A 271,901-nucleotide genomic window follows, 5' to 3' on the forward strand; every position below is an offset into this window, starting at 1 on the left:
CCTTTTTTATGTTGAATATCAAAGTGAGTTTGGTAGTCATGTTGTCACCATCGACGTTGCATAAGAGATGGGTCATGCAGGTTATAACAAAAGGAAGGGTGGCAGTTTGATGACCTAACACCAACCTTTACCTTTCAGGATCTGCACTTACTCAATCTGAACCAGATCAGCTTGCAACAATTATATGTTTTGATCAGTTTTCGTGGCCCAACTGGCCGACCCATTTATTGCCTTTAATGAGAGGATCCGTCGCTACCCGTCCAAAATTGTCCTGGTTACCGAGGACTCTGTGCAGTTAACTCAATTCTTTATTGGTTCTTTTTTGGCCATGTTTTCACCTTTTGTAGTTCATACATATTTCAATAAACGCGGTTGGAACTTGGAAGTAGTCCTTGTATATGGCCAAAATTTTGAGCTAAACATCCCAAAATTTTCTCTTCATGGAAGACAAAAGTGTAGGTGGAGAGGTCCATACCTAGGCTCAACAATAATTTTAGGTAAAAGCTGAATTTTTACATAAACAGTTTCTGAATATTGTTTAGTTCAGATTTAGATTTGCTACCACCAACAAATAATCCCAACACTGTCCCAACAAGTCACTGGAGCGGAATGACATGTTGGGAGCATTGTGTTGGTATTAGCAGATCCGGTCTTTCAGATTATTGTTGTGGACAATAATAATTGAAAAAAAAATGGTTGTCTAAGTATGTGTTTGGAATTGTGGACGTTTATTGACTAAATGTTTTGTATTTGATTTATTTGAAAATTTGAGAAAAGCAATGATAAATCCGTTTATTGATATTTAGACGTTATTAGATATCACATCAGCAAGATAGTGAATAAATGACTATCCGTTGAGGAAAGTGCTAAAATGAACCTTTCTTCAAGGGTAAACACACACATAAACCAAAGTCTACTTTTATAGATTCACATAATGAGAAAAATACTAAAGTGGCACTCATGTGATAATGTTTCTTCAATAAATGCCTATGGTTCCAAATACATGCTAAGTTGGCAGCCTCCACGTCCTCCATTGTCAATACGACTCTCTAGCCCATATACTGAATTCAAATCTCTTACCCACAAAAATCCTACCGATAGGACACTACAGCTGTACATTGGGAACATCTTCCATTCCCATGTACAAGTGTAGTGTGGTCTCGGCAGGAGATTCGAGCTCCCATATGATATCGTGCAAGGGCTTTATTTGACTCTTACCATGGTTGAACGGAAGTGTCGGGCAATTTCTTGTTTTTTCACGTCTAAATTAAATTTCAACCTGAACCCCTAACCTTAAAATCAACATTGAAAATGCAATTGATGCCATCAGGTAGAGCCAAGTATTGCACAATATTTAAGAATGGCGACGGGGTGGGGCAGGGCTGGGTTTTGCTTATTCTCAACTCAAATGGCCCGCCCTGAATCCCGATGGGGTTAGAAATCCTAATCCCATTCCTGTTCCTATAGAGAATGGGGATCCTGGAATTTGTCTTGTCCCATCCAAACAACATGTAACCAAGGTTTTTAAAATCAAATTAGACAAAGAATCGGTTAGGGGTCTGGTTTTCAGGTCAAATGGTCTAATTATTTGAACTAAACAAATGACACATTCTGATAAAATATAAAAAAATAAAAAAAGAACAGTCAAAACTGTTGGACAATTCGAACGGTTCAACTGCTTGAATCAGCAATTTGCTGACAAAATTATTGATTTTTGGCAAAATAATGATTATAGAGTAAAATGGAACCAGTCACTCCCAGTTTTTCCAGTCCATCCGTCCAATCCAGTCCAATTTTGAAAACCATGCATGTGTATAGTGATAGATTGATTGTTGGGTGAATGAAGTGCCATGCATGCAAGGAGAGTCTTGTTGATAGTCCACAAGGTCAAATATGAAAAAACAAAGCTTTCTTGTAAAAATTAATTTGGTTATAATAGATTTTTTGTTTTAAAAACAATAATATACCTTGATTAAGGTGTCGTTTGACAAATCTTTTTGATGTAATGAACTTTTGGGGTGTTATCTTTAAAGGTCTAGACTATTTGGTAAGTATCCTAGTTTATCATTATTTAAAAATAGTTAAATAAAGATATTTTAAGTGCAAAAAGTAGGGGTGATCATTTCAGCCCAGTGTGGCCTGGCCTGGAAATTTCGGGCCTGGGCCTGGGTTTTGTGTTCAGGCCCGGGCCCACATCAGGTCTGCAAATTTTAGCGTCAGGCTTGGGATTAATACTTCAAGCCCAGCCCGAACTTGGCCCGGCCTGCATATATTTAAACTTACACATTTTGTATATAATGTATACATATACATGTTATTTTACATTATATTATATAATGTATAAAATAAGTTTACATGCATGTTATGTTATTTAATATATATAGATATGTAATATTTTATATATGAGTGATATTAGCCCAGAATCATGCCCGACCTAGTCCCATATAGACTTGGGCTAGGGCTTATGTTTCAAGCCTGAAACCCCGGGCTGGGCTAGGCCCAATGCAAAGCCTGGTCCTGGCCCAACCCGGCCCGGCCCATGATCACCGGTAACAGGAAAGTTCCAAAATTTCAGCCATTTTGAGCTTTCATGAACTTTTTAGTACATAAGTCCTTACCAAAAGACTTTTGAATCACCTTTAAATCTGAATCCAATCCAAGACCCTTATATTGGATTTGGTTTAGATCCGAAATTCTAAATTGGATTTGGATGCAATCATGGCACTACCAAAGAGGGGGGGGGGGGGAGTGAGTGGATCATGTGGGCTCACTAAATCTCACACCTGATCCAAATTTGGAGTAGCTAAGCTGATTTAAATCAAAAGCAAATAAAGTAAAATATTATATGATTATGTGATTGAATAAAGCGTGGGGTTTGGTTGTCTCCTACTTTTGTGCTTTTGGCGCCTAATAATTTTTCTTGATGGAAAAGCCCCTAAAACCCTCTTCCAACTAATCAGTAAACCTCTAAAATCAGAATGACAAGCACACTATTAATTTGTTGCAATCTCTTATTCCTTCAATCGTTACTATATTACTAATTTTAGTGTTAACTTTTCGGATACTACTTTTCTTTTAAGAAAATAAAAATGTTTTTATGGGGGGCATAAGACTTGACCCTCAAAACTATAATAGGAGAAGAAAGCCCTACAAACAAGCATGAGTCTAAGAATTAAACAAAAATTCAAGAATAACGGGGATGATAATTTTTGAACTAACTATGATTGAATCGTCTCCACTATCACCAAATCATAATTTGGATAATATTTTCTTTTGGGAAAAATCTATGATATAAAAAAGATATATGAAGACTTTTGACTAATCAAAATCCACCTATGAATTTTGATAGATAATATCTTATTTGTTATCACGTTTGTGATTTCAGCTTATTGGTCAGTTGTTTTTCTCATATCATAGTCTAACTTTTCTTTTGATGTATCACTTTTAATTGGATTCCCATCATTGTGATTCCCTTTCCTTGCAGGGGTGGCTACTGGTCTGCCATTTGTCAATACATAAATGTAATATTGCCAAACACAGGAAAAAATAAATCAAAATACAAATTTACCCTGAACCTGAGATTTACACTCCATTTACATCATTTCCAAATGCAGCTTTATGTGTTTTTGTTTCTTGATTCTGGATGGGATTTTCCTTATTGAGTATAACCAACAGAGGAGAGAGGACTCTCCTTGCTTGCTGCCTTTATCTTTAGCCTTATTACGAATCTATTCATTAATTCTTAGTCACTACCATGTTCTTGTTCTCCTTGTTATGTATGCAATCAGACATCTTAGGGTCGATCTTATAGCAATATTTACATGGTTCTAGGTGCTCTTTTGGACAGTACTAGTTACTACCACTAGAACAAGAAAGAAACCCAGAAATCTTTGCACTTCAGCTTAGTTGGATGGGAGTATTTGACTATGTTTCTTGCATCTTAATTAGCTGGTAAATCTAATAAGAATGACAGCAGAAGAACTCTTAAATGAATGGGGAGAAAAACTCTATACCTTGTGGGCCAGAAATATGACTGATGATTCGAATGGGACAACTTAAGGTGTAGTCAGTCCAAAATATAATATATGCAAATGGATGGTTTTAGTAGGCCACATAATGATAATCATTCCAGGTAGTTGGTATAAAAAGATGACCAAGCAAATAGATTCAAGTGAATGACCTCCCTAAAAATTTCCCATTCAATACATGATGATAACAGAGCTTCCTAGCCATTGTTTTGGTTTTCCTTTTAATCTTCCTTTCATCTCCCTTTAAATTAACGGAAAGACCAGTCAGATTCAACTTTTCTCTAAAAAAAAATTTATTGGATTAATTTTCTTGATGAACTCTACAGTCCACACAATGGGGGTAGCTAGCCTGTTCCCCATTGATTAGAAGTATCATTTTTTTTCGTGGAAAGATGGGGGTATCATTTGGAAGAATAAGAATCTACTGTGACCATGTTTAGAGGTGTCCCCTCCACAATTGATGACAAACTAAAAGGATGAAGAGACAACACCAAAAGGGGGGGGGGGGGGTACAATATCCGTACAGAGGTAATTTGGTCAATCATACATGAATTAGGGAATCAACGATTGCATATTGTGGTTCAACCATTGTTTTTAAAATCGGACCGGATTAGATGGTCGGACCACAAAAATTGGGAATCAGTCAAGTGATCGGTTTCTTTTTTTCCCTAAAACAGAATTTTCTCTAAAAAAAACGTTGATTTTAGTCAGTAAACCACTGACCCGGGCGGTTAATTATTTGAACTATTCAAATGGTTTTGACCATTTTTTTTATTTATTTTTATCAAAATGGGCTGACTATTCAACCTGGTAACCAGACCCCTGACCGGTTCGATCTCTAGGTCGGTTTTAAAAACCATTGGTTCAACAGTATAAAAATACATAATTTCTACTAGGTCCATAAGATTGATTGAAAATAGTAGAATTTCACAAGAATCCTGTAAGGGAAAATTGGATGGGTGTTGTTTGGATCGAAACATCGACAAGGAAAAAAATCATTCAGTGCAACTACGTGGGGTAGAATAAACTTCTCTCTCTTGCATCAGCATCAGAAGTATTGATATTTCCCATCCTTTAACATCTGCCATATATCACATTATTGTGACTACATCGAGCCTAAGCTCAATCTGATTGGTTGTTTATGATTATTATTAGTTATAGACTTATAGGAGAATCTCTTGACTGTGATGCGATCAAAAAAGAGACTTTAACTCTCTAACTTGGGTGAAGCTTTACTTTCCATCCACAACCATCTTAAATCGGGTTGAGTCAATTAGCATCAGCTACAACCATCATCTCAAGTGTATCTTAATATATAATGTCCAATAAAACATGGACATGTTAATAATCCAACAAAATAGTGGATAATTGGTGTTTTCAATGAATTTGGATCTGATGATCACAATATATTGCTGGTTATGTTCATCGAGCTATATATTTGGAATATCAGTTGTATTTTATATCACTGATATTCCCAATATACACTTGGATGAGTGTTGTCAGCAATGTGTTGTGATAAGCAGATCCGAACTAATTTTGAATTTGTATTTGCAAAAAATAGATATCGGTGTTATATAGAGAGTCCTGTGATGATGCTCATAGCTGATATGAATACTTTATATATGCCATTGTTACTTCCGGTTTCCCTACGGTTTAGTTTGGAAATATGTACAATGTAAATACATACAAAATATGCAAGGTTTTGCAGTCTATATATTTGTATTTGTACTCTACATAAGGCTTAGTTTGGAAATGGTACTATATATGTAAATATGTAGAGTGCAAAACCTTGTATTGTTTATTGTTTTATATGTATTTGGACTGTACATATTTGTATTTTTACTCTTTTCGAGCTGAGCCTAGTGCAAATATAAATATGCATAGTACAAATATAAGGTTTAGGAATACCATTTTCAAGGTTTTGTATTGTATGTATTTGTATTTGCACTCTTCACAAATTGAGCGTAAGATTGCATTTGGTTGTGCATGATGCAAATGCAAATATGTACTCTACATAAATACCCTCTTTCTGGTTCAAGAATGCAAAGTGTAATTCGTTTTTTATATTCTACATATTTGTTTGAAACCGGTGCAAAACATAGGCCCCATCATTAAATGCCTTAAATTTTTTGTCAAATACACCATTCATCATAAAAGCACAATTTGTATAAAAAAAATGAGTATGTAATGTATTCCTTTCATGATACAAAGATGTTAGAAAAAACATTTTTGACAGTTTAATTATTACATTTTTGTATGACAACCAAACACTTGCAAACGTGAACTGAGGTATCTAAATACCCCAATTCAACGCTTGTATCACAAATAAACGCAACCTAAGGCTCAACTCGAAAGGAATACAAATGCAAATATGTAGAGTGCAAAATATAAGGTTTTGCACAACTGAGCCTAAGGCTCTGCTACGAAAGAGTGCAAATGTCAATGCAGTGCATACATGCATTCTAGTTTAGTTTTGCTAGTGTTTGGTAAGAATTCATTTGAGTCTTGATATTCCAAGACATGTTTATATTTAAAATGAGAGCACAGTTTATATAAAAAAATGGATGCAAATTTTTGCCTTGAAAGTTGATCAATGTTAAAAATGTACATTCTAGTCTTGGGATTCCAGTTGCCACCTGTTACAAAATTAAACCAACTTTAAAAGAAAACAAACAATACAATGAAAAGGAATTTCTGTTGGTATTCCAAGCAATGTTGTCATGTTGTTTGGACTTTCACTAAGCAATCCAACCTCAAAATTTCCCATTATTTATCAATGGATCTACAGGGATTGTATATCAACCGACATGTTTAATTGCAGTTGATTGGGTTTCATATACATGTGTAATAAATGGGGAATGACTTAAAAAAACAAATTAAAAAGTAACAAAGATATTCTTTGTCAATAAATCTGCAAAAATTTACTTCGAGCATGAGAGCTCGAGGAATCTGAAGCTATCACAAACTAATTAACCAAGGATGGATCCGTTTGGGAAAGAACGGGGCAAGATTAGATCATAGATGTTTACCTGATCAAGGAAAATAGATTACAAATGCTTACTTGCTAAAATGAAGGAAAACTATTATCATTAATACCATCTGATTGATTACTCATTAATTGGTTATTAGTCTTTCTAGTATCATGCTTGAATTTTTTTTATTTAGCGCTTTAGTTTATAACAATTTTTTTTTAATTATCACGATCATCATCCAAGCCTCATCACAACTAAATGGGATCGGCTAATTACATGAATCCTGTTTCGTTATTCCATTCTATTTAATGCCGCATCCAACCATCACTATGGTCATATTATTCCTGATTTTCTTAGAAATCATGTGTTGTAGAATAATGTGGGAAATTATTTTATTCACTATTAGGCCATCTTTAATTTTGATAGAAAAATAAGAGAGAAAAGGAAAGAGAACTTTTCCTCAACTTTCTAGTTTTCTCTTATTTTCTATATCAAACCAAGCATAATGTTAAATTCATGTGTTTTAGTCTATGAATCGATGTCTGACTGTGATTAATATGTCAATGGCTATTTGATAGGAAAATAAATCTTAATTTTTGGCAAAACCTATGATGCACTAACTACACTGTAAAGTTTGAACTAGTGATAAATCAACTTATGTCTTTAATTTGATTCATTAAAATCTTGATTTAAATATATCGTAATTAAATTCTTATTTTTTTTATTCAATTTATAATTCCCTTTTTCACATTCACTGTTGCTCAACTTCCCATTTTCTCTCTTATTTTCTATCAAACCAAACCCAACCTTGGTGATGGTGAGCTCCCAACAAGCTTCTCCCTTTCACCAGAATTCCTTACATTAATCCCCCACCCCACAGATTGCACGTGCTTGGTATGAACATGAAAACAAAGAAATTAAAGCTACGCCATAGCCCCTAAACTAATGGAAGGTATATTCTTTTGTAATTTTCATCGCTTCTTTTCGTGTTTTATTTATCTGTGCAATTTTTGTCAGTGATAATTAATATTTATAGGGAGAATGACTGTTCAGGCCAGGATCATAATTTGTAGGTTTAAAGTACTGTTGGGGCTGTTGGGTAGGTGTCAGCTTGAAATTGATGTTAATTCATGGGCGAGCATTGATGCATATAGTATACATTATTGACGTTTCTGCAGTGGAAATCAGAAATTGAACAAATCCATACTTATCCGATATTTCTAGCAGTTTCAGACTTGTGGTTGATAAATACAATTCTAATAATCACCTACATTATTGATTAGTTAGACTATCAAATCGTGGTGGATCTAAATCATAAGACAAAATTCACTTCAGTTTTTGCAAATAAAACGATGGATGTGGACTTACGGAGGTGACGTAGAACCCCCCACGGTCTGCTTAATGGCCTCTAGGTGGGCCTTCTTTTAGACCCATAAGCTTTCTGGGGTCCGACCATTGCATTTCTTTAGGGTGCTCATTAATTAATTAAAGCTAGGTTTGATTGATTCTTGCTTGTGGAGTTTACTTTAAATTGGTCCCACTTGGGGGATGACAGGTTGGGTTTCCGACAAGGTTAACCCGGTCCTCTTTTATTTTTAAGCAGAATGAAGATTCATCAAATTTTACAGGGTTGATGGCTTTAATGGTGGATATGATAGTAGGAGATCTTAACCTAAGAGCTTAATTAATCAAAACTATGCCAGTAAATCTTGTGAATTTTCACTTGTTCTTTTTCGTTTTTCGCTATCTAAGTAACGTGTTTGTACGGGTAAGTAATTTTTGGTGAAACGTTGTCTGGGTATTTGAAAAGACCATTGTTTTCAAAATCGGATTGGACCAGATGATCAGACTGAAAAATTGGGAATTGGTCATTTGACTGGTTCTATTTTATTTTAAATTTGTTTTTTGGCCAAAAACCGCTGATTTTGTTAGCAAATTGTTGATTCAGGTGGTCGAATTGTTAATTTGAACTGTTTAACGATCTTTGTTTTATTTTTTTATCAGAACGGGTCATCCATTTGATTCGAACGATCAGACCATTTGACCCGAGAATCAGATCTTGAATGATTCATTTTTAAAAACCTTGAAAAAGACTATTTGTTTGGGCAATAGGTAGTTAATACTTAAGGTTCAAAAATTTGATAGGTATCATATGATGGACTTTTCATACATCCCTCTATACAGGGTATTATGGGGTCTAACCCAGTTTAAGGGATAAGCAGGCCTTAAACCTACCCCTCTGAACTAGGTTAGAAAAAAACTAAAGAATGGATGCGAGAATTGATACAGTCCGATACGCCGGTAGAAATTATTTTCCATGAACCCCATTTTAATGGTGGCCAAACATAGGTTTCTTTCAATTCCGTAGGACCCACTAGCGTACCCGCTAGTCTTTACCGAGAATGAGGCCACCAGTCCAAGGTGTTGAGTGTTGGAGATTCAAATTAATATGGGTAGAGAGATAAAAGAGGTCCACTTTTGCCTACTGATGAAAGTGGCTGGGGCATCATGCTTTGCATGTTAATATAAATCAAAATTAGTCCTGCCGCAATGTAGGATGTTCACATCTTTTTGTGACCCACCAATTTAAACAACAGTTGAGGTATTTTCCTTCAAACATGTAGCTGACTCTTTAAAAAGGTAAGATACCTATAATTTTATTTTATATTCTAATATGCAGTTATTTATGTTAGATTTCTGCTTTCCATTTTGATGAGGGATAATTTGGCCCAATATTCAATGACATAATGACATGTAGAGTGATTCATTGACTTGGTGACATCTCAACATCTTTGGATACTTCAACTGCAGGAAAAATGTTTGAGCTGCCTTCCAACAGGGAGGATTAGATTGCGTTACATCACATTTTTTTTTTAGATTTCCAAATTTAAAAATAAAAAATTAAATATAGGACTCTTTAAGCTCACCCAAAACCTAAGGTTCAAAATATCAATACACTTGATACGCCGATAGCGACATATCGGGTGAATTGATACTTTTTTTTTTTTACTTTCTTTTTCTATATATATTTTTTCAAAACTAGTTCAAGGGGACTGGTTTAAAGAACTCCTCCACCCCCTAAACTAACCAGAGCCCCGATACACCCACTGCAAGGGCATATCAAAGGGTCCCAAAATCATACCTATGGACCCATATGTATCGATACTTTAACCAATTCAATTAAGAAACTGACAACATCCTTTTGACACTAGCCCGTGCAATTGTACGGATCCCTTTTAATCATTACTACAATGCTTCGCACCATTCTATTCTCTTTTGCTTTTTTACCCCATAAAATTTTATGGGGTTTTTTCTTAAAATAAATAAATAAAACACGTGCTGCTCAAAACTGATTCAATTTTATTTTTATTAGGAAACCTGTAGTCATTCCCCTACAAAAGTAATCATCTTTTAGCACCAGCCAACAGGGTTGTTCTAATTTTCATTTGAAAAGAACATTTCTTGTTATGAATGTGACATTAACTGATTCAGGTCACCCTAAAAGTTCTTTGAACTGATGAAATGAAAAACATTGCCATCAAAATCTTCCAAACTTTCTATGACGTATTTGATACAAGACAGGAGGGCTTTTCCTTAAGGCACAAGGATGATGTGAGTTCCACGCTAAATCCCGTCAACAAACAATTTTCTACCACTAATATATTAGTGGTTTTCTAATTTCAATCAAATACTCCAAACGAGATAATTATTAGTAAGATATTAAGGCCCCGTTTGACTTATGGGAAAAGGGTCTGGAATTGGAATGAGTAATTCTGATTTCAAATGTTTGATTGAGTGGAATTAGAATCTCATTCCCATTCTTGTTAATTTCAATTTTCATTCCCAATCTTATTTGAATCAATTAAATAGACTATAAAAATATAATTAGACCATTTCGATTCTAAACAGACCCTAAATCATGAGTGTGTTATAGAAGACCAAATAATTAATAAGTTATTATTCCTAACAGATCATAGCATATTTTCTATAGGACTTCACTAATAAAAAATATCTAGAACAATGCATGGAAAGACTTTGAAGACACTCAATCCTAAAATCAATAATATCATTACCTGCTAATTAGCAATTAGAGACAACCATCTATACGTGCTAATTTTCATAATAGAGGTTAACATGTACAGATACTATACTGAAAATTAAAATAAATTGATAGATAAGATGGGAGAAATCAAAATAGAAATCATTAAGACAAAGATATAGATAAGATTATCCATTTCTATCATAATACCATCCTTTGAGGTCACTTCAATTTTTTTTAGATCTAAGTTTAAAGAAAAATCTAGAAGAGGACTTTGTGGTTCGTGGCTAAGGGTTGTAAGGGATCATTGTTTCCATATAAACAGAGTGATGTGTTTGGATTAGCTGAACTTAATGGCTGCGTTAGGGGTTGCATATATGTGCAACCAATAATAACGCCTCACATCAGTTTATCAATATATGCCCACAACCAATTAGGGGTGTAAATGGATTGAATTAGAATGGAATTAAACAATATCTTAATTCAAATCTAACTAAAAAATTTGACATTAAATGGATATTAAAAATCAAATGTTCGAATTCGAATTTGATTAAAAATTCAAATATTTAATCCGATTCAAATACGACCAATTAATTATTTTAGGTAATTAATAAATATATAAAATAAATATTTTATTTATATAAAATATATAAATATATAAATTATTTAAATAGTTTAATTATTATATAAGCATTATATAAAATATTTAAATTTTATATATTATATATAATAATTAAATGATCAATCAAATTCGAATATTTATCGAATTGAAACAAGTCATATCCAAACTTGTTTTGATTAGTTAAACAGTATAAATAGGACATCCAAATTCAACCGATTATGATATTTGAATTATCCGAATTCAATTTTATTATGCCAAATCTCAAATTCAAAATCGGATTTTCTAATACAGTTGACACTCCTATATTCAATCGGGTAGTCTCTTCACATGCATAAGCCACAACCCTTAACACAACTATAAAGTTCAACTAATCCCTGTTTGATTTCTAAATACATTTTTGGTAAAAGAAAACTAAAAGCCTTTCAGGCTATTAGCTAATTTGATTCCGAGCCCAATTCAAGTTAAACTCCACCCTTTTCACCTGTGTGAAGCTTTAAGGCCTTATTGATAAATAAAACAGTTATTATACAATTTTACTCGAAAAATAAAAGAATATTGATAAATACACTTATCTCTGTAAATATTTCTCAAAAACACATACCCGGGCCTAAATAAATGATATGCTGACTGCTATGATAACGAATCGTGTATAAATTTGTTTTAACCAAAAAAAGTCCCAACCGTATGAGAAGAATGACTGATAAGCTCAGCTCAGAATTCTTAACCCCACTGTACAGGGGATGAATCCTGACTGTAGAATGATGCTAAATCCACAGACAAGATACGATTTATAGGAGACTACTAATAGATTATAGGGGCTGTAATTTCAGAATTCTGCATGGGGCTACAGTGTATTTCTCCCCAGCCGTATGGGCTCAAGTGGCAGCTTTCGCCTGTTAGTTGTCAAAACTATATAGACATGAGTCCAGATCCACTGTACACACATTGTAGTAACCAGAAAGTGTACTCTAATGATCCTGATGCACATGTCGAGCATTCAGATTTCAGACTTAGGATTCTGTAGCTCAAAGAGAAAACCTAACCATATTATCCCACTTGAATCTCCATGGATATATGGTCCTGAAAGAAGGAAGATATGTGATTATAAGGTTTTGGACTTTTGGTTGGGATAATTGATCCTGTAATCTGATGAGTTTATATAGATCAAAGTATCCCGACCAGTTGAGTAAAGAACATATATGCAGTGGGAGTGGGAGTGGGACTGTGGGAGGGTTACTTATCTTAACTGCATCAAACCTGCTGAAAGAAACTAGACGGGTGGGTGCATGACTGCACAGTTGAAGAAGCTCGACAGCTCATAGTACTTTGGAAAAAGAGAAGCAAACCCAGAACTGTCTCCGTTTTGTCGTTTCTTAATGGTGCATTTGTTAAATGTAAGCTCCATATCTAAACCCTGTCCTTGAGTGTCGATTGATTTTCATTGGGACTGACAACTCAGTTGGTCCCATAGATGAGAGTTTTCGTTTGTTAACATTCTATTCTTATTGGGTGACGATCAATCCATCCAATCGGTATTGCTACACTCTTATCTCCAACCTTTGCTATTATTTTCCTCTTGCCTAGCACAAAGAAATATGAGAGAGAGAGAGAGAGATTCATTCCCTTTGTTTAGTTGGTGGTTCTCAATATGTTAAAAATGCTCTTATTCTTCAGCTTTTAATCCCACTACTATATTTTTTTCGCTGTAAAGAAGATTCATTCATTGAAAAAAAAGAGCTAATACTTGAAGAAGTAACATCAAACCAATCCAAGGGTTGTCTAGAACTCCTAAGGCTGCGTTTGGTTGCAGTATAATTTAATTTTTTTGCACTAGTATAAATTTATGAGAGTGCAAATGAAAAAAAAAGTGTAATTTTTTTGTTTAATTAATTTTGTTTGGGGTTTTACTTTATTTTGCTTCATATATATCTTAATTTACTTTATTTATATTGCAATCAAATAAAACAAAAATATGTTAAAATTTACACTCAAGTCATTTGCACTGTCATAATTTCGCATCAATACAAATTTATTTGCATTGCAATCAATTAAGATGCTAAGACAAAGACAATGGGCAGCAGAATTATTTAGATTTAGGAACATAATGAAAAACACACTATACTTATATTTTGGGTTTTTACCTCTAACCTTTGCAATTTAATTATATCATGCCTTGTATATGCCCCCAATCTCTCTCCCCATGGATTGCATGTTCATCACATATGCCACGTGGCTAATTAGAACAAAACGAAGTTACTGAAGACATTTAGCTAGGCATCCATGGTCTGTAATAATGATTCATGGCGAAGACATATCTCACTAGTTGTAGGTGCCAGTATCTCGAAAATGATGGTGCATCACATCTCATTCAGAACAACTGAATCAGTCAATATTGTGGAGGAAAGGGAGGAGGGAATCTGGCAAGATCTCCCCAAGTTTTCTTATTGGGCCAAACTTAGTATTAATGTTATCCACGGCCTGTGGGGTGTGGTTAAGCCTATTAGACAGGGCAAACAGATAGTTTCACTTACATCCAAGGAGAAATGGGAGGAAAGAATCCCAAAAGTTTTATTATTGGGCCAAGTTTAGATATTAATGTAATCTACGACCTGTGTTTAATGAATCCTAGTAGATTGGTCATACAGATAGCTTCATCCATGGAAAACAAAGAAGAAACAATCTGGGAAGATCTCCCAAAGTTTTCTTATTGGGCAAAGCCCAGTGTTAATGTCATGCAGGGCCCGTGGTTAAGCCAAGCTGTTGCCCTTATCCTCATGTTTCTGTCTTCTTGGGTCATAGTTGTGGTGATATATTAGACAGAAGAAAGATTCCAATTACTAGAGAAAGGGCCCCTCTCTCTCTCTAGGGCTGATTCCATTCAACCAAAGAAAGTTACAAATCACTCCTTAAGGCTGTGTTTGGTTTGGTAGGGAAACCTTTACAAATCTTGTATAAGTTTCCCAACCTTTTCCTTCAAACCAAATACAGCCTAAACGATTTCTAATGAAGGAAGGGGGGCAAAGAAATTGTTCTAATTGTTTTAGAGCTAGAGGTGGCAAAAGTTATGCGTGGAAATTGAATCCCATCACTTGAAACGATCAAAATGCTAGGGCCCTACCCTTTCCTCTTGTTATGGGAACATACCCAAGGCCGAGATTCAGACTTCAGAGTGCTCATTAAAGTAATTAGTTCTATAAGAGTGTTGGGTACTAAGATAATGACTTATCATTGAATGATGAAATTTTTATCTTCCTTACACACCTAAAGCCAAAAGTAATAATAAGTCAACAAGAAAAATGCAGCTACTCGGGCAATAAACAAGGTGGTCTGGTATTCATAATTGAACTATATATTGATGCTAAAATTTATTTGTCTGTCTTCAGAGCTTGGATGATTGTTGTGTTCATGACCCAATACTTACCTGAGGATGGGGAAGGTGTACATGTTTGGTCAAGGGCATGTCATTGTGGAGGGGGTGCTTGCACCGGTTAAGAGATTGAGGTCGGTAGCCACTAGCCAGGGATTCTTGTCTCAAATGTAGAGGTGTCAATTGGACCAGATTTGGTCCAATCCAATCCGATTCAATATGAGTCCATTACAAAAGGGTTAGGTCCAATTCAATTCGATGAATACTATGGACCATTTTGAATCAGTCCAATTCAATTTTTGAACTGTCCAATCTGTTTAAATTGGTTTTGATTTAGATTGATTCCAACTCAAACCTGGTCCATTGACACATGTATTCCTATCTTTTATCAATAGTTTAGATATTGGTTCAATCCGATCCAATCCAATATAAATTCATTATGGATGGACCAGGTCCAATCCAATCCATTAAATACTTTGGAGTATAAGTTTGGATTGGTCCAATTCAATATGCCTTATTAGTCCATCCAAAACCCAAAACCAATCTACTGGCACCCCTACTCAAATGTACGTAGTTGAGCTTTTCCCACTGGGGCGCTAGCTGTTGTATTGATTTCTTAAGGTTGCTAGTAAACAGACCTGATGCCTGAAAAAGGAACTGAATGTTTTGGCTTAACTCTGTTTGTCTGCCACAAGACGGACCTACATAATTCCATCTTCTGGATGTTTTGGCTTAACAAGGCCTGAAGTTGTTTTGCTCTAGTCAGGTAGGCCCAAACATAATCTCTGAGCCCACACTGCTTTGGGGTTGAATTCTAGTTTTTAAGGCCCTTGGAGAACTATGGGCTTTATTTGGGCGATAAGATGGCTCCAATATCTTTCTTTTGGAATTCTGTCTTCTCTAGGTAGAAAGCCCAAACATAATCTCTGAGCCCACACTGCTTTGGGGTTGAATTATAGTTTTTAAGGCCCTTGGAGAACTATGGGCTTTATTTGGGCGATAAGATGGCTCCAATATCTCTCTTTTGGAATTCTGTCTTCTCTAGGTAGAAAGCCACTTTGTTCAAATTTCAAAAGAAGAGAAAGTTGCCTAATTAATATATCCTAAGTCTATGTGAGTCCACTAAGCTCGATTAATGAATGGAATGTTTAGGGACGGGCAAGAGAAATCTAAAGGGTGTTTAATTCTAGAGGGTGTTTGGTTATGTGAGCGTTTATTGAAAACACACTGTCCCATCAGTGTTACAGACGTTGATATTTATTGTGCATATTTAGGGAAATGTTAAATTGTTGTTTTCCCCAATATCTCAGCATTTCTTGAAACTAAGGCTGTGTTTGATTTGAAGAAAAATGTAGGAAAATGAAAAAAAAATTATCAAAATCTATACAGGGTTTGTAAAGGTTTTCTTACTTATCCTTTCTTTTCCCTATTTTTTCCTTCAAATCAAACATAGCCTAAATGTTTATGTGGCATACTTTTATGGGGTGTTAATCTGAGGTGAAAAGTTAAAAAAAAAAGTTTAAAGTAATGCCCAATCAAATAACAAAAGCAAACAACGTTTAAAATAAAATTCTACAAATAAACATTTGGGGGGTGTTCTTTGTTGGATTTTAAGAGGGGGGGAAGTTGGTCAATGGGATTTTGGTTCCCATTGACCAAGAATCCCATGTTCACTTTTCAGATTAATGTGGGGACCAAAGAAAGTTTATTTTCCTAGGAATCACTTACCCAGGTAATTGATACCAAACTCCTAGGTAGATAAATAACTTTACCATCTAGGAAGAAAGTTGCTAACACTTGAATGGGACAAAAATGCCCTTTTTAATAATGGATTTTTGTGACTAAAATGGTTATTACCTTATTTATCTGACAAATAAAAGAACATGGGTAAATGAACTTACCCGGTTAAGTGTTTTTCCGAAAAAACTTACCTAAGTAATTGAATTTATCCGAATAAGTAATTTTCCGAAAAGCAAATAGGGCTTTAAAATAATAAATAACTCATCTATAAACACCCGTGAAACCAAATATATCTTGTGATTTCTTTTAATTCAGGCAAGTGTGAGTCACTGCAAGCGAAACAAAACCATAGTGTTAATGGGTTTCCCATGGGAGCGAGATATCCGTATCACTTGGAGATTGAAGAAGGAAGATACAAGTACTTGGAACAGAATTCAACCATATGTTTGACGTTTTTCCTCTGTTAAGCTAGACAGAGGTTGAAAATGTCATTAATTAATCATCACTGATCATTAATAAAAAGTGGTCACCAACCCACCTAAGTGGGCTTAGTTGGTGGGAATTTGTTCTTTCATTTGATACCAGAAACATGTTACAAATTAAAATAGATTCCATTCCATTAACATCAGAATTCAGAAATAAATACATCCTAATTAACTACCAATCTGGATCTGACTAAAAAGAACTCCCAAGTCAAGCTGGAGTGCTGGATGCAGTAATACATCCACAAATTCCACATGGAGGTTGTACTCACCGCTTCATCAAACCCGTCACTTTTTTTTTTCTCCAGATGGGGAATTGGGGATGGGATAAGGAATTACAGGAGCAGGGAATTAGCTTTCTAGCCTTCCAATCGGGAATTACAGGATAAGGGACGTAATTTGAGAGCTTCCTTGAATCATTTGTCTATTTATTCCCCCTACATCTTCACATGGACTTCTGTTCTTCCAAACGACAAAGGTGGGGGCACCATAAATGAACACTAAAAAACGTTTTCTAAAGTAATGTCGAGAAATTCAGAATGGTTTGATTGGGGATTAAACCGCTAAGCGGGTTGATTTCAGCATCAAATAGATCGGATTAACTGAACACTTTAACTGTAAAGTCAAAATAACGCTCCATGATAAAAATAAAATACATGAGAACCACAGTGAGGGATTAAACATCAGTTCTAGTTCCAGGATTTAGACCGGCTGGCGGTTCTGATTCTTTTTTTGGTCCCGATTATTATCGGGCCAGGACATTATAGAATTGGACCCATTGGGTCTGACTGAGAATCGATCAATCAGTTTTGGGACCTTGACATTTCTGATCGGTTTGGGACCGGTTCTACCTGTCCCGACCCATTGACAGCCCTAATTACTAACAAAAGCACCTACGCGTCAAACGCCATGTGAAAGACAAAAAAAAAGAACATACACTTGAAACCAATTTAATAATTATTTATGGCAGGGGTCCATTGCGCAGAGAAATTGGACATAGATCATAAATGGTGGCAATCACAGAGACAGCTAGCTTCTAGCGCTGCTTGGGCATGTTGAGCAAATCTATGATAGAGATTAAATCGATCAACCTCATCCAATTCGACCTTAGTTGTTCGGTTTTTTAATATTTTTGGTTGGCTTTAGTAACTTTCAAATCTAATAACGTCGGGTCAGTTTGGTTTGATCATTTATAAATCGATTAAAATTGAATCAATCTGATTATAGATATATATATTAATATTTTATATTTTTAATATAAATTTATAATACGAAAAAATGGAAAATATTTCATATTTTTAGTTTAAATTATTCTATATTATAAATTTATTTTTTTAATAATATTGTTGTAACTTTTAAAAGTTAAATTTAAAATTTAAATTTAAATCTTTTGAATCAATTAACCAAACCGAAAACTGACCCAAATTGACATAACTCAAATTAACCGATTTTTACTATTAGTTGGTTGGTTTCAGGTGATCAACTTTGCAACCCGACCAGGTTGGTTCGGTTGTCCAAACACCCTACAACCAAACTGAATCAAACCCATGAACACCCCCTAATTGATATGAATGGATTTGGGTTTTTATGAAATGATCAGATCATTCGGTCTGATCGAAGAAAAATACTAGATTACGACACCTAAGTGGTAAAACAGAACAAGCTAGATCTTATGGTTCACTCAAGGTTTTAAAACCGACCTGGAAATGGAATCGTTTTGGCCACCGATTTCTGGGTTAGCGGTTCGACTATCCAAGTCAAATGGTTTAAATATTCTCAATCTCATATCTCACTCACTCAATCACTCACTCACTCACTCACTCACTCACTCACTCTCTCTCTCTCTCTCTCTCTCTCTCTCTCTCTCTCTCTCTCTCTCTCTCTCTCAGATATGTTGTTTAGACTCTAGACAGTTCTCCCAAATCTCTAAGGCGTTGTTTGGCACCATGTTCATCTCGTGGATGGCACCTGTTCGGTTGGTTGTGGATGGGACTGGTCCACGCTATTGAAAGGATGAGAGATACATCATACATCGGCTGAACCCTATAAGAAGGTTGGGCGAGATTTCAAAAATTTCTCTCTCTCCCATCTGTGAATCGCATTCACTATTTTAGAAAACTGCATTTTCAAGGATCAATCTTGAACCAAATTGGACCATATCTGAAACCAAAAGGGAGGAGAGGGATATACCTGATACGGAGTAGCAGTAACTCCCAATGAAAGTGTTCACGCCCAAGGAGAAAACCAAAACCTGCTTCCACTAAACATGACATAGTGTGAGGTGAAGTAGGATCAGTAGGACGACTCTTTAGTAAGAACCAAATTCTTCAGCAAGAATGGAGTAGAGGGCTGGTGAGCACGACTTCAGATTGCTTCTTTTACCAAGAAGCAATATCAAGAACAATTCTTGATCACTCTCACAAGTGGAGATCGAACTTCAAATTATGAGTTTTCTTATCCAAATCTTTATTTGGATCTGGACTTTTTAAGTGGATAAGACTTATCGTCTTATCCTTATCTACTGATCCAAACCCAGATTCGCCCCTATTTAATTAATCTAACTAACCAAATTTGAAATTGGGCTTTAGGCCCATTAAGTTTATGTGCTCAGTTAACTTCTTAACCTGTTGCCTAATTGACTCTCTTTGTATGGCGTGGGACCAAAACATTGATCTACACATCAGTTACATGGGTTCAACCTAGCCTTTGTTACAAGGCTTGACTGAATTCATCGTAGGAGATAGTGAACCCCTGAGTCCATCACTATGAATTCTTAATGTGTCCAACATTTATACTAAATGGTCATTGGGTCCAGCCACCTTATGAAAACCCAAGGACTGTGGGCAAATGCAAGATTAACCTGTCAGGTATTACCCTCAACAGTCTTACACTCAACCTCTTAGCTCATAATGATCAAACACTGCCCAAAAAGAGAGGACCTCTCCCTCGACTGCAAGGAACAGTGCTACACTCTCTACTCACATGGATCCCAGAAATTAAAACCTTTTGCAAACATTTTGAAAATATAATATATATATATATATATATGCCAATCAGTGAGATCTTTAGAGGGGTCAAAACTTGGGTATGTTGGGATAGTCCGAGAATTCATCTGAGTGGGTGATCATAGTGACAGGATCATCCCCTTTGTCGAACAAAGTGAGTGATCGGGGGTGCACTCTCTCTGATGGAAATCTAAATTGCCGACAGTTGATTTCAACCGTTGAAATTTGATTTTGCAAAATCCCAACATACCCAAGTTTTGACCCCCTCTAAGGATCTCACTGATTGGCATATTAAAGACAGTCCGATTCGGCACCTAGTGCAACACCATAATCGAGTTTAGGGGTCAGGTGTAACATTCCAGTTTTGCCCATCTATCTCCAAGGTCCAGGGCAATACTGGAATTTTGGTCCGGCTCAGGGTTTCAAGAAAGCCCACACTGCATGTACCTCAGGTCTCACCCTGGCAGCTGAGACAAACCACCCAAACCAACTTGGTGGCACATCAATGTCATCCTTGGTAGGATAAATCTTCCCAGATCTATCCAACGGTTGTGAAGATTTTAAACTAACACGAGTCTCATAAGTGTCCAGTTTAAGGGTATTACACAGAAACACACCACAATGGCATGAATCAATTATGTACTTTATTCATTTACAATAAATGTCAAAAGATAAATCAATCTGATTGGAGTTAAGGGCATGGCAGTCTAACAGCTATTATCATGGGATCAAAAATAGACTATTTATTTCTAAATAAATTTTTGGTTGTCTTTAAATAAATAAAAATAATTACAAAGGCTAACATTTTTATTAATTTCACTGAAAATTAACAAATATATAGGAATAGCAATGGCACTGGTTTGGGGCGGAGCACCCCCTCCTTGTTCCCACCCCGTAGTCAGGACACTTAACCACATCCCCACTCTATCCCTGGTGTCAGTCGGGTTTAGACCAAGGTACCCACTCCCCATGAGGGACGAGGAATCCTTGAATTTTTCCTCACCCTGTCCCTAATGTCAAGCAGGTTTAGGGCAAGGAACCCGCTCCCCATCAAGGATAGGGAATCCTTGAGTTTTCCCCACCTTGTCTCCAATGTCTAGTGGGTTCAAGGCTAGGCGCCTACTCCCCATCACTCTGTTAGGGACCAGGAATTTTAAAAATTCCCCGCCCTTTCCCTGATGTTGGGTCGGGTTCAGGGCAATGCACCCACTCCTCGTCAAGTATTGAAAATCCCCCAATTTTCTGTCTCGAGGTAACCACCTAAAAATAATCTAATTTTTGGTTATTTTACAAATAAGATTATAGAAATTTGGGGGTATTTTAGGAATTGAATTATATAACAATTTGGGGTACTTAATAAATGGAATTATGGAATCTTATGATCACAAGAATTTGAGAAAAACTTAGAGATATTTTAAAAATCGATATTAAATTTAGGGATATTTTACTAATTTACCATTGGGTTTGAGGAACTACATGCAAACCATGTCCCCACCCATCCTTGATTTGGAGCAAAAGTGTTTTTCCCATCCCTACCCCCACCTCTCCCCATCCCCGTTTAAGATCAAGGAAAATTGGCGCCCTTAAGGCGGAGTGGGGTAGGACCCCAATTTTACAAGAAAAATTGCCATCCCTACAACTATAATTAATGAAAAATATAAAACTAACAGATCAATGACTGAGATACTTAATCACTTAATTATTGATTAGAGATTAATGTATTATCTAAATTAACATAACCAATTAATTTTAAGCTAATTAAATTATTAAATATTATAAACTAAATTGATATAGAAATTTAATTAACTGGGTCTATGTATGTTTAATCTAACTATAATTTGGTAATATTAAATAAAATAAAATTAACATATTATTTGTATTATCCTAATTAATTATTTTACCCTTTAGCATTAATTAATTATAATGTGATTTAATTACATTTATGTGGTTAATGTGTAATAATTACATTGATCATAGCTTAACATCAAATCTGCCACCATTTAAAGTTGATCAATGTTAATTTAATTACAACTAATCATCTAATCGGTGTGATTTAATAATTTAATAGGTTTAAAACAATCAATGCGATTTAATGGCTATCACAACTTAACCAATGTAGTATGATATTAATGAAACATTTCGTGTGTGTAGGTGAGATGACCCGACCCGTTAACCCAATATGTGGTCGTTTATCTTCACCCGTTAATCCAATATGTGGTCGTCCACACCCCAGTTTCTCATCTATGACAAAAACTCGTGGTTAGGGCCCGTCCATAGTCTATTTTTGATCCCATGCTTTACACTCTCCCTGAAAAGGTTGAAACCCTATTGTATGTTTCACATTTTAATATTTCTGTCAATAAAATATTAATTATTTTACTTATTTTTTTTAAAATTTAATGTTTTTATCAATAAAATAATATTTTTAAATATTTAAAATATATTTTTTAAAATTTTAATCATTTACTATTATTTTTATAAATAATTAATATTTATTGGTTAATATTAATTCATTGATGCATTTTTCACTACATTTATCATATAAAATGCAAAAATTAGATATTTATGATTAATTGTGTAGATCATTCATAAAATGTATATGAGATATATGGAATCGAAAAGTGTGGTGTGGACTGGTCCAGTCCACACAGTTTGTCCACAGTTCAGAACAGTTATGGATTGTGGTGTGGTGTGGATTGGTCATTTACCACAGGGTGTGGTGTGGACCAGTCCACACCCACCAATTTCTCATCCACACTACAGAACGCCCCCTAAATGTGAGATTTCTCAGATCTCTGTCACTGTCTCACATCCCTCAACTGATCTCTCTCCCTCTCTCTCTCTCTCTTGTTCTTCATGTTAGAAGTAATAAACCGCAATCCGTTCTTTGAGTTGAACGGTTCAATGGTCAAACCATCCAGGTCAACGATTTATTGACTAATTCAACGGTTTTTTACTAAAGACTAGGTTTGAGATAAAATAGAACCGGTCGCTTAACAACTTCTGGTCCGAGTGGTCCAACCATCTGAGTCAATGGTGATTCGAAAACATTGGGTCCGCTTGATTTGTGGGAATAGAGGTTTGGAATCAGGTTGGAATGGTCCATTTCCATTCCAACTGATTGATTGGGTGGAATTGGAATCCGATTCTCATTGGTGCCAAATGGCATTTTTCAAATTGAGGGAATGCCCATTCTGTCCTTTTTCCTTAGGAACATGAATCCCATTTCAGCCCATACCGATTCCAGTCCAAACAAAATAGGTGGGGGAATGAATATTCCAATTCCAAGTGATCTCAATTGATTCCAATTCAAGCTCAAACCGCAAACCAAACAGACCCTCCATTTTTTCTATTTTTTATTCTAAAAACTTCTAATTTGCCACCCACACACGATTTATCTATCTTGTATGATATCCAAAAAAGAAATAAATAAAAAAGAGTAAAATCACGAGATCGAATCTCAGACCATTCAAATCTAAACAAACGGTCGTCTGTTGGGTTGGGCTTTTGGCTGACTCACAGGCCCAGCGAGGCAGCGATATGAGACACCGCCATATCTTTATTGTTCTCTTTTACTCCTAACCTTCTACCAAAATGACCAAACCACCCCTTATTCAGAATTTGCTTTCTTACAATACCTCTCCTGTTTATCTTACAAAACCGTAATCAACAGAATAATGTTAATATCAATCCCCCCACCCAAAAAGAAAAAAAAAGTCGTCAAAGTGAAAAGTGGAATTCTCATTTAATCCCCACTACCTTTATCAAAGCAAAGCTAGTTAACAAACTTGTTCCTGGAGATAATGCTTTCTGTGCTTCTTCTAACTAATTAATCTGTACGTTGTTTGCCATAAAATTTGCCTTTCTTTTATTAAAGTTCTAGCTTTTGTGAACGATAGAAATTCCTCTTTCAATGGTTTGATTCGATCACCCTAAGGGTATTTTGGTATATCTAGACCTCGTTGAAGCCCCACTCCTCAGTCCTCACATCACCTGAAAAAGCCAGAAAAGTGAGAGAACCCAGAACCTACTCCACATTTTTCTGCAACAGTCCTCTGTCCCTGTCCCACCTATTTTTTTATTTTTTTCTATTTTCCGAAATTTTTAATTAGACATGCACATGTACCCTCGTCCTCCATTGCCACCTATCAAAAAACTACCCCTTTCTTCCGCGGAGAGGCTTCTTCTTTATCCCAAAACTTCAGAGTTCAGACGATGGAGAAGCAGAGGAATTTCTCCGTCAAGCCCACAAGACTTCTGGTCTTCTCCTTCACCTTATCTTCCTCTCTCCTTCTTGTCTTTTTCTTCTCCATCTGGGTTCTTACTCGCACCCCTCTAATTCCTCAAGCAACCCAACTTCAGTTCAACGAGTCGTCTTTAAGTTTGGGGTTCAAATCCCTTCAAGTTCAGGCGTTTGCAGGTTTTAACAAGAATTTTACTTACCATGCGGCAAGAAACACAACTCCTGTAGATACCCATTTCAGGATACCTGACATTTCTTCTGGGAATAGTGTCGTTTCAGTCATCGGGAAGGTTCAGATCAAAGAGAATGAGTATGGGGTTTCGGATGGATGTAACCAAAGTAAGGTCGGAAAAAGTACTTCGGCCACAAACAGTTACAGCAAAAATGATGATAATTCGTCTAAGAGAATTGATGCTTCAAGCGATGAGAGGATTGAAGAGAAGATGACTAGTAAATGTGACATTTCAAATGGGAGGTGGGTTTTTGATGAGAGCTATCCCCTGTATACAAATGGTTCGTGTTCCTTCGTGGATGAAGGTTTTAGCTGTCAGGCTAATGGAAGACCGGATAAGGATTATTTCAAGTGGAGATGGCAACCACATGACTGTAATATCCCAAGGTACCGCTCGATTCCCTCTTGTGGTTATTTTTGAAATATTAATCAATTGAAGTGATTGAGATTGAATTCAATGAATCCTACGAAGTTTAGATGATCATTCATTACTTGAAGCTAAATTTCATTAAAAGAAACAAGAGAGAACTAACTTTTGAAGAACCCCATGTTTGGGTTATTTGTTCTAGGTTCAATGCAGTGAAAATGTTGGAACTGCTCAGAGGGAAGAGGTTGGTTTTTGTGGGTGATTCGATTAACAGAAACCAATGGGAATCCATGTTGTGTTTATTAAAAGGAGCCATCAAAGATCCAAAGCGAGTTTATGAAACTCATGGGAGGAGGATCACTAAGGAGAAGGGAAATTACAGTTTCAAATTTGTGGTACACTTGCAAGACACTGGTTGTTTAATCTTCTGCTGCTTTTCCTCTTTTTGATTGTCTCAAGTTTCAAGATCTTTGATTCATTAGGTGGACTCTGCAGGACTACAAATGTACAGTTGAATACTATGTTACCCATTTCTTGGTCCATGAGAGCAAGGCAAGAGTTGGGCAGAAGCGGGTGCCTACATTGAGAATTGATTCCATTGACAGGGGCACTTCAAGATGGAAGGGAGCTGATGTTCTTGTTTTCAACACTGCACATTGGTGGTCACATTACAAAACAAAAGCTGGGTAAGTGCCTTGCTTGGACAATCCTGTTCATTCAATGTTCTGATAATGCACATTGGCTGCACTACTGTAATTAGATGGTTTCATTTTAACTTGATTCCTTTATGGCTTAGTCTAATAGCAATCTTGAAGGAACCTGAAGTAAAATCAAACCCCTAGCTACTTGAAATGACTCAACATCACTTCCATTGACTTACAACAGGGTGAATTACTACCAGGAGGGCGACAAAGTTCATCCCCATTTGGATGTCTCTGTGGCTTTTAGAAGAGCCCTGATAACCTGGGCATCATGGGTCGATAAACATATAAATCCACACAAGACTCAAGTATTCTTTCGAAGTTCAGCCCCTTCACATTTCAGGTATTTTATAGAACAAATCTACTATTTCTTTTGCTCTTTAATTCTCTTGTTTGCAGTTGCTTAGCAATATGTACTTATTGAATGAATAGGGGCGGCCAGTGGAACTCTGGGGGACACTGCAAGGAGGCCACCCAACCCCTCAACAATATTTCAGGAATAAATTACCCTGAAAAGAATATAATTGCTGAAGAAGTCATAAAGCAAATGAAAACTCCTGTAATTTTATTGAATATTACTAATTTGTCAGAATATAGGATAGATGGTCACCCATCTGTATATGGAAGAAAACCAGACAAGGGTTCATCTTCAAGTGTTCAAGATTGTAGCCATTGGTGCCTTCCAGGCATTCCTGATACATGGAATGAATTGTTGTACTTCTATTTGCAATATAAAGAAATACAGAGTTCCACTTGATAAATTGGTAAGGACAATATTTATGTATCTAATTCTTATTCTTTTTATCTTCTTTTGGCTGTGATAAGTTTGTATACCTTAGTTGAATTTCCATTGATGTTCTGTTGGGTACATCAAAATTTGTTCTAGTGGGGCCGGGAGTACTTCTGAATTCTTCAAGGGTTTTAACTTTTAAGATTCTTCTTTCGTGAGTTGCTGCAACACCATGGAATCCATGGCTCCCTACTACTCTATCAGGAGACTAGAAAATCGTCATTGTAGTACTCAGTGTGATGGCCGCATGCTACAGATTACGACTATGCATGCACCACCTTTGTCTGTTCGAGAAGGCACCTCTCTCTCTCTCTTGGTGAGGAATTCCCTAAACTATGTTTCCTTTTTGAGTTTCCTTATTTTGGATGTACAGTATCAAAAATATAGGGTTACTGTAGTGAATTGGATTTTCTCCTCATAGAGTGCGCCTCACACCAACCTCACGGCACTTGCAGCTGCACACCAGGAATATTTCCCATACACTTGTATATGAAATTTGCACCAGCTGCCCCACAGACCGCTCTGTGGGGCGCTGATATTATCATTCATTGGGAGATGTTATCAATAGCTGCAACGTGTTAGGTTGGTGTGAGGTGAGCTTTGATTTTTTTTTTTTTATATTGGATTAAAACCTCACCTGCCACATGAATTAACCGTTTCGACGACCACGGGAGCCCAATCCTCTGATAAATGCTGATGATTATTATTGGCTAAACTTAAATTCGCCATCCAGTAAGAAGGTTCCTAAGAAGGTCCGAGAGGCCAGTTCTAGTTGGTGAGAAAGGGGGTCGATTCTAGCACATCATAGGATGATGATGATGATAACGATAAAGGGGAAGAGGAGGATCAATGCTTTATTACTGAATCAGTGAATCCATTTGTGATCCAAAGAATCGTCTCTGTGTATCCGCAGAGGTGTATTAGTACTTAAAATTTTGCAAAATTTTTATGTTTTTTTAAATATTTTTAAATTTAATTTTTATATATATTTTCATTAATAAAAGGGGTTTTTAAAAATACCAGTAAATAGGTGTTTTGTTATCAAAAATACAATACAATACGTTTGGTATTGGGTGTATTATATTGATACTTTGAACCTTGGACCCGAGTAGACCTGTCGCATACTGGACTGTAGGCCTGACTTTATACTGTTTTGGGCTTTGGCCAGGTCCATTCAAATGGCAAAAACCAAGCTCGAGCCTGGATCATGAATAGGTCTAGACCGGATATATAGATGCATAATTGCATTTGAATGGTAAAAAAGTTCAACTATAAATCAATCTAATCGAATATAAAATGCTTGATTCAATTAGGTAACTGAAAAAGTCATAAAACTCAACGTAGATCAGGAATGAACTATTATGGGAAACTCACCTTCATTGATATATATTAAACGTCTACTAGTCATGGGTCACGGTTTGAGTTTAGAAGAAGGGAATTCTTCTCGTTTAAGATTATTAGTTGATTAGTTATTATTTTATTTGATGCTTAAAAATGAAACTTATTGTTTATAAACCTCTATTTTGTATTTTCTATCATTTTAATTTATATATTATATATTATTTTTAGGAAAAATTCTCGATCTCCTTGTACCTTGGCTCAAGTGACAATTTGGTCTCTGAACTTTAAAATGCAACAATCCAGTACCCGAATTTTTGAAATGTGCCAGTCTAGGATCAGTCATTAAGTGACATGTGAAAATACATAAATGCCCTTCAAGTGTCTTCTAATTTTCTTTATCAGCCATCTACTAAAATCAGAATCAACTATCAAATTTTTCATCCCTGTGACAAATACTTTTGTCTTTCTTCTCCTTTGAATATCCCATCATCTTCAAACCAAAACCAAAGCAATTTTTGGGAGAAAAGTTTTCCTTTAACTACTGTAAATTATCTTATCCGAAAAAAGAGAAAAGTCTCCGGACACTATCACTGATCTCTCTCTCTCTCTCAAGTATCAATACAAAGCTTCCGGTTCTTCTCTTCTCTTTTACTTGTAGGAACAAAATATTACTGTGTTAAGTTAAAAAAATAAAAAATAAGTTGTATAAAACCTAGAATTTTCTGTTCTTGGCAAAGACTTGAGACAAAGTCGTTGCGGTGAAGATCAAGGAAAATGATAGTGGTTGACGAGTCCAAAGAAAATTCTACTAACACTCGAAGCAGAGTTCATCACCTTTCTTTTTTCTCTATTGATTTTTTGTGTTTTTGATACTCTTTACTCCTTTTCCAAGCTTAATTAATGCCCGGAAAGCATTGCAGGTATTGATGGTAGGGAACCCATAAATGGCAATCACACTTCTCTCTAGAAGCACATTGCCTTCTACAGAAACAAAGATGGTCTCATTTATTTGTGGGAGACCTTCGAAGGTTCCCTTCTCTGCGATTTTTTATTTTTTTTATTCTCCTCAATGTTTATGTTGGTCATTCTTTATCTTATGATCGAGCACTTTTGCTAATATACATTTCAGGGTTTTATGTGATCGGCTGTGACATCCCCTTTTCCATTGCCACTGCCATCTTCATCAATGTTGTTCTCCTTTGGTAGAGGAGTTTGGAAGACTGTCAATCATTCTATGCAAGAAGGGTTTTGGTGTTTATGACAGAGAGTTGGGATATGTTTCATCTTTTCCTGAGGAAGAAGATGATGAAGAGTATGTTTTATTTTTAAGGATAATTTTATCATTTTCAAAAGTCTTAAATCGTACATGAGGTCACGTGATATACATAACTAACTGTTCATTAACGGCATGTACTAGATTATCGCATTTTAAAGTTTGGGAATCAAATTGTCATTCAAACCAAAATACAAGATACTCATCGAGAATTTTTCCTTATTTTTAATTTTTTTAAGCTTTGAGATCTACACCTTACCATACATTATCTTTTCGAGTTATTACACCTCAACTACGCCTCTAACTTAAACTTAGGCATTTACTACATAGTGTCGCCTTGGAAAAATAAATAAATAAATAAAACTACAGGGTGCCAGTTGCTGGTCTGCATTAAATTCCATCTTCAGACCATATGGTGTACTAGTTGCTCCAAGTATCCCTTTATAGTCAATTAGAATGTGAAACTTCAATAATTTAGTGGTCAAAATAACCAATGATTTTAATTTATTTATTAATTTACTCTCACTCTCTCTTCTTCATCGGCTACATACGGCTGAAACTTGGCCTGGGTTAGCCCGACACCAAGGGTAAGGGTTAAGATTGACTTTTGCCAATTCGTCTGACCTGAACCCGATTTTACATATGTATTATTAGCCATATTCATTTCATAATTCCTAACTTTAATGATAAATTGTCAGTAGCGATCTTCATTTCCATAATTTTATGTTTTACTATTATTAATTTCATGATTTTAGACTTTTAAATAATAGATCCATTAATAATTCATAATAGATTCTATTCATTTAAATATTGAAAATATTCGTTTTTGCACCAAAACAATAAATGAAAATATTAAAATGTAAATATTAATAAAAAATATGGCCATAAAAGTTCAGTTTAGGTTTCTTAGTCAATGATTAAGAGAATTTAAGTGATTTTATTAGATTTTAAGAGGATAGGACAGATCGGGTTGAGCCCAGCCCAGCCCAACCCAAAGTTAAAGATTAGAATTAGGGTTGAGGGTTCAAAATATCAGGCTGGATAAGTATTGACCTCAACCTGACCTAACCTTGCTCAATTTGCATCCCTGCTACAACCGGTAAAAGACTTTACCAACTTGAAGAATAACTAACGATTTCAATTTACTTTTGGTTGTCTATTTTCAATGATAGAGAATCACTATTAATTTGTTGCTTTGTATGTGATAAGGACAGCTATATCATGAGATTTGACTACGATGCCAGCATGATACCAGAAAAACTTATGACAAATCAATCAGCATTATAAAAATGGCAACCAACCGTAGGTTTATCAAAATTCATGAGGGATTTTGATTGGTCAAAGCTTTTCCGATATTATATATTATGTCTTTTCGGTATCATAGATCTTTCCTAATAACTAATATCTTTATAAAAAAACAAGTGTTTTGTTGGATAAGGTATTAAAAAGCTTTGGTTGAATTTACTTGATTTAAGCTTTTTAAAAGATTTCTCTATTTCTTCCTATGTTTTTGGATGCCATCAGATGGACATTCGAACTGAGAAATTGACATATGATTAGCACCAAGGTTTAAAGTATCGATATGCCCGATACATTGGTATGGGTGTATGGGGCGAATCGGTACAGCTTTTGATGCATTTTTTTTTTCCAACCAGTTCAGAGGGACCGGCTTAGGACTCCTCCACCCCTGAACCAGTCAGAACCCCAATGCACTCACTGTAAAAACGTATCAAAGGGGTCCTGGAATGATACGTATTGACTGATATGAGCCGATACACGTCGATACTTCTGTTCTATAATTCATAACGGTGATAGATTAATGTTTCAAAATTTTTGAAGTATCCTATAACAATATATAAATAATTTTTTTTTGTCACACCGTCTTTAAGAAGAATTAGGTTTCTTCATTGCAAAGTCTGTTCGAACAGCCTTACATTGAGAATATCTCTGTATTTGGATGCTTTATTTCATGGAAGATATTCTTTAGAAGAGGTTGTTGCCTTGTTAGAACGGTGTGAGCATGGGCTTACACTGACCCAAGTCGAACTCTTTTTAAGAGCCGTGGGTTTCGGCTTGCAGCTGCTATCACCTTGTGGGTCACAAGTAGATAACAAATTCACGTGGTGTGATTGGATGTATAGCTTTTACGTACAACTAGCTGCACTACAGTATAATCAGTTGCAAAACTTGGGGTAAAAATCCCAAATTGTTCAAATCGGTTAGATGAATCTTCAAGTGTGCATCTAGAGGCCAAAATGGTGAACACGGATAGCATTCAACAGCACATTAAAAAACTAACATCCAATTCCTTTCCATATCATGTCTAATTTTTCTGTATTTTTTGCTCTAATTTTATTTATTCTTTTATAATAGGTTAGATCCATTTGACACGAACCACTGATCCATAACCCAGAGGGAAAAAAAACAGCTTCCTTCCTTGGTCTGTTGTAACAATACTGGATAAGACACTTACCACCTCTTGATGGGATGATAATGTCATAATAATAGGAATCACTGAATTGCTAGGACATCTCACAAGAAAGAGAAACTGGAAAGAGCTCACGGTCACAGGCTCACATCTAACTCATGACCCCACTCCCCGCTGCTTATTTCCTCCAAGATCTATAATTAATGATAAGATGATCATAACCATCTGGTCCAATCTATTAAATTCTCTTCAAGGCTATGGCTATTGGCTGGTGGTCCATTCTGGTTATTGTCATATCCATTTTTTATTACAGCTCAGTTTGGAAAGAGTACAAATACAAATATATGTACACTACAAATACATACAAAATACAAGGATTTGCACTCTATGTATTTGTACTCGTTTCAAACTGAGCCTACAGAAAAAGATAATCAGTACAAATAATTGTAATTTACTGCATGGCTTATGGTACCATATATTGCTCTACATATATTAGTTTTTAATTTTACGGAATAATTAAATTTTATGTAAATATACACGGTAAAGAAAAAAAAAAAAAAAAAAACCTTGCCTGTCATGTAAAATGGGTTGTACCATGAATAAATATGAATGATGAGTGTCTCATTAAAAATCATGGTAAAGGTTGCAAACCATTAATGAGATTGGTGCTTTTGTGCTCGGCCGTGAGATACTGACGTATCGTCTTTTTTAGAACCTTCAGGTTTCCGGGCCCAAATTGGTGCTTGATCAGGTCCATATCGATAATCATAGAAAAGTTCTTCACTAGCCTCAATATGCTCCTTAGCATAAATGCCAACTCGATGATCTCCAGCTACCAGCATTACCTGTACAGACAAATATGCACCAAATAAAGGAAACTAAATTCTGGGATCATGTAGCTAAAAGCTGCATTGCATACCTTTGCATAACAATTAGGGTTTGATGAATGATTTGCAAATTTCAGCTTGTCTCCTTTGCGATATGCATCAAGAACATACTGTCAATAAGGGAAACCAATCCTGAGATCTTGTATATGAAATTATACTAGAATATGACTCTTTAAGATAAATGATCTACTCTGTTAACAAAAAATAGAAACTCTTTGATACCTAGAGGCAATAATAGAAGCCGATAAAAAGATTACTAAACTAGAACTCACCAAAAAGAGGAAATCACAAGCTTAGGCCTATAATAGATGCATTTTTGCAGCTCATTTAAGTATTCATAGTGAGAATCTTTTTTTTTTGTTAATTCCATTAAATGTTTGGCTCATGTTTCCAAGTTGCAACTATTGGTGTTGCATGGACTCGGTAGTTTCATCAATGACGTTAGAGAGGGTAATTAGAACATTTTGCAAAAATGATAGTACAAGGAAATTGTATTTAGAATTTAAGAACTTAAAACCATGGAAAATGAAAAAGAATTTTACACTCTATAAGTACAAAGAAAAAAAAAAAAGAATGAAGCCTAAAAATATAAATCTGTCAATAAAAAATTGATGCCATGTTTGGTTGCTTAGAAAATGAGTGGGGATGAGAATTTTGAACTTTTCTCAGAGACAGTGATAAGGCACAAAAACAAGATTTTCTTGTGTGAAAATTTCCTTACAAGTTCCAGGGCATTTTTCCCTTAAAAACCTTTCTGAAAAGTAAGAAATCTGAGTATTTGCGAAATGGGTTGATTGGACTACTGATGGCAAGTTTTTTTATCATTTGCTTTACTTTAATTACAAACTAAACATCTATACGAAAATAAAACTTTTCCTTCATTTTCTTTTATCATCTTTTTTCTTCTAATTTCGTTTGACTTTCATATGTTTTCTTTGCAATCAAATGAAGACTAAGGTAAGAAAGAAGCCTGTAGATCTCAAACCTGGCACTAGGGAAAAAATCAAAAGCTTCCTACTCCAAGATATAGAATGAAAAACTGAAAACTTGAGAAGTTTAACATCTACTTTGAAGATACAGAAGCAGGTGAACATTACTTACCTGATCATTCAAGTCAAAAAGGAATGATGAATTTGCACGGTCATAAATCTTCCCACGCTTATCTGCTTCCTGGTGGGAGATCAATTCACCAGTGTATTCTCCAAGATAATCATTTTTGTTAACAGGATTCTGAAATCATGATAACCATAATTTGTGTGAATAACTAGCAAACAAAAATACAAAACAGAGAGTTGTTCTGTCTTATCACCTTTATGAATGCTCCCCATCCAGCAACATCAGATCTCCCCAAGAGTATCTGGAAATTGGGTAGCAGAAGTTACACATGTGAAACCATTATTTTATTAATTTAGTAAACAGAAAAATCTCACTCTCTGCTGTTGCTTTAGAAGGAGACTCATATTCCCACATTGATAACCATCAACTCGTTGTGGTGGCTGACCTAATGAACCATCTCCACAGCTGCACAAAGTATTAAGTTATTGTATTAAAAAAAAAACATCGTTAGAATCCCTACAATGAGATTTAAAAGAATAAAATCTCATTTCAATGGGTAATCATATGACTTGTATATCATATGGACTCAAAGTCTAAACATGAAACTCCTAATCTTCTACCAATATACATCTTCCCTTATTTTCTTGCATTCTTTCTCTCTTTGGTAGGATAGGGGTAAGTGGATGTTGTTGGTTTTTGAGCTGCAGTCATGTCAAAATCTTCTGATTTCACCAAATTAACAATTACTACCTAAAGGAAAACTGATGGAATGATCATGAACCAATGCTTAAAGTCTAATCAAGACTAAAGTTGAAGTATCTGGCTTGCTTAGTTGGTAAATTTGGAAATGTAGATAAGATAGGCCAAGCTCCAGAATTCTGACATTGCCAGAAGCCACTTGCCAACCTCCCTAGGAAAAATCTATTATGCCAATAGATTTTGACAAGCCAACTTATTGAATTCACAGTACATTATAGAAGGAAAAATATCATTGATATTTTATCAAATAAATTTTATATACAAGTGCTCTAGAAAGATTATGATGTCAAGTTGAGAGTTCCATCTATGAGGATGCTGAAAAGGATGGATTGAAAACATAGCTTTACATGGGATATGTTTGATGAACAGTGACCTAGTCATGTAGCCAACTTAGTTATGACATGGCTTAATTGAGTTGATTTGCATCTCACCGTCATATCCCAAGTGAAATGCTGGAACTCATTTGCAAAATTGAGGTATGGTCGTATGGATGTCAAAATCAGAGGCTGCAGAATTGAGCAGTGTAGCCAAGCTTGATATTTGGCTAAACAGATTTTTTTGTTGGTATCTTATACAGTTCAGATTTGGAATTTTGGCTCTCGCAACCCTTAACTTTGCAAAAAAAAGTGCCACTTTTGACCCTAAAGATTCAAAAGGGCTACTTTTGCCTCAAATTATGGTGAAAAGGCCCTTTTTAAGGCAAAAACAAACAATGTTAGAGATGTCATTGACCGTTCCGCTAAACAAATAATAAAAAAATAAGGCTTACTGATGTGGCACCGCTCAAGTAAAAAAAATGGAAAATTATAGGTGGGTTCCACTCAAAACTCCCACCCGTTTAAATGTGACCAAGAATAAAAAATTAATTGTTTTTATTTAATATTAATAAAAAAAAACTCCTCTTCTTTCTCTCCTTCCACCCAATCTCTTGTTCTCTACAACTAAACCACAAGACCATCGCCATTGAACACCTACCACTGTTGAATTGGGGCTCTTGAACCCAAATGCAGCTAGTTTCAAGAGAAATGGAGAATTCATATTCAAAGAACTCGCACTGTTTCAACTCACCATGCATTCTTCTTCTCACCCATCTGAAATCTTGAATTAGGGATTCAACATCATTATTGAATCTATATTTTTCTTTATATAGGCATTGGTGGAATTCATGGCATAGATCAAAGGAAACAGAGTGGGCTTTGATCCTAACAAGTTGGTCCTCATTGTCAATGCAACTGCTTCTAACGAGATGCTTATCTTTTGTCTTGTCGAATCCAGGAAAGCTTTCCTTCTTCCTACTCCATACAACCTAGTGTAAACTTGTTTTTCTTGTTTATTTGATGTTCTTCTTAGTTAGTTGATCATATAATATATTTGCTAAGTAAAATGCAATGTATTAGCTCATTGTTCTTTTTTTGGATTCTTCTCATGTTCGACCAAGATCTTAAATGGAAAACCTAGGTTGAGATCATTCCGATACAATGTAACAACTCTAAAGGCTTCAGAATTACTCAATTTGCTCTAGACAAAGCTTATCAACAAGCCCAGAAACGTAATTTGAAGGTAATGGGGTTTTTATCATCAACCCTTCTTATCCTTTGGGTGTGACCATCAACAACGATGAGCTCAACCGCCTTATTAAATTTGTCACTGACAAAGAAATCCACTTAGTAAGCAATGGAATTTATTCAGGAATAGTTTTCAACTTGTCGAGATTTGAAAGCGTTGCAAAGGTTGTAATGGACAAAAGCCTTGAGGATACCTACGCTTGGGACCGGGTCCATATCATCTATAGCCTGTCCAAGGATTTGTCTTCTAGGATTCTGAGTGGGTGTGATTTACTCTAATGACATCGCTTTAGTCTTAGCCCCAATACTCTCTCTACTCTGTCCTTCGCCGTGGGGTGACTATTGTGGAAAGAGCATGGTCATCCCAATACTCTCTCTCTCTCTCTCTCTCTCTCTCTCTCTCTCTCTCTCTCTCTCCCTTCCACTCTATCCCATGTTCTCTGCAACTAAACCACAAGACCACCACCATTGAACCTATTATTGTCAAATTCCCAGTCTTTTGATTAGGCATTACATCATCCACAATGGCAACATTCTATAAAATGGCTGAAAATTAATATTAATTTCTTAACACCTGTTGCAACGCCGGTAACAGGTATTGAAGAGGATGGTTGAGAAGTCGACAGCATTGTTTAGACTGGAGACTAGCATGTTGTGTCATTTTTAAAGATTCCTTTGGTTCTCTATAATAAAGTTTCTAGCAAACTTGATGTCGGAGAGGATGGCAGAACGAAAATACTAGGTTTGAGAAGAGATAAGTCCAAAACTTGACATTTTGATTGCGACTGAGACGAAAGTGACGTCATTAGAGTAAACATGCTCACTCAAAATCTAGGAAGATGCAGATCCTTGGATAGGCTATAGAAACTTCAGTATCCTCAAGGTTTTTGCCCATTAGAACCTCTGCAGCGCTTACAAATCTCGGCAAGTCAAAGACTATTCCAGAATAAATTCCACCGCTTACTACGTGGATTTCTTTGTCAATGACAAAGTTAATAAGGTGGTTGAGCTCATCGATTGATGGTTGTGCCCAAAGGATTGGAAGGATTGGTGATGAGAACCCCTTTAGCCTTCAAATTACGTTTCTGGGCTTGTTGATAAGCTTTGTCTAGAGCAAATTGAATAATTTGGAAGCCACTAAAGCTGTTAAATGGTATTGGAACGATATCAACCCCGCTTCACCATTTGAGATCTTGGTTGAACCTAAGAAGGATCCAAAAAATGAACAGTGAGCTACATATTGCATTTTAATTTTTTTTTAATTAGCACATATATTATATGATTAACTAACTAAGAAGAACATCAAATAAACAAGAAGATAAGTTTACCCTAGGTAGTATGGAGTAAGAAGAAGGAAAGCTTCCCTAGGTTCGAAATGACAAAAGATAAGCATCTTGTTAGCAAAAGTTGCACTGACAATGAGGACCAGATTGTTAGGATCAAAGTTTACTCTGTTTTCTCTGATCTTCACCATAAATTCCACGAATGCCTACATAAAGAAAAATGAAGATTCAATAGCGGTGTTGCATCCCTAATTCAAGATTTCAAATGGGTGAGAGAAAGAATGCATGGTGAGTTAAAAATTTACTTTCTTAAAAGTTGGAAGGCCATGATAATCTTTAAATAGCGCAAGTTCTTTGAATATAGACTCTCCATTTCTCTTGAAACTAGCTGCATCTGAGTTGTTCACAAGCAATGATTCAACAGCAATGGTCTTGTGGTTTAGTTGCAAAGAATAGGGGATTGGGTGGAAGGAGTGGAGAGAGAGAGAGAGAGAGAGAAGAAGAAGAAGAAGAAGAAGAAGGAGGGGAGAAAGAGAGAGAGAGGTGAGGATTTTAAGTGGGACTCACCTGTTATTTTTTTCCCTTGAAATTACTTAAGTTGAAGGAGCCAGGTTATTTTTATTTTATTAATGATTCATTATTTTATTAATAAATTATTAATAATTCATAATTAAATAAAATAATTATTTTGTTTTTATTCTTGGTTACATGTAAATAGGTGGAAATTTTAAGTGGGACCCACTTGTAACTTTCCAATTTTTTTAATTAAGTAGTGTCACATCAACAAGCCTTATTATTTTATTATTTGTCTAACAGAATGATCAACAACATCTCTAACATCATTTGTATTTGCCTTAAAATGGCCTTTTCACCATAATTTGAGGGCAAAAATGGCCCCTTTGAAGCTTTAGGGTTAAAAGTGGCTTTTTTTTTTTGCAAAGTTCAAGGGTTGTGAGAACCAAAAACCTTTATTTCAAGCTATATGCATAATCTTTTCTAGTTAAGTTTCCAAAAGAATGGGCACATGGATCACTGAACTATTGATCCCTAAAAGACATTGAAACAAGCATATGTCTATCCCCTGGTGAGCAACATAACCTGTCATATAGCCATGGTTTATTTATGACCATACTACAAAAGCATTTCCTTTTGTTGTCTAGGTAAGAGATAAGAAAAATAATGAAAAAAAATATAGCTAATCTACATGGTTGAAAATCCTTGGTTTTAAAGAGTCTAGAAATGCTTCAAGGATGGATACAAGAAGTTACATATCCATGAGAAATCTATGCATCAGTTGAAATTAAGTCTGAGAAACTTTAGCATTCGAGTTTGGCAATGATTTTCTATAAATTCAACCAAGCGATTATGTGCAGTGAGTGAAACAATCAAATCCAGTCTCTCTGTTGTCTTGATATTCTACCATGGAATGCTGATAACATGACATCTTCAACAATTTGCTGGACGGTAACAAAATACTGTCTACAGTGATTTATTGCAAACAATTTGCTGGACAGTAACAAAACAAATGAAGCTGAAACCAACTCACGGATCAAAGGATTTAGAGATGCAAAGCTCATTACCTGACCCAACAATTCCTGCAAACATCTGGATCACATTCGCGGCCAGCTGCAAAGCATGGGCACTGTCGGCTTCTGCACTGACTTTTGGCACAGTGGCACCCTCGAAACCGGTTTTTACAGCTCTTTGAGCACCTTTAAATTAGAAGAAACTCTTTGGATGAGTCAAATGCAATGACCTAACATTGTAGTACAACATGTGAAATTAACAGGTAGAAATAATGTGGTTAGGTCTTGCATTTCACTCGATGTAATGTTTAATCAGTGGAATATTCAAAAACAAAGATGAGCATAAATTACATGAACTAGTGTAATTTCTCTAGGAAACTACCTCTGACCGAAATTAACATGAAACATCCTAAAAATCAAATTTGCATTTCCATAAACAAAATTCATCATTGTCATTCAAGCCTTATCCCAACTATATGGGGTCAGCTACATGAATCCTGTTTCGCCAGTCCATTCTGTTTAAAGCCATATCAATTGGTAAACTATTGGCACTTAAATCATTTCTTACTACTTCTATCCATGTCCTTTTTGATCTACCCCTTGCCCTTCTATCCCCTTCAACTTGTAACAAATCATTTCTTCTTACAAGTGTTGTTGATGGTCATATGACCAAACCATCTTAGTCTACTCTCTCATTTTATCACCTATTAGAGCTACTCTTAAGTTTCTAGAAATGACTTCATTTCTGATCCTATCCTTTCTAGTTTATCCGCTCATCCATCTTAGTATGCACATTTCTACCACACTCATTTTCTAGACATATTGTTTCTTGACTGACCAACACTCTTGATCCATACAACATAGCCAGCCTTACAACTGTTTTATAGAGTTTCCCTTTTCATCTAGTGGTATTTGCCTTTTACATAATACTCCACATGCACACCACCATTTTTCCCATCCTGCTCTAATTCTCTGGGCAGCAACATCCTCCTCAATCTCTACTTTGTTATGAATTATCAAACCAAGGTAACGATAAAGGTCACATTGAGTTATCTCTTGGTCTCTAATCCTAAGTATAACATGATTTGCACTCCCACTGTTATTAAGTTTACATGCCATATATTCTGTTTTAGCCCTACTTACTTTAAAACCCCTTGTTTCTAAGGCATTTGCCCATAAGGCACAGTTTGGAAAGAGTACAAATGCAAATATGTAGAGCGCAAATACATACAAAATATAAGACTTTGCACTCTACATATTTGCATTTGTACTCCTTCCAAACTGAGCCTAAGCTTAATTTTGTATTTAATCCTTCATTAGTTTCATCAATTAATGTGATGTCATTACCAAACAACATGCACCATGGGACCTCCTCCTGAATATGTTTAGTCAATTCATATATGACCAGTGCTTCCATAAACAAAATTGTTAAAAGAAAATCTTGACATACCCACAGTATTTCTCGCAACAAGTTCCTTCTTGAAGACAAGGACACTGCTTTCCACACATAAACTGGCATCCACAAGGTGTATACTGTTTACATAATTGATGCTTTCCATCTGCAATTCTTTTGCGACTTGACGAATGGCCAGAAGACTTCCATGTGTATTTCAGTTTCCGTGCTCTTCCTCTTCTACGAAACAAACGTGATCTTGTTGGCATCTCTTGCTCCTAGTAAAAGTTCATACCAAATTAAGAACGAACCAGGAAAAAAAATATGACAAAATCACAAGAAATAGCACAGATAAAGTAAACATATTAAAGGCCCTCTAATCCTGGAAAAGTGAATAATGGTTATTTATCAACCCTACCGGTCTATTTAACAAGTCCTCAGGAAAAAAAACTACCTACTAAATTTAGAAAAGAGCTTCAGCAAAACAACTTCATTATTCTAACACAAGCCAAATGTCACAACAAATAGCAGCCACAAAGTTAACATTTTAAAGACCCTCCCAACCCTGCTGATAATAGTTATTTATCAACCCTACTAGTCTATTTAACAAATCTTCAGTAAATTCTCTTTAACCATTTAACTAGACAACTAATTTAAATAAACAAATAACGTGCAGAGAACAAGCAAAATTGAGATGGGAAAATCATTTTTTTTACCAGCACAAGATGATAGAATCATGTACTGATTCATGTGCATTGCCTGAAGCCAGATTAAGTGTGATATCTTAACATTTCAATAGTGAGAGGAACAATCTCTTTACATATTTAGGTGCTTATAGAGAAAAAAGAAATACAAATAAAAGGAGGGAAGTTAGGATTTATACACCTATCACTGAGAATATGAACAGGGTTTACTGTGGAGTTAGCAGACTGTTCAATGAAGGGTATTCCATGGTAACTTCTATCCTATGATTAACTTACAGTAAAATTCAAGTTTCCACTACTAATGTTGACTATTTTCAGTTTTTTTTTTTTTTTTGTTACTCCACAAGGTTTGAAGGTTTAAAGACTTGATTATGGCTATGAAGCAACTAGCCTAAACAACTAGGAAAAGTCAAAGATGATACAACTTGATTGAGTCCATTAAAACATATGTTTTCCTTTTGAATAAGAAGGATGAAATAAAATAAAAAAAAAATGAAGACTGAAATTAGTCTCATAATCTTTATTATTCACTTGCACATAACCCTTGAAGGATAACTAGTCATTTAATTGCCTTTTCCAGTTCCTGAAAATAGATATTAAAGGTATACCATTATTATGGTATTTCATTATAAAAAGCAGACAACATACAATGAAGATATTACATGCATGGAACATAGAGAGCCAATCTTTAAGAATATATCATTACTATGATATTTAATTGTTCTGATCTGACAGAGCAAGTAACATATAATCCATATGCAATGACAATGCTATGCATAGAGAACACTGAAACTAATTAAATGAATACTTTAACCTATCTAACTTTGCCAGATCATCAGTTATTTACTTTGTTTATGAGTATCGTCAATTATTTACTTGTAACCTAACAATGAAACATGGCTTTCCCAAATGAAAAAAAAAAAAAAAAAAGCAAAAGAAGAAGAAAAGGGATTATTCCAGCACATACCATATTCTCGTTATCATCTTTATCATTGATTTCCAAGCATGGACTTGGCAGATCTGCAGATTGGTGTGCCATTGCAGCTCCTTCCTTAAGCATGTAGGTGAATACCTCTATGCAGGTCTTCAAACCAGAGAGTAAATTCCTAGCTATGAGGCAACTGCAAAGCATGATTTGTAGATTAGGCATAAAAGAGATAGATGGGGCTTACACACAAAATTATATGATCAGAAGTCTTGGAGTAGCACAGACAGCCAGTATCATTCTCGAATAAGGAAAAACAATTATCCAGTAAGTCGATACATTTCATTTTCAAGAGACATGTGTTAGAATTTTCAGAACTAGTCTCGAAAATGCATAACTATAATCAACTATATCTAGTACAGTAATGCATAATTATGTTTTTATTCTGTTACTTCCATTGGAGATTGAGTTAGCAGTTTACTACTATGTAGAGATTTTAAAACAGTCGGATATCCAAGTTTCAACTTCTCATGTAAGAGATGCAGTACATTGTATCAGGCCTCCTACATTAGGTAAAATAGTAACAATATATTGAAGTTGTTGTTCCCTTGCCATATGCCTAAAGTAGCTACTGTTCTCGTATTTTGGAATTGCTATATCTTCTTTCTCTTGGTTTTCTAAGGAAACCTAGGGAACTTTACCATGAATTCAGGTCTTGGTTCAAACTCCATAGATGAAAATTTCTAAAACAATACCTTGCAGGGATTTGAATTGTAGTTTCCTAGTATCATTTTAACAAAGAAATATACCTGTATAGCCACTTCAGTCCTGTTCTTCAATATATATGTGCATGCCTGTGAGTAGGTGGGATGTCAATCTGGGCATTGCTATCAATTCAGATGCACATAAAAGTTCTCGTTGTACCCATATTTCTTCAAAGCAAAGGTTATGAAAATTTGGTCATCGGGTATCATGTAGTGCACATACTGAAAACTGACACATCTAAACTCCAATTGAAATTGAAATTTTTCATAAATGTTATTTTTATGATTAATTTTCATGAATTTTCCTTTTTACCTTTTCTTCTTGGTAACTCCAATGTGAGCTTATCTTACACGGCCAGTCCCAAACCCAGATAATGGAGGAGGGCTGTGTTAGGTTGGCAGATGGCAATAAAATGTTTGCCGAACTCTTATGGTCATGGATGGTGATGATGATAATGATCTTTTCTTCTTGGTCCTTTTGTGGAAATAATATTTTTTGATCCATGACCCATGCATTTTATTAATTAAAAGAGATGCAACATTAATGTACAAGGTGTACACACTTACATACAATGTAGAAAAATACATCTAGCATAATGCATATTGCTTCAAAAAGAGCCCCCTTCCCATGCATAATTTTGCATTAATCCAATTGATATTTCTCCTCACCTCAATTCCTTCTACAGTTCTACCTACTCCATCTCAAGAAAGAGAAGAATATGTCAATGACATAGGTATATTTCTTCGATATTCCGAGTTCCATCCCTTTCTCCCCTTAGCCACCTTACAATTGCTTTTAGTCTTCATTTATCAGACCAGAAAGAGAGAGAGAGAGAGAGAGAGAGAGAGAGAGAGAGAGAGAGAAGAGAGAGAGAGAGATGCAGTGGCTAATCTCAGTACTTGAATAACAGCTTGTAGCTCAGCTTTTATGTAGTTTCCCACACCAATTGGTCTGGAGAAAGTAAATATGACTTCCCTTCTATGGTTAATGAATAAACCACAAAGTCCTGACTCCCCAGGATTTCCAAAACTTCAGCCATGGGGGCTACATTGTAATTTCCAAGGTAGACAACTGGACATAATATAAAATGGGGCCATAATGGACCAGCCACTATGGATATCATCTATGGAAAAGCTGGAAAACTCTTCTCTTGATTATTGCTTCTCTAGATTGGTATTTATCTTGGAAAAAGCTCGTTTCCCTTTCCTCCCATAAGATCCATAATATGGCAGCTCTAATGCACCTCCATAAAAATTCCCCTCTCATCTTCCATCAAGTATAGAGTATCTATATCCAACGGGGAGGAGACCACCTAGCATCAAGGAATGCAACAAAAAAAAAAACAAAAAAACAAATACCATTTTCCAACTGACAAGAGACTAGTAAACGGTAGATAGTTTCACAAAAACAATTTCAAGATAGCGAAATAACAAAAGGAAAAACCAATGATTTCTTACCAATCAAAATAACTTAACCTGCCCTAATTTTATGGGCAGTGGCTCTTCAATGTTCAATCTCTCCTTCACCATGAATTATAAAATCAAGGTATCTCTCAGTTGCAAGTTTTAATTGTATCACCATTTCTATTCCTGATATTGCTAAGTTTGCACTACATATATTCCATTTCATCCTATCCATAAAACCTTTTGGTTCAAAAGCACCTGTCCACATGTATAATTTTGGATTTAATCCCACTTATACCATGTTGTCCATTAGAAAATATGCACCATGGGACCTCCTCATATAAATTTCATTTAAGATTATTCTTGACTAGCATGTCCACTTGGAATATTTGCACCTCGTTCACCAATCAATTTTTCCTTTTTACTTTAATGATTCTTCACAAACTCAAGGTTATCACTTTTCCTTGGATCCACAAGTAACAGTTGCTTTTCCCAAAGATCAAAGTACATAATACAATAACACTAGAGAGCATACCATGTAATTATTTAGTTCTATATTATCAACAAATATGACCATGAAGGATGGAGGGGAAAAAAGAAAAGTGGAATGGATTAGATAAACTTAGAATTCTATACCTGTTTTTCCCAAATATCTCTATTCCCTTCAGGTACAATTCTTTCTCAATAGGTTTCCACTCAGAACCATTTAAAGTTCCGTCTTCATGTACTGCTCTGGAACTGGGAAATTGCTTTGTCAAAGGCCCTTCTACAGCATTATTTGTTTCATGTTCTATGTTCTCCTTATTCTCATCATATGCAACACTGCTAGGTAAAGTAATATTTTTCCAAGTATGCTCAAAAGATTCATTTAAACCACAGTCAGTGCTTGTTTGGGTTTGATTTTCATCAGGAGCTCCAGTAAGTGGATGCACAATATTGGCACTCAAACTGAAATCTGAATTTGGTACATCTATTGTATTTGAAGATGATATTTTCTTCTGCTTCTTGACAGAAGAACTCTGGAAGTTGCTGGAATCTTGTGTTGACTCTTCTGGTGCTGTATTTCCATGCCTTGAGCGTTTCCCTAAATTTTCATGTGAAGATACTCCCAGAATAGATGTATCATTATCTAAAGCACCAAAAGAAACTTCTGGAATATTATCACCTTGTGAAGAAACATTAGCAATCCCTTTCCCATCTTTGCATCTTTCATCAGTTCTGATGTCAGTGATATTATCATCAGGACTAGAACTGGTATTAATCCTTTCTGATAAGTCTCTGGGTCCTTTTACCTGCAAGACAACTAAATTGAGTTAAACATGAGAAGTTACCATAAAGGAAATATTAAATCAGTAACCGAGAAATTTAAATTTTATATTTCCATCTTGCTTTTCCCTCCACCAGTATGAGCTTGTCGAACCGCTGATCCTAAGCCCGGATAAAGGAGGGTTGTGTCAGGTTGGCAGATGACATAAAACTTTTGCCAAATTTCTATGGTTATGGATCCTGAATTGTCTTTTTTGGTGAAATAGGATTCATGTAGCCAACCCCATATAGTTGGGTTAAGGCTTAGATGACGATGATGATGATTTCCATTTTCCTTTTCCCACCTTTTCTGGATGAAAGATCCACGAGAATTTACAAGCATTTTTATAAAATGCGGTTCATGTAGATGTAGGACAAGCCCATGATTTCAGGCAGAATATATGATATAGAGGAAGTAAAGTGATAAACTAACCCAAGAATCAGCTCTATGGTTGTCTGAGTGTGGATTGATACCTAAAGGTCTATTATGAGTTAGTACCTAGTAGGGATTCTTTAATTCTTTAAGGAGTATTTCATTCCAGTCACCTTATAAATGTTTCTTTATTTATCAATGCATTATGCTATTGTGATTTGTGATAGAATATTGGTCTCCAAAGGAGAACAAAATATCACCTAAGATCCTGTAAAATATTTACTAAGATGTTCAAATTGGATATCATATAACAAGAAATGTTTGTGGGACCAACGATAGAGTTTTGTTTTTCTTTGTCAATTACTGGACCTTTATCATTCTCACCTGGCTTGAAAAAAATCATTCATGAATTTTCTTATGGAGGATAGATCTTTCTAGACAAAATCATTGGTTAGGAAATGAAATTACTTTGTCTATCCAATAAAGGGTACTAATATTCCTTGTGTCTTTTGAACTTGTTGAGCCTTCCATGGTCATCATGAAATGCCAACAATAAATAATCAGTAGATCAAGAGATGAAACCCATTTTTGGATTTTCTAGATTCTTGACATCTTCTGTAGCAATAAAATTCTGACATACAGAAGCATTATCATTGATATTGTAGATGATATTGAGAGTCTCTCCTTCAAAACTCAAGATTGACAACCTTTAGATTGAATACGTATTTGTTCACATGGTTCTGTGAGTGTTTAACTATACTTGCACCAATTAAGAGTGATCATTTCCAGCCCAGCCCAGAAATGTCTAGATCTTGGGCCTGGGCCCACAATATATATATTATATATTTTAAAATATATAATATAATATATTTATAATATGAATATATATATATATATGTATGTGTGCATGTTTTATTTTATTCTTTTGTTAATATATATATATATATTGACACATGTCCACCAGATAACTCGTAGAAGAGTGCATAGCTTATTCTCTTTGGTTAATTATTCTTATATAGGTGAATGCAAAATCTTCATTCTCATAACTAGTCAATGTGGGACCTTAAAAGTAGGGGTGATCATGGGTCAGGCCCAGGGCCCTGGGCTGAGTTTAGCACCAATTATAAAGGCTTCAACCTAGGCCTGGACCTGAACCTACACAAGACTGAGCTGGCCTTATGGGTTTCCCGGGTCTAATGAAAGATGATTTAAGGAATCATGGGCCAGGCCAGGAAGAACTTTGGACCCGTGGAATATAATGATAAAAAAATAATTATTTATAAAATTTTAAATTAAATAATATATAATACTTAAGAAATATTGCACAAGTCCAAGCTAGGCTAGACTTAGCTAGGCTTTGGACCTACTGCACAAAAAATAAGGCATGGGCCTTGCTTAATTCCTAGACTTAATTTGGCTTGGCTTACCTATTCTTTTATAGATGAAGGCCTTCATTCCCATACATTGCTCAAGAATGGGAAAAAGCCTTGTCTAGGGGGACAAATCTCAGACTTTTGACTCATGTGTTGACACATGAGTATATATATAATTCGTTATATATAATACATAATATAATACATTATAATGTAAAAACATTATGTTTATTATATATTATATTATATTGTGGGCTGGGTCGGCCAGGTTTCCAGGTCAGGCCAAGAATGACCACCCCTGCTTGAAAGAACAAAGCAAGTTGAAATAGTTGGGAATGCAAGATAACATTCAAGGTCCCACATCGACTAATATGAAAAATAAAGACTTTTCATTTGTCCATATAAGAAAAACAACCACAAATGTTGGGTGGCCATATTTTTTGATGTCATAGGCCCAAAGCCCAGCTCAGCCTAGGTCTGTACAAACCTAGGCCCACCCCATGGTCAACCCTAATGCCCAGAATATGAAACTTGGGTGTTGGATGCTTCTGAATTCTGATAAACCAACTACGATGGCCATTGCACTAAACATTCATGCACTCCCAACCAAAGGTTCAAAGTATCGATACACATCAGCCCGTATTGGCCGATACGTATCGTGCCGGTGGCTTCCCGATACGCCCCTACAGGGGTTGTATGGGGTCAGACCATGGTTCAGAGGGTAGCCAGGACTTAAACCGACCCCACTGAACCGGTTTTGAAAAAAATAAATAAAACTTAAAAAAAAGCACCGATACTTTGAACCATGCTCCCAACTAATAATCTTTGTTACAGACCTAGGAAATATTTGAAGCTAATGTTTGCAGTTTTCTATTTTTGAAGAAGAAAACATTTGGGTCTACCATATGAACTAAAAGGGCAATATAATAAGAAAATTCAGGTCAACCGCAGAAACATTTTGGTCAGCATTTACAATTATACACACCATCATGAAGTTTGCCATCTCAGTTTTCAAAAACAAAGAAATACCTGAAGATAGCACTGATCACCACAAGGTTTTCCATTTTCTTCATGTTCACCCCAATATGACCGCTTTTCACCCTGAAAGGAGACCTCCTATTAGGACAAATGAAAACAACTACCTACAGATTCCATGTAGGGAAAAGAATCTGCTTACTGGGATGACTAGATTTTGAGAACAACCATGCAGACGACAATCAAATACCTGTGGGATGGAAACCAAAACAGACAATAACTAACAGTGACAGTTAATGCCACAAATTAGACTGCAAAAATAAATCACTCTCTAACAAGTGGACCAACAATTTTCTGTGGCCAAGTACCAGACAGCGGCGGCAGAAAAGGTTATCAAAAGAATCTAAAGCAGCACTAAGGCTCTTCTCCAAAAGTACACTCCTTTCAAATCCTCCTTGCACAGAATCTTGCATATTTTTGCTTGCTTTCTCATGATATTGCTCCATAAGTATGTTGTATCTTTCCTGCAAATCTCAAATGGTAGTATATATCTATTAGTATAAACAATTGTCGTAAAAAATGAATCAAGTAAATAGATAAATAATGATCTTTAAGTTGAAGTATTGAAGAAACCTCATCCATACTCATGAGGTTAAGGAAAGGAAGTCCCAAGTTTGCCAAATATTATTACCTGGACTTCAGTTGTTGTAGCCTCAATAAATTGGCTCAGAAGATTCAACACTTCCTGGTCTACCCCATGCTCCTGTAAGACGTTCCTGCAAAAGCCATACAGGAAACAGAAAATGCTTATGACAATAAAAAGGATTCACATTACACAAGCATCTGCTAACAAAAGCTGAAGAATGGAAATGGGAATAAAGAAAAAGGATTAATAACAAGATATGAATTTGGGAGTGACAGAAGCAACAGTTCAATCAATAATAGAATAAACTTAATATCCATTTATAACAACAGAACAACATTGTCTTAGAACACACTCAAGTAAACTCCCATATGAGCTCATACAACCTTGTGGACCCAGTAGGTCAGAAGACGGAAGAAAGTTGATTGAGATGGTCTTATCATGTGAATAAAGAGAAATGGCTACACCACTGAGGAGTAATTTGGTGCAATAGGAAGGCCAGAAAATGCCTTAGATTGATGTAGTAAGTCACAAAGATTCTGAAACTTATTTGTTACTGGGATATGCCCTAGATATGTTGGATGGGCAAAGCAGGATTTATGTGGACAAACCCCAAATGCATGAGTCAAAGAATTAGTTGAGTTGAGTTAAACTCAATTTTCTCAAAACATTTCCTGAGCTTAGAAATTTCAATGTTTTCTAAAATTTCTATCACAATCTAGCTTATTTCTAATGTGGAGCATCATATGAACAGGAAAATGAAAATCCCTTCCCGCTGGTTTAAAAGCCAAATTAGATCAAATCATGAAGTGTTCAAATTACCAAATAACTCTAATTTCAGGCTAACCATTATATTATCACTTTCCAATATAAAAGTTTTTGTCAACCAAATCACAGCTACCGGTTATACCACTAATCCCTGATCCAGAAGGTTCCAATCCAATGGTAGTATTTAGCCTATAAAGACAAGACAACAACAGCATCTTCCACTCTATAGTCTGTGTCTAAACATCCTTGAACATTTTCTTTTTAATTGCTAAATTAATTACAGCAATGACACCATGCTCAATATTTAGAATAGTTAACTACATTAATGACATAATGCTGCTATCATGGATCTAACGTGCCAATTGGATAGCTAACAATGGACAAATCACTTCAGAAGTCTGCGATCTGACTATGTTTCCAAAACATTGCTTACTATAATGCAAGTCTTTATATTTCAAGCACCTTACTGCCCCAAAGGTTCTGTTCTTCTCCTTAGAGAATATGTGACGCTTCAGATTATGATGACGTGCAACAACAGGACATGTTCATTTAATTTAGACAACGTATCAACTATTACAGGTATAAAGTTATGTTCCTTTAGCATTACAAGGAGCATGTATTTGACACTACATGCCATTTAGGTCTGCCAACAGTCTGGGCCAACCCAGCTAACCTGAACCAACCCAATCCTATTACACAGGGCCAGGGTCTGCATGTTGAATTCCAATTATAATAAGGTGAGGATTGGTTTTACCTGTTCCGACCTGATTAAGATCGAAGCTTGATTTTGTTAAATACATATTATAATATATATTAGGATAGCATGTCAAAGATACCCCCAACATTTTATACATATTTTTCATGCCTTACCTGTGAGAACATCATAAAAGATGCCTAAATTCATCATTTTTAGGGCTTACATAAGATTTTATGAGAAGAAAGAACAAGATAATTAGCAGGTTTGCTGCCAAATTACTAAGCTAAAGGCCTGTAAACTATAATTGGGTCTTATTGGGTCAGACCGGATAAGCTCGATTAGGTTCTGGATCTAGTTCTTACAGAACCTATAGGATCTGCATCAGGACAGGATCTGTGTGCTTTCGGGTCAGGATGAGGTCTACCTCGACCCAACCCATTGACAGCTCTAATCATCTAAAGGAAAGAAATATAATAGAATAAAGAACATAAAATCATGCATTCTCAAGCAAAAGGTGAAAGGAAACAAAGATTATCAGCCCTGTTAGCAACAGAAAGGTATTTCTTCTAACAGAAAGTTCAATCTTTAATACTCAAGGATTTTGAGCTTATGCAAAGCAGTTATAGGTTAACTATTAATGCAGAGTTCACAACTTGAGCCTTGAAGTTGTTAGAATTAGTTGACAGGGGAATTATTGCCTTTTCCTTGTTATTTTTTCTCTCTTAGGTCTGCTGTAACTAATATAAGGGCATTGTTGTCATTTCAGCTTTAGTAAAATGTTAATACAAGCTGGGTCGACAGTAAGGAGGGGTGTGTGAGATTTCTCCTTGCTTGCCTTCCTTCTTTTTTTCTCCTTTTTCTTCTCTTCCCCTTCTCTTTCTCTTCCTATCTTCTCTTTCTTCTTTCTATCTTTCTCTTCAACTTTTCTTTTCTTTATTGAAGTTGGAACAGAAGTTAAACAACTTTTCTTTATTGAAGTTAAACAACTATCACCAGGAAAAGAAGGATAATTCCTAGTAGAAAAAGAATAAAACAAGTTCTGTTCCATTTTTATGCACATATGACCAGGTTTCTTGTTGATAATACAATGAACCAAGGATGAAACTGTAGCAAAGTAACATAAGCCACTTAGATCTTACCACAAAATCTGATCTTCACCTTCAGAGAATTCATGTTTCTCTTCCTCTGGTTCAGCAATATCTTCCTCACTATCACTACAGATCAGGGCTTCACTGCCACATGGATCATAGTAAATTTGTCTTCTCCCTAAGACTGATTGATCTTCAGCCATTCTCTGATTTCTGTGCTGTGTGAAGCAAATTTGAGAAAACAAGAAGAAGAAATAAAAAATTTATGGAAAATTATGAGAAAAGGCAACCTGTCCAAGTAGGTAATCTATTTAGTGCAGTGTATAAATATAACAGTCCAAATAAAAGTTGTTATAAAGTGTAGGAGATATGCACAATAGAACTTATAGTCAATGGGTAAAGGAAAAAAATGCAAAATTCACAATAGATGTGTTATCTGCTAGTGTTTAAAATTTTAAAATTTCAATTACATTGCCCCCCTTTATAAGCTACTTGTTACTTATAAGGATCAATAGATTGCTCATGTCACTCTTATAATATTCATGATACAGCTATTCCTAGATTCTGTCCAATGCCACTGATTAAAATGCAGGAAACACTAAACCAAGAGTGAATGAGCAATCTTGTAATACTCATGATAAGGCTATTACAGAACTGTGTCATACTTGTCCAAAAATATCCAAGTAGTATAAGGTGGAATCTTCTCGATTAAAGGAAGCCTGATAGCTGTTGAGGACAAAATTTCTTGATCATTAATGCAGTCCCTTTCTCCTGATCCCTGAGCAGACCCACTAAACTTACAAAGAGCATTCTCAGCTCTAAAAGAAAGCATGTCTTTTGACCCATTGTGCTCCATGAAATAGAAATCCTTCTTCAATGCTGCTGACTGAAGTTGGGAGGTGTGACATTGTAAAGTTTTTCTATTTCTTTCAAGCTTTTCCTACAAAATAAAACAAAAATCAACAAGAATCAATTTCTGCTCACATGGAACAGACAGTGCAACATCAGCTTATATGTTTCCTCTCCCTCCATTCACATTCAAAGTACACACAAAGACTGGCTTCAACACCAAAACTTTGACCAAAACAACCAAATTTTGAACCTCTTGGCTAAAGGTTTACATGATTGAGCAACGATAATGCTCAACCTATAAGAAGAACAAATATCGATACCATCTCTAGAAGGGGAACCAATATACATTAAGGTTGATAATACATATAGGAAAACAAGTACATACAACTTTCCATTGTTTTGCCAAAAGATATATATAGAATCCAATAATTGACTTACTCTAATTGAAGCAACTCTGGCATTTTGAATCTCCTTTTTCAGTTGAGATATTCTGGATAATAACATCCCAAAAGTCTCATTTGTGTGTTCTTCAGATTTCTGTGAAGACATAAGAGATACCATATGATATGAATCCATGCTTAGTTTCCAATTATTTGATCTAGAAATCTAGGCAACTGAGCAAGACTTCGTGATTACAAATGGGTGAAAAGAAAAAACAAGGAATTGCTCTCTCTATAGTAATTCCAGTTAATATCATGCTGCAAGATTAATTTGGAAGGATAGCATGTCCTTTCAATGGCTTGACTACTAAATGTAAAAGTAATAAATTAAACTCCTGCATAATCCATGCCTCTGCTCATTTGATACAAATGTTGACTAGAAGTACAAAACAGTCTGGAGATAACCTATACCTGGCCATTTCACCATTAATTCGTGTAAAAACTATAAACCCTTCGCCCGTTTAAGCTATATATGATCAAAATTTGGAAATAAGTCAAGGCTTATAGGTACTAATATGAGTAGATGTCACATGAATTCCAACGAAATTCTGAATTATTTATTCATTTGATTCTCAAACAACTTCTTAAATAGAGACTTAAAGTCTAAAGGAGTAAAAACCTTCTTATTGAGATTATAGTTAAAACAAATTAATCGTCGATCAACTTGGGGGATTAAAGTATATAGAAAGGAATTGACCCGCGTAAAATTATAATATAATTCGGATATCATATATAATTGAACAGAAATCATGAACCATCTCTTTACACTTATTTTCCCGATAGCATATGGTGTATCTATATTCTATAATCTAAGAAATCATGCGCACTCAGTTGAAGCAACGGAAAATAATTTCCTTTTTCTTTGTTCAAAATTTAACTGCCCAGTAAAACCGTGACAAGTTTGATTACATGAAACGCTAGTTCTTAACAAATTATTGATCCGGAAAGCCCGTAAGCCATGAATTTCGATATTCTATTGCAATATTTTCCTCTAAGACACCGAAACAACTAACACTCGTCTTGAAACCATCGACTGAATTCTTACATTGATAACAAATCTCAGCAAAAAAAATCAAGGAAACAAGAATCACAATCGCCAGTGTTGCATATTAATAGTATTTGGATTATAGATTCAATCAAAACTTCTTTAAGAACTCGATGAATCGAAGGCAAAAAAAAAAACAGAGACAGAAATGCGCGGAAATAGGAAGAAAGTTTCCGGGAACAAAAGTAAAAACAAAAATAAAAAGAATCAACTGACTTTGATTCTTGATGCAGATTCGGTTGCTTTAGATGCCATGATGAATGCTCCCCTCTGTGGTCCGAACTTCGATCGACAGAGGGAGAGAGAGGAATGGAGAGAGGTGGGGGGAAGGGGAGGAGGAGGGGGAGGGGGAGGGGGAGGGAGGAGAACAGAGAGGTCAGAAGTCGTAAAGCGTATAGGAGGAATGTAGGGGTGTACTAAAGACAGTCGAGTGGATGCTTCATACTCGTGGCGCACTTTCAGAGGACCAAACTGTCGTGGTCCCACGATACGATCAGGTGACGGTGATGACTGATGACGAATTGACGATAGTTGGGTTTGGGTCATGAGAAACGATGGGTCACCCGACCCCCGCGGGTGAAGAATTTGGATTTCGGATTTCATCCTCACTGCGACGTGGTTTTACCGTTTTAGGCTTGGATAATCGGATTAAAACCGTAAATCACAACCTTTGATGTATTGCTGTGGCCCCACCCTGACGTCACTGATTTAAGGTGGGGCCACTGATCTACATCGGAGGCTATGATCACTCACCGTCATGAGAGACAAATGCTCACAAACGCAAACCTACCCCGATTCATACGAGTACGAATTTGTTACCCATAAAATGCTCCCAACACTATCCTAATAAGCCACTATAGCCGTACATTGAGAACTTTCTTACTTATGGGAGATGTTCCCGATGTATGATACTTAATGGTTTGTTGGGCTTCATGTCATTACAAAATGGGAGTTCGGATCTCAGTTTTATGTATGCCGAGGTGTACTTCCAATTAAAATATCTTACATTACACTAGGCCAAGGTTTAAAATTTTATCAGTTCGTATCGTCTGATACATTGCGGTTGAAGATCCGATATACTGAATATATCGAATCTGTATGTTTCGTGTATTATCGTTAGTATCGGTCTGAGACGGGCCTGTATTGGTCCATTTCGGGTATGTATGGCAACTTGATTATTAAAAATCGCAAATAGAGGGTAAATGGATTTGAACCCTAGTCATTTATTTGTAAGGGCAAGAAATCCACCACTATGGCACACGTTTGTCATATAAATTTGTATTTTAATTCTTAATTAAATTTGTTTGTTAGTGGATGACTATCAACAAAAGTTAAAATTTATCATTAAAAATATAATAAATATCAATGATTAGAGGACTGAGTTGGACATCAACCCAAAAAAGGAAGAGGTTCATTGGTTAGAGGTATAACCGAGGTCAAATTGTGATGACGTAATATATTATATATTATATATATTAATATATAATATATATTATTATACATATATACAATATTATAAATATATATAATATTAATATATATATATATAAATGTATATTATATACATTGGATTATAGTATTATATATAATATATTGAGGTGACCTTGGTTTCCGGAACAATATATGATTATAAATATATATATATATATATATATATATATACAATATTATAAATCATATATTGGATTCTAATATATTCAAATTATATAATTGTATTCTTTTATAATAAATATTTTATTTTAATTTCAATTTTTTATAAGACACCTGTAAACAAAGGTCACTGCAATAGGACATCTAAGCAAAAAATTATGATCTTTAGAATTTTGCATTAATGTACTAAAACAATTTAAAAAATCAGTTGTTTTTCTAAAACTATGACTGGTTCACTAGTTTTTGAGTTTGACTAGTCAGGTCGACACTTTTGGTAACTTTTTAACCTAATCTAGTCATGGTCCAACCGGTCCAATATGCCAATCGGTTTTATTTTCTAAAAAAGGTAAATATTAATACAAATTATATTAATTCTTTAAATACTATGGTATGTATCTATACACAAACATTTTAATTCTTTTATCATTTTTCAACGGTTTCCAATTATGTTTCAATATTTCACACTTTGTATAAATCACTGAAATATGGATTTTTATGTTTTAATAGTTTATTTATAGTGATATAAAACTTAATCAACATAGGTTTTTAAGATTTATATGAGTTTCTTAGTGTATTCATGCATAGCTTAATTTTCCGTCCGTATCCATGCGTATTTTAAATGTATCTCAATACGTTTTTTAAAATCATCTCTACAATACACATTACGTTTCCAATACTTTAAACCTTGCACTAGGCATGATACTCCTACTCACATGTGCGAGCTCTACTAAATGACTATTGTTTTCCTGTGATATTTTCTAAACTTTAAAAAATAAATTGAAAATTAGTTCGAGAGAAAAACAGAGGAGAAACATAGGAAATAAAAGGTTTCAAATGAAATCCTGGACGCCATTATGATTGGAGATTAAACATAGGGGAAAGCCATTGTTCCATGGTACCATCGTGGGCATTAATTAGTTTTTAACGACTCAGACTTCGTTTTTTACAATGTTTTTAAAATCGGACTGGATTGCTTCACCCTAAAATCGGAAACCAGTCACTTAAAATTGTTTTTTGTCCGTTGATTTGATCAATGAACTATTAATTCAGACAGTCAAATCATCTGGACAATGGCTTTTGGCCATTTTTTTATTTTTTTATTTTTTTATCAGAACAAGCCATCCATTCTGTCCAAAGGGTCAAACCATTTAACTTGAGAATCAAACCCATAATGGTAATTTACCCGGATGTGATGCTTATCTCCCTCGTTGGTAATTTAGGGTCTGTTTGGTGCATCTTTTTGTGCAGATGGTCTATTCTCATTTGGCACGCGGAAGTTCTAACCACCAAAAGACAAGGCACCAAAAAGATGTGAGAAGCCTATTTTGAGCTGATTTTGGGAAGTTCCAAATAAAACTTCCCGCATCTTTCGTGTTTTAATCTTGTGCGGAAAGACGCACATCCGCCAAATAGTCTTCGAGCTACCCGGGTCTTATGTCAAAAGCTCAATGTGTCTTTTGACTGTCAGAGCTACGAGAAGATCTTCTCAAAAAGACTTGCCAAACGGGCCCTTAGTTTTTTCCATCTTAAAGAAAACTGCCAACACTTTGATAGGACAAAAATATCCCTTTTGATAATGGAATTTTTATAACTAAAATGGTCACTATTTTATTTACCTACAAAATAAAAGAACATAGATAAATGCACTTACCCAGGTAATTAACTTACTTTGGAAAGAATACAAATATAAACATGAAGAGTGCAAAAGCTTATATTTTGTATTATTTTATATATTTTGCACTCTACATATTTATATCTGTATTTCTTCCAAACTGAGCTTTATTACTTGTAATGGAGGTAGGGAATTCGTATCAGAATCTGCAGGTTTGGATACAAGGAGATTGCTTGATGGTGATTTCGCATATGAAAGGAAGCGCAGATGGAACAGCTTATAGATGGAGACAATTACTTATTGATGCCATAGAGCTTCTTCGGTCCCATGGTGTTATGGGATTTTCCCTTTTGACTAGAAATTTAAATGTTTTGGCTCATATTGTTGCTACAGGGTGCCTAGGAACAAATTGGTATGGAGGTTGGGTTGGACGATGTCAATCATGCATTAGACACATTTTAATTAATTAAATTTATTTTTTGATGGTGGCTAAATTGGTAAATTCTTTGACTCATTGTTGCAGGGATTTGGGATCAAATTTCGTGTTGTCACTGGAATTTGCGGGTTATAGGTATGAACCGGATATTCCTATTGTATCTATAAATAAGAGGAATAGAAAAAAAAAAAAACTTTCATTAAATCTAACCCATTTAAATAATCTCAATTATACAAGTATTACATGAAAATCTCTAAAAAAAACAAATATGAAAAATCTATGATTCATTTAAGATATGATAAAAGCTTTGACCAATTAAAACTCCCCCATGAATTTTAATAAATACCACCACCTGATTGCATACCACATTTATGAAACCGGGTCGATCAGTCACAAGTTTTTCGGATACCATGTCTTTAGTCGAACCAAAAGAAATAGAGGCCAAGCAGTATAACATATTAAAGCTAAACCTATGATTTTGGATTTTGGACCATCAGAAAAGGCCTCCTCAAATCAGTCAATGAATCTCAGCCATTCAGGTAGTGTATCAAAATTTCACCCGGCCATCCAAATAATGTACCAACTCAATGCAAGAATCCAATTCGTTAAAGCATTCTTTTAGGGTAGTGGATTAACATCATCCATCTAAGTGATGTACCGATATTTTATCCATAATCTAAAAAAAACAACTAAGTTGATATATCATTTGGATGTTTTATATTTATTATATTTTATGTTGTTTTCTTATACCAATTAGGTAACCTTATTAAAAAAATGTATTCAATGTCTGACATCAGCTTTGATATTATTTGTAGTTTGTACATACTTGGATTGTCATTGGAGTTTAGAGGATCACTTGATGCTTGCGTTTGGAAAGGGTGTAAATGCAATAATATCATGGTTTTCAAAATCGGACCGGACTAGATAGTTGGATTCAGACTGGTTCCTGGTTTTTCTTTAAAACTGTGATTTCTCAAAAAAAAATGTTGATTTTGGTCAATAAACCATTGATCCGAATGGTTAACTGTTTGAACCATTTAAACAATTTTGACTGCTTTTTCATTTTTATTTTTATTTTTTTTTGTCAGAACAGGCTAACCGTTTGAACCCAATAACCAGACCCTGACTGATTCAATTTTAAAAACCATGAATAATACACGCTACAAATCATGACACCTCTGGTTCAGGTGCATGCAAAATGGGACTGAATTTTCATTTTATTTTACACTCTTCTCGTTTGGCAACTAATGAAGCAAAACATGTCTCTCTCTAACAGGAATAGGATATGGATATTTACTTTGTTAAAATTGGAATAATTTTTCACTCCAGGATCAAAGTAAACTCTAACAAATTTGCATGTTTAAGGGTATTTACTGCTAGACAGTTTTGTATGCCCTTAGCTTCAATCCATTTTGATGTACTTTTGACATTTAGTGTAAATAAATAAAGTACATGTTTGATTCATTTGTTTGGTATAATTCTGTGTAAAACTCTAAAACCGGACACTTATAGAAACTTGTGTTAGTTTTAAATGTTCACAGCCATTGGATAAGTCTGGGAAGATTTATCCTGCCAAGACTAATACTGATGTGCCACCAAGTGTTGGGATGGCTTGTTTCGGCCATCAGGGTAAGACCCAAGGCACATGCAGTATGGGATTGCTTGAACCCTTGAACCGGACCAGATTTCCAGTATTGCCTTAGACCTTGGAGACAGATGGGCAAAATTGAAAAGTTACACCTGACCCCTAGACTCGATTATGACACATCACTAGGTGTCGGATCGGGCTATCTTTGATGTGTCAATCAGTGAGATCCTTAGTGGGGGTCAAAACCTGGACATGTTGGGGCAGTCTGAGAATTCATCTGAGTGAGTGATCATAGTGACAGGATCAGCCCCTTTGTTGGACAATGGTAATGATCGGGAATGCACTCTCTCAGATGGAAACCAAACTGCCGGCAGTTGATTTCAATCGTTGGAATTTTGTTTTGCAAAATTAATATATATATATGTATATGTATGGTTTCAAAAGATTTGCAAAATGTTTTAATTCCCGGGATCCATGTGAGTAGAGAGTGCGGCACTGTTCCTTGCAGCCGAGGGAGAGGTCTTCTCTTGTCGGGCAGTGCTTGATCATTAAGAGCTGAGAGGTTAAGTGTAAGACCATTTAGGATAATACTTGATGGGTTAATCTTGCACCTGCCCACAGTCCTTGGGTTTTTATAAGATGGCTTGGCCCAAGGACCACTTAATGTAAGTGTTGGGCCCATAGGGTCCATGTGATGGGCTCAAGGGGGTCACTGAAAGACCCCGAGTCTTTCAGTGAATTCGGCTGGGCCTTGTAATAAAGGCTGGGCCGAACTCATGTGGCTAGTGTGTAGATCAATGCTTGGATCCCACGCCATACAAAGAAGCCCAACTGGGCAGCAGATTGGAAACTAGTTAAACACTAAACCCTTAATGGGCCAAAACCCTATTCATGGGACGAATCTGAGATTAATGCTAGTAAAAGGATTGTGTCTTTAACCTTATCCCCTATAAGAGAGCAAATTCAAATTAGATTTGAATCTGGTAACCTCCTGATAAGATCAGGAGTCAGCTAACTTAATCTGCAGATAGGATTAAGATTATCCCCTATCCAAATACTGATTTGGATTGGGATAACTCCAAAAAATTAGGAGGTTTCTTAATCAAGAAGAAAGAGGAGAAAACCCTATCGGAAATATCAGATTTCGAACTGGGGGTTTGTATGCAAGAGATACCTCCTGTGAATTGAGATTTGATCTCTCACTGACTCCAGAGAGAAGAGACACAGTTCAGCCCTCTTCGTCCCTGGATTTCTCCTCCTCCAGCAGCCACCATTCCCTGTTGCAAGATTGGATCTTTGCAGCATTAGGAAGTCAAGAAATCAGTTCTTGACAACAGTCTTGCAAGAAAGACCAAAAGGTTCAGTGTTCAAGGTTTCCAGAGGATTCTTGCGAAGAATCCAGTGTGTAGGACGCACCCTACTGGTTCCATTCCATCCACAACTGTGTCATCTTCAGCAGGAGCGGATCTTGGTTTCTTCTTTGGGCGTGAAAACCAACTTTGGGAGATATTGTTTCTCCGGATCAGGTATAATCCTTCCTGTTTCCTTTTGGTTCAGATCTGGTTTGATTATGGTTCAAGTAGAATCCTTGAATATTATATTCTAAATTTAGGGAATATGATTCCCAATTGGAAGAATGTAGGAAATTTTTTGAAATTCACCCACCCATTCCGCACCCTTCATGGCATCCATTAGATGAATCCTACCATTCTTTCATTTACATCATTTTCAAATGTGTACAAACCAGGAACGGGTGAAATGATGCATCGAACCAGCATTTATATCACTTCCAAATGCAGCCTTGATTCTTTGGTTGATTCATTTAGATGTCTCAGATTGACTGAAAATTCTAATGTATCACTTGGATGGTTAAGATTGTCTCATTGATTTTAAGAGATTTAATAGTCAAGAGTTGCCTCTCAGGATCTCAATTCAAATTTGACTGAAGTAGTTCAAACCCAACCCCAATTCTATTTGTACTCTAAATAAATAAGGGATATTAGACCACTTTATTCCTTATCCACTATATTTATACTCAACCAAGTTCAATACAATTTAATCTTAACCAAAGTGATTGAAACGGGATTGAGTATTATTTTACCCTAACCCAATAAGGTTGGGTTACTGTTGATTTACCACTTAGCCCATACATCCCTAGACTTAGATGACCTAACTTTGATACAAAACTTGATGGACAAAGATCACTTTGATTGATGATAGGACACCACATCAATGGATCATACATTTAGGCCCCGTTTGGTTTGCAGGAATAAGGGTTTAGAATCGGAATCAGAATGTCCAACTATTTGGTTCAATGGTTGGATAGAACCGGAATCCCATTTCCTTCCTACTAGAATGGCATTCCCCCATTTGAAGTAATGGTCATTCCCTACCCTTTCCTTAAGAATGAAATTTCATTCCTGTTGATTCTAATTCTCATTCTCGTTTCGGTTTGAGCCAAGCAAACTATGGGAATAGAACATTTCAATTATGATTTTAACTACAAATCAAACAGACCCTTAGTTTTATTTAGGGGTGCTCACGGTTCGGTTAACCGAACCATGGGGTGATTTTCTCGATCGAACCAACTTTTTCGATTTTTATATTTAACCGAACAAAAACCAAACCAATGCAACCGGTTAACGCAGTTCGGTTTTTTGATTTTTTATGCCCTTAAAATTAAAAGAAAAGGGAATTGGGAGTCGAAGACAAGGAGAGTAGGAGTCTAAGAGATTGTCGCTGAAGCAGGAGGGATCGCCAGTGTCAGAGGCCGTTGGTGATTCGGTCAGAGGGCGGAGTGTCAAAGGCCGTCAGCTCGTTGGGGAAGAATGAAGAAGAGACTGGGAGAGTGGGAGTCAGAGAGAGAGAGAGAGGGAAAAAAGGAAAAGGGAAAGGCACGACGAGTGTCAGACAGGCTGTTGTGAAAGCAAGAGGGATCGCTGGTGTCGAAGGTCGTCGGTGATTTGATTGGAGGGTGGAGCGCCAAAGGTTGTCGGTCCTTTGGAGAAGAACGAAGAAGAGAACTCATAACTGAGACTGGGAGAGTGGGAGTCAGAGAGAGAGAGAGAAGGAAAGAAAGGGAAAGGCAGGGGTGACAATCTAGTAGACAGGCTGTTTGCCAGTCTGCTAGACTGGCACAGGTGTCAATTTACTAGATTGGCAAACTGAAAAGTCTCAGTTCATATTAGATTTTCAAAAAATAGAAACATAATATATATATATATCGGTTAGTTCGATTAACCGCCATTTATTTTAAATGCTTAACCGAAATTGAATCAAAACTATCGATTATTTAAAAACATCGAACCGAAACTGAACTGACCAATAACCAAATTGGTCGGTTCAGTTTCAGTTAGTTTTTTCGATCGATTTGGTTTTTCAACTTTTTTTTTTCTCACCCCTTATTTTATCTACATGCCATCAAAATCTACATTCCATTTTCATGGCTTAGATTAATTGAAACCTTTGTACATCACTTGGATTTTCAAGATGAGTCGATTGGTTTTGAGGCACCACTTTAATAGTTTAGTTCTTTGCTCCATGATTTTTAATATATCTGACAATAGATATTATGATATGGTTTTCCAACCATCATTAACCTAAAACGGTCGAATAGCTTAGACAATTGGTTCGGTTTCACCCCCTAATCTCTCCTTTGCCAAAAAACTTTTGATTTGGTCAGCAATACACTGACCCAAAAGGTCAAATTGTTGACTTATTTCAATTTAGAAGAAATACAAATGCAAATACATAGTGTAAAAGTTTATATTTTATATTACCTTGTATGTATTCGTATAGTACAGATTTGTGTACTCTTTTCAAAGAGATAAAAAATAGTTTAGAGCAAATATAGACACAGCGGTACGTGGAATTTACCCGAAAAAAGAAAGAAGGGTTCGACTATGATATGACTACGAGATAACCAATGGGAACAAAATATGACCATACAGCAGCCAATAGATGCATGAAACGTTTGATATCGTTGAAAAGCCGATACACCGTTTAAATCATGGTCGTCAAATCTCCATCAGAATAGAAATGTGGCAAACGAAAAAAGAAACACGTCTACTGATCAATATATTTGGTCAGCACCTCCCTATAAAGGAGGACCTTTGCTCCCCGAGTCCCTTTGTTACAGGCTTTAATCGCCGACGTCCGTCGTCCTCCCTTCCACGGCCAAATCGAAGGGTGTGTTCAATCTTACGCCATGGCGGAAGAGAAGTACAACCTGAAGAACCCAGCGGTGAAGAGGATCCTTCAGGAGGTGAAGGAGATGCAAGCCAACCCTTCCGATGATTTCATGAGCCTTCCTCTCGAGGTAACACCCTTCCAGACAGAACTTCTGCGATCCCCAGATCTCCTCCCCCGATCTGATAGGATTTCAAATTAATATCTCTGTTTATTATCCTTTTTCTTTTGTTTTTCGATCGGAAAAACTGATTTTGATTTTTGATGTTTCTATGTAACCGATTACAGGGATGTTTTTCCTTGTGGAACATTTCGAATTTTTTTCCCTTTTTAACTAATTTTGGGAATGGTTCCTCTCTTGAGGCCGATGAGGTATGTTTTGAAAGTAAAGTGAGGTTCCGATTTTGGTTGGAAGCGTGATCGGAGTTTCATCCTTTGTTTTTGTCGTCTCTGGGGTTTCTTTTAAAAAATTTGTCACCGTCCCTTGACACAATCCAACTGCAACGATTTTCATTTTTTTTTCCGGTTAATTTGAGTTTTTACCTGAATTTAGGAGGCTCGACCATACGGTCCATACCATTAGGGAATTTGGGATTCGTATGGGTAACTAAGAATCTGATATTATAATCGGAATTTGAATTCCAAAGGAAAAAAAAAAAAAAGAGAGATGTAGCGTTGCAAGATATTGAATTGTCAATTTCTTTTTCTTATTGCAACTCTTGGTGGTTTTCGAAATCAGCTAATTTTGATATTATGTTGCCAGGAAAATATATTTGAGTGGCAATTCGCGATCAGAGGTCCCCGTGAGACAGAGTTCGAGGGAGGAATCTATCACGGACGGATCCAATTGCCAGCAGAATATCCATTCCAACCTCCTGCATTTATGCTGTTAACTGTAATGACCCAACTCTCCACATGAAACTATTTAGGTTGATTCATCATCCAATAATAGTAATAGAATTTACATGGGGTGTATTAGTCAACTTATTTGCATCCTATTTAATAATTTTTCATCAGATGATGTAACTTTTGAGTATTCTGTTTCCCTTTTCAGCCTAATGGTCGTTTTGAAACACAGACGAAGATTTGTCTAAGCATATCCAATCATCATCCGGAGCATTGGCAGCCATCTTGGAGCGGTAAATCACTCTCATTTTTGAAACTTTGTTATGGATGTATTTTAAAGAGTGGTGATTCTTTAGTAGCTCGCACACTGGAGCTGGATAAACCATATCTCTTATCACTCATAAGCCTCAAAATTGAGTCACCGAGAAATTTGTTAGCTTTTAGTGATAATAGATGGCGTTTGGAATAGCATCCACTATATTTCTCATATAAAGTAGGATTGGAGCACCAAAAATTCATATTCTGGTTCATTAAATCCTCGGTTTACTGACTATACGAGCATGGTGCTATAGAGATTTCTTCATGGTCATCCTGCTGTTGTTTGAAGCTTTTGCCAAATGGCTAAGGTGACAAAGAGGACATCCACCAGAGTGATAACATCCTTTAGAAATGTGAGGGGAATTTTGCAATTGAAATTCTCAAACTGTTAAATGGTTTGGTCATGTGCATAGAACACCATTTACAGCATCTGTTAGAAAAAGTGATCTGTTACAAGTTGAAGGGGCTAGAAGAGCTAGAGGCAGACCGACTGAAAAGGTCTTTGGTGGAAGTAATAGGAAATTATTTAAGTGCCTAGAATTTAATGACAGATATTACACTGAGCAGAAATGAATGGTGTAATGTAGAAGACCCTATATGGTTGGGACAATGCTTATATGAGGATGAGGATGATGATGATGAGAAAATCTCAGACTGCTAGATACTGGATCCATGAATGTTGTTTGGTTATTAAGCATGCAATTGCCGCAGAAAAAGCACTTGCATTTTCATTATATTTATGTAGTATTCATTAAATAGTGTTCACAAATCACATAAACATATAAGGCTATAAGCATTGGTTGCATCTAAATTCTTGTCACGTGGTTAATATTCCACCGTTGTTTGCAGTGAGAACTGCTTTGGTAGCATTGATTGCATTCATGCCCACCAACCCAGATGGTGCACTGGGCTCATTGGATTACAAGAAGGAAGAAAGACGTGCATTAGCCATCAAATCTCGTGAAGCAGCCCCCAGATTTGGGACTCCAGAACGTCAGAAATTGATTGATGAGGTCAATTGATTGCAAAACTTGGAATTTCCATGTATGAATATGTTGCTTGGTTTCTAATGCCCTCCCCCACTTACAAAGCTTTTTGACGGTGCAGATTCACCAGTGTATGTTAAGCAAGGCACCACCAATTCCGCAATTAAATGCCCCACAGGCCTCGAATGAAGAAGAATCAACCCAGAAAGAAGCAGAGGCAGAGGTTAGCCCGCAAAATTCTGGTGCGGTAGCTGCAGCCGAGGGGGGTCATCCAAACCCAGAAGGTGATGATAGGATTGTGGAAGATGTGCGAGAGGTCCGAGTGAATGCTAATGCTGGCCCATTGAGAGTCAGCTTCAGCGCAGGTTTGAGGGTGTCAAGACGGATGCCTGCTGTTGACCCCAATGAGCAGCAGCAGCAGCAGAGGCAGGAAGTAAGGGTGCGGAAGCCCACTGATGATCGTATCTTTACGTGGGCTGCCATTGTCCTCACCATTGCTATAGTGTTCCTTTTACTGAAGAAATTTTCCAGATCCAGCGGATACAGTGCTGGTTACGTGGAGAGATTGTAGATAGCAGAGACCTGGGGCGATGCAGACTGCAGAGGTGGAGCTATAACATTTTCTCAGCGAATTCCTATTTAGAGGGTTAAATAGAGAAAATGTATCCAAAATGCATGACATGTATTATATATCTCATATGCTTATGCTTTCTCAAGTTTACATGTTAATAATATACATTGCAACTCGTTTCGCTACCGAGTTTGCGTTGGTGCAAATTGCAGAGGATAATTATCCTCCATGTGTAAAAAAAAAAAAAGTCTCTCTCAAGTCTTAAGAAAAATGGTGCCAGTTGAATTTCAACATCACTGTTGAATACCTGTCTTTGTTAAGATCGATATATAATTGCCCAATGCACTTATTTACAGGTAATTATACTTTGAACATGAAAAAATATATATTATCCATATGGATCCACCCCCTTTTCATCTATTGTGATAATGTTCAGGCTAAATTGAGGAGTGTTTAAAAGTAAGTGCTCTTACTTGAATAAGTGCTTATTTTGGGCCGGAGAACATCAACAAGCGACTTATTTGTTTATTTTTTAAAATAAGTTAAAGATTTGGAGTTATTTTTGAGTGCTTATTTTCTTTCTCGACTGTCTTGGTCCATCATGTATCATGTCATTTTGAAAGTATCTATAGAATAATCATTTATTTTTAAGTGCATATTCAATAAACACTTATTTTTCAAATAAGCTCTCCCAAATTAGCGTCAGATACCTTTATATCTACAAAAATTTTATATTGCATGTTTGCAGTTTAAATTCTGTGATACACAGACATTAGAGTAATTTTTAGTATATTTAATTAATAAATATAATATTTTGATCAATTTTAGTTTAATTAATAAAGGCCATTCAATATCATTGTAGAATCTGATTATCTGATCTATTATACATTTGGGTTTGCAGCCATGTAGATTAGACATTTAGACCTTGTCAGCATCTTCATCCCCAGGACATAGATCAGTACCCCTTTCATCAGGATACTGATCTGAAAATAAATAGTCCTTGACCAGTGAATTATAGTTTTCATCCTGTTTGGAAAGAGACGGGATCTAGTAACCATGTTAAATGGACACTTAATAAATATTTTGACAACTGTCAAAAGTGGGTATTAATCATTTTTAAGTGCTCATTTAATGCGTCGCATCAGGGGAGCCATGACCCCCTATAGTCAGAAATGGACCTGTTCACAGGCTGGGCTTCAGGCCTGACTTACATTGTATTGGGCTCGGGCTTTGGGCCAGATCTATTCAAATTTTGGCAAAAGTCAAGCGTGAACCCAGTCTATGAACAGGTCTAGCCAGAAATCCCCTACTATTAATACAATTTTTTCATGTAAATTCCCCCCTCCCCTAATTCGCTTTAGGTTTTGGCCCCCCATGAAAATTTACTGGCTCGGCCCCTGTGTCGTGCCTACATGATCCGAACTGCTCTTATGATCAACCGTCCAAACTTGATGGTTGCAGGTTTCATTGGATTGAGCATCAAGGCAACAACTGTCAAAGTTGCGGACTTGCTTATGAGGATGAGTTGGCCTGTGAAGCAGTAATAGAAACAAGAAATTGAAGAAATAGCAGGGTTGGTGTGTAGGAAAAGGGAGAAGAAGATGGTAGTAGGGTTGGGGGTGAAGTTTAAATATATATTGTGCAATGGGAAGCTAAGACTACTTGATCATGGGAAAAATGAAAGAGAATGAGGTTTTAAGAAGGTATTATGCATTTACTGCAACGTGTATGTCTAATATCTCGTACAGAAATATGTTCCATGCGAAATCTCACTATATCATCATGTCAACTTCTTTTGAGTCTTTTGAACACGTTTGAGAAGAGTGCAATTTGCAAATACAAGTATGTATAAGCTATGTTGTGAGACGATTTCTCCTCCTCCTCCTTTCCCTCTTTTCTGCTTTCTTTCTTTCTGCTTGGTTGTTAACATTTTCATCGTGGACAGATTTTGGCCACAGAATCCAGAGATTTGCACTTAATTTGCACTTCAGTTCAACTAATTTTGATTCATATTTCATGATTCATCTTTTAAGTCATGACCGTGAAACTCGATGAATCTAATTGATACTTGTCATACATACTAGTGGAATATGGTTGGTTTTCTAACTCATTAATGAATTTGATTGATTATTTTATTTGGCTAAAATTTCATTATTCATCCCCGTGACAAGAACAAATATTGCAGAGTATGTGACCGAAACAAGTATCATCCTATTTTGCGGGCATATATAACGTTTATTATTTACAATGTTTCAAAAACCGATCCGAATTAAAATATTTTTGGCTATCGGTTTTCAGTTAAGCAATTCAACCATCCAACCCGAACAGATGATTTATTATAATTAAAAAAATACAAAAATAATTAAAATAAAAACAGTCAAAACCATTTTTCGGATCAATAATTTAACCACCCAGATCAATGGGTTGATGATCAAGTTAATGGTTCTTGACAAAGAAACAGTTCACGGGAAAGGATGGCAATTTCCCCGTAAAACTGGGGCCCCACCCCAAATGGGGTGGGCTTTTCCCGACTTTAAACAAGAACGGGTGGGGATGGGGTAAGGGGCGGGGGCGGGTTTTGTATATAATTCTCCGAATTCGCCCCAAACCCAAAAGTAAATTAGTAAAATATATCTAGATTTAATATTGATATTTAAAATATTTTTAAATTTTTCTTAAATTTTTAAAATCCTAAGATACCATAATTTTATTTTTGAATTATCCCTAAATTATTATAATTCAATTCTAAATACCCTCAAATTTTTATGTCTATGCATAAATTGTCTATAAAATAGATCTTTTTTAAGTAATTGTCTTAGATCAGGAAAATTTCAGGGATGGATGCCTTACCACTGGGGATGAGACGGGTACGGGACAAGTATCGTTACTTTAGGGCAGAAACGGGGAGCAGGCCTGAACAGATTTCTTGTCAAAGAGGACTAAGGCCGTAGCCCAGCGAAGAGAAGGTAATTATTAGTATTTATTTATTATCAACAGCTTCATCTCTTAACTGTGTTCTGTGGACACAGGACAGGAATCAAATGGACTTACAGAAATGAGAAATCCAATGTAATTAATGGTTAGTTAAGAATTCTCTTCTGAACTTAAAAATGAGTGGTGGATTTAATAAGCATTCAATTATTTGTCACATTTCTGCTCTTATTTTGGGTGGTGAAGCATTTATTAATCCTTGTGTCTTTCCTATCCATCTCTCAGCCAGACTTTGCTTCACTTGTCTAGTCCTTCCCCTCCCTCTCTCTCTCTCTCTCTCTCTCTCTCTTATATCATCAATAGTGCTCCACCATTTCTCAGTCTTTCTCTGTGAATAGTGAACATTCTATTGAGCTGTGGGAGTGGAGGCATTAACATCTAATTAACTTGCTTCATGATCAGTGCATGCCCCACGCCCATATGCTCATCAGTCATCAATCGCCCATCAATGAGCTGGACCCCCACCACCTTCATCTCTTACCAATAATAATAATTCGCATCCTCTTAAATGCACTCTTGCACACTACTTGATGCTAATTGCCCTCTCTCCAACATGGTAACTCTCGAACTTCCATCCATACAACTAGTAATAACTTTTTTTTGCCACGTGGCTTTGTTTATAGTCGGGCGTGCCAAAAGAAAATTTCTCGCACCCACTTGGCTCCCTCCAACATTCTGCTTAATGCTTATTTGTTGTCCATCACAGACGAGTTGTTTGGTTCCAATGCTATTTATTTAATAATATTTTATATTTTAGTTATTTAAAAAAATATTTTTTTTATGTTTTTTTTTTTTTTTTACAATTAAGCACCATTAGACACCATCAAGCGTCACATAATCTCTATAGTGAAAAAATGCCCGGATGTGGGGCTAACATTTAGATGGTGTTTGGAATGGCTTATATTTCTTTGATAAACGGTGCCAATTCATTGCCATATAGGTGTTTGTACCAAAATATTATTTGGTAAGCCTGTTTATCAAATAAATATTTATCTTGGTTTATGTGCAAATCACTGTTAGGAGAAGTTTCATTTTAACATTTTCCCCAACACCAAGGTATTTATTTACTGTTCCACTTATGTGGTGCCCAATGGTACCTAACTGTCAACAAACAATAGAAAAACTTACCAACCACTTTTCTTTGGTTTCAAAGACAAATCAAGTACAAACGTTTTTTAAATAAACGTAAGCCATACCACACATCCTCTAACAAATGGCTCTCACACAGATCAAGACAAATGTTTATTTAATTAATGATTTAACCAAATAGCATTTCAGGAGAAACACATATGATACTGAATTAGCATCTTTTTTCAAATAAATGACAATAGAACCAAATACCATCTAAGATGCTCAAGTGATGTAAGCATTCATCATTTAAGAAAATTGAAGATGACTTCGGATTGACTCCCTATAGGGTACATCTACACATGCCCCATAACATATCTAGATGTGCACCGGAAACATTTCCAATACTTGTCATGGGAGATATTCCCAATGCACAATTGGGATGTTCTATGTGGCTTGTGTAGGGCATACTCAGTAGGGAGCCAATGCGAATTCAATGGAGATTTGTCATTTGATGTGATCCATTAACATCTCTTTTTCGTTCTACTTTATCTCATTTTTCTAAACCTTCATCACTCCATAATCCATATTCTTATGAACACTCCCGTGCTAAAGAAAAGAGTAAATTGCATATTAATATCCTGTATTTTGGGGTTAGTCTCACTTTAGTGCTGAGCTTCAAAATGTTCCATTCGTAGTACTTGAACTCGAAAAAACCGTCAATTTAATTTTCAAATAGAATGTAAAAGGGCATAAATACCCTTTGAATTTTGAATAGGTGAGAAGAGCATAATTTTGAAATGGACAAAACAGCCTTATTTAAATCCCTTGTTCACTTTATGCCCTAACCTTTTTGTCGAAGAACCAGTGCATCCCACCTAAGAATCTATACGAAATAAAATGTCAATAGAGAAGATGATGTCATTTTCGGAGAAGAGGGATTTAAATTGCCATCATTGTAATCCTTTTCTTGAATTATTAAATTTATAATAAAGGGGGTTTTAGACCGGCATTATTACTATAGAAGACGAGTAATTCTTGATGTCACCAAGGTAAAATGGTCTCAAAAACATTAAAAAGGATATATTCTAAACCAATGGTTTTTGAGATCTTCTGCTAACAAAACAAGTTTCAACCCTCAACCAATAACACATCACACCCCATCATAAGATTGGGACCCGTCATGTATGAAATGTGCAGTGTGAAATCATGTTGGTAGAGGGTTGGAACGTATTTTATTGGTAGGTGATCTGTACTCGTTTTTGAGAATTCAGATATTCTAGTGGGACATTTTGAAGTTTAGAGACTAAAGTAAAATTAACTCCAATATATAGGGTATTAATATGCAATTTAACAAAAAAGTTTTCTTTATATTGATTTTTTTTTTTTTTTATTTTGCAGATATGCGAGCTCTCCGGCCACTATATACTTACTATGTATAATAATAATAATAAGAAGAAGGAAAGAGATGGGAAGAAAGGCTTTGCCTTCGAAGCCCCGAAATAATGACTTTTGGATCCAACATCCGTGCATTTTGCACAAAACGGCAAAATAAATACCAGTTTAGGTGTTTTTGGGGTTGGGTTTCAGGTTTCTAGTCCGGTCCGAGTAGGGAGCTCCGCTCCCCTCCTATCCAGTATCCAGATTCCAGTATCCACTCAAAAAAGAATTTAGTTAAATAAATGATGATATATGATAGTCACCCTATTCCTACCTCAGCTCAAACTCATGGTGCAATGGTGCTACAGCTCCACCATGAACATCATTGATTCAACTAACACGCTGACGCTACCAACTATATTTGCTTGCATCAGCACACTGGACCCACTTCTCTATTCAGACGGCCAGGATCGTCTGATCTGTGCTGGTCATGATTGAGTTCTTCAATTGAATCATCATCATCAGAGAGAGAGAGAGAGAGAGTACGTTGATTATTTGTAAGTTGTAACTACAATTGTTTTTTTTTTATAGGCAATGGCTTTTGTGTTAAATGAGATTGAAAAAGAAGAGAAAGCAACTTGGGCTTTGTCATCTCTTGTCCCCCCCCCCCTCTCTGTGGATTAATTAATTGGAACTCTGCTTTGATTCTCTGTAACTCCCATCTCTCCATCTTTTCGCCATCTCCCTCTCTGTTTGATGATCAGATTTTTTGATACTTCAAGCCAGAAGCAAAGAAGAAATAAAATAAGATCCATGGGAGAAGAGACTGCTGTAAACAAGTTACAGGAACAAGGACAAGAAGAAGAAGAAAAAGAAAGCCAGAACAGATCTACAATAGATACTGCTTCTTCTTATGCAAAAGCAAATTCCAAGCCTTCAAAAGACAAGAAAATAGAAAACCAAGCATCCAAAAGAAGGTGGGTGTGTTTTCTTTTCCTTTCTTTTCTTTTCTTTTTTAACTTGGCAAGTGGCTCACTAATGTTCTTTTAGTTTCAAAATTTTTTGCTTGGGTTTGATTTTAGAAGATACTGTAAGGCTGAATTTCTTCCATTTCTTTCTTGCCAAGTGATCCAGTAGAATTTATGCATGTCTTTTGTAATCATGATAGGAAGGTGGTTCAGAAGACTGTGGTCACAGTGAGAATAGAAGCAAATGCTGACACACAGAAAAGTGAAGGGCCACCTTCTGATTTTTGGTGCTGGAGGAAATATGGACAGAAACCCATCAAAGGATCTCCTTACCCAAGGTATGTCTCCTTTTGCTTTCTTTTTCCCTCTTCCTTCTTAAGATGTCATGATTTCTCATGCAAACTCTTACAATAGTCTATCAACTTCTTTCCTTTTCCCCCCTGGTTATAGTTTCTCATCTTCTCCTTCTAAACTTCATTTTAGGGAAAAACATTAAAAATACAAGCTTTGGTTTTTAGTTTTTTATTTTCTCCTGGTGATGCCTTAATCCCAAATCATGGTAGACATACTTTATATGGGTTTTAGGATCTTTTTTTTTTTTTTTTTTTTTCTGCTTCCTTTTATTCTCTCATTTTTTCTATAGGAATTCTCCAAGCATATTGTTCTCATGAGCTAAAGCAAAAAAGCGTTGTTGAATTGTCTCTGATGCAGTGCTTTAAATTCTCATTCCAAGTCAAATTTAACATTGAGGAACATTAAGGAATTAAATCTTATTGTCTCCTTTTCCCATTCGATTTCTTACAGGGGCTATTATAGGTGCAGCACATCTAAGGGTTGTTCAGCTAAAAAGCAAGTAGAGAGATGTAGAACGGATGCTTCAATGCTCATCATAACCTACACCTCCAGCCATAACCATCCAGGTCCTGATCTCCGCACTATCGACCCAAACCAACAATCACAACAAACCCCAGAAAGTCAGCCCACTGAGGAACTCCCTGCCACCATAATACAACAACAACAGCAACAACAGACAATTACTAGTGAGGAAGAGAAAGATGCCCAAGAAAACCATCTCCAATACTCCCAATCTCCTATGGATTGCTCACAGGACAATCCCACCAAGCAGGAAGAAGACCCTTCAACAACAGAACCAGAGAAGACCCAAAACTCATTTAATCTCCTCTTTGATGAAAATAATCCTCTCTCCTTTCCCCCTCTTATGGCATTCCCAACCTCCAAAGCGGAAGAAAATGACTTCTTTGATGAGCTTGAAGAGCTACCCATATCTTCATCTTTAAGTGGCATCATGAGGAGTAATTTCTTTGATGAAAGGATCCTTATTCTTCCATTCTGAGAGTATTTAAGCAAATGTAGCAGAAATGCTCAGATATCATATTAATTATCATAGAGCACTAGTGTATGTCTTTGATTGTAACTTTTATTTGTTTATTGAAAAGGAGGAAAGAAGTGACTCTTCTCTGGGCTGAGATTCTGAGAATTAACATAAAAAAGCGGAATAGTTTGGGATCAAATGGTTACGAATATCGACAAATGGGAGATCCAAGGAGACACTGTGAAGTGCACCGAGGAGGTAACGGATGGTCCTCCGTGTTTTGTGCTTTTTGGTAGAAAAGAGAAGATAGATGCCACGAAATTCATGAGGTGGCTGGCTTCCCGAATCCTCATTACTACTATTGCAGTTCTTCCGATTGGGGACTCGACTCTCAAGACACGAGCACTCTTTGTCTCTATCCTCCCTACGTTTGGGGAAAATTTTGGCCGTCTATATTCGATAGCTCAAGGTACCTGCTACCTTTGCTGGTAAATAGTGGACTGGGTTTGTCCAATTCAATCCAGTCCAATGTGAGTCCATTACAAATGGACCAGGTCTAATTCAATCCATTAAAATATTTTGGACCATTTTGGACCAGTGCAATTCAATGTTTGGACTGTCTAATCTGTTCAATTTTATTTTAATTTAGATTATTTTTAACCCAAACCTGATTCATTGACACCTATATTCTTATATTCTATTGTCCCAATCCAATTCAATCCAATATAAATTCATTATGATGGACTAAGTCCAATTTAATGTTTGGACTGACAATTTGTTCAATTTTATTTTAATTTAAATTATTTTTAATCCAAACCTGATCCATTGACATCTATATTCTTATCTTATATTGTCTCAATCCAACCTAATCCAATATAAAATCATTATGATAGACCAAGTCCAATTCAATCCAATAAATACTTTAGACTATTAAATCTGGGCCGGTCCAATTCAATGTATTTTATTGGTCCATCCAATCCATCCAAATTGATTTTGGTTTGGACGGGATCCAACACAAAATTGATCCATTAACACCTCTACTGGTAAAATCTCTCTAGCCAGTCATAACGGAGACCTGGGATCTGAGTCCTGCCTTCAACAGGGTTGAGGGGATTTAGGAGTTTTGGGAGCGAGGTACCTGAATGGGTGCCTGTTTGGAAAGGCTTTAACGCAGTGGCTTCTAACTTTGAAAGATGGACCCCACATAAAAAGATTATAAACGATGTTTGGTGAAAACCCCAAAACACTTTAATTAAGACAAGAACGTGACTTTCCAGTGAAACTGCTTTTAGTATAACTTCTTCAAAGCAGCTCAATGAAAGCAGTTCAGTCGAAGCTGAAGCCCTAACAAACGGGCCCTAGGTATTTATTCTCTAACATGCCTCTCACGACTTAAGTAATCCGGATTCACTCATGCAAAAATTCATCAGGCTTTAAGTATGGGCAAGCACAGATCCATCCTTATATTAATTATAACGTGGGTGACAAGGATCGAACGCTAAATCACTTAACTAAATAAGCTCCGATACCATCTTAATGAACCGTTTAACATAAAACCTTAAGCTGTTTGGTGAAATACCTAAATAGTTATTTATTCTCATTGTACAATGAGTATTACACTAAGCATTTGCTCCAAAACTTGACACTGGTTGCCTTGTTGTGAGGTCTCAGTCGGCTGAATCACTGTATCACCATTCTTGGGTTGTTATCTCAATTACAAACTTGAGAAATAGTAGAAAAAAGAGGTTGAATTAATCTTGTTTTGCAAGGATGAAATCCTGCAGGTACAAAATCAATTGCTCAAGTTAAAAAAGAAAACAAAAAATCTTATCTTCTGATTGCCTCAGGGCGGGGGAATCGATGAAATAGAGCTTCCAAGTAGGTCCACACTACATTGATTGCACAATGTATGAGGAACTAGAAAATGAAATGCGTCCTCACCCTCTTTTTTTCATTTTTGTTTTGTTTGCAATAGGGATAAACCGTGAAGTAAATGCCAGACTGAAAAGATATTGATTGAGATGCCACCCGAAAACATAAAACAAAAACAATCGTTAGTGAGAGAAGAGCTGGAAATTGCATGGCACAAGCACAATTTGTTGCAAGGTTGTAAGGTTGGGGAATATCATATTTCGTCTTTTAGTGTGTTTGGTTGTAGATTTACATTATTTTTATTTGGGAATCTTATCTATATGTATCTTAGGCCGCCAACCCCCACCTCCCACATGGTCCCAGTCTTAAAACTCCATCCAACAAACGTGATATGGTTTAAGATTCTCCCCCTAGGCCTAGCTCTGTGAATTTATTGATGTAAACAAACTTGTAAAGCAAAGAATTCTGAGCTACTTGTTAATGTTTGTCCATGGTTGGATCCTGTGCAACACTAAATGTAGTAGCTTTTGAACTACTAAGGTGGTGGTCCTTTACATTTACAACATCCCTAGTGAATCACATCAATGAATGATTGATCTATCTACTGTGAAATCGAATATTGAAGCCTTCTTCCATAATTATTGCCTGAGTTTGGAACAGTATGGTATGGAATATGGAATATGGAATCACATCAATGAGGCAGACCCACAATCTAGGTCTTGCTTTTCTCGAAACCACAGATTTCCCGAAGAGGGCGCTTTGGGTTTTGGAGCCACAGGACTATACAACCAACCTCAGATTCTGCAAATTAGAAGAGAGGACCAACATGGGGTTAAGAATTAAGATTTAAGGCTCCGTTTGGTTTGTAGGAAGATTTGGGTGGGATGGAAAAATGTAAAAACTTATACTTTTATTGTTTGATTTTAGATATGGGAAAATAACGGGAAAAACACTGTGGCGAAGAGGAAGCCACTGTAGGGTGCTCTCTTTCACCAAGATGAAAACGAACAGTAGTTCACCGATGGAAAGCGAAGATGATGAACGATAAACAGTGCCGCAGAACTAGGATCAAGTGGGGAAGGTAGCAGATATGGGTTTGAAAGGGGAGATAGAAGAAGAAGAAGAAGAAGAAGAAGAAGAAGAAGAAGAAGAAAGAGAAGCCGCCGTCACTGCTCTACTTCTGGGTTCAATCAGATAAGGTAGCAGATCTGGGTTCAAAAGGGGAGGTAGCAGAAGAAGAAAGGGAAGCCACCGCTGCTGCTCTGCTTCTGGGTTCGGACAGGGAAGGTAGCAAATCTGGATTCGAAAGGGGAGGTAGGAGAAGAAGAAGAAAGAGAAGCTGCCACCGCTGCTCTGCTTCTGGGTTCGAACAGGGAAAGGGAGGTAGCATTGGTTCTTTGTCATCGATGGTAACAATGATTTCTCAAAAATTTCCATTGAGGTCGTATGGTTTTGGTGCGACTCCAAATCTATGATTTTGGAATCTAACATCCCACATTTTTCTCATCTCATCTCTCTATTTCCCTCAAAACAAATAAGAGAAAAGGGAAGAATATTTCCTTTTTCTCATCCCCATCCCACAAACCAAACGGAGCCTAAGAGGGTGCCTACCTCACAGTTTGACACTACCTGGTGCCTACACCTAAGAAGTGTGGAAAAAAATCACACCCACGGATTAATCTTCATTAAAAAAAAAAGTCCCAATCAGAATCAGAACCGATATATTAAAAATTAGAATAAACTGAAATAGGATTTCATTCCGAAAGGAGAGGGAGGAAATGGTCATCCCCTCAAGTCGGGGAATGCCATTCTAACAGGTCCAACCAAATAGTTGAGATCGAGATGACCCATTCCAATTCTAATTCCAGACCTGTCTTCCTGCAAAACCAACAGGCCCTAATAATCTTTACGGTGGCCTAGTTCCTTCATATGTGCTATAAAGTGTTTCAAAGGTACTGTAGCTCCAGCGAGGGCAGTTCACATTCAGGGTTCTGCCCAGGTTTTAAAAACTGATATGGAAATTGAACCACTTTGGCCATCGGTTCAACCATCCAGGTCGAGTGGATCAAAATGGTCAAGGTACAATTTTAGGTGTTCATTGCATCTTGACCATTGAATTAGCATTTAAGTCAACAAATAGAGAGAAGAGGTAGCTGTAAGAAAAAATGTAAGAAAAAAAGAAAGAAAGGAGGAGGAGGAGGGCTTGGTGGTTCACCTGCAATGGCAGCGGCAGCGGCAGCCGCAATGGCAACGGTAACAGATAGCAGTGGCGAACTGGCAGCAGCAGATCCGACCTCAGGTCTCATCTCAGTTCTCTTGCATCTCATCTCAGATTTGAGATCTGAAAACTGATCTAACTGATCTCATTTCAATCTCTCCCCCATCTCTCGATCTGCTCTCTGTTAAGTGTTAACGGTTCAATAAACCATGCCTCACTGCAAGGATCAAATGGTTTAACGGTTCGACCGCCCAAGTCAGCGTCAGCGGTTTTCTGACATTTTCAACAATTTTTTTTTTTTTTAAGAAAAGCAGTTCATAATATAACAAAACCAGACCTGACCGATTCCCAATTTTTCCAGTCCAACCATCCAATCCGGTCCCATTTTGAAAACATTGGTTCTGCCTTTCCCCATTAACCTTTTCCTTTTTCAAACCGTTTTCTGGGGTAAGAGAAACTTCATGCCAAAAACAAAGGTCGGCAGAGAGTCCTGAGTACCGGCCCTGGTGTGAAGGAATTTCCCAGATGAGCCCAGCCATCTAGCATAAAACAAATTAAAATGCGACTTTGATAGAGACGGGTTTGTTGTTAAGCGGCTTTTGTATTTTCTCCTCTTTTTCTGAAATCTGCTTTGTCGTTGAGCCCACTAAATGATATTTGTATCACAATTACAATTACTAAAAGATCGTAAAAGAAGATGAAAGACGTGTGCCAACCTCTTAATTCTATTGTGTTGGGGCAGGAGTAGATCATTGATCATCTCTCTTCTTCATTTTGCCATATCCCCCATTGAATGAGCTGTGAAACTTTTACGGAGATCGAGACATAAATGGTGGAGTTATTACTTCTTGATTCAAATGCATTAGAGCAGCGAATTCAGATGAAGGAAAGCGACAACCAACAAGGTCCAATGAGCTTAAACTTGCTGATGGAAGGGGGGCTAAAGTGGTCGAGATCATGGACCACTTTCCTCCAACTGCCCAAACTACGTGAAAAGATCTCTATTAGCTGAATTCCACATGTCTAAGAAAATACACCCATAACAGCAAGTTCTAATTGCTCGAGTTGAAGCTAGAAAAGAAAAGCAAATACCAGTGGATACTCCTAAACTGGAGTTATAAAGATCAATACCTATGAAACTCTTCTAGTAAGGAAGAAATCACATTGAATTCTCTCACCTCCTATGTGCTTCCTATGCAAGGTAAGTTTTAGCCCACAGCCCCAACTATCATCTATTAATATCCAATAATTTTCTACTCAGGATTTTGGAGCATGCAAGGTTCAAAATATCGACAAATATACGAAAAAGGTATTGTAATGACCACCGCTAAAAGCTTGTGACTGCTAGCATATATCCGATTACACCGGCTGTCCAAATTTGTTAGTTCCATGGATTTCTCAAAAAAAAAAAAAAATTCTGAAAATTATAAAAATAACACTTTAAATGTTTTTTTTTTTATTGCAGGAGAGAATTATAAGATGGATCTACAAATTATCTATTAAACTCATTGATCCAACAATAGCTTATATCAAAAATGATTTTTTTCTTAATTTTTAGGAAAAGTTTGAAAATTAAAAATATATATATTTCATATATTCTAAATAATCTTCATGATAAAGAAGAACTATAAGATGGATCTATCAGAATTTTTGATCCAACAACAATTTAATGCACCTTGTAATGATTGGAAGCACAAACATTTATGCATTATAAGGTTATTGTACAGTATCCACATGCTCTAGACTTGGTAATGTTGATTGTAATGCATCTCTTCATATAAACTATTACTGTTTTTACACCCTGGTTATTTCAACCTTTGATTTAGTATTATTAATGTATCCATGTTTTTCACCAACATATTCAAATGCATCCATGTTTTTCCACTGTATCCATGGATATTCAAAGTGTATTGTAATACATATCCATATCCAAGCTTATCAATATGATGATTCATGTACTGATATTTTGAGCCTTGAGAGCATGTCTTTAACCCCCTTGGATGGTCATTGATTTCAATTAAACCTTCGGAAGGGGGAAATTCTTTGGAAGTTTACAACCGGAATCTCAATCAAATGATCTATGCTGGGTGAATACAACTAACCTAGAGAATTTCTCTTTTTCCACATATGGTATTCGAAGATGGTCAAAGAATAGCATCAACACCATAGTTGTCAAGTCATTGCCTACTTGAGCAACAGAAATGACTAGGCATCTTATTAGGGAACTAGCCAAAAGCTATTTATTTTGTAAAATTTTTATCACTTAGGGGCCCAAGTGACTAGATGCCCCACCGTTGCCTAGAATCGCCTAGGCACCTTGACAACTATGCTCAATGCAAAAGGCTTCACTTAGCATACCTTCCTCTGTGGGACAAGATTAAAAATGAACTTTGATGGATTTAGCCTTGGGAACCCCGGTGATTCAAGTATGGGGGGTGCACTTAGGGACTTAAATCGGAAAATCAAAATGGCATTCTTTGGGCCAATAGGGACTTGCAACTGCATTCAAGAACTCCAAGTTTTTCAAGAATTGAAATTCGTAGTATCTTCTGGCTTTTGGAGATATCATGCTACAAGGGGGGATTCTAAAACCATCAGGTCATGGCTGGAAGCTTAGTAGTCTGGGCCATGGAAGGTCAGACATCTGATTAGAGAAGCAACTGGCAAGTGGCAACACACTTGGATGTGGGTTTCTTCCAGATTCCTCAATCTGCTAACACACGTGATGACTCACTACCTTGTGAAAGTGTTGGCACACAGGCTTTTGGTGTGGGGAGAATATCCTTTGTGCTAAAATCAGAGAATTGTATTTTTTTAATTAGGTGCATATGGGGAGGATGTCTTGCTCCTTGTGCAACATACTGTTGTAAATACACTTATATTCTGATAATAAAAGTTTGTACTTTGTAGTTACTGATAAAGAAAAAAAAGACTCAAGACCTGGTGAAATACCAGGTGGGATGAGAATAGAGGGATCTGCTGACACACTTGATAACTTGCTAGCTTGTGAAAGTGTTAACAGAGGCTTTTGGTGTGGGGTGAATATACTTTGTGCTAAAATCAGAGAGAATTATATGGGAGCTCAATTAGGGACATAGGAGGATCAATATGGCTTGCTCCTTGTGCTTGCACATACTGTTATACACTGTATATTCCAATAGTGCAGTTACTTACAGAAAAGAAAAAGAAAAAAAGATTCAAGACCTGATGAAATACCTACCACATGTGATGAGAATAGAGGGTTGGCTAGATAAACAAATGGAGATTTAATGGATAGATCATGCACATCAAAATGTATTCACTTCAAATTTGTTACTCTATCTCTATTGCAGTCTTCCTTTAGTACCAATGATGCGCAAGCTATTGAAGGATGAGAAATTTCATAACTTAAGCTTTCTAAAATGAAATCTCACACAACAACAGAGAGAGCAACTAATTTGTGAATTTGACATGGAGACCGTCTTCACTGGTCGGTGACAGGTGTTAGCGGCTGAAGGGCTTTCAAAGGGTTCATGATTACACCATCAATTAGTCCATATTCTTTGGCTTCTTTTGCACTCATGAAGAAATCACGGTCAGTATCCTGGTTGATCTTCTCAAGGCTTTGGCCAGTGTGGTAGGAGAGGTAACCATTCAGGTTAGCCTTGTGGTGCAACATTTCATTAGCCTGGAGAAAGATGGATACTGATTATCAAATAGAATTCCATATGCCAGACAAAAAGCTCCAAGGAAAATATGCTGATGATGAAGTGACACATTCAAAACATGTGAGATAGACATTTCCACGGGCACGCGCACACACACACACACACATCCTCTCATGTACATCTTCCTCTCCCCCTTTGGAAATAAAAGTACCTTTTTTTTCAAATATATATATATATATAACTAGGTATGTATATAATACAAACATAAAGTACATTAAAGCCAATTTTAATTATCCATACTGGTGTAAGAGAACGTGTTATGCTTGTATACAAGTAAAGAACAAACATACAAGTTTATATTACATAATCAAATTTTACTTTTATGACCTGCACCAATCCCAAAGCAAGTATCCCCTTATATAGTATAGATATCATTTTTTTGGATGATGTATGTGCATATCACATACTCATAGTTCCATCATAATATTATTATGCATGTTCTATACTTGTATTTTATATACTTGAAAAATAGGTATGCTCACAATATACTTGTTTATATATGTGACTTTACAATTTTCCAAATCAATACAATATAAATCATCACATCATCTAAGCCTTATTCCCAACTATTTGGGGCCAGCTACAAAAATCCTGTTTCGCTATTCCATTCTGTTTAATGCCATATTCATTATTAAATAACGGGCACCCCCACCTTCATGGTACATGCATGTAATATTCTTAATCTTTGAATATAGGCATGTAACTTTGAACTTTGATCTGGTTGTCCATTTGAATTACTTAGTATATGTTTGGAATCGATGCTGCAGTTGCAACACCGTTTTCCGAGAAAATGGTGCTCCTGATGTGTGGCTTGGAGTACCGTTTTCTCAGAAAACGGTGCCTTTATTTTTGTTTGGAATTGTTGCTGCCAGGTAGGACGTTTCCTGGAGCAACAGCAACTTTTTCTGTTTGGTACCATTGCTCCAGGAAACGTTTTCAGCACTGGTACCCATTATGCAGTGCCACATCACTGCCCTGTTGGCAGCAACGAGCTGCAGCTCCAGGAAACGCCAAATTTGGCATTGCTCCAAGCCATGGCTTACTGATTTCCGAGGCGTGGTTTGGAGCACCGTTTTTTATGAAAAAACGGTTCCAAACAAATGCCCGTTTCCTGGAGCACCGTTTTTTCCGATGTGGCGCCGTTGCTCCAGGAAATGGCAACGATGCCAAACAGCCCCTAAATCTATTATAATATCAAATGATAGTATTCTATTCAAAAGATTAAAAAAACGTGTTAGTATCCTCCTGTGTTTTTCTCTTCTACAAAATAAGAAAAAAGATCAGGGCAAATTAGGAAATGTATCGCTTGTGCATATTATTCACAAAGCAGGTGATGGAGAAGGAATCAAAGAAACAAGATTGAAGGAAAACATTAGAAAGAAATGGCTTCAGTACCTGGAGTAGTGATAGAAGGGGGAAGGGAAGTTCAGACAACTGTTGGAGAAGAAGCCTCTCCAAACAGCACTTCATTAATAATATATAGTCTATTAGGCATCATGACAGAGCATCAAATAACATGTTAATTGAAAATGACAACCAAACTAGCCTCAATAGAGGCAACCTTCATAAATTATATAGTAATCATATGCATTCTAAAAATATAATGAGAAACTACCAAATAATATGTTATTTTAAAATGACAACAAAACATGCCTAAACGTCCTATGAAAGACGTGAAAGAAAATAGTAATAAAATAGGTAACTTTTACCTGGATGTCTATATCAGTCTGCCCACCTTGAGCCCCACCAAGAGGTTGATGGATCATTATCCTCGAGTTTGGTAAACTATAACGTTTCCCTTTATTGATTAAAAATTTCAATATGAAAAGGAGCATATCCAGAGAAACACATCATGAGCCAGGAAAAAAGAGAAGAAAAAATTAGACATCCTCTGCTCTTAGGAAGAGAAAGATATGTATACATTACCTTTGGTGCCAGCACTCAGAAGGAAAGCCCCCATACTGTTCACAAGTAGGCCATTATGAGTACAATAGCTCAGTAGGCCGATGACTTATTGCAAACCACAATTGTCAAGTTCTAGACAAGGAACACACTAGAACTAACATTCTAAATATTTGCATTGCAATTCTAACAACAATCCATGCTCCCATACTCAAGCATGAAACCACCGAGTCCCCTTTAACAACAATCCATATTAACTCTACCACAGGTCCACAGTCTGATGCCTATCTATCTGCTCATTTTACAAAAGAGGTAAAATTCCATCCTCTGATCATTCTGCCAACTACTGGTAGTTATTTATACTAGTACCACCTTAACCTGTGTCTCTCATAAGATTGCCTACACATGCTAGCACAGATATACATGGATTATACTTGTATATTTACATGGATATTGTACTTAAATTGATATACACATAAATGAATACATGTATATCAAGCATATCACACACATAGATTCAGAACTAATTTGTTAAGACATTTAATTTACATTTATGCAAAATTACTTGTATTATTATTTAGATATGAACATCCAAACAGTTGGACAGATGACAATGAAAGCTTCATATTGAAATGCAACTTGTGACCTACACAGGGTGACAGTCCAACCAGTACAAACAAGCTCCACTGTAAAATTAAGCAATAAAAAAATAGGACTTCCACCATCCAAATTCAGCCCCCACCCCCCTCTCCAGGGACTGGGACAAAATCCTAGAACCATGAACATTCTGGATGAAGCACAATGAACAATACACACATGCATTATGGTGCATACTACACCATATATTTAATCATTACTGAATAGTAACAGTAGAGAACTCCAACATTGAAGCAGAAGAATCAAATAAAGATATATAGCAAAAATGTATACATGGAATGTTAATTATAATTATAGCACCATTGAGAGAAATTATAAAGTTTTAGTTAAGCAATAGAAATTTTTTCACCATCTGTAAACTATAGCATGTTTAATGAGGAAAAGTGAAACATATACATTAACGCAATACAAGAAAAAAGTGAAAAAAAAAAAAGAATGGAAAGCAGGAGGAATCAAAATCTGTGAACTGTAAAGGCAGCATGATATGATAAAATCTACAATAAATGGGCCTACCTAGCTGCCAATCCAACACAAACGGTTGAAACATCAGGACGGATATGCCTCATGGTATCAAATATAGCCATACCTGCCAAGGATTTATGTAGTAGCTTAGACGAACAAAGCCAGGGTGTCTATGTGATATAGAAGGTATAGATTTGTTCTTACCAGCTGTCACCGAACCCCCTGGAGAATTTACATACATTACAATATCCTGTTATAAAATGTAAATAAATGTATTAAATTGTATGTCATGATTATTAATGGCTAAGCAGGAGTAGAAGGTTGGGTTGGAAAAGATAACAACCATAAGCAACAAAGAATAAAAGATATATCACAAGCACAGACACATTGGTCCCAACTATCTAGAGTATTGGGATGGGTGGACTGGATATAAGATCTAACCTTTGGCCTTTTTTGCACATAGTGGTGGCTCACAGCCTCAAAATCATGTTGTTATGCTTGTCAGTCCAAGATTTTAGCATTACAAACACAGAGACACAAACAACCAAAAAATAAAAAATAAAAAGAATGCAAACTCAAAGAGTTAACTGGGATGTGAAAGGCTTGTATTGCTGTTTACCAGAGATGAAATCTTAAAGATAGCAAATAATGCAAACAGAAAGGCCTAAATATATCACCAGAAGGTCATTAAATTATGGGCAAATTTCTTAAACTATCCCTACTGTTTAGCGAATTGGCAAACTGCACCCTTACTGTTTAACTATTGTCTTAAACCATCCCTACTGTTTCTGACCATTGTCATCGCCGTTAAGTCGTAACGGAAATGATGAAATGTCCCTTTTGCCCTTAGTTTCTTCCTCATTTAACCTAATTCAAAATCTCCCCTTCCTCCGGTCTAGATGTTATCGTCCCCAACTTCACAATGGGAACATTTTTTTTTGATAAATCTCACAATGGGAACATTGCATGCCAGCAACTCCTCTGAGTTCTTTTCTTCCTCTCCTTAGACCCCTTTCTCTCTCTCTCTCTCTCTCTCTCTCAACTTCTCTCTCCATCTCTCTCTATGTTACCCCCAACTACCCAACTCAGGTAAACCAACCCCAGAGCACCATTGAAAATGGTAGAAGATAACTGTAAAAAGTGAAAGCATTGGATGCAGGTGGAAGGTTGAATTCTTCTTGGCAATGTTTGAATATTTTATTTAAATATCAAAATAGATTTTTTAAATGAAATATTATAATCTACAATCGAACAGGGCGGAGAAGGCCATCTGCTACTCTGCTCTACAACTAGTCCAACGTGGATGGAGAAGGCCATCAGTGCTGGTACAACCCTCGAGGGCAAGATCACAGAGGGCAAGGGCTCCTGCTACGGTGGACGAGTTGGGAAGCTCTACGAGCAGACTGGCATGGATGGAGAAGGCCATCCGCTGGTACAACCCTTGAGGGCGAGGGCTCTTGCTGTGGTGGCCAAGTTGGGAAGCTCTACTACTCTACGCACTTGGCTGCCGACGGCACTCTGTGCACCTAATCATCACAGAGAGCAAAGGCTCTTACTGCAGTGGACAAGTTGGGAAGCTTTGCTCCTCTGCAGTCTGTACAAATATCTCTAACAAAGATTTGAGTAAGAAACATGCGGAGAAGGGAAGCTTAGTGATATGTGAGGCCATTGCGGAGACAGCACCAATGCAAGCAGACTGGATGACGGAATCATAGTTGTCAAGGACTAGGCACCCTTGGCCAGGCGCCTCACCTAAACGCCTTGACTTTTAGCAACTAGGCGCCCTTCTAGCGATTAAGCGCCTGCCTAGGCGACAAAAATGACAAGGCAGGCGCCTTTTATAATATCATTTATATTGCTGTATCTTATTAATGTATGTGTTAATACATTTTGTTTTAATGTTTTACTATTAAAATTTAAAAGATCAAAGGGTTTTGAGAAGAGAAAAGAAAAGAAAGGGGAAAGAAACAACAGAATAATAAAGTTCTTTTTTCTATTCTCTCTCTAATTAAATAAAACAGAAACTCCATCCTTGTTTTTTTTTCTATTTTACTTTCCATCTTGAATATTTATCATATAAAGTTAATAACCTTCTTTAGCTGCTAATTAATATGAATTTGCTCTATTAAATACTTATTATAGTAGTATTATTTTTGAAAATAATGAAATTAATATATGTAAAAGATTTTTATCTTTTAGATGTGATGATTAGCCACATTTTTAGAGGAAATTTAATGTTCTTAACAAAGAGAATTGCTATTTTTCAATTAACATACATGCTGAATGGTATATAAAACTAGGAAACTAGCCAAAAGTCAGTTTTTCATATGATAAAATTTTTATCGCCTAGGCGACTAGGCACCCCAGTCTCGCCTAGAATCGCCTAGACGCCTTGAAAACTATGGGCAGAATCAGGGTCTCTGAGGTGACTTCATGGTTTCAAATGTCGCTAATGTCGCCCGACATATGTTGATGTCGAGGCTCACCGACATGAAAATGGATGGTAATATAAAAATTACATTACGCCGGTCGACCAAATTGGTCCAAATAACCAAAAAAATACAGTTTTTCCTATTATGTCGACAAGATGTCGATTAATGTATATTAAAAATATAATATATTAGTATATTATATTAATATAATACAATATATTAATATAGATTATTCCATTAATAATTTCTATTTAATATTTCAAATAAAATATTTATAAAAAGAATTAACAAAATATAAAAACAAAAGAATAAATTAATTACTTTATAATATAAAACATAAAATATTTTTCAAGTAATAAAATATTAACTAGTTAATATTTTTAAAATATTTATTAAAATCAGAAAATGTTTATTAAATTTTATAACAAACCGTATTCTACGTTTAATATAAAAAATCAGAATAAATTTTATACTAAATCATAATTTATTATAAATTTAGTATTAAAAATCATAATATATTCATTAAGCTTTATAAGAAATCAGAATTTATCATAATCTTAATACTACAAAAAGGAGAATCAGTTTATTAAATTTATAATAAAACATAATGTATTATAACTTTAATATTTAAAAAATCAGAATAAATTTATTTCTATTTACTAGTGTGAAATAAATATATTAGAATTTATAATAAATCACAATTAAAAATAAGAAAAGAAAATATCAGATAACCTTGTAAAAACATCAAAATGCATAATAAATCAGTAAATCGTCATTTACTAATTTGTTATTGATCTTAGTTTCTTAGCTTTATATAATGGTTGGGAATAAGATAATAGTCTAGAATATGTATTAATGCTTCTTTTATCATTTTACAAAATTTCTTTGCATATTTCCACAATGTCTCTAATTTTTACAATATTTCCCCTCGACATTTATGATATATGTCCTATATTTTGGTAAGTGACATTTACGAGCGATGGATTTGAGCTTGGAGGTAGCAATGGCATAAGTGTCTCGGTCATAGTTGTCAAGGCCCTTGGAGGCTCGCCTCGCCCAGTCGCCTAGCAGTTTTGTATTCTGTCTTATAATATACTTTTATATGGTTACTTTTTGTTAGATTATAATTATAAAATAGACATTATTAAACAAAGATATTCATTTTTTGTGTTTATAAACTAATTTCTTTTTATTATTTTCTTATTTGTTAGGGTTTAATCAACACAAACATTGTTAACTGCTGTATTGAACCCTCAAAAATATTCTTCTTCTTTTCCTATAACAAAAATAGGGGTTTAGTCCCCATATTTTTTGAATTTTCTTTTCTTCTTTTTCTTCTCATAAATATATTGATTTTCTAGATATAAGCATGAAGTTTATAATTTTCTTATGAAAATTATGGATAGTTATTAAGGAAAGATGGTTATGGAACCTAGGGAACTACCTAGGATATGTATTTTTCACTTAAAAAAATCCATCGCCTAGGCAAAGTCTAGGCACCCACCTAGGCAACTAGGCGACAAGGCGCCCCCTGCCGCCTAGCCTCGCCTTGGCGCCTTGAAAACTATGGTCTCGGTCAGAGAGTTTGTTGAGGTAGGTAATATGTTGTTTTTTGATCAGTAGGTAATGACATGTTTGAGATAGTGGAAGCATTTTGGGGTGGAGTCAGGGATGATCGTTTTGACTAAGCCGTTGCCAGAGATGGAGAATAATGGGCATCAAAAACCCGCATTTGTGAGAGGTGGGTCAGGTGTAAAGCAATGGTGCAACTGATATCTACGACAACATTGTCAGACTTGAAAACTATGGATGGTCTCGGTTAGAGAGCTTGTTGAGGTAGGTAATGACATGTTTGAGATAGTGGAAGCATTTTGGGGTGGAGTCAGGGATGATCGTTTTGACTGAGCCATTGCCAAAGACGGAGAATAATGGGCGTCAAAAACCCGCATTTGTGAGAGGTGGGTCAGGTGGAAAGCAATGGCACAACTGATATCTACGGCAACATTGTCAGGCTTCTTTGACGTTCATTCAAACAGTTAGTTGAGATGTTCGTCGGTTGCGTAGGTTCATCTTACTGACTCTGAAGCTGCAATTGAAGATATTATTGTTGTGATATTATCGTTGCTTCCCTTCTGTGCATTTCGACCTCTGTGAGTGCTCCGATGTTCTCCAACTTCAATGGTTGGTACTCATCGGACCGAAGTCTTTACTGGATATCAATTGGAAAAATCCAAGAAAAGGAAAGGCCATCACAGATTGGAAAGGGAGTGATCACTGATAGCATCTGTGTAGTGTTAGAGGCCTACCCGAAGAATTCGGAGTGCTCGAAGATGAGGGGTCATATGACTCCCGGAGAAACGTATCCAGCTAGAAGACCAAGGTTTAAAATGTCGATGTCGATGAAAATGTCGCTTACCAAAGTATAGGACATATGTCGGAAATGTCAAGGGGAAATATTGTAAAAATTAGACATTGTGGAAATATTATGAAATATGTGGAAATGTGCAAAGATATTTTGTAAAATGATAAAAAAAAACATGAATACATATTTCTAGACTATTATCTTATTCCCAACCATTATATAAAGCTAAGAAACTAAGATCAATAACAAATTAGTAAATGACGACTTAATGATTTATTATGCATTTTGATGTTTTTACAAGGTTATCTGATATTTTCTTTTCTTATTTTTAATTCTGATTTATTATAAATTCTAATATATTTATTTCACACAAGTAAATAGAAATACATTTATATTAAAGTTATAATACATTATGTTTTATTATAAATTTAATAAACTGATTCTCCTTTTTGTAGTATTAAGATTATGATAAATTCTGATTTCTTATAAAACTTAATGAATTTATTATGATTTTTAGTACTAAATTTATAATAAATTATGATTTAGTATAAAATTTATTCTGATTTTTTATATTAAATGTAGAATATGATTTATTATAAAATTTAATAAACATTTCTGATTTTAATAAATATTTTAAAAAATACTAACTAGTTAATGTTTTATTACTTGAAAAATATTTTATGTTTTATAATATAAAGTAACTAATATATTCTTTTGTTTTTATACTTTGCTAATTCTTTTTTATAAATATTTTTTTTGAAATATTAAATAGAAATTATTAATGGAAATATTATTAATGTACATTAGTCGACATCTTGTCGAAATTAGTTCACATCCTGTCGACATAATAGGAAAAACTGCATTTTTTTTTTTGTTATTTGGACCGATTTGGTAGGAAATGTCGATCGAAATAATGTAATTTTTATATTACCATCTATTTTCATGTCGGTGAGCCTCGACATCGACATATGTCAAGCGACATTAGCGACATTTGAAATCATGTAGAAGACTGAGGGCAAAAGATGAAGAGGGTAATATTGGGTTTAAAAAAAATTATTTGTCACGTGGTGTCACATATGTACGGATTTTGATAGAACATTAACGGATGCTAACGACAAGGGTAGAGCTAGTCAATTGTCAAAAACAATAGGGGTGGTTTAAGACAACAGTTAAACAGTAAGGGTACAGTTGTACTTTAAGAAATTTGCCCTTAAATTATTTAAATTTTAAACTCCCATGCAAAGATAGATCAACTGGATGCATTCTTATTATCCATCTTTTATGCCTTTTAGTAGGTAATCTTTTCAGGACCAATATTTTCCACACAAGCTTCTTTTTCCTCCTAAGGAAGTGAGCAACTAACATACAAGCTGCTCTATCAATTACCTGACAGGCCAGGTACACTTATCTTCCAAGTGGAACTAAAATCCTGTGTATGAAGGTGACAGATAGGTGCTGGTAACGTCTCCAGATTTGTTTGCCCTAGATTGGGATTTTATAGTGCCTTTTAGGCCTGAGTTACTGCTATTGGCAGCTCCCTACATAGTTGTCAAGAGGTCGCCTAGGCAACTAGGTGCTCTTGGCTGGTCTCCTCGCCCAAATGCCTTGACTTATGGCCACTAGGCACCCACCTAGGCGATAAAAATGTCAAGGTTGGTGCCTAATTATAATATCATTTATATTGATGCATCTTATAAATTTGTGTGTGAATACATTTTAGTATATTTTATATATCATTTATACTTTGTTCTTTTGTTTTAATTTTTATTGTTGAAATTTAAAAGATCAAAAGGTTTTGAGGAGAGAAAAGGAAAGAAATAATAGAAGCATAGAGGTTTCTCTTTTTTTTTTTCTGTTCTCTCTATCTCTATTCAATTAAATAAAACAGAAAAAAAAAAGAGAAACCTCTATGCTTCTATTATTTCTTTTTTTTCTATTTTACTTTTCATCTTGAGTTTTTATCATATAAAGTTAATAACCTCCTTTAGTTGCTAATCGATTTGAAATTGCTCAGTTCAATACTTATTGTAGTAGTACTATTTTTGAAAATAATGAAATTAATATATGTAGAGGATTTTTATCTTTTAGATATGTTGATTTGCCACATTTCTAGAGGAAATTTAATGTTTTTAATAAAGAGAATTGCTATTTCTTCAATTAATATGCATGCTGAAGCCTGAATGGTACATAAAACTAGGGAAATAGCCAAAAATTACTTCTTTATATTATAAAATCCTTTATCACCTGGGCAAACAAATCACAGTTAAGTAAACAGAGAAAAGGATAAGTTAAAACCTTGTTGGGATCCACTGCATCGAGATATAGAAGCTGGGCAACAATTATGTTGGCCATGTCATCGTCAACAGCACCACCACAACGTATTATTCTCTGAATCCAATTCCACATAAATTCAGAAGCTAATAAATACGTAAACGACACTACAGAATTCGTAATTTGAAAGAAGACTATCCTAATTCTATCTCTTACATGTTGAAAGAGCTGGCTGATAACACTCTGGAAACGCTCTTGAACCATAGGAGGCGGTCCTTGCCCTCCTTGAGCATAGGCAGGAAAGTAAGGAGAAGATGGAACTTGCAAATCATCCCTATACAATCAAGTAATATGTTTTCAGAAAAGAAAATGGATAAACCTAAATATGACCATAAGAGTGCATCGACTACGACAAATTGTACCGACAAACATAAATAAGTTACCTAATAGACCAAATCCCTTGCCGCGAACTCGTCTCCGGAGCCCAAAATCCATCGGAGTAAATGGCCTTGGTTGGATAAATCCGAGGGATTTTCTCCTTAGAAACCAAACTTGTTAATTTCCTGTAGAGTAGACGAGAAATCTCAGAGCGAAATCTATCAAGAAAGTTGAAGAGAAGGGAAGGGATGAAGAATAAGAAAAACCTGGGACGTAGAGGGTCAAAAGGGAGAGGCAGCTTCTGGGTTTCGGAACGGGACGTAGGGTTGGAGGAGAAGGCGAGGGAGTTGAATCTGAGAGTTGAAGTCGACGTTGCGACGCATGAATGCGCCATTGAAGGTAGTAGCTAAGCACTGGACTGGACCAACCACTGAAAAGGAAGCTTGGTATCGGAGTTTTCTTCTCTTTGTATCTGCCGTCTTATCCACTATTAAAAAGGGGAACGTTCGAGCGCAACAGCGGCACCGGACTCCTCCGATCACGAGAGAAGAGTATTTTATGTTTAGGCGCGATGCGACCAAGAGAATGAGAGATGGAATCTCGTCACTTGGGCTTGGCGCTTGCGCTTTAACTTGGGGTGTTCCGTAACGTTTGTATACGATTGTGGCAGGACCTATTCACACCACATCATTGTTTAAGGTGGACGATTGACGGAAAGTGTTTACACCATTCTCCCTTCATTTTATACATCTCAGTATAATTTTGTGGAATAATTTATAATTTGAAATAATAATATAAAATAATAATTGATAAAATAAAACATCAATATATAATTATTAATAAATATATTTATTATTATAATATTATCTTCTATAATAAATAATTAAAAAAATAATATAAATTAAAATACATTAAAAAATTAAGTAAAAATTAGGATAGTTAGACATATATAATATAAGTGTGTTACACCAAATCATTCTCACAAATTGTCTATGCGTTGTGAATGATAAATTAGGGTGTGGATCATCCCTATTCATACTATTTTGTGGGTGGAAATTATACATACAAAACAGAACGTTGCATTCTATCATGAACAAGACCAAAATAGTCCCATCCGCGATATATTCGCACTACCAAACACCCTCTAAATATCATTATGTGCTTGCAATCCAATGTGTACCATAAAAACAAAACGGATAGCATGCACACCTTTGTGCTCATTAAGTTGCTATTCACTAACGTGGTGGGATCTAATTCGGACTCACACAAGAAAGTAGGGTGAGCATTTGGTTTTTTTCGATTAAAAACCAAAACAATCAAACCAATATTTTTTATTTGATTTTCAGTTAAAACTGAATTTTATGTAATATAAGTTAATATAATACATAATATATAATATGTAAATTTAACTTTTTTAATTAATCAAAATTTTAAACCTCAAAATCGAAATAATCAAATCGATACCAATTTTTTTGGTTCAGTTTTTCGGTTTTAATTGAAAAATGCTCACCCCTAGTAATAAATAACCAGTATCATAAAATTGGTACCAATCAAATGGTGTTTATCGAAATTCATGAGGTTTTTTATTTGTCGGTTTCTCCATGTATCATTTCTTTCTAGCAGCATAGATTTTTCCTTAGAAGGGAGCAAAGATATGTTTAAGTGCCAATTTGGAAGAGATTTCACACAACTTCTAGCATTTTATGAGCCAAAAAACTTTAAAAATTGTAAAGCCCTATCTATTAGGGGGAAATTCTCAATTAGTACCCTGTATTTTGGGCCTAGTACCACTTTGGTCCTTGAGCTTTAAAATGTGATAATTCAGTATTAAAACCTTTAAAACATTTCAATCTATTACCTATTGTTAAACAGCCATTAAGTGGCATTTGAAAAGACGTAAATGCTCTTGGAGTGTCATCTAATTCTCTTTATCAAATATCCCATCTGGTGGGTATTTTGATGATTCCAGCTTTCTTGAATAAAAAAAAAAATTTAAAACTGTTCTTTTTTATCAACATTTAAATCATTGATAAATGACACTCGAAATATCTGTTTATTAAAAAACTAGACAACTGAAAATAGACTTATATGAACCCAAAAATCAACTTCCCATAAAACTGCGTAAGCTCGAAAGCGGCTCGCTCGGTCAACACAGTGCTATCATCTCAGAAGCTCTCCCAAACGGATTCACTCTAAAAGTTAAAACTGCTTGGTGTTCAACGATGCTAATATCCACGTCAAGGCTGTGGAAATAGTTGTGTAGAGAAGAGTCTTCCTAGATGGAATCGAAATTTGCTCCTCACGGAACGCATCTCGCAACCACCTCGTAGCCTCATCCCATCGTGTAATGGGGAATGGGGTACATATCCTGAATAACACAAAATATGGAAGATGTTCTAGATGTGCGGCTGAGACGCGCTGCGACGGTGTGAAAAACGCCACAGATCCGGACTCTACTAGACCGGCTTGAAAATCTTTGGTCAATTCTGTGACTCAGAATAAAAGATTCTAAAGCGACGGTTTTCTTACTGGGCTGTACAACCTCATGCTGGCGTTGGCAGGGAAGATATTAACAAGGAAATGGGGATTTGATTAAACAGAGAATGAGAGAATACCTGCTTGAAGGTGGTCCAATTCAATCCAAACAATTGGTATCATAATAAGTTTTTGTCTTTTTTTTTTTTTTTCTTTTTTGAAGCTTAATAAATTCTTATCTGAGTATATATTAAGTTAAAGACAAATAAATAAAATTATCAGTTTGCCTCCTATAAAACTAAAATGGATGGTTATGGCTGGTAGCTTGGTGCATGGATTAAGAGATATGAAGTAAACCATGTAAACTCTTCAGCTTGCCATACACGTGGCGTGGATAACCGAGATGAATCCACCCACAACCCAACCATTCACGCAAATGTCTTGACAGTAGAATGAATGGTTTAAACAACGCTACTGTTGTGATTTGAAACAACCACCCGTTGAATGAAAACTTCCGATTCATGACTGAGCTGCCACATCATATTAGAGAGAGAGAGAGAGAGACTAGTAAATATCTATTCACTCACAAGAAGATAAGAGTATACAAGGTTCACCACTGGGAGCACAACCCTCAGTCCTAACTACAATCCTAATCACTGCCTATGACTATCTATACATGTTAGAAAACATCAACAACCATGCACACACATGAGAAAGAGCAATTAACACCTATTCACTCGCAACAAGATAAGAGTACACAAAGTAAACACCTGGGAATCTGTCCCTACAATCCTAATCACTACCTATGACTATACATGTTAGAAGACATTGACAGACATGCATACACATGAGAGAGAGAGAGAGAGAGAGAGAGAGAGAGAGAGAGAGAGAGATGGGTTCCTTCCCTAGCACCCAGCAGCTTTGAGGAAGTTGTCAAATGGGCTGGCAGGAGGCAACCTCATGGACAGCCACTGTTCAGTTGACAGGACACCTTGAACAGGGCCGCTCTCATTGGTTATCTGCAGGAACAAGGAGACCAGTGCAACAAAAGCAAAGTTAGGGAAAATAAGGTGCTATAGCCTTATTGTGGTCACTAAAGAGCTGTTCTGATATTAGTCCAATATATATCTTGCCTAATAGAGTTGCAAACCTTTCTGATGGTTGACTGCCCATCCGCAGAAAAAGTGGATGGCATCTTGTCACTGGCTCTTACTGCACTTGCCTCATAAGCCAACCAATTAGACAGCTTCTTCCTTGTTCCTGTACCAAGGGCCTCACACTGGCTTGCCATGGCGCTGTATGGAAGGGGTGAGGTTGACACAGTTGCCCCAACCACCTGGCCAGCTACTTCAAGTGCCTGATAGCACAACCCGCATGATAAGAGTTTATAATAAAAACACATAAAAAAACATGTCATACCAAGACCAACATACAGTCAATGTGCATGTAACTCGTTGAAGTGCATACACACTTATTTGGGCATATGCTATATAGTACAGTTGGTGGTCCAATCTGGATACTAAACACCTAAAGCATTGATATTTGTACAGATAACTTTGCATATCAACGTATCTGTAATAGGAGATAGGATGAGAAAGTTACCGATTCAAGAAGCTGTCCAACACTGATAATATGAGACAGGGATGGAGAAGCAGGAACTTTGGGTTTGACAGGGAAGCCATTGGAAGAATCGCTTGTTACATCATCTTCACTTGAATTTGTTGGTAATCCCTGCAAAATTAATAGTACCTGTCAATGCTTTGTTTTTTTCCAACATTTTATTACTATTGTAAGTGCCACATGTCCAGGTGCCAAGAGGTGTCCAACATGTCAATCCCCAAAATTCCCAACACAGAAAAAAGCTATATAAGAAATGTAAAAATAACTTAGAAACGGGAACAAAAATAGACTTAATTCCATTCCTGATCTCTAAAAAAGAAGTTAACTTCAAAGAATTGTATATAACAAAGCATCAGGTAATTTGAGAAACAAATGATATTTTCAAGATAGTACCGACATGCAAGACACCTCATTTAAGGCTCTAGGACATTGTATAAAAAGGTTCTAAGCGAGCCAAAACACCAATCATAAAATAGCATACCCCATCTGAGTGTGACTCCTTTCTAAGACCAATCATCTGAAAGTGGCGCAAGCAAAGTGCAGAGTGCGGAGCAAACATTAGTGCATCATCAGGAGTGAAGGCTTCTGACAGGTGCTTGGCCAAGTCATGTGTGTCCATCTTGCGGAACATAAAGCAACAAATTAACACTGCAGTTCACTAGTGGCAACAAAAATGCGTGTACATGCAAATACACTGAATAAAAATCTTCAATAAACCAGTTTCTCAGTAAAATGGCTACCTCAGTGACATTAGAAAGGCTTCCTACTAAGATGTCCAGTATGATCCTGTCAGATTCACAGGATACCTCCCTCAGCTCAGAGAGTGTGGCCATAGCAACTTGGCAATCACTGGCTGATCCACATTCTCTCATATCTGCCTGAGGCCTTATGTACAATTGTGAGTCATTGCCAATGCTCAAGAATGGATCAACCTGATTTTATAAGAAAGATTCAATCAATTGAATACAAGCACAATGGTGAAGCATATTAAATCATAAGCATGTGAACCAAGGTCGCCAAAAATATGATATTTGGGGATACAAGCTAGTGTGATATGAAATAAATAGGTGAGAAATGAATACAAGAATAAACAAAATGTTTTGGTTCAGAAATTTTCCTTGGCTATGTGCCCAACAAAGGACCGATCATCTATAGTTCTACTCATAATACTGGGCCAATCACAATACATCAATTCATATGTGGGTGATTGCAATTTTGTCCATAGTTTTCATCCTCACAAGGGACTAAAATGATGTAGCAGCAGGTATTAATAGGCCCAATGCTGTATTTTTTACAAGGTGAACCAAATAGGATTCAGAGTCTGCCTGACATTCATGGTTCCGATTGGAAAGCAAAACAAACATATCACAGCAGAGAGGGGAACTTACAACATTGGAAATTGATGATTTGAGCAGATCATTCAGATCAGAAATATGATAAATCTTGGCTGCAAACATCAACATGGCTGTTGCTAGTGTAAAAAGTGATCTCTGGCATGACGGTGGGAGCATCCCTGCCAAGTTGACACTCAACATTAGCATGTAAGCACTAAATTTCAACTAATCATACAAGACTATCAATTATTGTACCATTATGAGGATCCAGGGATATATTTCTCAGAGAAAGAGGAAGCTGAAAGAATCGGACAGCAACGCTGTGATTAGGGTTCTGCATTGTCACAAGTTAGAAAATGTTAATAATGAGACCTCACGTGAAAAAGGACAGGTTCAGATACCTGAACTGTCTAGTATGAAAGATTCAATAGCTCTATTATAAAATTCCACAAAGCATTTACCAATAGAATATTCTTTTATAGTCATTTACTAAAAGAATATGTCAAATTATTATAAGTGAAAGCCTCTCTAAAGTTTATTGAAATTACCATTGTGCCAAATGATTATATAATTGGTAACTGTTAAATTTATTGGATAATAAAAGAATGCTTCATGTACAAGCATGCCAAAAATCCGTTAGTAGGCTAGCAATATCACCTAACCCATACTTCTACTAGTCACATCATACACCACCAGTCTCCAAAATAACTGAACCCTATTTATTCCTTGTTTGGATAGGACATCTACTAAGGTGTTTGCTGATCTAGTTATCCTTCCCTCTCCAAAGCATTATACATACATGCATACAGGCATATGCATGATAGTGAAGAAAGAAAGAAAGAAAAACATGTATCAACTATAACAGGTAAGTACATCCAGAATCAAACTAAGACCAGAAGAGTCTCTAATGATCCCTCCAATACCTGATGGACCTAGGTTGCTCCAGGTGCAGCCATCAAAGTTTAGTTTGATTAGATTAATACTAGGCATTATAACTTAGAAGAGGAAGCCACCCATTGCCAATTTCTTACATTGTCATCCATAGAGAATGGTTCAAAAACCTTCAAGGTTTTAATCCAATGCACTACCCTTACATAATTGATTCTGCATGTGAATGTAAAGTGTCTTAGTGAAGTCTCACCTTAAGGCGTGATGAGATAAGTGTCAGGCAGAAGGAATGGGCCAAAGCTTCAAAGTTTGATGGCAAATTATCTGGAAGATTGGCTTGTATCCAAAATGCAGAAAGCAACTGTGTTGTTTGGTCTTCACTTAATTTCACAATATTTGGTTCCTGAATGAGTTAAATATAATAATATATAGGAAATTTGTAAGCAGAAGGGCGTAGTGTTAAAACTTCACTATGCAAAAAATAGGAAGAGATGCATCAAATTTCACCATGTTAAATTCCCATGAGAAAGATATAACTAATGCAACATGACTGAAATGCTTACTGTCTCAGGTGAGCAAGCTGACCCAGATGTCCTGTAACAATTTAGCTTGTAAAAGTTTGGTGAGTTTTTGCGGGCCCACCCATGTTTCCACTCTTCTTCACTAGTTTCTCTATCCCTGGAATCTTCCTGAGTATTATTCCTGTGCTTTTCTGATCTTGTGCCACCCTTTTCCCTGCGAAGCTTTTCAAGTAAAGCAGTAGCTGAGGCCAATGCAGATGCAGTTTTGGACTGCCACCTCCTTGATTCATACATATATACACATTGTAAAGAAGCTAATTCGTGTCTGGGATGGTTGAATGTTGGGACGAGGAGAGATGCGAAAATTTGGTGAGCTCCAACACGTACTTCGGTATCTGGATGCACCATGGTTTTTAAAAGTTGGAGGAGAAGTGCATCTGGGAAGGCCTATAGATAAACAAACAAAAAACATTAAAAAAGAGTATTGCAGTCAAAAGGAAGAGAATCATAGTGGATGCAGCAAGAACAAGATTGCAAGAATGAATTTGGAAGAGAACAAAACTCATCTCTCACCTGCTGTGATTGCAAGGGGGCAAATGCTAAAGATATTATATGAGCTAGAATCAGCAGTGATCCAATGGTGGCCCTTGCCACAACTCCCACAGATGGAAGCTTCTCCAGTGCTATTCCCATAATGTCAAACAGTGGCTGAGCATCACCAATCTAATTGAAGCTAACTGAAATTAGGTTAATTGTTCTAACAAAAACTATAAATAAGTAGACTTTAAAAACCTTATAAGAATAAACTTCATGCAATAAAGAACCGTCTGCCTTACTCCTTTGGCAATTTCTAGTAAGCATTCTTCAATAGAGTTTTGAAGTGAAATATTCAAATTTGCCCCTTCCTGTCCAACCAATTCAGCCTTAGCTTGCAGACCTTTCCTTAGATGCCTGCACAGGTCACTGACAATTCCAATTTCGGAAACTATGGCTCGTCTTCTGAATTGTCGAGCCAAAGCAGCAGCAATCTGAATAATATAAGATTTGACCCGGGGATCATGTGCAATCTTCTTGTGGTCCAGATGCCGGATGACAGAAGCTAGAATCAATTGCTCACTTCCTGAAAGCAGGGCAAAAGAAAATATAGACAAAAACATAAAGATCATCTTGGTCCTTCAAAAATCTTCTGTATTGGAAAATTAAATGAATCAGTTCAATCAAGATCACAAGCAGTACCTTTTTAAAGAAAAAAATAAAAGGAAACAAATAAAGTAATAGCCTTTTTGAGTACAAAGACATCAGGGTCTACGACATGTTACAAAAGAACAAACTGGACAACTTTTTATGCACTACTTACCGATCTGGTGTACTTTATTCACTAGAAAAATTTTGGATTTAAGAGGCCAGGGAGTAAGTGAAATGTTACTACCACAAAAGGATACTTTATAATTTAAAGTTCTAAGATTAAGGCAACATGTAAACAGTCCAATTTTAGTAAAAAAAATTGAATGAGGATAAGTATATCATAAATTAATGGCCAAGAGATAAATAAACACAGTTTGTAAATATCATAAGCAGGACCTGTAAATTGGCTGACTTGGGACAGGTTGTATGGAGTAGAATAACTAGTTTTGTGCAACAAGACATGTCAACTTTTTTATTGACAGTGCAAGACAAGCTACACTATGTTGGATATATTTTGTTGGGAAACCAAGGCCTGAATTACAGAAATTGAGAGTATAATTACAGTTTGAGTACATCTAATAGGATACAACTATCAATGAGCTGACTAGTTCCACTGGTTTTGCAAACCAATCCTATACATAACTTTGTAATTCATGAGCCAACTGGAAACTCCAGTTAAGCTCATTTAGGCAAATGAGCCTAACGGGCCATTTGACAACAACTGAAGTTGCTGAACCAAAAAGCTTATTGCTTTATTTTCTAATGAATTAAGTTTTGAGGAGGTTATGAGCTCCTTAATGGGAAAATATGAAGTCGGGAAGATTATCATACCCTTGAATATTTTATTATTTAATCATTTTATCCACTAAAAGACAAAGCAACAAGTTGTTCAGTTCAGCAAAACCAAACAGCCCCTAAGCCAAGCAAGGGTAGGCAATGGCTGCTTAAAGCTTTAGCTCTTATTTGTGTTTGACTCACTGGCTCTAATCAAGCAAACACACATTATAGGTTTATATTAGTTACATACTGCACACTCACGCAGATACAATAATATGATTAGTGAGTCAAGGCTAGGCAATCTAAACCCAAGTCTATGAAAATCCTTCCAAGACAATCTAGAGCCTTACCCTAGTCTAACAAACTTGAGTCATGTTCTAAAAAGCTCATACAGTGAAACCCAAGGTGCAATATAACATAGTCCAATAGGTTGTAAGATCAAGCAAAGTGGAAAGTGGGAAACATTAGAGTAGCCCAGTAGATAGCAGGATCAGGATAGCTCAATCCTTTGAGATTTGTTTGGGGTCAACATTCATGACCAGGTGATGGGTCGAATGGTGCTACCACCCGGGTCAACAACGGGTTGAAAACACTGGTGTAAATATGTACTATTAATAACTTAAGCAGCATGGCATGAAAAAACATAAAAGGAAAATCATGGAGCTTAGTGACAACACAGCAATAGTAATATCAGTAAAGTTTCTTGCAGACTGAAAAGAAAAAAGGATTGGAATGGCACCAATTACCTGAATTTTCTGCAAAGTAGCACATATCAGATATAACCACCATGGATAACCCCTGGTGAGGAACCCAATTTCTTTTAGTGTCAAAGTAATAGAACATTGGATCCAGTATACGGCGCATTGTTGTACTCTCCTTGGCCAATTCAACCATTTTCTGAATACAAATCTGTGCCCAGATTTTGGGTGTCTCAATCTCTTCTCTATAGAGAAATATCAATGTATTAGCCACAAACCAATAAGCTATTTATTCTACATGAACAAAGAAGAGGTACAAGAAATAAACATTACAGAATAAGACATAGGTTCCAATTCTAGGGGTCTTAGTATTGGATCTCATTCACCACCTTGTCAATAGTGATAAATCCTTTTTTTCTGGCCGTGCCCTGATCATTGTGTGGCTTGAGTTTAGATCACTACCAACTCTTGCTTCACATCTAACTACTTCATCAACCCAGTTATGATGTGGCTCCCCTCTTTCAGAGTCACCCTCAAGATACATATCTGGGTCATAGTTATCCAATGCTAAATGCACAATCTGCATAAAATAAAGATCTATAAATCAAAAGCAGCCAATAATCTTTCACAAAATACACCTAACATTTAAAGTTGTCCTTAAAATGAAAACATAAATCGACATATAGCATTGTCAGACTCCATGAGATATTTGTATGAACCATCTCAATTGGCTGACTTATAAAGGCCTAAAAACTGCCATTGCTTCTATGTGCAAGACATAAATTAAAGTATCAACAGCATGGCCTCAACAAACCTGAAATTCTAGCAATTACATACACTGTTTTATGCATGTCCATGACAATTCTGAGGAATAATTATGTAAGTAGTGCAATAAATTTACTCGGTAAGCACGATAGAGCTTGAAAAGGTTCTTTGTATGTCTTGTCCTCTCTTCTTTTAATAGTAATACAATCATACACCATTTATCAAAAAAAAGTACCTGGTAAGCATGATCAACAATATAATTTGAAATATGGCAAACTCAGTTGTCTAAATAAAAGTGCTTTAGTATTTCTGACATGTCAACACAAGATAGTTTCTGCACAAAGTTACAAAGTGAAGGACCCTGGTCGCATTGCCTATAAAAACTGCTTACTAGAAATTAGTTTAATAGTTCTTTTTTTTATGAATAAGCATATTTTATTAAAAAAGAGATAAAAGATACAACTGATTAGGGAGAGGCATGAGCTGCAACCTCTCCCAACAGACTAAAAAGAACAACAAATTACAACTCTGCCCAATACAAATGTTCCCTATTAGCTCCTTGCTTGGCTAAGCTGTCAACCATAGCATTAACTGATCTCCCCACCCATTGTATTCTTACAGATATTCCTGGTCAGCCATTTGAACTTTTCAGTTCATTTTTTGTAACACCAAATTGCATTCTCCGGGTTCTGCAACCACCCCATCACCACCTTAGAGTCACCTTCTATTAATAGCCATTTGAAATTAGTTTAATAGTGCCCAACATAAACATTCACCAAAAGGGGGAAAATACTATGCAAACATAATTAAAAAGTCAGGAATAGATCCACTTAATAGAGGTGTTACAATAGTACCCACCTCATCAAAATCAGCAAAAATATGTGAAAATTCTCCCATAAACCACACCTGCAATGAGAGACCAATCTACTCAGTTGGAATCACCAAGATATACAGTTAAGACCTGAAAGTACTGTCTAAAAAGATCCCTCTGCAGCCACCAAACTAATGATGATGAGAAACAAATACCATAGCTGAAAGGCACTGCAAGCTTGATGCTCGCAAACATTGCTTGCTTTGTTCCTCCCCAGAATCATGAGCCACAGAACACACTTTATGAACCAAACCTTCAATATTGTGCGTGTAGGTACCATCTGCCTGTTAATGCATGCAATAAAAATAAAGCCAAGTTATCACATGATAAAATGTTTCTAGAATAGAAAAGATGGAAATAGATGTACAAGTATGCAAGAAGATTTGAGAAGGAAGCCACAACGATAGTTCATTTAATAAATAAATTTAAGGATAATGAAATTTACGAATCTATCATATATATTCATGTGTATAAGATGGATAGAAATTAGAAAGAGAGGTCCACTCTAAATCAACACAGTATGTGCATTAGTTAGGAATTATGATTGGCACTATACTCTTACATGTCCTTGTCCAATTAAAATAATTGAAGAAAAGTCATTGATTGTCATGCATCAACCCATCAGAAAGGTTAAAGGTCATAATGCCAGATAAATCACCACAGAGGGGAAGGCATAGAGTGGAAGGTCATAAACATGTAGACCAGAAAAATAATTATTTATGGGGATATGACAAGAGACATATGTGGCATTCTAGAATTGATAATAATAGGTGTCTCCATGATTTACAAGAAATGTCAGTAAAATTAACCCAAATTTATCAGAATCTAGAAAATATCAGTAAGATACTTCCAGAACTCCTCAAAAACAAAAGTAAAAAATATATATAATTAAAGCATAATGGATGTAGTAAACTTACCTGATTGTAAATGAATCTAGTCAAGGTTTGGCATCCAAGAATGCACACTGCATCTTTCTTCGTGTGATCCAAAAGTTCAATAATGACATTCAGTATGTTGAGAGCAAAGTATGCCCTAAGAACAACAGCAATAACAAAAGTAAAACTGGCATGGTCCAAAAGATTTACAACTAAACTGTGCATCTAAAGTTCTAAGTATAAAGTAAACACAACATAATAACCTACTGGCTAGTGGCAACTGGAAAAAAGGTTAATACAGCTACCAAGAAGAAACAGTTAGGTAAAAGAGAAAGAACTGAGAAAAGAATCCTCTCTAATCACAGGTATAAGAAAACATGAAAAATTATATTTGTAATGGAAGTTTCATAAAAAATGTAGATCCAGTTACCATTTAAGGAATATAAAATTTTATGATGAAAATAAGATTGGATATAGTTTAAGCTGGTTTTATCATGAACCTAGCAGGGGAAAAATAGATCTAGTTTCATTAAACCAGTTATAACTAATATATTCAGCTTCAGCAACGGAAATCTAGGGTAAAACATGACAAGAAACAAGAAATTCATTGGACTTACATTTGCTCCTTACACATGCAAAGCAATTTGTTGAAGGCCTCTGTGATTATATTAACAATTTTGATGTGCTCAGATCGCAGTTCCTTGTAGATCCTTTGTTCCAGATACTTTGCAATCTACAGAAATTTAAACGCGAGGAAAATGACCTCGAGTTGATTGAAGTTACTATTTCTTCTTAAGAAGAAACAAGAAAAAAAAATGCAATCAGTACCTTGGGGATACGGAAAGGGTTCCTAGCAGCATATTCACATAACTTGACAATTTTTCTTTCATTTGGAGGACCATCCTGAAAAATCAAGATAACCTCGTTATACTAGAAGTTGATAAGAAAAATAAAACTAGTAAACAAATCAATAGCAAAAGTACCAGTTTAAGCTAGTAAATAAGGCAAATAACATAAATGCTTGTTGAGTTTTAACTCCAAGGAGGATATTGCCACTTCCAGTTGACTTAATGGTTAATCCAAGTTAACAAGTCAATTGAAAGTTTCACAGCCATATTGAATCATCCCTTCATACTGTTTGCCTACCTTAAGACGAAAAAAGAAACAAAGTAAGAACAAAAAAACAGATAGACTGGCTTGAAAAGGGGAATGGAAGTTGTACCAAGATCGTGTTTGACAGATAGAATTTAAGTCTAAAGATAGATGACAAACCTATTTCATACATGGAATGAACCGACCAGTGTGCCATGAAAAACAAATTTTGATCAAAGAAGGGCAAGGAGAGAAACATACATAACCAGGACAAGCTTTTTGGGTAACTATTCTATGGGTAGGAAACACCTTGCTCCACTGAAGCATGAAGCAATGAATGATGATAATGTTTATGACTTTATGACAAGATATTGGAAAGTTTACCACATGAATCCCCAACTAGTAAGTAGAATAGCACATTTCACTATTTATCTCAGTACCATACTGTGTTATGTTTAAATTTTGCTTACCTGTTAAGTGAACATATATGGTCTACACCGGGAATAAAACACACAAAAAAGGAATGAAAAAAAAAAAAAACACAAAAATGTTTGCAAGATAGCTGAGCAGGAAAATGAAGATGCATCTCACACCGCATGATCAGATACAATACTAGCTACTAAACCTATGAATAACCAAGGCAAAACATATTACGTAACAAATGAAAATTTGGTTGAAGTGCTGAACCAGAGGTAAGAAGTGTGAAGTTGGCGGAGCCTTACAACGGACTTGGGGAAGATCTCAGCAAGCAGCTTCTTGTAACGCTTAACTGGTTGTCGAGATCTCGATCTCAAAGCAGGGCAGCACACGCACATGTTCCCACATACTGGAAGAACTCTCCTGGAAATAAAACCCATCCCCTGTAGAGCAAAATAATGAGAAAGAGATGACAGTTGACAATGAAAAATCTTCTCTTCAGACCTCCACAGCTCGAGCATAGAAGCCCAACAAAATGTGTTCAAGCTAAGCCACCAACAACCGAAAGGGGAAATTAAAAACTAAAGAACGTGAAAAACCAGACTGAACCGAAGAAGACTTTAAAAGAATGGCGATAGAAAAACAAAAAATAAAAATAAAGAAAGAAGGAAAAGACAAATGTCCAGATAAAATTGTCTGCAAAACTAACCAGAGAGACGCGTAAAAGGCAGAAGCGCGTCTCTCTTACACAAGTAGGAGGCAAGAGAACATACTCTGCTCTGTAGAAGAAGATTTGAGGTGGAGAAAATCAAAAATCTCCCTCCAGATTACAATGCTTTGCTTCTGCAACGTGAATCAGAAGCATTGATCGAGGGAGAGAGACAATAAAAAACTATCGAGAAGAACAACTCGGTCACGTGACTATACCCAAAAGAAACCTGCTTTTTGTCAGAACTCGGGAACACTGAACCTCGACTTTTTAAGCTGAAAAAATGCTTTAATCATGGCGGATTCCAATTTTCGATTAAAATCCCTTAATTTGATTTTCTTGCTTCAGTGCGGTCAATCAGAAAGGAGTAAAATGGAGGGAAGTGGGAAGTTCAATAATGTGTAGTAAGCTAACATGCTTTGGGATAAAACAATAATTTGAGGGAGAATCTCTTTGTTGGGTTTTCAAGGATCAAACAAAAAAAATTCATTTTGGGGTTCCCAGATCATACTTTCAGTCATTGATGAATGTGGGTTGTCTGGTTTTCTATCTATCCCATTTGACTGGTAACGATAAATAAATAAACCAGACAACCACTCTGATCCACTGGAAGATAATTGTGTTATGGCAGTTAGTTGGTCCAACCACCAACAACTTCCCGGTTCAGATTGAAATGGGTCAAAATGGTTCTTGGTAGTAGGCAAAGTTAAATATCGCTGTATCGATATTAAAAATCATATATATTCTAAGGGTTTTCCAAACATCTATCAGAACTTATAATACGATATGATACATTTGATACAGGATATATTGTATTAAAATTTTAATTTTTAATTTATAGGAAGTCGGTTGCCCTCTTTAAGACCTATGTGTTTGGACTTTGGAGGCACCGAAAAAATTTCTGGCCTCAAATTCAAAAAAAAAATTGAAATAAAAACACAAATTAGACAAAATAATGTATATGTCCAAGGTTTTTAAAACTAATCCAGACAATAAATTGGTCAGGGGTCCGGTTCCTGAGTCAAACAGTCCAATCGTTCAAATCGAACGGTCGGCCCGTTCTGACAAAAAAGCAAAAAAAATTAAAAATATAAAAAATGGTCAAAACCATTGAATGGTTCAAATGGTTTGAACAGTTCAACCGCCCAGGTCAACAATTTGCTGACCAAATCAACACTTTTTGGCAAAAATCCGGTTTTAGGAAAAAATGGAACCAATCACCTGACCAGTTCCCGATTTTTCCGGTCCGACTCAGTTTTAAAAACCATGTATATATCACATGTAATATATAATTATACATTATTATTTTATTGATATCATACTTGTTTATATAGATGTACATGCCATATCACAATCTTATCATTCCACCCAAATGATCAAACCACTAACCCATGACCCAAAGGCAAAAACGATTCAACCAATCGGATTTTAAAACACTGATAACAACAAATCAACAATTTATGGGTCCTCATTGATGTTTGATCTGTCTTGAACCGGTCCAACCTGCTGCCACCGCATCAATCCAGCGAGCTTCCATGGAGTGGACCACATGTTCTTATTATATGCACAGCTCCAATGGTAAAGATGTGGGACGAGTCTTTGCACTCAACAACTGACGAAAGTAGTGAAAGCGACCAGAATTGATTTCCAGGCATTGTTTGATCAGAAGCAACCTAATTTCTCAAACAAGTCATATTTGCTTGATCAGACCACATGAGCGGTGTGGTGTTTGGGGAACATTGTACGTTTGATTTAGCTTATTGTTATTATATTTTTATCCATTAAATTTCTATTCTCTTATCCTCTTAATGCAAATATCAACGTATCTGCTATGCAATTTGAGAAAAGGAATATTAAAATAATGGTAGCAGGAGTGGTATCATCCACCAATCAAGGAACTATATTTAATTTAGCTTTTTTATCTTAGAGTTTTTTTTGGGAGAAGTATAGAAAGATTCAATGCAGATTTTTGAATTCCACTGCAAAGTTATAAACATTCAAAATGCCACAAATGCACGTTTTATACATTAATGCCCCGGTGAATTGACATCAATTCTAAGCTGCCCAATTGTACTTTAAACCTAAAAATTCTGACCATAAACTAAACCCTCCCATTTTTTTAATACTCATGGCTTGTTTTAAGCCTTTTTTACATTTAGTTCTCATTCTACTCATTATTTATACAAAACTTAAATCCCCTTTATCAGGATTTCACAAAAGGTTGCCCTACCCATACCGTAGACAAAGGGGCTGTTTATTATTGACATTTCAAGTACAAAAGCCACCACATCATTATTTATACAAAATGACTGCTCTCAATTTAATTAGCAAATTATTAAAAGAAAATAGGGTAATTATTTGTTTTACTATTTGAATGAATATATACATTTTTCTTGAAAAAAAAAATCAAACGCAATCAATATGATGAAGCTGCAAGGTGCCAATCAGCTAGTTTGGTAATGTCTCTCGGTGGTCATAGCAGAGATTTAGGATCGAATCCCACATGCACCTAGGTTGAGGCATGGGTTCTGATGAGGGCAAATTTGGCCCTCCAGTGAAATTGTGACACGTGGCACCTCGTGACAACTAGGTAAACACCCAACCAACAAATTTACGAAGTTGGTGACCCACCGGGCACCAGTCTAGCCGGCTTGGCGCGACGCGCGACCTACGCGCAGCCTGACGCGCAGCCCGCGTGAACTGCGCGCGGCCTGGCGTGCGGCCTGCGCGACCTAGCCGACCTGGACCAGCCTAGCACATGATCCGGCCAAGCCGCCCATAAGACGCCCACCGACAAACCTAGCCTAGACACTGACCCGCCAACTGACACAGGCGCCAACCTGATGACCTGGCCCAGACACTGACCCGCCGACTGACATAGGCGCCAACCTGACGACCTGGCCCAGACACCGACCCGCCAACTAACGCAGGCGCCCCCTGACAACCCGACCCAGGCGCCAACCTGGCCGCTTGACACAAGCGCCAGCCTGACGATCTCGAGGAGTTCACCACCGTACCCCGGTTCTGACAGGATGTGACGAGTCTTACCATTTGGAGGCTTTTCACCCACCTAACCCGTGAGGACTCCGGTATATAAAGACCTCACCCCCCAAAGAAGAGGATGATGGGAAAAAAAAAGGGAAGTAACCCCTGCTCTCTAGCTCTCTCATATTATCTTCAAATAAGAGTGCTAACTTAAGCGTCGGAGAGCCCCCGCCGGGAAAATACCCCCAGGACCTCTAATTCAGTTCTCACAAGTCCCTCATCTCCCGCTGCCTACAAAGAGGAGGAAAAGATGGAATTCTCGCAGGTCCCTCAGCTCCCGCCACCTACAAAGAGGAGGAAAAGATGGAATTCTCGCAGGTCCCTCAGCTCCCACTACCCACAAAGGAAAGAAGACCACCTCATGCTGAGGGCAATCGGATTGCGCCGCACCAGGGAGCTCCACCATTCTCCAAGTCACCGGCCACCTAGTAGGGAGTTCGCCACCAGGTAGCTCTCCACCAGGCAGTTCACCACCGAGCAACTCTCCGCCAGGCAGTTCGCCACCGAGCAGTTCACCACTGGGCAGTTCTCCACCGAGCAGCTTGCCACCGGGTAGTTCGCCACCAGGCAGTTCGCCACCAGGCAGCTCGCCACCAGGCATCTTGCCACCAGGCAGTTCGCCACCAAATAGTTCGCCACTGGGCAGTTCGCCACCAGGCAATTCGCCCTCAGGCAGTTCTCCACCAAACAGTTCGCCAGTAGGCAGTTCACCACCAAGTAGCTTATCACTAAGGCATGCCACCACTGGATCAAATGGCGAGGTACTTAGCCAAAAAATTTTACATTACAAAACATTGGTACATTGCCGAAAATGGTTACATCAGGTTCTATTTTCATCGTGTGGCCGTTCAAAAACTAAAAAAGTAAATAAATAAAGGATGAAGCTTGCACACGCATCCCAAGCTTGTGCCACCATGTGTTATAGAATGAACTAGTGAGCTCCCCAGTGATCCAAATCAACTCGATTGTCAGTCGACTCAGTCTAATTAGTCGATCTCATACAAATGCAAAGGCATGTTCAGCCCAACAATAAATACATCGATATATACAAGGTTTTGGCCGCATTTGACATTCCTTATTTTAAAGACTTATCTTAAAATTCTATTATTTATAAGAACATTTTAACTGTAAAAAAAATAAATCCCTAAAATAAGGACTGCCAAATGGAGTCTCAATGTTTTGAAATTTGAGATGACAGAATGTCACAGGTGATTCCTTCGCCGCGCCATCAAGCACCTACAGTGAGCCATCCAAGTGCCAACCGCGTGCTTTCATGGTGTCAACATGTGTGTCATGGGTGAGCTTTGCTTGTATTTTGTAAGGGGGACCGCCAATGGCATTATTGTAATTACTTAGTATGCTTTTCCATCATTTTGATGTTTCCTATTGTCACTCCCCCAAAAGCTTAACGTACTCTTTGAGGGGAGGTAGGTAGTCGAGTGAGCTCATAAGCGTGTAAAGGTTAAGCACGAGATCCCCTCGACACTGTACTGTGTGCTTGTGCTTATCACTGATTAATGCAATACAAATAGCCTTTTGCTAATTCGTGTGCCATCTTGTTGCCTTTGTGTGTGTGTTTGCTTTGTTTCGTAGGCTTACTCGCCCATTTCGAGTGTCGCACGGGCCCCAACGATTACGCCCGTGATAGTTGGTATCAGAGCAGGTGCTCCTACAAATACTCTGGACCGTCTTCGTCCCTACATCAACCCAATGAAGAGCAATCGGGGCGTTTCCGATGACACACCACATGGGCGGATTCAAGGCCACGACACTGACAAAGCTCCACTTGACGAACCTACCAAGACACAAGCCCCAAAGGGGCATACAACCAAAGCTAGCAAGCGCGACAAATCAGTCGACCAACTAGCTATCGTGGACATGCGCCTCCTACGTTGCGAGGTGACTGTGGGAGAAACCCGAGATCAGGTTGATGAACTCCACCTCAACCTAGAGACGGTTGAGAATGCAGTGGTGGAACTAGAAGGACGTTTCAATGGCGCCTTCAGAGACATGCACACCACCATACAGAATTCGGGAGCTGGGCCTACCCAAAGCAGCCTACAGGGATTGCTAGACAGATTCCAAGCGCAATTGGATGAGATGAGAGATGAGATGACTCTCCTAAAGAGGGCAGTGGCCAACACACCAAGCACTCCCTCCACCCTAGCTTCCATGAACATCAAGATCCAAGAGCCAACACCTTACTCGGGTGCTCGGGATGCTAGGGAGCTTGACAACTTCTTGTGGCAATTGGAGCAATATTTCTCTACCACTGGCATCATTGACAACCAAACTCAGGTACATACAACTGCTATGTATTTGACTGATATCGCAATGTTATGGTGGCGTAGGTGTTGCCAAGACATTGAACGTGGAACCCGTACCATCGACACTTGGGTTGGATTCAAGCGTGAGATCAAGCGGCAGTTCTACCCAGAAAATGTGGAGTACTTGGCGCGCCGAAGAATGAAGAATCTCAGACATCAAGAATCACTACATGACTATGTCAAGGAGTTTTCGGCCTTGACGCTGGAGATCACTGACATGTCAGACAAGGATCTTCTGTTCAATTTTATGGACGGCCTCAGACCATGGGCTGAGCTCGAACTCCAGTGACGTGGGGTTGAGGACCTCGCCACCGCCATGGCCATAGCTGAACAGCTTGTTGATCTGAGAACACCTAAGGAAGATGTGCAAAGACCATCCAGCCCAGGTACCATGAGTTTGAGTGGGGGAGATCCACAATCAATCCCTACAAAGGAGAAGCCAGTGCCCGCGGACAAGCCCTACACTTACCAACAAGGGAAGAAACCACAAGGAGGCCCAAGCTACCAGGGCCACCAATCCTCTAGGAGACCTCCTCCTGCGCCGTGTTACCTTTGCAACGGGAAGCATTGGACGAGTGATTGTCCAACCCGAAAGAAAATAACTGCCTTCATCGCCAAACTCAGTGATAGTGAAGAGAGCGATGAGGAGAAACCCACAGCGGCACCCAGAGTAGGCGCCCTCCAACTCATCAATGCCATGGTCAAGAAAGAGGCCACATCAAAGCGGCCCACCAAAGCCCACAAGGGGCTGAGTTATGTAGACATCACCCTCGGCGGGAGGCCGACCCAAGCCTTGGTGGACACTGGGGCCACCCATAACTTCATTTCGCTTGCGGAGGCAAAGCGACTCGGCTTGACCACCACCAAACAAACTGGGTGGGTCAAGGCTGTCAACTCCGGGGCCAAAGCAGTAGAGGGCACGACCCGTGGAGTAGAACTCTGAGTTGGACCATGGAAATGACCCATCAATCTATCTGTGGTTCCCTTGGATGATTTTCAGGTGGTTCTTGGAGTGGAGTTCCTCAAGCAGGCGGAAGCAGCACTTATGCCACACATCAACAGTTTGCTTATTCTGGACGAACACTCCCCTTGCATGGTTCCTGTCTCGCCAGCCTTGCAGATACATGGGAAGCAACTTTCAGCCTTGCAGTTGTACCAAGAAACTATCAACCATGAAGACAGCTCTGCGTCAACAAGGAAGAACCCCTGTCAAGTACCTCACATCGACACTGGAACTGGTTGGGAAGACGTCACCAGGAAGAAGTCACCCCCAAGATAGTTCCATTTTCAGCGCCAACACCAATGTCAGCGCCCAAGTCAACACCAGCAGCAACATCAGCTTCAACACCAACCACATCAGCAGAAGTCGACTTCGCAGCAGAAGCCGCAAGTGCCCGCAACTGGTGGGCCCAACAGAAGAAGACCCAAGGCCGTGTCAAACCTTGCCCACATCTACTACCACAACCACCGGGGAGAGCGAGTGCCACCCAAGCCATCTAGGGACCACATTCACATCATCCCTAAGGCTAGTTCCCGTAGTAGCCCTGTGAGATACCCCTGGGGAAAATGCATGGGAATCCACACCTTAATAATCCAAAACACCATTTTGATCCTTACCTGGCCCAAACCTACCCCTTAGCCAAGCAGGACCAGCCACTAACATACCTTGAGGCTGCCAGGAAAGGACTTAGCCATAGGAAACCCCAACAGAATGAGCCAACCCGACCATGCCACCAAAATATACACCTCGACCTTGGACGACAGCCGGTTCGGGGAGCAGCAGAATAACCCTCCTTCCGCAACAGTGACTCTAAGCGACCAGCCGAAGCCGATCTCCGAGGACGTAGATCGAATTGAGTGGGGGAGAATGTCACAGATGACTCCTTCGTCGCGCCATCAAGCACCTACAGTGAGCCATCCGAGTGCCAACCGCGTGCTTTCATGGTGTCAACATGTGTGTCATGGGTGGGCTTTGCTTGTATTTTGTAAGGGGGACCGCCAATGGCGTTATTGTAATTACTTAGTATGTTTTTCCATCATTTTGATGTTTCCTATTGTCACTCCCCCAAAAGCTTAACGTACTCTTTGAGGGGAGGTAGGTAGTCGAGTGAGCTCATAAGCGTGTAAAGGTTAAGCACGAGATCCCCTCGACACTGTACTGTGTGCTTGTGCTTACCACTGATTAATGCAATACAAATAGCTTTTTGCTAATTCGTGTGCCATCTTGTTGCCTTTGTGTGTGTTTGCTTTGTTTCGTAGGCTTACTCGCCCATTTCGAATGCCGCACGGGCCCCAACGATTACCCCCGTGACAAGAAGCATCCATCTCATACTGGTTAGAAAAAAAAAATAAATAAAGCATCAATTGGACACCTTTTTTCCCTTTTCCCAAAAGAATGGAAGAAAAGAAGGTAGACCCCATTTTTACACCTGGTAACCAGGAGGGTGGGCCATTGGAATTGGGGGGACCTTGTGATCCGACACATCATTTCCTCTCCACCTGTAAAGCTTCAGCTAAAGGGAACTCTGCACATGCTGCAGATGAAAGGCAAAAAAAAAGAGCACTTTTCTGGCATCTCCTTGATATTGAAAATTTGAAACTTAAGCCCTCTCTACTCATTTTGAAAGTAAGAATGCAAATTTCAAACTTCTGTTCAAGAGCACTTTATTTCTTCTCTTGTTTTTCACGTTAGGAAGGAAATTTCAAAAGGATTAGGAAAAACCAGTTTAGTGGCAGCAATTTATACAAAAAGAAATTAAGTCTACAGTGCGAGATCCAAGATGTGGATGAAGTGAATTGAGGGCCACCCATCTCACCCATGTGAGCAATTCAAAGGATGGGCCCCCACCCCACATCTAATGGGCTTGGATTGGCCGTGCAAATGCTCCTTCACATGGGAAGAGACATGATAAGGTGGTTATAATTTATAAAGCTTAGGCCTAGAAAGGGTTATAATAATAATGCAAATGCAAAAGGTGGTATTGCTTGTGAGTTGTGACTATCAGTCGTTTATTTCCCGCCATAGTTATAGTGAATCAACTGAAAGAATATTTTATTGCTGCCTTGCTGGATGGGCCGTGGGCGTTGAAGCAGTTGAAGTGCACATGGCGATTCACCCGTAACATTATGCCCACATGTCAATTACATTTAATGCGAGTTTCTTCCAAAAGAGACATCTCACCATCACGGGGCCTCGTGAAGGTAGGCCCCACGTGTAACGTGACGAAGTTGTTAGTGTGTTTGATGAAAATCTTGAAAAATAAATAAAAAATCACACTTTTCATGAAGAAGGGCTCCTTTGACACATCTTTTTGAGAAGATTTTCTAGTAGTTATGACTATGAAAAGAAGTATTGAGTTTTGCATGAATATGTGAATATTCCGAAGCTAATTTGGTAGTATCACGTCTTTTGTTTTCATGCGAGAATAAAATATGAAAAACATGAAAAATTTTATTTGGAGCTTCTCGTGTCTTTTTTATGCTCTGGCTTTTGATGGCTATATCTTCCATGAATCAAATGGGAAAAAGACATGTAAATAGCCGAAAGATTGCACAGAAAGATGCACCAAACAGATCTAAAGTTATTTTGGGTAATTTCTCTAAACATGTTCAATCCAAGGTTTTTAAAACCAGATCAAACATGGAATTGTTATAGGTCTGGTTCCTGGGTCGAACGACCTGATCATCTGATCCAATTCCCATTCTAACAAAAAACAAGAACAAAAAAAAAAAAAAAAAACGGCCAAAAACTGTTATCCAAGTCAACAATTTATTGGCCAAAAAGCAATTTTGGGGTAAAACAGAACCGATCAAGTGACTGGTTTCCAGTTTTTCCAATCTTATCCGATTTTCAAAACATTGGTTCAATCAATGCTGCTCAATCAACATTGAAGTTCTCCCCTAAGTGCCTGCTTGTAGGGTTTTCACCTAGACGCAGTGGTTTCCTACTTTGCAAGGTCTCACATAAAAAGCCTAGAAGTTATGTTTGATGAAAAACCCGGAAAGTCCTAGTACGCCTATTAAGCTAAGCAATCAACTTTCTGATGAATTTAGGGCTCGTTTGACACGTCTTTTTGGAAAGATCTTCTGGTAGCTCGACAGTAAAAAGATGCATTAAGCTTTTGAATGAAGATTTGAGCAACCTGAAGCTAGTTGGGCAGTATCATGTTATTTTGTATCTTTCCGTGCGAGAATAAAATGCAAAAGACGTGAAAAGCTTCATTTGAAACATCACAAAATCAGCCCAAAATGGACTTCTCATGTCTTTTTGATACTTTAACTTTTGATGACTAAATCTTTCACAAACCAAATAGGAATAGACCGAAATTCAATTTGCGCAGTTTATAAACAATCGAAAGACCAGGCGAAAAGACATGCCAAAACATCTCGCTCATGAGAGCTTTTACATAGCATCTTCTTATTTTGCAAGATGAGGCTCACATGGAAAGCTTGGAAAGTTTAGCAGCTATGTTTGCTGAAAACCCCGAAAAGCCTAAATACATCTTAATTCAGATAAGAAATTGATTTTCCAATGAAGCTAATAGTTTTAGTGACTTCCTTAAACTGTTTAATCGACCCAACTTAATCAAAAGTGAAACTCTCACAAACAGGCTTTTAGTAGCTTCAAAGCGGTTCAGCGAACACAGTTCTATAAAAGGTGAAGCCATCCCAAACAGGCTCCAAGAGAATCATCACACTTTAGTATGAGGCTACAAAGATCAACGAGTGAGACTCGTCACTGTAAGCACTTAAGCAGTTCTATCTAAAAGTTTAAAACAGAATTTATATCCAAGGCCCACTCTTAGTCAGGTTTGGACAGGAATTTAGGCCAATAGGCACAAGCCCAGAACGAAAGCATTAGGTCGACTTTTTTTTCGGGCAGGATTTGAGATTTAAAAAAAAAATGTCAAATTCAAACATGAATCTGACCTGATGATATTTTATTTAATAAAATATATTTCATATAATAAAATAATATATGTTTTTTTCGTTCATCTTCACTATTCTCAAGCTATAGTAAAATCTTTTAGTATTATTCGGTTTGAGGTCATTAATATAAATAAATCAATTTTTTTATTAAATAAAAAAGTCTTTTTTTCTCAATCTTTTTTAGGCCCAAGCTTTAGACTTTACATAAGGGTTGGGTTCAAACTCAAAATCAAGGTCCAATGGTCTGGCCAAATTTGGGCTCGGACTTGATTGTATTCTATTGATATAGAAGCAAAGCTTAGCCCAACCCATGAATAGATCTAATTGAGACAAGGCTTAAATGATGATGATGATTGAATACAATCATAGTTGAATATGATCCAAACCTACCCAATTACAGCCATAGTCTAAGGTGCTTGGAATCCCCACTTCCAATTGTGTTCAATGTAATGGGATTCTCTCCAAACAATAACCCTGTACAACGTATAAACATGAAAATCTCACCATATGTTGGGAACATCTCTCCATAAATTTAAAATAAATGTATAAAAAATATTTTCAATATACAGTTAAATGCTATAAAATTTTTGCTTGGATATCCACACATTTAACTCCATCTTCCCCATCATTCTCACTCTCTCTAATAGCCTTTGTAAGAATATAATATACTTGGCATATGATAAGCCAAGACAATAGTATGATTGGGGACCTTAGGGCCAAGAATGTAGCACACAGCCGGGTCCAACATGTTCTTCCAAGTTCCAATAATGGTGGTACCCCTTTTGAACACACAGTCCCAGACATTATTCCTTCAACATGACATGTTCGATGTTTAAAAATCTGAAATAAATAATCTTGAAAAGCTGGAATACCAACTGAAATTCCGGCTTTCTCATGAGAATCCTCTCTGCGATTCTCAAAATATATTCCAAATATTCTATTCAAAAAATTCCTTTAGAGGTAGGGTGTCAATTGGACTGGATTTGGTCCAACCCAATCCAGTCCAATGTAAATCCATTATAAATGGATCAGTTTCTATCCAATCCAATAAATATTTTGGACCATTTTGGATTGATCCAATTCAATGTCTGGACCATCCAATCTATTCAAATTTGTTTTAATTTAGATTAGTTTTAATCCAAACCCAGTCCATTGACACCTATATTCTTATATTTTATCAATGGACCAGATATTAGCTCAATCCAATCCAATCCAATATAATTCATTATGGATGGACCATGTCCAATCCAATCCAATAAATACTTTGGACCATCAAATCTGGATTGGTCCAATTCAATATGTCTTATTAGTCTGTCCAATCTGTCGAAATTGATTTTGGATTGGAGGGGATCCATTGACACTCCTAGTTAGAGGCTTAGACAACCTAAAAATTCTACTCCAAATAAAAACAGGAACAAATTTGTTTTGGTATCAAAATTTTTTATTTTATTTTTGTAAACCATAATATTGTTCCATTAAAGCAGAATCACTGTGAAGGGATAGGAGATTTCATGAAGATTTGTCCGGTAGGGTTAGGAGGAGTGCTCTTGATCCTATCCACGGTGAATGGCCAACCATCCTATTTAGACCCTGTTTGATACAGCTTCTGTGTAGAGATGACTTGGATGGCAACAGTGATGGTTGGAGCACTTATGTTTTTTAAAAGCTACCTACCTACATTAGCTTGTCTTATTTCTCGCATCTGGAACTGGAAGACAATGATATGCTTTTCAGATTTTCATCAAATGCAGCTTGTAGTAGGAGTGCAACTTGGGCAGGCCCAGTCCAAGTTCGAACCGGCCTAATCGAAAATTTTACATGGATTAGGTTTGGATTTTCGGTCTTTGGGTTGGGCTCAGGCCTAAGAAGTCGAGCTTTTTTATTTTTCGGGCTGGGTTTGGATTTAGCCCTTAAGTAGCCTGAATTTGGCTCAAGCCTGGACCAACTATATACATCCATACATACATATGTATATGTATATAAATTTTGCATACATACATTCATTGACCAACCCGAGTCCAATCCAAATGCATAAAATTACAATATAGGCTGGGCTTAGATTGGAAATGTTGGACTTTACCTCAAACTCAAGCCTTAAACCCAAATTTTAGAATTGGGTCTGAATTGACTAAAAACCCAATCCAACCTGCTCAACTTGCACTGCTAGCTTCTAGTGTTCTCGTGTGGAGCTAAATTTAAAATGTCAGAAGTTACAACCCTAAATCCCTCTTAAAAAGGCATTTCATGGGAAGTTTGAATGTAATAGTCACATTCATTCAGCCGCACATTGAGAATAGTGGTTATAATTTACATCGTCGATATATTCCTAATGTATATGATTACCAACAATGTATTAATTATAGTCAGCAGATTCAGACTCCTTCGTGGGGCCATGGTGGCATCTCCCAGCTGTACGCAAGGGTTTCAACCAGTATCATCCGGACTGATCGTTGTCATGTCAGCAATATGGTGAACCCTTTTAATAATTTAATGGATAATGCCGTCTATACTATCAGCTTTTATAATTAGTGACATCAGCGCCTCATAAGCGAGCGCCTCACAAGTTAAACACATTCCAACCGTGTATTGAGAATTCATAATTAATTGATTATGTCCGTGAGGTCAGAGATTCCATGAAGCTTTGAGGGCTGAGGAGTGAGGTACCATCAACAGTATCAGACCATTACAAGTCAATTTGAGCAGATTTCCTTTACTCATGTCTACATGGAAGAAGGCAGCAGATATGGGCCGGGAATGAGACACAGGAAAATGAAACCAATAACGAGTCGGGATCTACTCACAAACCAAAAAGTGTACCAAACACGTTCCAACTATGACTGTTAATGGGCCAGGTCCAGTTGGCATGCCCAAACCATTTTGTCTCGATTAATAATTGGGTCAGTTTGTTATCGGATGCCTCAAATCGGTTTACATTTGGATCCAATTTTTTATTTTATATTATATATATATTTTATCATATTTTATGTTTGAAATGATATATTTGATAAATAATAAATAAGATAACAAAACATATAATTTATTAATATACAGATAACTTAGTAATCTTTTATCGTTTTTACTAAGGTTATATTATCAAATTTTAAATTTTATGTTATTCTTTAAATAAACAATATAGTTTTCAGTATAATCGAGCCTATCGGGTCTGGACCCAATAGACCCAACTAATAACTAGGATAGTTCTGGGTCTATGATTTTGTCCCATCAATAATTGGTTAGGAACCGGTTCTACCTAGACCCGACCTAGACCTAACCCATTGACAGCCCTACTAATCTCAATTGTTTGCACTCTTATCAGTACAAGATAGCTTATGCATTTCATAAATAAAAAATCAATTACATCACAAATTGCGCAGAAACCTTTTAGCCATCTAGATATCAATTTGGTTTAGGTTTGGTCATTTTCCTTTGCCAAACATAAGTAAATTAGAATCAAAACATCCTCCTAGGGAATATCTTTATGTATACATAATTATATTTTATATTCATAAAACAATATTTTCTGATAATAAAATAATACTTTTTATTAGATTCAAATCTTAATTGGATCTGATGGCATTAAATCCACATCCAATCCAATTATTAATTGGATGTAAGTTCTAACATTCAAATTTGTGATAATCATATCAAAGTCTAATCGGGCATCAGACTTTCAAACTCTAATGACAACCCCAGTGGATAGGGCCCAAGCTAAGCAAGCAACCCCTAATCTCAATGAGGAAGTTATATATATATATATATATATATATATATAGAGAGAGAGAATAGACTAAAATTAAATAAATTTTTTAATTTTAAAAAAATTTATAGTTTTATATTTAAGATAGGTAAGCTTGCCCCTATCCTAGGCACAAACAAATATTATTATGCTTGAGGTGTGGGCTAGGTTGGGTCAAACAACCTTAAAAATTGTTAATACCCCATCAAAATTTGGTTTGAGATCTTTTATTTAATTATTTTATTAAGTAATTAGTAATAATTTATTATTTTTATTAAAAATTATTAATATAACTAATCCAAAGTACTAAATTATTTTTTAACAAATTACTCTTTATTGAAAAGATCATGTACGAGAAACTGGTGACAACATAAACCTACATAAGTTATTATTTTTCTTAAGAACGGTGACCGGAAATGAATAATAAGAAAAAAAAAAAAAAACCAAAGAAGAAAGCCCAAAGGTTCACGTAGATATTTGAATCCCATGAAAAAGGAATTGTAATTAGGGATTCCTTAGGCTCAGTTTGGAAGGGGTACAAATACAAATATGTACAATGCAAATGCATACAAAATAATATAAAATACAAGGTTTTGCACTCTACAAATTTGTATTTGTACTCTTTCCAAACTGAGCCTCAGGCTGTATTTGGTTGCAATGAAAATAAATTTGCACTGATGCAAAACTATGATAGTGCAAATGATTTGAGTGTAAATTCTGATATATTTTTGTTTTAAATTTTAACTTATTTTGTTTAATTGTAATACAAATGAAATAAATTAAGAAATGAAGCAGATTAAAGTAGAACCCAAAACAAAATTAAACAAGAATTTGCATTATTTCTATTTGCACTCATGCATTTGTATTAGTGCAAATAAAATTGCACTGCAATCAAACACAAACTTATGTATTAATTGCTTGCAATTGGGATACCCATGGGTTTGGGGTGATCAAATACTCTTTCCTAACATTGCATGCATATGTTCCATATAATCGGCCGGGTGATGATAGTGTTTCATTTATATATAATAAGATTTCTCTTTATGTGTTTTTGGAACTAATGATAATATTACTAAAGAATTGAATTTTGAAGACACACATGGATTTTTTCTACTATATAAAACATATGAAACTCTTTATTTTAAACAAATAGAGATGGGTCTTGAAACATATGTCTAGCTATATGTCTCAATAAACCTCATCAAAAAATACAATAAGGAAGCTTATTCATTATCACAAGGGGGTGTGCATTTGCAAACATAGGTAAGCACACCTCTCCTTGCACTTTGAATCAATGGAGATAGAAGAACAAAGTGGAAAATTGAGGTCAAAATTCTAGAATAGAATGGTGTGACGACCATGGATGGATTGGTTTACAAACTTGGAGGAGGGGTAAGCCAATCATCGCCATTAATGAATCCCGTGCTCAAGAAAGGTTGGACTTCTGCATCACTTAACTTTGTTTTCACCCATGCTGGACGCTTATCTGTGTTTGATCCTGGTCCTGTGTTCTTATACTCAACGAAGTAAACATTGCTGCAACATGATAACAAAAATTTAGAATTAATAATCCAAATTAATAGTCTAGTGAAATTGAATTATTGTTGCGACATTTAGATTCAACTAAGACATTGGTTGCATACGTTGTGGGAAATGCTCCTTCATGCCAGCCTAAAGGATTGACTTGGGCGCACAGATCAGTGAAGGCGAAGATAATCCTTCCGTAAGGAAACCATGGCCGCCCTAAATAGATGTCTCCGGTTCCTGTAACCTTGCAATGAACGAAAGAGAAGCCGTTATCTTCACTTGCATTCTTTCTCGCTTGTGCCACGATCATTACAAGCTCATTTGATATCGAGCGTATCTCAGTGTTCTGCAACCACACAATGGAAGTTGTTTATATATACAAATTCTTTCTCTATGATTCATTAATTATCACAACCCATACAGATATAGACAAACACAAAAGAACAGTACCATAAACAGAGTTTTTCCACCACCGAAGACGAAATCCACTGTCCCTTCAACGTAGCAATCCTTGAAGTAGTGCCTGCCCTTGTAAGCCAACAATGTGTCTTGAAAGCCGATGAACCTGCAGTTATAAAACGCCGCCTTGTCCCCGGAGACTCTCATTGCCACTGCCTGACCTCCGTTGAATCTAAATTGGCCGGTGGGTATTGGAGCCGAATTCTGAAACGATATGAGAGAGAAAATTAAAAAGAATACACATGGTGGGTTAGAAACGTATATGTACTCTATATAATCATACAGACAAGAAGATGGACAAAACCTTCATGATGATATTGGCGGCCACAAAGTAGTCAGCCAGCACCATTACGGAAGCACTATCGACGGTGCCATACTCATGAGCCGTACCGCCGAAGGACAAGGTGGGCATGTTCTGGGGCGACCCGTAGAAGGTGATGAATGGCTTGTCCACTGTGATCTTCTCTACATACTCCCCCGGTCCTATCGAAATGACAACACGCTCTTTATTATCCGTAGGAATGCTTTTGAGGGCATCCGTCACCGTCTTGAACTCGCCGCTGCCGTCCAGGTTAACCTTGATCACTTTTTTGCTTTTTTCAGCGTCAACTAAGGCAGCATCAAGAGCGTCGCCTCCTATTGGAAGGACAATCAACACCAAAAATATCATATATTTCATCAGAATACAACCGGCGGTGGTGCTTTTCATGTTTTCGGCTATGTTGTTTTCTTGACGATAGATAGATAATTCAATGATGGAGAGGGCAAGGGGGACAGACTCTCTTTTATAGCATCACATAGAGATATAGAGATACATAGAGAAAGAGGGCGAGAGTCAATAGAAATTTTCATGCATTGATTTTCGGTCTGTTATTGATTGTTTTTTACAACAGAAAGGAAATTATGAAACAAGTCCTCCGAAGCATGAGGAGTGCCTTGCACATGAGTTGTAAAATAGTTTTGGGTGTAAGAGATTTTTCCTCTTGTCATGGGCAGTTGGGTTAGATAGCCTGGTAGTCAAAATTTGTGGTAGTAAATCCTGACACATGTCTAGCCGCTTGGATGTACAATGCACAAGAACGATGACCTCTTCATCGTCTTCATAGAGTGTGAGGATGTGATGCGAGTCACTGTAAAGAGAAGAGAGATTCGGAAGTTCGGCTAACTTGAAAGAGATGAATGAGAAAGAGATATTACTTAGGAGTTAGGATATTAGGATTTTTGGGTTTAATTTATAGGTCGGGCCAAATCAGACTATTTTGACAAATCTCGAATCTAGTTAGAATTTATTGTGAGCCGAGCATTCTGGCCCGAGGTCAAACCTGCGAGCTCAAATGTATATTCAAGCCCGTCAGGGGGCCAGGCTGGGCTATAAGTTTCCAAACTAAGGAAAACGGATATTTTAGAATATAACTAAGGGCTGAGATGATTTGGTTTGTATCAGATTAGCTATCGAAAACGTGTGACGAATGTGTTATGAAAGAACTTGAAGAGGATGATTAATTCCCAACTTGTATTTTGTATCATGATCTCTGTATAGTATATATACAGGTTGTATATGTACATGATAACTACAAAATAAAAGGATAATTATAGATAAAAATAAAGATAATATATATATATATATATATATGAGATAATCATAACAGTTGCAATAGTGAAAGGGTTTGCCCTAATCTCAAATACTAGGGAACTAGGGGTGGATTTGAGTCGGGCCAAGCCAAGCCGAATATTTAGCTATTTGAGCTCATTCACTACAAAACTATGAGCCTCAAATTTGAGTTAGAGAGTTGAGCTCGAGCTCAACTCGACTCAAAAGTTCATAACCTCGAGTTCGACTATGAGCCATGCTTCGTATAAAAAAAATTATACATATAAAAATTATTATTTTTTATTTTACATATAAAAATTATTTATTATTAAACATATAAAAAATAAAAATATTATATATAATATTTTTAGTTTATGTATGTATGTAGGTATGTAGGTATGTATAAGCTTGATTAGGCTCGGAAGCCTCATGAGTCAAGCTCAATTAGCAAACGAGCCTATACACTTGGATCAAATTTGGCTCTAAGCTCATTTTGGACCGAGCTAAATTGAGCTTTTCATGAGCCAAGCTCAAATAACTTGTGAAAAACTTGATTCGTTTCCATCACTATGGGTAACCAAATGCTCTAACAGCCCCCCTCAAGTTGATGGTGGAGAGACAACGTTCAACTTGAATCGTATTAGCTAGAACTGAGAAGAGAGAGCCTTGGTGAAAATGTAAACTGACTAATCAGTTGCGGCAATGTAGTGAACTTGGAGTTGTTTGTGAGCAAAATGGAAATCAATTTCAATGTGCTATGTACGTACATGGAAGATAGGATTCACTTTGTTTGGTGGGTTTGGCATCACAATGCGCAACTTAGAGAAAGAGAACGAAGCCACAAGACTTTGGAGACAACTATAACTAACCAGTAGAACCAGAATTACTACTTTTTGTGGGATTCTATAATGGAGAGATTAAGTGTTGTGGGGCCCACCAATTGCTAACTTACATAGTGTTTGGTAGCATGGGCGTTATCGACACGTTTTTCAAAGATAAATGCCCACGCTAAAAACACACATTCAACGTTAAAGATGGTGTTGGGTAGTGTGGGCATTTATGCCACCTATGCATAAATATAACAGCGTTAGAAGTGGTCGTATGTCCTCTCACACCAGCTTGTGCCCCCACCAATTAAACAACAATTGATGACTCCAGATCTCCTGCCCACATCTACCCACAAAACACTATCCTTGTGAATTGGGAACATCTCCTCCTACATAATACTACGTAGGATGGTAGGAGGATGAGATGTTTTCCATGTGTGTCTGCAATGTTATGTGGGCAGAGTTTGTGTGGGCAGGAGATCCGAACTCCAATTTTAGGCCTTCCTCCAATGGCTAGTTCGTGAAAATAGAAGCATGGATGTTTATTAGTGTTTTTTCGTTAAACGCCCCAACCAAACAACACAATTTGCCTTGATAAACGACAATGCCTATGTGCTGCCTAGCTGGCACCTTTAAAAATGGCTTGGATACCCAACATCCCCTCAATTCAACCAAATTTAGGGTCCGTTTGGTTTGCAGGAATAGGAGTCTGGAATCAGAATTGGAATGGGCTATTCTGATTCCAATTGTTTGGTTGGACGGAATTGGAATCCCATTCCCATTCTTACTGGAATGGCATTCCCCCATTTGAGGGAATGGTCGTTTCCTGCCCTTCCCTTGGGAATGAAATCTCATTCCTGCTGATTTTAATTCCCATTCCCATTCCTATCTGAATCAAACAGACTATAGGAATGAACCATTCCGATTCCGATTCTGAAGGATTTCGATTCCATTTCCAATTCTGGCTACAAACCAAAAGGACCCTTAATTGATTGAGTTCAACTCAATTCAATTGAATTGAACCATGTACAAGTATGCATTAGATTCTTCAATTAGGTACATTATTTGAAGTGAGGTTGCTACATTGATGGGATGAGTGATTCAGAAATCACCAATTAATCCTTGAACTGGAATTCGAGGGGAGAGAAATGCAACTAAGGTTGTGTTTCATTGCCATGCAATTTACTTGTATTCATGAAAATTATGATAGTGCAAATGATTTGGGTGCAAATTCTGATTTATTTTTGTTTTAAAATTTATGATTGTAGTGCAAAATTAATCCAGAATTTGTATTCTTTTCATTTGCACTTCTATTTATTTATATTTCCCTTTTTGCAAATATAATTGCATCAGCAACCAAATATAGCTTGAGTATTTTTAGTTTGAATCACAAATTCTATCTACCAAACTCACATTCACCTCTTTTCCTAAAATCCAATATTCTTTTAAAAATTGAACCCAACAATCAACATAGAAACTAGAAAGCTGTCCCGGTTACAGTGAGCCGGACAGATTTTCACTTTTTTGCTCTTTCTGGTTCAATTTCATAGAGGGATTGAATTTGAAAAATGAGGACCAGTTTGGGAAGGCTGAAGTTTTGATTTAGGTGCTTTTGATTTATTGAAGATTCAGCTTTGTTTGTTGGACTGCTTTTAATATTAAAGCAAAAGGGGTGCTTTTCCTGACTCCGGATCTCCTGCCCACGAGAACATTGTCCACTAATACATTACCCCCCGTGAATTGGGAACATCTCCCCCTGCATAATACTATGCAGAGGATGAGATGTTCTCCATATGTGGCTGCGATTAACGTAGGCAGAGTTCTCATGGGCAAGAGATCCGGACTCGTTTCTCCCTTCCGCAACCCCTATCCTTTCGCTAAATGGAATATTTTCCTTTACCAAATGGAATCCAATCTTGTGAGTACTGTAGCAATTCGTGTGCAAAATATTGTAGCCCTTGGTTCTACCCCCTCATAGGCTTTAGATCGAGAGGTGCCATCTCTCTTCCCTTTCTCTCTCTTTTACATCATTTATTCCCTTCCCCATAGCCTCTATCTAGACTCTTGATATCAGCATTTTCGAACCGCCGTTGACCCAGACAGTCGGACCGTTTGACCTGGAAATCGTCCAAGCAACCAGTTCCATTTTACCCAAAACCCAGAATCTGGTAAAAAACCATTGAAAAAGTCAACAAACCGTTGACCCGTTCAACAGTTTTGACCATTTTTTTTATTTGTTAGTTATTTTTATTTTGCTGTCAGAACAGGCCATTTGTTTGAATCGAACGATCAGACCATTGACCCAGAAACTGATGGCCATAACAGTTCCATTTCTCTGTTATTTTTTAAAATGTTGCTTGTTATCCTCAAATCATTTTTCTCTTGATTTTTAATTGGTATGGTTTTAAGGGTGGATCAGTTTAAAAGTTTTTATAATTTTGTGAGAAAAAACCATGAGGTGATTTGTTGACATGTCAATGTCATTCTTGAAAATAAAACTATTTTATTATAGTATTTTAATATATTAGTTTTTAATTTTTTTTTTGTCATTTTTAGGGGGAGAGATGGGACCTGATGGGGCGATGTTAGAGAGAGAGGTTGTGTGAAACCTAATGGGGTTCAATTAGAGAGAGAAAGAAAGGGGTCATGTGGGAGTCAATATAATAATGGGAGGTGGGGGGTGGGGGAGTGGGATATATTAGATAGAGAGAGATTTAAAATGACAAATAAAAACTAGTGAAATGCAAAATACAATGGCCGGCCAACCCTATCCAATATTTTTCAAAAAACCTATATAGGATATTGACATATGAGATGGGTCCTATGTGAACCATTATCTTACCTAAAAAGGACAGTTCTCTCGGTTTACCTTTATCTGTGCCAAATTTCTTCTTGCTTAAGCTTTATAGAGTAGGCTATACAAGCATAACAAGAACTGTTTTTGTTGAAGCTATTGAATCAACGAGCTTTCAAATAGTGGAAAGAAATAGTACAATTGATCCTTTACATCTCCTAATAATCACTCGATATAATTAATTTTTTAATATAGTTAATTTAATTATTTAGATTATTTTAATTTATTTAATGATTTTAAAATATAACTATTAAATCTAAAATTAATTAACAAAATATTTAAAAATACATTAAATGAATTTAATTTATTTGACACAATTCAATTATCTAAATCAATTTAACATAATTCAATCACATAAAATTAATTACTTTATTTATTTAATTTTAGGTTGTGGATCCCATGTATCTTATGACTAGAGTGGAGCATTTGTATTAGTTACATAGCATACTAAATAGCTACTATGTTAAACTAAGACTATCTTTGTTTTGGTTGGACATGTGGGGTGGAGAGAGAGAGAGAGGGAGGGCTTTTTGGGGCCTTGTATCAAAGAGAGAGGTTATATCAGGTCTGGTGTTAGCAAAGATAGGTTGTATATGTTTTTTTTTTTAATTATTTTTTTATTTTAATGAAAGCTATTTATTTTCTTTTTTTTAAAGACAATTTAATTTTCTTTGACAAATTATTTTTCTTTTTATGACTTTCAATCTTACAACCCTTAGAATAAAATTATTTATTTGAAAACTATTTATCTTCTCATGGCCCATGCAACCTCTGCTATTTGAATAATAATGACAATGTATGAATCTTGATGTCAGCTAATTATTAAAACAATTAATCTTTATTTTAGCAGTTTCAATTAATTATATTAATAAATTTTAACAAACATAATAAACTACCACTAAGTAGGATGCATGTTGGGGTTCCCAAAATTGCTCCCTACTTCTTAGGATAGTGACATTTGTCCCTTAACATGCATCCTACTCTCCCATGTCCGAGTTCTTTTCTCTCTTAGATCTAAAAGGCCTAAAAGAGCTCGCATGAGCTCCAACCTATCTTCTTCTACCTTCACCTGATCCTCACATTTCACCATATCAGTGTGATTCTAGTCGGAAAGAGCAACATGTTGTAGGTGAAATGAGATGGGGAGTAGGAATGCTAACGGGGTGGGGATTATATTCCCTGTCTTTGACTCCTATTATAAAAGTAACCCTCGTTTCCGATCTCCGTTGGAGATAAAATTTGTCCTCCATCCCCGATCCTCGACGGGGATGGGTTTCCCGCGGGAACCCGAATCTCTGAATTTTTTAAATAACAGTATTTATTTAAAAAATAAATTTACTTAAAATAAATAAAAATTTTAAATTAGAAATAAATTTTAAATATGTTTTGATATATATATATATATATATATATATATATATATATATATATAATGTAATAATATATATAATATAAATAATATATAAATACATAATCGGGGTTAGGGACCTCAATTCTCATCACCGACCCCAACCCCGACCCCAATCAGGGATTCCTATTAATCCCCGTCCCTATTCCCGCCCCGCCAAAACAATCCTCATCCTCGACCCCATTGGGTCGATGGGTTGGGGAAGTCAGGTCCCCACCGGAAATGGGAAAAATTGCCATCCCTACTAAGGAGAGGAACATGTAGGAATGGAAATGCGGTAGGGATCATATTTCCCATCCCTGACCTCAATCCTTGTCGAGGATAAAAGTTGTTCTCCATCCTTGATCCTTGATGGGAATGGGTTTCCCGCGAGGACCTGAATACCAAAAATTTTTTAGTTAACAATATTTTTAAAAATAAATTTACTTAAGATAAATAAAAAAATTAAAATATAAATAATATTTTAAATATATTTTGATATATAAATAATATGAATAACGTTGATAATATATTTTAATATAAATAATATTTAATATATATATATAATTGGTGTTGGGGCAAGGTAGGGACCTCATTTCCTATCCCGAACCCTGACCCCAATTGAGGATTCCTATTAATTCACACCCCATCCATGTCCCACTAAAGCAATCCCCATCGCCGACTCAATGGGGTCGGGGAAGTCAAGCACTCATTGAGGATGGGAAAGGGGAAAGGGGATTAGGGTTCAACCGTTCAAGCAACTTCTACAAATAATGGGAGAGCTTCGTTGGTGAAATGAGCTGGGGGGAGAGGTAGCAACTAAGTTAAGGGAAAAACAAGACGAAGTGGGTTAGGTTTTTTGGTGTCCTACTATTTGAATGTTCAAACAGAGATAGAATATTTTTGTGCCCAACATATTTTTTTTAGAGATTGCATTAATTGATTAATGCGATTAACTTAACACCCACATCGTTGTACTCACACATGGGAAGAATTGTAAATCGGGCTATGCTACCACAGGCTTGGCCCGTCACTGTAGCATGCAGGCATTGTTGTGCATGATCCACATGAGTTTAAATCAGCCCCCCACAAGATTGTCCCCCACAACGTTTCAGAGCACATCTTGCCCACAACGTTCCACATCACATCTCTGTTGTGTATTGGGAGCATTTTTTGATGATGACATCATCATTTCTGGGATTATCATCAGAAGATGTTTCTAATACATTGCGGGGATGTACTGTGGGATGTCATGGGGGGCAATCTTGTGGGGGGCTGATTTAGTCTCGATCCATACCCCTTAGGTCGTCTTAGGCTTGGGTTTTCAAGTTTGTGGGGCAGCACAACAAAGCGAGCCATGCTAGTATAGGCTTGCAGTGTGCGCGATCCATATATATATATTTATTTATTTATTTTCAATTTTACTGTACTTTTACCCTAATTGTATTGTAATTTTTTTTAATTTCATTTTATTATTATTTCTTGTAAAATATATATTTTTTAGATTTTTTAACTTCTTATCTATTTTATTAATTTATTTTCATTTATTTTTATTTTTTTTAATGTCTCTCATGGCCTAGCCCAACTTGGCTTGAGCCCGCCTGGGTTCCTGCCATGGGCCATGCTGGGCCTGACATATTAAGGATCCTAGAGAAGGCAGGGACGACCCATGTAGGCCCATTGGTCCACACAAACATCCCATAAAGTCGATTTACACCTCTGCACAGGGGATGGTGAGATGTATTTAAGGAACATATGTCTTGTTCTTATGGGTTTAAATGGATCAGTCGTTCCAAATCCAATCCAATTTCTGTAAGATTTTTTGAACATATCGGATTCGGATCACCCCTATTTGATCTAAAAGAATCTGATTTGATCCAACCAATATATATGTATAATTAATTATAAAAAAATGTATATATTAATATATTTATTTATAAATATGTTTATATTGCATTTCAATATATATATTGAAAATAGTTAAAAATATACTTATACTTTTTGTTTTTCTTTATATACATTTTTATGTTTTTTTTCTTTTAATAATTTAGTAAGTTTTTTATATTTTGAATTGGATCAAATCAAATTGAGATATCTGGCATCTTTAATGGATTCGAATTTGAATAACCATTTGTGAGATCTGATCAAATTTTAGGGTCAAATCAGATGTCGGAAATATGTTGTCGAATCGGATGCAGATATACCCTTATTCGAATAGAATACATTTGCATCTCTCATTGTTATGTGAGGTAGAGAACAATGTGGGGAGCCATTATGGGTATCAACTCGACCATAATTGTAGAGGTAACAAAGAAGATTGGGCTATGTTGTAAAGAACAATAAGGAAAATGAAGTTCATTGAATACCACATGACGAGAGATGCAAACCTTACCAAATGGTATGTGAAGGCAATGAAATCCTTTTGACATCACATTGCCCAATGAATACACATGAGAGATTGTGATAGTTGATTTTGTCAGCATTATAGGGCCATGTATAGGAGAACACTCACAACCGAACATAAATAGTGTCATATTATCATGCTTCTTGTGAAAGAGACATTCCCATGGAGTTTTATGATTCATCACCTTGGTTGGTAATCGATTGATGAGAAAGATAGTAGTGTGAAATGCATCATCTCATAGAGAGGGAGGAATAGACGCTCTAGCCTTGAGTGTGAGTCCAAATTCAACTATATGATGATGTTTAGGCTTCGCAAAACTATTTTATTGAAGTGTGTACAAGCAAGTGGTTCTGTGAACAATACCATGTCATTCAGAGAATGGTTTAAGTGCCTTGTACTTAGAACCCCCATTAGTTTGTAAGGTTTTTATTTTGTTATTTAGAATATTTTCAACTTGATTCTTAAATATTATAAATGTAGAGGCAACATCATCATTTTTATGAGCAAGAGGAAAAATCCAACTTTATTTACTAAAGGAATCAACAAATTAAAACTAATATAATAGTTGGACCCATGTTGAGATAGGGGTTGATCCCCATAGATTAGAGTACAAAAGTTCCAATGGTGCTACTACTTTGAAAGAACTAGGAAGAAATGGCAAACTGTGGCTCTTGCCTAACTGACATGTTGAACTAAATGATGATTCTTTGTTTCAAGATATAGGAAGTTATGCTCATATACTACTTGCTTCACCGTTGTAAATGTTGGATGCCCTAAACGTTGATGTCAGGTATTCAAATCTACTCATTTACTAAAATGTGCAATCAGGTTAATCTTCTGGTAGATGAAGTTTGTAAAGTCCACGATCAGTGGTTGCTTCCAGAAAAGTTTTTTTTGACTTTTGATCATTCACATTGAAATTAGAGGGATGAAATTTAAAGAAAACAAATTATCACTAGTGAATTGTGCAACATATAAGAGGTACGTTCTTAGTGATATCCAGGACAAGAAGAGTATCTTTAAGAACTAAATTCTTTTTAGAACTTGAAATAGATGAAGTATCGATATGATTGATTTTCAAACCTCTGCTATTGCCAATTTTCAGATGATCTGGACCCATGTATTCTGAGTGAAGTTTAAGATTGTTTGAATCATTGATGACATGGTGTATCGCCCTAGAGTCAGGATACCAATAGAGATCAGCAGATGAGTGTTGATTTGATGGAGTTTTAGAAGCTTCAATATTGTAAGCAATTGCTCATTTGGGGGTATATTTAATAGATGCATCAAATCTGCTATGGCAAGTAAGAGTAGAGTAATCGGGCAGTTTACAAATTTGGAATGGTCTATCGTTGTGTTTGCGATTTGGGTTTGGGTTGGATTTCAAGTTCTACTCCTTTTTTGACCCTCCAGATGTTGTGTCGAGTCAATTTCCTCTAGATTTGTATGCCATGTTGGCTGAAATTTCAAGTTCATAAGTCTTTTTGGCTTGCTCAAGCTTAAGATCTTGTTGTAGGAATAGGCTTTGTAGAATGTCCTAAGAAATATCTAGTCAAGCAAGCAGTGCTATTGTGAAACTTTCATATTCATATGAGAGACCTTTTATGGTTTGATAAACAAAATCAGAGCCAGATAAGGGTTCTCCTGCAAATGAGAGTGCATCAGTAATGTTCTTTATTTTTAATAAATAATCACCCATGGATCAACATCCTTTCTTCAGAGCACTCAACTCAAACTGTAGTTGCACGATGTGGGCCTTAATTTGATTTTGATGCATAGGTAGATTTTAGTAGAGACCATACCTAATGAGATGTAGTGCATCCTACTACCTAAGAGAGAATGTGTTCTGTGAGAGAGGATATAGTCCAACTTAGTAGGAATTAGTCTTGAATACGCCAAGCCTTGTAAGCAAAAATCTCAATATGATCTTCTCTAGTGTCAATGGAGGAAGTAATAAATCGAGTAGGGCATTTGAGAGATCCATCAACATAAGGCATAAGTTGATGTCCACCGAGTACAGGTAACATCTGAAGATGCCAAGAGGTAGTTGTACTGATCAAGCTTGATAGAGATAAGTTGAGTCATATTAGAACATAGATTCACAGGTTTAGGTATAGATGGTGCAGTGATAGGGGTTTAGTTGGAGGTGTTTGTGGTTCACATGATTTTGGTGGATAATTTTTCAGGTGTCCCCATGTTCAAATACCATGAAAGAATTTGAAGAGAATGATTCTCAACTTGTATTTCGTATCATGATCTATATAGTAACACAAAAAGAGCTTCCGGAGTAGACATTGGGGAGAAATAAGATTGAGGAGAGGGAAAAGAAGCTAGAAATTGAGACGAAGAAGGAATGCCATGTTTGATGATTATGTGGTTGTTAAATGCACCGGAACTTCTTAGAAGTACTTCTTTTAACAACCACTTAAGGTTGTTTGGTGACCCACTTGCCAAATCACTTATTATGTTTTCAAGCACTTATTGGGGTGGGGATGTTTGGTAAGCTATTTTCCCCATAAGTGCTTATATTGACACAAATGACAATTTTAACCATCACTTGCCAAAGTGCAGATTTGCGAACAGATCAAACATGGGAGTTTCAAGTTTTAAAAAACCCAAGAAAAATAGTTTAATGAGAAGAAAAGCTTCACAAAATGGAAGAAAATGGCTAAACAACAGGTCCACTGGCCACTTTTCTCACCACCGATCGTTGTCAGTGGACCTGTAACTGGGTGCACCGCTGCCTGATTCGATATGTTCAAATGAGAGGAGATGGAGGTAAACCCCCCGCATAAGGGTATTTTGGGTATTAAAAGAAAATACTAGGGACCGGTTCATCCCATTTTATTGGAGTACTTCTCCAAGAAGTGTTGAAAAAAAGCCAACTTCAAGTCACTTTTTGAAGAAGTACTTCTTCCCCACTTTTTACCAAATACATAAAAGCACTTAATAATCACTTAATGTGTGGTCCCAGCTCTTAAAGGAAGAACTTGTTCAAAGAAGTACTTCTTTCAAGTGAAATGAAACAGGGGCTACAAATATGAGAGAAGTAAACTCTTGTTAGACGTAGTGTTGCGGATATCAAGGTTTTTAAAACCAAACCAGACAACGAATCGGTCAAGGGTCCGGTTCCTAGGTTGAACAGTCTGATTGTTTGAACCGAACGAACAACCCATTCTGACAAAAAATTAAAAAAATAATAAAAAATAAAAAATGGCCAAAACCATTAGATGGTTCGACCACCCGAATCAGCAGTTTGCTGACCAAATCAACAGTTTTTGGTGAAATAACGGTTCTAGGATAAAATGAAACTGGTCCCAATTTTTCCAGTCCGACCATCTGATCCGGTACGGTTTTGAAAACCATGACGGATATGCTTGTACACATTTTAGCTCAGCGTGGGTGTTATTTGTCTACCAATTGCTTTACGTGGTCCTCTTGTCCAATTTTTTCTTTTAGATATCAATCAAAAGGACCATGGCTTTGTACTGATATTGTTGATGAACGAAATTGCTTTGGGCTTTAAAAGAAATCCAAAAGTAGTATAAATAAACCTTAGCAGGAATCTAATAATGTAGTTCCTGAGCTGGATTTTGAATTTTTATTAATAATTTTATTTTTGTGAGGTATTTTTTAAAGAATACTGTACTTAAGTTCTTATTTGATTAAAATTTTTACTTTAAAATGAAATTTAAATTAATAAAATTATTAGTAAAGTTAATAAATATTGGTTAATTTTAATTTCTATTAATTATTAATTTATGAAAATCTAACACAGGCACGGAATACTTGGTTCCCGTTTGGAACTTGGATGGGTTTTCCCACATCGGCTTCTGGCATTGTATAATGATGGACCCACAAGAAAAGCTAGCGAATTGTGTTTGGTCTTTGGTGTTGGTGAAAATCCCAAAAAGCCAAAAAGTGTTGTCCTTCAGTTGAGAACTCAATTTTTCATTGAAGCTAGTGTTTTCCAATCAAACACAGCTCGATCAACGCAAAAGCTGTTATAGTTAAAATGTAATGGATGGCTTATTGGTTCGGGTCAACCCTTTGTATATTATAATAATCACGGTCAACCCGTTGACCGTGAGACAAAATAGACATCAAATACAGGGTTTTTACAAAAGAAAAAGGATAGAAAAAAAAAATCAAATAGGCGCATATGGTTCATCAGTGCCAAAACCACTCATACCACCATTCGATTGGATTGCTACAAACGAATTCACATCTGCACCTCACAAACGCCTCACTTTATATTCCATCCGTGTATTGAGAGCATCTTCCAATGACAACTTTGTGAGATGTTTTCAATGCACGCTGAGGTGTGATCTCATTGCAAACTAGTGCTAACATAAATCTAGATATAAGTAGTGATTGAAAATGAATAATATGAAAAAAAATAATTCAACGAAGGATAGGTTCAAACATCTATTACAAGCACTGGCGTTCCCAAGAGTCATAACTCATATTGTGTTTTTAAAGTCAGATTTGTTTGGGTTATGGTTGAGTTGGCCAAGGATGCCATGTGGTAACTTCTACAACCACCTTTTCTCTCCAGCCATGTTGGCACCACACAAGATGGATAACCATGACCTAAAAGGACTGCCATGCACGGATGAAGAAGTTAATTCCATTGAGGAAGATGAGAAATCCCGAAGACCTTGGCGAATAATCTCATCCCAACAATCCCAAAAGCCACATCCGATTAGAATACGGATGCCCAGATATAAATAGGTAATCTTCGCTCAAAGTAAGTGACTTTTAGACTTTGATATCTCTGCTTTACCTCTTCTGCTAGGATCAACACTGTTTTTACCTGCTCGGCCCAACCACCTACCCTTCCATTTAACTAAGTTGAGCGTCAGAGTACCTACATGGAGAATAACTCTTTGAGCCTCTAACCTCAGGGGCGGAGCTAGGATTTTTTATTAATGGGGGCCAAAGAGTAATAAACATGGAGAGGGGGCCAGGGGGGCATAGCTCCCCTTTGCCACCCCTAGCTCCGCCCCTGACCTTCCCTCTTGGTTGTAGATTCCAATGCGCAACTTCATCCTTTCACCTTAGCTTCATCCAGTTGGCAGGATTATCTAATTCCACACTTGGTTTGAAACACCTCGGATCGGACAACAACAAAACTCAAACACTTTGGAGCAATGTAGATGTCAAATACCTAGTCTTAACTGCTCTCACCACCTTATAAAGGAGTTGCTTGAGAGAGATACATACATACCCATCACCCATGGTTTTGAAAACCAGACCAGACCGAATGGTGAGATCAATTGACCTGAGAACCATCCAGGCAATCGGTTCTATTTCACCCTCAACCTAGTCTTTGGCCAAAATCCGTTAATTTAGTCAATGAGCTGCTGATCCGGGTGGTTAAACTATCAACCCGTTTGGCCATCTCAAATGGCCAATAAGATGTCTTAGTGTGGATGGACAATCCCAATGTAAAATTTTCAATAAAAATATTTATAATTTTCTTTGGGAATCCCAAGACTTGGAAATTCCTATTCATTGTGCAAAATGGATCAAATTTGGATGGAAACTAAACATTCCCCAAAATATAAACTGTTACTCTGGAGACTTCTAAGAAAGTTTGTTCTCTGTAAATCAAATCTTGTGGCTAGAGGTTTATCAATTAGTTGTAGCTGTTGTCTATGTCATTGCTCTGAAGAACATGTTATACATCTATTTTTTCAATGTCCATATGTTAGAGCTGTTCCTTCAAATGAAATCCGGGTCTAGTAGGCATAATATATGTAAGCATGTTAAATGAACACTTGATAAATAGTATTTGGGATTGTAGTCGATAAGGGCAACTTTTGGGCCCTAATATCAATAAAAATAATCTTTTTAATATAATTACTAAAATAGGCTAACTTTTTTTAAAAATATCAAATAGGGGCAAAAATATCGTTCATCCCATTCCTCTTTAACCATTGTAATTGCTGGCTTGCTGCAAGCAAAAATGGTGAAGCCCATTCTTGCGTTTTTGCATTTCGTTATACGTATCTCGCTTCTCCACTTAGCATACTCATAGACCTCTTCCAATCCTGATTTTGAGGCTTTAATGGTGTTCAAAACTGCTTCAGATACCTCTTACAGGCTTAAAAGCTGGAACCAAACCATCGATTCATGTACCTGGTATGGTGTTTCATGTATTCTTCTAACTGTTTCAGAAGAATAACTCATAGCAGTTCTGCTCTGAGTTTGGAACAACTCAAATGCAGAGAAGAAGAAGAAGGAGGAGGAGGGAGAGAGAGAGAGACAGAAAGAGAGGTGGGGAGATTTATTCAGTGGTCTAGAGGAAGAAGGAGATGATTAGTGTTTCTGCCCCTATTTGATAGTTTAAAGAAAAAGTTAACATATTCTAAAAATTATGTTAAAAAGATTATTTTTATTGATATTAGGGTCAAAAGTTACCCTTATTAACTAGAATCCCTAAGTACTTTGACAACCATCAAAAGTGGGTTTTAATCTTTTTTAAGGGTGGGTTGAAGGTATTTTAAGGGACATGTATAAAAAAAATCAAGTGCTGATCCGAACTGCTCCTCAGTGTGGCCTTCTTCCATACCCCATATCCTAGAATATTAAGTCTTAACCCTTGTCACTATTTTCTCCTTCAAATCAATCCTAGGCAACAGAGAAAAACACGGAAAAAATATCAGAACAGAAGGCGGCTAAAACAAGAGGAGAGAAGGTGTGGAAAGATGGATTACAACCTTTTTGAATATTTTCTGTAGCTTAATAGCCGGTCTAGCCCCTTGAAAGGGACAATATTCTTAGGATGATCTGGTTTAATGTGGTTACACCATCTCAGAGTGTTGGAATTGGCGGTGAGGAACGAGGAAGAACTCAGAAAATTGTTGGGTGTCGTTACCATCTTCAATGGTGGAATCATGCCTAACATTAAGGATCTCCTCCCTAACAAATCTACCGGGCCTAAAGTTGACGCCGCCGAATACAACTGATCGGAATATTTTCTTTGCTTATAAGTTTCCGGCAGACCAAATAAATGTCGGTTGTTTCATTATAGAGCTGTTTTTGTTGGATCATTTGGTTGGTGCTTTGTAGTTGTCAGAACGAAATGTTAATAACTTTTCTCTGTTAAAAAGAATCGCATCTCCTACTCCTAGCATCTGTGTGGCGGGCTTAGTGATAGGCTTTTCACTTGGTGTTTTAGTAGATAAAATCATTAGGCTCAGTTTGGAAGAAATACAAATGCAATTATGTAGAGTGCAAAACCTTGTATTTTGTATTATTTTACTTATTTTTGTACTCCTTCCAAACTGAGCCTAAATAGTAAAATGTTCAAGGGTCCTATAAAACAGCCCAACTTCAGCTTCAGCGGCGGAGCTCGCAACTTCAGTCAGGAGTAAATCTTCAGCTCAAGAGCGTCCAACCCCACTGCTATTGAGTCATTCTAACTAAGAGCCAACGTCAAAGGCTTCGAGCTGCAACTAGATTGATTTCTACGCCATGTTTATGAGTTAGATGCCGAGTCCAAAGAATGGTCACACAAACGGTTTTCAAGAGAGGCAGTCACTTAAAAGGCATTTTAGTCATAAAAATATGTTTAATAAGGCTGATTTGCCATTCAGTAGTTTGATCATAAAAATTGTATTTATAATGACGTGGACAGTTTCTGTCAACAGGTAAATTTTGGAAAATAAAAACTGAAAAAGTTCTTTAGACGATTTTATTAATTGAATGGGATGGTTGAACCACTGAATCTCTCAGGTAGATATGTAGGTATTTGAATCCCATGAAAAAGGAATTGTAATCAAGGATTCCACATGTATGATATTGTTTGCAATTGGGGCATCCATGGATCTGGGATGTCCATAACATTGCCACTGTTTAATGTAATCGGATCAATAATAATGTTTCATTTATAATAAGATTCCTCTTTTATGTGTCTTTGCAACTGAAAGACGCATGGCTTTTTTTCCTACTGTTAACACATGAAACTCTAAACAAATAGAGGTAGGTGGGTCTTAAAACATTTTTGGCTATATTATATATGTCGCACATAAACCTCCAAAGATACTAAAAGGAAGCTAAACCAAAAATACAGTTCAAAATCATGGTTTTTTTTTTGTCGCAAAATTTCGAAGATAAGCATTGATGTTGTACAACGCCCCCCAAATGTTTCAAAATGATGCATGAATCAGATGAAGATTCTTCTGACCATAAAAGAAAAATAAAGGATATGATGAGGTTTAATAGAGGCCTTATTAAGTGGGGTGGGACACATCCATCATCCAATGCTCGGCCCAGATCTTCTGAACACTGCAGCAGCAAATGATGGTCGTTATCGCCTTTCTGTTTATCATATCGTGGGTTGTGGTCATCTGGGTTTATAACCATGTTGCTGATATCTCAACACTGCAGCAGCAAATGATTTTACATATTTTCATCACGACCTCTCTTCGGTCTCTCCCCACCCAAACCAGAGAAAAACTTATTAAAAAATATAACACCATCAAATCCTAAGAACCATTCAAGCAATACGCATCATCAAGTAAAAAAAGAAAGAATTTTGTACAGATATTTCCTGTAGTTTCTTACACTAAATAAACTTGTCAAAAACTTTGCACTGAAACATGCAACAATCTTCTTCTACATGGGTTCCTTGTTTATCAAAAAAAATATATATTTACCTACGTGGGTTAAAGCCATGAGGACATACTTTTCAGCCACATTAGCAGGTTTTAACAGCTTGCAGCTTTTCATGAATTGCCTTGTAGCACCGAAGACTGCAGAGTGGGAGCTTTAACTTGGAGTCCCGATACTTGTATGCATTAGTACATGACGGACCAGCACATTGCTCACGTGGAGGAGGGTAACTGGATACCCACAAAAAGAACAACCAACCACTCGTCAATAAAAAGATACTGTAATAAAATTTGAGAGGAAAATGTTTGAGTGGGTAGTATTAATATGTAATTAGCAATACAAACCTGCATGGCTTAGAATCAAATATGCTTGGTAGTCCAATGTCTTTGGGAAATGTAACAACTGTTCCAGTGGGACCCATGACCCATCTTACAGTATTTGAGGCAAGCGTCATTGCATTTGCAGCCTTCTCCTGCAAGACACAACAACACATTAGTGTAATATTACCCCCCCAATCCAATTCAACGTTGGATTAGAGACAACAAGATCCACAGGCAATTCTGAATTACTTGTGCCAATTCATCCCGCCGTTTCTTATTCTTATCCTCTCGCTTCTTCCTATTAGAATCCTGGCCAAGTATTTTCCTGATTGCCTCGGCCTACAAAATCCCCAAATAAGCAAAAAAAAATAAAGAAAAAAACATAAATAAATCACAAGGGATCCAGGACAAATTTGAACCTCAGATTCCCTGGCGGCCTTCTCCACCTGCATTCTACGCCTCTGAGCAGCTTCAGCTTTTTTCAATTGCTGCTCAACTTCTGAAAGTTTCTCCTTTTGCTCTGTTATCCATCAAAGGCCAACATCAGTATTAATGGAAATCCAAAAATAATTTGCTTTTGCAAAGAACAAAGAGAAGTGACGTGTTAGCATGAATACACAGGTTCTCACTTCTAGGTGGGGCAGGGGGTAACCCATTTGGGAACTCAATTAGATTTGCACCAGATCCAGATGAGCCATCTTTGCCAGACTGAAGGGCCCGTTGACGTGTAGTAAGAGACATCTCCTTACCCTCCATGAAAAAATCACCAGATTCCTTCTTTGACTTCTTCCTCTTGGCTTCAGGCTCACCATCTGACACTGGTTCTTCATCTTCAACATAATCTGCATCCTCAGATACTCTATCTGATCTTGACTTCTTCTTACCATCTTTGCCTGACCTCGATGAACCATACTCCACAGCATCCTCATCATAATCACGGTCAATGGTCCTACTTCTTGAAACTTTTGAAATCTTTCGCTGTTTCTTGCTTCCTTCATCATCGTCTTCATACTCTTCACCATAATCTGTGGTTACCTTAGTTCTCAGTCTCTCAAGATATTGGATCTCCTCATCTTCATCATTGTCATCAAATGTTGCACCCAATACACGTCTCTTGGGGACTCGCTTGCTCTTGCGAACAGGCTCAGACTTATCTGTTTGCTTTCCAGAGACACTCTCATCAGACATCTTGCCCCTTGAAGAATCATCCTTTTTCCCAAGAATGAAACCACCATTGGAAAAGTCTTTCCATGGAACTCCTTGCAAGCTTTTAGTCTTGTCTGGGGGAGGGGACCGATCATCATCAGAATTGTCCTGCACCAGAAATATGTTCAAAACATATAACTACCATTGGATTAAAAAAAAAAAAAATCATCTGGCTAATAGTTTGCATATTTGACATGGAGTATTACGGGCATTATATTGCATGTTTTCCTACAAGAAGTGTGTACAAACTAATTATCAGTTTATAGCTTCTCCAATATCAGAACAGAAACTAGTGTAATACCGGAAGAATCAGTCTTTGCCTTGGCCGTGGAGCATCTGAGGAGCGATAAGACTTGACAGAAGAGCCACCGTCTGAAGTTGATTTGGTATGAATAGTACGAGTAACACCACCAACCTTGAGCTTTACTTTTTTTAATTTGTTCTCATTACCCACTCCATCTGAACCTACTCCCAACTGCCCTGAGTTTCGGCTTTCTCCATTCCTTCCGCTGCCAGTATGGTTATCAGTCTTCCTTTGCTGCTGTTCAAAGCATTCTTTGATCTTACCTGTGCTTTTCCAATTAGCTGGGGCAAGAACACCTTCACTGCACCGTTTGAAATCTGAACCACTTCGCCCCTGCTCATTACTGCCCCTTGAACCACCATTGCTATAAAATCCATCATATTCTTCATATGTCCCTTCATCTTTCCTGATCTTTTTAGGTGCAATTTCACCTTCAGCTTTATTACTAGAGGAAACCCTTGTGTTGCTAATATTGAACTCCTTCCTCCTAGAACTGGTGTCGTATCCAGCATTCTCATCACTGGATACCTTGCTCACATTGTCTGAAGGTGGTGTGGATGACAAAGATGAAACATCTCGGCTGTCTAGAAATGGCTGTGAATCAGGTCGAGGCCGCCTTGATGTATTACTCCTCTTCTTCCTCACAGCACAACCCACACCATCAAACCCAGAAACTCCAAATCCTTCCATGAGGGGGAGCAATAAAATTTGCCCCTCAAGATCCAGCTGCTTCTCCAAAGCTGAGGAAGAAAACCTACTAAAACCACGTACCTCAGCAAGTCTCCAATGCTAAATAAGAGAATGAAGGAAACAATAAGTAACTATGTTGAAAAAATCCCCAAGGCCCACCAAACTAGTATTAGTCCCCTCTACATTAGAGTAAGAAGCATAACAAGAGGACAGATGAATGGATAGAAGGAAATTCTTCACAAAGAGATTCAAGTGAATTTAATGCTTAAGTTTACATTACACAGTATGAATAACAGCAATTGAACATATAAAATATAAAGAAGAAACTCAACTTCTCTTATTCCTTCAACTCCCCCAGTACGTAGCATTAATATAAACTGTAATGGACACACTCCATTATCAAATATAATCCCTCTACATAGAAGGCTGTAGAACATCCCAACATCCTAACAAGATGACCAAAAATGAAGAAAGGGAAGGAACACATGGATTTGTGTCCAAGAGTTGAGTCTATCAAACCTACATCTAAAAATCATAGAACATGAGGACTGAGCTAAAATTAATATGCCAATAATACTGATATATAGAGTGGCCAAATCTAAGTGGAAGGGATAGGGAGTGGTTGGAGAGAGAGTTTGAAATGGAGGAAGTCAAAGAGGCAATATTCTCTATGGATAGATCAAAAGCACCAAGCCCGGATGGTTTTATGATGGCATTTTATCAAAAGACTGTTGGGAGATTTTGAAAGAGGAGTTAATGGTGGTCTTTGATGAGTTTCACAGAAGATGAGAGATCAATCCGGGGTTGAATTCTACTTTCATTGCTTTGGTTCCCAAGAAGAGAGAAGCAACACACCCAAGGGACTATAGAAGACCAATCAGTTTAGTAAATAGTTTGTATAAGATCATTGCGAAGGTCTTGTCTCTTAGAATTAGACAGGTACTCACTACCATTGTGTCAAATAATCAATGAGCTTTTGTGAGGTAGGCAGATAAATGATCAAATACTTATAGCAAATGAGAGTGTGGAGGACTTCAAGAAATCAAGGAAAAAGGGTGTGGTTCGTAAGTTAGATTTGGAAAAAGCCTATGACTTGGTAGATTGGACCTTTTTGCTGGAGGTGATGATCAATTTTGGGTTTGGAGATAGATGGTGCAGGTGGGTGCTAGGGTGTATTAGGACTTGCCATTACTCTATTTTGGTGAATGGAACGGTGGTGGACTTCTTCCAGGCATTGAGGGGAATAAGACAAGGAGATCCCCTTTCTCCTTTCTTGTTCACCTTGGTTGCTAAAGTATTGGGGAGATTGGTCTCTAGGACAGACTCTAAGAGCTTAATCAAAGGGTGGAGGGTAGGCAAGGAGAACATACCACTCACACACTTGCAGTTCACAGATGATACGATTCTTTTCTGTGAGGAAGGAGACATGAATTGGATTAAGAATCTGAAACACACTATACAACTTTTTGAGCAAATGTCAAATCTGAAAGTCAGCTTTGATGGTAGGTGTGAATATGGGGGAAAGTGAGATTTTTGCATGTGCAAACATGTTGGAATGTGAAGTGTCAGATTGGCCTCTAACTTACCTCGGTCTTCCTCTTGGAGATAATCCTCAGAAATGATGTTTTTGGACTCTGGTTGTGGAGAGGTTTGAAAAGAGACTTGCATCTTGGAAGAAGATTATTTATCTCTAGGAGGAAGAATCACCCTAATTAGGTCTACCTTAGCTATCCTGCCTGTTAATTACCTTTTAGTTTTTAAGGTGCCTACAGGGGTGGTTGACAAGTTGGAAAAGCTGAAGAGAGATTTCTTGTGGGAGCCTGGGGAGAAGAAAAATGATCATAGGGTTAGGTGGGAGGTGGTGTATAGAAGTAAGCAGGAGGGAGGTCTAGGGATTGGGAATATTAGGAAGAGGAACTTGGCTTTACTAGGGAAATGGCTGTGGAGATTCTCATTGGAAAAGGAAAAGTTGTGGGCTATAATAATTGGCAGTATTCACGAGCTTGCAGAGAATGGATGGGACTCTGGGATTATGGCTATGGCAACAAGAGCATCACCTTGGAAATCAATCCATGCTATTCTGCCTCTATTCTCTCCTTGGATCAGGTATGATTTGCACTTAGGTAACATGTGTGGATTGGGGATCATCCGTTGAAAGACCGATTTTCGGCCCTTTTTGCAAACTCCACCTTTAAAAATGAACCAATTGCCACTTTCCTTGTTCCCTTAAATTCAAATTCTAGGTATGGGTGGAACTTGAGATTGAGAAGAGCCCTCAGGGACACAAAATTGGATTGTACCTCTAACCTCCTATACAATCCTGATGGGGTTTTCTTGGACCCGACAAAAATAGATAGTAGGATCTAGACCTTGTCTCCCTCTAGATCCTTTACTTGTGCCTCCTTTAAAGCCCTATTGCATCTAGAAAGTCCTATTGGCTTGTCATTCCCTGTCCAAGATGTGTGGTGTCGACCTATACCTCCGAGGGTTAGGAGTTTCTGTTGGAAAGCTTTTCTGGAAAGAATTAACACAGGTGACTTACTTCAAAGAAAAAGACCCAATAGTTGTTTATCTCCACACTGGTGTATTCTCTGTAGAGCTGCTGGTGAGTCCAGTTACCACTCACTAATATCCTGTGTTTTGGTAAAAAATATTTGGTAATGGTTTGCTTCTTTGTTTGGGTGCAGGTGGACTCCCCCAACGAATGTGCAAAGCTTGTTTACCTCTTCCACTGTTAACTGCCCAACAAAAAGATCAAGGATCATATGGAGGTCTGTGAGAGTTGTTGTTTGCTGGACAATATGGGAAGAAAGGAATTCAAGGATTTTTTCAGAAAAGGAGAGAGGGTTGGAAAATATGTTGGAAGTGATCCATATAAGGGTAATACATTGGTTGAAGACAATGGAGGAGTTCACATATTTTTCAGCAGATGATATGTTAAGAAAATGGAAAGAAATTGCAAGTTCAATCTCGGCTAAGAAGATCCAGAATACTACATGGAGTCCTCCACCTCCTGGATTTATCGAACTAAATTTTGATGGTAGTAGCATGGAGAATCCAGGACCCTCAGGTATTGGGGGGGGGGGGGGGGGGGTTACGAGATGAGAATGGTAATATAATAGCTATGTTCTCTAGCTCAATTGGAGTGGGGGATTCATTGAGGGCTGAGGTGTTAGCAGCCTTGGAAGGGGTACAAAGGGCTAAAGACCTAAAGGTCAAGAAGCTGATTGTAGAGGGAGATTCTATGGTGGTAGTGAGCTGGTTGAAAGAAGACAATTCTAAGCTCTGGAGTTACAGTAACAAGAAGAGAAAATTCAAATGGTACTGCCCAAGAATATGGAAGTTCAGTGTACTTGGGTTAAGAGATGTGCAAACTCGTTTGCTGATGGTCTGGCTAGGGAAGGAGTGAATAGGAGTTCTGGGTTCTGGCTCAGCTGTAATTGTTTTGTTATTTTTCAGCTTGGAATTATCCTCTACCTGGGGAGTTAAGATACTTTAGCTCCCCTTTTTATGTAACCTTACTATTATTTAATGAAATCTATTGTTATCGATAAAAAAAATACTGATATATGGACACATTAGGTATTTTTGATAATTGAACTTTTTTTGATAATTGATGGACACATCACATATTGGTTTATAAACATCTAATCTCCAACCTTTCAAGTAAGCTATATTTTAGTTAGATGTGCTTCATTACTCGTATCCAAAAGGAAAAGTAGCAACAACAAAAGAAAGCAATTAATTCAGCTTGAATAATATTACATAGGTCTGGGTTTGGAGTGGGTTTAGGAGTAAGATCTGTTCGACCTCAAAATCATGGGATGTGGGACCTTGGCTAAAAAACAGTGTTGAATGGACTTCTAAATTGATGAAGTATCCATATTGGGCACATGTCGGTTACAGTTATAGATATAGAAAAAAGATTTAATACTTTTAACTTTGTTACTCACAGTGATCTTGAGTATCATTTCCATGCAATAATTTCCTTTTTTTAGTTGCTTTTTGACATAAATTAACAGCTACGGTACATGATGAGCGTCATATTTCCTAATAGAACATTACTGTGAGTAACAAAGTTAAAAGTATTAAATCCTTTTTCTATATCTATAACTGTAAGATGTTAGAATCATATGGACTATATTTTTTTCATAGATAAAATTCATTAGATTTCTTTAGAAGAAAAGGATAAAAGTCTGTTACAAGCATCCTAGTGGGAGGTGCGAGGTGCAGCGTCACTCTTTAACAAAGAAATAAAACAAATTATATGGACTATATTTATAATACAAAACTTTTTTTAAACATCTTCCTAGTCCATTTTCTCATAGTGCCAAATTAGACTCCTGAACACAAGTTGGATTATAACTCTTGTCTCTATATACACAGCACAGAATCAATTAGTAAAGATACATTGGTCAATAAACATTAAATATCCATTCATTAAAGCTATGTTTCTGTTAGACATGTTTCATTATTGATCTCCAAAAAGGGTAGTGTCAACAACCAACAAAAGCAATTAATTCAAGTAAGCAACTTCTAACATGATAACACATTAACAGATTAACCTAGATGCGTGGCTAATACAAGTTATTTAGTAATGTTGTCTTTATGTAAATATTTTTAGTGGCCCATCTTTATATGTGCCAAAAATAAATGATAATATACAAAACAGAATGTACTATTGGAGTAATCATGGTGCAAAAGCTGCACAATAAATCAAAAAAGTAACCAATCACAGTAAAGATGTAACATGATCTACTTACTTTTCATTGGCCCACATTTCACAATGTGCACTTATCAATCACATTAAAGACTTTAACAACCAATGTTTTAAAAGGTGTGGAAGGTGTGCCTCCAAGCAAAACACCCCCAAAATGCATATGCCTGAGGCATTGATAGCTTTGAGGTGTATGCCTCAGGTGCAAGAGGTGTACACCTCATATGCCTTTTGCATGAGGTATGCTAGAGAGATGTACGCCCCATGCACCTCACACACACCTCATGCAAAAATGACAGAAGAAAGATAAATGAAAGGAAAGGAAAAGAAAGGGAAGGAGAAAAGAAAGAAAGAAAGAAAGAGATGGAAAAAAGAGAAAATAAAGAAAATAAAAAGGGATGCGAAGGGAAGGAAAGAGAAGGGGAAAGAAAATTCCAGCTAGTATTATGCATCTATAAAGATTTTTTATTAAAAATAAAGAATAATGAGATCCTCCTTCCTCTTCTTCCTCCCCCTTCCTCCATCTTCCTCCTCACTCCCCTCCCCTTAAGGAGGCTTACGCCTCTTGTGTTCCGAGCTATGCCTCGCACGTCCAGGTAGAACACCTTGCGTTATGCCTCCACATTCTAAGACAATGTTAACAACATTAAAGATATTACCTGTGACGTCTTACTTTATCACCGGTTCACTTTTTTGCTTTCCAGTGCATTTTCAGTAGATTTTGCCTAATAGTGGACAGAATATTGATATTTTAAGAGAGTTAGCAGCATTCTTGATTTAGCAATGCATTTTCAGTAGATTTTGCCTAATAATGGACAGAAAATTGATATTTTAAGAGCTTTAACAGCATTCTTGATGAGCATTCATGGACTGAAGCTTCAACTACTAATTGCAATGTTTATCTTAAGCACAGTAGATATTGCCCAATCCATCAAAACCTGGCATTGAGAAAACAGACACAAATTTGGCAGTACAAAATGATATCACATATCCACACTGAATTCAGATCACGTCCAATACGAGTACTTGGGGTAAAACGGAGAGCACAAGCATCAAGCATACCCCACAGATGATCCGAGAGAGCCTAAGGAGACTACATAAAGCAGTACCCCGCAAATCAATGAATTCGCATGGGGAAACAAAAAGCAGGATAAGCAACGTATTATGGAAAATAAAAGAAAATAAACTGAATACCTCAAAAATAAATCAGGATGCCCGGGCAAAAAACCCTCAGCAAATCAATAAAAAAATAATAAAATCTCTCAATCCAACAAATCAACAGCCAAATCCATTCAACAAGAAGGAAAAAATCAAGAACCCAGTTAAGAATTAAACTAAACCCACATCGACACCACCGAAAGAGATCAAAACAAGTCAGCAAGACGAAGAATAACAGCGAAACAGAAAATCACAGCGGCCCATCAAGAGGAATCATAATACCAGATCGTCTGACGAAAATGAATAATAATAGCAACAGATCATCATAAACAAAACCAAATCGACATACCCATATATACTTGACAAAAGCACATAAAACAATGAACTAGAAATACCCACATAGAGAATAATCAAGAAATAGGAGCAGCTAAACCCATCGAAAGATCGAAGCAGAAAGATGAAGGAAGAGAGAGGTTATATACCTTACCGTGGGAGAAAGGATTTCGCGACCCTGACAGATGAGATACCGTATAGAGGAGGAGCAATTGAGAAGGGTGGAGAGAAATAGGATGAGGGAGGGAGAGAGAGAGTGAGAGATAAAGATGCAGGACTCAGGAGAGTTCTATTGGTCGGTTATGGTTAGAGGAAAGGAGGATGAGTTAGGGTTAGAGTTTTTAGGTCGTGATGGGAATGGTAAAGGAGACGCATAATCTTCTCCATCTTTCTTATTCCACCACACCTGTGTTTTTGTATAAGCTTGTCTCCTATGTTGTTGCGGTCGCCCCAATAACCCATCTCTCTCTCTCTCTCTCCTCCCCCTTCTCTCTCTCTCTTTCCCTCCTTTCAACCCCTTCTTTTTTTTCTTTCCCTCCTCTTCTCACAATCTCACACGGTTTCGCAGGCATGTGCGCAAGTTAAGACTGTGCGCACCCGTCCTGTACGTTAGAAAATCGTATCTGTTTTGCTCCCTTTTCATTATTGACCGATATATATTTTTCTTTGTGCTCGTTTTGACTTCGAGTAATTGCTAATTAGCACTCTGGTATGTCTGGTGTCTGGTGTCTGGTCCTCCTTCAGGTTGCTTTGGCCCTTCCTCTATTTGTCTTTTGCTTCATGTTTCAGTTTGGGTATGTTAAGTCAGCTCAGTCAGATGCCTCGTCTCCTATGTTAAGACTCTGGGATATTCAGTTCTTGATCACCCACCGTTCAAAATAATATAAAAAATAAGGCAAAAAAACATTAAAAATAATATTTAATGTTTAATAAAAATAAAAAATATTAATATTTAATTATTATTTGTGGCAAAAGTTTTTTTTCTCTTTTTTTTTTGGGGTGGGGTGGGGTGGGGTGGGGGAGGAGGAAAAGTTTGGGTTAAGGGACACAACTCCAACCTAAGAGATAATTCTCCAACCAAGGAGGACTGTTGGCAGCAGCATAACGTCGCAGCTTGATGAGCCACCCGATTAACGGTTTGTTAATCCAACGGAAAGAAATTGGTAGATTCAGCAATGAGAGAAGTCACTCGGCAACTAACCACTTCAACTAGACCTCTGCTTAGGGCCAACCCAAGGACATAACATCTCCGCCCCACTGTCACGGGGATAATTGTTGGGCCCCATGCAGTACTCGAAAGGGGCGAATAAGCCTACGCAGCAAAACAAACACACATAAAAAGGCAACAAGATGGAATGTGAATTAGCAAAAGGTTATTTGTATTGCAATAATCAATGGCAAGCACAAGCACACAATATAGTGTCGAGAGGATCTCGTGCTTAACCTTTACACGCTTATGAACTCACTCGACTACCTACCTCCCCTCAAAGAATATGTTAAGCTTTTGGGGGAATGACAATAAGAAACATAAAAAATGTGGAAAAAAATACTACAATATTGCAATAGTGCCATTGGCAATCCCCCATACAAAAGTACATGCATAGTCCACCCCTGGCACACACTTGGACGCTGGAGTGGCGGCTGTAGGCATGGTGGTTGGCATTTGAAGGCGCGGCGAAGAAAACACTTGTTACAGTCTCCCCCATTCAATTCAGTCTTCGTCTTCAAAGACTATATTCTGTTTGAGGCTTGAACTTGTTGTTGATGAAAGAAGGTTTTTCGATTGCTCCACAAACCGGGTTTCTTCCAAGGCCCAAATAGTAGGTTGGGTAGGTTGCTAGTGGATATTCTTGAAGGTGGAAAAACCTATGGCTAGTCCCTAAGTTAAGTCCCTGCTTGGTTGCTTCAAGGTAGGATTTTGACTTGTTCCTGATGGTGGTAGGAAAGTTGGTGGCCAAGGTTGGGTCAAAATGGTATTTTGGATTGTTAGGGTATTGGTTCCCATGCATTTTTCCCCAAGGGTGACTCACAAGGCTACTACGGAATTTATCTTGAGGGATGATGTGAATGTGGTCCCTAGATGGCTCGGGTGGCACTCACTCTCCCCGATGGTTGTGGTAGTAGGTGTGGGCAAAGTTTGATACGGCCTTGGGTCTTCTGTTGGGCCCACCAGTTGTGGGTGTGTGCGACTTCTGCTGCAACGGTGGCTTCCACTGCTGTTGTTGTGGCAGCACTAGCACTGACGCTGACTTCTTCCCAGAGTTGTTGCGATCACTTCCTATTGCAATGGTGGTAGTTGTAGATCTCTCTGCCAACAATGGTGGAGGGTGGTGTTGGAGTTGTAAGGCAGAGACGTGCTTCTTCTTGGTGCTGGCGGTGCCGATCATCTTAACCATGCAAGGTGACTGCTCGTCCAAGATCATCAGGGTGTCGAGGTGAGGCGCCGATGCAACTTTTGCCTATATCATGAAGTCCATTCCAAGGACAATATTGAAATCATCTATGTAGACGACAGAGAGGTCAATCTCTCCATCCCAGGTACCGATTTGTAGTCTTACTCGGCGGGCCATGCCTTCAATAGGTTTGGCACCTGTGTTAACTGCTTTGAGCCAACCAGACTCTTTGGAAATGGCCAAGTTTAGTCTCTTGGCCTCTGCAATGGATATGAAGTTGTGAGTGGCCCCTGTGTCAACTAGGGCCCTGGTTGGCCTCCCGCCAATGGTTACATCAACATACCTCAGTCCTCTTTTGACTGAGGAGGGTTGTTTAGAGGTAGCCCATTTCTTCTTCATGGCATTGAAAAGTTGGAGGGCGCCCACTCTTGGCGCTTGGGTACTCCGTTCCCCATCACTCTGCTCATCATCACTTAGCTTGGCAATGAGGGCATTCAGCTTTGCTCGCTTTGGGCAATTCCTGGTGAAGTGCTCCTCCCAACAAATGTAGCAAATGGGAGGACGGCTTGGTTTCCCTTGATATATGTTGTTGTAGTAGCTTTGACTTCCTTGTGGCTGCTTCCCCTTGTGGTGCTCGACTGGTTTTTGGTTGAAGGGTGGCTTCTCTTTCAGGGGACTGGGTTGTCTATCTCCCCCACTCAAATGTGTGGTACGCGGGCTGGCTGGTCTGCTTCCTTCGTCATTCGATAATCTCTGTCCACTAAGTTGTTCGGCCACGACCATGGCGGAGGCAAGGTCCTGAACATTGCGTTGTTGGAGCTCGAGCTCGGCCCAAGGCTTTAGACCATCCATGAAGTTGAACAATATGTCCTTGTCTGACATATCAATGACTTCTAATGTGAGGGTTGAAAACTCTTTGACATAGTCATGGAGGGAGTCACCGTGCTTGAGAGTCTTCATCTTGCGACGAGCGAGGTATTCCACATTCTCTGGGTATAACTGTCTCTTCAACTCTCTTTTAAAGTCAGCCCAGGTACGGATAACACACGTACCACGTTCTATATCAACACACCTTCTGCGCCACCACAACATAGCGACATCAGTCAAATACATAGTAGCAGTATGTACCTGAGTCATTTCATCAGTCACATTGGCGGCGGCAAGGTACTGTTCCATTTGCCACAGGAAGTTGTCAAGCTCTCTTGCATTGCGGGTTCCCAAATAGGGGGTTGGCTCCCTAATCTTGATGTGGGAGGGAGTATGTGTAAAGGAAGTGCTGGTTGGATTAGCGATGGCCCTCTTCAGGATTGCACATTCTGCTTTGAGCTCCTCTAATTGAGCTTGGGTGTCGGAGGAGGAACATGCGACGGACTTCATTGAGGCTCACTCCGCTTTCATTTCATCTAGTTGGGCCTGGACGACCATTGATGTGGAGGTGCTTCTTCTCCACGTTGCCCACCCGTTCTTCATCTCATCGAGTTGGGCTTGAAAACTATCAAGCTTGTCTTGGACCTACGAGTTGGAGGAGCTTGCTTCTTGTTGGCGCGCAGAGCTGCAAATTTGCTTGAGCGTGCTATTGATTATGTCTCGGACCTCGTCCATGACTCCACTCAAACGACCTTCAATCTCGACCATTGTGTTGTCCATGGCTTCCATGTTTTGATGCAGCTCGTCTATCGAGTCTCGCATCTCACCTACGGTGGCTTCACAACGTAACATGCGCAACTAAACGGCTGCATGCTTGTTGGAAGATTTCTCACGTTTGCTGGGCTTCGGTTCCTTGTCCTTGCCGATGTCATCGGCGGGCACATCATCGGCCTCATGGGCTATGGAGAGTCCATGCTCGATCTCCACCACGATGTCCTTGTTGTGCTTCATGCTGTCACTCACGTCGCGGGTCGAATAGCTTAAGAGGAGCTCCTAATCTGATACCGACTGTCACGGGGATAATTGTTGGAGCCCCGTGCGGCACTCGAAAGGGGCGAATAAGCCTACGCAACAAAACAAACACATACAAAAAGGCAACAAGATGGGACGCGAATTAGCAAAAGGCTATTTGTATTGCAATAATCAGTGGCAAGCATAAGCACACAATACAGTGTCGAGGGGATCTCGTGCTTAACCTTTACACGCTTATGAACTCACTCGACTACCTACCTCCTCTCAAAGAGTACGTTAAGCTTTTGGGGGAGTGACAATAAGAAACATCAAAAAGGTGGAAATGAATACTACAGTATTACAATAGTGCCATTGGCAATCCCCCATACAAAAGTATATAGTCCACCCCTGGCACACACTTGGACGCTGGAGTAGCGGCTGTAGGCATGGTGGTTGGCACTTGAAGGCCAGCAAAGAGAACACTTGTTACACCACGGTACATCCCCGTGTTGTATTGGAAACATCTCCTGATAATGACATCATCAGGACTGCTACTATCATCGTGAGATGTTCCCAATACACGGCGGGGATGTGCTGTGGGGCGTTGTGGGGTGATTCCTTGTGGGGCAGAGATGTGAATTCCAACCCAAGTTGTTGAACCCCTAAATCTAACTCTGAAGTTCATATCTGCTCCCATCAAATGCTCCACCACTATTTCAAAACAAGTCATTGCAGTTGCATATAGGGAACATATTTCCATGAATGATAATGGAGATGTGGCCTGATGGGCATTGTTGGGAGCATTTTATTGTTAGCATATCCTTAGTCCTAACCCTGACCCAACTTGATAACTTTGGGTTTGGTTTGGGTTAGTCTCGTTTCTTCATTTTTTTTCTTGCTAAAGTGTTTCTATTCCTTATTATCAAATTTAGGTTGACTACTTTAGCATGATTATATCTAGAGGTGGCCACGAGCAAACTTCTCACGAGCTATTTGAGCTCGGCTTAGCTTAGTTTAAACCAAGCTTCGAGCCAAGTTCAAGCCTGATATATAGGCTCATTTGCTAAACGAGCCGATCTCAAGCCCAGTAAAGCTCGACTCGTGAGCCTAATCGAGTTTAGTATAATTAAATAAATAGTTATTATATATATATATATATATATATATATATATATATATATATATATATATATAAAACTATCCTTATGGACCAACTATACCATTACTATTTACATATTGTCTTGGAGTACTCCTAAGTTATCTGGCAATTGTCTAAAACCTCTTTATCGTTAACGACCATTAATAAAAAGACAAAAAAGACTATTTTACCCATTATTCTCCTTCGAATTTTCAAAATGGTAGGAAAAAGGGAAGAGATAGAGAATACAGGTTGAGAGAGGAGGGAGTGTGTACCAACAACGCAACTACCACTGGTGGATGATGAAACAAGGTAGGGTGGAGGAGGCCATTGAACAATCCCATATGTAGAGAAGGTTATCATATCCTCAACATGCTAATTGTTGCCTAGAGGCAGACCACTTCAGGCCACAGACCTCTTGATGGTGTCCTCTATAGTTACAATATGGTTGTTCCAAACCCACCCAAATGGGTGCCCACCTTATAGAGTTTTTGGCTATAGAAAACTATCCACCCAGGTAAGAAATCCAACATTTCAAAAAAACCATTGACTTGTCTATTGGCCAGAGAATCCCACAATTGGACTTCGGAATTGTTCCAACTAACTGCAATGGGTCGTCCATCGGGAGCCCAACTGACAGTTGTTAGAGGAACACTAATTTGGTGCTCCATAAAGTTAGACACTGTAGCCCCTTAACGTCATAGCATCCTTCCCTTGGAAAAATCTAAGAAGAATGACGGTTCAGAAATCTGCATTAGACCTATCCGTACTTTTTTGATGCCATGGGAGAATGACGGTTCAGCCCAGGGTCAGAATTTGTAGGTTCAAAGTACATTTGGTAAGTGCTAGATCAAAATTAAGGCCAATTCATGGGCAGGTATGGGTGCATAGAGTGCGGGTTTCTAACATTTTGAATGTTTATAGATTTGCAGTGGGATTCAGAAATCTGCATTAGGCCTATTCGTACTTTTCTGATGCCTTTTATAGGTTTCTTTCTATTTGATGTGAGACAATCACCAATGTGTGTCATGTCTTTTGTCACATAACCATGAGCACTTTCTTGTGAATCATGATTACTGGATCACCTTTCCCCTCGTTGTTGGAATGCAAACCATCTGTTTGAATAAATACGCATCAAATGCTGAGGAAGTTCTTTTGAAGCTAGGAGGAATTGATAAAAATATCACTTGGGATCTTCAAGCGCTTTATGATCATATATTTAAATTATTGTTACTTTTTGAAAATGTAAAGTTTCTCTATGTAAACAGGAAGATAGTTAAGCCAGTTCATGAACTTGCTAAAAGAGATATGCTTAAAAACACTTTTGTTAATAAAACCAATCCCGCTACGTATTTACATGCATGTTTTTTGGGTGGCTATAAAAGGAGATCACCCGGCCATTGCTTCCACCAACGACAGTCGGCTCTGTTAAACCACCCAACAAGTATTCATGCGCATACAAGACTATGACATCAAGAACAAGAAGAAATAGCCACATTTTTATAGTAATTGCGACGCTAATAGCTTAACGAACAATTTTACCCATCCAAGAACCCACTTGAGATAGACCCAAGTGGGTTCCAAATGTATTCATTGACAGTCGATGTTAGGGGTGTTAAATCCAAGGCTCCAATGCCCAAGAAATGGAGGAAAAGCCTTCATTATCTATTTATCTTGTTTGTATGTTTTGTTCCAATTGGTTTGAGGCTTTGGAGTCTTTGAATTTGTGAGCCCATCAAGTAAGAATTGGATGGAATGATTGACTCCTCAGTGGCTCAGAAAGAGTTGAGTTCAATGAATTAACTTTGATGGACCATTGTTATTTGCTTCCTCTACTGTAATGGAGAGTCTGGAGTTTATTGTTATGCATTCGTTCTATTACAGCCTGTAGTATTGCCACTGCTGAAAAGGTCTAACATCACCATGGTGTCATCCAACATGGCTCTATGAAGAGCTTAGTTTGCTGCTGCTAACAGGAAGAAGATGATGAAGAAGGAGGAGGAGGATAGGGATGAAGGATAATATTGGGTTTTAAAAAAATTATGCATCACATGTGTACAGATTTTGACGGAACATTAACAGACACTACTAGCATGGGTAGAATTGGTCAATCGTTAGAAATAGTAGGGGTGGTGCAAGACAATAGTTAAACAGTAAGGGTATAATAATTAGTTAATTAACTAAACAATAGGGGTAGTTTAAGAAATCTACCCTTTTATATATAACATTTTTATTTTTTATGTATAATAGTAAATAGTTTTTATAATTATTATTTTTTGTATGTATAATAATAAACAATTTTTATAATTCTTAATTTTTTGTATGTAAAATAAAAAATATTTTTATATGTATAATTTTTAATTTTTAGAAAAAACTTGGCTTGCAATCGAACTTTTAAGTAGAGTCGAGCTCGAGCTCAAGTCTCTAGCTCGAATCGAACTCAAGCTCGAGCCTAATACTATTTATGCGAGCCTATCTCGATTAGCCAAGTATTCGACTCAGCTTGACTCGAATCCACCCCTGATTATGCCTACAATGACGAAGTTATGGTGCCTTAGAAGTATTATATATAGGTTTATAATTATTTTTGGTATTACAATTTATACCTTATAAGGGATGAAGGGGTGGGGTAGGGATGGCAATTTCTACCCTACCCGCCTTGATGGGGTGGGTTTTTTCTTGAAGGACAGGCTTTGGGGCAGGGATAGGTTTTGGGATTCTACAACTTGTATGGGTACAAGTAGGGTACGATATTAGGCTAAACCCGACCCTCCCTGACCCACACATTGTTGGACAACATATAAACTTTAGTATTTAGGTGATGAATTTAATAATCTTTTGAATTTTATGTTAAGGATAATTGATAGTTTATATGCTTTTTACATGTCTTAATCAAATAATTAGAAATTTTGTTGTTTGTTTGTTTATGTTATTTTACTTATTTATTACTTATATATAACAAGAAACAATATTGAACTAGATGTCTGTTCTAAACTCAACCCACCCCTATTAGGGGTGTTCAAATTCGACTATCAAACTTAGAACCAAACTGAACCGAATTACTCAATTCGGTTTGGTTATTTTGATTTGGTATTAAGATTTTAAAATTTTTGGTTTTCAGTTTTCGGTTTGGTTTGAGAAAAAAATGCAATCGAACCGAACCGAAAACCGGATTAACCAAAATATGCACATATTTGCATTTTAATTATAAATATTCATATTAATATTAGCATTAATCTATATTAATGTTACTATTTATATTAATAATATATACATGTATTTTAATTATAATTGTTGTTATATTTTAATAATAATCATTAATATAAATATAAACTAGATCTATATTTTAACTAAATAAATTAACCAAATTAAAACCAAATCGATCTGATTTAAATTTAGTTCGATTTGGTTCGGTTTCATATCTAATTTAGTTCGGCTTTGTTCATGAAAATGACTTAACCAAAATATCGGTAGGCTCTATTTCTGAACCGAATCGACCAAATGATCACCCCTAACCCCTATCCTTGAATGTAGGGAGGGTAGGGTTAGGGAGGATTTTGCATTTCCATGTGCGGGGAGGGTTTAGATTCTCAAAGTCAAACCCACTACGGATTTTGGGGAGGTACGGGTTGGAGGTTTAAGGAGTCGAGTACGAGTAGGGTTTAGAATTTATAAAACCCTCCCCAAACCCACCTCGTTGCCATCACTGGGGTGGGGATAAAGAAGGATGCACGTAAAGTTGTCTGACTTTATCATAGATTGTCTATAGCTATGCAAATTTGATCCCATGCCTCATATTTGGAGGGACGGTGGTCAATTACTAGGTCATTGGTTATTATACTTAGGTTATACCATAGAATTTTTGCTTTAAAGTTGTATATACTATATTTTAATATAATAAAAATCCATCTGATTAATTACCACTTTTATGATGTCGGTCGGTTGTAATTAGTGTGGAGATTTGAGAACATCTTCAGGATTAGGTGGGCAAAATTTTGCCTCATTGGTTTTGATAATTAGATATTTATGCATTATGCATATCAAAATATGTGCATATGTGTAAATAAATATTAACCATATTTGATATATGGTATTTGAATTTTACTTTTTTATGGCTTACATCGAAACCAAGGCAAGCATCCCCTTTATATAGTATAGATATAGATATGAAAAAGTCAAATAGATGATAAGACATATAATCATGATGCGACTCATCTAGTGAGCCATTTTTTCTATATATATTTGTTATTTTAAATATTCCACCCCCTAATTGGTGATGATCATGTGCCAATCACATATTTATTATATAAATGTGACACTTGCATTGCTAAAAATGGCAATAATTCCAAGATGGAGCCTATTTCTCCCCTTTCCCTATCTTCTCTTTCGTAAAAGTTGCACTTAACAAGAGATTTTTAATTCATTCTTTCTAGTTATTCAGGATTTTTTTAGAGAAAGAAAAGAAAGGTTTCATGATAAAGCTGACTCACAATTGGTTTTGATATCCCCTTCCCTCTTTTTGTGTTATTACATGATACACATTACATGGGAATAAAACAGGATCCACCCGAGGTCCATTGATCTTACCATGGAGAACTTGTGGTTTCTTGGTTTGATCTCGTACTTCCATTTTACATAGAAGGCATCATGTGATGTTGGTGTTTGTTAGCACTGAACCTATTTATAGACTGAAAAGTTTTGCTTAGTAAAAATTGGTGATCATTTAGTTTAACCATCACCTTTGAGTTTAGTCACTTATTAAGCTTGAATTGGACTTGAGTTGGTAAACTTGGGCTTGATCTCAATTTTAGCCAAACCTAATCCCATGTTCTTGATGTTAGTGTTGAGCCTCTCAAACAAAAAAGGTCCACAAACAAAACAACACCAACACCATTTGGTGTAAGGAGTACAAGGGGATTATTTTCCACCATAGTGTTTTAAAAGACAATAGTACCGTAGAGGGTATTAGGGTTTTCAACCACTAGGGTTGGGGCCATGGGCACGAGAATGAAGCACTTACTTGTGACTACCCAATGAATAAAACATCAACAACCTTAACAGAGGCATGACCCAATAGATCCTTCAACCTAATTTTCTCAATCATCAGTTTGGAACGATCAAGAGTCAAGTAAGGATGACCCTCAAACCCAAGATTTGCAAGAATGTCAGCAAATATGTTGGCTTCTCGAAAAATGTGTTTGAAGATAAAGTTTCTTTGCTCACATCTGACCATCTCCTTGATGTCAAAAATGTGTTGCTTGAAGACCAAGGCAGAGTAGCTTCATCATTGATGCATTGAATAGTGATAATAAGAGAATATAATCTCCCTCAATGATCACCTCCTCGCACCACAGGCCAATCGTCCAAGTGATTGTTTCAGTGTAGTTTTTACTAGATACGAATTTGAATATTGTTTACAACATTTAAGAGGTAAGATGCCAAGGTCCAATTTTAATCCAATGCAGCCTTGATATAATAACAATGTTTGGTATCATGGTGTTGTGTGTCTGATGCATTTATGCATTGGAAATTGAGAAAAAATGGTTTGGACATAAAGTGTGCTGCAATAATTGTTTATTGTGTTTATTACACATAAGTTCCATTAGGCATCACATAGGTGAAAAGGAAATGCAAAAATAGAAACATTAAAATGGTATTTCCTCTCAAAGTTCAATTTCCAACCCTTAACAAAGTTAAAATTTGATAAAGCGCTTATGGGGTCAGTATTGAGAACATGACCTATCAAAAAGTCATTTAAAATGTCATTTAAAATGTTTGAATTTCGAAGGGCATCATTTTTTTTTGCTAAGGCTCCATTTGGGAAAAGTGCAAATACAAAAATGTCTAGTGCAAACACAATTATGTCTAACTTATAAAAATACAAAATTGGTTTAGTTTTGCAATGACAAATTTGTACCCTTTTAATTTTTAGTTGCAATGGGTACAAACTTGAATTTCGATACTAGAAAACCACCTTTAGACTTATAAACACACACCCCATCAATGAAAAGGAGCATGAGAAATCATTTAAAATTTTAAAGATCCTATTTTGTCCACTTGGATGGGAAGAAGAAAGATTCCTGTCTTCCTAATTTGATTATCACCTAGTGACTAGAAGCTCTTGTAGTCATAGTCCCTAGCTTCGACAAACACTGTCGTCACACAAGATGGGTCAAGAAACTTATGCACCATTAAAGTTGCTCTTGAAACAGTGCCTGAGAAAAGTAAAAGATGTTGTAGGTTTATCATTCATGTAAAGGAAGGTGCTTATAAGGAGAATATTGAGATTGGAAATTAAACAACATGAGTAATATCATGCTCGCAGGTGATGGCATATGCAAAGCACAATTATCACTGGTAACAAGAGCATGGGAGGAGTATGGTAGGAACCCCAAATATCACAATGAATCAGATCAATTGGAGCAAAGGCTCGAGATGCACTTATTGGGAATGGAGTGTGTGTGTGTGTGTGTGATGTATGTGTGTTTGGCCCGTTCACAGATGTCACAAGCATGTTTTGGTGGACTAATGCAGCAATCAAAGAGATGAGATAACTGCCTTGCTGAAGCATGTCCGAGTCTTTTGTGCCAAGTATTATACCTATCTGCATTAGTGATTGAGAGAGCAACAAAAGGATGTGCAAGCTGAAGGCAGTAGATCCCATTGGTCAACATTCCTTTACTAATCATAGTCATGGATGTTGGGTCCTGAATTACACATGAAGTAGGAGAAAAAACAACAGTGCAATGTAACTATGTGGTGAGTTTACTTATGGACAGTAAGTTGTATCGAAAACCAGGAACATATAGCATATCATGAATAAGGAATTTTGGGATTATCATGATTGAGCCTTTATGTGTGGCAGACAGAACTGAACCATCTGGAAAGTTTATTGATAGAGAAGGCAATGGTTCATGGTGCAAAAATAAGGATTTCATTGGGGTCATATGGTCAAATGCCCCACTATCAAGAAAACAATAAGAAGGACCAACTGTAGTTGAAAAACCTTTATTAGACATATTCGAAGCACACATGGATTGCATGTCTACGTTCAATAAGCGTAAGAATTGGATGTATTGGTCAGGTGTAGAGATATTGGCGTGGCTTGGGAAGGTTCAGTGGTTGTCGTTGTAGTAACCTGTAAGCTATTGGTAGAATCAGTCTTTGTCTTGGTTCTACGACCTGGCTTTTGCCTTTCCCATCCATCAGGATATCCAATCAATTCATACCACCTATCCTTAGAGTGACCTTGGCACTTACAGTGCTCACACCGTATTCTAGGCCGAGGGTTGGATGTCCGATCACTAGATCTAGAGGCAACCAAGGCAGTAGCATCTAGAGGATACGTGGTCTTTTGAGACATAAGAATTTGATGTTTCTCATCTTGAATTATGAGTGCTTAGGCTCAATTGATGGTAGGAAGTGAATCTGAAGCCAAAATGGTGGATCGAATATTATTGAAGGCATCATTTAGACCCATCAAGATTTGGTATAGCTTGTCTTTTTCTCAATCTTCTATTGTTTCTTTGATCACACTACAATTAGCCCTACAATCGCAATTAGGAACGGGTGACATTACCCAACTCATCCCAGAGACCTTTCAGCTTTGTGAAAAATGAAGCAATTAGAAGATCTCCTTGATTCAGGTTTGAGAGATCTTTCCACATGTCTCTAGTTGACTCTGTGTACGCAACACTTTTATGGAGTTCACAAGCTAAGGAGTTGAAGATCCACGCTATCACCATGGAATTAACTTTGATCCACAAATTCGTATTTGTTTTTCACTCTCAAAGCAATGTGCATTGCACGTTGCCAAGTGAAATATTTGTCTCCGGTGAGTGGGCAAGAAACCAAAATAATTTCAGGGTTATTAGAGAGATGCAAATAATATGGAGAACTTGGATCCAAATCCATAGTCATCTCTGGTGATCAATCATTGATGGAAAAACAAGGTCTAATGAAGAATCTTGATTGCTAAAAACGGTGGCAACTATTGTGCCAGAATGATGGCCACTAGTCGAGGGGAATTCAGTCGTCAAAACGGAGGGAACTCACACAGTAGAAAAGATGCAGCGAGTCTTGATCGTTGTCAAGGCTCTGATACCATGATAAACCACGGAGGTATGCGATGAATTCTCGTCGGCTGGATGACGACAAAGTATCCAGAATAGCTCTGATACCAGTCATAATCTCATCGCATCCTAGTATCAGAGTCTTGATCTTTGTTGTCAGCGCAAATGTACAAGATGCGATGAGATTATGACTCGATGACAACAAAGTATCCAGAAACTCCTTTGTTGTCACACAACGCAAATGTACAAGATGCGATGACATTATGACTGGATGACAACAAAGTATCTAGAATAGCTCTGATACCAATCATAATCTCATCGCATCTTAGTATCAGAGTCTTGATCTTTGTTGTCACACAACGCAACTGTACAAGATGCGATGAGATTATGACTAACTGGATGACAACAAAGTATCCAGAAACTCCTTTATTTCTCTATATTAAATATGAGAGAGATTTACATATTCATAGAAGTTGTCTGAAACCAAGAAGGTTCAGACCTATTTAGTAAGAAAAGTAAACCAGAAATGAAGAGAAGAGAAGAGGAGAAGAGAATATAAGAGAATGAGGGATTTGGCCAGCTTAGTCTACTGCCCCAAATGAAATTTAAAGTAAGTCTTCAACATTAGTGGTACAATGATAGGAATGCCCCTATCACTAGAAACAACAGAAAAAAAAAAGGTCTAATGGTACTATAGACGAGAAAGAACATATGAGGAGGTGGAACCACAAGTTGAACAACCATTTTCTCTATACTCCCCCTCAAGTTGGGAAAATATATTGCTCATTCCCAACTTGCTTAAATCTGACTCAGGTTTGAATTTGTTGACTGCCTTGGGGAAGACATCGATAAGCTGTATATTAGTGGCAACATAAGGAAGGCACACTCCTTAAGAGGCAACTTTCTCTCGAATGAAATGTTTGTCAACTTCAATGTGTTTGGTTCTATCGTGATGTATTGGGTTGTGAGCAATGTTAATGGTCGCATAATTATCACAATACAATATCAAGAGTCTTTCAAACTCAACTCCCAATTCTGTAAGGAGAGATTTCAGCCATAATATTTCAACAATACCATTAGCCATAGACTTGTATTCAACTTCAGCACTGGACCGAGCAACACCATTTTGCTTCTTGCTCTTCCATGAAACTAAATTTCCTCAAACAAAGGCACAATGCCCAAAAGTAGATCTCCTATCATTGATACAACCTGCCCAATCTGCATCAGTGTATATTTCAATCTTCATATGGCCATTATTTTTAAAAGGAATACCTCAGCCTGGACACCTCTTCAAATAAGTTAAAATTCTTTCAACAGCAAGGAGGTGTGAGGTCTTAAGAGAGTGCGTGTACTGACTAACAACACTTACAGCATATGAAATGTCAGGGCGAGTCATACATGGGTAGAGAAGCATTCTTATAAGTTGTTTTTACATACCTTTATCTTCTAGAGGCTTACCATCATCTGTATTAATTTTATGATTTTGCTCAATGGGAGTATTAGCAAGCTTAGTTCCTAATTTTCCTGTCTCTTCCAAGAGATCAAGAACATACTTCCTTTGGGAAACAAAAATGTCATGCTTGGACTTTTCCACTTCTATCCCAAGGAAATACCTTAACTCAACCAGGTCCTTTTACTTCAAATTCTTGATTCAGTAGTTGCTTAAGATAGTTAATCTCATCAATATAACTTCATGTCACCACAATGTCATCCACATACACAGCGAGGAGAGTCAAAGTAGATTCTTTCCTCTTAAAGAACAGAGTGTGGTCAAATTTGAATTGAGCATAGCCAAATCTTTCCAAAGCAAGTCTGAATCTATCAAACCATGCCCCTAGAGATTATTTTAGACCATACAAAACTTTCTTCAACTTGCAAACTTTCTTACTAGTCTCTGCACCACAGAAACCAGAAGGTAACTCTATATACACCCACTCCTACAAGTCACCATTTAGAAATGCATTCTTAACATCCATCTGAAATAGAGGCCAAGAAAAGTTAGCAACAAGAGATAGTAAAACTCTAGTGGTATTCATTTTTGCAACTGGTGCAAAGGTCTCAAAGTAATCAATACCATAATTTTGAGTGTATCCCTTAGCCACCAGTCTAGCTTTATATCTTTCAACTGTGCCATCAACATTATACTTCACTGTGAATATCCACCTACACCTAGCTAACGAGATTCTTCTCTCTTGCAGTTGATCAACCAGTTCCCAAGTATCATTCTTTACAAGGGCATCCATCTCAGCGTTCATTGCTTCCTTCCACTCAAGGACAACAAGGGCCTCTTGGACTGTTCTAGGAATGGGAATGGCAGAAATGGAGGCTAAAAAGGACTTATATGATGATGAAATGTGATCATAAGAAAGGAAATGAGAGATACAATGGGTAGAGGATGAGGTACACTGACGTTTTCCCTTACGTACTGCAATCTAAAGGTTAAGGTCATCTGAAGATGGTAGAGGCACAATAGTGGAAGAAGGTATGCCATCAGTAGCAAGAAAGGGTAAGGAGGAAGCAATACATGAATCTGGTGCTATAAAAGAGATAGGAACTGGCCTAGACTAACCATTACTAGAACCAACTTGCCGCCACCATCTTCTATGAAACACCCTCAATTCTTTACATTTTTGACAACTCCCTTCAATACACTCCCCTCCACTTGCAGGAATGGGCAAAGGAACATCTTGAGCAAACACACCTTGCTCACCACTCTCCCTTTGAGGCGAAACTCTAGGGTAATAAGGGACATCTTCAATGAATGTGACATCCATAGACACAAATTTGGTTCTCGAGACAAGGTCATAACAACAGTACCCCTTTTGATTTTGTGCATACCCTAGGAAAATACATTTGACAGTCTTATGATCAAATTTTGAACGAATAGGCCCAAGGATTTGGACAAAACAAGTGCAACCAAAGGTTTTGGGAAGAACAGAGAATTGCTTGTTATCAGGATACAATAGGTTAAAAGGAACTTTCATGTCCAAGCCCCACTTGGACTTCTAAGTTCTTAATTGATGCTTCTTGATTTAATAATCTCTTTTCATGTTCTTCGAATTTTGCTTCAGCAACATTAATGAACTTAGAAATCATTTCTTCTAAATTACCCTTCTTTTCTTGTGGGGGTGGCTGTTGTTGAAATCCCATGTTGTTCCATGAAAGATTTGGATGACACTTCCACCTTGGATTGTATGTGTTTGAATAGGGGTTGAAATTCGGCCTGCCACCATGAGAAATAAAATTAGCACTTTCATGTGGAGCAAAAGGGTTACCTACCGGACAGTCAGAATTATTATGTCCTAATTGACCACAGAAATCACATGGATTGCTAGATGATGCATTTCTTGCTGCAACATTAAGATTATCTAATTTTTTATTCAGGCTAGCAAGTTGAGCAGATAAAGCTGCAAAAGAATCGATATAGTGTATTCCCCTTCGATCAGTTCGATCATTATTCCATTGGTAGCTATTTGACATCACTTCTTCCACTAGATCATAAGCTTCCTCTGGCGTTTTCCTCATGATAGTACCTCCTGCAACTGCATCAATAATGTAACGATTAGAGGGGGTAATACCATTATAAAAAGTTTGGATTTGACGCCAAATTGTTATTCCATGGTGAGGACATTTCCTAAGCATCTATTTAAATCGTTCCCATGCCTCATACAAAGATTGCCTCTCTAGTTAAACAAAAGTAGTGATATCATTAATCAATTTTACTGTTTTAGAGGGAGGAAAATACTTAGCCATAAAATTCTGAGTCAAATCATTCCAAGTAGTGATACTTCCTGCAATGAGTGAGTTAAGCCAATCCTTAGCTCTATCACGTAATGAGAATGGGAAGAGCCTAAGCCTTATAGCATCATCGCTAACTCTATTATGTTTAAATGTATTGCATATTTCTAGGAAATTAACAAGATGTGCATTAGGATCATCACTCGGCAACCCACTAAACTGGATACTCGTTTTGATCATTTGGATGATCGCAAGCTTGATCTCGAAATTATTGGCTTGAATTGTTGGCTTGCAAATGCTAGAAGTAACCCCATCAATTGTTGGACAAGCATAGCCAAAAAGGGTTCGATTTGCTTCGTCTGCCATCTGTTCTTCTTTTGCTGGTTCGCCTTCTTCAACCCCCTTTCTTTCTTTACTTTTGTTGGCTCTTTGTAGTATGCAAAGGGTTCTCTCTATCTCAAGATCGAATTCTGCTAGTTCTTCTCCTCTAGTACGTGTCATACACTAAGCAAAATTCAAATAAATAATGATAAAATAAAAAATAAAAATCGAAATTAACCAAGGTTAACAAGTTCTAATATTATTTTAGAATTAAATCCCCGACAACAGCGCCAAAAACTTGATAACTATAATTATATAACCCTAGCAAGTGCACTAGTTATCAAGTAGTATAAAGATATTGTTCCCACAAGGATTTAACAAAATAAGTATTAGAATTATAGCTTCCCTCAATTATTTGGACAACCGAATTCTAACAATATGAACTATTGAAAATTAAAGATAGAAAAAGAAAGAGCAGAAATAAAAACAAAGACAATCAACGACTGAACTTGCAACAATTTAATTGAAAGCACTAGGATTATTGATCCACTTAACCATCCCAATGAACATAAATTTATCAGATTAACCAAGATAATTTATTATTTTCATAAGCTGAAGTTTTTCCAAATTTATTTAATATTCCCTCCTAGGATATATCAAATCTACCTCTATCAAGTAACCCTTTGATCTCTCGACTAGAGTTCTCGTGATAGAGATGCAGTAAGTTCTATGAAAAACTTATATCATCAGATGAATCATGTATGTATATATATATATATATATATATATATATATATATATATATATATATATATATATATATATTATATATATACCATTTAATTCACACTATGAATTATTCAGTCCACTATATGAATTCCTCTCTCGATTCATTCATATAAACCAAACCAATTAAGAGATGACCAAGCTCCTAATCGCATTATGCATAATAACTCATAGACAATATGAAAATAAGTATTTCAAAAAGTAATTTGAAAACAATACCATTTTCTTCTCTCCTGGTGGCGGATAAGCTATAAACCATTTAGGGTCAAATAAATTCAAATTACCCCCCCCCCCTTTATATAGCTTTAGGAGGAGGGGTTGTTTCCAACTCCTTTTAGGAGTTCATTCTCAAAAATAGAAAGTCCTAATTAGTTCTAATCCTATCCTATCCTATCTAGTAATCTCAATCTTTTATCGTTCTAGAATTACAATTGAAATTTAAATTTGATAGGACTCTTTATTCTCGAATTCGAGTTGGGCTTCTTTAATAAATTGGGCTACTACAAGGCTTTTATGCGAATTGGGCTTCAGTTGTGAATTATGCTTTATTACAAATTTGCTACAATTTTGGGCCTGATTTTTAACTCGATGCAGGCCGAATCTGTCAAAACCCAAAACATGAAAGTTGTGGAATTATCCCTTGTCTTTCCATTGCATCTTGAATCATCCCAATCGGAGTCTAGATGTGAGAGTTATGCCCAGATTAATAAATGGCGCCGAAATTGTGCAAAATTACCCGATTAGCCTTGTTTTTCTCCTAACGCCTTCTTTCATGCCCTAAATCAAAATACAAGAATAATGAGTCAAATTAAGTACTAATTAAGTATAAAAGACTGAATATTTAGGGATAAAAATATGATAATTAAGATTAAGAGCAACCAACTTCACTCTCCAATTGAGATAAAACAACCCTAGCAATAATCAATGCATCAAGAGAACTGGATCTAGTATTGGGAGTGGATGAAGCTCCTGTGGTTATAACTGCATTAGCATTTCCCTTCTTGTTCCTAAATCATTTTGGAATTAGCTGAAGATGAAGTTTCCAACAAGTGTTTCTTAGTATGTTTTGGCTTCTTACAGTAGTCACAAAACACATCAATATTTCCATCATTCTTTACACCCCTCTCCTTATCACCTCCAGTCTTTGGTTTTATTGCTTCTAAAGCTGATTCCATAGACGAGATTTGCAACATGACTTTCCTTCTGCTTTCCTCACTATGTATTAGAGATTAGGCTTGAGATAAAGAGACACTATCTCTAGTGAGAAGTTGCAATTTTATAATGTCATAGTCAGAGTTCAGCCCAACCAAGAATTCAAACACTCTATTTTTCTTAACCAATTTCTTGAATGTGGCAACATCCTTTTGTCTCACCCACTCAATAGTCTCAAAATGATCAATCTCATACCACAATGATTTTAAGGTGGAGAAATAGACTAACACAGGTTTCTCCCTCTATTTAAGATTATTCACCTCCATTTTCAGTTCATATGCTCTAGCACCATTAAGGGGTTGAGAATATGTTTCTTTCATGTTGTCACAAATTTCTTTAGCTATCTTTAAGTAAATATATTTCCTACTGATATGAGGCTACATGGAGTTGCATAAACAAGTCATAACCAAATAATTTTCTTGAACCCATTTAACAAGGGAAGGGTCCTCCTGTGTTGGTTACTTTTTGTCTCCTATCACATACCCTAGTTTTCCCCTCCCTCCAATGGCTATCACGGTTGATTAGGCCCATTCCAAATAGTTTCTTCCATTAAACTTGATTGTAGTAATCTGAAGTGAATTGTTATCAGTAGAGTTTACAGATCCAACAAGTCCTTTTCCATTTGGTTTGTTCTCATTTCCAACCATTTCCATGCTGAAGTGGACAAAGAGTAATCACTGAATGAAGGGTACAACACTGTCCAAACTCCTTTTCTATACAGAAATTCTAGGCACTGTCCAATCAACACCCAAAGGAAGAAGAAAACTTTAGAGGCCTTTTCACAAACACAAGGTGGGTAGTAGAGGAGATCACACTGTAAAAAATAATACAACCTAGAAAATAGTCCGTACAGGAGCCCTAAACAATACAAGAGAGAAAAACATACAACAGTACTGATTCCAAAGATATTTTTGCCACTTGAAAGTCCAAAAAATATGAAAACAACCCAGAATTTTCTAGGCTAAAGTAGTCTTAAAAAACAACTGAATAGCTATACTAATTTTAGAGAAATTTCGGACACTTTAACTGTCCAGAAAAATAAAAAACAACCCAAAAATTACTGGGCGCCACTCTCAACCTCTGATTTAAGCTCTAAATCAGAAACCAACATGTTTTCTCTGATTCTTCCTGACCACCAGACAGCTCTCCAAGAGATTTGAATCTTGGGCACCTTCTTTGATCTCCAATGACCTCCAAGAACTAGGCGACTCAAGCTAAAGCTTCCAGCCTTAGAGCAACTCCCATGTAACTGGCTGGACAACATCTACATGAGAGCCCAAGCCAGGTTTAAGCCTGATCTAATACCAAGTTGTCTGAAACCAAGAAGGTTCATACCTATTTAGTAAGAAAAGTAAACTAGAAATGAAGAGAAGATAAGAGGAGAAGAGAATATAAGAGAATGAGGGGTTCAACCAACTTAGTCTATTGCCCCAAATGAAATTTAAAATAAGTCTTCAACATTAGTGGTACAATGATAGGAATACCCCTGCCACTAGAAACAATAGAAAAAAAAGGTCTAACAGTACTATAGACAAAAAAGAACATATGAGCCTGTAGGACCACAAGCCGGTCAACCATTTCCTCTACAATAGATGATGGGGAGGTCGGTTGGTTGGGATCTTGAAGTTGATCTTGAATCTTGTGCAACTGTCTTGTCAGGTCAACAAATTTGGTTCTAACCACCTAACTGCCGTGTGTCCACACTAATACAATGGTCATAGCACATCCACTAATCCATAGCCCCCTCAACCCAGATGCAGGCAAATCTCAACTACAACTAGCAAGAGGCCTTACCAATCAACTGGTTGGCACCTTGATGTAAGCACCTAATATGTGCATAGTAACATAAGAAAGAGAAAAGGGAAAAGGGTATGACAGTTGCAGCAGGAGAAATACTTAACCGATTCTCATTACTTGATCAAGGAAACAATTGCAAGACAATTGCTTGCGATCTTCTCTAGCGTGTCATCATACCGTCTGATGGGGAACTCTATACCATGGTTTTCAAAACCAGATCGGATGATAAGACCAGAAAAACTAGATTTTTGTTAAAAAACATTGATTTGGTCAGTAAATTACTGACTCGGGCAGTTGAACCATTTGAATTGTTCAACCATTCTAATCGTTTTTTATTTTTTTAATTTTTTTGTCAAAACAAGCCATTTGTACCCGGAGACAGGACCCCTCATCCGTTCGTTGACCGGGTCGGTTTTTAAAACCTTGCTCCGCACAAACCTCGGCAAATGCCTCTTCGCACGTCCCAAAATCTGTGCTGACTGCGTTAAGCATGCTATTCATTCATTGTACCCACAACACGAGTTTTGATTGCTATCGTTGCACTCAACATTTCACACTGAATTAGGAACATCTCCCCATCAATGACAAATACAAGTAAAGAGATGTTTTCGATGTGTGGCTATGACATTTTGTGAGATCGGAGTGAAGCGCACATGGTGAGAAGTAGATCCGGATTCGCTGTTGCAGTTTTTGATCTCCATTTCGAGGACGGACACAGGATCCCTCTTCCTGTGAGGTAGGGCTTGATGGACGAGAGACAAAGCTCAGGGTAGTCAGTGCCGTCGCATATCTTTCAGATGGCTGGATCAACTGTCGAGGCTGCAGCGGTTTTTCTGGGTGGCGGTGATGAGATTCTTGAAGTAAATTTGGGAATTGGGAGAACGCAGAGGTGGTGGAAAAGGAGTTCAGTGAGATGCTGTGTGCCGCTGTGAAGGTAGAGGCAATAAGAAAGGTGCATGCTCATGATTTGAGAAGCTGAAATTGCGAGGCACGCGTACAGCGTCTGCATAGTAGAATGATAGAAGAGAGGAAAGGGAGATGAGGATGAGTATTAGATGATTGAAAAGCTCCTCAGTCATGGCTGCAGATTGGATTAAGGGGAGAGATTGGATAATGGAGGAGTTTGGACTTTGCAAGGTGGGAGTGTGTGGTTGTTTATCCATGGAAATAGGAGTTTCCAAGCCCTTACCTAACTCTCTCTTGTCCTTTCTTAAGGTCTGAACTTCTGTTAAATGTTGTTTTTCGGTTTTTAGTGTTTTTTTTTTTTTTTCATTTCTACCCTTGCCATTGCCTACCTTTGTCATAACTTTTTCTTTTTTAATAGATTGACCTGAAAACCAGTCATGATTCTGGGTTCGGTTTTAAACCCCAAAACTGTCCGATTCAGATATAGGTCAGATGGTCGGACCATTAGACTAAGGAACCAGTGGTTAAAACAGTTCCATTTTCAGCCCGATTTTGAAAATCATATAAGATACTACTACTCCATTAATTTGGAATATTTCTTATGAGTAATAAGTAACGTTTTACTCAGAAATGAAATCATTCTAGCCACCGGTTTCTGGGTCAATCCGGAAATAAAATCATTCTAACCATCGATTACCCCTATTATGTAGCCCCATAAAAGAAAAAAAAAGGTTTTATAATTGGAATAATATGACCCTAACTGCTATCCAATATTTTCTCATCTGTCAACAAAAATAAAAGCTAATCTAGGGGCTTATTTCATTCTCAATCTCAATGGAGGAGTCTAATATAGGGGTTCCATGTGCTACAATTGGATTTATTATTGGGTCTACGTGCTATAATTGGACTAGAATACGTTCCATTCTCAATAAAGAAGCCTAATGTAGGGTTTTGTTTGATACTTTGATTTGATCATACTCTATTGACCAAATAATTGAGCACATCGTCGTCGTTGTCATCTTATGCTTGAGTGATATTTAATGCTTCATTTTCCAAATTAAAGCCATATGGCTATTGATACTAGATAGGGAACGTTACGACCTTTCTGTCACCCTTGGATTATTTAGTTATCAGCTTTTGAGTTTAAGGAAGAACATTTTGAATATAAAAGAAACAAGAAGAAAGAACTTATACATATAGTCCTCAATGACGAAATTCATAGGTGAAATACATTATCCCTTACCTCCACTTTACATACAATAGTGTTGCAAGTCAGGTGGGTAGAAGTCAACCCTAGCCCAATCCTAAGTTCTAAACCCCATCCCTAACCCAACCCAACCTTCAATCCGACTAATCCAACCTTAATCTAACCCCAACTAAATTCTTTCAACGCTAACCCAACCCAACCAACCTTCTTCCCATTCCTTAAAATCTCATAGAATTTCTCGATTTTAGATCTTAACTCAACCTTTACTACATATATTAATCATATCTTTCATTAGTATTTGTTTGTTGACAACGCTTTTTTTTTTGTGTTTTTTTAGTACAAAATTTAGAAAAACAAGTTTTAGAAATGACTATAGTTTATTATGAGTTATGACTTACAATAGATCTTTTTTGGGCGGCAAACAACATAGAGGAGATGAAGAATGAAATTTTCAAAAAAAAAAACATAAAATAATGTTATTAAGGTTTTAGTCTTTTTTATTAGGATTAAGTGAAGTGATTATCTTAAAAGAAATATATGATGCTAGGGGCTATACAAATATCATGCATCTAAACAAATCAATGTATATTATATATTACATATAACATATATTTATATATTAACCCTAACCCAACTTGAAGTAAAGTCGGATTCATGAATTTCAACCCTAACCCTAACCTGAACATCAACCTGACCCGACCCAACTTTTTCAGGTTGGGTTAGGGCCAACCCAACCCAAGTTGCAGCCTTAAGATACAATCAATGGACTTATTAACAAAGAAATCCGAACCCGGTAAGGCTCAATTTGGAAAGAGTACAAATGTAAATATGTACAACATAAATACATACAAAATATAAGGTTTTGTACTCTACATATTTGCATTTGTACTCCTTCCAAACGCAGCCTAAGGATCAAAATTCAAAAGGCTAGGTTGCGTTTAGTTTGAAACAAGGGGTAGGGATCGAAAGCTAGGAAAACATGTACAAACCTTGTATAATTTTTTCAACCCAACCCAAGTTGCAGCCTTAAGATACAATCAGTGGACTTATTAACAGAGAAATTTTATCCCAAACCCCATAAGGCTCAATTCGGAAAGAGTGCAAATGTAAATATGTACAACGTAAATACATACAAAATTTAAGATTTTGTACTCCACATATTTGCATTTGTACTCCTTCCAAACTCAGCTGAAGGATCAAAATTCAGAAGGCTAGGTTGTGTTTAGTTTGAAAGAAGGGGTAGGGATCTAAAGCTAGGAAAACATGTACAAACCTTGTATAATTTTTTGATTCTTTTCTTTTCTTTTCCTTTCCTAAACTTTTCTTTTTTAAATCAAACACAACCTTAATTTCTAACAACCACGACAATGCAGCAGAAGAAAACAAATAAAAGCATTCTGATCAACATGCTTCATCACTACTGTACTTGGGGGTAGTAACAGATAGTACCTCGAACTTTTGAATGCAATACTTAGGTGCCCTGAACTTTCAGAAATAAACACCTAGGTCTACTCGTTAGTATTCTGTCAGTTAAATATTTGGTAATGCCAAAATTAGCCTTCTCATTTATAGGAGAATATCAAGGCTATTCATGGGTTGGGTCGGTTTAACATTTTTTTTTCAACCGATCCGACTTGGTTGAATTACTTAAAGAGCAAACTAAAACCGGACTGCCATTAAACAAAACCGACCCAAACATGAAGGGTCGGTTTGGCATTGTTTGTGAACAGTCCTAAATTTGGTATAAAATTCTCTACTCAAAAAATGAAAATAATCCTAAAACAAAAATAATTCCCATTTAACTAATGTTTTATTGTTCTTTAATGTTAAAAATAAATAACTAATTAGAAAGAAGAAACTAGGATAGGAATTACCTAATTAGGGAAAGATTAAAAAACCAGAAACTAACTAATTCGGTTGAATTTGGTTTAGTTTTGGTTTTCATAAACTAAACCAAATTATCGATTTATTCTATAAATAAAAAACGATCAAATCAAGTTAGGTCGGACTGATTTGATTAATTTGACATTGTTTATAAACGGCCCTAGAAAATATGTGAATGGGCTGGAGATGGTTCAGACCTCACCTCCCTAGAGGAAACCTTTGCCTATGGATTCTATGAGGCACAAACGCTTACAGTTTCTCAATATGGTTCGCGAACTCGGAAGAAAGGACGGTGGTGTGGATGGCTAATCAGGACCGTCCAATGAACGGCCGAGAGGCTCGAGAGTTTCACTCCATCGAGATGCAACCATGGTCCTAGCCGACATCGTTGGTTCAATTATTTGGTCCACCAACACCACCGGGGCCATGGTTGACAAAGCTGATTTCTTAAACACGGGGAACCTTTTTTGAAGGACCCATCTGGTAATATTCTTTGGCAAAGCTTTGACTCTCCTACCGATACTGTTCTCCCTTCACAACCCCTCACCAGATACACCAAACTGGCCTCCGTAATGGCCGTTGGAACGCAAGCTTTAGGTTATTTTACTTTCTATTTCGACAACGACAACGTTTTGCGGTTAACGTATAAAGAAGGGCCTAAGATTTTTCTATATTCCATACTTGACGATATGGGTGTTTTTCTAGATATATGTTTAGTATCATGCTGCAGATACAACATTGATGTGTGGATCAGAAACATCCTTTTATGAGAAAATGGTATTTTTTTTTTTTTTTTGAAAACATTGCTATCAATTAGAATGTTTCTCGGAGCAACAGCAAAGTTTTCTGTTTGGTACCAATGCTCCAGGAAACGTTTTCATCACTGGTACCTATTATCCAGTGCCACGTCATGTCCTTGTCACTGCCACTTCATGTCCCTGTTGGCAGCAACGAGCTGCAGTTCCAAGAAACGCCAATTCCAGCGTTGCTCCAAACCATGTTTTCCCGATTTCTAAGGCGTGACTTGAAGCACATTTTTTTATGAAAAAATGGTTCCAAACAAACAAGCATTTTATGGAGCCAAGGTTCAAAGTATCGACACGTATCGGCCCATATTGGTCGATACGTATCGTTCCGGGACCCCTCCGATATGCCCCTACAGTGGGTGTATTGGAGGTCTGACCGGTTGAGGGGGAAGAGGAGACCTAAACCGCCCCCCTTAACCGATCGCAAAAAATAAAAAAATAAAAAAAGGATTCAAAATGTGTATCGATTCGCCCGATATGCCCTTATCGGTGTACTGGACATATCGATATTTTGAACCTTGCCTGAAGCACTATTTTTTTCTGACATAAGGCTAATATATTGCCATTTTTTGGAGCAACAGCATCAATACCAAACAAACGCCTAAGTTAAACGGAAAATTGCTCTAGACTTCACAGGCAGTGTACATACGAAACTGCCTTGGGATCTAACATCATCATCAGCTTTCACTCTCATAAGATCTGAGCCCACTTGTGGATCTAACAAGGCTGATGCAATTCAGGTGGATTTCTCCAGGATGTATAAAACAAACAACAAAAGGACGAGATGGGCTTATTTCTACGATTTCGTTTATGCAATTGGCATTATTGAAGCTCTCTTCCTTGCGTCAGATTGGTTGTGCCTTTGTAGAAGAGGAGTTGTTGTGTCAAAGTCGATGGAGGACGGATACCTTGCAATCAGCCTTGTTAACGATTTTGTTAAGGGGCGACAAGACAACACAATGTTGTTTATGCAACGATTTTGTTTTCTTCTTCCCAGGCAACACGAAAAAGGGGAAACACAAAAGGTTTCTTCTCCCCACGGCAACAATGGTTTTTTCTTTGGCGGCGGTAATGGTTTTTTCTATCCAATAGTACCTAATTTTTTATCAGGGTTGTTTTAGCCTTTTTAAATTTTATGATTTTAATAAAAAACGTGGGCACTTCAGTAATTTTACAATAATCTGTAACGTGAACTAACGATTACTGAAGTTTGAGGTAGGGTTTGATAAAGCTCTTATACGGTGTTAGTATTGAGAACATGGCCTGACAAAAAGTCATTTGGGAAGAGTGAAGACACAAAAATGTTAAGTGTAAATATAAGTATGTCTAATTCATAAAAATGCAAAATTGGTTTAGTTTGATAAATTCATCTGAGAATATACACACCTTGCAACAATATTTAATAATATTGATTTATTATATTTTAACAAAAGATATTTAGGGTTCATTTGGTTTGCAGTTGGAATTGAAATGGTCTATTTCTCTCACCTATTTGATTCAGACCAAAATTGAATTAGAATTGGCTGAAATGGAATGGATTTGCATTCCCAGGGGAGGGCCTCAAATGGCAGAATGCCATTACCATTCTACCAGGAATGAGAATAGGATTTTGGTTCCATCCAACCAAACAGTCGGAATCAAAACAAACTATTCCAATTCTGATTCTGAACCCCTGTTTGCCATAAACCAAATAGACCCTTAGATTTCAAATCCCAATATTTTTAAATATATCAACACTATATCTATATCACACTCTACACTCCGGTAAGATGAGTTCTGAAACCTATCCAAAGCTGCTTCTTATTTATAATTGTATCAAGTATTAATCAAAGTCTCAAACAACCTTTATATGCAAATGCAATTATTATGCAATAGCGCCTAATCTGAAAGAGCATAAAGAAAGAGAAAAGGGAGAAGGTTATGGTGAGTGTGCATGCAGGAGGTGAAATATTAAACCAAATTAAAGTTGAAGAAGAATTCACTCGAGCAACTTAGAAATGGAAAGACAAATGCTTCCAATCTTCTCTGCCGTCTCATCATACTGTTTCAAGGGCGACTCCTCCTCAAATTCGATAAACCCTTGCTCGCAAGTATCACAATCTGTTATGACTGCGCTAATCATGGTGTTGAATGTATTCATGTCTCGAGTTGGGATTGCTTTCTTTGCCTTCTCAAGGCTGTCAATCGCATCAATGTAATTCTCCTTGCACGATTCGAGTTGGGAAGCTGTGGTTTTGGAGGCGTCCTTGTTGGGCTCACTCATCATCCTATTCACCTCGGCCATTGCGGCAAGTACACTGCTGTTGCAGGCTTTGATTGCCATTTCGAGGACGGACACAGGATCCGTCTTGCCTGTGAGGTAGGGCCTGATGGAAGATTGACAGAGTTCAGAGTAGCCAGTCCTGTCGCATATCTTTTTGATGGCCGGATCAATTGTTGAGGATGCCGGAGACGGAGAGGCTTCAGGGGCTTCGCTTTCGCTGGGTGCCGGTGAGGTTGTTGGAGGCAATGAGACTGGTGCTTGGTCATCCTTTGAGAAGCTGGAAAGGGAGTAGACTGACAGAACGGCCTCTGCAGAGTACAAGAATGACAGAAGAGAGGAAAGGGAGATGATGAGTATTAGATGATTGAAAAGCTCCATCATGGCTGTTGTAGATTATTAGCTTAAGGGGAGAGAGAGGATGGAGAGGGGGAAGAGCTCAAGAAGTCAAGAGTCGAGACAATGAGGAGAGATGATTGGGGATTGGGGGTGTTTGCCGTTTGGACTTTAGAAGGTGAGGGCATGTGGTTGGTTATCCGTGGAAATAGGATTTTCCAAATTCCAAGCCGTTACCGAACCTGTTTTTGCCCTTTTTAAGAGTGTTCTGTTAATTGTTGGTTTTTTAGTTTCTTTTTTACATTTCCGCCCTTGCCAATTGCCTAGCTACCTTACCTATGTATCATAACTTAATGCAGTAAGATTGACATTTCGCATGGCAACTTCAATGGTGGCTTTACATGATTATTCGACGTGTTTATCGCACCACCGTCCATTCAACATGTTCATTACATGGAATAGAGATGGTGTAGGTCGGAACTAGGAAATGCCAATATTTATTGCCTTTTCAAAGGTTCCCATTTCCCAACGTGAAGTGTTGTGTGCTTTAAGCCTTAAAAGTCACACATCTTACCCATTAATTAAGCAATGTTATGACCCAAATCACACATCTTACTGGCTAATTGACTTAGAACCACAGAACCTGCTTCTATGGGTTTGGGCATTCGATGCATCCTGGGGTTTAAAACATTGTGTTAACCCGATCACTTGACAAACCAAGTTTCATTCTCCATCAAGGAGCCCATTATAAGGGTTTGTTTGATACTTTGATTTGACCAGTTGAGCACATCGTCATCTTATGCTTGGCTGATATTTAATGCTTCGTTTTCCAAATTAAAGAGGTAGGGGTGACAATTGGGTGGATTTTGTTGGGTTTATATTGAGAGGCAGGGGTGCCAATTGAGCGGGTTGGGTTAGATTTGGTTTGGATTAAGTTTTAACTCAATTCATCTAATCCATCAACCCATTAATGACCAGTTATATAAAATTAAATGGGTTGGATTCAACCCAAATCCTCTATAACCCAATCTAATTCGCCCAAACCCATTAATCTTATATTTATGGACTTAAAAAACAAATTCTCTCTCTTAACAAATAAGTTGGTTGTAGCTTGGTGGTTATTGTAATTATTATTTACACAAGTTATGAAGGTTCAAATCACATTACATGCATGTTAATTTTACACAAGTGGCTCGGATTCTGGGTTTGACCGAACCACTTAGGTTCAAATCGGTTAGACCAACTTAAACCACTTAGGTTCAAGGGTGGTTAAACCGTTTAGATCTGAATCAATCCGGTCAAATCGGACCGGACTCGACCGGTTCAATCAATAGTGGATTGACTTAGACCGAACCATATTAGGATTGTGCACTTGGGACTAGACTAGCTGACCCAAACCGGGTCAATGTAGCTAAATCGGGTCAGTCCGGATTCAAGTCGAGTGGATATTGGTTTGATGGACAGTCCAGATCAAGCAAATCACACGGAGGCCGAATCATCCCGCCCAAACGTTTCGGATTCGGGTCGACCCATATCAACTCGTACCGGGCCAGGTCGTACTGTGAATATTGGTTGGACCAGACGGCCCAAATCAGACAGAGCAAGCGGCACCAATCCATCCCACCCGGGTTTATTTCGGATTTGGGTCAATCCGGATCATGCTGGATCGGATCAGATCGAGTTGAACTGGTCCAGGCTCAGGTCAAATTGATTTGGATTTATGTTGGGTGAAATGTATTGATTCAAGACAAAACTAAATTTAGTCAATTATTAATAGAAAATTAATACATTAATTATAAATTATTTAATTCAAATGAAGAAATTTAAAAAAAATGCTAAAGAAACAATACTTATGTCTATAATGATTAACCCAAAGGTTATCCACAACCCAACCCAAAGGTTAAAAATTGCCACCCCTATTGAGAGGAGGAACCTTAGGACCTTTCTCTCACCCTTGGATTATTCAATCATCAGCTTTTGGGTGCAAGGAACAACACTTAATTTCAATATAAGAGAAACAAGTAAAGAAGAAAGAACTTACATACACGAAGTTCATGGGTGAAATACATTATCACTTACCTCCACTGTAGGTACAATCAGTGGACTTATTAACAGAAATTCTATCCCGAACCCTGTGTGAATCAAGAAATCCCATTGGAAGAGAAAGAGAAACCAAGTTCTAACAACCACGACAACACACATTCTGCAGGACAGCAGAAGAAAACAGATACAAAGGGACTAGCCTTCTTGATCGACATGCTTCACCACTGTAACGGGACAGGTACCATTATTCACCACATAGTTGCTGACGCTGCCCATAATAACCCTGAGGAAGCAAACATATTAAGAAAGGGATCAAATCTATTTCAGTTGCTGGTTTTGGTACAGCTCGCAGGCCTAAACTAGCATCCAATTAAGCCCTTGATACAGCTATGAGCTAAATTGTCAATTTTGCTTAGTGGGTTGCTGATGTGATGGGGATGGGTATCCTACCTCTTGAGCTTTCCAAGACCTCTGTTTCCTATGACGATGGAGCTGAGGGGAATGTCATCAATTGCTTCACATATCTTCTCCCGTGGGTCTCCCCAGTAGATCTTCATTATCACAACAATCTGCTCAAATAGATTAAGCATTTTAAGCATGCATGGAGCTTCTGCTCAGGGTGATCAGTGAGTCATACGGAATAAAAGATGAAGCAAATTACCTCTTTCTGCCTTGATGCACACTGCAGTATATCCAAAGTTTCCGGGTCAGGCGTTATTCCATATTTCTTCATGATGACAGGGTCCGAGAACTCGCTTAATGGGATCAAGGCTGTTGAATTTTAATAAGATTAAGCAAGAGCCCAAGATACCCATTAACTAGAGAGACAGACAAGTAGACCAATTGCTAATACGGATGTGATGCCACTGTGTCGGTGAAACAAAAAACAGCAAAATGGTCTGGTTTTTAGGCTGCGTTTGTTTTTGATGTAAATGCACCGTCAGTTCCATTTATACGTGTTTGTTTTCGGTATAAATGCGGATTGATGTAAAACCCCACTTTTCGTCCCTACTTTTACGCACTTGTTTTCTGTTTTTAGGAAGGTTTAAATCGATATAAACCTTCCTTCCATCGGTTGATTTTTCCATCGATCATTGATGTAAATTAATGATATATCGGTGTATTATTTACATGAATTATCACATCAAAAAAGATTCTAAAGTATATTAAAATTTTAAATTCATCTGTTGAGTTTTAGATAGATGAATTTTTCATCAAAAATAAACACATGGCCTGTTCATTTGTTCTAAAGTCTGACATTTATAAGTGTAATAATTAACTTTAAAAAGTATATTGGTATTGGTGAACTTTTCTTTCCCATGAACTCAAATTCAGAGAATGTAATTCTGAATTCTAAAATTTATCAAATATCCATTCTAACTGTATATATCAGAATTTTTAATTGTTTTTTAAAGATATTATTATTGAAAAACAAAAAATTGTATGATTGCTATGTTTGGTTCCAAAGAAAAAATAGAAAAATGAATAAAAAATAAAGAAACCTTTACAAATCTCATATAGATTTTGTTTTACCTATCCGACTTTTCCTTCCTTTCACTACATTTTCCTTCAAATCAAAATCAAGCATAGCATAAGAGATAATGGAATAACAAAAAAAATGAAAGATCAATATTTGGCAGCTTGGTGCCGATGGCAGTAAAATGACAGTTTTGACCTCCTAACACCCAACTTCTTAGAATATTTTTGCATTTTTTAATAGGTAAAATAAGGAATTGACACAAATGGAGTTTCTTTTTTTTTTTTTTGGAAAATTTTGGCTGGAGTATTAGAAAAAGGCACCAAATACCTTTTGATGAAGCCAGATCAAAAGCCGAGCTGGCTTTGACAGAAGCTGCTACACCCGGTGCTTATGGACTGTAAAATGACGGTTTTGACCTCCCAACTTCTTATAATCTCTTTTTTACTTTTGATAATAGAAAAAAAAGAAAAAGGGAATTGACAAAAGGAGGCAACTCAGGCAAGGATAGTCACTTTCGAACAAACCGGTGCTGGACTGCGGAAATGACAAATTTGACCTCCCAACTTCTTAGAGTCTTTGGTAATAGGCTAAAAAATCGGGAGTTGACAAAATGGAGATAAGGACAGTCACTTTCGAACAGCCACTAAGGCCTAGTCCTAGTCCTCACGCCGAGCTGGGATCTAAATTTTTAAAAAAGCATAACGTTGAAGCTGCGTGATTGAGTATAGCTAAGGGCATTTCAGTCAATACATGCACACAGGATGATTACCAAAGTACCCCTAGAGAAAATCCACACACCAATCACGCCGTTCAGTAGCGTTAGCGTGTTTTGCTGCGAATTCGCTCAACACGGCAACACAGCAAAGGTCCTTCACCTTCAACTTTCAGCCTTCAGGCTTCAGCAGGAGAGACACTTTTTGGGAACTAAAGCAAGAAGCAATTTCCTCGTGCTCTATTCATTCCCAAAATTCAGGAATAGAATATAAGAAACCCTAGATCTTTAAGCCAAACAGAGAGGGAGAACAGGAAGAAAAAACTAATACTGAGGATCAGAATTCAGAGCAGAAAGATCGGAAAGATGAAATCGAAGAAGAAAGAAAAGAAGAAGAGAACATACGAGAACCAGTGGCTTCCCACAGCTGCATCTCGCCCTCCTCGTAGTTTCCTTCGGGCCGGACGTTAACGAGGATGAGGTGATCTCCGTCGCGGACAACGTTGTCTACCGCCCATCTCAGTGCTTGGGTGCTGCAGGGAGAGAAATCAACGGCTACGCCCACTCTTCTATCTCCTTCCATCTTCCTCTGATCTCTCTCTCTCTCTACCTTCAATTTATTTGATTCTTTACCGTTTTCTTTGATTCCGTCGGACCGCCGAAAGAAATTCGGAAAAGAGAAAGGAAAGCCCCGAAAAGGAGAAGAGTTCAACACTTCGAAGTTTCAACCGTAGAAGTAGAGGAGATATCTCATATCATATGATAAAAGGAGCAAGGGGATTCCGCCCTTCACAGCGCCATCATCTGACACAGTACATCTAATACATGGCGGGTCCCACACTCATGGTCAGATGTACGGTGATGGATCAAGTTTAGAGATCCAGCTACTGATTTTGACTCATATCATTTTCATGATTTGTGTTTTTTTTTTCTCCTTCTAAAATGACTAAAATGGTCTTAGCCTAATAGCCTCTGTATTTAGGAGAAAAGAAATAAGGGAGATTGCAGGGTCATTCAGAAATCTGCATTACGCCTGTTCCTATTTTCTGAAATAATATTGCCAAGACGAGGATTTGCGGGGAAGCCTTGAAAAATGAATAAAATGCTCTGTTTTATAATAAAGTACTTGTTTCAATAACTATTTAGGCTGTTTGATAATTCATTTTTTCAAATCACGTTTTTAAGAATTTATTAGGTGGGAATGTTTGGTAAGCTATAATAATAAGACGATGAACAGGGGAAGGTTGTTATTGCTTCAACTCCCTTATTCTCCCTTCGAGTGATAGAGAGTGTCCACAACCTCTCCTTAGTCTCTCTTTCTCTCATTTTCTTCTTCTTTTTCTTTGTTTTTGTTCTTCTATAACCACTGAACCACGAACAAGATATTGTTCATTTTCCTCTCCAAAAGAGAATCAGTAACGGCTGAACGTCTCTCTTTCAGAAATCTAAGATCGAGCTACAAGCTATGTTTCAAAGATCTAACTTCAAAGCATAAAGGAAAGAAGCCAAACGGTAAGTCCATCGGCCACGGTTCCTTACCACTGATCGTCGTCGGTGGACCTACAACTGCTGCGTCATTGCTACTAAGGTTTGAAGATCGAATGAGTGGAGAAGGGGAAGGTATAAAATCATAGGGGTATTTTAGTCATTATATAAATTTATTAGGGACTGGTTTGTCCTAATATTTTGTATGAGTGGGACAGGGTCCCCTTTTTCATGTTGGGCCACAATCACTGCCAGGCCACCTCTTCTCAATTCGGCATTGAATTGGGTGTTTGGTTAAAAACCAACTTATCTGGGTCTTTAGTGTCAGCGCCAGGGTTAGCCTTTGTCACTTCGACCCAAAGTTTGACTCAACCACTGATATATGTATATCCTGAAGGCCTTGACCCAACTTGACCCAAATGCCAAGTCTAAAATTAGGGTTTTCAATGGGTCGGGTGGACTAGAACAGATAAGACCAACTATAATGATTCTGGTTGCATGATTTTGTCTCAATTAATAATTGGATCGGTTCCAATTTTTGCCCATTCTAAACCGATTCCGATTCAAATACGTAATCAATTATTTTATTAAAAATATATATAGTATTTTTTTTAAATTGTGGTTGCATGACCCAGACCAATTATGCAACCAATTCTGGTTGTATGACCCGGATGGTCGAATTGTCAATCCGTTCGACTCATGCAACAATTAGTGGTTAAACATTTTTTATTTTATTTTTAAAATAAAAATAAAACAAAAAAGGACGACATTCGATGACTCTCCTTTATGGTTTTGTTTTACCAAACCCAAAAGCCCAAAACTCTTTAGTCCTTGACAAAGATTCAGGCCTTCACCGAAGAAGACGGCAGCAACACACCAGCACCTTCCTTTCCAAAATCTGTACATATACCTGCTGGTGACCAAAGTTGCAGCAGCGGCAGCCGGCGACCAAAGTTCCGACTTCTCTGAAGTTTGAACTGAACTCTAATCTCTTGAAAGAAACGGCTCAACGACATCTTTGATATCTCATTTGATTGATTTGATCTTCACGTTAAGCCATTATTTATCTTTTTTTTTTTTTTTGCAATACTATGATTTCTTATTTTCTTGTGAAGGAATCGAACCACCATTTGCACCGGTGACCACTCCATTGGAGCAGGGAGCCACTACAGAATCTAAGAATCATATTCCCTGTTTTTCAATTTTGATTTGAAGTGTTATATTTCTGTCTTATTTAAAGTTTAAAAACTTAATTTTTATGATATATTCCTATATTTTATTTAATTTGTATGGTCTTTTTTATTATATATAAATATTTTTATTTTTTAATTTATTTATGATGTTACGGATTGAACTGTTCGACTCGGATGATTGAAACGCCGAACCGAAAAATGATGCCCAGAACGGTTCTATTTCCGAATCGGTTTTTAAAACCTTGGTAACCCATCACTTTGATAGAGAGAAATAAACCTCATCTCCTATTGTGTAAAATCAATTGGATTGGTGTAATCAATTTAAGTTTCTTCAAACAAATAAGGACGACAAATAAAAGGTTTCTTGCAGATAAAGTAACTTTTTGTCTTTAATATCAAAAAAAAAGATAATAATTTTATATAATAAACAAAATAGGATAAATATTTTTAAAAAATATAAAAATATTATTTCAAAATTTTTACCTTATTTTAATTATTATATAAAAATATTACTTTTTATTGATATTAAAGGCAAAAAGTTGCCTTTATCCGCTATAAACCCACAAATAAATCAGTACCCTCTCATCTCTCCTAAGAGGCTAAGACTTGCGAAAAAAAGAGAGTATTGAAAATAGAGTTCCAGCGAAGATAAGTAGCAGTAGAATTATGATCACGACGAAGACAGGAAATGACTTCGGAGTCTTCACGTTCGCATTCTTCACCTTCGTCCACCATTCTTGCCTAGCGTCGCTCCTGTACGCATTCAACTTCTCGCACAGCCCAGCGTAGCAGAAGTCATGGACGACGACCCCCTTGCTTAGACTTTTGAACAGATCAATCACCTGTTCCTCGGTGCCTGTAGCAGATCTCAAGATGATTCCTCTTCGACTGAGTAAGCTCACATCCGTCGGGGAGTTGATGAGGCTACCCATGAACCGGCAATAAGAAGAGATGTACATACTATCGTCATTGTAACACTTCTCCAACGCCACCAGATTCCGTAAGATGGACTCTGTCACGGTGTAATCCTTAATGTCCACGGGTGGGATTTCAAGCACACCGCCATTAACCAACTGCACGTCCAGTAAGCTGTTCTCCCAGGCTTTCTTGAAACTAACCCCATTACGTCGGAGCTTAGTTGCAGAGTGAACATTGATGGGTTTGTCTTGCTGCCTCGAAAGGATCGGTATCGGGATAGAGGGGAGCAAACAGTTCCTGAGTAAGTCAAGCAAGTGAGTTCCTTCTTCGATGAATTTCTTCTGAAGAGCTTGCTTATATCCTGGGATTATTTTCTCGAAGAAACGGAAGGCAAGCTCAGGGAGAGACTGAGCACATTGTTTTGGAACAGGGAGGAGATCAAACAGATTCCGAAGGACAAACAGAGGGAGCTGGTTTTCGAGCAACAGCAAATCACACCTTAGACGAGAGAGCACCCACTTCTTACTGAACAGAGGGTCGCCTTTGCGTCTCAGCCCCTTAATTGCATACTTGAGGAAGAGCTCGATGACAAAGCAACCATCAAGTATCATCATTTCTACGAACTCATCGCTGCTGAGAATCCTGAGCTCGATATCCCCTTCGTAGCATTTTCGAGCTCTTTGTTCCAACTCTTTAATCGCTTTGACGCACGAATCTAATGTTGCCTCCAGCGTTGGCTTCCGACACAGAAGTGAGTGTAGGTAGCGCAGTTTATGCTCCTCCATGCCTCGCAGCTCCTGTTTGTTATGGTGAAGAGGGCCGATTGAGACCAAATGAGGTGTATATATCTTCTCGTCTTCTTCCTGGCGAAGCTCCATGGGGACTCTGCAAATGCAACGAGAAGGTGATACAGTTTCTATCTTCTTTTTTATTTTAGCCACAAGCTCCACGTTTTGATTTTGGTGCTCGATTTCAACTGAAACATGGTCCCTGGCTTCTACTTCCTTTCGTCTATAATTATCTTCCATCATTCCTTCAACTTCTTACCAGTGGTTTTGAAGCCCAGAACTTCTCTCTTTGTCTCAGTCAATCCAAAATGATCGATCCGCTTTCGAGCACAACCCTGCAAAGACATCATTGAGCCTATTAGTATACACCACAAACTAGCCTATTAGTGGTTTTGAAGCCCAGATTTTTTTTTCATTGCAATCGACTGCTGAACTGCTCCACACCCTTGAAACTATAAGAGGATTGCTGATCGCTGGATTCAACACAGAGACCTCCAAGATTGAGTAATCCATTATGGTTATATGGTTAGATAAACTCTGGTGGGATAAACGAAAGCTGAGATTTCCTGGGTGGGACAAGGTTCAAGGTGTTAGAATGCAATTAGACATGTATAGAATTGGCTGGAAGCAGTTGGATAAAGTGGAATGATTAAGATACCCATTATGGTTATATGGTAGATAAACCCACAAATAAATCTTAGGGTTCATTTGGTTCGCGGGAATAGGGGTTGGAATCGGAATGGGCCATTCGGGTTCCAACTGTCCGGATGGGTGGAATTGGAATGCCATGCCCCATTCTTGGTGGAATGACATTCTCCATTTGAGGGAATGTCCATTTTCTCTTCTTCCATTGAGAATGAAGTCCCATTTTAGCTCATTTTAATTTTTATTTCAATTCCTATCGGAAACAAACAGACTATAAGAATAACTATTTCAAGATTTCAATTCCAATTCCCATGTAAACAATAGATCAATTGATTATAAATGAGGCACAAACATATAGAAAAAAAATACTTAGCTTTAAACAGCTTGGTTGATTGTGAAGTAACATATTGCTATCAACTTACTTTGGCATGAACCAATTGTATTTTACATGTTATCATAAAAAATCAATACATATAAATATTAAATTATAGCCTGTAACTTGATAATTCGTAATAAGACTGGAAACCCACAAATCAAGTCAATTCAGTGTGCCAATAGAAGAAAAGGTCAAAATAATATGCAAGATATTTGTTTCTTTCACATTTTTACAAATACAAAATATAAATTTGTATTATATTTTAATTAGATTTTAAAATATTTAATATAAAATTGCACTTTGAGCCCAGCCCAAAAGAAGACGAATAATACTAATCCTGCGCATTGCTTGGGAGAAATTTCCATCTGCTGCAGCCATGGTCATAGCAATTCCCTGCGAACCCCCAATTAAATAGAAGCACGAAAATGATGAAAATGAAAAAATAGTTCACGTGATGTTATGAATTATTTCCATTATTGACTTGTTTATCTCTGATTGGAGGGTCACAAGGGAGTCCTCTAGCTGCAACCACGGCGGCAGCAGATGTGCTCACACAGGCAAGAGTTCCAGACTCTAGTTTGCTAATGGGTATAACAAGAATATCAGATCAGATCTTTACTGTATTCAGCAAACTGTATTAATCTGGATTGTGACCCGATCCATTGCCAGCTCTATCACAAAGGACGGTAACCTATGCAAGCATGGATTAGTAGTAATTGGTGAGAATAGATCTCTAACCATATTTGCAGGAGTATAATTAACATCACTTTTAACTTAAGCATCCTAAGGAAATTCAGATCTGCTGACCACAATACATTGCTGGCCACGTTCACCCAGCCACACATTGGGAACGTTTCCTGTATTTTATATTACTGATATTCCCAATGTACGGTTAGATGAATGTGGCCATCAATGTGTTAAGATCAGCAGATCAAGACACTCCCACAGATCCATAAACAAACAATTTTCCAACTTCGCATACAAGATGAAGAAAATACTAGGATGTAGATCTCACAATTCAATGTTTCCAAAAGAAACAGATTGACAAGAGGTGAAGACAACAGACCTACCAGATTGGAGTTCGGTGATTCCCCACAACCAGCACAAGGTCAGTAGAGATAGGTAAGAGAGTGTAATAAGCAAGCCCAAGGAAGATAAAGAGAAGAAACTAAGCCCAGATATCAGATCACAACTTCCTTTGTAGATGGCATAGAGCATAGCCAGAATGGAAGGTATTAAATAGAACTGCTTTAAGAAGAAGGAAGAAAACAAAGCTTGTTAAAGTAAGATACTGCATGCTTGATTACTTGGGGGTGAGTTCAAGTATTAGTACGAGTAACCCATCAGTCATGCTACTAGACCAGAATATAGACCAATTTAAAGATAAATCCCTTCAAGTTACTAAAGAAACTTGAAAGAAATGATTCTATTCCAAAATAAATCATTGCTCAGCAGCCCAATACAACTCTTGTGGATTACTCAACTGCCAATTCCCTAGTTTCAAAACACGTGGGGAAACAAGAAATAAACAAAATCCAAGAAGCAACAAACAGAACTTATAGGGAGAAAAGATGATGAACAATAGAAAAAACTGTAAAGAAAAAAATCCCTTCAATGCAAATCCGAGCAAACAAAACTACAAGGAATATATACAATCTTCTTGTTGAGAACCCAGCAATGCCAGGGAAAAACTGAAAGTGGATTCTCTACAAAAGTGAAAAGGAAAAGGAAAAAAAAAAAAAAGGAAAAACAGCATCCATCATTTCAAAGCCTCTGCCATTTTCCAAACCCACTCCATCCTTGCCTTCATCAACTACATTGCTCAACTTTGGGTTGCTTTGAATCAAATGATGGCTGCTAGAATACTTCACAAAAGAATTATCATCGTCCTTCATGCAGGTCTTCTGAGAACACTGCTGTTCGAGAGATGTTGTCATTGTCAAATGCACTTAAACCAGAAAAAGGACCAGATGAGAACATTGATGAAGTTCCATCTGATTCATAGGTAGTTGATGACTGCCTGAGGTTGGTACGTGTGTTGGCAGTGGTTAACATGGAATCCTGATACTCAGTGATGCGCTGCACCATTTTAAGGGATTGCACTACTTCTCCCATTGTGGGACGCTGGTTTGCCTCAGGAGCAACACAGGCTGCAGCAATTGTGCAAACACGTACAAAGTCATCCTTAGGATACTTGTCCCCCAGCCTTGGATCAGCCAGCTCTTCTAATCGATCTTTATCTCTAAGAATTGGCCTGGCCTGCATGCAATAAAAAACATAATCCTTCAATTCATATGAAGAAAAATGGATAGCATCTCTACCAAAACACCCCCCAAAAAAGTAATAAATAACATAAAACAAAAGCAAATGCAAGTGATAGTTGCACGGTGAAAAGGTATTACACTAAAAGTTGTATTCTACAACATTATATGCTATATTTTGAACCATGCACAAGGAAAAAGATATGGATATGGGAAATGACAATAAACTTAGTTTCTTGAAATACAAGAAGAAATATGCATGGCATAAAAAGTTGATGCATTTCGAAATTACCTATGAAGTATTTCCTCTCTGTGCATATTGAATTTTTGATACAAAAGATAACCATACTTTTTTCCAAGATATTCTCCATATCTCTTGCTTTTTTTTTTATTGGAAACAGAATGTGTCTTATTTTAATTTAACATATTTTCATCTACATGTACAGAAATATTGTGCTAGACTAAAATTCAACAGTCAAGTAGAACACTCTAAACTTTATTTTTATTTTTATTTTCTTTTGAAAAAGGTAATGTACTGCATTAAACAAGCAGGAGTAAAGTAGAGATTTTGCTCCTATACAGTGTTGGGCTGTATTGAAGCCTATACAAGCTCTAAACCCACCAATACAAAGCAATGGCTACAGATCCACTTACATCCAAGAAGCTACACCTCCAAAAAGTGGGGTGATAAGGGGATTGATATTGACTTTCTGATGGAGAATGGTGATTTTTTTTTGGATAAATAGAAGGAGAATGATGATATGTGATGTTTTAAGTGGATATTATTTTGCTGCAAGATTTGTGGATGCAGGAATTTTCGAAAGGTGTGGAGTGATGGGCAAGTTAAATGCTGGAGCCTGGAGACTGGAGGTATACTAACGATGTGAGATCCAATTAAATGCAATGCATAAACTCACAGGTAGGGGTATCAATTAGGCTGGATTTGGTTCAATCCGGTCCAGTCCAATGTGAGTCCATTACAAATGGACCTGGTCCAATCCAGTCCAATGAATATTTTGGACCATTTTGAAATGGTCCAGAGACTGTCCAATCTGCTTAAATTCCTGTTAATTTAGATTGGTTTCAACTCAAACCTGGTCCATTGATACCTATGTTCTTATCTTCTATCAATGGACCAGATATTGGCTCAACCCAATATAAATTCATTATGGACGGACCAGGTCCAATCCAATATGTCATATTGGTCCATCCAGTCCATCCAAATTCAATGTCTTATTGGTCCGTCCAAATGAATTTTGATTTGGATGGAGTCCAACCCAAAACCAGTCCATTGACACCCCTACTCACAGGGTGGGAGAATACTCAATTTCAGGAGATGGCGGTGGCAGAAGGTGTTTGTCATCAGTCAAATTACTGACAATATATGGTCCTTGTGAGGAAGCGAGCAGAAGCTGTAGGAAAAATTGGTTGGAATTCAGGGAAATTTACAAAATGCTTGGGGGCGGGTATGAGGGGTGACTTTAATACCATTAGATTCTATGATGAGAAGAATGAAGGTGGGCACAGAACAAGATCAATGAGGCAATTTTGTGAATTGCCTTTCTCTAAATGGTGAGTGGTACAAATGGTCAAATAACCAGGAATCCCCATCCTTGGTTAGGCTTGACAGATTCTTGGTGTTAACTAGATGGGAAGACTTGTTCCATTATTCATTCCAAGTTGTTTTGCCAAGATCAGTCTCAGACCATTCTCCTCTTCTATTAACAGGTGTTTCGCAAGTTAAGACAGCTCCCTTTAGGTTGAAGTTTTTTTTTTCTTTTCTTTTTTTTTTTTTGAGAAAAAGTAAAGTAAAACTTTATTTGGAGAATAGTTGGATGGAACCTGGAGGAGCAGAATTTCAAGGAGATAATCGCTTCAAACTAGGGGAATTTGGAGGTGGAACATTTGGGATAGCATGGTACGACAATAAAGCTGAAGGCATCAAAGTGGATGATTGAGGATTAGAGAAAGAATAATAGCTTTACAGAAAAACAGGGGATTGCTTATTGCTTTGGCAGAGGAAAGAGGGAACCTCTCTAAATTAGACAGAACCCGTAGGTGGGAGGCAGAGCAAAGATTTAACAAACTAGCTTACAAAGAGGAAATCAAATGTAGGCAGCAGGTTAAGATTAAATGGTTGAAAGGCTGGGGATACAAATACGGGCTTCATTTTTTTCTTTTTTTTCTTTTTTTTTTTTTTTTTGAAAAAGATGGTAACTTTATTAATGAAACTGCAGGTACATAAGATGTACACAGAAATTACAACTCAAATGTTAAGTAGTGTTTTAGCAGTTCTGAGAGAAAGAAAGAGAGCGAGAAGAAGAAGAGGAAGCTGTCGAACTAGAGAGTGTAAATCCTACTAGTCGACCATAATCTGTATTATATCGTAGTTAGATTACAAGGACAAAACTGCCCCTACTTAAGTATGGAGCAAGTGAACTACAAAAGTAAAACCAGAATTGCCACATCAGCATATAACTTAAAACATAATGAAAAGACTAATCTACCCTTACTCAACCAACTCTAACACTCAACCTCAAGCTGGAGAATATGTCATATAATCCCGGCTTGTTACATATATAGTTCACTCTCCCTGAACTTAAACCTTTTGTAAACAAATCTGCCCATTGATTACCTGAGCCCACGTGTTATGTGCTTATCTCTCCAGTAAGGACTTTCTCCCTCACAAAATGGCAATCAACCTCTATGTGCTTTGTTCTCTCATGGAAAACTGGATTAGATGAGATGTGGATTGCAGCTTGATTGTCACAGTACAATCTCATAAGTCTGTCCATTGAGAATCCAATCTCTTGTAGGAGATTTTTCAGCCATACTAACTCACATGTAGTGTGTGCCATGGCTCTGTATTTGGCTTCAGCACTACTCCTTGCCACAACATTTTGCTTCTTACTCTTCCATGTCACCAGATTTCCTCCAAGAAATGTGCAGTAACATGTAGTAGATCTTCTATCCAACACCGAGCCTATCCAATCTGCATTTGTATACCCAACTACCTCAAGTCTTCCTCTTGGTTTGTACAATAACTCACGGCCTAGAGCTCCCTTCAGGTACCTTACAATTCTAAGAATTCCATCTCAGTGAGGTATCTGGGGGTTCTGCATAAATTGGCTCACCACACTAACAACAAAGGAGATGTCTGATTTTGTGATGGTCAAGTAGTTCAACTTCCCCACTAACCGCCTATATCTTCCAGGATCATCAAATATTTCACCTGCATCACTGCTCAACTTAGCATTCGGTTCCATAGGTGTTTCATCCAGCAAATCAATGACATATTTTCTTTGGCACGGGTTTACACCTTGTTTTGACCTAGCAACTTCTATACCCAAAAAATACTTCCAACTTCCCAAGGTCTTTTGTTTGAAAATGGTCTTGCAGAAAGGCCTTTAGTCTGTCAATCCCTAATCTATCACTACCAGTTATGACTATATCATCCACATAAACAACTAATAAAATCTTCACGGCTTCAGAATCATAGCTGAATACTAAGCGGTCGACTTGACATTGTTTCATTCCAAAATTTCACCACTTCACTAAACTTCCCAAACCAAGTATGAGGAGATTGCTTCAGCCCATAAATTGCCTTCTTCAGTCTACACACCTTACAATCCTCCACCTAAGCAACAAACCCAGGTGGTTGCTCTATATATACCTCCTACATAAGGTCACCATGGAGGAAGGTATTTTTAATGTCAAGCTGAAACAAGGGCCAATCATACATAATTGGCAAGGAAATTAAGACACGGACTGAACCAATCTTTGCCACAGGGAAGGTCTCCATATAGTCCACCCCATACATTTAAGAATAACATTTAGCAACCAGTCGAGCCTTCAACCACTCCACACTACCATATGGCAAGTATTTAACAGTATACAGACCCATTTACAACCTACAACATGCATACCTAGAGGAAGAGTAGTGAGCTCCCGCGTATGAGTATACTAAAGAGCAGAGAGTTCCTCCATTGCTAGATGCCACCCGGGTGAAGTAAGGGCCTCCTGGACATCCTTGGGTATAGATATAGAGGACAATAGAGAAACAAACTGGAAAGAGACAAACAAAATTGGAAATGGGATGTAGGGTACAACTACGTTTACCTTTCCATAAAGCAATGGGAAGATCAAGTTCTGGAGGTTTTGGGACAAGAGCAACAATAGGATCCGCAGACGAGGTAGAAGTCGGAGGAGGTGCCGGTGTCTGTCAATGCGTATACGCGTGCCTGATTGGTGGTTGTTCAATAGGAATCTGCACTAGAGGCGGTGAAGGTTCAGTCACAACAGGAACAACCGAAACGAGATCACTAATTGGAAGATGAAGAGGAATCAATGGTGGAGAGGACAGTACTTCAAGTTTCCCGAAAAGAACGGTATGGACTCAAAAAATGTGACATCAAGACAGATAAAAGACTTCTGAGTGATGGGATTCTAACACTTATACCCTTTATGGGCCCAATAATAGCTAAGAAAGATACACTTAATAGAGTGTGCATCCAGCTTGTCTAAACCAGGACTCAGATTGTGAACAAAGCACATACACCCAAAGACCAAGGTGTTAATGGAAAGGGAGACAAGGTGGGGAACAAAATAGAAAAGGGAGACCGACTTGTAACCTCCTGCAAAAAAAGTTTATGGGAAGACTGTCTATCTTCCCTCATGTTTGTTCATTATGCCTCAGTGAAGGAGAATCGGTAGATCACATCTTCCTTCACTGCAAAATCACCCAAAAGATTTGGTTCCATTTTCTGACTATGGCAGGTTACAATTGGGCTACACCAAAGTATGTGAAGGACTTTATACATCAGTGGCAAGGAACAAGTCTAAGGGGTAAAATTTTTTGGCAATCAGTGCTACACGCAATGTTGTGGGGTGTTTGGGATGAAAGAAACAAAAGGCTTTTTGACAAAAAATCAAGGCCCCTAAAGGAATTAATTCCAAACATCTCTCACCAATGCAACCTCTAGACGATGAATTCTAATCTTTTCAGAGGTGTCTCAGTCAACGACCTCAATAGAGATGCTTACTCTTTCTTATTTCTCCCTCACCACCACCAACCATTTTTAAGGGTTCCTGAACCTATCAATGAAGGTGAGATGATATTAAATTTTGATGGAAGCGCTTTAGGTAATCATGGATTAGCAGGTATTGGAGGAACGCTAAGGGATGAAAGGAGTAACATCTATTGGACTTTCAGTGGTCCAATAGGCATGGCAAATTCCACAAAGGCTGAAGTAACGACTGCCCTCACAAGAATCAGAATAATAAAAAGCTTGGGAATTCAAAATATTACAATAGCAGGTGATTCAGCAAATACTATAAAATGGTTAAGAGATAAAGAGGGGGGGGGGGGGCTTGGAGATTAAATCACTATTTAGATTTGGCCAAAGACTCCTTGGACTGCCTAAATGTAAAGTTAGTTTGGATTCCTAGGGAACACAATCATACAACAGATGGCTTAGCTAAATGTGGTGTATTCTTAGAGCAGCTATATAGCGACAAGCTTCCTCCATTGTAGGTTTGTAGGGGTTTTTCCCTTGCGTTGTACATCTCCTCATGTACCTCTTTTTTTATTAATGAATCTTGGTTTAACATTTCTCAAAAAAAAAAATGAAGTGAGGGCATCCGATTAATAAGGAAACAAACAATAAGAAGAACGTCACTCCAAAATCGTTTAAGAACATTCATATGATGAAGAATAGACCAAGCAGTTTCAAGGAGATGACTGTTCTTTCGTTCATCCACCCCATTTTGTTGAGGGGTAGATGCACATGAAGTTTGATGAATGATGATGCCATGTTGTTCCAAATATTGTTAAAAGGAAATAAGAAAGCATTCACGACCACTATCTGAATGAAGAACTTTTATTAGAACACCAAATTGCATACATATTTTAGCATGGAATTTTTGAAAATTAAAAAATAATTCACTCCTTTCTTTCATTAAATAAATCCATGTCATCCTTGAACAATCATCAATAAAAATGACAAAATACTTGTAACCATTATAGGACTCAATTTTAATCAGACCACAAACATCTAAATGGACTAAAGCAAAAGGACTCAACAAGCGACTCTCAACTCTAGGACTGAAGGAAACCCGATGGTGTTTCCCATACTGACATGACTCACATCGTAAAGAAGACAAATGACTCAAAGAAAGAACCAGTAACTTGAGTGGCTTCATAGATGGATGTCCCAGCCGACAATGCCATTGGAGAGGAGTTAAGGAAGTTTGAAGTGCAACTGACGATCCACCACCGTCAAAATAATACAATCCACTAGCCTCATGCCCTCCACCAATCTTCTTCCCAGTCTTAAGATCTTGAAAAACACAAGATGAAGGGAAAAATGTAATAGAGCAATTAAAGGTCTTAGTTAATTTACTAATTGACATGAGAATGAATGGAAATTTAGGCACATATAGAACAGATGATAAAGAAAGAGATGCAGTGTCAGCATTACCAACACCACAGATGGGGGAAGAAGAACCATTGGCCAGGGCAACAATTTGAGATGTAGAAGTTTCAGAAAGGGAAGAAAACACACCTAGAGTCCCGGTCATGTGATCAAAGGCTCCAGAATCAATAATCCAGGGAAAAGGTTTGGATGCCAAACAGGCCATACCTGAGTGTGCAAGAGTGGCAGTAGTATGTTTTGTAGTAGCCTAAAAGAACTTCCCATACTCATCTCGTAGTACACTCGTCATCTCCTTCCCGGAAGCAGACGTAGATGTGGAAGGTGTTTGATATGTCTGTTGGTTATCACTCACATCACCCCCACTAACAACTACATGATTAGCACATATAAAAGATGGGCCATGTAGATCATACAGAAATTAACTGAATGTCCTTCCCTGCCACAGTTCCTAGTAGTGTTGCCTCTTCCTTTACCACAACTCTAATTACAATATAATACAGATTAGAGTACAAGGACAAAACTGCCCCTACTTAAGTATGGGACAAGTGAACTACAAAAGTAAAACCAGAATTGCCACATCAGCATATAACTTAAAACATAATGAAAAGACTAATCTACCCTTACTCGACCAACTCTAACAAGTAGGAAGAAAGCTATCACTAAACAAGAAATCCCTGTGAGAACCATCTTTTGCTAGGCCATCCGCATCAGAGTTTAGCTCCCTATGGATCCAACCCAACTGTGCATTTAAGTTAGATAGGATATCTCTAGCTTTAGCCAAGAATGGAGCTAAAGCCCATCCAGGGTCAGCTAGCCACTTGATGGTATTTGTTGAATCTCCTTTTAAGATAATGTTCTGATAGCCCAGATCTCTTGCAATCCTGATTCCGGTGGTGCCATTGTTTCAGCCTTTGTTGAAAGTATCGATCCACTAAAAGCCCAATTAACTGTACCATCTCTTCTAAAAATTCCACCAATTCCTGCTGCACCTGGGTTTCCAAACGCACTTCCATCAAAGTACATGGTTATCTCTCCTTCCAACACAGAAGAGTGGGGGAGGGGGTAACTAAGGACTGATGTTTAGAAAACAAAAAACGTGCAGAATTTCTTTGAAAATCAGAAAAGGAAACTCCTTTAAAAAAACTCTGAGTTGGAAATCCAAAGGAAAATTCTATAAGATATAATAGACAAAAACTCCTCAAAGTTTCTTTTTCTGTTGTTGAGAATTCAGTTATTTCTCTCTTCCTAGATGTTCCAAAGGATAGCATACAGAAATCCATAATGTCCTTCCTCTTTTGCTTAACCCTCTTGATATCCATTGTCCGAGACAGTCTATCACATGTTCAGGGAAAGTACAACTAAAATTGAAAAGATTGAGAAAGAAAATCCATAATTTTCTAGTTTCCTCACAGTGGATCAAAATATAATTGGCTAATTCCCTGGCTTTTAAGCAAAAACAGCATACGTGTGGGGATATAATAGGACCTTCCTTGGTTCTGAGTCTGGAGAAGATCTGAAGTGTTGATCTTCTTTAGACTAGCTTCCCACACAAAAAAAAAAAAAAAACTCTGGAAGGAATGTGTGTACACCAAACTGTCTTGAAAGGGAAATGTTCAGTTGTCTGTTCTTCCTTGATTAGAGCCCTGAAGCAAAACTTAGTTGTCTGTTCTTCCTGATTCCAGGTGCCGACTCGAAGTCCAACTCGACGAGCCATACCTTCGATGGGTTTTGCACCTGTATTAACAACGTTGAGCTAGCCTGGCTCTCTTGAAATGGCCAAGTTGAGTCTCTTGGCCTCAGCAATGGATAAAAATTATGAGTGGCCCCTGTGTCAACTAGGGCCCAAGTTGGCTTCCCGCCAAGGTATATGTCAACGTACCTCAGTCCTCTCTTGACTGAGGCAGGCTGTTTGGAGGTAGCCCCTTTTTTCACCATGGCATTGAAAAGTTGTAGGGCGCCCACTCTTGGCGCCTATGTACTCCGCTCCCCATCGCTTCGTTCGTCATCACTCAACTTGGCAATGAGGGCATTTAGTTTCTTCCACTTTGGGCAGTGCTTGGTCAAGTGCTCCTCCCCACAAATATAGCAAATGGGAGGACGTTCTGGTCTCTCTTGGTATCTGTTGTTGTAGGAGTTTCGACTTCCTTGTGGCTGCTTCCCTTTGTGGTACTCGACTAGTCTACGGTGGAATGGCTGCTTCTCCTTCAAGGGACTTGGTGGTCTATCTCCCCCACTCAAGTTTGTGGCACGCGGACTGTCTGGCCTGCTTCCTTCATCATCCGTCAGCCTTAGTTCATTAAGTTATTCAGCCACAGCCATGGCAGAGGCAAGATCTTGGAAATTACGTCACTAGAGCTCGAGCTCGGCCCAAGGCTTTAGGCCATCCATGAAGCTGAACAATAAATCCTTGTCTGACATGTCGGTGACTTCCAATGTGAGGGCTGAAAACTCTGACATATTAGTGGAGCGAGTCACCCTGCTTTAGAGCTTTCATCTTACGACGAGCGAGGTACTCCACATTCTCTGGGTAGAACTGTCTCTTTAGCTCTCGCTTAAAGTCAGCCCATGTGTGAATGGTACATGTGCCCCGTTCTATGTCAATGCTTCTTCTGCGCCACCACAACATAGCAGCATCAGTCAAATACATTGTAATCGTACGTACCTTAGTTGGTTCATCAATCACACTGGTTGCGGCAAGGTACTGGTCCATTTGCCACAGGAAGATGTCGAGCTCCCGGGCATTGCGTGCACCTGAATAGGGAGTTGGCTTCCTAATCTTTATGTGGGAAGGAGTGTGCACAAAGGAGGTGCTGGCTGGATTGGCAATGGCCCTCTTCAAGATTGCACACTCGGCCTTGAATTCATCTAGTTGAGCTTGGGAGTCAGAGGAACAAGCGGCTGCCTTCATGGCTGTCCATTCTGCTTTCATTTCATTCAATTGGGCCTGGATGGCCATTGGGGAGGACATGGCTCCCCTCCATGTTGCCCACTCGTTTCTCATTTCGTCGAGTTGGGCCTGAAAGCTATCTAGCTTGTCTTGAATGTTGGAGCGGGATGAGCTTCCTTCTTGTTGGCGTGCGGTGCTGCAGACTTCCTTAAGTGTTCCATTAAGCATGTCACGGACCTCATCAACAATACCATTCATGCGGCCTTCCACCTCTACCAAAGCACTCTCGACGGCTTCAATATTTTGGTGGAGCTCATCTACTTGGTCGTGCATCTCACCCACAGTGGCTTCACAACGTAGCACTTGTAGGTCAGTGGCAGAATGCTTATCCGTGGATTTCTCATGCTTGCTTGCCTTTGATGTATGGGTCTTCGGTGCTTTGTCCTTGACTGTGTCATCGACGGGTGCATCGTCTGCCTCGTGGGATAGGGAGAGTCCATGCTCGATCTCCTCCATGATGTCCTTGTTATGCTTCATGATGTGCTTGCGTTGCAGGTCAACGGGCTAGGAATGAGCTTCGGCTCTGATACCAACTATCACGGAACTAATCGGCGAGGCCCCGTGCGGCACTCGAGTGGGTCGAGTAAGCCTAAGAAAGCAAGCAAACACACACAAAAGGCAACAAAGATGGCACATGAATTAGTAAAAAGGCACCTTATATTGCAATAGACAGCAAGCACAAGCACACAAGTCTGTGTCTAGGGGACCTCGTGCTTAACCTTTACACGGTCTTGACACTTCTCAACTACCTACCTCCCCTCAAAGAGTAGCTTAAGCTTTTGGTGCTCTGGCAAAAGATTACATGGAAATACTGGAAAATCATACTACATAATTACAATAATGCCATCGGCAATCCCCCCTTACAAAATACACATGTAGCCCCACCCCAAACGTAGGAGATGGCTTGTCGTGGGCATGGTAAAGGCACTTGATGTCGCAAAAAAGTGGTCACTTGTGACACCATGCTATTACCTAAGCAGCAGAAACATGTTGAAATATCTATATATACCCCCCTCCCCAAAACCCCCCAAGGGGGAGAGAGGGGTGGAGAGAAAGATGCTAGCAAGCAACACAAAGGGCAAGAAACCCTAATTGTCTGATCAGAACTACTTGTTTTTTTTTTGGGTTCTTCCTTGGTCGTAGCACCAAGGTAACCCTAGTAGGAGGAGGCCAATGCTATGAAGCTTATTTTCTCCTTTTTTGGCCGATGCTGTGAAGGCTTAGTCGTGGTTTTGCATCTTCATACAGGTGCTGTACAGGGGTGTGTGATCCCCTTTATCACACGTATGTGCTGTGATTGATTGGTGTGTGAAGTGTGTAGTTCAATGGTGGCTATTTTTCAAATTTTCTGGACTGGTGGTAGATTGCAGCAGTATTCTCCTTATATATGAACTAGTTTTAGACTGTTTACTTGCTGTCAGTAAACCTTAGCAGTGTACACTTTATTTCAGAAGTAATTTGTGGGGTTTTGTGCCCTAAGTGTGACTGTGAGAGATAGTACTTGTGTGAGGACTGGTCTTGTACACCTGCAGCCTTTGGTTTTGACTTGTAGACCTGCTTTTGCCAATGGCGAATGATGATTCTGACTCATCTGGGGTTACATCAACCCATAGTACAGCTGGTATGGGGGCTGAAAAGTATGATGTTTCCTATGCCAATTACTCCTTTAAACGGCCTAAACTACCTGGAGTGGGCTAAAGGTGTAAAACTTTATGTAACAGCAAGGAGAAAAGCTGGTTACATAAATGGAAGAGTGAAAGAACCCAAGAGTGGGACTATTGAACATGATCGGTGGGACCAAGAAAACAGTATAGTGATGTCTTGACTTCTTACAACCATGGAATCTGATGTGAAGAAGAACTTTATGTGGGCAGGCACTGCGAGTGAGATATAGGAACAGGCCAAAACCACATATTCTAAGCAAAGGCACTATGCCAGATCTACCAGTTACAAGCTGAATCATCAACCTGTAAACAGAGGAACTGTAGCTTGTCAGTCTATTATTCAGCCCTTACCTCAGTATGGAAGGAATTGGACCACTATCGGGCTATAGAATGGAAACATGATGGTGATGCTAGAGCCTATAAGAAGTTGGTTTCTCAACAACGGGTTTTGCCTTTTTTCCTTCTTGTTGGGACTAAACCCCACATATGAACCACTTAGAGTTCAGATCTTAGGAAGTAAAGAGTTGCCTCCAGTCCAAGAGGTGTATGCCCTTGTTCAGTCTGAGGAAAGTAGGCGGAGTGTGATGGTTACAACTGAGGGGGAGCAACAAGTAGCATTAGCTGCAATGGGGGGTAATAATATGGGAAAGAAAAATTACTACAAGAAAGTTGATGATAAGGACAAGTTATTCTATACCCACTGCCAGCATTCAAAACATACACGTGACACATGCTGGGAGATCCATGAAAGGCCAAAGTGGGCTGTAAAGAACCAAGAACAGGGTAAGGCATAGGGTCAAAAGAAGCCTAATATAGCATACAATACAGCAAATGTGGCAACCCAAGAAACTCAGTCTACTGGGGTGTCAACAGATACTACTCGGGAGCACTTCACTGGTTCTAACCCCAAGGAAGATATCATGAACTCCTTCTGTAGTAACCCTTCTACTTCAATTGCGTCTACATCAGGTAATGCAGCCTCTACCTTTCACATCTCCACTACCATTGACTCCCCCTGGATCATTGACTCAGGGGCATCTAATCACATGACCGATAAGCCAAACCTATTCCGGTCTTATAACCTTTTGTCAAGAAGGGATAAGGTGAGACTTGCAAATGGATCATTATCCTCTATTGTAGGTCAAGGATCAATATCCCTTCCTCATGGACTTGACCTAAATAATGTTTTGCATGTTCCTCACCTTTCCATCGATCTTCTTTCTGTTAGTAGCATTACAAACTCATTAAACTGCAATGAAACCTTTTTTTCCTTATTCATGTGTTTTCCAGGATCTAACTTCTGTGAGGATGATTGGTAGAGGAAGCTTAGTGGATGGTCTCTACACTCTCAACAACAAGGCTGGTTTCTTGATATCATCCTTGCATAGTCAGTCAAATAAGAGTCAAATTTTTTTGTGGCATAATCGGTTAGGTCATGTGTCTTTTGAAATAGTGAAGTCTTTGTTTCCTTTTTTATTTAAGTCATGTTTAGTGTCAGATTTCCATTGTAAAACGTGTTAGTTGAGTAAGCAATGTAGAACAATATTTCATTCAAGGGACCTACTACAATAATTTCGGAGGGCAGGTATAAATATTTTATCATATTCATTGATGATTTCTCCTATTATACATGGGTATTTCCTATGCTAGCAAAGACGAAGCCCCAAAGATTGTGAGAGATTTCCAAAGGATGGTGCTTACACAGTTTCATGTTGAAATTCACATCTTTCGATCAAACAATGCGAAGGAATATTTCCATGAGGTAGCCATGTGCCAAAACACTGCAACAAAACGATATCACAAAAAGGAATAGGCACCTCCTTGAGGTAGCCTGAGGGATAATGCTACATATGAATGTTCCCAAACGTTTTTGGGTTGAGGATGTACTTGCTACTGCTTATGTCATAAACCACATGCCCTCCAAAGTATTACACTATAAGGCCCCTCATCAGTTATTGTTCCCTCAGTCTCCTTTATTTTCCATTCCCATGAGGGTGTTTGGTTGTCGTGCTTTTGCCCATGATTTATCTCCGTCTCGTGGTAAGTTGGATCCTCGGTCTATTCCTTGTATCTTTCTAGGGTATCCCTCCTCACAAAAGGGATATCGGTGCTTTGATCATGTGGGTCATAAGTTCTGTCTCCATTGATGTTTCGTTCTGAGTCTGAACCGTTCTTCTCTGCTTCTCCTCAAGGAGAGAGTAATGTGGAAAAGGAGAAGCAAGTCCATGTCCAGGTCCGTCAAGTCTCTCTGCCTTCTATTCCGGATCCTAGTCCTTTTCGTGTCTTCCAACGTAAATGTCGTAGAGATTAGCAATGAGACAAAGCAATGAGACAAAGATGTGGAGCCACCAAACACTGAGCAACCAACACCGTCAAATTCCCAAGAGGTAAGTCCAACACCTTTTATTTCACCTATTGATACTCTGGCTCCCATTTCGATTGTGGATGACCTTTACATTCCTATTGCTCACAGAAAAGGAGTCAGGTCATGCACTACCAAACACCCCATTATCCAGTATGTTTCCTATGACCACATTTCCCCCTCTCGGAATCAAACATGGAGTGTGGATCTTCCAAAAGGAAAAGACCCAATGGCGTGTAAGTGAATGTTTATAGTGAAACACAAGGCAGACAAGATAGTTGAAAGGTACAAAGCAAGGCTACAAACCTTGACTGGGAATTGCATCAATTGGATATAAAGAATGCCTTTTTAAATGGTGATTTGGAGGAGGAAGTGTACATGGTTCAACCCCCAGGTTTCTGTGCCAAAGAAAGTGAAAATAAGGTGTACAAGCTAAGAAAGTCCCTCTATGGCTTAAAACAATCTCCCAGAGCATGGTTTAGTAAATTTCATATGGCAGTTCAGCAAGTAGGGTTCAAACAATGTCAGTATGTGATCACACTCTCTTTGTGAAGAGATGTCAGGAACAAGTGGCTATGTTGATAGTGTGCATGGATGATATCATCATTATAAGAAACTAGAGCACAAAATACAAAAGTTGAAGGAATTCCTTGCCTCTCAATTTGAAGTGAAAGATCTGAGTCCCCTAAAGTACTTTCTAGGAATTGAAGTTGCCCGCTCAAAAAGGGGCATCTTCATTTCTCAGAGCAAGTATATCCTAGACTTGTTACAAGACACGAGCAAGTTAGGTGCAAAACCAACTGATACCCCTATGGGTGTTGATCATAAACTGGGAGATCGTGATGGTGAACCACTGGAAAATGTGAAACAGTTTCAAAGGTTAGTGGGAAGATTGCTTTATTTGTCCAATGACATATCCAAACAATGCTTATTCAGTTGGGGTCCTGAGCCAATTCATGCATTCCCCTAAGAAACCACACATGGAGGCAATAGAGAGGATTCTTAGGTACTTGAAGAAGTATCCAGGAACAGGGTTGCTATTCAACAAACATAATCATCTGAGAGTTGAAGTCTATACACATGTTGGTTGGGTAGGTGTTGTGGATGATAGAAAGTCCACAAGTGAGTATTGTACATTTGTAGGAGGAAATCTAGTGACATGAGAAGAAACAAATTGTAGTTGCAAGGTCAAGTGCTGAAGCAGAGTATAGGGCTATGGCACATGAGGTGGCTAAAGTTCTTCGGTTGAAGAACCTTTTAGGGGAACTTGGGGTTACTGTTCACAATCATATATCCCTCTACTGTGACAATAAGGCAGCTATCAACATTGCTAGCAATCTTGTCCTACATGATAGGACCAAGCACATTGAAGTGGACAAACACTTCATAAGAGAAAAATTGGAAAAGGGAGAAATGTGTACTCCTTACGTCAAATCCAAGGAATAACTTGTTGATGTTCTCACAAAAGGGATTCCATACTTGTGGCACAATGAACTGTGTGGCAAGTTGGGCATGATAGATATATTCAACCCAACTTGAGGGGGAGTGTTGTTGGATTTAAGTGTTTTTTTCTGTTGTTAGCATGGTTTCAAATGTCGCAAAATGTCGCTAACATCACCCGACATATGTCGATGTCAAGGCTCACCTACATGAAAATGGATGGTAATATAAAAATTACATTAATTCAATCGACATTTCATATATTTTGGAAAAGTCGACCAAATCAATCCAAATAACCAAAAAAAGACAATTTTTCCTATTATGTCGACAGGATGTTGACTAATGTATATTAATAATATAGTATATTAGTATATTATATTAATATAATATAGTATATTAATATAAATTATTCCATTAATAATTTCTATTTAATATTTCAAATAAAATATTTATAAAAAAGAATTAACAAAATATAAAAGCAAAAGAATTTAATTACTTTATAATATAAAACATAAAATATTTTTCAAGTAACAAAATATTAATAGGTTAGTATTTTTAAAATATTTATTAAAATCAGAAATGTTTATTAAATTTTATAATAAATCATATTCTACATTTAATATAAAAAATCAGAATAAATGAATTTCTATTTACTGGTGTGAAATAAATATATTAGAATTTATAATAAATCAGAATTAAGAATAAGAAAAGAAAATATCAGACAACCTTCTAAAAACGTCAAAATGCATAATAAATCAGTAAGTCGCCATTTACTAATTTGTTATCGATCTCAGATTCTTAGCTTTATATAATGGTTGGGAATAAGATAATAGTCTAGAAATATGTATTAATGCTTCGCTTATCATTTTACAAAATATCATTGCACATTTCCACATATTTCATAATATTTCCACAATGTCTCTAATTTTTACAATATTTCCCCTTGACATTTCTGACATATGTCCTATATCTTGGTAAGCGACATTTCCATCAACATCGACATTTTAAACCTTGGCTGTTAGCTTGCTATTAGCATGTTCTTTTCTTTTATTTAAGTTTTATTTTTAGGGTGGGCCGCCAAGGACCTACTTGTAGTTTCAGTTTTTTTATTTGTTACATCATATTATTATAAAAGAGAAGTTGGGCACCGCCAGCCCAACTGTTCACACACATCTCTCTCTCTCTCTCTCTTGTGAGAAAACACCAAGTAAAAGCTTCATTCCCGCCACTCCCCCCCCCCTAGCAACCCTTCTATTCTTCTTCCGGCAGCCCTGCTAATCTCCCTTCCCCCTCTTCCTCTCCTTCAGCAATTCCCCCACTAGCCCTTTTTTCTTGTTCCTCCCTTCTAGACCTCTCATACTAATCAATAGTTTTTCTCACCACCCTTTCTCCTCCCAGGAAGAACAGACCCAAGGTTTTGCCTACCTCTATCTGTCTTTCTACCAACTCTTTGATGTCCACCTTCCTCCTCCCCGGTGATGACTCCTGCCTTTCTACCACCTCTCTTTCTTCTTGATTGTATCTTGTCTCACCCCTTGAAACCCTTTCCCCTGTGTCAACCTTTCCCGTCTTGTTCACCCCAAACTTCTTTATTTTTTTCTTTCCATTATAAACTCTATTTTTCTCCTCCACCCCTCTTTTTCTTTTTGTGCTAGACTTCAACCGTCTTCCCTTCCCCTTCAGTTTCAGCCCCTGAACTACCCCTAATTGAAGGTGGAACAGAGACGGGAGATGTTCCGAAGGGAGAAGCACAAACAGACAGGGTTCCAGGGATTAAACCTACCTCGTTAAGCTCTCTGGCCTCTTTCTGACTGAAACCAACTTCAATTCCATCTGGAAACACCTCTTTCCCTGCCAAAGGTGAGTCTTTATCGCTCAAGATCATGGCCACCACCACGTTTTCCATCTTGCCTTCATCTAAAATCTCCACCCCAACTTCTGAAACGGCTGCAACCTTTGTTACATTTATCCTTGGCATATGATTGTTGCACGCCTGAGATTTCTCTCTTTCTAGTGAAGCAGTGGTCTCATCCTTTTCTCCCCTGTCTATGTCTAACCAAAGAAACTTCGCCTTCCCTCCCTCCCAAGCCCCGACCTTCTCGTTCCCTTCGTATCTTGTTATCACCCAGATCCAGTCCTCACTGATAGCCGATTTCCTCTTCCTGATCAGAAGAGCTGGATCAGTTTCTCTTGTCTTCAAATGCACGAGGGAAATTCCCAGAGAGCTCCTCGTGCATTTGACCTTTTTGGGAGTCTTCAGAAGTTGTAATGGAGGCATAATAGTGCTTTTCTGATGACCTAGTTTTTTATCAGTAAATTTCTTATCCCATTGAATAAATCGACTTTTTTTAGCAAAAGGACTGTGCCTAGCACCCCAAACCATAGCATCAAGCTTCCAATTTACACTACATTTACAAGTGCAAGAGTCTCTCCTTTTTCCTCAATACAGTTGGCTTCTTTCAACTCTGTCTATCCATTACATCTGCCACACTATTTGCTGTTCTTTCACCCCCTTGGTTAATGCTCTTAACTACCTCATGAGGCTTCTAACCTCTTTCAGTATGTATCGAAACTGCCATTTGCCCAAATCACTGTTTTTAAGCCACTCTATTGTAGCTCCGGAGTCCCCTTCCGCTATTATGTCTTCATAGTTTTCAGCTTACCCCAACCTTATGCTTAACGTACTTCCAGCAGTTTTACTCACAGATCAAGTTGCCATATCCCATAGGCCCTCAATAGAGTGCCCTATGTGCCCCAAATGATTTCTCAATACTCCACCAATCCCTGATTCTCCTGGGTTGTCCCTTCTGCACTCATCAAAGTTTAGTTTGATTGGGATCACATCTCCAACATGGTGATTCCACAAGGATGGAATTATTGGTGGTTCTACAAGAAAAGGAAAGAAACCAAGATTCCCATCCCTACTACAAGCTTTCCACGCTCCAAATATCATACCAATCAGAATACACAAAAAGCCTAAGAATACAATGAACTTAAAATTCTGCACCCCATCTTACAATAACAACAACACACACTCCACCATCCAAACTATCAACCCCCCCAAGAGATTAACTGATCACTTAACATTTCCTACCTCTTGCACTCGAGTCTCTTTACCTTTTTTTTGTTCCCTTTTTTCCTTCACCTTCTTAATGGACCTGACCCCAAAATGTCCCATCTCCAACCTGACAAACAGTAAGAATTTTATTGATTGTGATAGAAAAAATAAGTATTCACATTTTATGCTTCAAACCCATTATAGGTTAGCTTTGCTACCTATCTCAATTTCCACTATGTTGCTTACAAGTGTCCCCAGAATAACTACTCAATTGCCACCCCTTGTTTAGCCAATGAGTCAGCCAAACCATTAGCTGATCATTTAAGTAATCACCATATCTTTTTCTAGTTGCTTTATTTCCCACACGTTTCTGTTGCTACACACATTTACTGAGTATTTCAGCCATCTCAACACCACTTTCGAATCCCCTTGGACTACTTCCACTATTAAATTTTGACATGGAGTGACTTGCTTAACCTGAGGCCTCAAAGAACAGCTGACATCTTTTCTCTTTTTGAGTCTCCTATTCCTAGAGGGCCTAAGTATAAACTTCAAATGTCTCCACAGGAGTTCCTGAGCACACCACCAACTCCTGAAACACTTGAGTTACCACTGCTGCACCCATCAAGTTCAATTGATTTGGCTTGGAAGAGGAGGTTTCACTGCAAATATAGGCACTGTTCAGGTAATTGATGATTGAGCAATGTACTGCCATCCTCCAAAGGTCAGCTGTGGAGAATGGGGCAAATGCTTCTAACATTTATTAGAGTTGTTTCAAGAGTCCAAGTCCTTATTTAAGTGTCTCTATGGGTTTACCTCAGTTCTAATGCAAGGAGTCAATTCTGGACAGTGTCTTGTTGAAATTGGAGTTTGCAAAGGGAGATCCAAGTCCTTAAGCTGATTCTATAAACAGACTCATTGTAATTGAATTTTTAGATGAGAGTTAATAGAATAAATGTTTTCAAATTGCCTGCAGGTGTCTGATTTTTTTAATTCTCTCTCTTCTTTTCTTCTTTATCTCTAAATGTGCAATCTTTCTTGTGATCTTTCTTCTTTCTCTTCTCTAAATTAGATATAAATCTGTTTTTTATCAGAAATGATAACTTTCATAAGTCCATTAGAGATAAATTAAACTGAAATATAGAAGTCCCCTCATTAGAAAATCTTTTTTTTATCATAGTTCAGGTCCTTAGTTTTCCTTCTTTACCCACCACATACACTCAAGTAGGACTTCCCTCACCCATTTATTAGTGATTACAATTTCAACATTTTCAACTTGTGTTTGGCTATATTCATTGGTATCTATTGCTGACTTAGTTCAGTTTTATTGAGGACTCAAAACACAAGGCCTACTAGCTAAGGCAAGATCCACAACCCAGGAAATGTAACTATTCCAGAAGGACAAGTATAGCAATTTTAGATTAATAAGTAGAATGGGAGGTGGAAAAGCACTAACCCAGGTCACAAGATTCTCCTGCCCAGAAGGTTGTGACATATCAACAGGTTTTCTTCCAGTTAGCAACTCCAGGAGGACAACCCCATAGCTGTATACATCACTCTTTACTAGTAGATGCCCAGTCATGGCATACTCAGGGGCTACATACCTAGATCCATTTGATAAGACCATATGAATAACTTATAACAACTTCAGATTATAAAAATAAAGTGTACTTCAGGAGGAAGAACCAGAGGAACTTACCCAAATGTGCCCATCACACGAGTGGACAGATAATTTGCCCGGCCTTCAGGTGCCTGCTTGGCCAGGCCAAAGTCAGCAACTTTAGCATGAAAGTTGTTCTCCAGTAATATGTTTGATGCCTTAAAATCTCTGTGGATGACACAAGGTTGTGAATCCTCATGTAGATATGCAAGCCCCCTAGCAGCATCTAGGGCAATCTTCATTCTGGTATCCCAGTCCAGGGGACAATTTACACCTAAGGGACCTGAAGAAAATAATGTTCATTTAACATCATCTGTAAAAACTCATAAAGAAGCACTCAAGGTTTCCCTCATGCTTCATAAGTAAAAACTGAACATTCATTAAAGGTAATTATTGTTATAAAGATATCAAGGAAAATGTAGAAAGCTGTGACACAAGAAAGTGAAATACCATGGAGCCAGGACTCTAAGCTTCCATTGGGGACAAGTTCATAGCAGAGGAGATTTTGTGAAGAGTCGCGACTGCTATAATAGCCTATGAGTTTTACTAAATTACGGTGGTGCAGCCTGCTAAGCATCTCAACCTCAACCAAGAACTCTTTATCACCTTGTTGTCCTCCACTAGTAAGTTTTTTTATTGCAACTGCTGTTCCATCACTTAATACACCTTTGAAAACCCTGCCAAATCCACCTTCTCCTAGCACACTTGCAGGTTCAAAGTTATTTGTTGCTTCTTTAAGCTCTTCATATTGCAGAAATCGTGTACTAGTGGGGTGGGGAAGAGATCCTCCTGTTGGAACTGTAGTTGTAGTCCTTGTCTTTGCTGCAAAATATAGCTCCAAACGTGTATAGTTTCATAAAATAAAAATATAGACATAAAACTATAATGGTAACACTGAAAACGAAATTCAATTGAAGTCCTAGTTTCCTTCATTCCCGTTTCTAGTTAAAGCTGCAGACTTTTAGTGTTTTTGATGTTTTTCCTTGGATCAGTGAGTTGGTTTATCTCAGGGAGAACCATTTCCCCTGAAAACCCCCCATGTGTTTTATTCATCCAATGATTAGTTTAAATGTTGTGAGTACCAGTAGTCACAACTTGCACTTATGTGAAATAGTGATCTTAGAAAACATGTGAGGCTCCCAGGGCCGAATTACTTGCTGCTGTACAAGGAATCCAGCTCACAAATCAGCTAGGCATAGAGCATCTGATTATTGAAGGGGATTCCCAAGTGATAGTGGGTTGGTTGAAGGATCCAGACTCTGTGATCTGGGGTTTTAGAGATCTTCTCAAAAAGGTTAAATGGATAACAAGGAATATGATAATCAGAGTTCAGTAGGTTAGGCAGATCAGCAAACTCAATGGCTGATTCACTTGCAAAACAGGGGGTTCTTCAGGCTACTTTATTTTGGGCTTCTGTGTAATTTCTTTTGAACTTATAATTCTGTAACTAGTCTTAAAGGAAAGGTCGCACCTTGTGCCTTTACATGGGTTGCATGTAACTCTTATTTGCTGGTTTAATAAAATCTTACTCATTTATCAAAAAAAAAAAAAAAAAAAAACATGTGAGGCTCATGCCTTAAGACTGACCTCCAAGTGAGGCTTAAAAAACACTGAGAATCTGAGGCTCACACCTAAAGCATAAGGTACACACCTCACACCTTGAGATGTCTTATGTCAAAAGCACATGAATCATAAATTAATTAAGGTAATGTCCTAATCATAAAACCAAGTTAAAAACCAGTTATAAGTTTTTCATGTGTGTGTTTGCACCTTGTATATCTATTTTAACATTTTTAATACTCCTTTGAGGTTTGAAATATTGGGGCATGATTCCCTATGTTAGGGATTTGTAGGAAATAAATAAAAAGGCAAGATATTTTTTGAGGGGAGGCTAGCAGCAAGGGTCAAGCCTTTAATTGGGTGCTTGGCATAATCGGTTATACATAACATTCTTGCTTAAACTCAACTTTGATGGCTGCAGCCTTGGAAATCCAGGGCCCTCAGATGGGGGGGGGGGAGTTATTAAAGATCATGGTGGCAATATCATTCTAAGTTTTTCAGGTCCAGTGGGTCAAGGAAATTCTTTTAGAGCTGAACTTCTGGGTTTTGTTCAAGGATTGAAGTTGTTGGCTAGGCAAGAAATGAGGAATGCGGAAGTGAAGGGTTGACTGTCAAATGGTTTTAACTTTTAAGATGGATGATAATTCAAAATCAAATCCCATGGAAATTCAGATATCTAGTCGGACTGGCTCAATCTCTAGGTGTTGCCTTGATCGCTTCATTCAAGTGGGCGCCTTGGACTGCCAGCATACTGGCTGATTCTTTGTCTAAGACTGGGGCTGGAAAAGATTGTTTAGATTGGGGATGCCAAGGACCAGCTTGTAATATGTATATGCAATCTGTTTCTGTTACCTGTAATAGTTTCTGCTTTATTTTACTTGTGGCAAGGCTCCTCTTGGGAGGCCCAGTGTTGTACCTTTCTCTGCTGCATATTTTTTTTGTGCAGTTTGGCTTTGAATAAAATTTTATCCCGTTACTTGTCAAAAAAGAATAGCATTTTTTCTTTTACAATTAATTTCACCATTGCAAATAAAAATCGCTACTTTGAGATTTCATCTAATATTAACATCTTTTTATAATCTGGAAGGATTTGTAGTAATATAAGTTAGTCTTGTTTAAGTTCTTGGAACTTTATAATCCTTGCCAATATGAAGATTGATTCATCTATATCCTTTTACATAAAAACAGCCCTTTGTGCATAGTTTTATCATTTATACATTTTCTTATTTTAGTTCATTATTTTAAAGGGTAGGATCTCATGAGGCCTAAGCCTCATGCATCAGAATATCCTCGAGCAACACTTAACATATGCCCTTTTTAAAACATTGACATTTAAGTATATTGGCCCCAACAGAGGTTATCAGGACTCAAAGGTGACTTTGTTGCATCTATTGTGAGATCATCACTCACTATCCCAAGAAAGGAACATAGTTGATGTTACAAAACCACATACAACATGTTGAAGAACTAGCTTCAATAAAATTTAGATCCATTGCATCTCTTACCGGGTAAAACACCCCCTCCTCAAAAAGAAGGTTTCTTGATAAGTTGGCAATTGTATAAGATAGAATGATCATGCAGAGATGTGTGGCAATCATCATCTTATGGTCATATGGGAGGAGAAAAATGCTCAAGTTTTTACTTTTACAGGGAAGGATCATATAGCAAAATAGCTTATAAACATCTTACAGTTAGAATTGCTCAATGATACAAACTAGGGATCAATTTATAGATTTTCACATGGAGGACCTAATTTGAGAATGGTCTCACATTGCCAACCCATCCACATTAAGGCAGGGTTTATTAGAGATGACCAAATGAGTTGGCAATGTGAGACCATTCTCAAATTAGGTCCTCCATGTGAAAATCACTTAAACCTCCCCTGACATTTGGGGTAAATACTTACTGACCCCTTCTGTTAGTCCAACGTTAGAAACCTAACAGAAATCTACATGACATGCTTTGAAAGTTTTCAAAATACCCAAATTGCCCATGGATGATGAGATTCAGTTTTCTTGAATCATGGGTAGACAGTGTTGTTGGTTGATCCATTGCCTCCTCTCTAGGCCTCCACTCTGGCATGGACCTCCCTGTTGGCAAACAAAATCCCAGGCAAACTGCTCCCCATAAACAAGAGGACTCCATTTCTGAAACACTGTTTGGATTGGATCACAAATATGGTTGTTAAATATGAAGCATTGGCTTGGTTGCATGGAGAATTGAGGTTATTGCATCTCTCAGGCTATTAGTTATCTGGAACAACAAGGCCTCCAAGTGATGTTAGATCATTAGCGCACTTCATATGTATTTTTCCTTTTGTTTGCTGAGTTACTCTGTTTCAACAATTTTTTTTGGTGAAGCTATATTTCAATGATTTGAACAAATGGAAAAAAGAGATGCAGTTTAATAAAGGTTACCCACCTCCATGCAGCCAAGCCAATGTTTTATTCCCCCCCCCCCGCCAACAAATCTAGGCCTTTTCTATTTTTTGAGTTCCTCCATGCCTTTGCATGCTATGGCTCTATCTCAGCTCTCAGCTCCCCAGTTGAGTCCGTTGTGGGTTCTACTTGGCTGGGGTAACTACACAGACGGCTCATTCCATGCTGCAAGATGATGAGAAAGCTGTTGCCCTTCTTTTGGTATTGGCAACCATAAGGTATGTCATGTCTGATTCATTTATCTTCCGAGGTCTATCAAGTCCCTCCTTCCATCTCTGTTTTTCTTGATAGAATTTTTGTTATAGCCTTATAGGCTTCTGATTTTGGTGTTATTTTTTGATTTTCAACATTCAAGACATGAGATATGACTGGTTCCTTGCAAGCAACATTGTGTGTGGTTGGGAAGCTGGTCCAATCATAGTGGTGGCTTGAGTCGTAGAAGTCCCAATGTCCCTTTCCCTTCACTACCATCCACACTGTTGAATGAGAAAGAATCTTAGGATCTGCTTTACACTGCTACAGGGCATGTCATGAGGACAAAGATGAACATGAGTTTCCTAAGAACCACCAAGGACATGAACTTCTGGGTGCCCCCCGAAAGCCCTCTCTAGTCCATGTTCTAGGGCTTCCAGTGAAGAACCCCAATGTTAGTGTCGACTTCTACTCAAACCAGGCTGTTAAAGTCTTAATTACCAGCACCTACAGTTTAATCAAGTAAACTTTCTTCAGCTTTCTAGTTCTTTATTACAAGATAGGATTCAACAACAATATTGTGGAGCCAAAGGAAGATCCGGAGGTTCCATCCATGAAAGACATTGTTGCAGGAGATTGCCTAGATGATAGAGCAGAAAAAACGTCTCCCGGTTCAGGATATGCCAGTAAAGTTTCTTGGTTACAATGCTTACATTTATTTATTTATTTTGGTAAGTTTTTACAACTAATTTCAGGCATTAACACTTTTTCCTGAAATAACTGTTGAAGCCTTGAGAAGAGCTTTGTAGGAATATCAAGAAGAAGTGTTGAGTACAGAAAGGCAAGGTGATATAAGCAGTCATAGTTGTCAAGGCAACGCCTAGGCAACAAGGCACCCTTGGAGGCTCGCCTCGCCCAGTCGCCAAGCAATTTTGTATATTGTCTTATAAAATACTTTTATATTGTTTTTTTTTTTGAGATTATATTTATAAAATAGACATTATTAAACAAAAACATTATGTTCATAAACTAATTTCTTTTTATTATTTTCTTATTTGTTAGGGTTTAATCAACACAAACATTGCTAGCTGCTGTATTGAACCGTCAAAGACTTCAAAATCTGAACCAATAAGTAAGAGAAGAACTTACAATTTTGTTTAATCACCACATTTCTTCTTCTTCCACCTTTTCTTTTCTTCTTTTCCTATAACAAAAATAGGGGTTCGGCCCCTATATTTTTTTAATTTTCTTTTCTTTCTTCTTTTTCTTCTCATAAATGTGTTGATTTTCTAGACTTAAAGATGGAGTTTTATGAAAATTATGGATAGTTATTAAAGAATGATGGTTATGGAACCTAGGGAACTAACCCTAGGATGTGGTTTTTACTTAAAAAAAAAAATCCATCACCTAGCCTCGCCTTGAAAACTATGTAAGCAGTATAATATTGGTAGAGAGAAAATAATACCTTTTTGAAGGAATGGATAGAAAAAGGTAATTTGGTAATTTAATACTCTCCATCCATTCAAACTAACAGAGGGGATCAATAAGTATAGTTTCCCCCAAATGTCAGGGGAGGTTTTTGGAGAGGTCAAAGTTCAGGGGAGGTTTAAGTAATTTACCCATAAATTTCAGGCTTATTCACAATAATCATTATTCTAAAATACCATGTTCCGGTGTAACATTATTTTTTGCATGAACTGGTTTGTGTTGCTTCAGAAGAAAGCAAACTGGAAACACATGACTAATCAACAATAACAAGAATATTAACAAGATCTTACTGCAAGGATGTATATAAATGCTCTGAAATCAGAAGAGATGCCTATTGATTTGAAGTATGTACCGATTTCTTTGGAAGGTGACTCCTTTGCTTGATCCAATGTGCATGTATAAATAATTAGCACAGATATAATTATAATTATCAGGACACCAACACCAATACCAAGAATGAGAGCCAAGTTTGTATGTTTCCCACTGTTAGCAACAGATGAAGTAGAAGGGAAGGGCAAATGAGTTGGAGCAACAACAGGTGACATAGCTGAAGCTGGGGCTGTAATCAAATGTAAAGGTAAAAATTCAAATATAGAACAAATTTCATTAATAACCTAAGATTGTTATGTTCATAAATAAATCAAGTGAAACAACAAAATGGTTACGCATGCACACAAGATTCCCCCCCCCCCAAGATTAAAAAAAAAAAAAAAAGGAAAAGGGAAAAACTGGAGCAGTTGCATTGCAAGTGTTGAAATATATGCAATTGGGCCGGGTTACATTACCAGGGGTAATCTGGTCATTTTACATGGAAATTGAAATATTATAAAATAATGAAGAGAGGCTTCACAAGATTATGAAAGACAACAAATCAGTAGAGCAAACAGGCCAACATTTATGGTTGAAAAGAAGAGTCCAAAAGGACCTAAATTCCACCATTTTTCAAACTTAAAGCAACACTTGTGACTCTAAAGTCTAAAACCCATCACTTCATTTTAGTGTTGTACAACCTTGAGGAACTTGCATAGAAATGGAGGGGGCGAGGAGCAAGATATTCTCTTACATTTTGACAAGTCCATTTTTGGTTCTTGTTAATGGATCATCCACTGAATTGTTTCAGGCTTCTAGAGGCATACATCAGGGAGATCCACTCTCACCATTGCTATTTGAGCTTGTTGTTGAAGCTCTTAGCAAATGGTTAAACTTAAAAAGGGGGAAAGCTAAGATTAATTGGAGGATCCTAGGTAGGTGTGGACACAGGAGAGCCAAATTTTAAAGGATATGAAAAACTAAGAAACAAAATGTAGCATACACAGTTGCAGTAACTATAGTGACATCAATCTTATAAGCCATACTGTGAAACTTTGGGAGAGAATGAATAAACAAAAACTAAGAAACAAAATGAAGGATACAGGAAAAAGGTCCAAAACCAATTGGGTCTTCATGCCAGAAAGATCAGCAATTGAAGTTATCACTGTAATTTGATGATGTATAGAGAAATTGAGAGAGAAGCAATCATCACCTAAAATTTTCAATTTGGATAAAAAAATATGATACAGAGTTTGGCAACAAAACCTTGTGGATTTGGGAACAATCCCTAAGTTAGTGCATTCACCTGATTAGAAATATATATAATGGAGAATTAATTGGGAAAATGCACCTAGGAAAATACAAGAGTTTTAAATAGCCGAAGGTTAAAACTAAAGCCAGTGGTTATGTCATATCGTTTCACATTATTTATAGATGGGTTAACTAGGAATTTACAAGAAGTTCACGGTATATGTTTCTTTCCAAAGATATAGTCTTAATTGACAAGAGTAGAGAGTGTGGATCAATGAAAATTTTGAACTACAGAAACATTCTGTAGCAAGGAGTACATTCATGGGAATCTAGAAATAGCCCCAATAGTTGGCAAAACAGGGAAAATAGACCAAGGGCATGTTTGTTTCCTCTTAAATCATATCTCTTAAGAGGAATCTTTTAACTTTAAGAGAAAAATGGTTGTTCGCTTCCTAAAGTGCAATTATACAATTTTTTGTTTTCCAATGATACCCCAAAAGGACAAATAAAAATTCTCATATATGAGGTCAAAATGGGTATTGATAATTTTCAAAATTCAGAATTCAGAACAACATTCTCTGCATTCAGAGTTCAGAGGAAAGAAAATTTCACCAATACCATTACCAATATACCTCTTAGTGTAATTATTGCACTTTCAGATGTCAGACTTCAGAGCAAACGAACAGGCCCTAAGATGGTAAGGACCTATGCATAGAAAACCACCTGTTCCACCAAGAATTGATCCAATGCAAGTTGAGTGTCCTAGAAGAGCAAGGAGAAGGCAGAAAGGACATGAGTTAAGGCCGTAAGAAAATACCTGAGGATTTGTGCGTTAGCAAAGAGTATGGAAGTTGAGAGAAGTTTGGCAGATTGGAGGAGAAGAAAGATGATCTGATTTCTCAGATTGAGGCAATAAATAGTAAAGAGGTAGAAGCAACTTTAGGTGAAGGTGAAAAGGAATTGAGATGGTATTTGAAGAAAGAGCTAGGGGAGACATTATTGAGAAAGGAAATATGTTGGAAGCAAAAGTCAAGAGAGAGATGGATCAAAGAAGGTGATGGAAATACAAAATTTTTCCATGCCATTGCAAATGGAAGGAGAAGGGAGTGCATGATTACCTCTTTACTGGTGGGGGAAAGTGAAGTCACGGACCAAGGTGAGATTGCTAAAGCATTCTCTGAGCATTTTAGGTCAATTTATAGAAGGCCCCCAATTGAGAGGTGGAGGATTGAAGGCAACGATTAGGAGATGTTGGGGGAGACTCAAGTCCAATTTCTAGAAAAAAAGGTTTGAAGAAGGAGAGATTAAGGAAGCAGTCTTTTCTATGAATAGATCAAAATCACCAGGGCTTGATGGTTTCACAATGGCATTTTATCAAGACTGTTGGGACATAATTAAAGGAGATCTGATAAGGGTGTTCAATGAATTCTATAGAAGAGGGGTGATAAGTCCGGGAATGAACTCTACTTTTTTAGTACTGATCCCAAAGAAGAACAATGCCAACCAACCAGGGGATTTCAGGCCAATAAGTTTAGTCACTAGTATTTACAAGGTGATAGCAAAGGTGCCATCTTTGAGGATTAAGAAGGTGATCCCTCCACTTGTTTCTCAAACTCAGGGGGCCTTTGTGCAAGATAGACAGATTATTAATCAAATCTTAACCGCCAATGAATGTGCAGAAGCTTAAAAGAGATTAAAGAGGAAAGGAGTGGCTATCAAACAGGATGTGGAAAAAGCCTATGATTTAGTGGATTGGAACTTCTTCATTGATATTATGAGGAGGTGTGGCTTTGGAAATTTGCGGTATAAATGGATCAAGGGATGCTTACAAACTAGTCACTATTCAGTAATAGTTAATGGGACAATGTATGATTTCTTTGAAAGATTCCGTGGGCTCAGGCAAGGTGACCCCCTTTCTCCCTTTCTATTTACTTTGATTGCTGAAACCCTAAGTAAATTGATTACAAAAGCAAATAGTGTGCAACTATTCAGGGGCTGGTCAGTTGGGAGGGATGATGTTTTGGTCACTCACTTACAGTTCACAGATGATATTCTTATTTTTTGTGATGGAGAAAGTAGGGAGGGAGTGGAAATATTGAGGCTGGTTGTGAAACTCTTTGAGAGGATGTCTAATTTGAGGATTGATTGGTCAAAGAGCTTATTGGTTGGAACCAACATTGAAGAGGATGAAGTGAGATTTTTGGCAAATTCCCTAGGTTGTGAGAAAGGTGAGTGGCCAATGAAATACTTGGGTTTACCCCTTGGAGACAACCCTAGATTTGCTAGTTTTTGGTCTCCGGTGGTGGAAAGGATCGAGAAGCGCTTGGCGGCGTGAAAAAGGAACTATCTCACTGGGGGGAGAATAACCCTAATTAAGTCTACTTTAGCAAATCTTCTAGTGTACATGTCAGTATTTAGGATGCCACAAGGGATAGTGAGGAAAATTGAAAAAATCATGAGGCGTTTTCTTTGGGAGCTAGAGATAAAAAAGAATGATCTTTTGGTTAGATGAGAATTGGTGAGGAAGTTGAAGGTGGAAGGGGGTTTGGAAATAGGTAATGTTAGACTGAAGAATCAGGCTTTGCTTTGCAAACGGCTTTGGAGGTTTCCAAATGAAAATGAAAAGTTATGGCACAAAGTGGTTGCAAGCATTCATGGCATGTCAAGCAACGGATGGGATGCTAGAGGTCTTCGTAGGGCTACCTTGGCTGCTCCCTGGTAGGGATGGAAATTTTCCCTATTTCCCCAATCCCCGTGGGGATCTGCCCCGAATGAGGTGGGGATGGGGATGATTTTACCCCCGTGGGGACGGGGGTAGGGAAGTTTTCATCCCTGTTAGCGGGGACGGGGAGCACTCCCCGCCCCGCAGGGACCCCGATCCCCGCCCTATGGGATCCCCACTAATATATATTATATATGTACACATACATCTATATATTAATATTTTAAAAATATGGTTGAATATTTTCTAATAGGATTGTAAATTTTAATTATTTTAATTTTATTTTTTTAAAGAAAATAAAAAACAAAAACAAAATGGTTAACATTATAAAAAATCATAGGGAATGGGGATCCCCGCAAGGATGAGGATCCCCGTGGGGACAGGGACGGGGACGAGGACAGGGGTGGGGATTTTCGTGGGGGCAGAGATGGGGAGAAGCTCCCCGTCCCCGCCCCGTTGCCATTCCTACTCCCTGGAAGGCCATCCATGATGTTCTCCCTACATTCCTAAATCATGTCAGGTACGACTTGTCTTTTGGTAGTAAAATCGGATTTTGGGAGTGGATTGGAGATTACTCCTTTGGGTGAGAAATTCTGTCCAGGTTCAAGGGTAAGCCTATTTCATATTTCTTAAGTCAACCAGCTCACCTTCCAGGGTTGAATTGGAATTTTGGATTTTACAGGAACCTTAGAGAGTCTGAACTTCTTGCAGTGTCCGAGCTGTTAGGTCTGCTGAATTCAGCATTCCTAGGGGAAGGTGGGTCAGATTCTAGGATTTGGGGTCCTAATTCTGACAGGCCATTTTCTTGTAAATCCCTTTTCCATTCGTTGGTTGCCACACAATCTTCTCTTCCTTTCCTAGCCAAAGAAATTTGGTGCCCTCCTACCCCCCCCCCCTAAAAGCAGTGCTTTTTGTTGGGAAGTATTTCATGGTTGTATTAATACCTTTTATGTACTTCAAAGGAAAAGACCAAATTGGTGCTTGTCCCCTAACTGGTGTGTCCCGTGTAAGTTGAGTGGTGAGACTGCTTTTCACCTTCTAATATCTTGCCCTTTCGTCAGATTTATTTGGAATTGGTTTAGTTCCCTTTTTGGGTGTAGGTGGTCCTCTCCTGACATGTTGGAAGGTTTATTCAGCCCTAATGGTATCAGTGGCTTGAAAAGGAGGGGTAGGATTATTGGAGGTGTACTAGAGCAGCAATACTTTGGACTGTTTGGGAGGAAAGAAATGAGAGAGTATTTGAAGGAAAAGAAAAATGCAAGGAAGCTTTAATTGAAACAATAGCATTGAGGGTGGCACATTGGGTAAAAAGTTTGAAGCTGTTTGAAGCCTTTAAGATCGAACACTTTTTCAAGGTTTGGGGACTTATTGCTGCCTCATCATCTACGAGACAACAATTTTTTGAGGCTTGGTCTCCTCCAACAGATGGTTGGAAGAAGCTGAACTTTGATGGGAGTTGTGTGGATAACCCAGGCCCTTCACGCATTGGGGGGCCATTAGAGATGAAAATGGACTCATTATTGCTCTGTACTCCATTCCTGTGGAGGAGGGTGATGTGGCAAGGGCAGAATTTCTAGCTGTAGCATATGGGGTTGAGAAGGCTAAAGAGTTGGGTATTAACAGACTGATCATCGAGGGAGACTCAAAAACAGTGATAAAATGGTTGCAAAAAAGGGAAGGGTGACATGGCAGTTGAAGAATGATTTCCGAAGATTTAAATGGATGTCAAGGAACATATCAATCCAGGTGGGATGGGTTAGGAGATCTGCCAACAGTTTGGCAGATAGCTTAGCAAAGCAAGGGGTTCAAAGAACATATATGTTTTGGGCACATTTGTAATTCTGTCTAGGGTCAGCTTACTAAGCTGATTTCTTTCACAACTTCTTGTTGTATCCTAAAGTTTTCTAATTAATGAAAATTTTCAAAGTTATTGATCAAAAAAAGAGTATGGAAGTTGATAGGTGGAATGGGAAAACAAAATTCATGTAACCATCCCAATAAGTTGGGAATAATACTTTTGTTGAGTTATATGTTTAGAATAAAAAGACTAAGATTAATCAGGTCAATACAAAATGGTCAGAGGGATGAACAACAAGAATAAGAGGATAGGTTGTTCATAGAAAACAACCTACTGCTCCAATAAGGATTGATATAGCACAAATTAAAGACCCTAAAAAGCAAGGAGAAGGCCAAAAAGGAAGTTGGCACAGGTGACAAAACTCCTGTGACTGCTAACTGAATTGTGGCCCTTTATAAAGGAATGGCCAAATACCAGCCTTAGATAATTGGGGCAAGGCTTTTCCAAATAAGTGGAGTGCATATAATTCCTCAACAGAGGTATGATCGTTTACTCTCCCATAAGAAAAAAAAAAAAAAAAGAACAGAGGCACAATCAACACTATATAAAAAAAATCACAAATATATTTTCAATTTGTATGCTTCTCATAGCATTTCCTGAAATGTGATATAACAATGTCTTCATACTAATTTTATTATGCTTCATAAGTTTCATGAACATTTGTTCCCATTTCTAAAGGGACCAAAGTGGAATTGCACTCACAGAGACTATAACTAGGATGCAAGTACAAGGTAGTACTAGATACCCAAAGCAACAAACTAATAAATAAATAAATAAAACAGCACAAAGTAGGCAATGAGATCATAATTATGACAGACATCAAATGAGGATTACCTTGAGTAGGAGCAGGTGGCTTAAACCAGGTAAAATTAAGAAGTTTGTAGTCACCCACTAACGCTGGGTCAAGATGAATCCTATGTTCAGCAAGGGATGTGTTTATAACATGTGCATCACTGGCAGAGAAACTTATCCCTGTATGTGGAGTAATATCCATCGAAATATTCAGCTTTGATAAGCCAAGTACATAGAAGTTGATAATTTCAAACTGAGAAACTCGTAGACCAAGCTGAGAAGCCAATTCTTCCAGAAATGGACTCAAATTAGAATTCAGAGAAACATTCATAAGGAGAAGGTCAAGCTTAATTGGATATACACAATGGCAAGCCCGACTCCCTCGTTTAAGTACCATGCCCGGTTCACAACAGTCTGCCAAAGCAGATAAAAGAATGTAAAAATTAGAGCAAAATAAATATTTCATATTAACTTAAAAAGAATGGAATAATATTGCCTCGAAGCCGCACTTGCTATCAAGGCCCTACTCAAGTTGGAAATGTAAAAAGAAAAACTGAACTATAATATATCTTACCAGAGATGTGAGGAGACAACGGTGGCTGAGCTAAACCAGAAGGAAGCGTACCAGCATTTGAATGTGTTGGAGCAACACCGGTCAAGCAAGGGGGTAGAAGGCCAGTACTGGGTGGTGGTAATTGATTTCTTTCCATCGATGGTTTTGACAACTGTGAGCTTGAAGGGGGATGACTAGAAGTTGTTAGTGAACCATAATTTGGAGGTGCGGCTGGCATTAGCACTGCAGGAGCAGCATGTGGAGAAAGATGTTTCCTATATGAATGATGAAATAGTGGAAGATTAGCTGGCAGGGGAAATTCAGGAACAGTAGGCCTGCTGAATGGAGTTCCAAGGGGATACACTTGAGGTGTTTCCGAAAAATGGTTGGGAGATTCAGCACCAGTGACGAATAATCTGTAAGACAGAATGAGCAAATATTCCAGCAATAACCATCGAACCTTTTTCACAACTCCTGGAGATTCAAGTATTAGAAAAAGTCCAATATGTATGAAGACAGAAAGATAATAAGGAACTCAACAATTGCAGAACAGATGATAAAAGAAAACTTTCGCAACTTTGAAGCTTAAAGCCCTAAAAAATAGGTAAAGTATTGTGTGCAAAGACAGGTAATATCTCATATTCGCCAGAACGAAAGATATCAGCACCATCCTCGTAAGAAATATATTCCAACTAGATATATTTATCCATGAGCTCACACCTATAAGTAGTGTGTATTTCTACATGAAGAATAAGAGAATGCAACAAATAGCAGGTGTAATACTCAGGCAGAGCCAGACAAGATCAACAATCCTAAATACCAATAAACCCTAGTTCAATCGAGTCGAAACACCGAAAACTAAATCATCATCAGCTAAACCAAGCAAATGCGCTACATTTACGAAAATTACCGACTGACGACCTCAACATAACCCAACAAAGGGAAAAAAAATGAACCGTTATTAAAGAACAGACGAAAAAAATAATCGCAGAAGTATTAGAGGAGCTCGATGAAAACATACCAGTACAGTAGGAAAGTGAGAATGAACCCGTAAACCCCGACATCACCGATGCCACAGAAAACGAACACTTCAGATCTATCTAATCTTAATAAAACATCGACGAAAACACTCTCCGGAAGAAATAAAAACTCCAAGCTGAAAAGAAACCACTAAGAGTAGCTGCTACTGTCATTGCCAACCGTCAATGAATAGGGGTTCAAAAGGTGGTGAGATTAATCGAAGAGGAGCTCCAAATGAACGACTCAGAGACACGGACGCCATTACTGATAGTAAAAATAGAAATCTTAAGCCCATAAAGTCCAATTGGGAAGAGAAATTTTGACTTCCAAACTCTCTCTCTCTCTCTCTCTCTCTCTCTCTCTCTGTCTCTGTATGGATTTCGTCGCCTCTCCCGCTGTCTCAGCACAAAATCCTGGAAATTTTTTTTTCCTTGGTTTTTGCTCTGGAGAAGCAGATGGATCAGTATGATGTACGCCTAAAATGCGATTTTAACGGAAAAGTTCATCTAACGGTAAAAACGGATCGACGTCACCGTTTAATAATCGTCTCCGGTCTGCGGAAAAAAAGAAAATAACATATATATAGGTAGGTAGGTAAAGTAAAACTTAAAAGTCAAAAGCGCGCCTTGGTTTTGCGCAAATTAGGTAAAGTTAAAAGGAATTTTGATTATGACGAAAATGCCACTTAAATTGATAAAATGCCTTAACGCCCAATAAGAGTGAGAAAGGCTCTATAAAACGAGTCAATAACTAATTGGGCTTGACTTGAAGCCTTGAACAAACGAGCTAATTTATAAAGCTAGTTGTTTATACTTGGCCCAAGGACCAAGGCCCTGTTTGGTGGTCCACCAAGGTCAATATCTCTCTCATAATGCCATGGTTGATGGTCCCCAACTTAATCCAAAGAAAGATGCACTAATATATAGTATATATACATATATATATATATATATAACTAAGAACTTCGTGGTCGTTATAATTTAAGTTTATTAATTATACAATAAAATGATTTATATTGTTTTTTTAATTTATTCTTCTATTTCTTCAATTGAAAATTAAAAGAAAAAGAGAAAAGTATAGTCATAAGTTCATAACATCCTTGTCAATGTGTAAAATCAGTCTTAGTCATCATTCAAACCAACTGCAATAAGAGTGGGACCCATTATGTATGACATCTGCGGGCATAGATCATGTTCCAACATGTTGGAACAATTTTCTGTGAGGATAAGATCTAGACTTTAACGGTGAAATGCTCGGCACGTGCTAATGTCAAAGGTATCGGCCGATGACGAGGATAAAAATACAAATATTTACCACCAATGATGACACGCAAGATTTCATTTTCATTAGAGCCATCTACTTGTCATTGTTGGATCCTACTCTACACACCACAAACACCAATTCTCTTATTTAGTTTTTATGCAAAAGGATTCTTATCCTCTCCTCCTTTGTTTGATTGGTATAACAAATGTCTTGTCATTTAGTGAGTAATTTATTAAGGAGGTTGTGTGTGCTCTTCATTGGCTCACCCTTCAATCTGTTATTATTAAATTATTTTCTACTTATCAAAAGACAATGACTGATAAATTATTCAGTTGAGCCACTTCAGCCCCAAGAAACAAGTATTGAGATCATCACCATCTTATATTTGATCGGTAAATTTGCACATTGCAATTTTAGATGATGAAGATAATAATATACATTTAAATTAAAGATGTTTCAAATGTTTTTTACAAATATTATGCTTTTTTTTTTGTTTTTGTCTTTCTTTAATTTTTATTATTTAATTATGACATCATGGCTTGACCAATTTGACTTAGATGTTTGAATTGCTTATCCACCACATAGACAGAATGACAACTTCATTTTTTGGTTCAACATTGAAAGAAAATGAGATTTATTGTTAAAAGTATTGGATATAAATCTAATAACATATTTTATTGGTGAGGAAATGTCTTAAATATATCATTTAATGAGATATATATAATAGGTGTTGGTCTCTCGAATATATGACTCAATGAGATGAATTTGTATGAGGTGAAAAATAATAGTTCAAAATACATTTTTTGCTCTCACAATTAAAATGGGACTAAATTCAAATTACATTTTTTGCATTCGTTATATTTTCATGTGCATAAAAATAATTATTATTTATGACACTTGTTTTTCTTTAATACGATGAATATACAATATTAAAGATGCGCCCAACTGTTTTCTTTTTCTTTTTTTGCAAAATTTATGTATTTTTCAATTTTATTTTTATATTTTTATTATTTAATTATGACATCAAATATTGTCATATTTGAATTAAAAGTTGAGCTATTGATCTGGACCAAATAGGAAATCAATTTCATTTTTTGGTTGATTTTAAAATTTGTGTTTCATTTCCATTATCAATATAAACAATTATTGTTTATGACACTTATTTTTGTTTATTATGATTAATATAAAATATCAAAGAAATGGCCCACATGGATTAAACCCAAATTGACCTCAAATGGTCGAATTGGCTTAGCCACCACCTTGACGGAAGAATCGTTCCATTTTCTTTTTTTTTTTTTTTTTTGTTAATTTTATAAAATGATAATTTGCTGAAATCCCCCCTGAAGTTTGATAATTGCAATCACTTCCCTTTAACTTTCTAATACAGTTGCAAGTAGACCCTCTCTCTTGGGATCCTCTAACAAGAGGCACACAAAGTGTCCAAAATACCCATGTAGTTACCATTGAGGCTGGTTTTTTTATAGCATAATGCGAATTTTATGAACAACAAAAAAATAAAGTTTAAAATTGCAACTTTTTGAGAAATTTATATGAAGGGAAATTTCATAAAATAAATCACTTTTAGAAAAGAGGTTGGAAGGGTTTGGGGTAGTGATTGATATCAAGGAAAAATTTGGAAATTAAACATTTTAGTCAAAGTAATAAAATGGTTATTTTGGACATTTTCATGCCTCTTGTTAGAGGATTATAAGAGAAGGAGTCTACTTGTAGTTGTGTTGAAAAGTTCAAGGGTGGTGATTGCAATTACCAAATTTTAAGGGAAGTTTTAACAATGGTTAGAAACTCTAGGGGAGGTTTTAGCATTTTATCCTTAAAAAAACATGGGTTTCATATTGTTAAAAAGTATTTGATAAAGACCTAATTATCAGAATTTATTAAATAAAAAATACCTTAAATGCAAAATTTAATGTAAGAGATTATGAATTAGTTCCTTAAATATAAGGCTTAATGATAAGGGAATTAAATAAGGTGAAAATTTGTAAAGGATATTACATTATTAGCCCTAGAAATTAAAGAGGAACTAAATTAAAAAATAGGGGTAGTTTAGTACAAAATAAGTTTCACACCCTCATTGATACTTTTAACAATATAAATAAATACACAGTACACAAAAGTATACACACGCACACGGTATAAATACACAGTAAATAGTATAAATAAATACATAGTGCACATTTACTAAACACCACCTATAGTTTGCAATCAATTTACTTAACCGACCTTCCAAAATGATAGTTTTAACCCTACATTCCATTCAAATAAATTTAATGAAAAGAAACTAAAAACAAAATTCCCATTTTTGACCCTAGTAAAACATGGACAGACAATCTATTATTCTCTATTTGATCAAAATTGTTTTCTATGCAAAAGTGTTAGGGGTACTTTTAGAATAAACAGCCATGGATCTGTATCCTTGAACATTATCCACTCAGTTTAGGGTATAATTGGAATAAAACAACCATGGGTGAACATTTTCTACTTAGTTTAGGTGATCATGTTACTATATTCAAATGGCAAAACAAATATTTCTTAATGAAAGGTTGATAAATAGGTTGAAAAGTATAAGGGGTGTTTTAGTAAAATACAAATTATAGGTAGGTCTAAGTAAATTTGTGAAACTATATGTGGTGCTATAATAAATGACCCTATAAAATAACAAGTAAATATACACAAAAAATTCAAATTTCATGTGGATTGCACAAGGAGATTTTAAATTACAATAACAATTTCTTTGTCATTATTATTATTATTATTATTATTATTATTATTTTTAACCATGAGTTTATTTGAAAAAGTTGGATCATTGACCCACAATCTAGATAGAAAAAATAGCTTTGTTTTTAAATTGATTTTAATTTATATAATTTATCTACATTATATAAATATTTTTACTTATTACACTCATTTTTTGTTTGATATAATTAAGACATAACACTAGAGATTTATACATTTTTTTATAATTTTTGTGTTCTTTTGATTATTTGTTTTTTTTTTACTTTTTAAAGATTTATTATTTAACTATGACATCATTAGTTAACTCATTTGACACGAACAAATAACCCACCACCCAAAAAAGGACAACAATTTTTTTTTCAAAAAAAGAAAGGAAAATAGTTTGATTTTTATGTTGACTTTAAACTTTGTATTACATTTATATCATTGATAAAATTAATTTTTATGTATAATATTTATTTTTGTTCAATAAAATGAATGTATAATATTATACATGTACCCATTATTTTATTTTTTATAAATATATAACATTAGATATGTGCCCAAAATTTCATCTAGTTTTTTTATTTTTCTTATTATTTATATTTTATAATTTAAAAAATTTATTATTTGACTGTGACATCATTTCATTTACAGGTTGATTTTAGATTTGACATTCCATTTTCATCATTAATAAGAATACTTCTTATATTTTATACTTATTTTTGTTTAGTAATAATGAATATACAATATTAGATATATATTTAATTCTTTTTGTTTTTATATATTTTATGTTTTATTATTAAATTATGACATTGTTAATTAACCCATTTAACCCCAAATGGTTGAATTGCTTACCCACCACCGAGAGGGAAAGAAAATGTTTTTTTCCAAACAAATTTTCAAAATATTTATTTTTATAGTAATAAAGTTAGTGTCATGGATTTAATTACTGGAATTTAATGATGAGAAAAATATATGTTCAAATTGTTTTAAAATTTTATATTCCATTTCCATCATTAATAAAAATAATTCTTATTTGTCATACTTATTATTGTCTAATATGTCAAATATATGATGTTAAAAGTGTTCCAAAATTTTATTTAATTTATCTTTCTCAATTTTTGGGATTTTATATTGTTTAATTGTGGCAACATTTTTTTGGGTATTTAACACAACACACTAACTTTTAAACAGGTGGATAACTGTGGCAACATGAGTTGATCCATTTCTTACCACCACCTATATGAAAATACTATTTTTTTCCATGTAGATTTTAAAAGTATAAATTTTTATGTTATTGGAATTATTAATTTATTATGTATGGATTTAATTAGTGGAATTTAGTGATGAGAATAAATAAAAAAAGTTTTAAATCTATGATTGAATGGGGGTGAATGAGAGTTAATACCTTAAATGTGTGATTTATGAGAGGGAATTGAATGCATTGAATAATAGCATTTAAATTACATTTTTCTACCCTCACAATAGAGGGATCATATTTCAAAAAAGTGGGTATTTTAGTCAAGAAAATTTACAGAAATTTAGAAGCTATTTTTACTCTTTATAGTAGTATAGATTTGTTATGGGGTCTGAATAGAAATTTGTACCCTCACAATAGTAGCATTCATAAAAGGAGGTTCTAGTTTTATAGCTGTTTATTAGGAATTATGGGGTTTGAATAGAATTTTGGTTAGGTTTGAATTGGTAAATTTGAGGTTTTACATGGTTTGGTTCCTAACCAAGGTTCATGTTTAAGGTTGGTCATAGGTTGGACCTTAACCCCATCCAACACATATTATTTATACCCATGTTTTATTAGGGAGGGTCAAAAAGAATTTTAAGAGAAAATGAGGTATTTAACATCGGAAGGAAGATGGTACACATATTGTCTATTGAAGAGGGAAATAGATACATAAAAATGATTTTATTAGAGAAGAGTAAGGTTATATTTTGATGAAAATTTTTAAAACATAGGAGGGTTTTTATGTGAAAACAAGTTTGTACATTAAGATTTATAAAACTTTAGACAAGAGATTGAGATGATTAATATTGAAGTTTTTATTTATCTATTTTCTATTTTTCTTTTTTTTTTTCCACATGTGTGTATGGAGAGAGAAGGGGAAACTCCTAGGCCTGTATATATAAACTAGAGTAATACCTTTCAAATTAAAGTAAGTGCCTGAACTGATGTGATACACTTTATTTCTTTACAAATTACAGGTTAAATTGTCAAATCAGCATAGGCTTCCTATGTGGAGCTAAACTTAAAACAAAGCATTATTTTTCGTTTTGGGTGAAAAAAAGACCCTTGAATCTACAAATAAACTAAATTTTACTAGATAAAACAATATGAACTTCATAGATTTAACAAATAATGTGTAACTTCGGCGTTGGCATTATTTGATGGTGAGCTTAAGAAATGCCACACTCTAATTATGGTTGATATTTTTTAGGGTCTGTTCGTTTTTTGGATTTTGAGAGAGGAGTTGGTTAATGAGATTTTGGTTTCCATTAACCAAGAATTTTTCAGATTTATGTGGACAATAGGGAAAACCACTTGAATGGTAAGTAATACCCATAGTTGCCAAACATTGGGGGACAAAATTGCCCCTTTTAATAATGGACCTTTATGGTTAAAATGATTATTGCCTTATTTACTAGTAAATAACTTACTGAAAAGCAAATAGGGGTATATCTGAATAAGAGAAAAAAAATCTTTACTAGATTACCAAAAAAACATGCATCTTTACTATAAATGAGAATGATTAAACTTATCTTGGATTCATTAATAAAAACAGTAGTTGTCCCAATATTTTAATCTTTAAATCCACTTAATGAATTGATACATGTATAGAAGAATAGTAGAAGATATAATATTTGAATCTTTCAAAAATCTAAATAAGTGGATTATACACTAGATCATCATTTTACAATTCAACTCAAAAATTTTGCCAATTCTAGTAGGGATCTAAACTGCAAACAATAGAGAGAGTGTCGGAGGCCATCGGTGAATCGATCGGAGGGCGGAGCATCAAAGGCCAAAACCCAGAATTGGGAGAGTGGGATTCTGAAAGAGTGAGAGCTCAAGAGTTCAAGAGAGAGAGTTTAGAGAGAGAGAGAGAGAGAGAGAGAGAGGGATGCACTGCGGGTGTCAGATGATTCAGACTAACAAATAGGCTGTTTGCCAGTCTGTCAAACTGGCGAACCCGAAAGTCTCAAACTCAGTCCGTCAGTTTGAACATTAGATTTAAAATATATATATATATATATATATATATATATATATATATATATATATATATATATATATGTCGGTTTGATTAAGCGCTGATTCTTTTAAATGGTTAACCGAAACTGTCAGTTTTTTTAAAACATCGATCAAAACTGAACTGATCGGTTCGGCTAACCGATTTTTCAGTTCGGTTCTATCAGTTATGTTTTTCGGGCGTTTTTCGGGCGTTGATGCGTAGTGTGAATTGTTGACATTTTTGAATGTTTATAGCTGTATACCGGAAATCAGAAATCTGCATTGGCCTGCCCGCACTTTTCCGAAAATTTTATTATTTTACCCGTTACACCCCTGGACCCCAAAAAAGAGCTCTTCGAAAAATAATCTGGCCGTTGAAGCTCTCCTCTATTCGAAAAACATCTCAGCGTTGAAACTCTATTTGAAAACGTAACCTTCTTCTTCCCCATCTCATCCGGCTTTGATTATTTCTGTTGAAGCTCTCTCTCTCTCTCTCTCTCTCTCTCTCTCTCTCTCTCTCTAGCACAGTATCGTCTTCTTCCCCATCTCGTCCGGCGATAATAGTTTCAGTTTCCGCAACCGCCTTCTTCCCCATCTCGTTCGGTAGAGATCCCGACCGTTTCGTTTTCTTCACCATCTCGTCCGACGAAGAAACCCCCTATTATCATTCAGTAATGTGATCAGAAGATCTCCCTAGAGTTCGCGATCTTCTTTTCTCACTAATTTACTGGTTTTCTCACTCATTTTTTTCTGCTTTGTTACAGTGCTTCGTGTCAGCTCCGGTGGAATTCGATCTGGGTGTCGGGCTTCCTTTTGAGGTTTGTCTTCTTTCTCACTCTTTTTTCTGTGGGTTCTGCTGCATACTAAACTGTCATTGCTGATATGGCAATTTTTATAAGAGAATTATGTTTTCTATATTGACTTATTAATTTCTTCACCAAATCATGTTTCTGCTTTCAAAGATAACTCAAAAAAGATTTCATCCTAACTATTTGGGTTGGCTGCATTACACTTTATCAAGAACGACTTTCTGCTAGATTTTTGTAAAATTCATGGAATTTAATGATCTGTTGGAGTGTGTAAAGATTTGTGATGGTGCACGATCCGATCTCTCACGATCTGACCGCTCTTAGCTGGATGGCAGTTTGGACGTCGGTCTGCTTAGATGGCTGGTTGAATTGCAAGAAAGTACGGACAGAGGACCCGCGGTGGCTTATCCAGCATGGGCGTGCTTAAGATAGCTAATAGAGTTTGCGAGCTGAAAAGCTTGCAAGCAAGATAGCTAGTGAGCTAATATTGCAAGTGTACCTTGTGAGTTTGGAGGTGAGGCCTATATATAGGCATTGTTTGGCGTAGGCTTCATGCACGGCGTTCGAGATCTCTGGAAAGTCATGGCTGGCTGGGTTGAAATTTTCGGAGGTAGTATTGCACGTAGACCAGGCTTTGTGCCTCTGAAACATTCGATACAGGAGCTGACTTCAAAAAGACCCAGGAGTGACGAGATTCACACACAGAGGAGGTCGGCGAGCACGTCTCGCAAATCACCACCTAGACCTTAGTTGAGTCGACAAGTCCTCAAGGGAGGTTGCTCCTCACGCCAATGTCACTTGGACCAATAACGACAAGGTACCACAGGTCGGCCTTGGACAAGGTGTTCTTAGCCGCCTTATCGAGGTGATCAAGTTGTAAATGAGGTCGCCAGTCAGGACTCCAGTTAATCGGCAGAGGTAGGTCTCTAGGTCTCGGGAGGTAGATCGCTAGGTCAGGTTTCAACTAAGGCAAATCATCGATGTCTGAACTGCCATCCAGCTAGAAGCGACCACCTATTCCTCTCTTGCTCTTACATAACAGAGTTGTGGAAGCACTTTTTTTCCCTCTTTTTGGAACTTCTTGGGTTCTATCCATGAAAATCATATATTTATTTTCCTCTATCCTTGTATCCCTAAATTCCAAGAGGAGTGTACTTGTTTTAGTTGTATGCTAGAGCAGCAGTGCTTTGGAGTTTTTGGTATGAAAGAAAGTCAAGTATATTTGACAACATGAACTTGAAGTGAACACTCTCATTGACCTGAAAAAGGTGAGTGTGGCCATTAAGTTTTTATGAGGGATGAATTAAATGGTGCTCCAATGGACTCTTTATTGAGGGGCTGGCAGGTAGTGGCTGCTTTGACCTCACATAAGTAGTAGGTGATTCTTAAATGTCTTTCTAGGAGTAGGAAAAGTAAGATGGGCACTCTCCTAGAAACCTAGGCCAATCAGTAGTGGGAAATGTTTTCAGTTACCGTGTACTTAGCTTATATGACCTAGTTTGTGAAGGAAATTAGGAGATCCTTTAAGGGCTGAACTTGCTCTAATCTGTAAGTTGGAATTAACACTAACTTGGAAGCCCTTTGAGTTTCAATGAGAGAAGTAGGAGCACCGTTAACAACTTTGAACAGTTTGTTTAGATGGACTTCATTGTTAGCAAAGAGCTTAGTGGATGCTTTGGTTCTTAGCAAGTTCAAGTAGTCTATGCAATGTTTCTTTGATATGGTATGGGATGGGGTGGGGGACCTGGCATGGGGGCTAATTCAAATAGTCTATGCAATGGTTCTTAGCAAATGTTTTGTCACTTGGCAGTGTTATACCTTTTCCTTGTAGCCATTTTCAGAATGCTGGGTTCTCTACATTTTCGTTATATGAATAAAATTTCTTGATTGCTGTTGATGATTAAAAAAGAAATGGAAAGAACAATTTTTTGATAGTAAATCAAGGAAATATTGTTAAAATAAAGGAAAAAGGTTACTACTAAGTGTAAGGTGATGACCTGGCACCCAAGAACAAAGCATGTACTAATTCAAAATTTATTACAACGACAAAAACTTCGAACAGATCTATCTAAAACAGAAATTCCAACCTAAAGAAGCTTTATCTATCGAAAACTCAAACCAAAAGAAGCTTTATCTAATCCTGAGAATTCTGGTAACACTAGCACCCAATCTACTGTTATATTTCCTACATCACACAACCTGTTCATATTTCTTGTCTTGTCTTTGAAGAGTCTTCTATTTCTTTCTTCCTAGATTCCTCAACAATTTGAAAATGGGGTACAACACCACAAAGATCTTTAACTTTTGCTTCCATTGAACTATTATTTAATTGTGCAGTGCATTTATTTTAGTGAATACCCTATATTATATGGTTTATTGTTGAGAGTTGATTTGTTGGTTTTGTTGAGTGGTAATTGAGTTTTGATAACTTTATATAAAATTGAAATGGTACACTATGTTCGTATTGTCTCTTGTGCTAATGTTAGGGTATTAAATTCCCGATAAGAAATGTCAAGTGACAAAGTTGGGATAAGGTGCCCCACGAGATGATTTAGGGAGATGATGCAGAGTTTGTCTCTAAGTTTAGAGCATAAGAGAAGGCTTCAACAGACTCCCTTTGGACAGTTCTTAGATTTGCCACAGGTGATTGTTGAGACGTCCATTTTGAGTTATTTAGTAAAATCGTGGGACTTGACTAGCCGTTGCTTTATAGTTGGTGAGAGGAGTGTGCAATTCAGTGAGGTCAATGTTGCCTTGATAACGGGGCTTGGCCTGTCAAGTAGTACAATTGCCCTATTAGAAGGCCTTCCCGGTAGTGGATTATTCAAAAAATCGTTTGTCTTGGATGAAAACCACTCTACCTTTGTAGACAATTTACAACATATCGGTGGTTATGCTTGGGGTGAATGTGTACATGAATTCTTGGTTGATGGTTTTGACTAGTTTGTTTCTAGATGTGGTGCTGGATCGAGCGGAGGCTCATCCTCATATAGTGGTTGCCTATTTGGATGCAATGTTGTGTTGATGGTAAGTGTGGATGGCATTTGTTTTTTTACTTATACTTTATGTTAATCTCATTCAACTGATGATCGATTATTGGTTGTTTGCTTTTTGTAGGCATGGCTTTACGAGCGCTATTCAATCCTTCAGTTCTTGATGACAGTCCTCATCTGTTTAAGTGGGGGAACATGGGGTATTAGTGGAAGCTAAAGAGAGTTGATTTATTGTAGAAAGCTAGGCCGGAAACAATTCTCATTTATGTTCCTCTACTTATGGTGTTTGTAGTTTTTATTTGTTTCTTTTCGGGGAGACTCATGATCTCATATGGATTTATAAACCTGTTACAGGTTATTGAGGTTCTGAACCCTACTAGTGAGGAGGTGGCCTTAGTAGAGGTTCGATCAGAGGGTTGTGTAAGTTTTATTAATGATATAATATTTTTTTCTTTTCTGTAGAGTCCTTTATGTGACCCAAGTACATGGTAATAATTAACCTTTGGTGTTCATATGTAGTTTGTTAACCCAGGGGGCCATAGTATGGGTGAGGAACCCCTTTTTGATATAGAGGATCATGGTCATGGGTGGAGTCAGAGGGGGCAAAGGTATTATTAGCATAGCATACATGTTTTGAGTTTACAAGTTGACTTACTGCTAGTTTTGAGATTTGTTAACCAGTTTCTAACTTGATTTTTCAGGGATTTTGCAAATCCTACGTGGAATATATGGAATATCAATTTCTTTTTATGGAGGCCAACTGATACGCCTCGACAAAAAAGTAGAACGAGGCACTTTGTGATGAAATTAATAGGCTCCATTCAACGTTGAGAAATAATGGGTTAGACCCGGATGCAATACCATTGAGTGATGAGGGGCTGATAGGTTTGGCAACTTGTGTGCCAGACGATGATGATTATGGTGCAGACTTGCCTGCTGGAGTTGCATGCGGCACCACGAGGGTAGAGCAATCTCCTTAAAGGATTAGCGTTGTAGCTCCATCTTGCGAGATTGTTAATGCCTTTCCCTCCATGGCCTCTACTTCAAGGTTCAAAAAACGACTGAAACTTTATTTTTTTTACTTTATTTTTTCACATTTTGTTTTTTGGGAAGCTTTTAGCATGCTTTTTATTATTAAAAAAACTAGGAGTTTGAAACACCTGAAAATAGGCATTTCGGACTGTATCTTTTTGAAAAGATACGATACGATACACTCGATATGGGGCGTATCTTATCGATACTTTGAACCATGCTCTACTTACAAATGTAAGTTTCCCTAGGCAAGGAGAGAGCGAAAGCTAAGCAGCACAGTGGTGTCGGCTTACCTATCTCCTAGGCAGCAAGGCTAGGCAAAGTTCAAAGTATCGAAAACGCAAGGTGTATTAGAAAGACAATTTTAAGAGACGTATCATGATACGCTTTGGATATGTATGGATACAAAAGAAAATTCAAGATACACATAAATATGGTAAAAATTTGAAATAAATCTTAAAAAAATATATTACTAACTATATTTACATATTTTATATGATTGTAAATAAGTCATTTAAATGTAAAAAACTATAATTTAATGGTTTATATAAAGTGTGACATATCAGGGCACAATTAGTAACCACTGAAAAAATGATGGAATAACTAAAATGTAAAAAAAAAACTTAAAATGTAAATGCCAATTTTCAAAAACAATATAATTAATTTTAATATTTATTGGTATATAAATTGTAATAATTAATTCTAACATTTATTAATAAAAACTTGCCACTCATTAAAAAAAGTGAAAGTTTATTTAAAATTAAAAATACATATAATCATAGCAAACAAATATGTGTGGCTTATTGGCGAACTTGTGGTTGTTAAAATCATGTGACCAAGGTTCAAATCTTGCTATAGCTAAAATTTTAAGTTTTTACACTAACAAAACGAAATTAATGATAGGGGATCATTAATTATAAGAATTGATGAGAGAATATGAATTAGGCACTAAAATTCATATTTAAATTTAAATTTGCCTTGGGGTAATTGGCTAATTAATGAAGGAGAAATTAGACTTCAATAAATGACATTGATGAGAGATCCAATATTAAATATGGATTTATGATATAGATCCGAATTGTATTAGACTATTTCAGGCCCGTATTAGTCGATACGTATGAAAAGAAACATAACAAATGATTTATACACGTTTCGTGTATCGAATTCTTGTTGGAACGATACGTACCGACCGATACAGATCGATACATTGCGGTATTTTGAACCTTGAGGGTAGGTAGCGAAAGAGTTTGCCATTGTTACAGGGTCCAAAAGAGTAGTGAAGGGGAAGGTGAAGTGATAACCGTTGGTGTTGTCTCGATGTTGTCTGTAGGGTTGATTTGGTTATTGTGTGTAGGTTTGAGTTGCTTAGTAGTTTAGTGATTAGTGGAATATTTATTGCAGTCGGTGGATGCATGATCCTTGTGGACTTCTTTTAAGATGAAGGACTTGCTCTCAAAGGAGGACTTGGCAGTTGTGAAATAGTTCTTGAACAACTCTAAGAGAGGGCAAGTGCACACGATTGTATACTAGAGTGTGTCCATTTAATTTATTTGCTTCAAATTAGATTTTGTCTATATTATTATTTTTTTCTTATGTAATAAGGTTGATTAATGATTATGACAGTGAACAATTGGTATGGAGCAATGGTGTTGTATTTTTGACCCCTGCTTGTTGCCTCTCTTTAACCTGGAAGCATGGGTGTACCGTGAGGTATTGGTTTGGTTTAGGGGAGTGTTGCATGCCATATAAGGCTAATTGGCAATTTGGTTTCTGAGGCGAACCTACCCATAAAAATTCCTTTACTTTACTTGTTCTGATTTGACATGTTTGGTTGTGTGGGTCATATATGCATATGGGTTCTTGCTGATGGAAAGAACCAACAATACCATCAGGATATGTTGTGTCTTCAATGACATTGGTATGGGTTGTTAATTGTAATGTGGCTAAAATCCATATGCTAGTGATGCATTTTGTAATATATCTCAATGTTGTTTGTTTGTAATGTAGCTATATTTTTTGGACATCCGCCACGATATTCTGTATCAGTGGCTGAAGTCCAATGAAATATTGATGTGCAATAAGGTTTTCATACCATTATCCGATGGCTCACACTAGCAGTTGCTAGTGGTGGATATGTTGAACAAAAAAAATAGAAGCATACAATTCCTTAAATAGTAACTGCTACCAAGCTTATGCAAGAACCATGGTATGTATCATGAGTTGATTTTTACACTACTAATTGGGTATAACATAATGAATTGGTTAGCTCATGTGTCGGTTTTATTTCACATTATCTGGTAGCAAGCAAAATTGAGAGAAAAATTGGCACCATTTGTTCTCGGGATCACTGGTTGGCCATTTGAATTCCTAGAGTTAGTCCCTCAACAAGTTGGGTACGTGTTATATGTTCAAAGCTTAGGTGTAGGGGTACTTGTATGACGGTTATTGAGTAAAAAAGTGATGTATATTTTGTGTAGTGGTAGCGAGTGTTAGGTGTTTGTGATGAAGTACATGAATTACATTGCCTGGGTGCAGATTTTGACTTTGATATAGTGAATACACGTGAATTTTGTTTGTTAGCACATGCCTAAATGTATCCCGTTAGTACTAACATATAATACCTTTGTTGTAGGGAATGATCAATGTTATTAGGTGGCAGGTAGGGCTCAATTCATCCGGAACCATATCCCATGATTTGCACATGTTACGAGGATGATTGGAAATCATTTAATTTTTGCTTTCTCTTATTTGACCAGTGTGAGCAGATATTAACAATGTAAACTATTGTACATATCTAACAATTGAACAGACCTAACTATATAAATGTACAAATGAATGGATTAAAGTAATGTAAAATTTTTTATATTGCATGGTGAAACCTTATCTCCATAGTAGTGTTGTCCCGTTATATGTGTGGTGTGACTTGTGATCAAATTTTGCTCAACAGGTAGTGGCACAAAGCAATGTGAAATAATAATTAGGAGGGAGTGGATTTGGTGGCCACCGAATCCCTCTGCACCCGCCGGAGAGGTCTCCAGGTGATTTTGCCATTTTTGACACGTTGTCCCAGAGGGGGGCCCGGGGGTAGATGAGCGGCGATACCACCTCCACGGGGTGGGGAGAGGTCTATTGGACATCCACAAAGATGGTAGAGATGCTTCGAGTCAATGGGAAAGGCCGACAGTGGAAAACGGTGTTGTCGGTCTGGGCTGTAGGGCCGATGGGCTACTAGAAGGTGTCATGATGCTCGATGGGTGAGTGGCTTTGGTGGCTAGCAAACCCCTCTGCACCCGTTGGAGCAGCCTCTAGGTGATTCTGCCATTTCCAACACACTGTCCTGGAGGGGGGGTGGGGGCGGGGGTAGACGGGCGGCAGTACCACCTCCATGGGATGGGGAGAGGTCTCCTAAACATCCCCATAGGAGGCAGAGACACACTGAGCCAACATGGAAGGTTGATGGTGAGAAACAATGCTTTTGTAGAACCACCGTTTTCCATCGTCAGTTCGGGCCGTCGGGCTGATGGATGACCGGAAGGTGTTGGGATGCTCGGTGGGTGAGTGGCAGTAGGAGGGAGTGGGTTTGGTGGCCAACGAACTCCTCCACACTTGCCGAAGTGGCCTCCAGTTGATTCTGCCATTTCTAACATATCCCAGAGGGGGGCACGGGGGTAGACAGATGGCGGTACCACCTCCATGGGGTGGGGAATGGTTTCCTGGACATCCCCACAAGAGGCGAAGACGCACTAGGTCAACGGGGAAGGCTGACGGTGGGAAACGTGCTCTTGCAGAACCACCATTTTCCACTGTCAATTTGGGCAGTCAAGACAATGGGCGACCAGAAGGTGTCGGGATGCTCAGTGGTTGAGTGGTAGTAAGAGGGAGTGGGTTTAGTGGCCAATGAACCCCCTTTGCGCCCGCTGGAGCAGCCTTTAAGTGATTTTGCCATTTCTAACATGCTATCTTGGAGGGGGGCACGGAGGTAGACGGGTAGCGGTATCACCTCCACGAGATGGGGAGAGGTCTCCTGGATGTCTCGACAGGTGGCGGAGACACACCGAGCCAATGGCAAAGACCGAAAGTGGGAAACAATGCTTTTGAAAAACCATAGTTTCCCACCATCAATCTAGGCCATCAGGCCGATGGGCGAAAGGAAGGTGTCAAGATGCTCGGTGGGTGAGTGGCAATAGGAGGGAGTGGGTTTGGTGGCCAAACCCCTCCACACTCACAGGAGCGACCTCTAGGTGATTTTGCCATTTCTGACATGCTATCCCAAAAGGGGGGCGTGGGGGTAGACGGACGACGGTACCACCTCCATGAGGTAGGGAGAGGTCTCTTGGACGTCTCTGCCGGAGGGGGAGATGCACCGGGCCAACGAGGAAGGCCGAGAGTGGGAAACAATGCTTTTGTAGAACCACCATTTCCCACTGTCTTCCAGGCCGATAAGTGTTGGGATGTGGGGTATGTCATTTTTTATAGACTATCCATTAGGGATGACAATTTCCCCTCGTAAAACTAGGGCCCCGCCCCGCCCCACCACGAATGAGGCGGGTTTTCCCTGGCCCTAAACAAGGACGGGGAAAATAATATTTCCCTGAACCGAGTACAGGGAAGGGATGGGTGTTGTATAGAATTCCCCGAACCTGAAGGTAAATTAGTAAAATATCTCTAGGTTTAATATTGATATTTAAAATATCTCTAAGTTTTCCTTAATATTTTAAAGTCCTACGATCCCATAATTGTATTTTTGAATTACCCCTAAAGTATTATAATTCAATTCTAAAATACCCCCAAATTCCTATATCCTATGTATAAATTGTCCATAAAATAGATAATTTTTAAGTAATTGCCTTGGAGCAGGGAAAATGTGGGGTTTCCCCGTCCCTGATGGGGAATGGATGCCCCTCTCCGAACCCGCCCCACCACTGGGGATGGGGCGGATACGGGGAGGTGGTGCCTGGGCCCGAACCCGGCCTTTTGCCATTCCTACTGTCCATTGACTCTTGAACCAATAGATAAATGCATGTAGTTTCATTCGACACCCCGGTCAAACCATTAACACAAGTGCACATACAATTAGGCCATTAGGGCATGGTATTTGCTCAAACGGGGTCCACAAAAAAAAACTCTAAAAAAAGCAAAGATTAAGGAAAATTTCTGACACTCTAGGCTTTCAACTTTGTTGGACCTTCCCCTACTTAATCGGTGCCTTGCACGTGCTCCTATAGTGTCCCGTGTTACCACATTGCCCGTAAACCTTCATTCCCTCAATAAGCTGAGACTCAATTTGTTTGGTCCGGGGTCATTCCGGTGGTCATTTGGTATTCGGTGGGCGAAGTGTAGCAAATGATGAACTATTGATGTCTGCACTCATAAATGATGACATGGCTGTTGAAGGCAACTCATTGGACAACATAAAGTGTATCGACTGAGTGTATATGACCCCCTATTTTTCAACCGTGTAGTAAGGGTAAAAAATTCATACACATTCCACCCCGCTAGCGATATGGCCACACATGCATGTGCACATGGGAGGCCACTCATTTGCCACTCCATGCACTGACACATCTTTTGGTCCAATCGGACGGTATACTACCTTTCCACATTTGTGACCTTGAATTCATGAACAGATGCACAGAAAACTTGGAACAAGATGCTATTGCGAATTGTCAATGCAACTTCTCTTCGATCCTTCTCCCAACCGATGTTATGCAGTCTCGGGACTCGCAATGTTGCCTCCAAAGGAGCTCCATCAATTTCAATCGAAATGCATTCAGCATGGTCATTATAGGCTAATCATGAATGCTTGATACCCATCCATTGAACGTCTCTGCAATATTGGATGATATTTGGTCATGCTGCATTCTTGAGAACTTTGAGTTCACCCAATGATTAGGTTCAATGCCCTTTACCCAACTATCAAGTCGTTCATTCAATGTGAAAAAGCCTCCTCATTAGTGACTCATACTTGTCGGTAGATCTCGTGTACATGATTTTAAACATTATAGCCTTTATTGCATCACGCTCTTCTTCGATAAACGAAGTCGTGTCATACGATTTCAAATTTTCCATGAGGTGTCAACAACAGAAAGCATGCAGATTTGGTCAGAAAATCCGTTTGACTACATCCACTAAGCTATTACCCCTATCCGAAACAATCACAACATCTCTGTCGTCATTGATTGCTGCTTTAAAATGCCCCATAAACCAAGTGCAATCCTTAAGGCACTCTGCGGGGACAACGACAAATGATACAGGGAACATCCCATTGTTGGCATCTATCGTGGTGACGACTAGAAACTTTCCCTGATATTTTCCATTAGAGTGCACATCGTCTACAAATAAAAGTGGTTGACACCCATAGCGAAATCCATGAAGAGGTGCATGGAATGCTAAGAAGAGTCACTTGAAATTACCATCTTCATCAATGCTATAAGTGACGTACAAACATGGATTAGACTCGACAATCTTCTTATAGAACCATGGAATACGTGAGTAGGAGTCATCATCGCTACTGTTGATTAGAACCTTTGTGACCTCTTTCCCCCTCCAATCCCGTTGATACGTTAATTGCAACACGTAGTCACGTTTGATGTCCTTCACAATATTCATTGCTCTGTATGATGGGTTGTCTTGTACCTTCTCAACAATAAGATTCCTGACAAACTTATTCGATATGGGAAGACTTACAGAGGATGATGCACTTGTGGTGTGGGAGTGTAGAGGTTGGTACTTATGCACTTGGACCATTGGCCCTCCTCCCAGTGCACTCGCTCGAATTTTCCACTAAAAGTTGTCCATACAACATTGTGCATGAATGCGTGTCTTATCGTTCTTGCTATACTTAAAAGGAAAATCTATGGGCTACAGAGTATTTAGATAGGGTAGTTTGAAATGCAATCACACTTTCAAACACTTGGTTGACTCCAATTATGAGACCATGCCACATTGTTGCTACCAAGCTACCGCTGCATCAGATATACCATTTGAGCCAACACGCGTATGTATGCTCTGGTCATCATCGGAGTTGGGTTCTCCGCCATCATTCAAGCAATCCACATCCCTTGCTGGTTCATTCAATGAGACGATGATGTCTGAGGATATGTTGTATTGAATAAGTGTTTGTATGTCGCTTTGGTGTTGAAGTTTTAGGGTGTGTCTCTCCTCGCACTAGATTGTTTACTCTATCTTTGCAACGTGTGGGTCGATCCCAAAACACCCACAGATGGTCTACGCAAATGAATTTAATTTTGTGCTCTCATTTATAACAATGTCAATTGATTTGCCATTAAAGTTGCAAATGCATAAGATTGGCTTATCCACCCCAGGGTCCACATGTGTTTGTGAACGGAAAACACACCTGCAAAAAAAAAATAGATATCATTAGTCATAACTATTGATGCGAAGAGAAAATGGGGGAAGAAAACATTTCGAAGAAAGAATACAATATTGTGAGTTAGCCGAAGGATATGTAGACTGCCACCAACCTTGGTGGTGGGGGGTGGTGCTTATAAGATAACTACTTGTGATGGGGGTGGGGGTTTAAATGAGAGGGGTAGGGGATGGTTGGAGTATGGCAGTCAATGACCAATGGGCATTCTAATGTAAAGGAGATCCATTGTACGAGGTGTAACCCAATTACCATAGGGCAATCTGATGTAAAGGAGGTGCATTGCAGCGTGATGTAGGTCAATTGGTCAATACAATGACCCTTCGACATACATCACCATGGGCTGGAGGGATAGAACAGACCTAGGTACTACTTCACACATGTCTTGACTGCCCATGCACAACCAAGGGAGGCCTAGGATGGGAAAGTGGTGTAAGTCAATGAACAATGGACACTCTAACGTAAAGGAAATCGGCTGTACGAGGTGCAACCCAATGACCATGGGGCAATCTAATGTAAAGGAGGTGTACTGCAACGTGATGTAGTTCAATTGATTAGTACAATGATCCTTTAACAGACATCACCATGGGCTAGAGGGATAGACCAAACCTATGTATTGTTTCACACATGTCTTGGCCACCCATGTACAAGGACCAAGGAAGGCCTAGGATGGGAGAGTGGAATGGCGATCAATGACCAATGGGCATTCTAATGTAAAGGAGATTAGCTGTAGGAGGTGTAACCCAACGACCATGGGGAAATCTAATGTAAAGGAGGTGCGCTGCAGCGTGATGCAGGTCAAGTGGTCAGTACGATGACCCTTCGACAGACATCACAATGGAATTAACATTTGAATATCACTCTAATATATTGCATTACAATGATCTATGGGCCTTGCTATGGGGCAGATAATGCATTTGGTTAACACACTTCACATTCTAACTAAATTCTGCTCTATTTTTTTCAGGTCCACGATGGAGCACAATGATGTAACTACTAATTATTCCATAGAGGGAGTTGCTTAACTTAATCTTCCATGAATTGAATGCACAAGATAAAGAGTGGATTGTGAGCATCGGGAATGGCCTCTACCAAACAACTGTGGCCTTCAACGCACATGAAAATGAGGTATCATTTACTGGCGAACTCCTTCCATCGCCAGGAGCTAGCATACAAACAATGACTGTTATAGGAATCCACCACATCAGAAAAGTCCACCGCGTCCTTGTGGTGAATGTCACACACCTAGAATACCACCACATTCGTAGGCAAAGTTAGAACCTATAGAGAGACATGGACGCTTTGATGCAAGAGAATTTGGCTTTGAGACAACAAAATTTGGAACTTGGACGCGAGGTCACACAGATGAAGGCGCGGGCCAAAACCAGTGTATCGAGCAACAATCTGTAACATGAGTGTAACGTCCCCATGGTCGCCATTGGTGCATTTGGTACCGCAAATGGACTAATCATATCTATTGGCCATATATTTTGATCAATATTTGTATCATCCCTTCCACCCCCATCCCCACCCAACTTAAACACTATCCCAACAACATGAAAGCACCCCCACTAGGGATTTTAGGAACCTTCCCTTTCCTTTATGCTAGTATAACATGTATGTGGAAATTTTAATGGAAATAGACATGTACTGCTTTTACATGTGCCTACACTTTAAACTTGCCAATTGGATTCCCTTAGGCTTATTTATATGTATACGTGCCAAAATTATAGTATAGGCTTCACATCACACTTGACAATTAAATTTACTTCACTTTATGAGGTGGTATCGCACTCTCCTATTGTCACTCACCCACTAAGCATCTCGACACCTTTTAGTCACTCATTAGCCCGATGGTGGGAAACGGTGCAAAAGCAACTGTCGACCTTCCCCGTTGGCCCGAGGCATCTTTGCCTCCTATGGGGACGTCCAGGAGACCTCTCCTCACCCCGTAAAGGTGGTACCGCCGCCCGTTTACCCTTGCGTCCCCCTTCGAGATAGCGTGTCGAAAATGGTAGAATCACCCGGACACTGCTCTGCTGGGTGCGGAGGGGTTCACTGGCCACCAAACCCACACCCTCCTACTACCACTCACCCACCAAGCATTCTGACACCTTTCGATTGCCCATCGGCCCAAACTAACGATGGGAAATGATGGTTCTATAAAAGCACTATTTCCCACCGTCGACCTTTCCCATTGGCCTAGTATATCTCCACCTCCTGTGGGGACTTCCAGGAGACCTCTCCCCACCCCATGGAGGTGGTACCACCACCTGTCTACCCCCGCGTCCCCTTTGGGACAGTGCGTTGGAAATGGCAGAATCACACAAATGCCGCTCCATTGGGTGCAGAGGGGTTCGATGGCCACCAAACCCACATCCTACTACTATCACTCGCCCACCAAGCATCCCGACACCTTCTGGTTGCCCATTGGCCTGATGGCCTAGGCTGACGGTGGGAAATAGTGGTTTTGCAAAAGCACCCTTTCCCACTGTCAGCCTTCCCCGTTGGCCCGATGCATCTCTACCTCCTATGGGGACGTCTAGGAGACCTCTCCCCACCCCGTGGAGGTGGTACTGCTGCCCGTCTACCCCCACACACCCCTCCAAGATAGTGTGTTGAAAATGGCAGAATCACCTGGGTGCCGCTCCACCGAGTGTAAAGGGGTTCGTTGGCCACCAAATCCACACCCTCATACTGCCACTCACCATCAAGCATCCCGACACCTTTCGGTCGCCCATTAGCATGATGACCGGGACTGACAGTGGGAAATGGTGGTTCTGTAAAAGCATCATTTCTCACTGTCAGCCTTTCCCGTTGGCTTGGTGCATTTCTACCTCCAATGGGAACGTCTTGGAGACATATCCCCACCTCGTGGAGGTGGTACCGCTGCCCGTCTACCCCCGCACCCCCTCTGGGACAGCATGTTGGAAATGGCTAAATCACCCAAAGGCCGCTCCACCAAGTGCGGAGGGGTTCGTTGGCTACGAAACTCACATCCTCCTATTGCTACTCACCCACCAAGCATCTCGACACCTTTCGGTCGCCCATCAACCCGATGGCTCAGCTCGACAATGGGAAATTGTGGTTCTACAAAAGCATAGTTTCCCATCGTGAGCCTTCCCCGTCAGTCCGATGTGTCTCTGCATCCTGTGGGGACGTATAGGAGACCTCTCCCTACCTCGTGGAGGTGGTACCGTTGTTCGTCTGCATAGGCTCATCGATTGACCGCTCCGACATGTGTGGAGGGGTGCAATGGCCACCATACCCACACCCTCATACTGCTGCTGACCTACCAAGCATCCTCACACCTTCCGATCGCCCCTTGGCCTAATGGCCTAGACCATTGGTGGGAAACGATGGTCTGCCTCCTCCGTGAGCCTACAAAAACACCATTTCCCACTGTCAGCCTTCTCCGTGAGCCTAGGTCTCTACCTCCTGCAGGAACGTCATTCGATGGATATACAAATATTTCTTAGTGAACAAAATAAATCATGTAAGCAATTATATTTATATATTTATATTTAAAAGTCCAACATAACTACAACAAAAACACCAAAATGGTTCGCTAACATGAAAACAAAAAGGGGGGGGGGGAGTCTTCTAACACAATAGTAAAAATGTTGAACCAACATATTCACCACTTATGGTAAATTATTCAAAAAGATCAGTGTTAGGAGAATAATAACAAAAAGAACAAAAACAAGTCACTTAATTGTAGTCATACTTTCAACAACTAACTCATGGGTTGATTTCATGGACTCAATCTGCCTTATGCAAACATCAACTACTCTCTCCACATTTCTAAGGTGTTCCACAATACCACCATGACTATTTGCCGATGTAACCTCATTTGACGAACCTCGAGGAATCGCCCACTCAAAAAATTTGCAACCACCAATAGAATCGCTTTTAGTGTTGGGCTATCCAACACTTGTTCCTACACGTGCAACACATGTGACTTGCAATGTACATGCCTTATATCAATGCTAACAAACAATATCGTCTCACTGAAAATATTACCTCAGATTTTAATCAACAACTATAAAACTTCTGTGGGTTATTCCGAATTGTTGAAATTCGAATGATGCATTTTTGTTTGTAATAGCAGTACTTAGTATCATACTACAAACTACTAGGATATTGATTCCCAATACACCATTGGCTATTCATACCTACAAATGTTCAATAACCCACGGTAATGACATTCATATCTTAATCAACATTAAACAATTCATTTTCATTAGCATTGAACTAAGCAACATTAAAAAAATCATTTACAGAGATACTTACGACACTCAACCAAGGAAAAAATCAAGTAATAAAGTAAATTGCCTGTGGTCGATTAGTGCCAACAAATAGGGATTCCGATCTCAAGTGCACTGCAAATTATCAAGATTGGATGAGGGGATTGAACGGTATATCACCGACACTGATTGAGGAACGATGCATAAGAGTACAACAAGCTTGGCCAACAGAATGCTAAAGCACTAGACTTAATGGGAAACATAGGGGGCATCCAACTGAGTGAACCGGAAACACAGGGCCTCCAAGTCAGTTGAACGTAGGGGGCCCGAGAATCCTTCCAACAGTCGCTAAACCCAGCTTCGAGTTCAACGGCCAAATTATTTTTCGAAGAGAACTCTTTTCTGGGGTTCAGGGGTATAACGGGTAAAATAATAAAATTTTTATGCTGACGTGTGGGGAGGGGCAGGCGGGGGTTTCGGATTTTGTACCATGCCATTTGAGATTTCATTTCTGAGGGGAGCTGATCGAAGAAAGGATGTTTAGAGTGCACTAATGATTTGAACTGCAGACCTACAACGATTCAAAATTTAAAACAACTCCACCTGTATAACATCCATTCCCACCCGTGAATCAAAAAAAGTTTCAGTCATCCAAACAGAGGAGCATAGTAAGCAAGTATCCCATACACTGTCTGTGTTAGCGTCAGCCCAATAAGAAAGATAGCCGCAAGAAGGGAGATGATGGCCCAAGGACTGTTAAAGTAGTCATGCTTCAGGCTGGCTCTCCACGCATGCCATTTATGCTCGAAATATCTGTTCAGATCGAAGGATACGCCGGAGAGATAACAGTCGTTGATGTCAAAGGCAACTTCCCTACAGAGTCTGTTCAAGAGATCGGCCACCTCCTCTTCGTTCCCAAGCCCATGGTCGATGATTCCTCGGTAACGGAGATACCCAACGTCCTGAGGAGAATTAACCAGTCCATCCATGAAATTCACGTAGGATGTCACATGGTTGCTGCAGTGGGGGTAGCATTGCTCGAAAGCCATCAGATTCAGAAATATCGACTTGGTCGAGTCGTGAATCACCAATGGCGGAATGTAAAGAATGCCTTTCTTGAATTTAATATCCATGAATTTCGTCGACTCGTTCTTCCTGAACTTCACTCCCGCGTCCCTCAGCATTGTGACGCAGTGGGTCATTAGTTGGGGCTTGTGCTTATTACGCCGTCTGATGCTGGACGGAATTCGCTGGAAGCTATGCTTGGAAGAGGAGGGAAGCAGGCATTGACGGACAACGTGGAGAAGATGGAGCCCTGGGTCGTTGCCGTTCTTGAGCTCATGCTGTTGATTCCGGCATCCCGGGATGACCGAGTCGAAAAATTCCAGGGCGAGTTGGCTCACTGATTCGGTGGTTTCATTTGGGTCACAGGTGAGAGCGAACAAGCGGTCGAGCACGAAGAGGGGAAGCTGGTTCTCCAGCATCAACAGGTCGCGTTGGATGCACGGCACGACTCCTCGCGAAGTGAATACAGGGTCTCCCCAGGAGTACCCACAGTGTATGATTCCTTTCACAGAAGCATTCAGCAGTTCCAGGATGAAGCAGGCGTCGAGCAGCATCATCTCCACGAATTCTCGACTGTCCATGTTGTCGATGGGTTTCGAGTAGCACTGCCGAGCCTTCTCTTCTAGCCCCACCATGGCCTCCAGGTAGAGCTCCACTGGATGTGATGTGCGCTCGAGGACGTGACGGAGGAGCCTCCATTTTTGCTTCTCCATCTCCTGGAGACGTGCTTTGCCATGGTGATAAGGACCTATGGAGACGATTTGTGGAACGTAGGCCTTCTGGTTCATCTCTCGGAGGTTTCTGGGCACTCTGAAGATGCTGCGGTGGAGCGACGACTGCCCTCCTTCGCCTGCAGATGCCGGGACTTGATCAAGCCTCTCTTTGATTGTGATTATCCAATCCTGTGCTGTGTTTTGGGAATTGGGGTTTGCCTCTTTCTGTTTGTCTTCCAATCCTCTCTCATTCTCGTCTTCTTGAACGGAACGGGAAGAGCCTGCTTGCTCACGTCGGCTCTGAGCGGCTACCTTTCTCCTCCGAGGTGATGCAACCAGGACAAAGCCTCCGACGCTTAACTTTCTCGTCCGGACTTTCAGCTCAGGGATTGTCATCTCGAATCAGGCACCGATGGAGAAGAAATGGGAATGAACGAAGAGGGAGAGAGATCATTCCATGAAGTCAAGAAGAGCAGATCGGTTCAGAATCGAAGGGATTTTCCTTTGAATCCACCCCATAAGCTGCCACGTCAAAAGTGGATTATGGGTTACCGACTGCACCACAATCCCCAGAAACGATTCCCAACGGACTGTTCTTCCTCTTCCCAAAACATACTCCCTCTAATGCTCTGAAAATCTAATAATATTCAACACAGAAAGGAAAAAAAAGAACAAATTAATTTATGAAACCACAGCGGAAAATTACAAATAAATGTCAGTCGTCAGTGTCCTCCTCCTGTGGGTGTGTGGGAGGTGGTTTGGAAATGTTCATGTCAACTACAAGACCAGAAATTGAAAAATAAAAAATAATTGTAAGGATCAAAAGAGAACAGAAAACGGCGAACTTCGCTCTGGTTTTAGAATTTAGAGCGCCAAGACAAAAGAAAGCATCCGGCGTCAATGCTGAACAATTCAAGAAACAAACCCGAAGTCAGACTGACCCGAAAAATACGAAACATCCAAACGATCGATCATCCCATTTCGCCTCTCATCACCAATCTTCTCCTTTCTTCTACACCCTTCAGAGTTAGAATCACCTGTATGTAAAGATCAAAAGTTATACAATCGTCCTTACAACTTATGTGAACTTAATTAAAGGATCTAATAAGTAGAAATTAGGAGAAAAACGAAAGTGGAAAGCGGGTGTCAGATCGAACCATATCAATCCGAGGCTCCGAGAAGAATTTGTGAACTCATGAGTTGTTGCAGAGAATTCAATCCAGAAGGAGTCATGTTCCTCACAGATTATCGATGATGAAAATGAGGTTTTGATCAATGGGAAAGAACAAGCAAGGGCCAGTGGTTAAAGATGTAACAGCTTATAATTGTTTGGTGAAAAAGTGATACTTTCAGACGGGGTATAGGTATAGGTATGTGGCGGGCTAAGAGGGGCCAAAAATGCAATATGCGCTTTTTCAATAAGCACTTGTAAGAAAGTCATAATTTTGGCCTTTTGGGCTTTTTCAAAACGGACTTATTCTCTTGAAAAAGCACTTGTTTATTAAAATAATCACGTATCTAAAATCTATGCTGCGGAAAAGATATATGATATGGAAAGAAGCTTTGATCAATCAAAACCCACTACAATCATAAAGATATATGATTGATCAAAGAAGCTTTGATCAATCAAAACCCACCCATGAATTTTGATAAATAACACCTAATTCGCTACTACTTTTATGATTGTAGTTGATTGGTCATATGCTTTTTTGATATCATATCTTTTCAATATCATGGTTGAACCCATATTATTATTAAAAGTGTGAATAAGAGTATGAAACTTTTGTTTGACTAAAATACCCCAATTTTTTAATATAATTCCTCTAATTGTAAGGACAAAAATATAATTTGAATAACCATTTTTCTCCTTATTCAAATCCCCCACATTAAGTTTTATATTTAAGGTTTTAACTCTCATTATTAACATTCATTGAATACTATATATTCTTAATAAGAATACTCTTATTTTTGAATTTGGTCCCTCTAATTGTGATGGCATAGAATGTAATTTTAATTATTACATTTCTCCTGTTCAATTCCATCTCATTAAGTCTCATATCCATATATAAGGTATTAACTCCCATTCTTTCATTGAATACTATATTAATTTACTATATTAAAGAAAAATAAGTATGACAAAGAATAATTATTTTTATTGATGATAGAAATAAAATACAAATTTAAAACCAACCAAAAAATGGAGTTGTTTTTCTCTTTGGTGGCGAGTCAACAATTCAACATTTTGGGTCAAATGTATCAACCCTTGATGTCATAATTAAATAATAATAAAAATAAAAATAAATGAATTTGTAAAAAATATTTGGGCACATCTCTAATATCATATATTCATCATGTTAAAGAAAAATAACTATGACATAAGAATAATTTTTATAGACAAAAATGTAGAAAATTTTAAAATCATATTTATATATTATCATAATCAACATTGTCAAAAATTGCCACATGAAAAGCACGTGCCCACTTACTAGTTTTACCAAAATCCACAAATGTATTTTTTTTAATTCGTGTAAATCCAACTTCCAATAAATGCTTAAAAATAAAGCACTCCAAACATAAATGGACTCACACCGTTCAAACTTGTTTTACTCGACATTTCACATGTTCAAGCTCAACTGGGCTCAAATTGGACAATGAACCAGGCATACTCAGAAATAAATTTATATTATATTTAAAAGTAAATTTGATTTGGATTTAAGATTCATAAGTACAAGTTTCAAACAAGTTGTTTTGTATTCATTTTGTTCACTTGAACTCTAAATTTCCCAAAAAAGAATTCATTTTGTTCATGATATGCAATATCAAAATTATTTTTAATTAATCATTTAATCTTATTAATAATATATAATATTTTGACTATTTTGAGATTAATTTATTAATGCTATTCAATATCCGACTTCAATTCAAATATGTTTCAAAACTGGCATAAATCCAATGGGTAACATTTGATTGAAATCATATAAATGAATCAAAATTGGGTCTACTAGTTCAATTTTTCTTTTTCAATTGGTCTGTATGTATATGGTTTTCATGTAATAAAAAATTTAAATCGATCCTTTTGGACCCCTAAAGAGCAGTTGCTCTGATCACTCCTCATTTACAATCTCCAATTAGTTATTTGGCCTAGGAGGTGTTTAGAAGGTTTACACTAATCTCTATTATTATAAAGTGAACACTTCCCTTGGTTTTGATCATATAATATCAACTTATATCTTTAACCTTTACTTTCATATAAGTATAAGATACATAGTGTAAGCTCAAAATCCATCTTCATTCAGTATCCTCCCTTGTGATTGGCATTTAATGATTGAATGCCCAGCTCGGCCACACAAGATTAAAAGGGAGTACTGTCACAAAATCAGAGTTCACAGTGTAGGATTCTCTTGAGAATTGAAACCCCTTTATATTGCTTTTCAAGTGTTAGGAGAAATGGCTTGATTAAATTATTACTTTTATTCAAATTGCCGTTTTGTTGTTTGATAAATTGAGGCTATGTTTGGTTTGATAGAAAAGAAAAATCAGAAAAAGAGAAAATTTGATGGAAAGTTGCGTTTCTCTCTTACTTTTTTATCAAACCAAACACAGCCCAAGGCTATGAGTAAAATATTGTAATGATTTATGATACAGACATACAGTCGCATAATTTAAGTTCATTAGCTCAACTACTTGACAAGTTAACATTTCAGTTGGAGTTTGGGGCGCACCGCCAGCAGAAAGGAGAAAAGCTGCTTACAAAAGAAAAGATCACACAATATCCTAATTTTGGAGTCTCAGGGATAAGTACAAGCACAACAGGACATTGGAAAAATGATCATGGAGCTTTATCAGGAATCGTGGAGTGTACCTCTTATAAATTCCCTGTTCTTTTTTTCCCGTAGGCCGAATCAGCTTCACTTGATAAAAGATGTAAACTTCCCTACCAAAATAATCTACATCAATTTGACGGTATGAGCACCAACATGCTCGGCAACCAACTAGGTCTCAGTTGACTATGTACCTATCTCCTTCCAAGTGTAGCTGCTGATTAGTGCAGAGCTTTTGCATTTGGCTGCATTGCAAGTTTCTCTCTTCCACCAAATCTCTCAGACACGCCAGAACTTCAAGGAATCCATCTTGCAACTTGGCTAAATTACCAAGACTTATTTTTCAACTCCTTGATCAACATCAAACTGAAGTTTGAGCCAACTTTGAGAAGACTGACATTTTGAGAATGAACTTGTGGTACAACATTTCATTCACACTTGGATGCCCAAGTAATCTCCCATGCAACTGAATCATTTTCTTGGTCCAAACCGCTAGCAAGTCCATAACCTTGCCTCTTGCAGTTGACAATTGCAACTCTGAACCTTTCATTCTCAAGCGAGGAAGGATACATAGCTTGTTCTTCCTGAATTGAATGAACAATTAAAAAATACGGAAAAAGAAAAAGGTAGAATTGCATAGGTATTTACTGTACATTGTCTTAAGCTTTCCATTTAAGCATGCAAACAATGTATAACACTTAACATACTTTCTTCACAAATTATAGCCATGAAAATGGCATAGAAAACCAAGACGTTCTGATACAGTTCCTGTTCTATTAATTTGACATGAGTACAGTTGCATTTTAGCTCTATTCCATTCTGACTATCGATACTTAAGCCTGCAATGCCAGGTTTTCTGCCAAATGGAATGCTAAAATCGCAACTCCCAGGTGTCCATCTAATACTCGATTCTCTGAATTACCCGCATCTACTATTGCCCTTTCCCGCAACAGTCCCACAATCCATTTTCTTATTTGCTACTGACAACAGGTCATTAATTTTCTGATAGTTTCTCCTAAAAGAGGTGGAGAATGAACCTTTCCATCATGAGGCACAGGATTGTTTGAAGCAAATGTTGCCGGAGAGAATAATGCAAATAATGAAGCAAGGAAAGAATACATGGAGAAACATCAGTTTTCCAATTTGTACAACAGTTTCGGAATTTCTGAGTGATGAGAATACCAGTATTGTTTGAGTTATTAATTTATTTTCTAGTTTTAGGTGTCTTGAGAATATCATTTTAATCTTTCTAGAAATTTTCTTTAATTTCGAAATTTCTATTTATGGTAACTTTCATACTTGCTATTTATAGTAATCCTTGTAATGACTATTTATATTAAATTCATGATTTACTATTTTTAGTAATTTTTGGTGTCTTTGCATTACGCTAATTTTAATAGGAGCAGGAAAGTGTTCGCAAAGCCGTAAAGAGTCCTTGTTTAAGTATGCTCATAGATTACCTATGGATTTGTCTTCGCTCTAAAGCAATTAGAAGATGATTTTGGATCAGTTTCCTAGTCCAAATTAGAGTTTTGTAAAGGGACATCCAGGTTCATAAATTGGCTCTATAAATAGTCATTGTAAATGCAACTTAATAAGAGTTGAATTGATGAAACAAAATTTAGTTTAGTGAATTCTGGTTGTTGCTGGGATTTTTTTTTCTCCCCCCCTCTCACTTATTTCTTCTTCCAAGTGATCCATCTCTTTGGTGTTTTCCGTAACAGCAAGAGTTCTCTTTCTTTCTAATTTCTTATCAATTTATCATTTGATGAACAGCAAGCTGTCTACTTGTTTCCTCACCCCCCCATTCTTTAATCTTAATCACCCCAAAACACCTCCTCCACCCCACAAAGCCCACCATCAGATCTGAAATTTGTAGGACCCATACCCCGTTCTACATCAGAGATGGGGTTACATGGAGAAGCACACCATATTCAGAAGCTATCTCAGATGTTATGCCATTGTCTAGAAATGTGATACTGGATCTGTTTTGGGGTGGAAGTGAGTTATCCAATTTGAGGAATTTACATCTGCCCTGGGCCCTTTGGTTGGGATCACTCAAAATTTTGCAAATGCTCAACCCGAGCCTGCCCAAGTTGCACCCCTAGATCTGTTTAGTAAGCATTGTTGGCCTCATATACTGGATCTGTTTAGGGGTGCAAGTTGGCCATCCAATTTGAGGAATTTACAAAGCATCTGCCCTGGGTCTTTGGCTGGGCTCACTCAAATGCAAATTCTCAACCCAAGCCTGCCCACGTTGCACCCCTGGATCTGTTTAGAAAACATTGTTGGCCTCAGATACAATGAAGTTGGACTTGTATGGTTTCTACAAATGACAGCTGTGGTAAAAGGACCCAAGAGATCCACACATATGGCTACCTCCCACTTTGTTTCACATAGTAAAAAACCAAATGGATGGAGAAAATTCATCATGATCTCATAAATGAACAGTTCTAGCTTGCCTTGCTTGTGTGATTATGTAAAATGTCTTCTTGACATGGACCGCGAACCTTACTGCATATCGAATGAAAAAAAAAGGCCAGAAACATGTAGACAGGATAATATAGATTTATTACCTCAGGCAACTCATAGAACTCATCAGGAGAAATCTGCAGTAACTCTGCAGCAGTTTGACCCATACACCATGCAAAAATCTTTGCACTCTCATCAGCAATGGTTATTTTCAAATGGAAGGTGCGAACAACTTCAGAATCACAAATGCAGTTACAGAAATAACATTCCATAAATGCATCAGCACTCTCATTCACAAAATGGCCACAGGGGGCATGCAAAAATCTTGTACTGACATGACAATGTTCAATTTGGTTAAGCTGAACACAACATATCTGTAAAATTTATAGAAAAGAATTAGCATTTGTAAGGCTAAGGATATGAAAAGATGCTTTATAGATGCAAGGACTGGTTAAGAGTACAAAGCCTTCAAAATACATTAAATAAGAAATAAGTATGGCATAATGTTTTATACAAAGAATGCAAAGATGTCTTTTGAAGCATGGAAAATAAGGAACATCTATCTTCCAATAGAATTTTGACTTGTTGGACATCAGAACAGATTGACAAGAAACTTTTTAAGAAAGACCAGAAATAAATACATGAAGTCTTGCTAGAATGGCTGTTAGTCCTTGAGAGTTGAGCCTGTTTTGCACTGCCATTCCCAAGACTGAGGAGGAAGGTTGTCTCATGTGGGCAACCAGTACAAATCACTTTGCAGACCCCTCTTAACATGACTCCGAAACAATGTTTCAGACTTATTATTTGACACGGTTGAATGGAAAAACATGGATCATATGGCCAACTCAAATTATGCTGGTTGCAAACCTTGGGTCCAGAATAATGTCAGAACTCAGAAAGTTGTCCAATGTCAATTGCCTCTTTTTTGTCAAGACAAGTATACAACTGCCCTTCCATGAGTTCCATCTCCCCCATAAACAGTATTGAAAGATGAGTAATGCATGCCAATCTAAGCAACAAGGCCCTAGGCCCATTATAGTAACACAAGTAAATAAACTAGCTTTTTTATTCATTGTAATACACTGATGGAAACAAATACTTCCGCTCCTTTTACTGCAGACGATATCATTAGAAATTGGAGGAATGTGGAAAATTCCACTGTGACTATAAATGGTGGAAGGGAACTCCCATACGGAAGTGAGATGGCTAAATGAAAAAAAGTGATGGTTCTTGGTCATATAGACATTTTATGAAAGAAATTAGAAACTTGACAGAACTGATTGCAAGTTACCAGTTGGTCCCTAGATCTACCAAAAATTTACCAGATGGTTTAGAAAAACAAGGACCAATTGTAGCTTAACTTTATTGGGGTTTTATGAAGATGTAAAAACAGAGTGAATGGCTAGCAGGGGCTAGGCCAATTACAGGGGTGCTTAGGAACTCCAATGTTTGAGGGTGGACCTTGGCACAACAATTGGGTTGCTCCACTGCAACCTGGGTGACCAGGGTTCAAATCTTGGAAATAGCCTCTCTATGTGTACAGGGGTAACACTGTGTACATCTGTCCCTCCCCAGACCCCATATTGGTGGCAATTTTGTACACTGGACTGCCCTTTTTTAGGCACTCCAATGTTTATTTCTTTTATACCAATGAATAAAAATTTCAGTTATTGATAAACAAGGTAAATAATTTGGCCAACCACAAGATTATGACAGGGTTGTTGGAACTGTTTGTGGAAAATTCTGAAACTTAAAGGTTTCAGTGATGGAAAGGGTGCATCGGTTCAACTTGGTTTTCTATTCTATTTAATGGCTTTTTCTCCAAGGCCTCTAGAGGATTAAGGCAGGGTTTCCTGTCTGTCCCCTCTCCTATTCACCTTGATAACAGACATTTTAGATGCCTTTTTTGGTGAAAGCAGAACCTCTGAACCTGATTAGAGGTTTCTTATTGGGAAGAGAAAGTATTCATGTCACTTGTCTTCAATATGCAGATGATACTATTATTTTCCTTGAGGGAAATAAACATATTGTCAATCTGAAAAAGATCTTGAATTGTTTTGAAGCAGTAAGAGAGGTAAGAGGCCTGAAAATTAACTTATCTAAGAGCAGTTTGATAGGGATTCATCTTTCTCAGCAACACCTTTTGGAGTTGAAATAAGTTCTTAGTTGTTGGCTGGATTCCTTACCAATTAATTATCTGGGTCTGCCTTTGGGTGGTAATCCTAAATCAGCCAGTTTTTGGAACCCTAAAATTGAGAAATGTAAGAAAAATTTGTACTTGTGGAAGAGGAATTTGCTTTCAAAAGGTGGTAGACTTGCTCTTATCAAAGCTTCCCTTTCCAATCTCCCAATTTATTACCTCTCAATCTTCAAAGACCCTTGTAAGGTGACTAATCATATGGAAAAGCTATAACAGGACTTTGGGAAGGGGGAGGTGGCAAAGGACAATACCTAGTTAATATGAACATTGCCTATAAATCAAATGTTGAAGGGGGTTGGGTTTGGGCCATTTGTTAGAAAGGAATTTAGCTCTTCTTGGCAAATGGTTCTGGAAATTCCCTATCGAACAAAGATAGTTTTTGGTCCTCTATCATTTGAAGAAAATATGAAAGGAACTCAAATGGGTGGGGCAGCAACCTGAATCTTAACAGATTCTCCTCCTCACACCCATGGAAAGGTATCATCCAATCTTACCCTTTATTTTCCCCTTTCCCCCTTGGTTGAACTATTCTTCTGGTTCTAGAAATAGAATTAAATTTTGGAAAAATTTGTAGTGAGGAGCTCAACCCCTCTCTATTGTCTATCCCAGTCTTCTTCCCTATTTCCCCTGATAAAGAAGCCTCCATTTCTTCAGTTCCGAACCTAGGAAATCACGGTTTGCCTTTCAATTTCCATTTTGGTAGAGCCCTCAAGATTTGGAATCCTCTGAGGCTTCGGGCTTCCTCTTTCCTTTCTCCCTTGGTAATGTTTTCCTCTCTTCTTCCCTTCCTGATAGAAGAGTCTGGTTCCCTCTCCTCAAGACACCACTTCTAAGTCCATTTTCTTGCCCTTATCGCTGGCTCCACGATCTTCCCTATCTCTGCCAAGAGGTTCTGGCCTTCTTCAGTTCCCTCAAAGGTATCTTTCTTCATTTGGGCGGCTATGTATGAAAAGGTCAACAGCTTCAACATTATTCAAAGAAAAAGTGGCAACCTCTACATTCAGAGGTAATCTATTTGAGAGCTCTATTTTGCATTCTGGTCTGTGGTGCTTATGGAAAGAGTGAAATAAAAGAATTTTTCAAAATAAATGCTTATTGTGGGAAGCCTTAGAATAACCATGTCTTGCATACTGTCTTTTCTTGGCTTGTTTCATGTGATCAGTTCAGAGGCATATATCTTTTGATCAGTTGAACAAAAATCTTGGTGAAGTTCTTCTCACTTCTGGGACAGATCAGCACCCACCTCTCAACCCAGAGCTCAGCCCCCTCTCCCCTTCTTTTCAAAATTCGATGGAAATTACAGAAGCCGAGCTGGCAATGGTGGGCCTGCTGGGATTGGAGGCCATGTCTCAGAAGCTAATAGTGGCATTCTTTTGGTTTATAGTGGACCTAATGGTGGGGCTGATATCATGGAGGCTGAAGTCAGGGATCTCCTTGTGGGTTTAAGAGCTGCAAAAGCTATATGTGCTAGGCCTTTATTGGTTGAAGGTGATTTCAAAAATGTCAATCAATGGGCTTTAGGGATGAAGGGCGGTCCTTGGTGATTTGACCACTTTTTGAATGAGATCCAGGAAATTGCTACAGATCTGTCTTGTTCTTTTAGATGGGTTCCAAGAGCTTTTAATACTATGGCTGATTGCCTAGTTAAATCTGGGCTGGATAGGGATTCTTTGTATAGTGCAAATATAATGCTGATGTAAAGCCTGCTTTTTTTGCCCCTTTCTCATGGTCCAGGTTCACAACTTTGGACACTGGTAAGACACTTGGTAGCTTTGTCACATCCCCTCACCCCCAATGGAGGTTTGAGGCCTCCATAAGTTCCATACATACATCCAGGAGAGATGTGCATTCCCATCATGATCCAGAAAAGGAAAAAAAAAACTATATCTGCTACCTCAGGATAAGTACTCAATGGAAAAAAGGAAAAGAGAAGAAAATTGCAGGATAATTGTCCTTCTAAGGGAAAACATACCAGTTTGTGGCAAGAGTAGCAAGCCAGATTGGCCTATTCCATATCAAGCAGGAGAAGAACTGAGCCAAGATGCTCAATGGACACGCTAAGATAAGAATTTTAGGATCAACTACATCCAGCAAACAGGGAAAGGAGTTGAAGGCTGCACAACCCTTCCAAGTAAGAAGTAGGAACCAAGTTATTAATCGACCCAAGGAAAAGGTCCATTAGAGTTTGTATGGAACCCAAGAATTGTTGAAAAGATCAATGAGGTTCTCGGCATGTATGATGCAAAATGTAGATGATAACAAATTTCCCATCTACCAAGTACAAAAAATGAACCAGAGACAGACCTTTCCACATAATAGGATAGTCAGTAACTGGGAATCTTGCTAAGTACTGGTTTCTATGCAAAAGACGGGGGAGAGGACAATGGACTTAGCAAGGTAATGCTTGACAAACTTGGTGAGAAAGAAAAAAGATTGAAGCAACAATTTGTAAGGAAACTGTTCTTTAGAGTACAATTAAATACACTTTCAATCTGTACTGACAAAGATACACACTTTAATTGTGTTCTTTATAATTTGAAATCAGCATTAACAAAGGTAAGACATCATTTTAATCCTTATAGTTTGAATGCCTTCATAATGGAGTGGAGAGTTAGAAACATATTATATGACATCAAGAGACATCAAGAATTACTTCATAAGAACTGCAAATATACGTCAATTTTAAACATTTCCTCATGGACCAAAGTCAGATATTCATAATTAAAACGTACATGTGTGATAGTAGTCTCACTGGAGAGATCAGAAAGATATGACAATTTGTGGAGACAAGACGAGTTCAACAATGCTGGCAAGCAACTTAGGTTTACAATAGAAGCTCCAACATCTTTCTCGAACCATGAAGCTTCAAGCCTATCAAGTAATATGATTCGAACATGAGATATTCTAATAGAGTCCTAGAAAATTGATTACGAGAAACTAAATTCAACTGATAATCAGAGGAAATGGAAACCTGGAATTGATACCATCAGTTGTTTAAAATACTGTCATATGCCATACCATGTCATGAGGATTAAAAAATGTCCAAGACAAAATTACTGTAAGTGTAAAGAGAAACTGGGCTCTTTCAAATTCAAACCTATTTGAAGAGATCGAAGCGATATGTGTCTTTACGATGGAAGATGCTCATTTAGAAAAACTCTTATACCTTTTACATTTTAATCAGTATTTTGTTCTACTTATTTATTTATACACTTTTAGATTTCCCAATTTCATATTTTATTCCTTTTAGTTCCTCCATTGTGACTTTTGACTTGTTTTCATTTTGAAAGATAATATGAACTCTTTATTCATGAGCCTCCACTTGTAAGGTTTGCGGTTGTTGGCAAATATTTTGCAGATGGTAAAATTCAAAGTTTACAAAGATGAGTCAGATCTGATCCAATTCGAATATGAATTCTATCTGATAAGAGTCAGATTTGGGCATCTGTTTAAGTTGAATGAAGGATCAGATTGTGAAGCCGAATCTGTAAATTATTGGATTGAATTCAGATATGTGCCTATGTGATCCATTATACACGCACACATTCATGTTTTACAATTTTTATGAACTTACAACTTTAGTATTTTAGAATGTCTAAAAATATAAATTCGTTTAGAAAATAAAACCCTAACTCAGTAAAACAAGTTCAAGAGAAGACGAACACGACATCATACCAGGTTAACTTCATCTCTCTCTCTCTCTCTCTCTGGAATCCTAAGCCCCTATTCCCTAACTGGCTAATTTTCTTCCATCAAGGTATGTATCAAAGAACCAATGTGTGTGTGTGCTAAATGACTTTGAATTTGATTTTGATTATATTTATGGTGAATATATATTGGAAATGAACGGAAAATCATTTTTCTATATTGATAGAACCCAGAGATCATTGAAGCAACAGGGCCCAGACATTTCAGCTTCAACCCAGGCTCAGGATCCAACTCGATTGCTGATCCACAAAGATAATTCCTACAAGCCACCTCTTAAATACGTATATTCTAGAAGGACAGGTCAGCATAGTTAGTTACTGGGTTGTTATTCTCAATGAAAATGGATGTATGAGGCTATAAGTAGCCATTTGAACCGGAGGAATAACAAGAGAAATTTTCTTCTTATTCTCCTCTCTTCTACTGCTTCCATTAGGAGGCAGAGCTCCCTCAAGGTAGCTCAATTCCCCTGTTTTGTTCTCAGTTCTTATCATCTGGCTTGTAGGGATTGGTCTGTGGGTCAGCACTATAGTTGGACCCTGGGCCTGGGTTGAAGCTGGAAGTGTCTGGGCCCTGTTGCCTCAATGATAGAACCATATATTCTTTGGCTTTCTCTAATAGATTGGAAACACTTTTACAATCTACAAGATTTGTGATTTAATTTTGATTAAACCTCTATAAAAGGCATCATTTTAATGTTATAGTTTTTTCTTCCACATATAATTCCATTAAAAGTGTTATGCCTGGCTACTTGGGGGCTCTTGGCTTGTCATTATAAAGTCCCACAAGAATGCATCAGTATCAATAATTTGATCAATGGTACTACCTAGCTGCCATTGTACAATTTCTCACAGTGACAAATATAGCAAAGAAGTATGTAGTGTGCTCACAGCTTTTCTTTTGTCATGGAGCATGTCAAACCGGATATGTAGATTGTGTGACCAAGGCCTAATCTTCCCATTGACCTGGAAAAACAACAGATATTTTCTACTAATAAAGCAGCAATGTTGACAGCTCAGAAAGGAAACAAATGCACTAGAAATCAAACTTCCAAAAAATAAATCATATCATCATTACCAAGATCTGACAAAACACAACTTTGCCAAAACTGTTCCTGTTGTATCTTCAATTATCAATGAAAAAACATTTTCTGCAGTACTTCTTTCTCGGAAGATGTCTCTGACAACACCATAAAGGCTGATGCCAGTCATCTTGTCACAAAGATCAATCACAAATGGCTGCAAGAATTTGAACATGTAATGAAAGTGATAAAAATATAACCACACATATAAGATGTTTTCTGAATTTCATGCAGAAAAAATATGTGAAATAAAAGGCTATAATTCCGCTAGTTTCAGCCTATTTCAAAGATAATAAAGGAAAATTGAGTAAAAGGATGAAAAGAAAGAATAAAAGTGTGAAAGCCTTCAATGTTCAGTTGATGAATCAAAAAAAAAAAAAATCCTTAGAATAAGATTTTCTCCTTTCTACAAAAAGCATGCAAATCCAAAGCAAGAAAACATACAGAGCAATAATTTTGGCATTATTATAGGGGTTCTGGCTCTTGTTCTCCTTGAACTTTCAAATGCTGCAGGTGAAAGGTGACCTTTAAGTGGTCATAAGATGGATGAACAATATGGATGAGGATCCGTGACAGATGATGAACTTACTAGAGAAAGCTAAAGCTCCTGTGTCCAGGGTAAATATACCTTTTGCATGGTTATGGAGTTTGACTTATGATTTCCAAGATTCTTTAGCCAGATAATGGTAATGGTAAAATCTCAGGCTGGCAAATGTGAGAACACAGGTTCAATTCTGAATGGCTACTCTGTGAAAATAAAAAATAAAAAAAAAAAAAAAAAAAGGTTAGGCTTTTTTAGGCCCTTATCCAGTCCACCATCTCCACCCCTCCCAAGATCCCATATAGCTGGAGTAATAAGGAGTAATGGCCTTTAGCCAGATAATGCATGGAAATGAGTGAATCGTACTAGAGAACTTCTATTTCTTAAAAAAGGGGGCATTTGAGTATGTTAAGAGCAAACGATTGGGTTAGTCTTCAATGAAGTCTGGTGTTGGACATTCTAAAGGTTTTGTTGTACTTTCCTCGTCTCTTGAATACTTTCACTACCTCTTTTAGTGGCCATTGCTTAGTGTGATGCTAAAATTTCAGGCTGACAAGTGTGAGAATGCAGGTTCAAGTCTGAGAGTGATCATTTTGTGCAAAATAATACCAAAGATTAGGTCTGTATCCAGTATGCCCCTCCCTAGGCCTCATATATCTGGGACCAACATTGGGTAATGAGCTTTATCTTTTCACCACTGTTTTTCATCAATAACTGATGATTTTATTAATACCATAGCAAATCCCTGCTATCGACTCTTGAACAGGGTGGAATACATGAAAAATAATAGATATAATACACAGATGGTTAAAGCTATTTTAGGTGGCATTGCTTGGTGTAGTGGTAAAATCTTGGGCTGGCAAGCATGAGAATGCAGGTTCCGATCTCGAAAATGTGACCAAAGTGGAGAGATTCTACAAAAAGTGACTGCAAATGCTATCAACTTTAAGAGGTTAGGGTCCGTTTGGTTTGCAGGAATAGGGGTCTGGAATCAGAATCAGAATGGACCATTCCGATTCCAACTGCTTTGGTTGGGCAGAATCAGAATTCCATTCCCATTCCTGGTGGAATGGCATTCCCCCATTTGAGGAAATGACCATTCCCTCGGGAATGAGAATCCATTCCAGCTATTCTGATTCCGATTCTGATTACCATCTGAACCAAACAGGTGGGAAGAATAGACTGCTCCAATTCTGATTCCAATTGTGAACCAAACGGACCCTTGCTCTTCAAATGGATTTTAGAAAAGAAAAAGTTCATCAAGTCACAACCAATTAAAACAAGGAAAAACAAAAGATGACAATCTAAAATATGTAAGAAGCCTCAGTGATGGAATACTCACTCGATAAGGATAATTTCTGAAGTCTATAGAGCCTTGAGAATCACAAGGCAACATCACTTGAGAAACTTTAGAATGCTGACTTTGACCAAATGCATTAAAAAATCTTGATCCTTGACACCGATTTTGTGTCGATGCTAGACATACCTAAGCAACAATTATATTTCTTTCTTTACATTTATTAAAAAAAAAATCTTTCTTTACAATAAACCATATTCCAGATAAAATATTTGCAGTTCATCAACCCACCTGTTCCTCACGCTGAATAAATGGAACCAAGTATAACTGTGTTGCACTACCATATTCAAGACAAAATTGCTCATTGGTTTCAATAGCACTGTCCACTGCACTTGCAATAAAAGGTCTATCCAGTGCTAGCATACTTCCAACACTGGAAGAAATTTCATATAGATAGTCATAACTGAAGTGGAAATCAATACAAAAGTCGAAATACAGTACAAGGACTAACCTGAAAAGATTAGCAACAATAACCTGCTCACCCCACAAGAGAAACTTTAGTTTGACACCATCATTATCAACAAGCATTATTTTCTTCCTCTGTAATCTACCAAACTTTCCCTGAATCTCCAAAGATCCAATTGATTCAATCCTATACATAGATGGAAGTAAAAGAGGTATATCTATCATCATTCTATATCCTTGCATCATCTTAAGCATTAAGAATCTGACAGTTAGCAATGAGGGCTAGTGCATTTTCACTTTTCCGTCTCTATTTCTTTTTTGAACAGCACCTTTCAGTTTGTGGAAGATGAAATATTGAAATTAACCATAGCCTCCAAGGTAATCATGTCTTTGATTTTAAAAATTAGGGTCACAAAGAGCCTGTTTTATACATACCAATTATCATATAAGAAAATATACAATGCTACCATACAAATAATGGGTAAATACATTGGAAGTTGGAACCTACGCATTTTCTGTGTGAGTTTTGTAATTTAGCTTAGTTCTGAAGCCCAAAAGAAAACCTTATGCAACTTGATATGTCTTACCTTGCATAAAATGAATATGAAACTCCAATCCTGACTGCATCAAGTGAAATGGAAGAAAAAGAATCTGAACAAAATTGAGCTCCTAGCAGCATTGCATCTTCATCTTGATCCTGTTACGAAAGAAAGTGCAATTACAATAATAAAACGTGCAAGTCAAAAGATCTTACACAATAAAAAAACCTAAGATGTGAAGTTCTACCCATTGTGTGTGTGTATATACATATTACAACTGAGTATCTCTGAACCCCTTGCTTAGCTACACCATCTGCCAAACTGTTGGCAGACCTTCTAACCCAATTAACTTGAATGAACATGTCCTTAGAAAGCCATTTGAACCGTCTGAGATCATTCCTTAGATGAGAAGATACTCCTTCCCCCTTCTTTAGCCAATCCACAACTATTTTGGAATCACCTTCAATAATTAACTTTTCAAAACCAAATTCTTTGGTTTTCTCAACCCCAAAAACTGTAGCCAAGAACTCTGTTTTGGAAACATCACCTTGCTCGATTGGGCCCGAGAAAAAAGCATGTATTTTTCCTTCCTCATCCCTGATTACTCCTCCAATTCCAGAGGGGCCAAGATTGCCCACACAATTCCCATCAAAGTTCAGCTTCAGCCTCCCACTAGATGGAGGTGACCAGTCCACTGTTACCAGCTGTCTTCTAGAAGATGAGTCAGCAATAGCCCCCCCAAGATCTAAGAAAATCACCAACCTCAAAATCTAAGAAGAGATTCAAGGTCTTGACTCAGTGTGCCACTCTTAGAGTTGTGACCTCTATCAAAGCTTACTTACTCCTCTCCTTGTCCCAGAAAGTTTTTGAGTTTCTTTCTTCCCAAACTGTCCAAACCATTGCTGACCTAGTACATCTCCACAACAACCTGCCCCTCTTTGTACAACTGCAAACAGAAGGTCTAAACAACCCTTCCAAACTATCAGGAGTGAGCCAACTGCGACCATAAAGCAAAGAAAACCAGTCCCATGAGCCAACAAAGGGACAAGAGACTAAGAGATGAAGCCCAGTCTCACCATTAACTATTTGAAGTAATGCAAATTATGCAATTGAGGAAAAAAAAAGGAATTGAGGGTTTTACATGCTTGGTTTTATTTTTAAATTTTCATTTGTACACACTTTACATGTTATGTTTATGTATTTTAATTTCAGATAATAGTTTTTTTTTAAATATTTATTTTAAATCTTAAGTTTATATCTTATTAATATTCTGTTTAATATTTTTTTAATATTTTCTAATTTTTTTTTTTTGTATTTTTGCACCTTGCTTTGAAAAGGCACACACCTCACCCTGCGCCTTGTGCCTCGGGCACAAATTGCCCCTTGTGCTTTTAAAACACTGTTTGCTTTGACCTTTGAGGCCAAAAAGGAAGCTTATGTTTCTATCTCCTCCCTATGCTCATAGTTAAATTTCAGGCCACAAAACCTTGCAAAGAGTCAAAAATAAGCCCTTCCTTGTGAGCATCTTTTAAATTAAAAATTAAAAATTTCAACAACAATTATTACTTGGACAAAACTCTGATACAAGGTTGTACAAAGGGCTGTCATTTACTGTGGGAGTGAAGCATGGCCAATCCAGCAATCTGCATTGACTATCGGGTTCATCTAAGTAGCATAAATAGATAGGTCACCTGAATTCAATGAGTTCCATAGTTGACCTGATACACATAAACCCAGCACAGTCTGCATTCTAAAACATTTTAGAGTACAAAACAGGATAACTCCATAAGTCATGAACCCATGCCCCATAGCTAGTTCATCACCCCATTAGCACAAATTGGAGTACCAAGGCACTAGTTCTGCCATTCAAGATGCCTTGTTTGGGAATTTCTTTGAACACCATGATAATGCAGAAAATGAATACAAAGAACATAATTATTGCTAAATTTATCATAATGTAAAGACTTTGAGCATTACCTCATCTAAAAGTATTACAAGATATTCCGTTGGCAAAAGCCGTGGAAACCCAGAACCTTCAGTGGCAGTTCTTAGACAGCATCCTGTAAGAAATATCTCCCTTCCTTTCTTCAGAATCCCGTTCTCAGGATTTACAATGTCATAGTATCTATCATGCCCATTAACAATGCCATAAATCCCAAAAGAAAATATCATAAATCACAATAGTCCCTACTACACTGCAAACAATATGCAGAACAAACTTCCAAGAACTAGGGAATTCGTGAAGGTACGGAACCCTTCAAAATAAGAGGCCTGACATATGAAAATAGAAGTAGGATAGTATCCAATGCAGTCATAAAGGATAAGTATGAATTTATCATGATTGATAAGAAATGGTGTAAAGGACAGATGTCATGAAGCAGACTACAGATCAGGTTTTATAAGATTTTCTAACTGGCAGAAATCATGTCAAGAATTAGAAGCAAATCTGACCATAGACTTTTTTAGTAATGCACATCAAAAGTACAGCATCTTACTGAGAGTTGTTACCTTGTTCCTCAATAAAAAAATGCCAATGCAAAGTTTGCAAGGTTGCATTAAAACAAATAAAAACATAAATCATGAAATGTTAATCAGTAGAGAGTGTGAGAAAACAGGGGAAAACACCAAATGAGTTGATTAAAAGAAAATTGCATTTATTTGAGTTGAGAAGATAGTGTCTATAAAAGCATGCACAAGAGAACCCTGAGGATTGGTGATCCAAATGTGACAATTAGATTTTGTAGTTTCAGTGGGAAACCCCTCCAATAAATTGAACAAAGCCCAGGCTTCCAATTTCAAAGTCCCCTGAGCCTCTCAGTAAGACTAGATTGTAGGAAAAAACCAAGGTTATAACTAGAAGCAAAGTGAGAGATGGGCTTGTTTTTAAAAGAGGAAATGGACTAAAGAAGAAGAAAGCAGTCTTTAACAGCCTATTTCCCCACCATGATTCAAGCATGTTAACTCTTTTTTTCTTTCTCTTCTCCTTCTCTACCCTTTTTTCTTCTTTTTTTCTCCCAAATTCAAGGAATTGACAACATACAAGATTCAAGTACATTAACTCTCCATTCCCCATGCTATGAAAAAACTCTTATGTAGATCAAACAGAACTAGAATGACCCAAGAACTGTGACTACTTGACCCTGACTAGAATCTATTGAGTAGCCGTTAGAAACCTATGACTTCAACCATTGTGTATATTGCCAAGAATCAATGACTTTTTGATGAAGATACATGTGATCATTGTTAGATTTAAGTTGTTTAACCCTCAACATACATCTTAACATAGTTTACCTACGATGAAGATAGAGATCTATGGTGTTGGAACTCCAAACATCTCCCAAACTGAGCATGTAAATATTTGTACCTGAAAGAAGAGATAGATGTTATGACATACGGACAATAGTAGTTAACAGTAACTACAGCCAAATGAGAAAAACTAGTCCTGCTTAAAATTAAAGATGTCCAACGAAAAATGTCGAGAAGACTGATGTGGAATAGACAGACAAGGATAGAGAATTCATGAAGAATCAGTTTCCATGCTATTTCTTCTTTAAAACTTAGGACATTCAGAAAAAGGATCAAGAAGATGCTATGGAATAAACAGTCAAAATGGAGTATTCATGAAAATTTCATTATCATGCCAATTCTTCTACAAAGCAAGAACATCCATTATGGTGTAGATCATGGATAAAGCTTGTGGGTAAATGAGAATGTAAGGTTGTGTTTAGTTTGATAGAAAATAGGAGAGAAACAGGAAGTTTATGCAAAGTTCTTAACGATATTTGTGAAAATTTTTAAGATCTTCCCCTCAACTTTCCATTTCTCTCTTATTTTCTATCAACTCAAGCATAAGTGCTAATCACTGCCCTATGAGACATGTTCTGACAGAAGATTTACTAAAAGGGCGTGGTCACTTCTGGTCATTTCCCAATTTTATTATAGATTTATAGTATCATTATACGGAACTTAACGGCTTAACTTTTTTTTTTTTTTGATATATAACGGCTTCACTGTTTTAAAGTTTGTTCTTATGGATTGAAATACTGCAACAGTTTAGTGCCTCCATATCACCATCATTTAACCAATTCCTTTTTGATAGGCATCCAGTTCCTTATGCAAGTAAATAGGAGTTTATCAAGAAGGATGTTTAATGATAAAAACTATCTTTGTAGATATTGTCACAGCAGCAAAGGAACCTCCGAGTAAAAGACATCGGGCGAAAAGGTCAAATCTTAAGGCACCTGGAAGAAGAAAGACATCAACGATAACGACTTCCAAAATGCTGTTGGTAGATAAAAACTTCTTCTCGTATATCGAGTCAATGGTGACAGTGTTTGGAAGCCTCGTCCTTTTATGTTTCTTTTTCAAATGCATGACGCATTCAGGCCTTCTTTTTGAAGCCCCAGTCCTCAGCTGTTCATTCCAGGCCTGTCAGGGAAATAGTTCAAATTGGGTCAACCCTAACTCCGCGAATAGAAGAGAACGATGATGATCGAAGTGATGAATACCTGGAATAGATCGGAGAGGAGAATTGCTGGAGTGACGCCGCTTGAATAAGTAATACACGTCTTGAGAATCCGAGAAATGACCCAACTCCAACTAGGCCCATCGTTATCTTCTTCGTTTACACCGGAGTCTTGCCTTTCTTCCGGCAACAAAGCCATCCTCGCGTAATCGACGAATCCAAGAAATGTGTCGTCTTCTGCAACAATGCCTTCGCCGTCATCCTCGTCGACGATAATAGGATGAGCACGAGAACCCATATTCTGACAATGGAGGCTTGGATGGTAGCTCAAAATTTCAAACCCTAACTCTCGATGCTTCGTCGCTTATCGTGACGGGTTTCAAATTGAACTTGGAGAAGCGGAATTTGGCGTGAAACAGTTCTGACTTTTGAGAGAGTCCGGAATCTGGATGAGGCGGGATTTGCTGCTGCAAACCTGCACTCGAGAGTTTGGATTTAGCTGAACGCCCCACATTGTTGAGATTCTTGGGAAGGCTGCAGGAGCGGGACCCATTATAATACTCCACGTTATCTTTACACGGGGAGGACGATTTACATGTGCAACAGTGCAAGCCCTTGCAACGGTATGCATGGGGAACATCTCCCGTACTTAGAAGTTTATATTCATGGGAGATGTTCCCAATGCACGGTGGATGTGTATGTGAGCCGAAATACGAGGAGTAGATCTCGTTCTCCTGTAACGATCAATGATGATATCATCACTTCTTGTATTATTATTCAGATATATTTCTAATACACCGCGAGAATGTGTTATCGGACGTTGTGGGAGGCAATCTTGTGGGACTGATTTGATCTTGACTTATTTTTTATTTTATAATTTTTAATAAATATTATATATAATATATTTTATATTTTTTAATAAATTTAAATATGATGATAGATGGTAAGTTTTTTTATTTTTAAAACAAATGATTAAGATTCAAGACTCTTAGTTTACATTTTTTTAAATATGTACATGATAATGTAAAATATAGTTATATACAATAAACAGTCATTCTTTCATACAAAGTAAAGAAGTGGATTAATAGTGATTAAGCAATATATAAAAATTAGATGTCATGGCTATGGGTTCAAGGATTACTATACATATTTTAAAATTTCAATTATTAAGAACCCGTACAGTTTCACAAAACTGTGGTTCACTGATTTTCCAATTAAACTGACAGGTCAGTCTGATTTCACCGGTTTTTTTTTTTTATCAATTTCATATTCTTTCAAAACCAAACACCGTTTTGCCTTCTTTTCATATTCTTGTCTTTAAATATTGTTTAAGGAGATTGAACAACAAATATAAAAGCGGAAGGTATTAGAGATTGAACTGAAGAAAGAGCATAGAGAGTTCCCTCCAGCTCCACCTCTTCTTTGAAGGCTTGCTTATGCAGATCCATTAATTTATTGTCGTTTAGAGAAGGAAATGCTTAAGGCTTTTTAAACAATCAACCAATTATTTCATAGGGTTTTTATAGTTCAGTCCACCCCTGGGGTGGAGCTAAGATTTTAGGGATGCACTGAATCTTGACTGTGGATCGATGCTAAATCCACGGGCAGGATACGGTTTATAGGGGGGGGGTTACTAATAAATTAAGAGGGGTTGCAATTTCAGATTTCTGAGGTGGATTACAGTCCATTTATCCCTTTTTTTTCATTTCATATATATATAAATTGATTAATTAATCAGTAATCTATTTAGCTTTCATCCATCTAACCATCTCTCATGTTTGTATTTATGTGTGTGCTGAGTTAGAAGTAGACCTATTTATGGGCCAGACTTTGGGCCTAACTTTCCACTATATTGGGTTCGGGCTTCAAGTTGGGCCCATTCAAATAAAGCCAGGTCCGAGCCTGGCCACGAATAGGTCTAGTTAGAAGTAATGAGGTATCACGCGCCATAATCGGCTGGACATTATCAAAGTAGAACTCTGGTGGTATTATCACATAATTTCATCTAATTCAAGTTGAAAGTAGGCCATATCAATGCACAATTTTTTTTTCTCAGCTAATTTATCAAAGGATTTGATTTCATTGTTTTAGCCTACATTCGGCCACAGTTAGGAGGACTAAATCCACTCTCAAAAGTGAGACACATCATGTATGAGATGTATGGGATGAATGACAATCCAGATTAAAACTTTTTTTTTTTTTTTATGAACATTGATAACTCTACCAAAAAGGGATGAAGTGAATGGACTTGAATGTTCATGATTAAGTCTTAGCATCAAAATCCATATTTACTTTAAAGCAGTGTTATCAAAACTTGATCGAATCAGATGATCGGACTGGAAAAACTAGGAACCGTTCACTTATTTCATCCCAAAATTGCTTTTGACCAAAAATTGTTGATTTGATTAACGAATCACTGGTCTAGGTGGTCGATCGTCAACCTCGACAACTATTTTTGGCTGTTTTTTTTTGTTTTTTTTTTATTTTTTAATTTTTTTGTTAGAATAGGCCATCCATTTGGACTAGATAGTTGGACCATTCAACCCAAAAACTGGACCCCAAAACGGTTCCCTATTTGGTCCAATTTTAAAAACCTTGCTTTGAAGACTCCACCGGTCCACATAATTCAAGTGGGCCATTAGGATAGTCATGGGTGGATTTTGTTTGCTTAAAAAGTTGAAACTTGGGTGACGTTGCTAACATTGAACTTGCCTCTTATCTTTGAAAAACTTGCTTTTCAGAGGTAATAGACGTTCGGGGTCATGTTTTAAAAATGGATTTGAATGCCACTTTTAGATCTTAAACTTTAAGACCCAGGCCTGGCACCAAACGTGATCAGATGCGTTTTAGACCTGGTTGAAAGTCTAAAATATCCTTGATATATTTAATAATAACAAATTACACCCTCATTTAAACTCGACTGAAGCCTATTCAATTTGTTGCCATCGAATGAGAAGGGAGACAACAATGGAGAACTCGAAGAAACCCAACAATGGAGATCTCATCGAAAAGAAAATCTCTCTCAAATCCCATTATTCCCTCTCTCTCTCTCTCTCTCTCTCTCTCTCCCCTCCAATCCCGACCACTGTCATCTCCGCCCCATTCGCTTCCTCTACATCTAATGTA

The 271,901-nt window shown here is 37.6% G+C and overlaps 14 protein-coding genes, 2 long non-coding RNA genes, 1 other non-coding gene and 1 pseudogene across 36 annotated transcripts; 7 read left to right on the top strand and 11 right to left on the bottom strand.

Annotated features, from left to right (window-relative positions):
* The first annotated feature begins 24,370 nt into the window (after positions 1 to 24,370).
* Positions 24,371 to 26,559, top strand: LOC148867716 (protein trichome birefringence-like 6). The gene is made up of 5 exons (XM_088981276.1): positions 24,371 to 25,117; positions 25,300 to 25,492; positions 25,593 to 25,783; positions 25,983 to 26,141; positions 26,231 to 26,559. The coding sequence occupies exons 1-5, from the start codon at positions 24,471 to 24,473 to the stop codon at positions 26,553 to 26,555; spliced, it is 1,515 nt and encodes a 504-aa protein (XP_088837402.1). The 5' UTR covers positions 24,371 to 24,470; the 3' UTR covers positions 26,556 to 26,559.
* Positions 26,560 to 26,769: 210 nt separating this feature from the next.
* LOC148867717 (uncharacterized) lies at positions 26,770 to 29,394 on the top strand. Its single transcript, XR_016110826.1, has 3 exons — positions 26,770 to 26,904; positions 28,850 to 28,957; positions 29,059 to 29,394. It is a non-coding gene; the product is annotated as an uncharacterized LOC148867717 (long non-coding RNA).
* Positions 29,395 to 32,058: 2,664 nt separating this feature from the next.
* SWN (SET domain-containing protein) lies at positions 32,059 to 53,847 on the bottom strand. 4 transcript variants are annotated; one of them, XM_088974670.1, is made up of 17 exons: positions 53,672 to 53,847; positions 52,409 to 52,507; positions 51,784 to 52,058; positions 51,170 to 51,336; positions 48,614 to 48,698; positions 48,291 to 48,446; positions 48,125 to 48,172; positions 47,977 to 48,048; positions 44,533 to 45,188; positions 41,771 to 41,924; positions 40,157 to 40,377; positions 38,761 to 38,892; positions 33,948 to 34,038; positions 33,827 to 33,874; positions 33,619 to 33,747; positions 32,550 to 32,627; positions 32,059 to 32,475 (listed from the first exon to the last, which is right to left on the bottom strand). In XM_088974670.1, the coding sequence occupies exons 4-17, from the start codon at positions 51,319 to 51,321 to the stop codon at positions 32,284 to 32,286; spliced, it is 2,214 nt and encodes a 737-aa protein (XP_088830796.1). In that variant the 5' UTR covers positions 51,322 to 51,336; positions 51,784 to 52,058; positions 52,409 to 52,507; positions 53,672 to 53,847; the 3' UTR covers positions 32,059 to 32,283. The 4 variants fall into 4 exon arrangements, with proteins under 4 accessions (XP_088830796.1, XP_088830794.1, XP_088830795.1 ...); XM_088974668.1 differs by having other exon boundaries at positions 51,170 to 51,331; positions 53,672 to 53,841; XM_088974669.1 differs by having other exon boundaries at positions 32,337 to 32,475; positions 32,550 to 32,602; positions 51,170 to 51,331; positions 53,672 to 53,841.
* Positions 36,417 to 37,290, bottom strand: LOC148867719 (1-aminocyclopropane-1-carboxylate synthase 8 pseudogene; annotated as a pseudogene).
* Positions 53,848 to 62,775: 8,928 nt separating the features above from the next.
* Positions 62,776 to 65,941, top strand: UBC32 (ubiquitin-conjugating enzyme 32). Of its 2 annotated transcripts, XM_088976232.1 has the most exons (6): positions 62,842 to 63,059; positions 63,218 to 63,301; positions 63,693 to 63,824; positions 63,984 to 64,068; positions 64,943 to 65,106; positions 65,201 to 65,941. In XM_088976232.1, the coding sequence occupies exons 1-6, from the start codon at positions 62,949 to 62,951 to the stop codon at positions 65,648 to 65,650; spliced, it is 1,026 nt and encodes a 341-aa protein (XP_088832358.1). In that variant the 5' UTR covers positions 62,842 to 62,948; the 3' UTR covers positions 65,651 to 65,941. The 2 variants fall into 2 exon arrangements, with proteins under 2 accessions (XP_088832359.1, XP_088832358.1); XM_088976233.1 differs by lacking the exon at positions 63,218 to 63,301 and having other exon boundaries at positions 62,776 to 63,059.
* Positions 65,942 to 71,625: 5,684 nt separating this feature from the next.
* On the top strand, positions 71,626 to 73,544 carry LOC148867721 (uncharacterized). Its single transcript, XM_088974621.1, has 3 exons — positions 71,626 to 72,066; positions 72,258 to 72,395; positions 72,862 to 73,544. The coding sequence occupies exons 1-3, from the start codon at positions 71,846 to 71,848 to the stop codon at positions 73,409 to 73,411; spliced, it is 909 nt and encodes a 302-aa protein (XP_088830747.1). The 5' UTR covers positions 71,626 to 71,845; the 3' UTR covers positions 73,412 to 73,544.
* A 3,682-nt stretch (positions 73,545 to 77,226) lies between these two features.
* Positions 77,227 to 79,278, top strand: LOC148867722 (uncharacterized). Its single transcript, XR_016109207.1, has 3 exons — positions 77,227 to 77,561; positions 78,223 to 78,789; positions 78,946 to 79,278. It is a non-coding gene; the product is annotated as an uncharacterized LOC148867722 (long non-coding RNA).
* Positions 79,279 to 80,722: 1,444 nt separating this feature from the next.
* Positions 80,723 to 92,399, bottom strand: LOC148867723 (ATP-dependent Clp protease proteolytic subunit 5, chloroplastic-like). The gene is made up of 9 exons (XM_088975209.1): positions 91,918 to 92,399; positions 91,717 to 91,836; positions 91,490 to 91,607; positions 91,298 to 91,390; positions 84,413 to 84,458; positions 84,260 to 84,332; positions 83,114 to 83,148; positions 82,897 to 82,985; positions 80,723 to 81,147 (listed from the first exon to the last, which is right to left on the bottom strand). The coding sequence occupies exons 1-9, from the start codon at positions 92,043 to 92,045 to the stop codon at positions 80,944 to 80,946; spliced, it is 906 nt and encodes a 301-aa protein (XP_088831335.1). The 5' UTR covers positions 92,046 to 92,399; the 3' UTR covers positions 80,723 to 80,943.
* Positions 92,400 to 94,688: 2,289 nt separating this feature from the next.
* Positions 94,689 to 106,465, bottom strand: LOC148867724 (protein SEMI-ROLLED LEAF 2-like). Of its 5 annotated transcripts, none has more exons than XM_088977185.1 (20): positions 106,097 to 106,465; positions 105,475 to 105,612; positions 104,489 to 104,563; positions 104,278 to 104,393; positions 103,703 to 103,817; positions 102,941 to 103,069; positions 102,773 to 102,820; positions 101,539 to 101,729; positions 101,198 to 101,394; positions 99,326 to 99,609; positions 99,063 to 99,212; positions 98,532 to 98,936; positions 98,222 to 98,371; positions 97,336 to 97,414; positions 97,135 to 97,259; positions 96,487 to 96,678; positions 96,228 to 96,365; positions 95,729 to 95,857; positions 95,277 to 95,483; positions 94,689 to 95,145 (listed from the first exon to the last, which is right to left on the bottom strand). In XM_088977185.1, the coding sequence occupies exons 2-20, from the start codon at positions 105,607 to 105,609 to the stop codon at positions 95,032 to 95,034; spliced, it is 2,979 nt and encodes a 992-aa protein (XP_088833311.1). In that variant the 5' UTR covers positions 105,610 to 105,612; positions 106,097 to 106,465; the 3' UTR covers positions 94,689 to 95,031. The 5 variants fall into 5 exon arrangements, with proteins under 5 accessions (XP_088833311.1, XP_088833310.1, XP_088833312.1 ...); XM_088977184.1 differs by having other exon boundaries at positions 105,943 to 106,426; XM_088977186.1 differs by having other exon boundaries at positions 105,879 to 106,119.
* A 14,659-nt stretch (positions 106,466 to 121,124) lies between these two features.
* LOC148867725 (pectinesterase PPME1-like) lies at positions 121,125 to 122,658 on the bottom strand. The gene is made up of 4 exons (XM_088980281.1): positions 122,206 to 122,658; positions 121,893 to 122,105; positions 121,559 to 121,788; positions 121,125 to 121,451 (listed from the first exon to the last, which is right to left on the bottom strand). Exons 1-4 carry the CDS (start codon positions 122,608 to 122,610, stop codon positions 121,289 to 121,291), a joined length of 1,011 nt encoding a protein of 336 aa, XP_088836407.1. The 5' UTR covers positions 122,611 to 122,658; the 3' UTR covers positions 121,125 to 121,288.
* Positions 122,659 to 139,457: 16,799 nt separating this feature from the next.
* Positions 139,458 to 148,939, bottom strand: LOC148867726 (uncharacterized). Of its 4 annotated transcripts, none has more exons than XM_088976843.1 (7): positions 148,464 to 148,939; positions 141,414 to 142,205; positions 140,536 to 141,220; positions 140,326 to 140,426; positions 140,156 to 140,245; positions 139,931 to 140,058; positions 139,458 to 139,816 (listed from the first exon to the last, which is right to left on the bottom strand). In XM_088976843.1, the coding sequence occupies exons 2-7, from the start codon at positions 142,104 to 142,106 to the stop codon at positions 139,672 to 139,674; spliced, it is 1,842 nt and encodes a 613-aa protein (XP_088832969.1). In that variant the 5' UTR covers positions 142,107 to 142,205; positions 148,464 to 148,939; the 3' UTR covers positions 139,458 to 139,671. The 4 variants fall into 4 exon arrangements, with proteins under 4 accessions (XP_088832969.1, XP_088832971.1, XP_088832970.1 ...); XM_088976845.1 differs by having other exon boundaries at positions 141,414 to 142,170; positions 148,464 to 148,870; XM_088976844.1 differs by having other exon boundaries at positions 148,469 to 148,866.
* A 16,469-nt stretch (positions 148,940 to 165,408) lies between these two features.
* LOC148867727 (small nucleolar RNA R71) lies at positions 165,409 to 165,515 on the top strand. Its single transcript, XR_016112117.1, has one exon. It is a non-coding gene; the product is annotated as a small nucleolar RNA R71 (small nucleolar RNA).
* Positions 165,516 to 179,023: 13,508 nt separating this feature from the next.
* Positions 179,024 to 182,411, bottom strand: LOC148867728 (Adenine nucleotide alpha hydrolases-like superfamily protein). Its single transcript, XM_088980283.1, has 4 exons — positions 181,689 to 182,411; positions 179,753 to 179,862; positions 179,542 to 179,660; positions 179,024 to 179,374 (listed from the first exon to the last, which is right to left on the bottom strand). The coding sequence occupies exons 1-4, from the start codon at positions 181,864 to 181,866 to the stop codon at positions 179,287 to 179,289; spliced, it is 495 nt and encodes a 164-aa protein (XP_088836409.1). The 5' UTR covers positions 181,867 to 182,411; the 3' UTR covers positions 179,024 to 179,286.
* A 2,019-nt stretch (positions 182,412 to 184,430) lies between these two features.
* On the bottom strand, positions 184,431 to 187,899 carry LOC148867729 (UPF0481 protein At3g47200-like). 3 transcript variants are annotated; one of them, XM_088980285.1, is made up of 2 exons: positions 187,759 to 187,899; positions 184,431 to 186,002 (listed from the first exon to the last, which is right to left on the bottom strand). In XM_088980285.1, exon 2 carries the CDS (start codon positions 185,908 to 185,910, stop codon positions 184,561 to 184,563), a length of 1,350 nt encoding a protein of 449 aa, XP_088836411.1. In that variant the 5' UTR covers positions 185,911 to 186,002; positions 187,759 to 187,899; the 3' UTR covers positions 184,431 to 184,560. The 3 variants fall into 3 exon arrangements, with proteins under 3 accessions (XP_088836411.1, XP_088836412.1, XP_088836410.1); XM_088980286.1 differs by having other exon boundaries at positions 187,755 to 187,897; XM_088980284.1 differs by lacking the exon at positions 187,759 to 187,899 and having other exon boundaries at positions 184,461 to 186,023.
* Positions 187,900 to 188,280: 381 nt separating this feature from the next.
* LOC148867730 (uncharacterized) lies at positions 188,281 to 223,167 on the bottom strand. The gene is made up of 8 exons (XM_088980287.1): positions 222,699 to 223,167; positions 221,699 to 222,151; positions 221,167 to 221,538; positions 214,545 to 214,751; positions 208,965 to 209,336; positions 208,554 to 208,797; positions 208,311 to 208,458; positions 188,281 to 188,947 (listed from the first exon to the last, which is right to left on the bottom strand). Exons 1-8 carry the CDS (start codon positions 222,739 to 222,741, stop codon positions 188,570 to 188,572), a joined length of 2,217 nt encoding a protein of 738 aa, XP_088836413.1. The 5' UTR covers positions 222,742 to 223,167; the 3' UTR covers positions 188,281 to 188,569.
* LOC148867731 (uncharacterized) lies at positions 222,883 to 234,086 on the top strand. The gene is made up of 5 exons (XM_088976502.1): positions 222,883 to 222,967; positions 230,472 to 230,619; positions 230,708 to 230,761; positions 233,707 to 233,779; positions 233,870 to 234,086. Exons 1-5 carry the CDS (start codon positions 222,883 to 222,885, stop codon positions 233,960 to 233,962), a joined length of 453 nt encoding a protein of 150 aa, XP_088832628.1. The 3' UTR covers positions 233,963 to 234,086.
* Positions 234,087 to 245,662: 11,576 nt separating this feature from the next.
* LOC148867732 (UPF0481 protein At3g47200-like) lies at positions 245,663 to 249,617 on the bottom strand. Of its 3 annotated transcripts, XR_016109085.1 has the most exons (5): positions 249,347 to 249,617; positions 249,131 to 249,226; positions 247,036 to 248,826; positions 246,188 to 246,339; positions 245,663 to 246,104 (listed from the first exon to the last, which is right to left on the bottom strand). XR_016109085.1 is itself a non-coding variant. In XM_088974831.1 (4 exons), exon 3 carries the CDS (start codon positions 248,583 to 248,585, stop codon positions 247,059 to 247,061), a length of 1,527 nt encoding a protein of 508 aa, XP_088830957.1. In that variant the 5' UTR covers positions 248,586 to 248,826; positions 249,131 to 249,226; positions 249,347 to 249,617; the 3' UTR covers positions 245,786 to 246,104; positions 247,036 to 247,058. The 3 variants fall into 3 exon arrangements, 2 of the variants coding, with proteins under 2 accessions (XP_088830957.1, XP_088830956.1); XM_088974831.1 differs by lacking the exon at positions 246,188 to 246,339 and having other exon boundaries at positions 245,786 to 246,104; XM_088974830.1 differs by lacking the exons at positions 245,663 to 246,104; positions 246,188 to 246,339 and having other exon boundaries at positions 246,934 to 248,826.
* A 2,220-nt stretch (positions 249,618 to 251,837) lies between these two features.
* Positions 251,838 to 269,339, bottom strand: LOC148867733 (Nucleic acid-binding proteins superfamily). 5 transcript variants are annotated; one of them, XR_016110434.1, is made up of 14 exons: positions 268,819 to 269,339; positions 268,552 to 268,738; positions 267,602 to 267,674; positions 266,288 to 266,435; positions 264,359 to 264,468; positions 263,818 to 263,958; positions 263,598 to 263,739; positions 263,352 to 263,495; positions 261,465 to 261,625; positions 261,278 to 261,352; positions 259,415 to 259,553; positions 254,587 to 254,856; positions 252,205 to 252,594; positions 251,838 to 252,123 (listed from the first exon to the last, which is right to left on the bottom strand). XR_016110434.1 is itself a non-coding variant. In XM_088980089.1 (13 exons), exons 1-13 carry the CDS (start codon positions 269,071 to 269,073, stop codon positions 252,439 to 252,441), a joined length of 1,992 nt encoding a protein of 663 aa, XP_088836215.1. In that variant the 5' UTR covers positions 269,074 to 269,339; the 3' UTR covers positions 251,838 to 252,438. The 5 variants fall into 5 exon arrangements, 4 of the variants coding, with proteins under 4 accessions (XP_088836215.1, XP_088836214.1, XP_088836218.1 ...); XM_088980089.1 differs by having other exon boundaries at positions 251,838 to 252,594; positions 263,598 to 263,730; XM_088980088.1 differs by having other exon boundaries at positions 251,838 to 252,594.
* Between the last annotated feature and the right edge of the window lie 2,562 nt (positions 269,340 to 271,901).

Source organism: Nelumbo lutea, chromosome 3, assembly GCF_056320005.1.
Source record: "Nelumbo lutea isolate HS-2025 chromosome 3, American lotus-T2T, whole genome shotgun sequence".
NCBI lineage: Eukaryota > Viridiplantae > Streptophyta > Magnoliopsida > Proteales > Nelumbonaceae > Nelumbo > Nelumbo lutea.

Bases quoted from the DNA above. Each gene is read 5' to 3' on its own strand.
- LOC148867716 (XM_088981276.1), top strand. From the start codon at position 24,471: ATGGAGAAGCAGAGGAATTTCTCCGTCAAGCCCACAAGACTTCTGGTC. The intron at 25,118-25,299 runs GTACCGCTCGAT...TATTTGTTCTAG, and splicing joins CATGACTGTAATATCCCAAG to GTTCAATGCAGTGAAAATGT. The intron at 25,493-25,592 runs GTACACTTGCAA...TGGACTCTGCAG, and splicing joins ATTACAGTTTCAAATTTGTG to GACTACAAATGTACAGTTGA.
- SWN (XM_088974668.1), bottom strand. From the start codon at position 53,710: ATGGCATCTAAAGCAACCGAATCTGCATCAAGAATCAAA. The intron at 48,173-48,290 runs GTACTTGGCCAC...TCCATCCCACAG, and splicing joins TTTTCTGCCGCCGCTGTCTG to GTATTTGATTGTCGTCTGCA. The intron at 41,925-44,532 runs GTATAGAATTCT...CATGCTTTGCAG, and splicing joins GAGATATTTGGGAAAAACAG to TTGCCTCATAGCTAGGAATT.
- UBC32 (XM_088976232.1), top strand. From the start codon at position 62,949: ATGGCGGAAGAGAAGTACAACCTGAAGAACCCAGCGGTGAAGAGGATC. The intron at 63,060-63,217 runs GTAACACCCTTC...AACCGATTACAG, and splicing joins TCATGAGCCTTCCTCTCGAG to GGATGTTTTTCCTTGTGGAA. The intron at 65,107-65,200 runs GTCAATTGATTG...TTGACGGTGCAG, and splicing joins GTCAGAAATTGATTGATGAG to ATTCACCAGTGTATGTTAAG.
- LOC148867721 (XM_088974621.1), top strand. From the start codon at position 71,846: ATGATCAGATTTTTTGATACTTCAAGCCAGAAGCAAAGAAGAAATAAA. The intron at 72,067-72,257 runs GTGGGTGTGTTT...TAATCATGATAG, and splicing joins AACCAAGCATCCAAAAGAAG to GAAGGTGGTTCAGAAGACTG. The intron at 72,396-72,861 runs GTATGTCTCCTT...GATTTCTTACAG, and splicing joins AAAGGATCTCCTTACCCAAG to GGGCTATTATAGGTGCAGCA.
- LOC148867723 (XM_088975209.1), bottom strand. From the start codon at position 92,045: ATGGCGCATTCATGCGTCGCAACGTCGACTTCAACTCTCAGATTCAAC. The intron at 91,608-91,716 runs GTAACTTATTTA...TTGATTGTATAG, and splicing joins CAAGGGATTTGGTCTATTAG to GGATGATTTGCAAGTTCCAT. The intron at 81,148-82,896 runs GTAAAAGTTACC...ATCTTTCTCCAG, and splicing joins AGACTGATATAGACATCCAG to GCTAATGAAATGTTGCACCA.
- LOC148867724 (XM_088977183.1), bottom strand. From the start codon at position 105,690: ATGCTCGAGCTGTGGAGGTCTGAAGAGAAGATTTTTCATTGTCAACTG. The intron at 103,070-103,702 runs GTAAGTTTACTA...ATGCATTAACAG, and splicing joins CTAGATTCATTTACAATCAG to GCAGATGGTACCTACACGCA. The intron at 101,730-102,772 runs GTGGGTACTATT...TATTTTATGCAG, and splicing joins TTTTTGCTGATTTTGATGAG to ATTGTGCATTTAGCATTGGA.
- LOC148867725 (XM_088980281.1), bottom strand. From the start codon at position 122,610: ATGAAAAGCACCACCGCCGGTTGTATTCTGATGAAATATATGATATTT. The intron at 122,106-122,205 runs GTTTTGTCCATC...ATATCGTTTCAG, and splicing joins CCGCCAATATCATCATGAAG to AATTCGGCTCCAATACCCAC. The intron at 121,789-121,892 runs GTACTGTTCTTT...GTGTGGTTGCAG, and splicing joins GTGGAAAAACTCTGTTTATG to AACACTGAGATACGCTCGAT.
- LOC148867726 (XM_088976843.1), bottom strand. From the start codon at position 142,106: ATGGAAGGATTTGGAGTTTCTGGGTTTGATGGTGTGGGTTGTGCTGTG. The intron at 141,221-141,413 runs GTATTACACTAG...TTTCTGGTGCAG, and splicing joins GGCAAAGACTGATTCTTCCG to GACAATTCTGATGATGATCG. The intron at 139,817-139,930 runs GTTTGTATTGCT...GTGGGTATCCAG, and splicing joins TTTGATTCTAAGCCATGCAG to TTACCCTCCTCCACGTGAGC.
- LOC148867728 (XM_088980283.1), bottom strand. From the start codon at position 181,866: ATGGAAGGAGATAGAAGAGTGGGCGTAGCCGTTGATTTCTCTCCCTGC. The intron at 179,863-181,688 runs GTATGTTCTCTT...AAAATTCAACAG, and splicing joins GTGGGAAGCCACTGGTTCTC to CCTTGATCCCATTAAGCGAG. The intron at 179,661-179,752 runs GTAATTTGCTTC...CTATTTGAGCAG, and splicing joins GTGCATCAAGGCAGAAAGAG to ATTGTTGTGATAATGAAGAT.
- LOC148867729 (XM_088980285.1), bottom strand. From the start codon at position 185,910: ATGATGGAAGATAATTATAGACGAAAGGAAGTAGAAGCCAGGGACCAT.
- LOC148867730 (XM_088980287.1), bottom strand. From the start codon at position 222,741: ATGTCGGGGTTTACGGGTTCATTCTCACTTTCCTACTGTACTG. The intron at 222,152-222,698 runs GTATGTTTTCAT...TTGAATCTCCAG, and splicing joins CTCACTTTCCTACTGTACTG to GAGTTGTGAAAAAGGTTCGA. The intron at 188,948-208,310 runs GTTAGTGCTTTT...TATTGCATGCAG, and splicing joins AGGAGAATCTTGTGACCTGG to GCCAGGCCAATTCTTAGAGA.
- LOC148867731 (XM_088976502.1), top strand. From the start codon at position 222,883: ATGAATAGGGGTTCAAAAGGTGGTGAGATTAATCGAAGAGGAGCTCCA. The intron at 222,968-230,471 runs GTAAAAATAGAA...TCTCTAGCACAG, and splicing joins CACGGACGCCATTACTGATA to TATCGTCTTCTTCCCCATCT. The intron at 230,620-230,707 runs GTGATCAGAAGA...GCTTTGTTACAG, and splicing joins CCCTATTATCATTCAGTAAT to TGCTTCGTGTCAGCTCCGGT.
- LOC148867732 (XM_088974831.1), bottom strand. From the start codon at position 248,585: ATGACAATCCCTGAGCTGAAAGTCCGGACGAGAAAGTTAAGCGTCGGA.
- LOC148867733 (XM_088980088.1), bottom strand. From the start codon at position 269,073: ATGGGTTCTCGTGCTCATCCTATTATCGTCGACGAGGATGACGGCGAA. The intron at 268,739-268,818 runs GTATTCATCACT...TTTCCCTGACAG, and splicing joins TCCTCTCCGATCTATTCCAG to GCCTGGAATGAACAGCTGAG. The intron at 261,626-263,351 runs GTGAGTATTCCA...AAATTCTTGCAG, and splicing joins TCAGAAATTATCCTTATCGA to CCATTTGTGATTGATCTTTG.